The sequence below is a fragment of the Lontra canadensis genome, unplaced genomic scaffold (genome assembly GCF_010015895.1).
Source record: "Lontra canadensis isolate GAN:19392208 unplaced genomic scaffold, GSC_riverotter_1.0 scaffold74, whole genome shotgun sequence".
In the NCBI taxonomy this organism is placed as follows: Eukaryota; Metazoa; Chordata; class Mammalia; order Carnivora; family Mustelidae; genus Lontra; species Lontra canadensis.
This window is the reverse complement of record NW_022631068.1, coordinates 10,195,348-10,483,705: the sequence shown is the minus strand read 5'-3', so window position 1 is coordinate 10,483,705 and position 288,358 is coordinate 10,195,348. Positions and strand designations below refer to the sequence as shown.

Genomic DNA, 288,358 nt, shown 5'->3' with positions numbered 1-288,358 from the left:
TATCTCTTCATTAGAGCAGATGCAAAGACCCTATGCCTAAAAATGTATTAATGATTAAATGGTACCCTCAAAAGAGGGGACAGAATCTGTAGCAGGAGTGTGGAATTGAGACAGTCTCAGGCTGTGGTGTGGAAGGTGGAGCTAAATATGTAGTTGGATCACAATTAGTATTTTCACAAGAGGATGTCATAAGACATTTAAAGATAACATTCTGGAAAGGCAAATTGGAGTCTGTTGAGGAAGGGATTGGAAGAGTTTGTTTGGGAATCAGACAGAACTTGCTAAAATGCTAAGAGAAAAGCAGGAGCAAGGACCAAGGTCTCAGGGAGGAAACCTGATCATGAAGCGTAAGGGGACGAGGGAGTCCCAGAAAGGGAGGGTTGGGTATAAGACAATTTTGCCAAGGACCTTCCTACTGTTTCCTCTAGCTTTATTGACCTAGTCTTACCACCACAGCATCTTAAAGCACTAAGTTTTTTGGCACTCAAATGAAGGTAAAATTCATACCAAAAAAAAAGTAAAATAACGTCTATTCTTGCAAAGATTTTCTTAATTCAGATCTTTAATTCAAACTGTTAAGTTGGCTTAAAAATATTTTTTCAAATCAGGATTTCTGGCTTTGAAAGAAAACTAATTGAGTGCTTTGATAAGATAATTATCCTGAACTAGTGTTAACTTGATCTTTTAAGAGGTTCATGCTTTATATAGAAAATTAGAGTCTGCAGAAAACATGAAGATTAAGTGTCAGATCAGTCAAATCAATCCTGTCAGTCTGTGGAGTGACAAAAGTCACTGTCATATCTTCTTCCAAAAAGGAACAGGTGACAGCACCCTAAAAGTGAAGTACATTTATTCATTCAACAAACATGTATTCAGATCTGCTATGTAGGTGATACTATGCCTACCTAGAAAATTATGGGGGTTTGTGAAGACATGTGAAAAATTAACTATAACAACAATAAATGTTTGAACCCATAAAGGCACAGAGCAATGAGCAAGCTGTTCAAAAATACTCAGTTTTACTTCTTATCTTAGAGTTTAATGAGCCATCCCTGTTTTTTTTCTAATAAATTCCCCTTTTTGCTTAAGCTAATTGAAGCTGATTTCTATTGGTTGCAAATAAAGAATATTGACTAAAATGGATAACAATGGCAAATCTGATATTTTAATATAAGAAAGTAAGTATAATTCATAGGCTTTCCTGACATTTGGTAGAATTCATATCAAGAATATAGCAACCAAAGGAAATGTCTTCCCGGAAAGACATGGATCAACTATAAAAGGAAGGAAAGGGTCCCAGGGATAAATAAGAATAAGATTAAGATTAGTGGGAGTCCTCAATCTTGACACTGGAAGCATAGTGAAGGCAATTTCAGTGAGGAGAAAATGAGAATGAAACAGAACTAACAGTTACGGAAGCATGCTACTGCTTATTTAATCGATAGAAGTTATAGACAGTGCCTTTTTTTTTGGATTTTATTTTATTTATCTGCCAGATTGAGAGAGAGAGAGAGAGAGCACAAGCAGGGGGAGCAGCAGGCAGAGGGAGAAGCAATCCTCCCGATGAGCAGGGAGACCAGCATAGGACTTGATCCCAGGACCCTGAGATCATGACCTGAGCCAAAAGCAGATGCCCAACTGACTGAGCCACCCAGACATCCCTGGACAGTGCCTTCCTAAAACATACCAGCAGCCCTGAGTTTTTGTAATTACAAATGGGAACTCTTAAACTTCCTTTTATGTGTTGAGTTTGGATATTTATCCATGAACTTTCGAATAAACACTTCCAGCTCTCACTGAATGGCATCGTCTGTTGGTTGACCAAGACAACTTAGTTTCAGCAATGTAGCCATCTTTGCCCTTACTACAGTGTTTGCACAATTATTGGAGTATTCTTTTATAAAAGTCTGTGACTATTTTCTGAAATGTGAGTGGGAAATAGAAAGATTAGTAGTAATGCTTCCACTAAGTAATACATTTCTCATTAGTTTATTACAATTAAAACCAAGATTGAAGGCATTAGATTTATCAAAAATAGTGGATTCTTTGCCATCAGTTGAGTTCACTGGAATTAAGCTGTCAGTTGATACTTAGGTTAAAAGAAAATAATAATATTAAGGAAAATGTATTAAAAAACAGAACTAGCATCATTGTTTTTTTTTTTCCTCCAATTTGTGGTATAATTAAGGATCTTGCTTTATTATTCTGGAAACAGAGTCCTCCATTATAATACCCAGTCTAGGGGCGCCTGGGTGGCTCAGTGGGTTAAAGCCTCTGCCTTCAGCTCAGGTCATGATCCCAGGGTCCTGGGATCGAGCCCCGCATTGGGCTCTCTGCTCAGTGGGGAGCCTGCTTCTTCCTCTCTCTCTGCCTGCTTTTCTGCCTACTTGTGATCTCAGTCTGTCAAATAAATAAATAAAATCTTTAAAAAAATAATAATACCCAGTTTACCATTTAATACCTATATATCTGATTTCTGTACAGGCTTAGGGAACAATCATATACTAAAATAAGGGGTGTGACAAAATTGGCACACAAAGACGAACTATATGTTGATAGGAAATTGCAACTCTCTTGACATCTACTGGAAGTCTTTTATAGCTCAAAGTAAAGTGGTTAAAATTGTTTTACTTACCTTACTGAATATCATCTCTGAAATAATAGAAGCTGCAGCAAAAAGACTGCTATTTTGGACCAACTTTTCTCTGACAAGGAAGAACTGAGTGGTTACCATGTCATCTTGGAATTTATAATAAGGAGAGGAAATATACAGCAGAGGCTGATATGTGCTGAAGGTTTTAAGAAAGCAGATGTCAAAAGCTTCAAAGGAGAGGAAGGAGTTATAGCACGGGGTTTGGAGGGAGAAAGGAGTGGTAAGAGCTCAGACTACAGACTCAATAAAAATGTAGGTTTGAATCCTAGGTGTGCCACTTATGAGTCATTTGACCTTAAGCAAGATATTCAACCTTTCTAAATCTCAGTTCTCCTCGCAGAGTAAGGATAGTAAGGTGGAGTTACAAACTGCCTGGGAAAATTACTTAACCTCTTTAACCTTGTTAAACACACACACACACACACACACACATGCAAGGATAGTAATTATATATGACACATAGGTTTGTGGGAAGAGGACACTATGAAAAGTCATATAAAATACCTAGCACTGTGTTTGGTAAATAGTAAGCATTTTTTAAAAATGCATGCACATATATATTTGATGGTCTCTAAAATTCTGAGAGAGAAGTAAGCAATGGATTCATGAAAAGAACTATTCTAGCTAGATCAGATCTAAAATGAATAGAAGATGGAGTAAATAAAGATCCAGCTAAGAATTAACACCAAAGGCAATCACAGGCCTCTAGAAATGAGTTTTAACGGGATAATGCTGAAAAAGAAATGAAGTTGTATTTCTAAAGACAAGGCTTCTTCAGCCACATTTTGTGGGAAAATGAGGAACAGAATACCTGTACTCTTTGGGGACTATTATACAAAGTTACTAAGTGAAAAAGAGAAGTGGGAGGGCTACATCATTTCTATTTGAGGTCTACGTTTCCCAGCAAGAAGAATGGTCCTCTGCTGGGAAGGAAAAAAAAAAAAAAAAAGAGGAAGCCAGGCAAAGAGAGTGTGTACTAAAAGATGGGTTAGAAGATAGAAAGGGAAGACAGAGTCACATGGAATCGACTTTGCAGATCCACGGACTAGGTGGTGTCTCAGATTTTTTCAGGATCGTAAATGCAATTGCTTGACATAAAAGAATTTTTTATAGCAATGAAGATCTGAAATTATTCTGACAAAGAAACATTGATATGGAGATAGAGATACATTCATTAAAATAAATTGGCCATCCAAATCTTTATAGATTTTATTGGGACTTATAAATCATATACAGTTTTTACTATGATGCATTCTTGTATAGAATATTTAATTATTTAGACCAAATAAGATGCTGTTGAAGCCAGTCAACCATTAGTAGACATTATCCATTACAAAAATCTGCTTCATCTTTCTAAAGCCTGACAAATGGCTCAATGAAACCAATTCTCTCTCTCTCTCTTTTTTTTTTAAGAGAGAAAGAGCACATGAGCAAGTGGGGAGGGGCAAAGGGAGAAGGAGAGAGAGAGAATCCTAAGCATGATCTATCGTCAACACAGAGCTTGACTTGAGACTTGATCTTAGGACCCTGAGATCATGACCTAAACCAATATTAAGAGTCAGAGGCTTAACTGACTGAGCCACCAAGTCACCTCTCAAGGACACTGATTCTTAATCATCCAACAAAGTTTGAAGCATTTATTATGTGGGAGGGAACTAAATATATTCTCTTTTTCTATGTAGTAAGGAAGATAATCATGTGAACAGGTTGAAGTTCAAAACATAGTTTGACATATAAAACATAGGTACAAGCAAATTCTTATAGGAACACCCAGAAAAAATAATAATTCTGAGTGGAGAGATCAAAGAAAGGAAAGATTGTAAGCAAGATTGCTACTAAAAAGACACAACTTATATAAGATCACCAATCAGAATGGACCTCTGACATATCAGAACAGGCTCTAAGTATCCAGTATCATGATACTAGAAAAGTAGCTGTGGTTAGAGGGGAGGTTTCATAAAGGCTAATCCTCAAAAGATATGTGAAATTTTGATAGGTTTAGAATGGCAAAAACAAAAACAAAAAACAAAACAAAACAAAAAACACCCTTCTAATCTAAAGGAGGAAAGCAAACAATGGACAAAAACAGGGATTGTATAATATATAACTAAGAACTTCAAATTCATTGGTATACTGGTATGGCAGATGAGTATGATTTGAGGAAAGAAATAGAAGGAGATGTCACTGCAAATGTTTTTTGAGGCTCATCTATAGCTTAAATACCAGAATAAGTGGTTTGAATTTAATTCTACAATTAGCTCCAAATAGCTACAATTTATGGAGCATACACTATTAACAAAAACTTTATATGCATTATTTCATTTAACTTTTACAATAACCTCATGAGAAACATCCAGTTATGACTTGGATTTTACTAAGCCTTAAGATGTTTATTGACATGCCCAAGTTCACACAGCTAGTTAAAGGTTAGAATTTAGATCCAAATCCATAGCCACAAAATGACTAAGCTGTACATCTTTGATTGTGGAAAAAATGGGAATGATGAACATTTTTTGAGAGGGGAGACATAATTAAAACTGAGTTTCTGGAAGATAAAATATGCTGGCAATGGATTCCAAGAGAAGTGAGAAACTGAAGGTGGGAAGTTTAGTTAAAAAGTTATTAGTTCAGATGAGAAACATGAGAGGCCTGAATCAGACATGAGAGCAATAAAGAGAAAAGGATAAATACAAACATTGAAGGGAAGAATGAAGAGAACTCAATGTATTAGTTTTCTATGCTACATAAGAAATTAACACAAACTTAATCACTTAAAACAACATGCATTTATTATCTCACAATAAACTTATGTTTATTATCTCCAGAGTATAGACACAGCTTAGTTAAGTCTCTGCTCAAGGCTGCTGTCAAAGTATTGATTGGGCTATGATCTTATCTGAAGGCTTGACTAGGGGAGAATCTACTTCCGAGCCCATGTTGGCAGAATTTATTTCTTTGTGGTTATACGACTCAATTCCCCCATTTTCTTGGTAGCTATCATTGGGGAATACCTCTCAGTTACTAGAGGTCACTCTGTGATTCTCGCCCCAGGTTTCCTCCTATCAAACATTGCAGGGTACTAATTCAAGGCCAGCAAGGGAATCTCTGCTGCTTCAAGTCTCTGGGCTCAAGGAAGGCTAAATTCCTTTTTTTAAAGGACTCATCTGGGGCTGCCTGGGTGGCTCAGTGGGTTAAGCCTCTGCCTTCAGCTCAGGTCATGATCTCAGGGTCCTAGATCGAGTCCCACATCGGCCTCTCTGCTAGGCAGGGAGCCTACTTCCTCCTCTCTCTCTCTCTACTTGTGATCTCTCTCTCTGTCAAATAAATAAAATCTTTAAAAATAAATAAATAAATAAAGGACTCATCTGATTAGGTCAGGCACACCCAAGTAATCCCCTTTTGATTAACTCAAAATGAGCTGAATAGGAAATGTTAATCACATCTGCAAAATGCTTTATCTTTGCAATATAATGTAATCTAATTACTGGAGTAATTAGATATCAGGTTCTAGGGCCATGGCTGGCTCAGTGGGTGGAAGCCTCTGCCTTTGCCTCAGGTCATGATTCCAGGGTCCTGAGATCAAGTCCCGCATCAGGCTCTCTGCTCAGTGGGGAGCCTTCTTCCTCCTCTCTCTGCCTGCCAATCTGCCTCCTTGTGATCTCTGTCTATCAAATAAATAAATAAAATTTTTAAAAAAAAGAAATTAGGTTCTATACACACTCAAGGGGAAGAGATTATACATGACCTATTATATCAGGGATGAAGAGTCTGGTGCCTGTCTTGGAGTTCTGCCTAACACACTTAACAGTTGCTTTGATACAAGGAGACAAAGATTACTCAGAGTTTTTAGCCTGAGTATTTAAGATGATATCGGTTAATTGAGATATGACATTGGAAGAAGAAAAGAAGCTTAATGAGAAAGATCAAAAATTTTGCTTGAGATTGCTCATCTGTAGGTATGAGTGGTAGTTACATCCACTTCGTTCAAACAAATTGCATCAGTTAATTTCAATGGTACTTAATGTATTATTAAATGACGTGGAGAAGAGGGGCTTCTTACATCTGGAAGTGATTCCATCATAAAGTACACAATTTTCTAAAATGTTACAAATAACCATATACTTGAGAAACATTTAGCAAGTTGATTATGTTTTAGATTCACGTCTTCCTTTTATCCCAGCAACCAGTCACAGTGATTTTTTTTTTTAAATTGGGTTGTTTTGATAAATGTTCCTTTCAGGCTCTGTTTTTCCTGAGAAATAGCCAAACATCTTTTTTCCTCCATGAATGTTTATCTTAAAGTATATCAAATGATAGCTGAATGAGTTGTTAAACAAGTAGATAAATGAAATACCCAAAATAACAAAGAGAATATCAGGGTTTTAGTGCTAGTATAAATTAGAACAAATAATCTAAACTCTCATTTTAAACTATCTGAATTATCCCATGGCTTTGGGGTTAACACCAATTACATGTTCCCTGGCACACAGTGAAACGGGATATTACTTATTGGCACATTGGAGAAAAGTAATAGTTCCTGGGTGTCTTCCTAATGCCAAGCCCTATAATAGAACTTTTACATATGCTATCTCATCTTATTCTAACAACTCCAAAATAGGCATACATTAATCTTATTTCTTTAATAGATAAGGCAGCTGGGGATGAGAAGTTAAATGTTGCTCCCAAGCTAGGAGGTGGGAATAGTCTGATTTCAGACCCAAATTTATCTTATTCTTCAAGAATACTTACTCACTCTTCCCACTATTAACCTTTATTCAGTTCTTAGATTAGCTGTACCTTCCTCTAAGAAGTCTTCCCTGACCACTCTGAGATCTCCCAAGACCGCATTGGTTGCACAATCCCACCACAATGTTGTTCCATACAACCAAGTAGGATCAAAGTGCTTGATTTGAATGACTGCCTAGATAGGATTCAAATGTCACCTTCACATTTGCTAAGTGCTTAAATTTGCAAAATTGCCTAAGCTTCAGGCTTTTCACCTGTAAAATAGGAAAAATATATGGTACCTGGCTCAAGGGATAGTGAACATAAATCCCTATCATCAACAGCATCATCAGCATCAGCATCATATGCTATTCCACTTGTTACACTATTATTTCACTGATTACACTGGGTTGCAATAGCCTCTTTACTTTTCTGTACTCTAGACTAGATTGTGAAATCATCCCTGGGACAGTAGCTACATCTTATTAGTATGATTTTCCCAGAGCCTAGCACAGTGCCTATGTGGCACACGGCTGGCACTCAAAAAGTTCTGCTGTGGGAGAGAGGGAGGGAACAATGGGGGGAAAGAAAGAAAGGAGGGAGGGATGGAGGGAGGAAGAGAGGAGGAAAGGGGAGGAAGAAAAATAAGAGACTGTCCATTACATGGATGTTCTTGCTTTTCATTGGCACAGCCTTAATAAAGGTAAGAACTCCCATGTTTCTTGTGGTATTATTCACAACAGTCAAGATATGTAATCAACCTAAGCATCCATCAAACAATGAATAGACAATGGAGATGTAATTTATATCTATATCCATCTGTATCTATATATCTATATCCATATCTCACTCAGCCGTGCGAAAGAAGGAAATAATCCTGCCAGTTGTGACAACATGGGTGAAACTTGAGGGCATTATGCTAAGTGAAAGAAGTCTGACAGAGAAAGACAAGGAACTACTGAATACTACATGATATCACTTATATGTGGAATCTAAAAAACCTGAAATCATAGAAACAGAGTAGAGTAGTGGTTTACCAGGGCGGGAGGGCGAGGAATGGAGACTATTGGTCAAAAAAGCGCAAACTTGCCATTGTAAGATAAAGAAGTTCTGGGGATCTGATGTACAGCATGATGGTTATAGTTAACGATACTGTATTATATACTCGAAAGTTGCTAAGAGAGATCTTAAATGTTCTCACCACAAAGAAGAAATTGTAATTTTGTGACAAGATGGAAGTGGTAAAAAAGCTGCAGTGGTAATTATTTGCCAATGCAAGCATATCAAATGGGCAGGTTTTACACCTTAAACTTATACAAATGTTCTATGTCAACTATGTCTAAATAAAATTGAAAAAAAATTAAACATGAGAAGTATGCTGATGAAAATAAGCCACTACTTCCCTCGAATTATAATAGACAGTAAAGTTTGTTATGACATCATTAATGCCGAGTATGATCTAAAAACCTTAATCGCTAAATTGTTCCTGGGAGAGGTCAGAGCCCAGGCAGTCTCTTAACAAGTGAGCATTCTTCCTCCTCAGGAGAAGAGATAGCCACCCTTACCCTTCAAGACTGAGAGTCCCGTGCTAAATGTGAAGGGCCTCCCTGAAGTTTCAAAGCCACCCAAAGGACAGTAGCCCATTCCCAGCTGCCACCAACTCCCAACACCACTCTGAAAGATGCCCCTGGCTCCTACTATCTCTTTAATGTGAAATAACCTAATTTTTGTATTTCAGTAGAATCGACATAAAAACATCGTGTAAGTTTAAAGAGTACCACGTGCTGATTTGGTATCTTTATATATTTCAGTAAGATCACCGCCTCAGCCTTAGGTAACACTCCTGTCACATAAGATAATTATCACTTGTGTTTTGCCGTGACAACACTGAAGGTCTAGTTTTCCAGCGACTTTGAAGTATATAACACAGTATTGCTGACTATAATCACTATGCTGTCCATCAGATCTCTAGAACTTATTCATCTTCTAACTACAGTTGTGTACACTTTCATCAACATCTACCCAAGTCCCCCACTGCCCAGCCCCTGGTGACCAGCTTTCTACTCCGTTTCTATGTGTTTGGCTTCCCACTTTTTATTTGATCTATCTCAGCCATATACAGTTGCATTTTATTGCTTTTGGATCCTAGCAGGCCAGTGCCTGTTTTTATTCTCCTGATGGAAAGAGCATGTTTGGATTTGTATATGTGTATGCATATGGGTATACGTATGGGTGTATGTGTATATGTATATGACTTGTACCTACTTGAAGTCCCGCATGCAAGTGAGGACAAAATTTTGAAGCAAGCATATTTAACTAATACAGGGTCAACCAGTTCGGGCTCTTGTGGGCCATGGTAATAAGAGAGGATTCTTCATATTTTTCATATATTTCTTATAATAAAGTCAAAGTCACAGGTAGAAATGCAAATCAGGCAAAAGTAACCCCAGGAAAGAGAGATGAATACAAAGATGAACAGCCCTATTCATTCGTGATGCAAAAATCCATTATTAGGAGCAAATCTCTCTGGACAGCCTTGTGTGCATAATTCACCGAGCCCAACCATACTTAGGAAGTGATGGTTAAATATTGAAACTCTGATTGGAAGACAGCAGTGGCTTCCTGCTCTTTCCTGTAATTGCCTTGTCTGATTTTTCTCATGAACAATGTATCACCGGAATTTTTGACTATGATAGAGAGCACCCTCCTGAGAGTTCTGCCCTGAAGGCTAGGGCTCCAGCTTCTCAGGAGTTCTCTGATGGAGGACTTCAGACACGTCCTCTGCACCTGTCATCCCCCATCCCTCGTCCAGCCCCAGGGTGGTGTGTGGAACTTAGGATCCTCCGCAGAGACTGCCCCCCTCCACCCTACTGCCTCTTGCACATTACAGCAGCCTAATGAGTTGAAGAGACAGAGCCAGCCCAGGCTTCCCATTACAATCACATTCCATTTTCTTCAAATAAACCCAACTCAGAACAAAAGCAGGGCCTTCTGGACACAGCCTTTGTTGTAGATGTTTAATCATAACATTTTGGTGGGACTCTGAATATTATGATGATTGCTTTCAAGCAATTTGGGATATCCATGCTTGGCTGATGATGTCACTGCACACTGCTGCTGTGCTTTCTGCTCCGTGGCCTCACACGGCATAGTTTACTGTGACTGTGACAGCATACTCTACAAATGCAAACAGATGTGTTTCCCATGACCTTAACCCTGACAAGGAAAGAGTTGTTTCATGTATTTCCCAGTTAACGTTTTTGAGAGCTTCAAAATGTTGCCTCCTAAGGTCTCTCCATACTTGAGCATTTTATACTTTCGACTATTTTAGGTATTTTAGGAATGTGATAATACTAATGAGACATTAGGGCAAGAAAAATAATAAAAAGCCTACAGGCTCCAACTTTTAAAAAGTTTATTTTAAACTTGTTGGTTTCCCTTATGCTTCGCTCCCCATTAACTGATTAAAGTGATAATAAAGAACTTTGGGGGACATTAAATTTTAACACAAAAATATTCAGGGGAAAAACATCTACATGTCGGAATATAGATTGAAAATCTAGCAAGAGGAATTCATAGTATGTTATATTACAAGCAAGTGGGGTTTGTCCTAAGAGAGTTGATTGATAAAATCAACTAAAACCATCCTGCCTCAAATGCCATAATCATCTCAAGGAACCATTTCCTCTTTTGTGTTTTGTTCTCCTAGGGTCTAAGGAAACAAAAAGAATTTTAGTAGCTGGGAGTGCCCCTTATTTGTGCCTGCTTATTAATGTCTACAGCTGTTTTTCCAACGTTTCCTTCCTAGTATTGGATAGAACGTAACGTCACGGGCTTTGAAGTCAGATAGATTTGAAATTAGAACATTTCCAAAATGTTGTTACAACTGATCTTTTAAAATTATAGTTTCTTATTTTGAAATGGTTTTTGGCTCACCAAAGATTTTTAGAAATAATACAGAGAAGTGTCATGTATCTCACCCAGTTTCCCCTAAGGATAATATCTTCCATAATCATAATGCATTGTCAAAACCAAGAAATGGACCTGGGTACAATACAATTCTACTATTCTCAAGTACTGACCTTATTTAGATTTCACAAGTTCTGCCATGGACTCTTTTTGGGGTATGTGTGTGTGTGTGTATGTGTGTGTGTGTGTGTAGTTCTGTAACTGGTGTAACCATCACCGGAGCCAGTATACAGAACTGTCCTATCACTACAAAGAAATGCTTTGGGTTACACCTTAACATTATATCCTAGCCCCAAACCTAACTCCTGGCCACCACTGATCTATTTGCCCTTAGGATTTTGTCTCCTCAAGAATATTATAGGGGTGCCTGGGTGGCTCAACTGGTTAAGCGGCTATGTTCATCTTAGGTCGTGATGTTGGGGTTCTGGGATGGGGCCACATCAGACTGCCTGCTCAGCAGGAAGTCTGTTTCTCGCTCTCCTCCACCCCTCCACCCAACTCATGCTCTCTCTCTCTCATTTCAGTAAATAAAGAAAATCTTTTTTAAAAAAGAATATTATATAAATGGAAACAGACCATAGATAACCCTTTGAGATTGGCTTCTTTCACTCAGCATAATTCTTTGAAATGCATCTAAATTGTGAATATGTGTCAATAGTTAATTTTATTGCTGAGTAGTTACTCCACGGTGTAGATTAACGGGTTTGCTTATCCATTCACCTGTTATAGGACATCTGGGTTGCTTCCAGTTTTTGACTGTTACAAAGAAAGCCACAATGAACATTTACATACTGTTTTTTGTATGAAGTAACTTTTCACTTCTCTGAAATACATACCCATGACAGAGATTGCTGGGTCATATGATATGTGTACATTTACCTTATAAGAAACTGATAAACCATTTTCTAAAGTGGCTAAACTATTTTACATTCCTCATCAGCACTTAGCACTATTGATATTTTTAATGTTTGTTATTTTATATGTGTGTAATATGTAACACATGCAGCTTTAATTTGCATTTCCCTAGAGACTTGTGTTTATGATAATCAGTTGTCCTCTTTAGACTAGTGTCTATGCAAGTGTCTTACCCATACTCTAATTGGATTATTTGTTTTCTTACTATTGAGGTTAGTGAGTTCTTTATTATTCTAAGTACAAGTTCATTATGAGATAGTAATCTGAAAATATTTTCACCTAATCTGTGACCTTTTTTTTCATCCTTTTAGCAGGTATTTTACACAAAGCAAAAGATTTTCATTTTGATGAAGTCTGATTTACCTATTTTTTTTTTCACATTAATGCAGGGCAGGGATGGAGATCAGGGTTCCTCGCACAGGCTCTGCCAGAGAGAGAGGTACACTTCCTCATTACTACAGGACAGTATTTGTTATGAAATGAATTGTGCCCCACCCCCCATCACAAAAAAATTCATGTGTTGTTGCCCTAACCCACCAGTGTGATTATGTCTAAAGATAGGGCCTAGAAAGAGGTAATTAAGGGTAAATGGGGTCTTAAAAGTAGGACCCTAAACTGATAGGACTAGTGTCGGTATAGGCAAAGGAAGAGACATCTTTGTCTCCAGGATGCACATGGAGGAAGGGTCACGTGAGGACACAGTGAAAAAGCAGCCATCTGCAAGCCAGGAATCCAGATCTCATCAGAAACCAATCCAAAGGCACCCTGAACTCAGACTTTAGCCTCCAGAACCGTGAGAAAATAATTTTCTGTTTGTTTAAGCCACCCAGTCTGTGGTCTCCTGCTATGGCAGCCCGAGCTGACTAAGAGAGGGCTGGAAGTCAGAATGCTACCCACAGTTCTGCAGGGGAAGGTTCTCCCACCTCCTTACTGCAGAGAGTCTGGGCAACAGGGTTCTGCCCCATGGAGTCTACCCTGCATCTATTAGGATGAAGGAGGGACATGACTTGCCCATGGAATGAGCCCTGTAAGAAAGTACATATGGATAAAGGTTTCTGATAAAGGATACTCTTCACAAAGAACTTCTCACATTCTTTTTCTAGAGAGCCCAGGCTCCTCTTGTGGCTATTTTTTGGTCTTCACGGGTTTCCAGGAGTAGGCTTCTGTAGTGCTAAGACCAAGACAAATAGTAAGCAAGAAAAAAAAAGAAAGAAAGAAAAAAAAAAAAAGAAAGAAAAGAAAAGAAAAAATGGGGAATTTACTTCTAAGTAATTACTCAAGTCCTGAGGTTTCTAGCCAGTCCAACTTCTCTATTTTTCAGACTTATGTATTTTGTCCAGGGGGGTTTGTTGTGATTAGTGGGAGGAGCAAAATGGAATTTTTCCTTCATCCTGCCCAGAACTAGAGACTACAACTGTTTTTTTGTTTTGCTTTTAAGAAAATGAACTTAAAAATAAGATTTCAGGAGAGTAATAGCAGCATTCTCAGGGGTTAGAAGTTTTTTTGTTTGGGAGACATATTCAGGATCCGACTCAGTCCAATACAGAAAACATGTGCTTGGAGGGCTCAGTTCTTGTCTCAGTTTCTGTGTAACCTTGGGCAAATTGCCTCACCTGTCCATGTCTCAAGCTCTTCACCTCTCAGAGACACACTTGGACTTGATCTGGATTAGTAAATAGGTTTCCTCTCTTGAGCCAATCAAATAAAATAGGAAAGCTTTTTGAGATGTACTTTAAGAACATGATTAGGCTTAGTGAGAAGGAACACTGTATTTTATTAAGAATTTCTGCCTTATACACAAGATAAGATAATAGTAGCTTACCTTCTGTGTTTTTTTATTCTTTGGACTAGAAGATCTCTCAGAACATTTCTAGTTCTAAAATTCTGTAATTCTAATACAAAAAGGAAATTAACTTTAATATATGAAGTTAAATGAAGGTAAAAGAGGTAAAATTATCTTATGAGATAGGAAAGATAAAACATATTAGGAACATAGGATGAAATAATTGAAGGAAAAAATTTGTCTCAGGTTCCTGACAGCCACAGCAAAAAGGGAAAGTCATTGAAAGTCATTGCTTTTTTTTAGCCTCCTTTCCTACCTTCAGATGAACTTATAAATTTTTTATATTCTCTTTTCTCTCTACAAATTTGGATGCTATAGAGAGTATTTCTATCCTTTTAATTGCTATGCTTAGATTCAAAAAATACATTCTTTATAAGTGTTTCAAGAAGAGTGTAATGTTATTCAGCATTAATATCTCTATCTTCCTCACAAACAAAACAGAGGTACCAACCTACTAAGTACCCAGGGAGGACTCCCCCCATTTTCTATTATCCTTATTCAGAGATTTAGTTTCTTGTTTTGAATACTTTGCCACTTACTTTTTTCAGTTTCTCTGCTTAATTTTGTATCTTGTATTACAGTCTTCCTCTGAGTTAAAATATCTTCTTGCTAACATATATCCTTTAGAATTCTTTTAAAGATGGTTTGTGAGTAAAAAATTCTCTTGTTCTTACATGTGGGAAAATGTTTTTATTTCCGTGCAATAAGAATATAACACCACTAGCAGTGATCACAAGTTAGGATTGGCAACCAAACTCACATAACACAATATGGTTGAATCTATCATTATATTTATTTAGATTTATAGAAGGATAGAAGTCAGGAAAAACAGTATTTTTCCAATTGGGAAGCCCTAAATTTATGTATGTACACAGTTTCTTGTTTCTCCCCTTATCTACCCAGGATGTGTGCAACAGATAGGGATGACTTCAATATGTATGTGTGGGTTTTTTTTTTTTTAAGATTTTATTTATTTGAGATAGAGAGTGTGTGTGGGAGAGAGAGAGAAAGAGAGAGAGAACACGAGCAGGGGGATGGGGTAGAGGGAAAAGAAGACTGCCTGCTGAGCAGGGAGCCCAATGCAGGACTCATCCCAGGACCCTGGGATCATGACCTGAGCTGAAGGCAAACACTTAACCAACTGAGCCACCCAGGCACCCTGGGATGAATTCAATATGTATGTGGTTTAACTCAGTACAGAGAAGGAACAGCTTTAACCCATCAGTCTTTTATATTGTTCCTGTCCAAGGTTTATACTCCTAGCTATAGCAATCCCAGTCCAGGAGTACTCCTGCCAAACAGAAATTTCACAGTAAATAAGACAAATTGTTGTTTTTACATGTAACAGTCCACATTTGTCTTATCTCAATATGTGTCCAAAGAAATGATACTGTGAGAAGGAAGAGCAGAGATTTTCTTCCTAAGAAAGTCTTTTTATGTTTAGGTTCTAGGCCTAATCCCACAGGTGGTTTAGCCAGGCATAGAATTCTAGATTGAGACTGATTGAGAGTGAAGGTATTGCTCCATTGTTGATTAGTATCTATAGTTGTTGATGTGAAGTCCACTGTCTGCCTGATGGTTTCTCTCTTTCTTTCTTCTTCTTCTTCTTCTTCTTTTTTTTTTTTTTTTTGTTAAGTAGGCTCCATGCCTAGCGTGGAGCCCAACATAGGACTTGAACTCACAACTCTGAGATCAAGACCTGAGCTGAGATCAAGAGTCAGACTGAGCCACCCAGGTGCCCCAAGAATCAATTTCTCTAATAGATTTTATATTTTCTCCTTATTTTTAATTTCATAACAATGTTTCTAAATATTCATTTATTTTTATTTAACCTTCTTAGAATGTAGACTACATTTTTAATCTGAGGATTTATGTCTTCAGCACTTAAGCCAATGTCTCTTCAACTGTTGGATCTCTACTCTTTCCTCTATTCTAATTTTTTGAAACTTCTATTGAGTTAAATTTTACCAGTTTATCCTTCAATTCTCCAAACCACTCTTTCATGAGTTCTTCAGTTCTACTTTATGATTTACTAATTCTGTCGTTGATCTTGTCTTTTATAAAGTTTATATAATCTTATTATCTAGAAACTCTAATAGCTCATTTCTAGATCTGCCTGTTATTGTTTTGTTTCTGCATATTTTTCTTATTCTTTATTATGAATTGTTTCCTTATTTTATCTTGTTGGTGAAAGTCTAAATATCTTACCATAAAGCCTTTTGCAGATTATTCAGTTATTTTCATTTCATCTGAAAAAGTGTTTATTTTTGTTGCTCTCTTTTCTTAGGATGTTTTTCTTTGTAAATTATGTAAATTAAATTAGAATTTCAGGTTTTCTTGAGTAAGAGGAACTTTTGTCCACTATTAGGGGTTTCTTCCTCCATCTATCGTCTCTCCTTCCTTTCCTTACTGGTTGTTTTTCAGTTGCCTCCACCCAATCCAGCTAGCCTCCCAAGCTAAGATGAAATCTTACACTGATAATCAGGTATCCTGCCCCATAAGAGTAGGCCAATGTGGCAAGTATCATGACATTAGAGCTCTAGTTGCTGGTTAACATCCTGGCTTCAAGGTTGTGTCTAGATCTTCCCTTCTTAGATATTCAGGTAGTAGTAGACAGAAGTTTGTTTGTTTGTCTTAAGCTTTCTTTCATGGCATTGTACCCCATCTCATGCCTTAATTTCAAACAACTATCCCAGGTCTGATCCCCACTTACATGGCACCTTTAGACCCTGTCACCCCATGGGAACTGAACTCTAGTTGTCTCTGCCTCCTTACAGTGCCAGAGCCTAGCAGACCCTCAGCTACTGCCCCATTTATTGCTTTGTATTTCCGTTCACTTTCTGGTCCAAAGAAACATTTATTTTGTTCTTTAGAGTATTGTTATCCTTTAAATGTTTCTCTTTTATTGTTTTTTCTATAATAACTGTTACCCAAAGATGGGGTAGTTCAAATGTTGAAACTTTGTTTTGAGGAGAATTATAATAGATTTCATTACCCAATATAAAAAGTATTTCACTTCTTTAGAAACATTCTTTTGAAGATACATTTAGTAAGATAATGGAAAAATACTTTAGAGGTGGTTCTTCTGAAGTAGACATTTCTTTACCATTCCTGCATAAAACCAGATAGCATGTTACTTAAATGGTATTCAATGATGACATTTCTAATGGAATTAGAGCTGTAGTCTAAATAAGTTTTTAAACTTGGTTTAAGGTTAAAATGTAGAGACTGAATGGTTAGCTTCAAATATCTCTCAAATATCACTCTTCTCAGCTAAGCTTTTTGACAGGGCTGAATTTCAGTCAGTCCAAGATTGAGCTCTTTAGAGGAAGTGAAGACATTGTGTTGATTGAAAAGAGATCCATATGCTTTAGGCATATGTTTTAGACTGTCAGGTGGCAAGGCTGACATTCTGTTATAAAAATTCAGGAGCCTGACTTGTATTCTCACCCCAGCAGAAGGCCTTCTCACCCCCCAAAGTGAGCCATAGCAATGCCTGTGAAAAAGCTAAACTTTTTATTTAAAAAGAGCTTCAAATCCTCTCAAAGTCTTGGTTGAAACCTGACTTGAGGTTTTCCATAGCACAGGAGGAATTTTCTAGGACCCAGAAGGAAAATATTGATAAAAGAAGACCTTAGTTCAGAGGGACTTTTAAAAAGAAGGAACACACATGTCCTTTTTATTCAAAGTTGAATTCAGCAAGGAACCTTCATGTGCCCATCTCATACTCAGTTCTGAGGATCAGAGCAATGATGGTCAGTCGGTTCCTATCTTTGAAGGATTAGGTCATAACAAGATTAGAGACAGAGAGAGGAACCAGAAAATGACTAGCCATTATGAGGCATGAAAAGACCAAACTCAGGCAATAAGAATGTAGAAGAGATAAGGAAGGTTTAAAATGTATTTAGGAAACAGAATTCTGATCTATTATAGAATAAGTATACAAGAAGATTTTATAATTCCAGAATGGTTCTTACATCTTTAGCTTATTTGACAGAGGTGATTGATAGGGCCATTAATCAGCACAAATAATATGTGAAGAAGAGAAGGAAAAGGAGCATTACAGCAAAGAGTTTAGCTGTTAGCTTGGACTTTAAGTGTTTGGGAGACCTCCAGATGGAAGAATCTATTAAGCAGAGTATATACAGTAGGTTTCAGGACAGAAACTATAAATTTGGGAGTCATAAACATATAGGAATACAGAATGAACAGAGAAAAAACTCCTGGGAAAGTAGGAGAAAGTTATCACTTTTCAATCCATGAAAAATTTCTCAATCAGTTGAGATTAATGAATAAAAAATCACAAATTTGACATTTTTTTAATATCATGAATATTAATGAAACCACTTCTTTCCCTCCCATCCAAGTACTAACCAGGCCTGACCCTGCTTAGCTTCCGAGATCAGACAAGATCGGGCGCGTTCAGGGTGTTATGGCCATAGACAAACCACTTCTTTCCCTTTGTTGTATCTTGAAGGGGGGCTCAGCATGTCTCAACTGCTGACAGGTAACCTGAAAAGTTGGACTTGGAACTAGATTCATTCTCTGAAATACATAAAGTGCTAGCAAAAAACTCAGTCTGAGAGAGAGAGAGAGATGACAGATTCCCATAGAGGTTCCAGTCCATGATATCAAAGGAGAATGCAAATCTAAGTAAGCAGTAGCTCTCATATGTGGACCAAAAAAAAAAAAAAGAGAGAGAGAGAGACATGGAGTGCAAGAGGTTCTCCATCTGCTTCACAGAGGGCCAACAGGAGGTAGATGGGCCCCAGGGATCAAGCAAAAGGAGAGTAGGTTAGGAGAAGACTCAGACAGTTAGGAGCCCCAGCAATGGAGAGATTCCAGAAACAAGGCAGATGATGTATCATCAGAACTGTAGTACTTAGAGCTTGAGGGCTAGATCTCAGAGAAGAGGTATTAAAACGCCTAATGGGGCACCTGTGACTCAGTTAAACAACTGCCTTTGGCTCATGTCATGATCCCAGGGTCCTGGGATGGAGTCCTATGTCAGGTTCCCTGCTGGGAAGGGAGTCTGTTTCTCCTCCCTCTGCCCCTCCCCCAGATTTGTGTATGCTCTCTCTCGATCTCTCTCTTTCAAATAAAGAAATAAAATCTTAAAAAAAAAAACCTGATAAACTACTTCTTAAATAGGATTCAATTCTATGATCTCTTTCCATTTTTACTCCTGCTTTGGTTCAGACCACCATCATCCCTTGCTTAAATTATTGAAATAGCCTTTTACTGGATTATTCTGTCTCCAGTTTTGCTCTCTCCTCCTGAGTCCACTCTTATCACTGCAACTAGAGTGACCCTTTAAAACTATAAATCTGATCATATCACACCCACCTTCCATTTTAAAACCTTCCCCTGTAACCTTCTTTCTCAAAAGATAAAATCTGAATCCTTCATGTAACTTTAAGTTTTCTTATGAACTGCTCCCCACTCACTTCTATAATTCTGTTTCTCATCACATGCTGTCTGGTATTTCATGGTCCAGGCATACTAAATTATGAGCAGTTCTCTAAACTTTCTCTTTTCCAGGTCTTTGCAAACTGGTGTTTTCCCTGCCTAGAATACTTTTCAATTTCCTTGTTTGGGGATGCATGTTCTCCTTGCATCTCAGCCAAGATATCACTTCCATATAAACCAGAGTGAGTTGAGTATGCAACAGGCTCCCAGAGCATCACACATATTCTGTCATACATTGTCCTGCCATGTTGTAATTCTCTCTGTATAGCTCCTCCTCTACAACTTCCAGGACAGTAAGGACTGTTCTAGTTACCATTTCATCCTCAGCACTCACCCTGGTTTCTTGAAAATGGTCAATAGCTATTTGTTGACTGAATACTTCATTTTCCCACTGAACTACAAAATCATAGGCTGTGGATGGGAAGGTATCTTTTCCATTATAGCCGATTTAGTACAGTGACTGAGGTGGACCTAGGAGGGTAACCGTTAGAAACCCCAGTTTAAGAGAAAGGAGGACTTCCAAAACCCTGATATCTTTGTATCCCATTCTTTACTGTTTAAGCATCAGAAAAAATAAGTTTGTGTCTGCTTGGAGTGGACTTATATAATTGTGAATGTGGGACCTCTCTTTTCTAGCTTGTATTGTGTGAGAATGGCACTATATTCAAACTCTAAGTTTGGCTCTTGACCTCCAACATGGTCAATTAGAATATGCTATTCTTGATGCTCCATTAATGTTCACATGACTTTAAATGGGCCATTGGGAATCTTTCACAGGACTTTTGCTGGAGCAAAAATGAAGTCTTCCTGGAGATAGTTTAAATTAGCACAAAGAAGGCTACAATTGTGATCTACCTAAAATCTCGAGTAATAGAAGACTTGTGAAATTAAAAAAAAGAAAGAAAGAAAAGAAACCATTTAAAGTAATGATATCTCTGATTGATTGTTCAGTGAATAAAGTTACATATTTTGATGCACAAAACTGTAGTACATAAATGTATATGTGTATTTATAATTCAAATTATGTTTAGGTAGATAGAGTTAGGTAATAGAGAAACTATTAACAGGATTATATTTATACTATTTCTGACTTATACAGAGAGTACATATAACAAAGTTACCAGAGATAAGACTGAATAGCACAGTTTTTAGAAAAATTATCCCTGTATTTTTAGGGCACGATGGTTAGATGGGAGTTCATAAGCAAGACCATTACTTAGCAGTGAGCAATATCATTTCTCCCTGAGGGGCATGATGTTTTCACTAGGCAGAAGTTCATCTCTAGGCAGGAAATATGGCAGGTCTATGAACTGGATAAAGGGTGGACAAACTTTTTCTGTAAAAATCCTGATAGTAAATATTTTTGGCTCTGCAGGACATACTCCCTCTGTCACAGCCTCTCAGTTCTGCCACTGTAGTGCGAAAGCAGTCACAGACAATATGTAAATAAGTGAGTGTGGCTGTGATCCAGCAAAATTTTATTTACAAAAACAGACGGACAATGGATTTGGCCCCTGAGTCATGGTTTGCTGACGCCTGGACTATGGGATAAAAGCCTTTCTCTCTGTGAGACCAGTTGGACGGGAATCCTATGTGTGGAGACACTCGGAGGAGTTCCACTGCTGAGAGTAAGCTGTCCTTGTACAGGAAGAAGGCCAGATTCTGTGGCTACACAAGTGCAGAATATGCTGGCTAGAGGGAAAGTCAAGCTTAGGGAGGTGATAGGGCCACTCTCCAGCTGTAGGAGGTTATGCTAGTCTTCTACAACAAGAAAAAAGCGAACTATTTGTGTCCAACCGTAGCAGTGCTGATGACCAGTGGGAGACATGAGTGGTGAGAAGGCATAAAGATAGTGGTGGGGTCACAGAAGGTGGTAATGAACAAAGATGGGCTCAGAAGAGCAGGAAACCATGAGAGAAGCAGGGCAGGAGCAACAGTACAATGATTAAGATGAAAAGCTCAAGTAGGAAGAACCCCAGAGACCTGTCCTGTGCCCATGGAAACGGTCAGAAATAGCTGGATGACACTTTGAGTCAGCCAGCTTTCAAGCCGTAACAATTTGTAGAGCAAAAGGATTTGCAATTGTATTTGTTATCACTAGCTAATGAGGCCAGAGACATAGGGGTTATTTACATAATAGCCAAAAGCTTCTAGGAATTCAGGAGAACTTGGAATTGAATTTGAGTTTTAGTCATCACAACAACATCTATATTCATTTGGAAAATAGTAGTATATGAAAAGGCAAAACGTGTTTTTTATTCAGACTGAGATTGGCATGCAAACAGATTTACGTATTTGCAATAATGCCATCTCCCCCCTCGGCTCCCTACCCCACCACCAGGGGTCCAAAGGTTGGTGCCTTTGGGTGTAACAAAAACCCAAAGAAGAGAGTGTGCTAATGCTGTTTAGAAAGGAACCTGCTGATCCAGCTGAAGAAGCAGAAAACAAGCCCTCAGTGCCCTTCGTGGTCTGTTCCTGCTACACATCTCGCCTCATCCGATAGCAATACCCAGGTAGCTTTCCTTGGTCTGGCCTTATTGGCCTGATTTTGGGTCTCAGGAAGCACCTTTTCCTCTCCTTCCTCAGGGCCTTCCTTCTGTTTGGAACACTCCACCTTACCCCACTTTCCCCTTTGCTTCATATCTTCCTATACATCCTCCAGACCAGGAAATGTCATGTTCTGTTCCAGTGGCATTATGGTGTAAGGAGACAGCCCTGTCTGTAGGTTGGGGGAACTGTTTCTAGTCCTCGATCAGCTTCTATCTAGCTGTGTATTTTGGGTTACTTCTATTCTCCCTGAAAGCTAATTTACTTGTTAGGAAAACGGCTAAAAATGTCACCTGTACCTAGCCCAAAGAGCAGCCAGAGAATTCTAGGAGAAACAGTGAAGAGCTCTTTGAAGAGCAGAAAGCACTATATTTGGAAACCTCCACAAGGACCTTTCTAGCGCTTGGCCCAAAGCTCCCTCTCAGACTGCTCCTCACGTGCTCTTTTCCTCTCTACAGTAGGTGTCAGAGATTTCAGCTTGCTTTCCTCTCCATGATAACTGGCACTGATGAGGTATAGAAACAGAAAAACGTTCAGATTTAACCTGAAAGGCTAACCTAAAGCTTGCATACTTCTGATAAGGACCAAATACGGGGCCGGTTGCTTCATTTTTTTTTTTTTTAAGATTTTATTTATTTATTTGACAGACAGAGATCACAAGTAGGCAGAGAGGCAGGCAGAGAGAGAGGGGAAAGCAGGCTTCCTGCTGAGCAGAGAGCCCGATGCGGGGCTCAATCCCAGGACCCTGGGATCATGACCTGAGCCAAAGGAAGAGCCTTTAACCCACTGAGCCACCCAGGCGCCCCGGTTGCTTCATTTTTAAAGGGTCTCATGACTGCTTGTATATCTCACTGATAGTTAATATCAAACTGAATGATAAGCACCAGAGAAATGCTATGAAAATTGGCTTTGCCAGTAGAAATTCAAAGAAGACATTTATGATCTAATACTCCCTGTACATCCTCTGCTTCTTGAGCACTAAGCATGTATACAGCCAAAGTGAGGCTTTTTCTGCCCATGGGTCCTGTTCCCAGGCTATCTGAATACACTTACTCGGTTTCAACATACAATGTCTCAACCATTCTTTCTTGACCGCTGTGCTCGACAACCCCACAACCCCACAACCCCACCACTCACGTTATCCCAAGGCTGATGGCTCTCCCTACCCAAGATCATATTTAATGACCCAAAACACACAAGTTGTTTGACTACTAATTACATCCAGGAAGCAGAAAGAGCAAACTTGGTGTTGTTAGTCACAGAGCTGTGGATTTTTTAAAGGTTTTTTTTGTTTGTTTGTTTTTTTAATTGACAGAGATCACAAGTAGGCAGAGAGGCAGGCAGAGAGAGAGAGAGAGAGAGAGGAGGAAGCAGGCTCCCTGCCGAGCAGAGAGCCCGATGTGGGACTCGATCCCAGGACCCTGGAATCATGACCCGAGCCGAAGGCAGAGGCTTCAACCCACTGAGCCACCCAGGCGTCCCCAGAGCTGTGGATTTTTATACTTTACCTATCTGCATTTCATTTCAGAGTGACTGAAACATCCTTGTACCTCTGTCTTCTAGCTTTCTTCTCAAAGATGAAGCTCACAAAAACCTCCTTCTTTTTTTTTTTTTTAAGATTTTATTTTTAACTAATCTCTACACCCAACATGGGACTTGAACTTACAACCTTGAGATCCAGAGTCACGTGCTCCACCAACTGCGTCAAACTTCCTTCCTCTTTTGACTCTGATATTAGCAAAATCCCTGAGAACTCTTCCTTGAGGGTGCTCTTCCTCAGTTGAGAATGTCATCCAAGAAGAGAGGTTATCCCCTTGTCTTAGGTATCATTTGCCCCCTGGACACCTCTAGCCTGGGTGATTCCATGGAGCCTTGAGCCACGTGGGAATGACAGGAAAGAAGAGAAAAAATACATTGCTCACGTGCTGGCAGTCCCTGGGCCAATAACCACATGCATGTTGCTAAACGAACACCGTGCTCTTTCCAGCTGATCCCAGCCAGAACTCAGAGTTCTACTCAGGCCAATGCTCTAGACAGCCTTCATCAATCAAGAGCAGGCAAGTGAGATAAAGCCAATTAGTTGTAAATACCACTAAGGCAGAACCTTTCTCCCAAAGTTCGGTCTTAAAGTACGCGAGCAACCTTTTCTATAAAGCCTTCTGTTGTTCCAGAATTGGAAAGTGGGCTTTGCTCTGTAATTTATATGTACTCTGGCTCCCCGTGATGGTGTTCAGTTCAGATTAGTAGACTGCTCTAAGAAAACATTATTAAATGGAGCAATTCTGCTTTGGGTAAAAAGTTTTAGGCTGAAATTGTCCTTTTGAGATGATTTGGTTCTTTCTCTAAAACAGTTCTGTATTTTATTTTCTATGTTTGCTCTTTAGGCACTAAGAACCAAGGTTTTTGCAGCCACCGTTGGGGTCCACACAAATCCTTTCCCATCTTCTTCCTTGCTGGCAGAATCAGATTTTACTTGGTATTCCTGGGGCTTTACTCGCCCCTTTGGGCAGTGTGTCCATTCTGACTGCTTGGTGCCATGCTTTATCTGATGTTGAATATTTTGAATATCACACTCTAGTTTTCTGCCCTCTGTGTGGTCCTGTGCTCAAGGAAAGGGCTCCTTCTCACTGCCAGGACTGAACTGCTGTTTTTCTAAACCAAAGTGACCTCATCCCCTTGCCAGTGATTGGTTAAAGCGTTCGCATGTAGCCCCATGTAGTATGTCTAGTGGGAAATTCTGGGAAAATGTCTTTAGTATTAGAAAGAGAAGTCCAAAGGGCTTCACAATAAAGTTGACAGATTAAATATGTGTATTCCCTGCTGGTCCTTTCCAAAGCCCCACTAAAAAGATAGTAAACAAAAATTCCTCCAAGGCATAGATCTGTAAGAACAAAGAAACTAAGAGAGGAAAGAAGACCAAAATTTTTAAATCTAAAATGTTTAAATGTAGAAACTGATTTAGCAGACCCAAAGAAGCTGAATCCTAAGCCATTAGTGCAGAAGGCTGAGAAAAAAATCTAATTTCACAAGACTGCCCCAAAGTATCAGAAATTCTGGGGACAGGAGTAAAAACCAGGCTGAAAGCAAAAGGATTTTTAAAAATTCTGTTTAAAAAAAAAAAAAAAGAGACATCTGCAAATCCCCTCTGCGCATCTGGTAATTTCTCGCCCCACCCCCACAGAGAGGTGACAATGCAAAAGGGAAGAGAAAATCTCTTTCTTAAGGATCACCAAGCAAGGGGTGCCTGGGTGGCTCAGTGGGTTAAAGCCTCTGCCTTTGGCTCAGGTCATGATCTCAGGGTCCTCTGCTCAGTAGGGATCCTGCTTCCCCCCTCTCTCTCTGCCTGCCTCTCTACCTACTCATGATCTCTGTCTGTCAAATAAATAAATAAAATCTTAAAAAAAAAAAAAAAGGATCACCAAGCAAAGCTGAAGACAGGGTGGCTGGATTGAAAACAAGGAGACTGAGTAAAATGTCACACACTCACACCTGTTCCATAAGTTGGGTCCCCAAAATGCTGACACTCAAGATTATACATTTTCAGACAGGAGACTGGAGGATTCTTTTTTGGATAATCTGTCCACCTGAGGGGAAAAAAAACGATAATCATGTTATCAAGGATTCCTTCAGGCAGTCTACCCCGTCTGAACATACAGCGGGGCAGCTCACAGTTGACAAGGCCCAAGCATGTACAAAGTGTTTGCAGTTAGCTTTTTAGTGGTCCACTCTCCAGTAAGATTAGACTGCAAAGGATCTTCAGGCATTTGAGAAAGGCTCTGACAGGAAGGGCAGAGTCCAGGCAAATACAGAAAAACAATTTGGAAGATACAGCTATATATAACACAGGGAGAAAAAAATCATTGATGTCTTCAGAGAGAGAAGAGTAAATCTTGCATCTATAAAACAAGAACAAGATGGGGTTTGGGGTTTTGTTTTTTTGTTTGTTTGTTTGTTTTTCATTTTTACCAAAGAGGTTAAGGGAGAGAATCAAAGAACAGGAAAGATCTATTGAAAATTAAAAATAAGAGAAGTGAGAAATTTCACTAAAAGGGTTAGATGGTAAAGCTAAGGAAATCCTCCTAAAAATAGAGCAAGAAGTAAAAAAAAAGAAAAGAAAAAATATGGAGGAGAAGCAGCAATTAGAGCAAAAATTCTGGAAAACAAAAAGAAAACCTAGGGTGTAGATATAATGAATGATTTTTTTTTTTAAACCCATACTTAACGTGGTAAGTTTCCAGGCTGAAGGGTTTTACTGAGTGCCAAACAATCAAAAAAAAAAAAAAAAAAGGTTCACACTAACACACCAAGGCACACCATTATGAAATTTTAAAACACCGGGGACAAAGGAAGTCTATTTATAGAGGTGAGGAAAAAAATCAATTACATACTCAGGATCAAGAATCAGAATGACATTGGACTTCTCTACAGTAACATATTGTAGAGCAATGCCTTCTATCCTGTGAGTGAAAATTACTTCCAAACCATAGTCTACACTCGGCCAAACTATCAATCAACTATTAGGATAAAATTAAGATGCTTCAACTCTTCGATGTCTCAAAAAATTAATTTCCCATGCACCCCTTCTCAGAAACCTGCTGGAGAATGTATTCCACCAAAAGAAGGGAATAAACCAGGAAAAGCGAAGATAAGAAATCTGGGAAGAAGGGATTCCACACAACAAATAGACCCAGAAAACTCTGGAAGATGGAGAGAGACCTCAGGGTGCCCACTGTGTTGACACTGGCACAGGTTAGGAGGTTGCAGGAGATACATCTCTGAGAAAATAAGGTTGATAAATGGAGCTCCTAAAGGTGTCTGGCATCCCTGAGGGAGTTGCCTTGGTCAAAAGTCAAAGCATTGAGTATAGACCACCCTGGTCTCCAGACTTTGCGTTATGTGAGATAATAAATGCCCTCCAGTTTAAATTGCTTTCACTTGAGTTTTCTGTTCCTTGTGGGAAAAAATCATCCAATTGATACAGAGAGAGGAAAGGGTAGGGTGCTTGACACCAGTCTGGAAAGCCATCACCAATTTAGGCAGCTCCCTCATTAGGTCACATGAACATTCGACTAGCTTTCTCTCTTTTGTTATCTATCCAACCTTCTCTCTTCAGCCACTGTTTCCTCTACTTACTCATTCATCCACTTCATTACTTTTGAAGCTAATGGCCAGTCACAACCCTGCTCTATGCCGGGGCTGCTTTTCATCTTCCGCTCCCATTGTTAAAATACATATTCTCTAGTGATATCTTGAGAAAGTAAATAGGATAGGTCCAGCTCATATTTTAATGTCAGGCCACATGGTGTCTCTGATGTTTCTTATTGATTTCCTGTGGTTACAATTCCCATTCCTGGTCCCCCCAGGAAGGTGGTGGGGAGAAGCAAAGAGGCACTGGGGTCATGATGGTATAAGCCCAGCGCCTTCTGGTGAAATCCACCGACCACCTCATCAGAAGATTCCTGAGAGTAGGAAGGGGATATGTCTTAGAACGGGCTATGGAATAGACTGACTTAACCAGTTTCGAATAACCGGTTGCCTTTTTGAAACATCAAAAAAAAAAAAAAAAAAAAGGAGAGAGAGAGAATACATAAACTCCTTTAATGGCTCATTCCTTCTATACTACCTCACGAGAAAGGCATTTTAAAGCCTAAACCACAGCTTCCTGCTACAATCATTTTCTCTTGTGGCCTCATTGGAAATGAGATACAGCAGCTTCTCACCACTGCTATAGAATCCATTCTGGAAATATTATACCCCTGGGGTAGTTTCATCTCTAGGGAAAAGAGATCCCATTTCTTTACATTGCCATTTTAAGGACTACAGAAAAAAAATCTCTCATTCATCACATTTATAAAAGTTATCTTCACAAAATGAATGTGTTGATCAGTTTTTGCTCAACAGTAATGAAGATATTATGCAAATACCAAAGGCAATATTTTAAGTTATGGTGTTTTTATTCATAGACCATGTACCGAATACAATTTAAATATGCAAATCTTTTGTCCTCCATTGATCACAAACTACACAGTCATTTTCTGTACAGAGCCAGAAATTCATGATGAGTGAAAGAATAATATGTAGGTATGCATATAGACTCATAGTCCAATATGGAGATATATATGTAGACAAAACTAATATGCCTTTAAGTTCATATAAACTTTGTGATAGCTTGATGCATGTATATCTATATATAGATACATATATATACATATATATAGATATATATATCTATATATAGATACATATATATACATATATATAGATATATATATCTATATATATCTATATACACAAAATATAGATATCTATATCTAGATATATCTATATCTATATATTGATATATATCTATATCCACAAAATGTTATTCTACCTTATGTAGGGAATACATAGGGAAGCTTGTGTATATATGTGTAAATAAATATGTTGAGAGAGGGAGAGAAAGCAAGTGATATCTTTAAAAACAGGTATCAATCTATTCTAAAGGAACATTAACATAATAATGTATCTTTAGTGTATATGTGAATAAACCTTCAATGCTAACCCTGTGGCAGCCCAGCAAAAATATAATATTGGCCTGGCAGTGGGGTCATGGCAGATTCATCAAGGCTTATTCCAATGTAAGGCCTTCTCTTTAGTAGCCTATGTATGTCCAATCATGATCAGTAAAAGCTCTGTTTACTGAGTACTTACCAAATGCAAGAAATAGTGCTAAGGGTTTTTACTCTCATCTAATTGAAGGAAGAATAGAGGAAGCCGGTCTACATTAAATTTATCAAATCTTTATCAAAACTTCCTTTGTGTTCTTCTCATATTTGGCCCTTCCTCCCCATCTGAGCTGTTATCACCCTAGGCAGACCCAGTCATCCCATTCCTGAGGTTGGCAATTGCTTTGTTTGTCAGTTGGCTCCCCTCTAGACCTTTCCCCTGCCACTTCCTCCTTTCCTACAGTGAAAATTTCATGGGATCTTCTTCCATTAGCCTGTGAGTGTTTAGGAGCAGACATTGTCTTCCTCCCATACTTCTCCCCAGTTCTGTCATAAGAAATAGCATCCTATGTGAGGGCCAGAGAGAAAATGGTGAGAGATCATGGCCTTAGCAAAGTTCAAATCCACCTTTCCCACTTCGGGTATTTTTGGATAAACTAGTGTGTACCTTTATTGTCTGGGAAATTACCCAAGTAAGTAGATGATCTCCAGGAATTATCTGCAGCAGTCATATTCTGCACACTCCAAAGCTCAACCAGTTTCTGCTCACAGGAATGACAGTGGCTCTACAGAGGTTAGACTCTGGAAGTTATCAGTGACTCCTCAAGGTAACACAACTGTCTCACTCCTTTTGAATGCACCTTTCCTTCAGAGACAGGAGCCCTGGGAACTTTCTGGTTTCATTGGTTGGGAACAACTTACACAAAACAACTAAGAAACATATACAAGAAAGTGAGAATATTTTCTTTTTTCTTTCTGCTTAGCCCACAGAGTGACTAAGATCAGCCACACTCATGTCCTCCTCTCACACAGGACAATGATATATCCTCTAACAGAAGTCTTGAATTCATCCTTAGATTCTAAGCTGATCTGAAATCCAGTTTGGGAGAAGGAAATATGCTCACATTTATGATTGTTTACATGGATTGTCTAATCAACTAAGATTATTGTGTTCTCCCAATCTAATGTTGAAAGACATTTTATAGGGAAGCGTTCATACTATACCACCATTATCAGAAAAGTCCGGTTCTTCCACAAGACACATAGATTACATGTTTTAAAGCTGATGAAATTTACAAATTTGTCAGTCCACCACCTTGTCTAGTCCACCACCCCCCTAACTACAGAGATGGATTTAACTTCCAGGGGGTGGAGGATTGAGAGGAAGAAGAAACCTCATGCAAAGCTCAGAACAGCTGTTCCTAATTAGAAAACACTGAGGAAGAAAACAACCTATTAGTTCAGTACAACTGCAAAAAACAGTCATAGATCCTACAACCCCATCTTCCTCTGTCTTTGCCAAATGAAGCCAGTTGTTCTGGACTTTTCTTCCTAAGTCATAGTCATACATTGTATAAGGACTTGACCATTGTTATTTTTACAGAAAAGTCAAAGGTGTTCCTGTAAGGCTCTTTAACCTGTTTACACAGGTAGTTTACGTAAAATTATGGTCGTAATTACTTTTTTTTTTTTTTTGGTGGCCATTACTTTAAATATATCAAATCAGCAGCTCTACAAAGTAATGTTTCAGATGTTTAGATTTCTATAGCTGCTTTTAATCTAATAACATTTTTTCCCATTATAAAAATAATTCATGCAAAAAAAATTCATGCATAGTATTAAAAATCCAGAAAATAGTATTAGATATTATTTGATATCATATTTATGATATTTAAATATCAAAATCATAAAATATTTACTGTTTTGGAATACATTCCTCTAGTCTTTTTTCTATTTATATAGTTGTTGTATTTTTTTAACAAAGGAGTATATCTCAAAATTATTATATAACATCCTTCTGTCTCTTAATTAATTGCATGCATGGTATATGTATTAGGTAATTCTCTCACAACATTATTTTTAATGGCTACAAAATAGTCCATTAAATGGTTGTACCTCAATTCTTTTATCTTAATTATACTTCAATTAAAAAATCCTGTTATCATGCATTTAGATTATTTTTCATTTTTACTATTAAAAAATTGTTGCAATGCATCATGGTTGATATACTTGGGGGTGCATCTATGACCATTTCCTCTTGCTATCTTCCTCAGGATAGATGTGCAGGGTCAGAGTTAGCAAAATGTTAATACTCTAAAAGTTACTCATGGAAGGTTCATTAAGCCAAGAATTTCATTATAAGAGAAAGAAATGTTGTGCCAACTCTATTTTTTTAAATCTTAGATTCTTTTAGAGTAAATGAAAGGAAATTACTTCTAGAGAGTCTAATTTAAATGCTCTGGAGTGGAGCCCAGGCCAGTCACATACTTTTTTTTTTTTTTTTTTTTAAGTTCTGTAGCTGATTACAGTCCAGCTAGGGTTAGGGACCACTGGGACTCGTTAGTGAGCTTCCTGGTCTACCCAGGAATTTTACTTCCAGGGAAGAAGTAACTGAATTACAATCCCATAAACAAATTAAAAAAAATAATAATAATGACTGGAACAGAAACTTTTTTGAGAGATGCAACTGTGAGTCCTCACAAATGAATTTTATAGAGTATCTTCTGTTGGTGTGCATCTGTAAAGTGCATACAGACTAAATATCTAAGTTAAAGCAATGACTGATGAAAGAAATTAACTTGTACTCCCTGCCCCATTGCATCCTTACTCTAGAGTCCACAAGTAAATCTGCCAACAAACAAATGAAGCAGGCATTTTTCACCTCTGTTTTGTCATCTTTATTTAATCATTTTTTAGAAAGGAATGGATGAATAAAAAGCACTGGAAACATGGTCTCCAACATTCTAAATTCTCAGGGGCAGGAAGATGAGAGTTCCTACTACTTCCTCTTTCTAAACTTAAGTAATCTCTCAGAACATTATAATCCCCTCATCATCCTAGAGAAATTCAATCAGCAGCTTACTCATGCTGCTCTCTGTTTCTAGGACCCTTTTGTTTCAATAACTGCCTTCCTCTGTCCTTCCTGCCTCCCAGCACCCCCACCCCCGCCACACTGGCCCAGTCTGCTGTGGACACTGATGCCACTTGACAATTATGCCTCTCCTCCTCTCCCCAACTTCCTAGTATAATGTGCCTTTCCTTTATATCTTTAGTGTTGTCTCATCAGGTGTCCCAGTTGAGCTCAGTCCTCTGCATTCAACTGAAAATATCTCTACAGTTCCCATGGAAGGACCGGGTCATACCAACTTAAACCACGTAAAGATCAACTTACAAAAGACAGTAACTATTTGTGTCCAAAAATGTTGGCTTGTATTGTCTTTGGCTATTTCCTACAGAATGGAGCTACACACCTAATTAATAAAAGTAACGCCTAGCATTTATGAAACATTTCATTTACTAAGTCTGGCACTATAGGAAGTACGTTGTATGTATTCACTTCAGCACTAACACTAACCTGTTTTTCAGAGGAGGAAATTGAGACTTACAGGGGTCAAGGCACCAGTTATACCACTGGTAGGTAACCAAATGAATTCAAGCAGAGATCACCATCTAACTTCAATACTCATATGCTTGTTTATTATGTTCCTAAACTTAGTCTCTGATTGAAGACCATCCATTCTCCCCTCTAATTTATCTTCTAGCCAAACTTCAGCCAAATTGTCCTACTCCCTGTTCCCCACAAACATCATCTGGAATTATGGCAACGGAAAAATCTCTTTCACTAAACTACAGAAACTTTCAGTTTTACTAGAGAATTCTAGAAGGATAGTGTCCAATATCTGTTCATATCTATCTACCCACCCCAGTATTTTTATGCCAGAGGTCTTGCTTTGTTTTCAAAATGCAGTCCGTTTACTTGTACCTCTTCTTTCTGTTTATACCAAGTGGACACATTTCTCAATACCACACGCATGCCATCACAATTGATTTGTAGCCCATTTACCACCGGGGAAGGAAACTCCCTTTTTCCCATAATTTCTGGTTCACCCAACGACACAAACGCAGTTAGAAAAGGACCAAACGTGAGAGTATGTGTATTGCTGTATGTGAGCAATACTTGTGGTTGAGAGTAGCTTTGTGTTAACAGGAGAATTGGGGAACTAGCAAAATGTGGCCATGTCAAAGAGGGGGAGCAGATTAAGCATAATCTTGGCCAAGTGGCTTCATTTCTGAGCCCTCAGTTTCATCATCTTTCAAAAGAAGAGGTTAGGTTAAATAAACTCAGTTCTTATTCCTTGCAGTTTTTATATCTTCCATTGTCTGCAACACTGTAGGGGCTCAACTGGCAAGGCTGAACTGACTTACTCACTTTGAGTCTTGCAATGAAAAGATGTGTCTAAACCCTAAACACACATAACTACTAACTGGTTTCAAGTTTTGCATTTCTGGCAGAATGGAAAATTTTAATTTTGAAATTCTGATTTACCTTGACTTGGTGATTGGATGTGAGAGTAATCTTTACACCAAAACCTTTTTCAAGATTCAAAGCCAGAGAAGCCAAAGGTTTATGAAGGCACGTCTTTACCTCTCATTTACACCTACAGCTATGTGCCTCTGGCTCTTGCCCCAGCCTCAACCCTAAAAGTGCTTTTGCAAAATCACCAATGACCTAGTTGGCAAACACAACTCACCTTCTACTTGCCATGCCATCAGAGCTGTCTGACTCCTCTTCTTACTGAACTCTCTTGTTCTGCATAAACCCCTTCTCTCCTCTGCTGCCTTATTTTTCCTCCTAATCTCCTTCATGAATTCTTCCTCTTCTTTCCCCTCCAGTATTAGTGTCCCTGGGTTTCATCCTCAGTCCTTGTCTGGATGTCTGCATTCTCCTTGAGTCATTTCATCTAAACCCCAAATTTCCTAAACAGAATTTCTCACCTCAGCTCTCACCTGCATTTCAGTTGTGTATATAACAGACATCGACACCAGAAACATCCCAGAAATACCTTAAGGCCAACATATACAGAGCTCAGTCATTAGATTTCATCCAAAAGATATATTCCAACTTCATTAATATGGACATGTATGTAAACTAATCATCTCCCCCATCACCACGCTCACTCTTTCTCCTTTTCTCTGTAGGTGAGAGATGAACATAGGTTACCTAGGAAATAAGTGCATCCAAATTTGGAAAATCTTATTTCAAGTTCCAACTCCTTTAGTCCTTCAGCAACAAAAAATCCTCCAGTTACTATTTTATTTTATTTTTATTTATGTTTTATTTTTTAAAAGATTTATTTATTTTAGAGAGAGTGCATACACAAGTGGGGAGAGGGAGAGAGGGACAGAGAGAATCTCAAGCAGACTCCCCGCTGAGTGCAGAGCCTGATGTAGGGTTCAAGCTCATGACCATGAGATCATGACCTGAGCCGAAATCAAGAATTAGTTGCTTAGCTGGCTGAGCCACCCAGGCGCCCCACTTTATTTTTAAATTAACATGTAATCTAATTGCTCTTTGTATACAGTTCTATGAATTTTAACACATGTATGGTGTTTAAATAAAATATTGTGTTAAACTATGGACATGTATGTAAACTAATCATCTACCCCATCACCACACTCACTTTTTCTCCTTTTCTCTGTAGGTGATAGATGAATATAGGTTACCTAGGAAATAATATTTTATTTTACCACAATAAAAGTACGGAACAGTTCCATATTTTGCTCCAAAAAATTTCCCTCGTGTTGTCCCTTGGTAGCAAGACCCTCTCCTTACTCCGTGGCCCTGGAAATAGCTAATCTTTTCCTTGTCACTACAGTTCTGTCTTGTAGAGAATGGCATATGATTAGAATTATACAGAATATAAACTCTTTAAAAAGCAGCTTCTTTAAATAGGCATAACGTCTTTTAGATCAATCTGAATTGTTTTGTATACAAGTAATTTGTTCCTATTATTGCTGAATAGTGTTTCTGTTGTACAGATGCAGCACGGTTTGTTAATACATTCATCCATTGAAGGACATTTGGGTGTTTCCAATTCTTGGTGATTATGAATAGAATTTCTATAAATATTCATGGGCAGATTTTTATGTGAACATAAGTTTTCATTTTTGTAGGGCAAATACCTAGGAACGGGATTACTGGGTCCTATGGTAAATATATGCTTAATTTAATTTAATTTAATTTTTTCAAAGATTTATTTATTTATTTGAGTGAGAGAGAGAAAGAGTGTGAAGAGAGAGGGGCAGAGAGAGAGGGAGAATCCTCAGCAGACTGCCTGCTGAGTGCAGAGCCATTCAATCCCAGGACACTGAGATCATGACCTGAGCTGAAATCAAGAGTCAGACACCTAACCAACTGAGCTACTCAGGTGCCCCTATATGCTTAATTTTATAAGAAACTGCCAAACTGCTATCCAAAGTGGTTATCTCATTTTGCTACCAACAATTAATTGGATTTCAGTTGCTCTACATTCTCAGCAGCCCTCATAATTTTTTTTTTACTATTTTAGCTATTCTAATAGATGTGCAGGACCATCTCGTTGTGGCTTTAATCCACATTTCCCAAGTGTCTAATGAACATTTTTATATGTTTATTTGCCATCCTTTTGCTGAAATCCAAAGTTATTTGGGATATTTTAGTACCTTTGTGTTCTCATATAAATTTTGGAATGAACTTTTATATACTTTCAAAAAGTCTGTTGGAATCTTTGTATGAATTGAGTTAAATTTATAGACAAATTTAAGAATTAAACTTTTGCGGGGCGCCTGGGTGGCTCAGTGGGTTGGGCCGCTGCCTTCGGCTCGGGTCGTGATCTCAGGGTCCTGGGATCGAGTCCCGCATCGGGCTCTCTGCTCGGCGGGGAGCCTGCTTCTCTCTCTCTCTCTCTCTGCCTGCCTCTCTGTCTACTTGTGATCTCTCTCTCTGTCAAATAAATAAATAAATAATCTTTAAAAAAAAAAAAAAAAAGAATTAAACTTTTGCTATGTTGAGTCTCCCAATTCAGGAACACACTGTTTTTTAAAAACTGGGTAGTTTTCTTCCAGTTGAGTTATGAGAGTTCTTTTTATATTCTAGATACAAGCCCTTTGTTGGATATGTGATTTGCAAATATTTTTTCTCAGTCTGTAGCTTGTCTTTTCTTTCTCAAAATAGTGCCTTAAATAGAGCAAAAGTTTTTCATTTTGCTCAAATAGAATTCACCATTGTTTTATAGATTATGCTTTTGGTATCACATCTAAGAACTCTTTATCTAACTCCAAGTCACAAAGATTTTTTCTGCCTATTTTTTTCTCTAAAATGTCATAATTCCATGTTTTACATGTAGATTTATGACCTATTTTGAGTTCATTTTCATCTAAAGTTTGAGGTTAAGATCAAGGTTTTTTGTTTGTTTGTCTGCGTATGGTTATCCCGTTGTTTCAACATCATTTATTGAAAGCCTTCCTCTATTGAATCTCTTCTAAAACTTTGCAAAAACCACTTCGACATATTTGTGTGGGTTATGTCTGGGTTCTCTATTCTGCTCCATTGATCTGTGTCTATCATTTTGCTAATATCACACTGAATTGATTGCTGTAGCTTAGTAACAAATCTTAAAATCTGATAGCACGATTTCTCCAACATTACTATTGCCTTCCAAAATTGTTTTGGTTACTGTAGTTCCTTTGCTTTCCGTATACATTTTAAAATCAGCTTATGTGTGTCTATAAAAATAATGCCAAGATTTGATCCACCAATTTGGGGAGAGTTACATCTTTGCTATGCTGATTCTTTCAAAGCATAAAATAAGTAATCTTTCCATTTATTTAGATCTTTTTAAATTTATTTTGTCATTTATTTATCACATATTTTTGTAGTTTTAAGCATACATACTCTTTTCATGGTTTTTGGATTTGTATCTAAGTATTTAATTCTTTGGAGCTAGTGTAATTTTAAAAATTTTATCATTGCTAGTATAAAGAAATACATTTGGTTCTTGTATGTTGACCTTGTATCTTTCAACCTTATTAAACTCTCTAGTTTAAAAATTCTGTCACGGATTCCTTGAGATTTTTTTGCATGGACAGTCATGTCATCTGAAAATATGCTTTCCTTTTATTTCTTTTTCTTACCTTATTATATAGGCTAGAACATCCAATACAATGTTGAGTGGTGAGAGTGAATATCCTTGCCTTGTTCCCAAATTTAAAGAAAAAGCATTCTGTCTTCCACCATTAAATATGTTAGTTATGTATTTTATAGATTCCCTTATTGGTTAAAAATTTTTTCTTCTACTCCTAGCTTGTTGAGAGTCTTTCTCATTAATTGATATTACGTTTTGTCAAATCCTTTTCCTGCATTGATTGATATGATCATGTAATTTCCTTTTCTTTCTATAGATTGTTAATATGGTGGATTATATTTACTGATTTTCCAACATTGCGCCAGTCTCCCATTCCCACTAGAATCTCCACTTGGTCATGATGTTTTATTGTTTTTATATATTGAAATATTTAATTCCTTAATATTTTATTGAGTTTCATTATATTTATGGTAATGAGGCATATTTGGCTTGTAGTGGTTTTTTGTTTTGATTTTTTCTAGTGCTATCTTTGTCTAGGTTTGGTGTTTGGGTGATGATGGCCTCATAAATTGGGAATGTCCTTTCTTCTTATTTCTGGAAGAAATGGTATAGAATAGGTGATAATTCTTCTTTAGATATTTGGTAGAATTTGTCAGGACAACCATCTGTACTTAGAGATTGCTTTTATAGAAACTTTTAACTGCAAATTCAATTTCTTTGTTACTGAATTAATTATCTGTTAACATCTTGGGCAAGTTCTGAGAGTGTGTTGTTTTCAAGGAATTATTCAATTTCATCTGTTTTCACATTTGTGTCAATAAAGTTGTTCTTGGTATTCCCTTAATATCTTTTTAACATCTTTGGGATTTGTAGTAATAACCCCTCTTTCATTCCTGATGTTGGTAATTTATGGCTTATCTTTTTTCTTTGTTAGTCTTTCTAAAGGCTTATCAATATTGTTAACCTCAAAGATTCAGCTTTTGTTTTTATTTTCTCCATCATTTTCTCTTTTTAATCTCATTGATCTCTACGTCATCTTTATTATTTTCTTCTTTTTGCTTGCTTTGGGTTTGTTTTACTCCTATTTTTCCAGTTTTTCTTTTCTTTTTTTTTTAAGATTTTATTTATTTATTTGACAGACAGAGATCACAAGTAGGCAGAGAGGCAGGCAGAGAGAGAGGTTGGGGGAAAGCAGGCTCCCTGCTGAGCAGAGAGCCCAATGTGGGGCTCAATCCCAAGACCCTGAGATCATGACCTGAGCTGAAGGCAGAGGCTTTAACCCACTGAGGCACCCAGGCACCCCCTCCAGTTTTTCTTTTTTTAATGGAAGTCTAGGTTATTGATTTGAGAACTTCCTTTTTTTCTTAGACAAGCATTTAAACATTTTTAAAATTTGTATGGAAAATTCTGTATGGTAGAAAAATACTCAGACCTAGAATTAGGAGCATTAGGGCACATCAGATTTAATTTGAATGCAAGGCAAGAATTATGAATCCATCACCCCATTTGAGAGAGGTGAACAAATGATTCCAATATAAACTCTCTACATAGTCCAGTGCATAATTAATCACAGAGTAATAATAGGCAAGAGCTGTCAGGGAGCAAAGACTGCACAAGGCATTCTCTGCAGTAGTATAGGAACCTCCCCTGCAAGGTTCTTGTTTTTTTCTACTAAAAAGCACTCTGATAGCTTTATGTATTTTTTTTTTCAGTCACCCATGCTCCTACCTTTATGCCTCTTCTGCTTGGAAACGCCAGTCTGCACTGTGGATGTGTCCATGGAATGTTGTTTATAATATACTCAATTGCACCCTATGTGATTCACTCAATAAATATTAATAAACATTTCTGGTGTGTCTGAGGTTACAAAAGAATTACTTTAAGCCCTATACTTTAATGAACTTAGGAGAGAACACAGTATACACAAATGAGACCTACATCAATCAGTAACAGCTATTATTTATTTAAAACATACTGTGGGCCAAACATTGAGCATGCTGTATACTTTACGTGCACTTAATCTCTATCACCATCCGATGGTTTCATGGGAAGAATATCGGTTTGGAAAACTGAAACCAAGTTTGAATCTCGCTCTCTCTCTTAACATAGCTTAAGTCAGTTATTTAAACTCCTGAAGTTCAGGGTTTGGGTCGTTGTTTTTTTGTTTTGTTTTGTTTTTAATTAAGAAATGGGGATAAAGATGTTGTGAGGATTGAATATGATAATATATGAAAAGGGCTTATTTGAGTAGGGAAAATAAGGGTTTTGAAGTCTAAAACTTTGGCTTCAAACCCACGATCAGCATGTAATAGCTATAAGAAGTTCAGCAAATTACTTACCCTGAGTTTTGACCTCATATATAAAGTAGGGCATGGGTAGATGATAGATAAAGACAAACAGGTCTTCTTCCCCTTCACCACCACAAAACCTCTCCTGTAGGTATCCCCTTCTCAATACCAACCATCTTCTCCATTGCTCAGCACAAACAACTCAGGATGATTTTTGACTCTCCCTCTAACTCCCAATCATTCCAAAAGCAAATCCTGTTAGTTCTACCTTCAAATCTATTTAAATTCTTCCACCTCTCCTATCTCCTCCTCCATTGTCATGGTCTGAGCCACTGGCCCTACTGTCATAATTTCCTAACTGATTTTCTCTCTTCCTCCCTTACCCACCACTATTCACATCACAGTAACCAAAATGGCCCTTTTAAACACAAGTCAGATCAAGTTCTCTAACAGCTTCCCATCAAGACTGAAAGTCAGTCTTGAAAATGCCTTAAACGATCCCTGAGCCATCCCTACAATCTCTTCTCCTATGTGCTTTCTGCACCAGCTCCACTCCAGGTCTACCAGCCTCCATGCCATTTTGGGGAGTCTTTAGGGGTTTTTTTCCACCTGAGTGTCCTTATACTTTCCATTACTTCCACCTGGAATGTTCTTCAGCCAAATAGCCTCAAGACTTCCTACTTCATCTCTTTTAAGTCCTTACCCAAATTTCATCTTCTTAGTAAAGTTTTGGCTATCCATTCCATTTAAAATTCCAAAAGTCCCCAAGGGGTGGCTGAGTGGCTCAGTCACTTAAGCATCTGATTTTTTATTTCGGCTCAGGTCACGATGAGAGGATAGTTAGATCGAGTTCTGCATTTGGCTCCACACTGGGAGTGGAACCTGCTTGGGATTCTCTCTCTCCTTCTGCCTCTCCCCTGCTCACTCTTTCTCTCTCTCTCAAAAAAAAAAAAATAAATAAATAAAATACAACAACCCTCCAACTCTCCATGCAGTATTCTATCCTCTTACCCTACTTACTTTTCCTTATAACATTTATCTCCATCTAGCAAGCTATATTGTGCTTACTTACTTTTTGGTGGTGTTGTCTGTTCCTCCAACACACACACACATAGGAATTCCATGAGAGCAGGTATTTTGGGCTTTTTTGTTCATTGTTGTATCCCCAATTTTAGAGTGGTATCTAGCACGTGGTATTGTCTCTCACCTTCTCTCTTGCTCTTCTACCCTACCTTCTTCCCTCCCCTTCCTTCTCCGCTCTTCTCTCCCCTCTTTCTCCTTTTCCCTTCTCCTCCCTTTCCCCCTCCTCTCTAAAATATGTATGTACTATTACATATCATGATAGAATTTCTGGATTCATGGAATGCTAGAACACAGTGTAAAGCCAGTCTTAGTTTCCTTAACTTGTTAGAAACAGCTCCCCTTCCTTAGGAAAGAATGGAGGATTAATGGTTTATGGATATGTGTGTACCAGCTCCTATTACGTATCAGGTACTACTTTAAGATAAATAAGAAATAATCTGAGTCCTCAACTCACTAACTGTCTAGTTTGAAAAACAATCAAGTAAGCATGTAAGAAATAAGAGAAAGGTGCTTGCAAAAAAAAAAAAAGTATTTTACTTGGTGAGGGGGGATTTGTGAGAGATTTAAAAATAGGTCTGATGCGGTCAAGACAAACCAGCAATAACAATCAATTAGAAGAGTAATGGCACAGTGTGTTTGTTGCAGAAGTTTTGATCAATATAGGGGGTTGATCAAGATGATTCAAGTGTTCCTTTGACAATGAGTCATCCATAATCTCATGACTGCTGTTGCCTGTGCTCGTGGTTATGAAATGATCCTCACACTACAATTCCTAATATTAGAAGATTCCCTTCCAACTGGTACAAATTGTTAGGCCAGGGAGTGGGTGTTTAGAGTATGGCTTGTTTGTTCTCCAGTGGGCTGGGGTTACAGTGCAATCAGCATTTACTGAATAAGAAACACATACTAGAACCTTCCCTGATATGCTGAATGGGAATAAACAAGAGGTGCTTGGGGGCACATTCAGGGGAACTCAAAGAGCTAGACGAAAGAATGGGGTAGGTGAGTAGGAATAGCTGAAGTATTCCTGTAGTATTAAAACAAAATTGTCCTTCTGAGTAAACATTTAGCAAACTGGCAGATTCATAACTCCAGCAAGCACAGGGCCGAACACACCTGTAACAACAGTGAAAAGAAGCCTTGAGAACATACCTCCAACGTCCAAGCTTTATTTCATTAGTGGAAACTTCTGGAGTGCTGCGTCAGGCACTAGAAGTCTAACTCCACGCATAGTTGAGGATGGAAACTTAGACACAAAGAAACATCTGGAGGAGAACCGCACGTTCTTTAAAGGTGCTCTTTGGGAATTTGGTGATAAAGGTACAGTATTGGGTGGTCTCATTAGATCTCATCTAATCCTCACAACTTCTCTGAGAGGTTAAGAACCATCATTCTTTACTTCATACAATAGAAAACTGAGATGCAGAGAGATGAAGTGACTTTCCCAAGAGGCAGAGTCAGGACTTGAATTTTGGTCTTTTCACTCCCAATCCTATACTCATATTCCTCTACTTGCCATGATGAAGTTCTGGAAAACTGTTTTGAACATTCTGGAACATACCAGAGTTGAGTGTTTCTCAACTCTGGTAGCATACCAAAAGCACCTGGGCATATCTACAAACGCTGACGTCTGGTTGCCAACACTGGAGATTCTGACTTAATCTGGGTAATGGGGTTTTTGTTTATTTATTGTTTGTTTTTTTAAAGCATCTTTACAACTCGCAACCCCGAGATCAAGAGTCATGTGCTCTACTGACTGAGCCAGACAGGTGCCCCTGGACAATGGATTTTTCTGTTTGTTTGCTTGTTTTCTTTTTTAAGGCCCTTGGCGTTTCTAAAGTTTATTCCGAGTTGAGAACAACTATGGGGAAATTATTTTAAATTACAGATTCCTTGAGCTCCAACCTAGGCTTATTGAATTAGAATCCACAGATGAGTTGGGGTAATTGTGTGATTTTACAATTTTCCCAGATTGTTCTAGTAAGTAGCCAGATCTGGAGACTCGTGGGATGAATAATACTTGAAGATCCAAGTGCTAGTCCTACCTCTGTCCTTGTTCGTGTTCTTATAGGGAACTGATTTATCTTCACAGTATATTTGTTGTTTCTTCATCCGAAAATGAGGATGTTGCTATTTATTCCATTAGTCTCTTTGGAATGTTCAAAGGAAAAGTGATGGATGTTTTAAAAATTTTATAATGTCCTACACTTGCAAAGTACTGTTTTTATTACTACCCCCCCTCCACGGGTGTACCTGGCTTTTGTCTCTAGAACTGACTGCCTTCTAAACAGGCCATTTCCATAGGAGAAGGACTCTGGTCTTCCCTTCCTACTCTCTCTTTCACCCTTTTTATTACTTGCAAGGAGGCAGCAAAGGGCTGAGAAAAAGGGTCACTGCTGATTCTCTTTCCCATCAGAGGAAATAATGCAGGGAGGAAGGTGACCCAGAGAGGGGAAATGAAAAGAGAAGGGATTGTGTAGCCCCAACTGCAGGCACTTGTCAAAGATACAAATGTAATGAAAAGACTGAAACATTAGCCCAGCACTTCAATTTCAGAATGAAATTTTCTGCTTTCCCAGCACTTCAATTCAGAAATGAGACTGCCTGTTACCAATAACATCTCATCCAGTCCGGAGTGTACAGCTTCTCCATCTGGGCTATCCAGAGCTTTCTGCGTCTAGCTCTACAAGGGACACATTAGAAATGACAGGGAGGGGGAGGAGATACATAAAGAGAACACATTATACAGATGCTTTCTCACTTCAGAACCAACAGCTCACTACTCCACAAATTTTCAGGAGGATGACATAAGGGGACGGACAACTTTCCTAGAGGTTTTAACCCTTCCAACCCTAGGGAAAACTCTGTAAATTACTAATGCCTGGGGTCCACACCCGCTCAACTTAAAACTTAAATGTTTTCAGGTGGCATTATGTAGTAATCTCTAGGGAGATTTTAATAGGCAGTCAGGGTTGAGACTCCATGGAGAAAGGGATGACAGGATAAGAGGGGCCTGTCCATATCTGCTGGCATTACTCTCCCCTAGGAATTCTGTAGTTTTACTGCCAACCCACTGCCATCATGACCTGAAAGGACTATCCATCCTCAATTAAAGCTTTGAGTCAAGTGTCTCAAGTTATGGAGTGATTGGGTCAGGATTCTTAAAAGAAATTTTATTCAAATTCAATTTAGTTATCATATCCTGTATTATTAGTTTCAGGGGTAGAAGTTAGTGATTTATCAGTTGCATATAACCCCAGTGCTCATTATATCAAGTGCCCTTCTTAATGCCCATCACCCAGTTACCCCATCCCCCCACCCACCTCCCCTCCATTAACCCTGTTTGTTCCCTACAGTTAAGAGTCTTATGGTTTGTCTCCCTCTTTGTTGTTATCTTATTTTATTTTTCCTTTCTTTCCCCGAGGTTCATCTGTTTTGTTTCTTAAATTCTACATATGAGTGAAAGCATATGGTATTTGTCTTTCTCTCATGGACTTATTTTGCTTAGCATAATACTCTCTAGTTCCATCCACACCATTGTAAATGGCAAGATTTCATTTCTTTTGATGGCTGCATAGTATTCCATTGTATATATATACCACATCTTCTCTATCTATTCATCTGTTGATGGGCATCTGCACTCTTTTCATAGTTGGGCTATTGTGGACTTTGCTGCTATAAACACTGTGAGGCATGTGCTCCTTCGGATCACTATGTTTGTATCCTCTGGATAAATATCTAGTAGTGCAGGGGTGTCTAGGTGACTCAGTTGGTTTACCACCTACCTTTGGTTCAGGTCATGATCCCGGGGTCCTGGGATTGAGCCCCATGTTGGCAGGGAGCCTGCTTCTCCATCTCCCCCCAACCCCAGTTGTGCTTTCTCTCCCTATCTGTCTCTCAGATATATAAATCAATTTTTAAAAAACAATACCTAATAGTGCAATTGCTGGGTTATAGGGTAGATTTATTTTTTAACTTTTTGAGGAATCTCCACACTGTCTTCCAGAGTATCTATACCAGTTCGCATTCTCACGAACAGTGTAAGAGGGTTCTCCTTTCTCCTCATCCTCTCCAACATGTGTTTTTTTTTTTTCCTGAGTTGTTAATTTTAGCCATTCTGAACAGTGTGAGGTAGTATTTCTTTATAGTTTGGATTTCTATTTCTCTGATGTCAAATGATGTTGGGCATTTTTTCATGTGTTTGTCATTGGCCATGATTTTTTAAAAGACTTGACTAAATTTTGAGGGAGAACCAAAATAAAATGACCAAGAAACATAAGAGATAAATAAGGTTATAAGTAAAAATTTTTCGGCCATAGTTTCTATGAACTATAGCACTTACTAGCACCTGATCCCACCAAAAATCTTCATGACAACATTTACCCACTAGTCCTTCATTGCCAAGAGGGTGTTTCCCAGAATGTTAATAGGTATTTCTGCCATGTGCGTGGATACACACACACACACGGACAGAGTGATAGGTTAGACAAATATATATATATGAGACCACTTTTTTTGAAGTTATCCTCAGAAAAGAAAGAATTATTATATATTCCAGTTCTTACACAATCTTTTATATTATTGGACTTTCTTATAATTATTTTATTTTTAACAACAATGTGCTACTTAGGATAGACCCATTAAATGAATCAATACTAATCTGAAGTGTCTAATTTGTAGAGGTTACCTGACAAAATCTTCAAATGGTAAATTCAACAAAAATTAGTAAGTACTCCTGGTCTTATAACATTAGAATTTTAATTTGTTGTAAGAAAACATTTTCTAAAGATACTGTAACATAACAGGGGCGCCTGGGTGGCTCAGTGGGTTAAGCCTCTGCCTTCAACTCGGGTCGTGATCCCAGGGTCCTAGGATCGAGACCCTCATCAGGCTCTCTGCTCCGCGGAGAGCCTGCTTCCTCCTCTCTCTCTGCCTGCCTACTTGTGATCTCTGTCTGTCAAATAAATAAATAAAATATTTTTTAAAAAAAGATACTGTAACATAACAATCACAAATATATACCTGCAGGGTGAATATTTTTAAAAAGCAACATCCTGGTGTTATACAAATGGGTACTGGAAACTGGGAATAAATTTTACTGGGGCAGATGATACACATTTAAAAGGTGCTGTGCCTCAAACTAGTGAGAAGATAAATGCTTTAGAAAACTGTTAGATGACCATAAAGCAATCCCAGTAATGGCAAAAACATTGATGCTTTTCTCATCAAGTGTGAATGGGGAAAAAAAAACTTATGCAATTTGAGTTCAAGAAACCAGTACTTCTCAATATATATTTTTCTACAATAATGACATTATGAGTAGCTATATTCATCAAATTCTATTGAATATTATAAGTAATATTATAAGTAAGCATTTTACTATTGCACTCATTTTCAAAGTTGACATATGTATGCACCCCAAAAGCCTTAAAAAAACTTTTTTTTCCCCATGGGGAAAATTAAGGAAGCACCCATGATTAAGCAGGAATAGGAAAAAGGTCGGTTCTCACAGTATTTTTAGAGCCTTAAATATCTCATAGCCATTGTGACTTCCTAAAGTGGGAAACAAATATAACATGGTGAACTTCCCATTCTTATTTGACCCTGGAGACTTTATCCACATGAGACAAGAATTCTACAGAATCCATTTCAGGAAACACTGCTCTTGTCCAAAAGGATCCAACCCACCTCAAAACGCTTTTAACAGCTTCCTTTCCTTTGATCTTCAAGCAGAATGCCTCCATGTGTGGGTGCCATCTTACCACCCACCACACTGAAGCTATCTCCTGGTAAGTTAGTACATTTAGTCTAAGAGAAAGTTTTCACTTTGTTCTTCTCTGGGTCCTGCCACTCACTGGGGTTCCAACTTTGCTGAATGATTGACATGACAAATGAGTTCACGGTTCACGTGTGATCCTAATCCCTATAACAAGAATACTCTGGTCATTTTCAAATTCGACAGTATGATATACCTTACCATGCAATATTCAAACCATCAACTCCAAATCATACAGCAAGTAATGGGAAGTCAAGTAGCACTTTCCATTTGCTAGGTGATGTGTGAATATACAATAATAGGTAATAACATAAATTGTAACTACAATGAAGTAAGCATATCTTGACCTGTGATTCTGATGACAAAATGAATATAATGATTGTTGGTGATATTAATGACCATATGTGGAGTATATATTATGTGGTAAGCTCTATACTCTACTCTGAACATTTAATTTTCACCAAAATAATGGCCACAAGATTGGTACCGTTATCTCCATTTTACAACTAACAAAACTAGGGGCAAAGTGAAAATAACTTGCCCCATATCACATAACTAATAAGTGACCCAGTCCAATTACCTAGCCCTCTATGATACTAAATTTCCCAATGTTTAATTCTTCAGTTTATCTTAAGCTGTTTGAGGTGAAAGACTCCATATTCCAGAGTTACACTTTAAACTGTAAGTGAAGGCTTGAATCCAGCAACTCCCAAAGGAAATCAAATGGATTTGTAAAAGGACTACCTAATATGAATCCCGAACTTCAAAAAGTCCAACAACTGACTAGAAATGGTTTCTAAAAGCATTTTTTAATCTTTATATCCCTTTTAAAACTAATTGTTCTATTATATTTGATAACTTTTCTATGAAGAAAATTCTGGGAATTGTTTCCCCAAAGAGGAGCTATTGATATAGTAGGAAAAAAGTAAGCTGACCTATGTTTGAATCTCAGCCTCCCCATGATTTTGGGTCAGGTACTTAAGCACTTTTTGTCTAAAAAAATGTAGATAAGCATATCTTCCTTTTAGAGCTATTACGAGATATAAATTAGATAATGTCATTTGTAAGGACAGGCACATAGTATTTGTCCAGTAAATACAAAAACAACAATTAAAAAGGGTCCATCTGTTCTTCTATCCCTTAGCTTTTTGGTGTGGGTACCATTGGCAAGTTTCCAGTAAGGGGTGTTTACACAGTGATCAAAGTGGTATTTTATTTTCAAGTGGCTCAGTTTTGGCTGAAAAGGTAACACTAACTAGATGGGAGTTCTAAAACCTGTCTAGGCCTTACCTTGGGCAACAATGATACAACTTCCCCACCTGTGAAAAGGCAGATACAGGCACTGATGCAGCTTCAGTGATGAACGCTGTAGAACATGGGAGAGTCTGTATTACTCAGCGCCCCTTGGTCACTATGCAAGCTTATGGCTCCCTAGCCCCCAGGAAATCTTTCTACCCAGAGAACCCTTGAATTCAAAGAACAATTATGGGTACTATTTGCATACTCTATTAAAAACCGTATAATGGGGGCACCTGGGTGGCTCAGTGGGTTAAAGCCTCTGCCTTCCGCTCAGGTCATGATCCCAGGGTCCTGGGATCGAGCCCCACATCGGGCTCTCTGCTCAGCAGGGAACCTGTTTCCTCCTCTCTCTCTGCCTGCCTCTCTGCCTACTTGTGATCTCTGTCTGTCAAATAAATAAATAAATAAAATCTTAAAAAAAAAAAAAAAGGAAAAATAAAAAACCATATAATGCGGTTTGGGGTATTTGATTTAAGTCATAATGAAAGCTGTTAAATCTTCATACAATGACATACGTAGGAACAGTTATATTGCATTTTTCTTTGTATTTTGATTACAAATTATTAATAAAGTATTTGTAGTAGAAGTTTTTAAGATTCATGTTTTAAATATAACTAAATCTGGGCACCTGGGTGGCTCAGTGGGTTAAAGCCTCTGCCTTCGTCTTGGGTAATGATCCCAGGGTCCTGGCATCGGGCTTTCTGCTCAGCGGGGAGCCTGCTTCCTCCTCTCTCTCTGCCTGCCTCTCTGCCTACTTGTGATTTCTATCTGTCAAATAAATAAATAAAATCTTTTAAAAAAAGATTTATAAAAATAAATAAATAAATAAATATAACTAAATCTTTCCTACTTTGCAGATGGAAGGGATCCTTTAAAAAAAAAAAATCAAATACAATGGAGTCTGTCCATGTGGGAGACAGGACTATAATTTTTGAAAGATTAAATGTTTCAAAATGTAAATGCCATAAACTGGAGCCGATAGCACAGGTGTGTTTACATCCTGACAGTGCAACTCACTAGCTTCAATGACCTCTCAGTAAAATGAGGATAATTTTATATAATTTGCAGAGTTGACACAAAAATTAAAATGACCTGTGTAAAGAGCCTACCATGAGACCCAGCATGGCACAGATACTCAATAAATAATAGTTCTTTTTGCTTTTTCCTGCTTGAAGATGGGCTTCAATAGCAGATTCTGATTCCACAGAAGTGGTTTACATATTCTGTGGGGACAGAGAAAGCAGCTTTTAGCAGGCAGCTTTAAACCCTCACAAACCTCGAGTGAACACTAACCAAAAATAAAATAAATTAAAAGTCAGTGTGAAAATTATAAACATAGACATATTCAGTTATTTTTTGTAAAGCTTGTAGAAAACATTTAAAATATGTAAATGAAAAAGAAGGAGGTGAGGAACTGTCACAACTCAGACAACAATTCTGTGGCTTTGGGGAGTTTATGCTCATCTTTATGCCTCGGTTTATCCACCTTCCTCACAGAGATAAAACAGAGAAAGCAAAGAATATACTAAAAGGCTTAAAGCTCTTCCCCTCAAAACTCATTTTTATCACATAAAAGCAGCTATTTGGAAGATAATGCCTAGAATACCTATTGCTACATCATTAGGATGAATTACACCCTCTTGTCCTCCATTTGTTGAAAAGCAGGAGAAGTCAAATTTTGCATGGTAGCCATTTGGATGGAAATGCCTGATCACCAAAAGACTTAGAATGTTGCCTTTTATTTCAGCCAAATCCAACCCACATCCCAACGAAAAGAATATAAATAACATACATAATCATTGAATGAACTACCCAAAAGAAATTTTCCTTATATTGATTTATTTCCTGTCATTTTCTTGGGGCTTGGAACTGGATTTTCAACTCAACTGGGACCAACAGTCTTCCTACATTTGAAATACAAAGCAGGCTATACCACGTAGCTAGCTAACAAAAAACAATAAGGAAATGATAATAACTGTAGCCTACATTTGTAGAAATAAAGCACTTTCATGGCCATGATCTCATTTGATCATCAGTATTTCTGTGGCATGTGGCAAGCTAGGTCTTTCTTACTATCCCCATTTTACTTACAAGGAAAGGACATCAGCTCTCTATGGGGATGGGGCAGTATACAAGAAATGGTGGCACGTAGCTAATATATGACAGCAATGACACCCACCTGCATTCCACGTTCCATAGGTTCCTGGGCTCAACCCTGGGGTGTTTTGCAATTAGTTACTAGAATGCAAGTGATGTGATCCATTTTGGCACCACTGAAACTTTAAGTTCAACTCCAATGCAAGGACAAAGGAGAATGTGCCACCAACTTGGTTTATTTGAGTAAATATAGAAGCAGATTACCCAAAGCTTTAAAAAACAAAACAAAAACAAACAAACAAACAAACAAACAAAACCCTAAACTAAAACCAAACAAACAAAAAACCTAAAATAGGCTCTCTTCCTTACCCCACCCTTAGGGAGTATTGGCTAGAAGAAATTACCTATTGTGTTAGGTAACATGAAAGGGGAAAAATAGAGGAGGGCAAACCAAAGTCAAAATCAACAACCTTTGTGAATTTGAGCCATGGACTCTGCCTGAAGGGATGAGAGAGGAACCAAGTTTCCATCCTCTTAATGCAGAAATAACAACAATTGTTGATAGAAAAAGGAAAATCTTTTCCTTTCTCCCTCCCCAGGAAAAGCATCCCTAAATAACAACACAACAGTGCCACTCTAAAACTCCATGTCCTAATTTGAAAGCAAAAATGACATGCTTTAAAAAAAAATTATACATTTCAGATCAAAAATAACAATAAAGTAGAGTGTTTCCAGCCTTGGATGTAATGTGATTACACATGGTAATTAACAACAAATTTGTAACCAGCCCTGTTGGCTCTGTTCAGATGCCAAGAATGGGAGTCCAGTGGATTGTCAGTTATGGGTGTATATCACTAATCCAAAGGCACTAAAACTTCTGGGTGATGAGTGATGGATTTCAAATGGTTGTAGTGACTTGAAGGAAAAGAACAAGGCTTTTCAGACTGAAAACCAGCCAGACACCTGGGTTGCTTTCTTGGTGCCAAATGTAATCCCTCTGGTCCACAGACCTCTTTGGGACAGAATCAAACTCAAGCCCAGCATATGCAGCACAGCCAAGACCCAGCCCAGCACTTAACTCTCTGCCAGCCTGAGATGAGCCCTGAGGACATCTGTCCCAGCCAGGAAAGGAGGAGCGCCAGAAAGTCTGAATTCAGCCTGCCATCCTTGTGTTTGCTGGGACTTGCAGCATCAGTATCGACAGAGAGCATTTTGATGCTGGATGACAAATTCCTGTAGACTTGGCTTTGTACAAGGCCAAACAGAAAGATCTCCTTAATAAAGGATTTGGATGATGGATTATGGTCCCATGGTGATCAAACCATTTCAGCCATTCCCACACAGAGGAATCACATCACCATCAGTGGAAGCAGGCCAGCCCTAGGCCAAATTAAATAGTAGGACAAACCTGTCCTTGGTGTGCTCAAAGCTGGGTGTCCCTACCCGCCTCCCTTCTTTCAACATGCTCTACCTTCTCTGCCTTCTCCCTACTTTCCACCGTAGTAAGGAACCCTCCTTACTGCCTCTGGCTATACAAGGATCCCTCTCAGTAAACCAGTTGTCTGAAGCAAGGCCTTACTCCACCCCCAGCACACATTGTTTGAGTCTTAATTATGGGACAGACAAAATACAATGTATAAGAAAGACAAATATATAAAAAACGCTCCTGAGCCTTGATGTGAAGAGCCTTATAAGTCACTCAACATGTACTGTGTCTCCTCCTGAGAGCAGGGCGTAGTGGCGCATAGCTGGGCCTGTGGGAGGATATGGAGATGAGGAAGATGAATTTTCCTCCTCCAGAAATCCCTTGAACTCAAGAAAAGACTTAAGAAGACAGAGTGGGTAGAGCCATGTAATGGAAAGGACCTGAATGTCTTGCCCAGTCACTGTAAAAGCTTCTAAGTGCTCTCCCTGCTTCTGCTTCTGTCCCCTGGAATTATAAAAACAAGAACAATAATAATGATATACTATACTATAGTATAATATAATATAATATAATAATGTAAATCTATTCACCACTCAGGAGACAGAGTTTTCTGTATAAAACATATAAATCAGATCATGCCACTTCTATCTTGAAACTGCCCAGACATTTCCCCATGTGCATAAAGTAGAATCCAAACTCCTTCCCCATAACTGGCAAAGCACTACCTAGCTGGTCCTTGCCCACCTTTCCCTCTTACACATGCAGACACTTTCGGCATTTCTTGGTTCTGCAGACATTCCTGCTTCAGTGCTTTTTGTACCCTCTGACTGAAATGTTCTAGATTTTGCATGGCTGGCGTCATTTCATCATTCAGGTCTTAGTTAAATGCCCGTTTTCAGACATGCTTTTACTGACAAGTCCGTCTCAGGAGCACTTCCCCAGTCCCTTCACATCTTTTTTCTTTTTGCCATGACACACGTCACTAGCTGAAACTGCCTTTCTTTTCTTTCCCTTTCTCTTTCTCTCTCTCTCTCTCTCTTTCTTTCTTTCTTCCATCTAACAGAAAACTCAAACTAAAGAAATCTCAAATTGATCTACTCAAAATAAACAAATAAATAAGTAAATAGAATCTTTATTATCTAAATAAACAAATTAAAATCTAATAAAATCCTTAAAAAAATAAAGAAGACAAAAAGTGTCTACTGAGTTCAGAGAAGACTTGAGAGTTGATACACCAGAAGCCAAATGCAGGTGTTTCAATGAGAAAATAGTCAATTGTTTCAAGTGAGATCAAGACTGAGAACTGACAATTAGCTTTGACAAAAGGGAAATAATTGGAGACATTGACAAGGGCTGTTTTGGTAGAACAGTGTAGATAAAAGTCTAATTATAGTGGCTCATGGGAGAGCATGGGAAGAAGACATGGAGACTACAAATATGAACAAGTCGTTAAGGGAGTTTTATTATAGAGACGATAAAAATGGAAAGGTAGTTGGAAGGAAGCTTGATATCAAGGGGAATATTTTACTATGAGAAATATAGCATTATTTATATGCTCATGGAAATAAACTGATAGTGAAGAATAGAGCCTCTCTAAAACTGTTTGAGTAAAACTGCTTGAGTAATTTCGTTGAGCAGGTGTGAGGTCTTGGGACCTAGTACACAAGAACAGCTGTGCCTTAGATAGGAACGTGAACAGTTGCAAGATGGGACATGGTTATAGATACCAGTAGGTTGGTGGAAGTGATGGGAGCAATATGTGGAAGGTCTCCCCTGGTTGCTTCCATTTTCTTCATGAAAAGGAATTAAGATCATCAGCTCAGAATGATGAAGGAAGAAAAGGGCTGAAAGTTGGAGGAGACATAAGATATTTATGAGAGTTACTAGATTAGGGAAAGAGTTAGAATTGCTGGGTCCAATCAAGTTTAGTGGTTCATGAGTTTCAAGTAAGGCCATACAGTAAAGTTGGGTATTTTCCTTCAGCCATATTCAGCAATCAGAAAACAGGCACAGAGGAGGAAGAGAGTTGCCAATTACCAGGACTGGAGTTTTGCCAGAGAAAAACACAGAAGTGAGAGAAGCTCCAGGGAGTTAAGGGTATGTAAAGTGAGTGACTATTAGGATAGACTATAAAATATAGGAAGGATAAAGAGTAAGTAAGGACATGTGGGGTATGAGAGACAGTGAAAAGATAAGACAAACGCATTGTCTGGTCAAAGAATCTTCAAGTCAGAGCACCAGAGATTTGCACTGAAAAGATATGAGATGTGGTCCTAGAATGGAATGCTTAAGATTATGGAAGTGTAGGAGCACCTGGGTGGCTCAGTCATTAAGCGTCTGCCTTTGGCTCAGGTCATGATCCCAGGGTCCTGGGTTTGAGCCCTGCATCGGGCTCCCTGCTTGGCCAGAAGCCTGCTTCTTCCTCTCCCACTTCCCCTGCTTGTGTTCCCTCTCTCACTGCCTCTTTCACTCTCTCAAATAAATAAGTAAAATCTTAAAAAAAAAAAAAAAAGATTATGGAAGGGTAGCTGTTACTGCTGTTACTGACAAGGACAAGGTCTAGAGTAAGGAGTGAGTGACCCATTTGTGGGAATGAGTAGCTGAGGTTGAGAAAGAAGGAGATCATTAGAAAGAAGTCAAGGCAGTCAGAGACCAGAATATTGAAATGATCATCAATATGGAAATTGAAATCACCAAGATTATGACAGACACATTGTTGGAAAGAGTGAGGCTGAGCTCAGAGCTTAAAGTTTCAAGAAGTGTGGAGTGACCCAATGTCAGCAGATGACTGCAATAATAAAGGGTTGCTGATAATCTTCACACCAAAGTGCTTTACGAGAGAAGAGAATTTGATCTTGTAGGTGCAATGGAAATCAAAGGGACATCCCCATCCTCCCAGGTCCAGAATTCCATTCCAAATTCACATCCCAAATACAGGGTTTTGATGTGATGTGCAAAAGTTATACTCTGTCCCCAAAGAAGCTGGTATGACTAGAGGCTTCATGCTTTAGCTCAAAGGAAATACTTACTAATTGCTGAGACCAGAGGCATTGCATACCACTAGTGTGGGAAAGATGTTTTGGAAAAGGGTCTTTAAACCATCCCTGGGCATTGTCCCATATATGCAGCTGTTCCTGTATAGAACCTTCTTCACATCAATAGCAATAATAAAAACATTAAAAAATCAGATAAATGCTTACTAATGATTAAAAACATAAAATTTTACCTGATACTCTGAATGAGGGATGTTCAGGTCAAGCTAATTGAGAACTAGCAGGATGAGTCAGTGGCTAAAATCTGTAGAAGTGCTCTTAATGATTTTTACAATTGTTTCCTTAATAATGGAATCTTAATAAGCAGGTCGATGTTAAATTAATAACATGCAGGCATTCTAAAAAGCGTATTGAAACATGATTCTAGGCCATTCACTCAAGGCTTAAAGCCATACTCTGGTTTTTTTTATTCCTGGTAGAATATCATCTATCGGAAAGAATTATTTAAGCTAGAAAATGAAGTTTAAAGCATAATATGGATAAGAAGGAAAAGTGTAATTTTTACATACCCATGCAAAGGCATTGTAGGCCCAGAGCTACAACATTTCTGCTGCTCCTGGACTTTGCTCCACTTCATTCATTGAATGAGCACCGAGCATAGGAAACATACCAGATACTTTGTTACCTGCTGGAGAGTCAGAGGAGAATACTATACCATTCTCATCCTTCCAGTGAACCCAAGGGTAAGAAGGTTCACCTAAGGGTTCACTATCTGATTGGCAAAAATAACCACTTTCGTAGTAAACACAAAACGATGTTGATATTTGTGTGAAGTGCAGCACAGATAATGGAACATTCAAAGTGCATTTGGAGAGGAAGCAGAAATGTGCTCAACAGAGAAGAAAAGCACGCCAAGCAGAAAAAAGAGCAGGGAAGCATGGGGTATTTGGGAGCAGGAGCTGCTTTATGGGGCAGCTCTAGGAACATGGAAGGATGGAGTGAGAGGTGAAATGACATATTACAGAAACAACCAAATTCTTCGCCCCAATTCTAGTCGGCACTGCCCCTTTCTTATCACCCTTCTCCCCTAACATCCAGTCAATCCAAATATAGTCCTCTTCCACGAGAAATCCAAATACGAGTATGTTGTGGTGTTTGAAAACATTACTAGAGATTTAGAGGACACAAGGAAGGACTTCATAGTATAAAATTCAGTGATGCCCCCCCCACCCCCTGTTCTCATTCCCTTGCACCACCTCATCTCCTCAATACCCACCCCACACCAGTCCACAACATCACCAACACCTAGTCCAATTTTGTACAATTTCTCCTTTCTTCTCTGATGTAACTGGTGCTTTCCAATCAGAGCTTAACAACAGACAACACCCAAACAAAGATGACTCTTCCTTCGAAGCAATTTTCTTAGTATCTGCTATAATGATCAAAGCTGCTAGGGTGCCCGGGTGGCTCAGTGAGTTAAAGCCTCTGCCTTTGGCTCAGGTCATGATCCCAGGGTCCTGGGATTGAGCCCCGCATTGGGCTCTCTGCTCAGTGGGGAGCCTGCTTCCTCCTCTCTCTCTCTCTCTCTCTGCCTTCTCTCTGCCTACTTGTGATCTCTGTCAAATAAATAAAAAATAAAAAAAAAATCAAAGCTGCTTCTTCAGATTATATTTCTCTTTTTTTTTTTCAAGATTTATTTATTTGAGATAGAGAGACAGAGAGCAGGGGTGAGAGGGTAGGGGCAGAAGGAGAGGGAGAGAGAAGTTTAAGCAGACACTCATGCTGACCTGGATCCCACAACCCTACGATCACACCTGAACTGAAACCAAGAGTTGGATGCTTAACCAACTGAGCCACACAAATGGCCTGTCTCTCAGATTATATGTCTAAATTATAGTTCTAATTCTAGCTCTTCAATTTTTAAAATCCTTCAGTGGCTCACTGTAGCCCAAAGAATAAATCCAAGCATCCGGGAGCCTCCACAATCTGCCTCAACTTAAATGTTAAACTTCCTTTTCTTCCATACTTTCCCCATCCCCAGGTATACACCATATACTCCACTGAAGCCTTCCTTGCTTCCTAAACAGGGCATTCATTTTCTTCCTGCATGGCTTTGCTCACATAGCCCTCTGTCTGGCATTCCCATTTCCCACTTACCCACTTGTTAAAATTCTAATGATCCTTGTAAAACTGTTTCCTGTCTAAAGCATCAGAAATAAAACATTTCTAAAGCAATATTAACCTTGGCACTCTTGGCATTTTGTGCTGGATACTTCTTTGTGGGAGGGGGTGGGGAGTTGTCCTGGGCAAGGTGAGATGTTTAGCAGCATCACTAGCTTTTGTGCTCTAGATGCCGGTAGCAGCCCTCACCCCCCAAACCACCATCTGACAATTAAAAATGCTTCCAGACATTGCCAAATGTTCTCTGGCCTTCAAAATCACCCCTGGTTGAGAACCACTGCTCTTTAAAGCTTTCTCTGGTCACTACCAATGAGAAATCATTTCACTCCACTCTACTGCACAATGCTTTGCCCTCTATTAAAACCCTTGCAACTGAAGCAACAGGAGCAGCAACAATAACAACAATTAGCCCCATCTCTGTTTTGTGTCTGTGATGGCTCATATGTCTGTTCCCTTCTGTGGGTCTGTGAGTCCTTTGAGAGCAGAGTATCTTTCCGGTATCTCTAGGACCCAGTGCAGTGCCTTACTACAGTGGGTAATCAGGACAAATTTGCTGAGTCAGTGGTAAGACTACTGTCAATGTCTGTCTTCTGACTAGCCATTTGATGACCACATCACCTGCAAGACTGAGAAGTTAACAATCCTAATGTTGTTTTGCAAGGTTCTGTCCATACCTGGCAAGTTATAAGATGTGTTAAGATCAATGGATCCTGGAAAGTTTTTGTTGTTGTTGTTGTTGTTTTAAAAAATATTTAGATTTTGGAATGGTTTATAGTTGAGTAAATACTAATTTTCAGATTCAGTTTAGGTTAATAAAGTAATGTGGTTCATGTCAATAAATATTTTGGTTTGAGTCAGTTTGAGCACAACATGATTTTCTTTTTTGAGTTTAAAATGTAAATATAAAGTGGTGGTCCAAACCATAAAACATAGAACTTTAATAGATGTTGGTAGATTGATTAATTTATATAGGTTTCATTCACCCAAATCACTTGAGAGTTCCTTGAGGGTAGGAACACACCTGGCATTTCTCCTCTCTCCATAGCACTTGCTGGTAAATACTTCTGAGTTAACTGGCTGAAACTTTTCAATGGGGGAAAATAAATTTATTGACCTAGAATGCTCTAAGAACTAAGTTTTCAAATAGGTTTTAGAAGCTGAGGTAAAGTATAGCAAAGACTCCTAGAGTATTATCTCCACATTTATTTCCCTCTTCCTCCCCAGGGACAGGGTAGAAATTTGCATAGCTGGGCCCTTTGGCAACCAAAATAAAAGACTTAATTCCCCATTTCCATCACAGCAAGCTGGAACCATCTGAGTCAAATATTATGTGAGACTTCTCAGAAAGCTGCTTAAAAGATGCTAACTTGGGGTACCTGGGTAGCTCAGTTGGTTAAGCGTCCAACTTTGACTTGGCTCATGATCTCAGGGTTTTGGGATTGAGCCCCATTCAGGCTCTCTGTTCAGTGGGAATCTGCTTGTCCCCCTGCCCCTCCCCTCAACTCATGCTTTCTCTCTCAAAAAAAAAAAAAAAAAAAAAAAAAACAAAAAAAAAAAAAAAAAAAAAAAAAAAAAGAGGCTGACTTGAATAGGAAGGGTGATTGCTACATTTATGCAAAAACATACCCTTTTCTCCTGGCCTGAAACTCGCATGTAATAACTGGAACTCCTGCAACCATCTTAAATCATGAGTAAACTTAATGATCAAAGCCATGTCCTAGAATGCTGGTACAAAATGACAGAAGCCAGGATCCCTAATGAAAATGAGGAGCTATCATACTTGCCCCAAATTACCTATCTCTGGATTTCCTTTGCTTACTTTAAATGCACTATTACTTTGGACTTCCAAGTTTTTATGAAGCCATACCTAATATTAACTGATACATAAATATTTTATTGAAATTCAACACTATTTCTGAATGACTAATATATGCTAGGTCAGTAGTTCCCAACAAAGAAAGCGCATCACAAAAACCTTCATAATTTTCAGAAAATGAAAATGTTCATTTCATACTCAAGGCTTTCTGAATTAAAATTTACATGGTGGGTCTCTGGTATGAAGAAAAATATACATACACACACAATATACATCAACAAATCATATAAATTAGATGTATGATTATATATAGTCATATATAATATATACATAGTTACATATAGTATGCATAGTTACACTTAATATATATTATATTTAATACATATGTAACATATTTTTTATTTCTGTAAGGTTGGTAGTAATTCCAATTTTAATAATTTGAATTTTCGTTATTTCCTGGTTAGTTTAGCTAAAGGTTTGTCAACTTCGTTGATCTTTTCAAGAAACCCAGTTTTTGTTTCACAGATTTTCTTACTTGTTTTTATTTCTATTCTATACTGGTTTTTGTTATTTCATTTCTTGCTCTAAACTTTATTTTTTCCATCTTTCTACTTGTTCTGGGTTTAGTTCATTCTTCCTTTTGAGTGTCTTAGAGTTTAGGTTATTGATTTGTGGTCTTTCTCCTCCTTTAATATAGGCGTTTTAGCTATAAATTTCCCTCTAAACACTGCTTTAGCTGCATCATGAATGTATTTTTAAAGCCCTGTAGGGTAGAGAATTCTGGTTTATAGTTGGTGAGAATTGCTGTACTTCTTTGCCATTATAAGATTTTGGGGTTTTATTTGTGTGTGTGTATATTTTTCCATTTTCCATTGTGGTTGCTAAACTGTTGAGTAGACAAAGCTTTTCCTATAAAGCAAAATGCCTTGGCTTGGGTTTGGTTGGATTTGCAGAATGACTCTTGCTTATAGCTCAAAGATTTCTTTCACAGCCTAATGTAAAAAGCAAGGGCATGTTTGTTTTACTTGATTTTTCTCTGTAAAGTGAGGATTTCCTCGGCTATATGGGCCCTCTTTAAAGGGCCCTTTCAGTTGGAAGTTTCCTTCTCTGCCTGCTTATTTCTACTAAGCATATTTTTGGCAGCCCTGACACAATGTTTATGTCCTGTAAGTAGAGGTCAGCTAGTAGTGAAAACTTCCTGTGCTACCATAAGTCCTTTTCCTTGGCCTGGGTACTTTGTTATTTGCCATGCTTTGTCCACAATTTGGCAGCACCACTACCCACTCTACGTGACAAATGACATCATTGCTATAATGAGAATTCCAAGCAGCACCACTGGATCAAAGCCCATCTGTGTGCCTGCTCCCACACTTGACAAAACAAATTCCAAATTCATTCAGCATGCCGGTGCCATTTAGTCACTGTGACATATCCCAAATTTTGGACTCTGTGCAAAAACCAATCTGTGCCCACAAAATTAATCATGGAACACATTTTATGACGTTTGACAACAACTTAAAAGGTTCTCATCTCTGGCAGGTGGCTCTGCCAATCTGCAAGTATGTGCATGACAAATTCTGAACAATATATTATGTGGCTGAAAATATATCATGCAGGATGCACACGCTGGAGAGAACCAGAATGAGTCCAAACAATCCTGAGGTCTGTCTCAGGGATACATAAGCCAGACTGCTGTCTTGTGAAGGAAGGATGATGGCCCCAGGTACACACAGAAAGCCAAAGAAAAGGCAACAGCTCGTGTGCCAGTAAATGCTGAGAACATTGGCACAATTGCCTGTGTTGGCAGGACCAAGAGTTTGAAATGGCTAATTTAAGCGACAAGATCCTGGCAAACAGATTTATTTAGGGCAAGGGTGCGTCAGAAAGATGCCAGAAAAATACATCAATCTGTGCCTTTACATGTACTGTAGAGTGATGATGAGACAGTTGACATTAAAAAAGTAAACCCTTACACTTTAATATAATCTGCAGCTCATCCTAACAATAAGTAGGGTTTTACTTTCGATCTCTGGTACTCCATGATGAGGTTTTATGTTTTCACCTGAGATCTTCAATCAAGAAAATATTTCTTCAACAGGTGTTCTTGAAGAGATTTCCCCATATGGTTGTGCTGAATTGATGAGACTAGTGTTTTTATATATTGTTTCGTTTATTTAAACATGTAGGCTATTTCACATTTGACAATATCTTTCACTTCAAATAAAGGAAGTCACTGATCTGAAATTTTACTTTACTGAGGAGCATATTACAGGGACTCTATTAGAAAAAAAAAGACAATGGGGATTTTAGTAGTACTGGTAGAACTCTTCATTTAAGAGCAATATTTTACTCTGTACTAAGACATAACTGTTTTTACATATCTATTCTGTACAGTAGTGCTTATTTGTGTATAGTTCAACTGGCAATAAAACAATAAAATGTGAAAAAAAATAGTAAGACTTTCCGTTTGGTGTGTCTGGCTTCCTCATGTTACTTTCCATGTTCCATTTTCCCTCTCTAGACAGCATCCTACCCCCAATTTTCCCCACCTACTCCCTTCTTCTCTGACTTGATGTTGTCTTAGTGCATTGTATTTGCAATGTCTTGGGTTAGGAATGCTTTCATAACCTGGCAGCCTACTTAGGACTTTAATTCCTCATATGAAGAAAAATTTGCATAATTTAGCTTTCACTGGGATTTGTCTCCACTCAGAGTTCCTATTCTGAGTCTTCTTTTCCACCTCTGAGGCAGAAAATAATATGAGGAAGCAGCAGGTAAAGAGTTCTTCCACAGGAAGAGCAACTTCTTGATTAGGAAGTGAGTCTTAATAACCTGATGAGTCAATAACCTGATAGAGGCATAAAACTCAAAACAGTTCTGTGCTGTTTTGTGCTCACAATTGCCTCCTTTGGGACACAGGGCAGCAATCAGTCCTCTTCTGGAAAGTGAAGGAGCTGGAGACTCTAGTCTCTCAACTCCAGTAGTCAGGAAATTGTGAATTACAGAGTGGGATTTTAGTGGATCTCCCCTTACACAAATACTGATTCTTTTATTTTGTGCATTGAGTACAAATGGATTGTTAATTGATTCATATTTTCCCTGCTCAGGAGCGACTAAAACCTTTTTCTTTCTTTCCTATGCTTAAAGAATTAGTGATCTATAACTGGTCTGATTCCTAATTCTTGGAATATGACTTTTCAATCTTTTTATTTTCTCTGAAAACTTATAGGATTTTCTACTTATCCCTGGAATTCTGGAATTTTATGATGATTACGTATGTTAAGAAATTACCAAGGATGGGGTGCCTGGGTGGGTCAGTCGGTTGAGCATCTAAATCTTGGTTTCAGCTCAGGTCATGATCTCAGGGTCCTGAGATTGAGACCTGCATCATCAGTCATCGGGCTCCCCACTCAGCAAGGAGTTGCTTCCCCCCCCTGCCCCTCCCCTACTCTCTCTCTCTCTCAAATAAATAAATTTACCCCTACTCTCTCTCTCTCTCTCTCAAATAAATAATATTTTTTAAAAAAAAAAGGAAGAAGAAATTACCAAGGACAAGGAAAGAATCACCCAAAAAGAGCAAACAATACCCGGTCCCAGCTACTGAGAATTGTTCCTGGTCCTGCCAATCAAAACAGAATCACATAATTCATGGGGCATGGGGTAAAGAACTTAGAATGGTATTGACTCAACAGTGGGACATAATTAGCTCTATACTAAAGGCTGTGCTGGTTCCACTTAACAAAGCTTAAAATCAAGCCTCAAAGGACAAAATTGTTTTCAAGTATCCTATCTGCATTTCAAAACAAATCTCAAAAATATTCATAAGGATACAAAAATATCCAGCACCCACAATGCCTGGCATTATAGATAGATATAGATAATCTATCTCTCTCTATATATATATATATCTCACTGGTCATGAAAGAAACAGGAAATCATGAGTCATAATGAAGAGAAAAATCAGTCTATAGAAACAGTGCCAGAAATAGCACAGATGACAGAATTAAAATAGAAACATTAAAATTTTCATTGTAATTGCATTCTATATGTTCAAAAAGCTTTGGGAAAGATTGGGCATGGTAAGAATGGACATGGGAAATGTAGAAAAACACTCACACCCTTAAATCTTAACTGCTACAGATAAAAACTATCACCTCTGAAGTGAAAAATGAACCACTGGTACTAAGAGAATGTTAGATGTCAAAAAAAGGAAACAGAAATTTTTGAGAAAACAAAATGAATAGAGCATTAGTGAGCTGTAAGACAGTGTCATACAATGGAATGTACATGAATGTAGGCTCCCCAAAGGAGAGGAGCTGGAGGATGGGGGAAAAGAAAATATTTGAAGAAATAAGGGCAATGTCTGCATTTGTCTTGTTCCATGAGGCATTCTCAGTGCCTAGCAAGACACCTGGTAGACACTAGACATTTAGCAAACATTTCTTGAAAATATTTGTGGCATAACAATGAGTAAAAGATAATCACATGAGTGCTACTGCAGGATATAAGGACTATCAGGGACCAAGGAAGAACACTTTGAAGAGAGGGAAGCTTAGTAAGAAGTGGAAATTCTTCAGCAGACCAGGAGGATGGGTTCAGTTTGAAGGTGTATAACATGGTTTGGAGAATTAGAGGAGATGAGCAAGGCCCTTCTCTATAAGAACAACGTAAGTGAAGACTTGGAAGCAAGAATAAACATGGTTTTGAATATATCACCCTGACTGGAGGGGTGGTTACATTCGAGGGATAATGAGAAATGAGATTAGATGGATAACTTTTAAGTGTCAGAGTATGCAAGTCTTTGGAAATGGGAAATGGGGGTTAAGGGAGGAACCATTGAAAGTTTCTGAAGAGAAACCTTTAATGAAGAAATCAGGGTTCAAGGGGAAAAGAGCCTAATGATGACATTCATGATGGATTAGAAGAAAACATTATACTTGAATGGAACGAGTGGGCAGGACATAACCAGGAAGTTGTTAAAACAATCCTATCATGAAGTGTTGAAAACTTGTATATGAAAGCACCTAACACAGTAACAGCAGAGCCTATGGCTTAAATGAATGTCAGTGTGATCTAAATATTGAGCAAATTAATATTCCATTTAAATTAAGTACTAGGTTTTTTTTTCTTGGTTCATTAATTTTCAGAAGCGGTCCTAAGAATCTGCAATGCATTAAGAAAATTTGCTTCATATTTCATTTACGTAAGACTTTGGATCAGCTTTTTTAAATTGTTCTTTTGTGGTGCACCAAAGTGCCTTGTTCTCTTGCTCGCCAGGTGTTTCGTGCTTTTTTGTACTTTCCATCCTTACTCTCAAACAGATTTGCAGGGAAGACTCATGCCTTGATTTTTAAAAATTAAAGGGATGCTGCCACAAAAAGAGAATTTATCCCGCTACACACGTTGTCACCGAATCCCAAAGTTTAAGAGTGGAAAAGAGCTTCGAGATAGGCTCTGTCGTCGCACAGACAGGGAAACTGAGGCCAAAAGAGATTAAGTAAGCAGTCCAGACTCATACAGCTATTTCTGGTCAAACCAGGACAAGAAGCCAGACTTCACTTGGAGCCAAAAGTTTCAAGCGAGTGGGACAAGGCTTGAGTCCGAGGCAGGCAGCAAGAGTCAGGAAAGGTGCTTCTTCACCTTCGGAGACTGGGGAATCAGCTAGCCTCGGGACCGCTTAATATCCTGCGCAAGACCATCGCCAAGATCCCTGCTCCTATATCTCCCCCATTACCCTCAGAGCCTCCACTCCTAGTCTCGCGATACTGTCAATCCGTCGCCTTCCAGCTCCCGCTAAGCCCCGCCTCTCCACCGCACCCTATGTCGTCATTTCCTGTGGGTCTGCAGGCAAAGGGAGAAGATGGCGGCGTTGGGGGAACCTGTGCGGCTGGAGAGGGGTGAGTACGGCCGAGGCCGAGACCAGGTGGGCGGCGGGAGTGAAAGAGTGCCGTATTGCCGGAGGGGAGGAGGGGCGACCCAGGTTTCGAGATCTGGATCCAGGCTGCCCCTGTCGCCGAAGTCGCTGCGCCTGGCCCCTGGGAGGGCGCTTGTGGTCCCTTGACTGATGCTCAGACCCCTGCTCTGTTCACATGGACTATGCCGGGGCACTGTACAGTTAACCACCACCTGTCCGCGTTCGCATACACATGCCCCACACGCGCTCCTTGGGTGCGCACAGTAGACGGGGCGCCCAGTAGCAAACATCACAAGCCCATCTGGGACCAGCTGCACTCACTGGCTTTATTTATGCACGCACAAGTCTGGTGTCCCCGCCTTCACTCATACATCGCAGACATCCCGGACACACAGCGCATTTACCACAGAATCCATATTTACGCACGAACTCCGACTTTATTTTTACCACGGCCTCACTTGTGTTTGTTTTGGGCGACTTCCTGGCTTTGGTGCCCCTCCCAAGTACGGAAAAGGTGCTTTAAAAACCATCCTGCTGATTTGGTCTTGGGAAGAAGGTTACATAACTAGTTGGAATAGTGGTAGGTTGTAAAATGCCGAACGTATAGTCTTAATCCCTCTTTACAGATCTTAAAACTGGTAACTGGCTGGTTGCTTGCTTTTTAGAGCAGACTGTCAAAGAGAGTAAAATCTGTTCTGCTGAGTAATTAGATACGGAAGAGCTAGTGACAATATATGGCTATGCTCCTTTCAGGCTCCTGTTCCATATTTTCAGCATTCCACTCTTTCCTTCCCCAGACCTTTATTTCAAGCATGTCTTTGACACACCAGTATTAGAAGTTATTGGTAAGCGAAAAACAAACATTTTGAGTACTAGTAGTAAACAAAATAAAGGGTGGCGATTCTAAATATCTTTGAAATATTAACATTTGCAGTTACAGCCTGAATATTAAGTAACTTCTACCCCAAGAAGAAATATATTTTTGGAATTACTGTATTTAGAGAAACCTCTTTCCTCATACCTTCACACAGATGCTCACTTAACATTATTTATTTAAGTCTCTTTATAAATGATACTGTTTCCCTCCTGCCCACCAGACCATTAAAGAATCATTTTTGACAGAGGAGTAGCTACTCTGGGAAGACTTACTAAGTTAGGCCTAAGACTGTGACATCGTCCTCTTGAGCACAATGGCACTGTGCTTTGAAGGTGGGAACAACTCTGTTCCTTGTGAACAGAGGAGTAGGTGTTTTTCTTTGAAAGCCAGTTGCAGGATTCTAACATGTTGGCTGTCTTTTGTATTTTTAAGTGCAGCACAAAGTGTGAAACTTCACCTCTGGCATTTAGTTTTGGTAGTCATGCCTTTTTTTTTTTTTTTCTTCCCTTTTTTTCCTTTTTTTTTCATTTTTTTCCTTTTTCAGAGTTCTTTTCAGTCCTATAATAGAATGCTCAGCAGCTTAGTAGGATGAATTGCTAGTGGTTGCCATTTAGCAGGATAAGAAAGATTACATCACCTGTTTTCTAATTAGAACTCGGTTTAACAAACTATTAACAAACACTCCCAACAGTCCTACAGTTTAAAATTAATGCATATGATCAAGATCTGAGTGTCTTCTAAATAATCAAAACATGATTCAGTGGAATACATTTAAGTATGTATTGGGTACAGTGTAGGCTCAGTAAAGATTTTTTTGTTAATTCAAAATATTTATGTAGCTTACATATCATAACTTTGTAAATTAAAAGAATCCATTAACCAACAATCCCTATTCACCAGTCATCCTAGGGGTGGGTTATCAGAATGGGGAAAGTCTGATTCCATTGCATTTGATTGACATCATTTTAAGCTTTTATTACCTGAAATTGAAAATCTACTTCTTTTTTCACTACATTTATTCCTAGTTTTGCATTTGCATACACAAAGAAGGCCATATTCTATAAGGAAAAAGTTTCAGATTTGTGGTATAATACAAAGTTTAGAGCTTTTTCCTTTCAGAAGGAGGCAAAGAATTATAAAGTAATATGTATTCTAGCCCCCTGGGGTACAAAAACAGTTAATAAAAAAAAATAGAGTCAGTTACTAATAGTGTTTTAAACATGACTCTGAGTCTTTTTATAAAATATTTTATTTATTTGAGAGAGGGGGGAAGCACAGGACGGGGGCAAGTGTTGAGGGGGGTGAGACAAAGAGAAAGGGAGAGGCAGACTCACTGCTGAGTACGGCACCTGACCCAAGGCTCATCCCAAGACCCAGAGATCATGACCTGAGCCTAAGGCAGATGCTCAACCGACTGAGCCACCCAGGCGCCCCAATATAACTGAATCTTGTAACATTTCTTAATTTTCATAAAATACTCTCACACTTCCCATTGAGAATTTCCTAACATGCTTAATATATTTGTGTAAATGTGTACAACCCCTTAATATTTCTTATGATTAATTGACATCCAGGTAACTTAACATTTATGCTTGCTACATGTCAGACATGTATTTTTTTGGTTTTGTCAAGTAAGTCGTTTTTTGTTTTTTTTTGGTCAGGTAAGTCTTATAGGGAAGTACTGTTCCTTCCATTTTACAGCAGAAACACTGAGGCACAGACATTAAGTAACTTGCCCAAGATCACACAGCTAATATTGAGACCAGATTGACAACACTTTTTATTTTTCTATTTTGTAAACATATGTATTTGATTGAGCCTATCTTAATTAAAATACTGTGTTAATGATTATAAGCTGAAAGCAGACCACAGTTAATTTGTTCCTTTATACCATTGTTTTAACTGTGTCCCTGCCACTAACTGCATCTGTTACTGAATGACTCATATCCACTTATAAATTATAGTTTTCTTTAGGAAGTGAACAGGAATTTCACTAGCACACAGTCCTTGCACTCCTCTGTGCTTTGATTACTAATAATGATAGATAAATTTTTATTGACTAACTAGTTCCAGAAAGAACTGTCAGCATTTTGAAGCAATACAGTTCATGTATCTGTCACATTTGAACACCTGTCCTTTCCTGTGACATTTAGTATTTTATATTCAGTTTTCCTCCATCTTTCAAAGATACTGTTTTTCAGATCTTGTGTGTGCAACATTAGGTTCATAATTACATAAAAGCATTCTCAGATTTTTCATTCCCTCCCTCTTAATGTGTGTTCACAACCCTCCTTCCCCCCCACCAAAACACAAACTTATGCTCTTATGTTTTGTTTTTTCTCCATATTCTGCATTTTTCTGGTTAATCCTTGGGGACTGAATCTTGTTACAAGGCATTTAAAGAATCTTCAGAGAAAATCATCTATCAGTGTTTGTTTGTTTAACTCTAGATATTTGTAGAGCAATTGAGTTACTAGAAAAACTGCAAAGGAGTGGAGAGGTACCACCACAGAAACTTCAGGCTTTACAAAGAGTCCTTCAAAGTGAATTCTGCAATGCTGTAAGAGAGGTAAGTAAATGGTATTAAATTTACCAAAAGCTTGAGTTAATTAGATATAAGATAATACTGTGAAATATGGGTTCAGAAGTTCTGAAGAAAACAAACTTTAGAAAAATATTAGTATCTATCCCTCTTCATTTTTTGAAAAAAAATTTTTGTTGAAGTATGGCTAACATATAATGTTACATGAATTTCAGGTGTACAACATGTTGATTCAACAATTCTGTTTATTATTCAGTGTTCACCACAATAAGTGTAGTCATCATCTGTCACCAGACATGTTACTGTAATACTAAGATTATATTCCCTATGCTATACTTTTCATGTCCATATTTGTTTTATAACTGGAATTTTGTACCTTTTCATTTTTCGGAATTTTTAATAGAAAAACATTTTACCAAAATGGCATAACTTTGCCTAAAACTTGAACATGCTTAATAAATTAACTTAGAACTCAAATGTGGTATATTCTGAGATTTTAAATCATGATGATGTTGGGTTTTACAGGTATATGAACATGTCTATGAGACTGTGGACATCAGTAGCAGTCCTGAAGTGAGAGCTAACGCAACTGCAAAGGTAGTTTTTGTTTTTGTTTTTTGTTATTTAGTAAAAGTGAGAGAATTCATCAAAAATGAAAGTTTTAAAATATGTAATTATTAGATACTTGAAGGCTTGTTTTGAAAACTAACATAGAGTATCTTTCAAACCACACTAAATTTGTCTCACATACAAAGATAAGACATTTTTTATTGGCTTTGCAAGGAATACTTTATCATACAGTTTAGATAATGCATTAAAAATACACTTGCACAAAAATGATAATGCACATGTAATACACAGTTATATATAATATACATATCATGTAAATTTTCATCAAACACTGAGGTATATATTATTCTGATTTTATCGGTGAGGAAACATTAGATTAGATTATTTTTCTCAGACCACACAAACAAGCGTCTTCCCTGGTGGTCTAGTGGTTAGGATTCGGCGCTCTCAGACTACACAAACAGCAAAGGGTAGAACTGGGTACTCCTTCAGGTTGCTCTTTGCTTTTCACCTTTACCTTAACTCTGCAAATACGGGGTAATGTTGTTAGTAGGTTACCTCCTCAGAGCTGCATATGGCAGGTTTTATGTGCTTTTCTGTCCCAGTGGTTTCCTCCAGTATTTCTAGCACTGACCTCAATGTCTATCATGTTTTGTTAAAATAAATATCAGCATTAGATGACTTAGATTAGATTTACTCATTAGCAAGTACTTTTGCCTTGTTAGTTACTGGTCCATAAAAGGAAATATTGGATTCTCTGTTGAATATAAACACTTAAACATGTGGATATAGTTGGGAAGAGTGTAAAAAAATGTCTTGTCTCTGTATTTGAGACTTTTTGGTGCGACTTGAAAGATACTCTGTTAGTTTTCAAAATAAGCCTATCAGATATCTACCATTTGCTATAAAAGTATAGAAACTTGGCTTGAAATTCCTTAGTTTTATGACCTTCCTGGCTTACTGAATTTCTGGGCCTTAGTTCTGTTATCTAAAACAGATTCTTTCAGACTTGGAACCTAGTGATATTCAATAGATCTTGATTTCCTCCTTCTTCTCCTTCCCATTTTTGCTCATGTACCCTGATCTGTCATGAAAAATGGTACCAGATTACTTCATTACCTTTAAAAGCAGAACGAAGCAAATCTCAACTTTGTGTTAGAATTAATGTGGATTAGTCTAAATTTGAAAGTTTTAAAGAAGATGTGACTTTGTTTCATCTTCTGTGGGATTTTAGTAGTAACTGGGTAGTTAACTAAAGCAACAAAAAATTTCACGGTTATATGTACCCATCTTTTTCTCAGCAGTGAATTATTTAATTTGTCATTTATTATATATTACAGCAGCCCAAATGACTGTGAAAGAACACTTATCTCCTTACAGGTTATTATGTATGTAGGTTGTTGCTTGTACAAAAACTCCTGAAGGAGCCAGGCTCTTGAGCCCAAAGTTCAGGGCTGCTGGCATGCTGGGGGAGGAGTTTTCTGTTAAAGTGCTCCAGTGTTCATCTGCCAGGCAAGCCTGCTTGCCTGTTGCTGCTCAAAAGTTCTGGACACTGGGTGGCTAAGTGACCTAACCAATCTTAATACCTCCTACATAGACCCAGGGTGTCTTTCTAGTCATCATCTCTAAAACCCCATGCACTCAGTTTTATCTTCTCCCAACTCCCAGTGAATTTGTGAGCATGCGGACATCAAAAGTAAATAAAAAAGAGACAAAAAGGGGCATCTGGGTGGCTCAGTCGGTTGAGCATCTGTCTTTGGCTCAGGTCATGCTCCCAGGGTCCTGGGATCAAGTCCCAAATCAGGCTCCCTGTCGGCAGGGAGCTTCTCCCTCTGCCATTCCCCCTCTTTGTGCTCATGCTCTACCTTCCTGTCAAATAAATAAATATAATCTTTAAAAAATTTTAAAAAATTAAAAAGAGACAAAAGAACTGAAACAAATAAAGTTCACATTTTTAAATATGTAAAATTTTCTTTGAGGCTACTGTGGCTGCATTTGCTGCCAGCGAAGGACATTCTCATCCTCGAGTTGTTGAGCTACCAAAAACAGAAGAAGGCCTTGGATTCAATATTATGGGAGGCAAAGAACAAAACTCTCCAATCTATATATCTCGAATAATTCCAGGTGGAATTGCTGATAGACATGGGGGCCTCAAGCGAGGAGATCAACTCCTTTCTGTTAATGGAGTGGTATGGATGAATTTTATTTCTATTTGTAGTAATGTATTGTAACCACTTGGGGGTATATTTGAGTTAGAGAAACAAGATGGTGGGGGTGGGGGAGAACCAAAGAAGCTTTGTAGTTCAGAAATCCCTTAGGAGAATCCTGGGCAGTACTCTTTAGGACACAGATACTTTTTAAGGCATTTTAAGTGTGTTTTGCTGCTTTTCCAATGTAAATTCGCAATGCTTAGTGTGATTTTTATGAAGTAATTAAGCTCTCTAGTAGTTAAGGAAGTACATTAAATTAATAAAAGTCTGCCCTTGTTTTAGTCTTATAGTAGAGCTTTGCTTAATTTACTTCTGACTTAGTGAAATAATAGGGCAAATAAATTGGTATTCGGAGTAATTATTTGGAACTTAAAAACCAGTTCCTGGACTACAAACAATATGATTTTAGCAGAAGATTTCACATGGATTAAAATGATAAAGCCAGATTATCTCATAGGTTTGTAGTGTTGAGATGATACATTAAAACTTTTTTACTTATATGTATTGTAAACATTTTGTGTTTTGAGTTACCTAACAAAACCTGAATATTAATTGTATGTGTGTTCATGTCTGTTTTTTTCCTAGAGCGTTGAAGGAGAACATCATGAAAAAGCTGTAGAACTGCTGAAAGCAGCTCAGGGAAAGGTTAAATTAGTAGTACGATATACACCCAAGGTCCTAGAAGAAATGGAGTCACGCTTTGAAAAAATGAGATCAGCGAAACGCAGGCAACAGACCTAATGCAATTCAAAACTTTATATTCCATTTTGCTTTTAGCTAGAAAAGTTTTGCTTGTGACCTACTGATGGCCGCAATGCCCATGATTGTAAAAAAGAAACAGAAACTTCCTGCGAAATCCTCCTTGCCATTTTATAAACACCTATTTTAACGTTGTTTGTGGTTCCAGAGATGCATACACTTTTTTCTGACAAGAAAAAGTGAAAGGTGATGAGGGCAATTCTGTCCCGCTGTTTTTACAGGCCTTTTTCAAATGCAGATTTTGTCATAAAGTTGTTATAGATTTTTAAAAATGCTTTTTTAATATTAAAATGTACTTTTACATTCTTAATCTTTTTTTAGGAAAAAAAAAGTTTTCTTCATTTGGCTGCTTATTTAAAAATAACTGTTCTCCAATTCTTTTTTTGCTTACTCTATTTTTTTTAACCTGTAAAATTTCTTTACGGTTTTCCAAGAAATTAAACGTTAACAGTCTCAGCTACAGCAGTTCATTACACTCTCAGTGTTAACACCACTGCTGCATTTTGTACTTTGAACACACGCATAATATATATAATCAGTGGTAAATCATAACGCAGCAGAGTAGAAGTTTTTTACTTTTATTTAAACATAACATATAATGAATATTCATTTATACTGATTTATAAAAGTTTTTAAACACTGAAACAATCATTGCTAAAATATATATTTCATAATATTTGAGCAGTGAGGCAAGAGGATATAATTTGGTTGTTGGCATTACTGATTATATCTATTTATGTGCAACAACATATCTTAAATTACAAATGCAAAAACAGGTTCAGGTTTCATCTTTTGCAAATTTTTTTAATGCTGTTCATTTTTATTTAAATATATTTCTTACATTTTGGTTTTTCCATTCCTAGAGATGAGCCAATTAGTTCGTTCTGGTAAATAGCAGAAGCAAAATAAAAAAGGAATACTCTTAACCTCACTAGCCTCAAGAGTTACACACTCTTAACTAGCTCAACATAAGAATTGGTTTTAAGTAGGAAGAAGATAGAAGGATATACTTAAGATACATAGAAATTATGAAGTGATATATTCATAAGAATCTGCAGACTCTTAAGTCAAAATGAGTAGGAACTCATTCATACTGAGATGGTTGAATTCAGAGATGTGAGCTTTGATTCAAATGATGGGAATTCTGAGAGATACTTTCATTTGTCCACTGGATGTCACTCTTTAACTGAAAGGCAGCTACTAGTGTAGGAACTATGACTGAGGTCTTTTTCAAGGTGGAAATTAAGAGTTGAAGTTCATTTTCAGTCACTACTTATAGGAATGTTTGTATGGTTTTTAAGAATTTAAAGTGACAGATGCTAAAAAGATAATGGGTTGAAATGTATAAGGAACTTAACCTAATTACTGACCCTGTGTAAAAAGGGGGCATTTTGTAACATTCCTTCAGGAAGAATAGAAGTGTATACCTTTTTCTGCATGTTTGTGAGCACTGTGAGTCTTAAAAGATTATTCCAGTTTTCAGTGATTTTCAGAATAAAAGTCAATCAGCATTGTTATTTATCATTTAGGTATTGAACACTGGATTGCATGGTTGAATGTGTCTTTAGTCCACTACAACACGTGCTTGTATTGATAGGATCATGTTGTTAAATTGTGTATTTTCAAAATTAATTGATGTTTTTAAAATGTTGAGACCAAAGTAGTGTAGAATTATGGACTTATTTTAATTTAATTGTAAAATTATTAGAGGTATTTGTTGTAGAGCTTTACATATTAAAGAGAGATATTGGTGCATATAAAATAGTAATATTATTATGCTCGTATTCTTGCATTACAGGGTAAGTAAATCCTGAAAAATCTTATTTTAGTGTAGCTACAGCTGTAGTAGCTTTTAAGGGTGTGTCAACATTTCATTATAAATTATAGCTTCCTGGTTCAGTATCTCAGCTGTTTCAGAACTTTCAGCCAAGTTCAATCTTTTTTGGTATTGAAACTTAGTAAGTTGAGTAAGCTATTTTTTTTCCTTCTACAGTAATCCACAATCTGTTCGTTGTGTGGGTTGGCACTTATTTATAATTCTTAAAATAAAGATAGCTTAAAGGAGCCAAATACAGTAGTTTTGCTTGCTCCTGTTGAGCATGAGTAGCAGTAGTTTGTTTTTGTTAATGCAGTTTTCACAGTGTATCCCAGAATTTTAAATCTTGACCATAGAAAAATACAGTCATTCAGTGGCAAAGATGTACAGTAGTGGTCTAGTATATAGTGAGGGAATGAAGGGAGTTGTCATCTTATAAATAAATGTATGATTCATGAACGTAACTAGGCACATTATAAGTATATAATAAGTTTTCTTATTTGTAAATTATGAACTACCCAATTTCCATCTATTTTCTTGGTATTTCAAAAGGGGTGGATTCAGTGGTTCTCAACCTTCGCTGCGCATTAGAACACCCTGCAGAGCTTTTAAGAAGTAGCACTACAGGAGTCCCATTCCATACCAAGTAAGTTCAGAATCTTCGAGGGTGCAGCCAGATACTGAATTTTTTAAGCTTCCCGGGTAGTTCTAAAGGACATCTAGGGTAGAGAACTACTTGTTTTCCCCTTTATAAAATGCTCTAATTACACTGGATTCTGTTTGGAAGTATCAGAGTAGAATAACTCAAATTATGGCTACCTTTAAGTAGCTGCAAATGTAGTAATTGAGTATCTTCCTTGGTAATTTCTTTAAGAATAAAAGATACTTGGCATTCCTTATTTGGGAAGTAATTACAGTTTATCTTTTATCTTTTTTTTAAATCTGCCAGTAGTTTAAAATTTTAATGTCTGTCATCTTTCTGCCCCTGTTGCCTTTAAACCTTAACAAAAATAAATGTTTATTAGTTGAGAAAGCATGTTTAAAAACTGCAGGTGAGAAATACTGTCATTGATAATTATGTGCTGTCTTCATGTGGCCACTTTTATCTGTTAGTATACTAGATTATAATGGCCTGGTTCTTTGGGGTTTGGTAATTCAGATGTGTTTTTAAAAAATCGTTGTCTTCCTCTACTAAATTTTTTAGTTATTTTTCTCAAGTACTTAAGTAGTTTGGCTCAAGTACTTTGTTTACAATTTAAATGAATATTATAGCATTTAATAGAAGAAATGGCTATGGCTTCTCTGAAAAGAATGTCAGCATGACTTGGTGTAGACTTAAAAGAATACATGTTATGAATATTTTATAATGTGGAATGATCACTGAAATATCCAGGACTCTGGTAATTGTATTTCCTGAATAAATGTATGTTTATGAATTTTCTAACTTAAATTTTGTTGTCTCTCCTAACAGTCTGGTGTTTTATATGTTCTATTGTCCAGAATTCCACTAATAGAGTTTCTTCAGTGGTTGTTGTAGTTCTGTAATGGTTAAATAGCGGAGAAAACCAATTTGCCTGCTCATTAATTTTCAAGAACTTCCAAACTAATTTGTACCTGGACTTAGTTTCTAAAAATATCAGCAGATAGTTTGCTTCTACTTTAATTCTTTGGTTTGAGGCAAGGAAATAAGCCCCAAATGGATTTAACACTTTTTCAATAGATAACTTCATTTACCAAGTTAATCCTGATTCTAAGGTTTATTTAAAATAGATTTGTATTATGTTCCTATTATTTGGATTTGAAAAAAAAATTGGTATAACTTATACAATAAATGTGTTTCTGAAAGCTCTGTATAAAATAACTTTTACATAAGGTAAAAAGCATAATGTACGGTAGTTACTATTGAGTGAACCTTTGAATTCCTATATTTTGTTTTGTCTTTCATAAAATATAACTACAGAAAAAATTCTCTTGTGTTATTTTGAGAGAGGCAGTATGGCATGTGATTGACGGCACAGTGTGTACAGGCTCACTACCCTGGTGTGAATCCCAGACTCGCCATTACAATGTAATCTTAACAGAAGTTACTTCTCTGGGCCTTACTTCCCTCACCTGTCATGTGTAATAAGAATGCCTGTAACTGGTCATTATCTGTCAAGCCCTGAAAAAGGTGCCTGGCGAAGTGAGTGCTATTTGTGTCTGCTATTATTTGCATATAAAAGCTTAAGGGAACTTAGTAGTTGAAGGAAGACATGTGACCACATAATTAAAATTAGCAAGTTCTTACTTTTTTGATGATGAGGAAACAGCCTTTAAATTATGCTTGAAGGATACCTGGGTGGTTCAGTCAGTTGGGCGTCTTGCCTTCCACTCAGGTCATGATCCCGGCATCCTGGGATCCAGTCCCACATCAGGCTCCTTGCTCAGGGGAGCCTCCTGCTTCCTTTGACTCTCCCCCCTCGTGCTTTCTCTCTCTCTCTCTCAAATAAATAAAATCTTTAAAGATAAATAAGTAAAAATTATGTTTGAAAACTTCATAAGGAATAAGATTCATAAGGAATTTTCAGATTTCTGTCCACTTGGATCAAAGAGCTAATGAAATTCTAAAATTAGTGGGGTTTTGGGGGTGGAGGATTAAGGCCACATTCAAAATGAAAATCACACTTAGTTCAAGTAAGGGATTTGTTTAATCAAAAAAGCAGTTTGTAGGAAGGATGTAACCTAGCTCTAGAAACCATGGATGGCTGGAATGGGTGTCAGACATATAAAAAGCATAATTCAGCATTGTGTATTTTTAAAATGCATGAAGATGTGTCAAGCCACAAGGGATTCAACAAAAAGCACTTATTGTTAGCATTCAGTTTCTTCAAAATACTAGTAAGCTAGAATACTGATTCTCTAAATCTTTCAGTTCTGGTTTTAAAATATTCACTATTGTTAATTACTCTCATTTTAATTAATGAAGTGGTGGCCCATTTTTTTGTTCACTTATTTATTTGGTGGTGGATAACCTCCACCTAATGGAATTTTTAAGATTTACTTCATATGGTAAGCAAATGGTAAATTCATACAGAACCCATTTGTAAATTTTATTATATCAATTTAATTTTTTTTAAAAGGACAATGTGCTTTATATCAACAAGATATGTGTGAGAGCTCTCCTAATACTCATCAACTGCAGAGGTATATTTTGGACTGTCCAGATTTGGTCCTATAAAAAGGTTTTCTTTTTTCTTTTTTTTTATGTTTTCTTTAGGGGAGGAAGTGTGGAAGAAATCTTAATTTGTTACAATCTCCAGAATTGTAACCAAGGGGATAAAAAGAAAATTTAGCCATTGGTTGCTGATAAGTTCCCCTTATTTTGCTCTTATTTGGCAGTTCTGGAAAGTAATTCTAATCAGTTTCAAAAACTCAAACCTTTAATTTTGTCTTTTATTTGGCAAAAAGTGCAATCGACATGAAATAGGGGGAAATTTGTGTTTCTGGTATCTCTTACTTGACGTAGGTTTGTGCCCAGAGTTTAAATGCTATCTGACTTTGATTTTGCATCTTAAGGTGTTACAGATTGAATTGTGTGCCTCCCAAAAAAGACACCTTGGAGTCCTAACCCCCAGTACCTCAGAATGTGGCCTAATTTGAAGATGGAGTCTTTTCAGCGGTCATCCAGTTAAAGCGAGGGGGGAACCTAATCCAACATGGCCTGTATTTTCATTAAAAAAGGGAAATTTGCCCCTGGGGATAAAAATACATTATATGTTTATAAAAAAATTTTTTAAATTTAAAAAAGGGGAAATTTGAATACAACACGGGGAACACCATGGGAGGATGAATGGGGTGATGCTTCTATAGGCCAAAGAACACCAAAAATTGCTGGCAAACCTTACAGGAGCCAGCAGAAAGGTATGACCAGATTCTCTTTCACAGTCCTTTCACAGATTCTCTTTCACAGGAGACAAACCTGCAGACACACCTGGATCTTGGACTTTAGTCTCCAGAGCCATGAGAATAAATTTCTCTTACTTAAGCCACCCAGTCCAGTTTGTGGTACTTTGTTTCAGCAACCCGAGAAAACTCATGTGTAAGAGAATCCATGTTTTGATGGCATTAATTACCCAAAATAGGTACAGAAGCAAAGTTGAATATGACTTTTCCCATGTGTGATGAAAAGGTGTCGGTAGAAGTGGTTTTGACCAGGGGAAGAAGATTTCTCACCTCTGGAGTGGGGGAATGCCGGGTTCTTTGTTTTCTGTTTGACGCTTCCTCAGACTCCCATGCAGCGCTGTTGAGCTTGTGCCTCCAAAGGGCCATCTGAAGCCCGTCAGAACTTTGTTTTTCCTTCCTTTAGGGCTGCCAGTTGTTGCCTGGCTGCGTCTTTCTCAATTCAAGGACTTATGTAGGACTTGGCAGAGGTAGAAGATCTAGCACTGAGAAGAAACTTTGTATAGCAGCGCTTGCCCCAGGTGGAACATGATGAGCGTTTTCCCTTGGCCAGGGGGATTTCACCCTATAAAGGTTTGTACTGGCTCCTCAGCATCCACATGCCTGACTGAAAAGCATGGATGCAGCCAGAACCAGTTGTGTTGCTCCATCCTGAAAACTCTTCATTGTACTTAGGATAGAATCTAAACACCTTGCTGTGATCGGTAAGTTTCTGCCCACTTCATTCCCCACGTCCTCTCAAGCCTCATCTCCTCCCCCTGCTCCGCTTGCTTGACCCCACACAAAAGGCCTGTTGCCAGAAGGTTCTCCCTCTGGTTTTCCCACTGGCTGCTGCTCCCCATTCAGGTATAAACTGAAGTCCCCACCTCTGTTAAGGCTTCTGTTCACTCCACTCAAAGATACGTTCCTCATCCTCTGTTAATGTGGCAACGCCTTATTTATATTATGTGTTTTCCCCATTAGAATTTTAGTTGATGACAGCAAGAAGGACCGCCACTCTCATTTACCTAGCATGGGGCCTGAAGCAGTATTGTTCTACCTTGTTGAATTGGTTTACTTTCCATGATTCCCAGCTAGATCAAGAATTTACCTTGGGACCATATAAAAACAACAATTTGTCAGCTGATCTTGATGTTAAAATAAATAGTCCAGAAAGGACCGTGATACTGTAGGGATAGTATCTTCATCAATCCTTTATTACCTCACTCCATTACTGTGCCAGGTCCTGTTCATGGAAGACAGCAAAGAAAGTTAGGTTAGCTCCCTCTACTTGCCACCCTTCTTGTGTCTCCAAACACGACAAGCCTTTACACTTGCTGTTCCCTAGGCCTGGAATCTCCTTCACCCTCCGCTGATCTGCATTTGTCTATCTTGTCAGCCCACTCCCTCCCCAAGATCATAAATGTGGAGGGCAGGCACGATTCCGTTTTGTTCACTGCCCTATATCCGGAGCTGGGAACGGTACCTGGCACATAGCAGACAATGTTTGTTGAGAGAATAATATGGAAGAATGCTCTTTTAGCAAGTGAGGAAAGGTCTCTCTGAGGACATGGGCATTTGAAGAGAACTGCAGAAGCTACCCATGTGACTATCTGGGGACTTGAGTTTTCAACAGGGCCCAATGAACAGGGTTGCTTTTTCCCCCGCTGTGGCTCTGAATATGGCAGGAAGTAAGACAAACGAGTTGGCAGATGGGTACCAAAATGTCCTCTTCATTTTTTACTCATATGACAAATATTTGTTGAATGTCTACCATGTGACAATTACGGCCTAGGGGATACGGATACAATGGAGAACAAAATGAAGCCCTTGCCTCATAGCGCTTACTTTCTATTAAAGACCGGGCAAGTGCATATACCTTAGGCTTTAGAAGTAAATATGCTTCTTCAAATTAGCCAGATGCATCTACCTAGTCTGGACCATGGCTCAGCTCTCATCTTTCCATCCTGCAAGGGCACAGCTCGCTCACTCCCTAGATGGATATGGGCAGAGCCAAGACAAAAATGCCTCTTTCTTTTTCCCGGATTACAGCTTGGATCGTCATGCCATCTCCCATAGAAGAATGCTTCCATGCATATAAGCAGAAGTAGACGCTGAGACTTTAAACCCAGAAGGTGTGATGTCCCCACAGCAAGGTAAATCGTGAACATATAAATAATTGTAGGAGAAGAATGGTTGGAAACAAAACAAAATTTTAAACCATAATCTAAACCATTTTTAAAATTTGCAAATATTGGAAATGTTGGAATTTTTATAAATATTTTCATTTTAAATCTTATTAAGGAGGGAAGGAGGCAATAGCATACACACACACACACACACACACTCACACACACCCCTTACTCACCACCTTTCTGTAAATGGGGAGAACCTCACAGACTAATTATACTCTTACGTGGATAGTCGGTTTCCTCCTGCCTTTTCATATTTCGCCACAAGATGGCACCAAAGTGCTACTGTTTCTATTTCAGAAATTTCTAATCGTTCTTCCTGACTAAAGATCAGGCCAAAAATTTAAAAATCTATTGATTTGACTCTCGGGTTGGTGAACAGGTGGAGCAGTATGAGGAGAGCGGCACCCCTGGAGAGGGAAGACACAGAAGCTCCACGTCCCCCAACGGTGCCCTCCGTGTGTCTTCTGTCTGGCTGTTCCTGAGTTCTATAATCTAGCTGTGGCCCAAACACTCTGCTTGCTGAGGTCTTCTGTCTCTGGACCACCCTGCCGGTTTTTCCCTGTGACACTGTGTGACATGCAACATCTTCCTCTCTGGAGCCTAACTACTGCCGCAGCCATGGAATTGCTGGAGTTTGCAGCCAATACTAAAGAGAGAACAAAGAAGAAGTAGAACCTCAGGTTCTTGATGACATCACTGAGTGGCCACATCAACCTGCCCCGAGGCCTGACCTCTCTGCAGACTTTCTGCAGCGAGATAATAACCTCTCCTCTTGTTTGGGGGGAAAAATGTACCCAATCTTTTCTTTCATATGCAAAATTAATGTTTAAATGTATTTTATAAAAGTCAAAACACGTAAATGAGTAAACTCAAATATACTTTGAAAGAAAACAGAACAAATCTGTACAAATCACCAACTTATGTGACTATCTACCTACCATTCGGTCTATGGGCTGTCAGGGATTGTGTGGAGGGGGGATTCCTGTAGTATTATTGTAGGGCTTCTAAGTAGGAACAACTCGAGTTGACTGGAAATTGTCTTTGGCTTTGAGCCTCTTCCTTATCTTCACCCGAGCCCCAACAGGATGTTTGATCAAGAGAAAAGTCCTTTCAGAGAGGACATGGCACGTTCCTTAAATAAACCAAAGACCATCTGAGGCCTTGAGATTAACTTGCTTTGCATGACACTACATTTGTGAAAAATTTTTCTCTTCCCTCTAAATTAAAAACACAAACCAATTATAGAGTACTCACATACCCATTTATAGCATCTATCTTTTTTTCTTTTTTTTAAGATTTTACTTATTTATTTATTTGTCCGAGAGAGAGAGAGAGAGAGCAGGCACTCCAGATTAGCTCCAAATCTGCCATTCACCAGGTATGTTGCCGGGGGTAATTTAGCTACCCTCTGTGGGTCCGATTTCGCACTGTTGAACGAGGGGATTTTACATATGATCTCCACATTTCTTTGTATTTCTGAGTATTTTAACATACCAAGGAGAAAGAGTTTGGCACCACAGAGGATGGAACTTCTAAACAGCCCATCTGCTCAAAGATGGACGCTACAAATGGGCATGTGAGTACACTGACGCTTGATGTATCCAAGAGTGACAGAGACACTTGAACATTCTTCAGCCTCAGACAGGAGACTCAACAAGCCTTAAGGTCTTTTCTAAATTCCCTAAATTACGTTGGACTGGAAGCTGCATGAAGGGAGGGACTCCTTACCGAACCTTCTTTGGTGAGGCTGCCATGGAAATGCCCTTCTGGCTATGGGGAGGCTAACTGACTCTCAGTCCTGCTGGGAAATCCTTCACCACATCTTCGCTGAGCTAGACTCAGGGACTGAGCACAGCTAAAGCAGGCTTGCTCAGGACACAAAGGGACTCTTCTGATGGTGATTTTCTCTCCGGATCTCCCCACTGATCTTGCCAAACCTTGTCAGAACTGCACTTTTTTCTTCCCTTACAAAAAGCATTTATTTATTTTTTATTATGTTCAATTAGCCACCATATAGTAGTACATCATTAGTTTTGATGTAGTGTTCAATGATTCATTAGTTACGTATAACACCCAGTGCTCATCACTACACATGCCCTCCTTAATACCCATCACCCCCTCCCTCCCTCCCTTCTGAGACCCTCCGTTCACTTCCTGGGGTCCACAATCTCTCGTGGCTCATCTCTCTCTCTGATTTCTCCCCCTCCAGATTTCCCTCCCTTCCCTTGTAGTCCTCTGTGCTATTGCTTATGTCCCACAAAAGAGTGAAACCATATGAAAATTGTCTTCTCTGCTTGACTTACTTCACTTAGCATAATCCCCTCCAGTTCAATCCATGTCAACTACACTTCAAAGATCACCCAACTTCTTGTCCTTCCTTCTCTCCTGTCCTGGAGTCAAACCTGTGTCTCAGTCTAATGGCTCTAAAAGGTCTCCCTCTGTGCATCCTCTCCCCATTTTCCCTCAGAAATATTTCCCCTAATAAATTTCTGGCATGAGCTATCCAGTTATCCGTGTTTGCTTCTCAAAGGACCCAAGCTTGCACAATCTTCTATCAGAGAGTCATAAATTTGGGTGGGAGACTACATTAAAATAAAGAAATTTTAAATACTGAGAATCCAGAGCCCCATGTCAGGCTTATGACATCAGAATCAATGGAAGGGGAGTTTTTAAACATCTTCCCAGGTGATTTACATGTAGACTGGCCTACTTTAATCTAAACTCTTTATTCCTTAGCAGAGTAGGTTCCAAGGAGTAGATACTTGCTAAAAATTCCTTGGGGAAAAAAAAATCCAGAGAATGTTGGAAATCTTTACAGTTTGTGTTATTCTGAAATAAAAGGAGCAAACTGGCCAAGTTACTATATGTTTCTTTCATCTCAGGGCGTCTGACTGGCTCAGTAGGTAGAACATGTGACTCTTGATCCCCAGGTCATGAGTTCATGGGGCTCGAAAAGATATATATATATATATATTTCTCTATCCCCTCAAGTTCCTTTTTTTTTTTTAAGATTTTATTTATTTATTTGACAGCGAGAGAGGGAACACGAGCAGGCAGGGGGAGTGGGAGAGGGAGAAGCAGGCTTCCTGCTGAGCAGAGAGCCCAGTGTGGGGCTTCATCACAGGACCCTGGGATCATGACCTGAGTCAAAGGCAGACGCCTAACAACTGAACCACCCAGGCGCCCCACCTCAAGGTCTTTTATTCACGTTCATATTGAAAAATTTTTTTTAACTTTCCTTACTCCGTTCTATGAACAGAGTTCATATATTTTAACAGTAACATGACGCAAAAAGTTTAATAAATAGTACTAAGAGTTTGCTGACCAGACTCCAAGAATAGCATTTTGGGCATCATCCTAAAGTCTAAGACCATTAACCTGGTCTCCATAGTTGTCTTTGCTCATTTCTCAAATGAAAATTACAGACAGTTGGTAGTTTGCCTGTGTTATTTAAAAGCATTGTTTCTGATTTTATTTTAAAAAAGGTTTTAAAAGCATTTTCAAAAGTCCTAGGGTGATTAAAAGTTTTCATTGTGATTGACACTCCTTATTTTGAAGAGAGTCATGGTAACTGTCACTAGACAAAAAGAAAGCTTTTGAAATTACCCGTGAGGTGTTCAGTAGTGTCCTTCTTGACACAACATTAGGCGTCCAAGTCAGGAATAGAAAGAATCTACAGAATGGGATGTTTTCTCTCCCCATCTTCCCACAGCTTCTCTTTGAGTTTAAATTCTTTTTTTTTTTTTTTAAGATTTTATTTATTTATTGGTCAGAGAGAGAGAGGGAGAGTGAGCGAGCATAGGCAGAGTGGCAGGCAGAGGCAGAGGGAGAAGCAGGCTCCCTGCCGAGCAAGGAGCCCAATGTGGGACTCGATCCCAGGACGCTGGGATCATGACCTGAGCCGAAGGCAGCCGCTTAACCAACTGAGCCACCCAGGCGTCCCTGAGTTTAAATTCTCTTACTGCTTCTTTCCTAGATTCCTTTCCAAATATGTTCATGCAGACGAAGAAGAGCTTTCTGGGATATTTTAGTTGCCAGGTAAAAACTACTCTCAAGCACTGGTCTTCTGCCTGCACTTGGTTTGTGGGATGCCAGCATTTTGCATGTGGTTCTTTGAAATCTTGTCTCATGCTATGGTCTTCCTAAAATGTTCAAGCTCTTATCTGGAATTCTGAAAGAATAAAAAGGAACCCAATTCTGTGACTGAACTTTGTGTTAGTACTTTGCTCCTAACAATTTCTCAGAGTGGCCAGGTGATAATCTTTCTAGAGTTCTATTTTTCTGATTTTTTTTTTTTAACTTTTGCTGTTCTATCTGTTACAATGCCTGGCTTCTGTAATGCTTATTTACCTCTGCTTAGTTCTGAGCCTCTCCAGTAGTTTATGCAATCGGGCCTTGGGATCTACATGTGGTTCTGTCATTCGGAAATTGTTTCCTTTGAATGTCATTCACCTCTTGGGTTTGATTTGAAAGGGAAAGATCAGGATAAGAAAATCGGGTTTAGAAAGATTGGGCATGAATAGTAAAATATTTTTGATATTTATCTAAATGTTTTGAAATTTGGGGTCAATATGGGTCTTCAGAAGTACTGAAAAGGGTCTCTGACCCCAGGATGTCCAACCAGGTCAGGAAACTGAGACTTCTTTGGTGATGTCTTGAAAAGAGCTGATTTCAAAAATGGATTTCAGTCAGTCACACCAGAAGTTGCCAGTCCTCACATCCCAAGATCTGTCAGATCTGCGCATATGGCAGTAGAGGAAAATGGACCCAGAAGCCCAAATCTGGCCGTAGTGCAACTTTTAATAGATCAGCAATTTTCCATTGTTATTTTGTGTGCTTCAGAGTGATTGTTGTTATTTTAAATTATCCCTAAATAGTAGGTCCTGTGCATAACGGGATCACTCTAGGGACACTGAGACACAGAATAAAAGAACGACTAGGTGAAAACCCCTGTTTAAGACCAGGATAGCATGAGTTTGGCAAGCCTCTAAACCAGTGTGGGGGCTCTGCTTGCCCCAAATGCAAATGTGGAGGACTCAGAGCTTAGAAACAATAGCATTTCTCTTGAGACGTCAACTGTTAGATACATACCAGATATCTGATGGGTGAGATGTTCTTTCTTTATTCCTTGACTCTCTCATGTTTTGAAATGTTTATGTATGTGTATGTACATATAGATACCCATGTACATGTATGTGTTTGCATGTGTAAATATGAATATAATAATATAAATATAAACATTTTTAAAAAGATTTTATTTATTTATTTGAAAGAAAGAATGAGTAAGAGAGAGCATGAGAGGGTAGCAGAGGGAGAAGCAGACTCCCTCTGGAGCTGGGAGTCCGATGTGGGACTCGATCCTGGGACTCCAGGATCATGACTTGAGCTGAAGGCAGTTGCTTAACTGACTGAGCCACCCAGGTGCCCAACATATGTATTTTTAATGTATTTTTTTTTAAGATTTTATTTATTTATTTGACAGAGAGAGAGAGAGAGATCGCAAGTAGGCAGAGAGGCAGGCAGAGAGGGGTGGGGGTCGGGGAAGCAGGCTCCCTGTTGAGCAGAGAGCCCGATGTGGGGCTTGATCCCAGGACCCTGAGACCTGAGCCGAAGGCAGAGGCTTAACCCACTGAGCCACTCAGGTGCCCCTTTTAATGTTTTTTTTTTTTTTAATGTATTTTTAATATACATATTCAAGCTTCTACCTTTGGGTGGCCGGTTTGGCACCCATGCTTTTATAAAGCCAGTACCTCCTTTTCATAGGTCATGTGATTGCCTCAGGTCAAAAATCTTTGGAGTACCTTTTGGATGGAAAAGAAGGTAAACCTTGAGTGCACGGGACTCTTTCTGGACCATTCATTCCAGAAAGAGGGGCTTTTTTTTTTTTTTTTTTTCTTTTTGGCTTGCAATTGGCTCTTCTTAGCTCATTCCAAAATATAATCTTTAGCATGAGCTCACCACAGGACCAGAAATTTGAAAGTTTTTCTTGATCTCAACTTGTAAGAAAAGATGATCACCTTTGAGGTATGTCCTTTTGAATTTCACATAATCTTGCAAGTGGTTTCAAAAATAATCAGATTTCAAAAAGGGATTTGCACCTGTAAAACAGCGCTGGGAAACTATGGCCCAGGGGCCAGAACTAGCCCAATATCTATTTTTGCCCAAAAAGTTTTATTGGAACACAGCCTCATCTATTTGTTTATGTGTTATTTATGGTTGCTTTGATGCTACAATGACAGAGTTGAATAGTTGTGACAGAGACCATATGGCTGACAAAGTCCAGAGTATTAACTATTGGCCCTAAACAATAAAAACAAATATGAACAACCCAATAGGAAATGAACAGGCAAAGGAAATGAGTAGGCAATGCAAATGCACGCAAGAGCACCCTGAAATGTCCAGTAAATAGAGAAAAGATGCAGCTGTAATCAGGGAAATTCAAATTTAAACTACATTGAGATTGCATTTCATATGCATTGGATTTATAAATATTTAAGTCTTGCAATATCGGGTGCTGGTAGAATATAGAGAAATGGGAATTTTTATTCTCTGCTGCGAGAAGCACAAGTAAGTGCAATCACTTTTTTTTAAGGTTTTATTTATTTATATGACAGAGAAAGGCACAGCGAGAGAGGGAACACAAGCAGGGGGAGTGGGAGGAGAGAAGCAGGCTTTCCACTGAGCAGGGAACCTGATGTGGGGCTTGATCCCAGGGCCCTGGGATCATGACCTGAGCCGAAGGCAGACGCTTAATGACTGAGCCAGCCAGGCACCCCAATTCAATCACTACTGAAAGGAATTTTACAACATTCAGTAATGGTGAGTGCACGTAATCCACTCCTAGACACACACACACACACATACACATACATAATAAATATATATAAAAAAGACACATGTTAGAGAAACTTTTGAGTGCACAAAAAAGGGGACTTGTACAAAAATAATCACGGTACCATTGTTAGAAAAAATAGAAATAAGTTTAATATTAACAATAAAATGGATAAACACTGGGTACATTCTTTAAATAGAATACTATTTAATAATAAAGATGAATTTAAAAGGACCACATATTTCATGAACACATATTTCATAAAGCTCACAGTTGAGTGAAAAAAGCAAGATGCACAGGAATGCAGAATTATATTATTTATATTTGCAACACAAGACTGTATATTACTCAGGGATACACACATATAAAAAGCATGAAAATAGGGGCGCCTGGGTGGCTCAGTGGGTTAAGCCTCTGCCTTTGGCTCAGGTCATGATCCCAGGGTGCTGGGATCGAGCCCCGAATGGGACTCTCTGCTCAGCAGGGAGCCTGCTTCCTCCTCTCTCTCTGCCTTCCTCTCTGACTACTTGTGATCTCTGTCTGTCAAATAAATAAATAAAATCTTTAAAAAAAATGAAACATGAAAATATGCGTGGAAATTAATTACAAAATTTAGGAAAAGGCTGACTTCCCAAGTCGAAAAGACTGGAGAGAGGTACAAAGGGTGCTTCAATTACAACTGTAACATTGTTTTTTTCTTTCCTTTTTTTTAAAGACAGACGGAAAGAGAGAGAGCACAGGCGGGGGGAGCAGCAGGCAGAGGGACAGGGAGAAGCAGACTCTCCACTGAGCAGGGAACCCTATGTTGGGCTGGATCCCAGGACCCTGAGATCATGACCTGAGCCAAAGGCAGATACTTAACTGACAGCCACCCAGGCGTCCCAACATTTTGTTTCTTAAGCTGATTGCTGTGATCTCAGATTTTTGTTCTTTCTGTAAGTCGGAAGTAATTCATAACAAGTGAAATTCTGTATGTTCGATGACTTTCAGTCATTATAGCACTATGGGAGAGGCCCCAGGACCTCCCAGTTTTTATTTCCCTGATGGAGCACCTTGGCCCAGCAGGCGGAGCCTCTGCATACACTTAACGCAGTCTCTATATTTACAAGAGCGCCGGGGTGAAGAGGTGAATGGGACCAAAGTCTAGCTTGTCCACTAGTCGATAAGCCTTGTTGTGCCCTTTGCCCAAAAGCCCCAAGGTGAGCATCACCCAAAAAGGGTGCCTTCTCCATTGCGCAAAAGTGCCCTGTAGAGTGGGCAGAAGCCTTGCAGCCGGGGGCCATTTCCTCTTCTTTAGCCTGTAGATGCTGCACACTCACTCATCCACAGCTACGAAAAATGAGAAAGACGAGCCGGTCTGGAAACAGTCTCTGTTGAGTTTTAGCTTGCCAGCACATTTTGGTTCATCCTGATATCTTTCTAGGTCCTTATGGTTTATTTAACAACCGATCATTTTTCTCTAGTTATCTGGGATAGAATCTAAAAAATTGTTTTGCTGTCTTAGGACATCTTACCCAAGAAGTGAAGACTAACTGGCCAATTTATCTTTAATGTAAAGCACAAATGCTATAGGAACTACAAGAGATATTAACACTTTTATAGATATTACATCTTTTCTTCCTTACTCAAATTCATTGCTCTTGAAATTTTGTCTTCTTGGACAAACTGCAAATTTGAAATCTCTTTTCTCACCTTCTTTACCTGATAGACAATAGGAATTTATTCTTCAATAAAATCTACATCTCTCCTTTCTCCAAAATCTGAATCTCCCCTTTCCCTGAAGTTGCCAGCCCTAATATCTTAGTCCTTGGAAGCAAAGGGAAAATGTGGTTTATGGACTCCCTATAACACTTTCATGTGATGGGCATCAAAACCCTGATTCCTGGGCTCCATACCAGTCTATTAAATCACTTTGCATTTTTAATCAAGCTTTGCATGCAATTCTTATGCTTCTTGAAGTTTAAAACCCACTACCTTAGAAGAAAGGAAATGAGTTATTTGAGTAAAAAAAAAAAAAATCAGTCAGTATAATCTATAATTCTTGTTTTAAAACAGCATAAGAAAGTGGTATCTTGGCAGGAGAAATTCTGCAATCTTTCGTATTGTTATAAAAAGAGTGGTCTTAAGAGAACCAATTAAAGAAACCCAATTTACAATTTTTCCTCACTTCACTTTCTCATGAGAGTTGCTAGAAAATAATCGAAATGATTTAGACAGTGGGCACCAATTTAGGGATGGCTCCAAGGGCATGAGACAAGGAGCCAGGAGACCAGGAGTTGCTCTGTGATGATCTTGGGCAGCACACAATACCGGAGGGTTTTGAATTTCTCATCTATAAAACCAGACGGTTGTCCATATAGCTCTGAGTTCTCTTTCAGACCCACAACTAGAGGAAATATGTCATTCTTAAAAACTGGAAGTCAAGGCATGTTTGTATATATTGACTCTCTCAAGACTCTACTTTCAGGGATCATTTGTGTAATGTGTATTTATTGACTCTTTAGCATATAAATCAGTTTATAGTATATTAGTCATATGCCCAGCTAGCATTATTTTTAAAGATAAATTCTCAAATGCAAAGATGATGGCAATGTTTCATTTTAAACTTCTTAGGTCTGTATCAATTTATTTCCATTTTCCTTAATTTTACTTAGGTGACATGAGTGGTAAACTTTATGATAGTGACATTTTTAACCCCACCTGCCTTAAAGTATTCATGAAAACTGTCCCTAATATAGATGGTAAGACAACCAAAGGCATAGTGGAAAGTAAGAAAAGAGGTGCCCATAAAGCAGTATTTGTTAAAAATAATGATTCTGTGGGGTCTATTAAGCCCCAGAAGTCCACAACAGGAAGGAATGCTGATAAATTACCTGACACCAAAGTCGCTGGATGACTTTTCAGTGGTAGTTACCTAGCACTCAAATGTTCTCTTGTCTGGAGAAATTTTCCAGTGTTCAGAAACATCACCTCTTTTGCCCCTTACAAGATTCCTGTGTTTTAGGATTTTAAAGAACGTGAGAAAGCCGTCTGAACTGAGATCCCCAAAACTTGGTATCATCAGTGGTTCATTGCTAAGACTTATTAGCTAACCAGTGCCTATCAAAATAGGTGTAAAGATCTCAGGTGAAGTGAGAGGGTTGTGAGAGTACGCGGCTTTAATTCCGTATATAGCTAAAACCTAAAAATTTATGTCAGGAGAAGGGAGACTTCCTCTTTCTCCTCAAAAATCTTTTTTCCATTTGCACAGCTCCCAAAGACCTCACCCTTTGGAAGAGCAGAGAGTCATTTGAAACTTAACTGAAGGCTGGAGGCAAGTTCTACTTTTCAGGTCATCCAATTTAGGAGATCCAGTTTCTGCGGAGGGAAGAAGACGGGTGGGGGAGGGGAAAAAAACAGACTCTACTTCTTCATATCCTTCCACCTTCCATCCACAGTCTGCCACGCAAATCGAGCCAAGTCGGGGATTTTGCCTTGAACCACCACCAGCACCCGCACCAGCACTACCTTGTCACTCACGCCCGATAAACACGCCCCTCTGGTCCTACTCTTGGCCAGTGGCGGCTCCCCTCCTTGCATAGTAATGAGCTCGAGACCTCTGCGGGCCAATGGCGCTCCGGGAGAAGGGTTAGTTTTGCATGTACCTAAGTGATTTGCATAACCCAGCGGCTGGGGGCTTGGGAACCCGAGCGTGCAACCCTAGAAGGGAAAAGGACGGGAGGAGATCGAGCCGCGGCTGCGAGAGAGCGAGCAGGAGCCTGGGTGTTTGTACGAGAGCCGGGCGGGGGTTGGGGCGAGGGGCCGGCATGGCTGAAGGCTGCGCTCCGCAACCTTGAAGAGCGGCTGCGGCGCGAGGACGGGGACGGGGAAGCGGGTGCGATGGCAGAGCGCGGCCCGGGCAGCTGCGCACTGCCGGGCCGGCTGGCCTGAGCCGCCGGAGGAGCGGGGCTGCCTCTGCGCTTCCATGGAGCAGCGGGAAGGGCGAAACTCCGGAGCGCCGCGTCCCTGCACTGCCGCCGCGGACTGTTGAAGGGGCCGAGCCCGCGCGACCGCCGAGAGAGGAGAGCCCCCGCCCCAGTCCGCAGGCCGGCCGCCCCGGGGCGGCGGGGGGCGTCGGAGGGCGTCGGAGGGCAGCGGAGGCGCGCTGTGAGCGGCGCCTCGGGAGAGGCCGGCGCGGGAGGCGGCCGCAGCAATGCCGGGCCCGCTGGGGCTACTCTGCTTCCTCGCTCTGGGGCTGCGCAGCTCGACCGAGCCCAGCGGCGCGGCGCCGCCTCTCTGCGCGGCGCCCTGCAGCTGCGACGGCGACCGTCGGGTGGACTGCTCCGGGAAGGGGCTGACGGCCGTGCCCGAGGGGCTCAGCGCCTTCACCCAAGCGCTGTGAGTGCCGGGGTGAGGGCACCGGGGGCGGGGCTGGGGGGGGGACAAGGGGTTGCCGGGGGGCAGAGTCGGTGGTCCGTCCCATCCCACCCACCCGTGTTCCGAGGAGCGGGGCGCGGGTCACCTGTGTGTGGAGGTGCTCAGCACCCACTACCGCGCGGCGGGCTTTCCAGACTTCGCCAGTCCGGGTCCGAACCGCTAGCAGCTTTTTAACCCCAGACTTTTGGGGCACAGTCACCCCCCAGCCCCACCCCCGGAAAGTGTATCTGGGGCCAAGCAGGAGGAAGGAATCTGGAAACGCCTGCCCCTGGCAGCCTTTTCAGGAGACCTTCCCTTCTCACGCGGGCCCCCGCTCAGCTGGCAAGAGCTTCGTAGTCGGTAGGCTGAAGGCGCCTAGAACTTGGCCTGGGTCTGCAGAACTAGGCACGTTTCGTGGGGAACACCTGGAGCTTTCTGGGTTCCAGCATGTGGGGAGAAGAAACACCTGTGCCTCAGGGTGAATCCCCTTCCAGTTCGGCCTCATCCAGGTAGAGCGACCTGGCACCTCGGTCCAGTTCCACCGTGGACTGCCCGACAAAAGCCCAGGGTTCTGGAGCGCGCGGGGTGGGGGTGGGGGGAGCCGGGCAAAAATAAGACGGAAGGAGGGGGGAAATTGCAGGTTTCTTTTGGTGAAAATACTCTTCTTCCCCAAGTAGGCCTTTTAAAGAAAGAATGCTGACCTGAGGTACAGGATGTTGGAAGAAAATCAAAGCTCCAGAGCATATTCTCTGCCCAACCTTCTAGAATGGAAGGCAGCAGCTTTCTGCTGTACATTCATCTCCAGAACTTTTGAGCTGCCTGGGGCTGGGAAAGTCACTCAGAACGTTCTGACTTCTTAAAATCTCGCTCCTCAAAGGGAGACCTGAGGCTTTAGACATTCCCTTCAGAAAAGAAGAGCAAACTGAAATAGGTGTTGTCCGTGGTATTGGCAAATACGACCAATAAAAAAATAGGGTAACTGAACGCAGGGCTTGGTGTATGCGCTTGTGTGTTGTGAGGCCTGCGGAGTGATAAAGTCAAGAGCTCCGAAGAACTGTTTGAGGAAGGGATTCTGAGAGGTCTGTGGTGAAGGGAATTTCCTTTTGCCTTATAACCAAGGAAGGAGACCTCTTAGAAATAAATAATTTTAAAGGAGTAATTGGCCCCGTGAAGAAATCCTTTCCGTGCAGGCCAGAGCTTTGCCGTGTTTCCAGGTGGGTGGTGGGAGGCGTTCGGCTTGCTCTCTGCCAATGGGGGTTTTACTGAGTATTGCAGCCTGTTGACTTGGAATCTGCTTCATTCTGTGGCCTCCAGCTCCCCCCCCCCTTATTTCTCACGTGTTAGTTACATATTTGAAGTCATTTTCCTCCAGTATGGTGAAATTTAACTTTCTTACCGAAAGTTAAGTGAAGAGCAGTTTGCAAAAAGTTACATCAAGTGGGCAGGTTCGAGTGGAAGCGAGGGGAAGAAGACTGTGTAAAGGAGATGGGGCTCTTTTTTTCCTTGTTCTCTTGACACTTAGGGAATTCATGCAGGAGAGGTGCCTTTATCTGACCTCTCAAGCCTCTCTAATCATAGAAAAGCATCTTTTTGCTGTTTTGACCAGTAGTAAAGACCTTGTTTAGTAGATTCTACCAGTTTTGATGAGCAGTCTTGCCCTGAAAGGGGCTGTTTTGCATTAGTACCTAAAACCACAAAGAAATAGCACAATTTTATGTGAGCACATTCCTGTCTGCAGATCATCTTCCTTTAGAACTCACTGGAGGTAGTCAAATGCCATATTCTCAACTTGGAGCCCTATAGAACTCCCTGTTTGAGGCTTGGGAACCAAAAGTCATTGGCAACTGTCCAGATTAAGTTGCCTAAGCTAGCACCATCCTGGCACTTTCTGAGCTGCTGTGGTGAGCAAATGTGCTACATTTTCCTCTTCCACTTGTGACCTATAGCTAGAGTGATTGGACCTCCTGACAACTAACTCCTTATTTCACCCCTGTCTCTTCATTTCATCCTCAAAAGTATATGTGACTGCCCCACTTAGAGGGCATTTCAAGGGCAGTGTGTTTGCATTTTGAGAGACCAGCTGGTTCAGTGAATCTCAAAAGCCATATTAAGGATGGGCAGGTGCCGTGGGTTTGCACAGTCCCATTGATCATCTGGGAACTCTTTCCAGGTACTTCTGATCTGCTGTCCCATTATAGCTTTAGTGAGCCACGGTTACATAGCAAGGGATTAGATCCATGGTCCCAAACTTTTGCTCACCATTTCCTAATTTCTGGAGCATTGCACAGAAAATTACAAACATAGATGCAAGTTAAAAAGAAGAGGCCAATCAATCAAAGTTATTTTATTTTCTTCTCATGGCTCAGTGGTATATATGGTATCTTCACCTCCACCAGGGGTGTGTGCACTCCACTTTGGAGACCCTGGGACTCACAAAGAACAGAGATTGTATTTTACTCAGCTTGGAGTACACAGAGCCTGGTACACAGGAGGCACTTAAAAATGTTGCAGTGAAGAGAGAATAACTTAAGGCCAACACTGAAGGCAGACTTGGGGCTTGGAATTCAGACATCATTCCCACACAGGATTGCCAAATTCAGCATTCTCAGCATTTAGTCTTTTGTCCAGATTTGAGAAAGCCCCAGAGAGAGGATACTGCTGCTTCTCCGTTAGGCTCGTTTAAACTTGTTCCATCCAACAGTGTCTATTTCCTGCTGAAAGCTGCTTTATCCGAGTCTGGGGGCAGAGTCAGATGTAATCCTCAGTATTGTTGATGGGATTCCTGTGTTCGCACTGTTTGCTGCACCTGTACTGGTGATTTATATTTTGCAAGAGCTGTTCTCAGTCTTGTGTCACACAATACACTGGCTTGTCACAATTTACCCTGAGGTGTTTTAAAGGAAGTCATCTTACTGGTATTAAAATTCAAAGTTTATTTTATCAAAGAGATTCAAGGTTATTCCTATAGTAATGGTAACAGGTCACTCTTAATCACCTATACTCCCAGAGGCTTGAGAGAAAGAGATGAAGTCCCAGTGGTGTTGGGGAGAAGTTTGTGCACATGTGTCTCCTGTGTTACTGCCTCAACATCTGGGTGCCGTGGACTCAGAGCACAGATCTCCACATCCTAGATTATGTCTGGTCACCAGTGTTAAGATGACACAGGCCGTTTTTGTGGTTTCATGGAGACACTGGTGGGTCTGAGCCCTTGATTGTAGTCCTTACCTTGCCACTAAGTAATTTTGTGGCCTCGGGCAAATCGTTCTTTTTCTGAGGTGTGTGTGGGGGTAACAGTTTTCTCATCTGAAAAATGAAGTAATTGGATTCACTAGATTATTTCTAAGGCCGCCTGCAGCTTCCAGAAGTTATATGATTTTATAATTCTTACATAATCTTAGGATGGCAAGGTGACGATAATGTTATGATCGTCTCGTAAAAGATCCCAGGAGCTGCAGGATTTCGTTTTGGGTGAAGTTGCACAAGCCTCTTCATTACCACTCACTTGGAGGAGGAGTTCTTTGTGTTTAGAAGTGTGTGTTAGGAAATTTGCCATGGAGACTTGTTGCAGAATGCATGACTAGCTAAGGCGCTTTGCTGGGGTAGAATAGCCCTGCTTGTTTCCTGTGGGTATGGCTTAACACTCGGAAAATAAAATCATTCTGTTTCAGTAATTTGGATACTGTACAAAAAGTTACTCAATGTCCTCACTTCCATATAATTAGTCATAATCTCACCAGCCTTCACGGTGTGTGTATCCTGTACATCGGGCAGGTTATCGAGCTTTCTATATAGAATTGATGGTTACTTGAGAGGCTTTGAAGTGTTTTTAAAATAATGTTATTTTTTTCTTCATTTGGAAGCCTGATCTTAGATTCTTCCTTAAGATGTGTTATTTCACTACACCAAACAGCTTTCTTATTTTAATAATATCATCTAAAAATATTTTCTTCTGCTTTCTCTGATGTTTCCTATATTCTCTGGTGGGTAGTCATCGTATACCTTTGTTGATGGTAGAGTTTGGTATCTTTTGATTTCTGCATTAGGATCTGTAAGTTTCAATGTTTAGTTTGTGTAGTGTGCCTTCCTAGAAATGCATTAATATCACATACAAGTGAACTTTGTGTTAAACAAAGCCAATATGTGAATATCTTTAAGTTTAGATTCTTAAATCTTAAACCCAGCTGAATTGCTGGGTTTTCTTTAAATACAAGAGAAGGAAGAGGATTCTGCTGGGAATATGGAGAGCTGGTTTCCAGACCTGTCAATAAATTGCACAAGTGACCTTGAGTGGGTGACATGCTTAACCCCTCAGGGCCTTGGTTTCGCCACCTGTAAAACAAGGAAATAACCCTTATTGTCAAGAGTTTTCTTTCTCTTGAATTTGATTTTTTTTTTTTTTAAATACATTTCTTGCATCCTCTCTCTTGGATAAGGGAAGTATAGTTGTCTGAATCATGGAATCTCTCGCCCACCCAGGAAACCTCTTCAGTTGTCCAGCTCTGCTGGAATGTTCCCATTGAATGGGGAGCTCACTCCCTCACAAGGCAACAATGTGCTGGTTTGAACAATACCCAGGACTTGAACCCATAATTCTCTTATCCAAGGCTCCTTAAGGTTTTGCAGTTACCACTAATGTTTTATGATTTCTGTTGAACTGAATACTTGTGACAGTTATGGTATCACAAGCATTTAATGTCCAGGCACTTGGCTCTTAACATTAGAATCGTAAGGTAACATTTGACAACTTAATCTCTTAGGGAAGATCAAAGTTTTTTACTGGTAGGTGGATCCAGGCAAGTTTAGGCATTTTCTTGGCCTCTTTCAGTCTCTCTCTCAAATTCTTATTTTAGTATAATAGTGAAAGTACTGAGAGCCTGCACGTTTGGATTTTGGTTTCTGGTCTCCCTGTTTGTGCCTATCCCTTCATTCCCACTTTTTCTTACCAATAAGTGATGGATATTGGACTAGATGATGGCAAATGTCTCTCACTGCTTTGAATTTCTCTGAACCTGTGTTAACTGTTAAGCAAGTAAAGTTCTCAGAATCCTTTAGTGATTTATTGAAATTTTTCTTAAGACTATCACTGTTTCTCTATAAAAAAGATAAATTTCCATAAAAGTACAGTATTTGTTGGTACACTTGGGTTAAAAGTTAAACCCTGCCAGATGTGCCTTTCACTCTGAAAAATAGAACTAATGTAACTCACAGTGTTCTTGATAAGACAGCTTTGCTCTTAATTTTTTAAGCTAGATCTCAAGGATTTGGCTTTAGAAGGGTGTTAGCCAGCTTGCCTTTAACTGTCTCAGGCAGCCTTCGAGTTTTTGGCAATGCCAACAGCTTTTCTTATATATAAAAGAATACGGATAATTTTTTCCTTTTTCCCCCAACTTTGTTAAGTGAACTATAGCTTCTTTTGCAGAGCTTCATTAGGATGATAAAATGCTCTATTTTTAAGTTCTGCCAGGGAAGAAAAAAATGCTAGGACTAAAGTTTAGCAAATCAGTACTCTTACACAAATGGCTAATTTGTCTGCCTTTCTAGGCATTTCTTTTGTATTTAAGTACTTGGTGGTCCAGCTGTAGGCCAGGTAGCACCTCTATGGTCTGAAATTGGGTGAGTTCCAAACTGAGTTTAGAAATCAGCGTTAGCAAAAGACAGATCATGACTTTATAGTTCATATACATTTAATAACCTCAATTTCTAAAGACTTTAGCAAGTTTGTACTCAAGTACCTCTTTTAAATGGCAAGATGTAATTATGTAGTAATCTACTCTGAATTCACCCCCCCCAACAGACAAGTATTCTTTCTTTTTTTTTTTTTTTTTTTTTTAAGATTTATTTATTCATTTGAGAGAGAGAGCACACAGAGGGAGAGACTGAGGGAGAAGCCAACTTCCTACTGAGCAGAGAGCCTGATGTGGGGCTTGATCCCAGGACCCTGAGATCATGACCTGAGCCGAAGGCAGAGGCTTAACCCACTGAGCCACCCAGATGCCCCTAAGTATTTGTTCTTAAACAAATATATGGTGTATATTTGTATATGGCTGGCACTGTTTTTAAGCAAGGTTCTTAAAGTGTAGTGAAGTATGTTGTGTCATGTACAAGCAGTTAAAACTCTGTATGTTTGGGTGGTTATTTTTAATCTCAAGCATGTTTGGTACCATTACATATTTTAATTGTCATAGTAGCCAGGTTCTCCCCCTCTGCACTAAGTTGACAACAAAATTTGGCATTGGGCATCTCTTTTTTTTGATGCAAGTGATTGAGAACAGGAATGCCCTTCTAAACAGTTCAGGTCCAAGAAGTGAACATCTTTAAGAAATATATTTTTCTGGTTTTCCTAGTTTTTCTGTTCTGAAAGGCCTTATGGGGAAGGCATTGATTTGCCCCTCCTGTAGCAACATGTGGGCCCATAAGAATGTAAGAATAGCCTTGTAAGGAAATGTAAACCATAGATATTTTGGGAGGCAGCTGGGCCATTTAGATCCCAGGCTGGTCTGATGTCTGTACTAGTGAGAAACTTGTGGAAGAAGCATATCTAATATATTTCAAGTTACTTAATGATACTTTATCCTTCAAAATTAATTTGTATTTAAGTATTAAAAATCAAAAGAAGTCAAAGGTTATGTAAGTCCCTTTAGCTAGTTTTTTCTTTTCCTCTATTTTTACAATAGAATGTAGCCTTTTATTTTTTTAAACAAAGTTTTAAATATAAAATTGAACATTGAAGGAATGAAAATCTTAGTGCGTCCTGACAACAAAATATTTTTGATTCTTTAATCAGATTTCAGAACCTCATTCAGAAAAGTCATGAGGTTAAGTCTCCCAGTCCTGTACATTTTTAAGGTTTTATATGGGGAAGTTGTCCCTCCTAAGAAGAGTGACATAAATCTGACTGAGACATGGTACCTTTACCTTTGTGCCAGATTAGGGCAGGGCCAAGGAATGAGCCTAGATTGCTTCCGGTCTCACTTCTCCATTCTCCCTCAGGCTGTGAAGTTCTCACGTGCAGCTGCTAGTACAAACTGCAGACAGTGACTTAGTATAAGTGGGTGACATCAAAACCTCCGTGAAGAACTTGATTAGAACTCTTCTCCTAGGAAGATAGGTAGATTTCCCAATTCTCACACTTGTCATAGTTCTTGTTATTTTTAAAGACTTCTTGTTTATTGGAGAGAGAGAGAGAGGTAGAGAATGCTAGCAAGCATGGGGAGGGGGGAGGGCAGAGAGAGAGGGAGAGAGAATCTCAAGCAGACACAGAGCCTGATGGGGGGCTTGATCTCATAACCCTTCGATCATGACCTGAGCCAAAATCAAGAGTCTGTTGCTTAACGAACTGAGCCACTCAGGTGTCCATGGTTCTTGTTTTAAAGGTGCAGGACAGGGGGTGTACTTCCAAATTGGCAGGGTTTTCTCTGAAACTCTAGGGGTTAAGTTGTGTTGTTAACTTCTGGGTTCTCCCCATTTTCCCAAGAGAAAATACTAAGAGACCCTTGGAGAAACCATATGGATCACAGGAGAAGGGGTTGGCAGACAAGATTTTCCTGAGAGAGAGACCACCAGCTGTCACGACTCTGTTCTAGATTGTCACCTTTCTTGTGTGGAAACCATCTCAGAGGGCTGCTTTCCCATGGGAGAAATCTCCAGAGAAGATCACGAGCTCTTGAATGATTTAAACCTTAGTAACTCTGTTTTAAAGTCTACCAATTCTTGGGGTGCCTGTCTGGCCCAGCTGGTAGAGCATGTGGACTTTGATCTCAGTGTTGTGAGTTCAAGCCCCATGTTTGGCATAGAGTTTGCTTTAAAAAAAAAATGAAGTCTACGGACTCTTTTTCAAGTTGAAGGGAGAGAAAATAATGTCAACCAACTTTTAGGTTTCTTAATGTTCTTGAAGACTGTTCATATGCTCTTATGTTTTAGGCACTCACTTCATCCAGTCTTTGCATTTTCCAAAGTGATAATTGCCCTTTGGTCCTCTTCAAACTCTCCTTATCTGAGATAAATTGAAACATAGAATTCTTATATAATATGATCAGAATTAAGGGAATATTAAGTGAACTTAATACACTTCAAATATTTTAGAATCATATTGTAAAAATTACACATGGATTTACTAATATTTAGAAGTTTCTTATAATTTCACTTTTCATCTTTTCTGTGCTACTTCTGCTAGTTCATCTAATTTGATTAGTTTTTATAATATTAATATTTTCCTTTCTTTGTAACAAAGAAAAATTTTCTTGTTGGCCTTCTGCTCTTTTCAAGGTCATTTTGAGTCCGTGGTCACGTAATCCAGCTTTTTATGTCATTCTTCTTCTTCTTCTTCTTCTTCTTTTAAAGACTTTATTTATTTATTTGAGAGAGAGAGCATGAGAGGAGAGAGGTCAGTGGGAGACTCACACTCCCTGCTGAGCAGGGAGCTGGATGTGGGACTTGATCCCAGGACTCCAGGATCACAACCTGAGCCAAAGGCAGTCACTTAACCAACTGAGCCACCCAGGTGCCTTATGTCATTATTCTTGCATCTTCTTTTTATAGGCCTATCTTTATGAGCAGGCCTTCAAAACGGTTTTGTTTTTGAGAGTATGGCACAAAGAATCAAGACCCCTGAGTTCCCAAATCAGCATGGGCAAGTCACGTAACTGCTTTGAACATTGACTCTTCTGTCTGCAAAAAGAGGTAACTTCATTTTGTCTTCAAGGATCACACCTGGGAAACTTCAGCATGACCTGTCTGAGTGACGGCCAGGATCCGATTTGTTGTCATTTCTTCTGGAAGTGACTAAGCAGTTGCTTGTGTGTATGTGGACCCTTTTTCTCTGGTTCTTTGAATGTATACCAGGTCCAAAGCCTGTGTAGACTTCGCAGGTGAGCCATTGTGCTAATGGGGAAACGTCCACTTACCTGGCAGATTTTTTTCGTTCAGAAAACCATGAAGATCTAGGTGGAGAAAGAGACTTTTATCAAGATATCTTCTCATAGGTGGTACTACTCCCCTTTTAACAGGAAACCCTGATTTGGCGGGGGGTGGGGGGGGTGGCAGTTAGTTACAGTTTCCCTGAAGGAGAGAGCTCAGGGGATATCACATTTGCTCCCCTGGGTCTCTGTGATTGGCACAGCTTTCCTGAGATGGCTGTGGAAAGGTGCTATCCTTACAGGGGACACAGTGTATCTCCCCATGGCGAAAAGACATGTGATCTTAGGCAGTGTCAGTGTGGTCTTTAAAAATGTTTTATTTTATTTTATTTGGCGGGGGGGGGGGGGGGGGCAGAGGAAGAAGGAGAGAGAATCCCAAGTAGACTCTGAGCTGAGCCCAACAAGGGGCTTGATCTCACGACTCAGAGATCACCACCTGAGCCAAACTCAAGAGTCTGATGCTCAACTGTCAGAGCCACCCAGGCACCCCATCAGTGTGATCTTTAGATATGAATTTTCCACTTCCAGACTTTGGAACAGTGGGGATTTTCATTAAGCTGTGCTTAACTCTTAGGGAAGCCTCATGCCGATGACTGCCTACTGCAGTTTCTCAGATCATTTTCCATTTTGGGGATGGATAAGATTTACTCAAGATTGACAGTTTAGCTGCATTCTTGTTTCTTCCCATCACTTGGTTTCTAAGAAACATTCGGATTATGAGAGAACTTTTTCTTTTAATTGCTTTAAAAGTGATATTTTATTGGATATTTGGATATCTGTTTTCTTTTTTAACATTTGAGATTAATGCTCAAGTTTTGTGGATAAAGCCATTTTAGAACTAAAATCCACTCTTTAAGATCTTCTGTATTTCTAGAAAGTGACATGGCGATCTTGTTAAGCACAATTAAATCATTCTCAGAAACTTTAAAAACTTCTGGGTTTTGATTCAGACCTGATTTGAAAATGAATGGTAAGTAAGGCCAGAATAGCAGCTAGCATATGCAGCAGGGCTCACAGCCGATTTAGATTGGCTGAGTGTTTCAACTACAGTTGTGCATTTCCTACCCTGGGTCTCTTTCTTTAAAAAAAAATGGTTGAGATGTTTTTCCCATTACCATCTTGACATCTGCCTGGTTACACATGAATAGCTTGACCCAGTCCCTCAGCAGGGAGACTACCGTGGCCTTGCTTTCAATAGCCGTGTCACTGACAAAGAAAACATATGGAATATTTCATTCCTGTCCTTTGCAAACAGTCTGGGGCTGTGAGGGCATGCAGGAGAAAGCTTCATACTTCATGGTAGGTTGGCAAGTCTGTGTGCTAACCACAGGCTCTGCTGCTTGCAATCAAACTGTGTTTTCCAAAGCCCCATCATGTTCTTGAAAATGGAATGTTGTATTTTGGAGAAATCAATTTCTAATACTAGCTTGAAGTAACTTTGTATGACCTGCTTCCATGGTGGGTTTCTGACTTAATCATATATTTCACCATTGGGAACTTGTGTGTGTGCGTGTGTGCGCGCACGTGTGTGTTTGTGTGTATGTGTGCAGGACATTTGGATGCTGCTCCTCCAGGTTTGATATGTGGTGTGTGTTTAATAGATACACAAGTTGGGAATGAGGTTGCTTGATTCCCAAGAGAGCATGCCTCGAGGACTGTCTGCCTCCATGTTTATCTTCTTGTCAGTTCAAGGCTAATTGATCATTCTCTACTAGCCAAGTACTGCTGCATTGACCTTTAAAGGTTTCTGTTGCATAGGACCAGTCTTCTACTTAGGGACTCTGTTTCAGTTCAGCGAGCGTTAACGGCGTAATCCACGGTGTGGAGGCTTGTCAGCAGGTGTGGCAGGAGAGGCCAAGAACGTGAAAAAGAGGGGTAAATCAATTGTTGTCTTTTTCAGGTCTTCTGTGTTAAAAGAATTTGCCCTTGGCACAACCCTGGCTGAGGTGGCATTCCAGAAGGAGAAAAAAACAAAAAACAAAACCTATGACATCCCTAAATGAGAAGATTCATGACTTTGGTAAAGGAGATGACATATATTTCATCAGGGTCTTTTCCACCCAAGTTACCCCAGCCTGAAATTCTAGTTTCATTGTTTCCTAGACATGTGGGCTGTTTCTGACAGGAGTGGATTTACTGAAAAGGAAATGAACTCCTATGTTATCCCCAAAAGAGCCAAACATTTGAATGTATATGTACATCTTATCTAGAAGGTATTTCTGATGGTTCTTGGTATCATTACTGTACATTAGCTGTAAAAACAATGTGCTGAGAGAAATTACTGCCTTTCACATTTTCTTCTAATTCCTTTTCAAAATTCTTATCATAGATTTCCTTTAAATTTTTTTCTCTCGGGAGGTTACATTTTCAAAAGCTTAGGTTTTAATGAGTCTATTTGAGGTCTTCCCCATTCTTTTGGTGTCTTCATATTTTTATCCTAAAATAACTATTTTAATCTTGGGTGTTCCATCTTCCTACTTTGACTACTTAACTAACTTTCATTAATTTGAATTCATATCATAGGAAAACTCTCTCGAATCTCTCAGTTCTAAAATATACCCTTTTTTTTTAGTGTACAGTTCTGCCAGCATTGACATGCCACAATTTATTTGTCCATTCCCCGGTTGAGAAACACTTGTCTTGTTTCCAGTTTTTGGCAAGTATAAATAAAGCCGATATAAATATTCACGTAGAGGTTTTGTGTGAACGTAGGTTTTTATTTCACCTTTGTAAATATGTAGGAGTGAGATCCTAGGTCCAGTGGTAAGTGTATGTTAATAAAACGTTGGTCTAGGTTTAGATGTTTTAAAGCTGTAGTAAGGTTTGATATTACCAATTACTTAGAGCCTCCGTATATTCTTAGCATGGTATGTATGTAGTAACAGCAAACGCTGTTAAAAACTGATTTTGTTTCAGTGCGTGTACTTTTTAAAGGAGTAGAATTACTATTTTTTAATTAAGTTCTACATTCAACGTGGGGCTTAAACTCAGAACTCTGAGATCAAGTGTGGCATGTTCTATTGACTTAGCCAGCCAGCCCAGCACCCCAAAAGAGAATATTTAGCTCCCTCTATGGCATCTGACCGTTATTATGATACCCCTTGAGGAGGACTTGTGGAGTAATGCTCCCAGTGTGGAACATTTTGCTTATAGTGACAAACGTTTGAATTTTTAGCATGTCCCTGTTTGGAAAGTCTGATTCAAAAAATGGAAATTTGGTGAGAATTGCTGGACCTCCTGGTGTATCATTTGTGTTTCGTGTGTTAACTGTAATTTCCACAGTAATCATTCTGGGTCCCTGGCATGGTTCCCATTTTATAGCTGCATATATGGAGATTCGAAAGGGTTCAGTAACTCGCTCATACGTCCCACAGGTAGTGGGTGGTACTTTGCGAAGCTCAGGTGCTTGCTCTTTGTTTGTACCTCCTGTAGATAGCTTGAATTGTTGACAGTTTTTTACAAGAGGGGAAAGTAAAATGAGAAATGAAATGGTGAGAAGCTACAGGTTTTTACAGGGGGAAAAAGATCAGAACGGAACATAAAGCATCCTGCAAACGCATACAGACCTGTACATATAGTTGGAGACTGACTGGATTTAGGAGTAACTTACATGAAAAAAATGTACTTACTATGTAAAATTAAGGGATCTTTTATTCACAGCAGATTTTTTTTTTGGAAAGTATGTCTGAGTGGCTTTGCTTTTTGTACTTCTTTGTTTGAAACTTTTGCATTTTTTATATTAATAGTGTTTTTCTATGTCCGCAAAGTAAGTATCAGTTGTGTGCATTTTGGCTTGCTTTTTCTTTTTCTTTGTGGAATTCGCTGAGATGGTATATGAGGATCCATTAGCATACTCGCTTTTCTGCTTCTGAAAGCGCACATTTCTGAATGTGCTCCTTTGAACCAAAACCCTGAAGTAAATGAACAAGCGAAGTGTGCACTGTGATGGTTTCCATATAGCCGCTCCCTTTCACTCACTGGAATTTCCTGCCTCTCCTGTTGAAGGTGTTTTTATAGGGAAGTCAGCATAAAAGTGAATCACCCATGAGCCTTTTTCCCCCCAAGGCATTTCATTTAGTCAACTTGGTACTAATTTAGTTGGTACTCTTTCGTGGACTTGAGCATTGTGTTTGTTGATTGAGTGAGCTGATGTTTATTAAGCTGTTAATATTTTACGGACTGGATGGGCTCTTGTTTGGATCTGGGTGCTCTTTTTCTTTAGCAGCAGGGCTGTTCATGATTCAATCTGTGGTTGAATTTGTTCTGACTTTGAAAGGGGTGACAGCCAGCCCCATGCCTGACCGTTATTTGGTGACTCTAAAGGTTTCCTCCTGGAAGCATTCTCCTTTTTCATTTAATTCACTTTGCAGTCTTGGTCTTCTTTATGGTCTGTCTTCCCATTCAGATAAACCATCATCGTCATCTTGTTATTAACTTAGATGCTAATAATAATACATGTTATTGAGTACCAGGCATGATATGGGAAGTGCTTTGTGTGTTATCGATTTAACACTCTTTTAAATTTTATTTTTAGTATTTATTATTCTTAATAGCCCTCTGAAACACACGCTTTTGTTTGCTCTTTAAGAGATGAAGAAACCACAGGGGAGAGAGCACACAAGTCATGAACAAGGTTTTGTAGCTGGGGATCGGATCTCGGTTTTTCAGACCAGGGTCGTTTGGTTGAGTGGGTGGTATGCCAGTGTCCTGTGGTGTCCCTTCTAGATGTAGGCATCCATCTATCTTGGTGTTGAGGATATCATGAACTGCTCATTTTATAGATAAGGAGTTAGTTCCAGAGAGGTTAACTCTATTTTGTTCTCTGCTTGAAGAGGTCTCAGTCCCTTGGAATATAGACTTGGACCCTTCTAAATCTTAAAGGCCATCTAGTACAGTGGTGCTAACCCTCTTCTAGGTCTTTCTATTTGGGAAACAAAAAGTCCTTTCTCCCCCACCTCCGACCCCCAGACATACATTTATATGTTTATAGGCCTGATATCTATTATTTGCTAAACCTTTCAGTTACATAAATTTTAACACCAAATTTTTGCTAATGTTTTTCAGACCATCCCTCCCTCTTCAGTACAGTTCTTTTAAGACTAGTTGAGAACAGGGCCCCTGGGTGGCTCAGTAGGTTAAGCATCTGCCTTCAGCTCAGGTCATGATCTCAGGGTCCTGAGATCAAACCCCACATCAGGCTCCCTCCTCAGCAGGGAATCTGCTTACCCTTCTTCCTCTGCTCCTCCCCGTGCTTGTGCTGTCTCTCTCTCAAATAAATAAAATCTTTAAAGAGAAAAAAAAAAAAAAAACCCTAGTCAAAAAACAGTTGATCTGGTTGAAATTCACCATTTAACAGGGCAGAAGTCCACTTACATTTAGTTGTATGACTTGTCCAGAACCATTGGTCACTCTCCAGAGTATGTTAAAAACAAAACAAGCACATTATCAGAAAAGATGGTCTTTTCCTTGATTATATAAACCTTTAACATTTAAAAAGAGTTTTGGCTTGAGTTGCTTGTCAGATGGTAAAATCTGCTGTGCTTTTCCTTTGCATTTTGTATAGTCTTTCATGGGCCCAGTACTCTGTTGAAATTATAGGACATAGTTGTTTTATGCAGGTGAAAAGGTTTCCCATGAATAATTTTATCAGTTCAAAACTATTTTTTGAGAGCCCCTAATATTTGTATAATGGCTGATGGAATCAATGGTCTTTCAATTTCAAAATAATAATTATTGAGATCAGAGGCGCCTGCGTGGCTCAGTCGTTAAGCGTCTGCCTTTGGCTCAGGTCATGATCCCAGGGTCTTGGAATCGAGCCCTGAATCAGGCTCTCTGCTCAACGGGGAGCCTGCTTCTCCCTCTCCCATTCCCCCTGCTTGTGTTCCCTCTCTCGCTGTCTCTCTCTGTCAAATAAATGAATAACATCTTAAAAAAAAATATTGAGATCATAAGTCAATACTCAAAAAATTAACTCATTTAATATTTAGTGAGTACTTTGTGTGTTAGGAACTGTTCTTGGTGCTGGAGACAGAATTATCAGACAGCATCCCTGCCTTCATGTAATTTACCTGGCATGGGATGGTATAGTGGTGGTGGTAGGCAGTTGAAAAATAAATACAATGAATATATGAGGTCAGGTAACATTAAGGACTGTGAAAAAAAATAAAGCAGGGTAAAGGGGGCTCACTAAATAGGGGCAGTCAGAGAAGACTTGGATGGGGTTGTTAAGATAATTACTGATGAAGATAGCATCTACTGGAATATGAACCATCTTAAGCAATGGCAGAGGAGGACTTAAAGTTCTTCCTTACCCCATAGTGATAATTAAAACATGAAAAGAATAAAATCAATGTGCCATCATAAACTGGTACGTCAATGCCGTGGAATAGTACACAGCAATAAAAGATCAAATTATTAATACATGCAACAACATGGATGCATCTGCAAGGGTATTATGCTGAGTGAAAAAGCCAGTCTCCGTAGGTTATATAAGCTGTATCATTCCATTTAAAACACTGTAGAATGACAAAATTACAGAAATGGAGAACAGGTCAGCGGGCTAGGGTTAGAGGTGGGAGGATGGCAGGGTGACTTTAAAGGGGTGCCAGGAGAGAGTGATGGAGTAGTGATGGCAAAGGGGTCTTTGTCATTTTTCTTTGTTCATAGTAGACATGTAGTGGGTCTGGAGCCTGAAGCGAGGAGTGGAGACGAAAACAAAATTTTCCTTGAGAGGTTTTGTTTTTTTTTTTTTCCACGGCAACACATTATGCGAAGTTCTTTTTCTTCTTCCAAGTGGAAATTTGTAGAATTGAAAATGCCGCTTTTTTTTTTTGAGGAATTGAAAATAGTCTGCCAGGAGGAATTAAATGCATTAATTCCACCCAGGGCTTCATTTCAGGTAGAGTAATATGCCTATGTTTCCCTTCTGCTATCAGAGCAATTCCTTATGATTGTAGTGGGTGACTGCATGAATCCGTACATGTAATTAAAAAATGAATGCACATAAAAAGTAGTGAAATCTGAGTAGGGTCTTTTGTTCATAATGCACCGAAATGAATTTCCTGGTTCAGCTAATGTATTATGCTTATGTAAGATGCTGCCATTTGGAAAAGCTGAGTGAAGGATGCACAGGAACTCTGTACTATTTTTGCAAATTTTGATGAGTCTGAAGTTATTTAAAAACAGCAACAGCAACAGCCTGGGTGGCTCAGTGGGTTAAGCCTCTGCCTTCAGCTCAGGTCATGATCTCAGGGTCCTGGGATCCAGCCCCGCATCCACATCGGGCTCTCTGCTCAGCAGGGAGCCTGCTTCCTCCTTCTCTCTCTGCCTACTTGTGATCTCTGTCTGTCAAATAAATAAATAAAATCTTTAAACAACAACAACAACAACAAAAACAACAACAACAGATATACCGAATCAATTTAGGGTCTTGAGAAATCTTTATTTTGGCTTCCCTCCTTAAATAAGATGGGGAAATTGAGTCTCTGAGGTGAGATTATAAACTGAGATTGCAGTGCCTAAATCTGAATCTAAACTTTCTTATTTCATTTACATATTTTTTAATTTAAATTTTGTTAGTGAACATACAGTACAATATTGGTTTCTGCAGTAGAATTCAGTGATTCATCCCTTAGGTACAACACCCAGTGCTAATCCCAGCAAGTGCCCTTCTTAATAAGCATCCACCATCTCGCCCATCCCCCACCCCCCACCCACCTTCCTCTACCAGCCCTCAGTTTGTTCTCTGTCATGAAGAGTCTCTTATGGCTTGTTTCCCTCTCTCGTTTTTTTCCTTTTCCCCCGTCCCGTATGTTCATGTTTTCTTTCTTAAATTCCACATATGAGCGAGATCATACGGTGTTTGTCTTTCTCTGACTGACTTACTTCATTCAGCACAATACAGTCTAGCTCCATCCATATCGTTGCTGATGGTAAGTGAATCTAGACTTTTTAACTTTCAGGTTAACATTATTTTGCTCCCTTAGAACATAACCAATTTTAATTGGTATTGAGCAGTTGTTGGGAAATGAGGCACGTGTCCTCCGTCTTTCTCCCCAGCTTCCTTCCTTAAAAGTCCCATCCGTGTGTGTGTGTGTGTGTGTGTGTGTGTGTGTGTGAATTCTCTTCTATGACCACAGCGTAGAAAAGTGTAAGATACAAAGTATGCATTGGGTTTATCATTAGAAGGTTTTAGCGGTATATTTGAGTAAAACCCCTATGCCCTTCTATTATGGAGGGATTTTGTTTCTAAGCCCTTGGTACAGTCTAAGTAGCATGGGGATGGTGTTGGATCTCTGCCTGTGAATTAGTAGCTGAGTGGTGTTTTACTTCTGATGATTCAGTATATTTGCCTTAATTGCTGGATTAACCAATTTCTTGCCTCCCACAAAAAGCACACACATTTGTGTAAAGAGAGGGTAAATGAATGAAGTTTTAGGGACTAATTTTTGTGGTATTTAAGCAACAATAGTCTAGATTACCCACAACCTTAATTTCCTTTCATGAGTCCTATAGATGGGCTTTGTCACCATTTACACTTGATTACTTCATTGTTAACCCCACTGATGTGATTTAGCGTGCAAAGACTTAATTATTCCTTTCTGGCCTAGTGAGAAATTTCCTTCCAATAATTGCCTCCACTGTCCTTTAGCCTCTTAAGCATTTAGTTTGTTTGGAACAACATGGTTGCTCAGAAAGCATTTCCATGCCCAGCCGTGCCTCGAGCTGTCTATGGGCCCATAATTTATACCTTTGACATAATGACTTAGGCCTCAGTTCTTGAGCAGTGTGCCTGGTGGATGCTCCTCGTTAGACCAGTGGGGTGATATGTGTGTCTGAAGTTGCAGGAAGAAAAGCTCATGACCGAACAGTACTGAAGAGTGCCCACGTTGTCTCTCAGTCTCAGTTTAACATTTCCTTATTTTAGCCAGACACTTAGGCCAACTTTGGAAATAACATTATATTCTTAAAAAAACAAAACAAAACAAAAAAACTTTGGTGTATGAAAGAAGTGTTTTTCTGAGGCAGCCCCATACAGTCCTAGTGTAGAAGAGATCACTGCAGAAGGTGTCACTGTCAACAGGGGATCTGACTTGCTGGAAGAAAGGGATAGATTTAAGCAGCATTGCCAAAAAGATGTCTTTATTTTAGCTTGGTTAGTTTGTAATATAGGTATCGTTGCATCTAGAACCCTAAAGCAAGGAATAGAGATGAGAGAAAAATTTTCCGCTAGAGTATTTTTTTATTTCACGGCAACAACATTACGGGAAGTTCTGTTTCATTTTCCAAGTGGAGGTTTGTGGAATTGAAAGTGTCTATTTTATGCAAGGAATTGAAAATATTCTGCCGGGAGGAGTTGAAAGTATTAATTCAGCCCAGGGCTTTGTTTCAGGGAGAGTAAAATTCCCATGTCTCTATAGGCAGTTTTTAAGGTTTAAAATCATTGTGGGCTGGGGGTGGCGATGGGAAACGGGAAAGCATGGTTTTAGCGCCTTACTCCTGAGGCCTCTGTCACCCAGCTTCAACATCCTATCCCTTTCCATTCTTTAAACAATATTAACCGCTCCATTTCTCTCAGAGAAGGTCTAGAATAACAATGGCATCATAGGGTAATTGGATATTCTACAATAAAAACACTTACATGCCATTGTGTTGTTGGAGGTACAGCTAATTCATTAGAAAGTAAAATATCACATTCATCCCACTAATTAAAAATGTTTTTACAGGAGGTGTCTTATATAGACAGGTTCTACTTTTCAATTTCCATGCTTTATAAGACATTGTTTTGCCTTAAATGATCAGTTTTTAGGAGAACAGCTAATTTTGTTAACCTAAGAAATAAATCGAAGGAATACTTACTGAAGAGCTATAGGTAATGTAACACTTGTAATTGCTGAAAAATTGGGAAGCCCAGCAGAAACAATTGAAACCTTTCTGTAATACATTTCCTAGAGTATTTTTAGCGTTTAAAATACTCAGCATAATCCAGACATTTGCCATTTGATTTCTGTGAAGTACTATCTCAAGTAACAGAATTGGGCTCATAAATGATACTTTCAAAATTCCACACAGTGATTGAAATAGAGTTCTGTTCAACTTCATTCTGATGTAATGATAAATTCAACATTATCCTCTTAAACTCCCAGAGATGGTTTAAAGATTCAGTGTATTTAGGTAGGCATTGATTATTTTATTGCTAGTAAGTATCTGGCCAGTGTTAAGAGGATGGATACCACTCTCTTGGATGGAGATAATCAGACTCTTCACATAGATTGATTTGTTGTTACAGCTTAGTTAGCTTATGATCATTAGATATTAACACCTAGGTGAGATATCCCCCCTCTGTTTGTATATTTCCATGGAAAAATAAGAAAAGCAATCAAAGTGTATCATGGTGGGTTTTCTTGGTTTTATTTGAATTTGAAATATCCATGGGAGTGTGAGAAAAGATGTTTCTTGGTGATCTAGTCTGGTGAGAGGAGGTAAGAGGCGGCGCCCTGCTTGCCTTCAGGGGGCTTGTCCCAGCTGTTGGCTTGAAGAGCCCATTTGTGTTGGTCTGTGGCTCCTCCCTAAAGAGAGGGGGATGTGGTCAATCTGCCTTGATGTTGTCAAATGCAAATATGTATAGATAGCTTTAATGCGGTATTCAGATTCTCATGAAATTAGTGTCTTATGATAGAAGGATTTGGGTCAAGAACAAATGTCCAGCAAAATCATTTTGGTTCCATAACAGTCTTTTCAACTAAAGTACAGCTAAAACTCTGCATAATTTATTTTAATTCAGTAAGGGTTTTAAATTAGTCATGATTTCATTGAAGTAGGTCTTACTAAAATTGCAGCGTTTAAACAAATGATTCTGTACTTAATGATAAAGTCTTTGAAAAGAGCATAACGGAAACAATGATTTTGCTACACATTTGTGCATGACCCAGATTTTTAAAATCTCATGCCTGAGTAGTTTTAACTCTTACAGTCCTCCAGACAGTAATAACTCTTCTCATAGAACCAGAGAGCATGGACTTGGAACCAATGCATGCACTATATTAACATGGAGCATTAGTAAGAATTACAGGATTCATTGAAGTATGTAAAATAAAACATCCTTAAACTCTTACTTCCCTTAGCTAAATGAGACACATTGGTTGTACATAGTCTTTTAAATATTTGATGGTTTAATACACTTGAGAAAATGCACATTAGTCAAATGTATTGTGAAACACAATCAGCCATGAATGTAATAGGCATATATTTCTAGATGCCTCATGCTCAGAAATCCTTGTAAGCTCTTGGAGGGCAGGAAACAGATCTCACTTAATATGTTTTTAGCTATTCCCTTGCCTATATTTGTTCTTTGCATGAAACATACTCTTATCTATTTATTTGAGAGGAAGAAGGGGGTATGGGAAGGAGCTGACGGAGAGGGAATCTTCTTCTTCTTTTTTTTTTTAAGATTTTAATGTATTTATTAGAGAGGGAGAGAACATAAGCAGGGGGGAGGGGCAGAGGGTGAGGGAGGAGCAGACTCCCCACTGATCAGGGAGCCCATTGTGGGGCTCTATCACAGGACCTTGAGATCATGACCTGGGCAGATGCTTAAGGAACTGAGCTACCCGGGTGCCCCAGACAAAAAAACTTAAGCAGACTCCACACTGCCATCACGGAGACCTTAATGGGACTTGATCTCACCACCCTGAGATCATGACCTGACCCAAAATGAGGAGTCAGATGCTTAACTGACTGAGCCACCCAGTTGCCCCTCGCATGAAATATATTCTTAAGTGTTGAATAAATTGAAGGATGTGGAAAGATTACCTTTGGGAGTTGTATTTTACTTGTGACTTTTTATTAATAAATAAATTTGCTTAGCAAAAGTTGTTTCCATGAACATGGAATGCATGCCTATTATCCTTCCAACTGTGTTACTGTATTTGCTGGGGGAGAAAAGATATGGACTCTGCTTCCTTTTAAACATTGGTCGTACTCTTTTTTTATTTTTTCTTAAAGATTTATTTACTTATTTGAGAGAGAGAGCAAGCACTCACTTGAGTATGTGTGTGTTCACTCACTTGAGGGAGGGGGAGGGGCAGAGGGCGAGAAACTCAAGTGGACTTTTTGCTGAGTGCGGAGCGAGAGGTCTGGCTTGATATCATGACTCTGTGATCATGACCTGAGTGAAATCAAAAGCCAGATTGCTCAACTGACTGAGCCACCCAGGCCCCAACATTGTTCATACTCTTGATGTATACCAGGCATTGGGCAAAGAGCTTTACATTCTGTAGGAGAAGTGTTCTCTTTATTCTCATTTTAAGCTGACAACACAGAGGCACAAAATGTAATTAGCAGGTCCAAGGTCATGTGTTTTATAATCTCTAAACAGGATTGGACCCTTGATTGTCTTACTCCAGAGCCTGGGTTATCCTGCACTCCACCACACTGGCTCACAAGCTCACAAACTTCCATGGGTGATCTGCTTTGGTGGAGAAGACAGACATAAACACAAAATACGGTGTGGGAGTGCCATAAGGAAGGATGAACAAAGGCTGTGGGAGCAAAGAGGAAAGGAACTTACTTTGCTTTGGGGAGCTGGAAGGCTTCGCAGCAGAGGTGACATTTGAGCTGGGTCATTCAGTCTTCTGTGGGGCAGCTGCCCGAGTTCTGCCTTGTTTGAAATAAGCACATTTACAAGAGAATAGTGGAGCACATTCCACTTGATGGATTGGATTGACAGTTTGGAAGTAACTCCCCAGAATGATGGCTTTGTTAGGTATTTATTCTCCAAGAACCCTACCTGCCACTCCCCTTTGGTGAATTGTGGCAAGAAAGCTGTCACATTAAGCTGTCACTCAGGATATTTGTGAGAGGGGGAGGGAAGAACAAATTATGGGCAGAACTGGATATTTTTCAGAACAGTCTAAAACCCGGAAAGATTGTATTTCAGAGCATTTGAACATGAACACAACAGCCTTTTTTAAGTCGTGCAAAAAGAAAATTGAATAATGAAAACTTAATTAGGCTATGGATATTTTTAAAGCTAGACATTCTGATTCTTATCCACTATAATTATGTGAAGCTTTGTGAAGGCCAGGATTGGCGGCAGTGGGGGGAGACTTAGAGGCAGAAATCAATTATAGAATTGTACAAAGGTCTTCTAGAGATTGTTTAATTGTAAAAATACTTGATCTTTTTCTATGCGATTTTTAAGGAATGTGTAAGAAGCAGAGTCCGTCATGACTGGCATTACCTTTTATCTCTGTGCTCCTCTCATGCGTTTTGCTGTGTCTTTCAATGTGTGTATGTTAATCTATTGAAAGGTTTGAGAGCACAGTCTAGATCTTTCTAAATTATGTCTGCTAACAGTTTTATTTCTGGGGAAATGGTTTTGCGAGGCTTCTTTGAGTTGGCATTCTCCTCTCCTCCCCCAGCTCTGGCTTTCCCCACCTCCCTTCTGAACCACCCCTTATTCACTGTCCACTCCCCAAGCCTGAAATGGAAAGAACTTGCTTTGTTACTGATGATAATATTTAAGCTCCAAAATTTTAACAGTATTTCAGTTGCAAATAAATGGAAATTGTGTATTCTGTTTAATGTGTTTCAGAAAATCCCTCCTATTTTTTTTCTTTAAATACAAGAAAACAGGCGTGTAATGCCTCATTGAAAAAAGCCTGTAGGGGTGCTTTGTGCTGGTCTTAATTAAGGGCTTTGAAAGACCAAACAAAAGGAAAAAGGAAAATGCTACAGGGTTATTGTTATTCCACCCCATTGGCTCAGCTAGCTGACCATCCATTGGAGCATTTTGTCCATTCTGAAACTGAATGACACTTTTGTTCGTGATTAACAGAGGTGAAAGAAGCCAATTATTGGGCCGTCTTTTTCCATAGAGCAGCTGCTGTTGGATTTAACTGCGGGCAAATATGGCCTTTTACTACCACAAGGATGTTGTGATGACAGTTTATTTTTATAGAACTCTGTGGTGGAAAACAAAATCTGTCTGACTCCTGTTATGAATATGCGCTGGAATTTATCACGAAAGGGCGATTTTAATGTTCTAGCTGTACCGCAGTTCTCTTTTTATTAATAACATCTCTGTGTGTGTGTGTATGTGTGTACGGATAATATATATATGTACACATTTTAAACAGCTTTTTACGTGTGGGATTCCAGCACTAAAGTTAGATGTTTGTTAACACGTACATTTGTAAGCCGCTTCAACTTTTCCCCAATCTCAAGCACACCTCACCCCCATTACTTGTTAAAGTTGCAGAGTAATTAGTGGAAGACATCAGTGTTGCCTGAGTCGCTAGCTGTTTTGATATATAGACTATTTAGGTGGGACAAATGGGTCTCAGAGACCACCTACCCATTAGTGCAGACTTCTGGCCTCTCCAGCATTCGGTGGTAGGAATGTAACTTGAGAGGACTCTCCCATGTGCCTTGATATTAAATGAACGTGTAATAATGGGGTATAGCTGAGGGAGGGGCACGGGGTCAGCTCTCAGATCCACCCTACTCTGATATCCTCTTAGATAGCGGGGCAGGAGGGGGGTGTCTTGGAGTCCCAGGGGTCAGCCATGATTTCCCTGGGTGAGACTCTATATTTTCCTTTTTATCTTTTGTAGCATGCTGGTGCAGTGGACAGAGCACCCTGTCCAGTCCCCTTGGGCAAGTTTTTTCATCTTTCTCAGCTTATTCCCTTAGTTGGAGTTTAAAATACTTGCCTTTCAGAGTGGCTGTGAGGATTAAATGATTGAGAGTGTGTCTAGCACAGTGCCTGGCACACAGGAAATGTTTGATCTGCATGAATTCCTTTTTTTTTTGGCTAGGTGGCTACTAATACTGAAATCTGAAGCCAAAAGGCAAAAATCTAGCAACTTGGCTTCTTATCCAATTCAGTTTTCTTCTCACCAGATTTTCAAGTAGCAGAGGGCTGAGTTTCTGGGTATAATTTAATGAGAATAAATGGCTTCCCTCTGCAGCTTTCTCTTCTTCATTGGCCTAGGACAGAACCATCATGACCCCTCCTTGCACTGTAGAGCATCTGCCAACAGCCTGGAATGTTGACTTGGTCTTTGAGAGCCATTATCACAATTCATTTAAGAGTCTTCTCAGGCCTGGCTAGGTCTTGCTTCGCAATCGTGGGAAAGCTCAACTTCTGTGTTTATTGGCAACATGGGAATAATAACGCTTAACTCATGATCTCCTCTCAGGTATGTTCTGGAGATGATTACATCATTGACAGTTCTAAAGACCTTCATAGAAGCCACTACATTAAAATGGAAAGATGAGGTCCCCAAAATTATAAAAACAGAATAAATTTTTGTGACAAGCAAGGTATCTTAGTTGGGTAGCTGCATGGGATTCAGCTTCAGTTGAACACGCTGTTCAGTTCATTAGCTCCTGGAGTCTTTGGAAGCATTTTCATCCCAATGGGAAAGTGAGTAATTTTGCTGTGATTGTAGACTTCCCAGAAGACATGGTGTTAAAGCTGGGGTTTGTGCCTCAGAGGCCCCCATGTGATTTCCCATTCCTCCTCTCTATCCCACATCTTTGCTGCATGTTCTCTGACACTCTCCCCAGGTTAATAGTCTTTCCTACCCCGGCAGGCTCTACACTGGTTCTTCCTGCAAACTTCCGGTTGTGTTGCTCATCTTTCCACACTGTTAAGATCTTAGTGTTGAAGTTCTTGCCACTGCTCACTGCTGCCCATAGGTCACTAAGCTTCCCTCTTCACTTATAACCTCTGTTCCTCCTGTGGTGCATGACCTTCGGTTCTGACACCTCACTGTACTGTCTTCGACTGGCTTCTTTGTTGGTCCCCGTTAGGCAAGTCTTAGGGGGTGCCTGGGTGGTTTAGTCGGTTGAGTGTCTGACGGTTGGTTGAGTGTCTGACTCTTGTTTTTGGCTGAGGTCGTGATCTCAGGGTCCTAGGATTGAGCCCCATGTCAGGCTCCTCACTCCACAGGGAGTCTTCTTGTCTGCTTGGGGATTCCCTCTCCCTCTGTCCTTCCCTGCTGCTCACACACACTCTCTCTCACTCTCTAAAAAAAAAAAAAAAAAGAAAGAAAAAAATATACATGATAATAATAAATCTTTAAAAGGAAAAAGAAAAGAATTAGGGGCTGAGCACATGGTCCTCTCATTCCGGCCTCCCTGCGGGGGAGCCCTGGTGCACGGCCACTTCAACCATTCCTCATGGCCATATTGTGGGCCTTGCTAGCCTCCCAAACTGCGAAGTGTCTGTTATTGTTGTTGTTAGCTCAGTTTCTCCATGCCTGTCATTAGGCGAAGTCTTCCACCTGACTGTGTCCACAGGTCCCGTGATCCTTTTACTACTGTCTCTCCATGTACTCATTTCTTTCTCTGGCCAGATGAAGGTCTGCTGTCTGTTCCTTCAGTTGCTCTCCAGAGTCCTTAGCCTTCTCATTCTCTTGTCTTCTCAGAGTTTTCTTTTTGTTCACCGGTGACAGCTACCTAGTCACCTTTGCTGCATCTTTGGTGAAATACCTAGTACGTCCCAAACCGAGTATCTGACCACCTACGCCTCAGGGACGTAAAAAGCGACTCATTGTTTAAGAAGGTGTAGTTACTATTAGAGAAGTGGTTTATTAGAGAATGAGCTTTCCCTTATGATACCATGTGGTCTTATTCAGATCATGTAGCCTTCTGGGCCTCTGGCTGCCTCATCTCTGTAATGAGACTGCTTGGCTATGTGATACCCAGTTTTTTTCTAGCCCTACACGTTACATAATACTAAAACTAATTTGTTCTAATTCTCCATTTCCTTAGCTGTGTTACTTTAGACAAGTCAGGTGACCTGGGCCTCAGTTTCCTCATTTTTAAAAAGGGACACTACCTAACTCTGCCTGCTTCACAAGGTCATTAGATAGCAGGAGGATAAAAGTGCTTTCTAAGGTCTGTGGGCAGTTGTATCCCTGTAATGTGTATTTGAATCAACACGAGGAGGGCTAAGTAAAACTCAGATAGCCGCCCCCTCCTCAAGTTTTTGATTCAGTAGACCTGGGGTAGGCCCCGATAATTGGCACTTCTAGTAAATTCCTAGTTGATAACTGATCCTGCTCATCCTGAGAACACACTTTGAGAACCACTGTTTTCAGAAGTCCTAGGTCTGTGAGAGATTACCTCAGTACACTTTGACACAGTTTTATGTAGCTGTGTTAACCATACTTTTTAGTTAAAAACCAGGACAAAGTTACACATAGTTGGAATTCATACTCTTTCTGAACATCTTGGACCTACTGCCCCATAGGTAAGTATGTCAAGCTGCATTTCTCCCAAGAGTTAACTCCTGGAAATGACTGAATTTGGACTGCACACTTAATCGTAGTACTGTGTGCTCCATAAAACCAGAATCTTTTCAATAAATACAAGATAACAAAAATCCCAAGACCTTTTCTTGAAAAAGGTACCACATGGAAAACTCAAAGTTTTATGGGTATTATCTGTATCCAATTTCATAGACCGGAGTCACAAATGGATTTGGAGTGGCGTTCCTGGCTGGCTCAGGCAGTAGGGCATGTGAGTCTTGGTCTTGAGGTTATAAATTCAAGCCCAATGTTGGGTGTAGAAATTACTTAAAATCTTTTTTTTTTTTCAAAGATTTTATTTATTTATTTGAGAGAGCATAAGACGAGGAGGCAGAGGGAGAAGCAAACTCCCCACTGAGCAGGGAGCCTGATGTGGGGTTCAATCTTAGGACCTTGGGCTCATGACCTGAACCGAAGGCAGACACACACTTAACTGCTGGAGCCAACCAGGCTCCCTGAGATTACTTGAAGTCTTAAAATAATGGATTTGGGGAAGGGTCCTCTGCTGGACATGCGGGTGTTTTTCTTTGTATGTTTTCCATACTCTTCATAGCCCTTCACCCTGGTTAAGAAGCATTATAGAAATTGTACCTCAAGGAAATAGAGGGTGACTGTTCATATTTAAAAATCATTCCCTAGGGTTTCTTTAAGGGTACTCCAATTTTAAAAGTATTGGTTCACTACCTGCTTCATAAAAGGGGTCGGATTTAGGAAGGAAGTAGAGCAGAGAGATGTAGACAGAAGAAAACTTCAGAAATGGGTGGTCTTGCCAATTCAGAATGTACTTGAAGGAATGTAAAATGATGTAGCTACTAAGGAAAACAGTATGGAAGTTTCTCAAAAATTTAAAAATGAACCATATGATCCAACAGTTCTCCTGAATATATACCCCAAAGATTTGAAGGGAGTCTTGAAGACATACTTGGACACGTTTTCATAACAGCCTTATTCCCAAAGTCAAAAGCAGAAGCCACCAAAGTGTCCATCGATATGGATGGATAAACAAAATGTGGTACATACACACAGTGGAATAGCAGTCAGCCTTAAAAAGGAAAGAAATCCTGACACATCCTATAGCATGGATGAACTTTGAAGACATTATGTTAAATGAAATATTATTGAAATATTGAAATATTGCCAGTCACAAAAGGACAAATATTGTATGATTCCATCCTTATGAGGCACCTAGAATAATCAGATTCACAGAGACAGAGTTCTCCAGAGAAACAGAACCCAGTAGGATATGATAAAGAGATTGACTCTTACAGAGCCTGGGAAGTCCCAAGAGATGCAGTTGGCAGGCTAGAGAGCCAGGAGAGCTGATAATATACTTCCAGTTTGAGTCTGGATTCCAAGGCAAGAGAAGACTGATGTCCCAGTCTGAAGATGGGCAGAAGGAGCAGTTTCCCCTTATTCTACACTTTTGTTCTAGCCAGGCCTTCAACAGATAAGGTGAGGCCCACCCACATTGGGAAGAGCAATCCACTTCATCCCGTCGCAGACTCAAGTGTTAATCTCATCCAGAAGCATCCTCACAGACACATTCAAAATGTTTAACTATCTGGGTACCCTGGAGCCCAGTCACACTGACACACACAATTTATCATCACAGGGTCTGTCTGTGCATTGTTGGAGGTTTAGCACAATCCCCTACCTCTGTGCACTGAATACCAGCAACAGCCCCCACCTCTCCAGTTGTGACAACTAAAAATATCTCCAGACATTGCTGAATGTCTCCCAGGGGGCAAAATTACCCAACCAAAATTAATGGTTGAGAACCATTGCTATACATTCTTCAGTTCTTAGGTAAGGAAACATCGATATTCTTGGTAGATTTGCATTTGTTTTGCTATCTTTCTTGAATTTTTTAGATTTAGATTTTGTATGTAATACACATCAATTACCAGTTTGTATTGGGAGGAATGCAGGAAATGCTGAGACCTAGATTTTGGTTTTCATTCTGGTGATGTGGCTTTAAAAAAGCAATTGTCCCATTTTGGGCCTTAGATTTACTCATCAGTACAAGCTTTGGGAGCAGGGGTGGGGTTGGATGAATTAGATCATCTCTGTGGCTTCATTTAGCATTGACACACACAAACATCTGACTCAGGTGAGATTCAGGTAAAAATCCATAGACTTTAGAAGTAGAAACATCTTTTTTCCATGCTTAGCATGACAAGGGTTAGAAGGACAGACCTAATTCCTTTTCTTTGCAGGAAAATACCTGACCATGTGGCATTCAGTAAAAACAGACACTCTTTCTCAGTTTTAACTCACTGTTTATTAGTAAAGCACTTGTAGAAAGTACATTTTATGGAGATACATTGTTTGTAGTGATTGTTCCTAGGTATCATTTTGAAATTTTTTCAATGCTAGAAAATGGCATGTCATTGGTCTGTCCACCATGCATGGATAATTATGATTTCTTTTCAAAACAGCAATTTATAAAAAAAAAATTCACCAAAACAGTAGGGTTCCATGGCTATTTTTAAGGAAGAAATTGCTAAGATGCAAAATAAGGTTTAAAATAAAAACGAGTGTGTGTATATTTGGACTAACTTACATGTTTACATTGGTTGTCCTGGCTCAGCCACATAAGTGGCAGTTTGCACTCTGGGCCAAACATTTTAGCCTTGCCATCCCCCAAATTTTAGATCCATTCCAACTTTTATGGCTCATGTTGCTGCCTAAATATTGGGTGGAAACAACAGAAGAACTGAAATAAAATGGGGAGGGGGGTTGGTATTTGAAATTAAAACTAGTTAGTAACCCAACAGGCAGATGTGTGCCAGATTTTCTGGTGTCACCCTCTCAACCCCCCTTCAGTGCCCCTCCCCACCCCCCCCCCACCCCCCACCCTCCACCCCTGTTAGACCTACTCCTGGTTATAGTGCAGAGACGGGCTGGCTAAGGTACAACCAAGCAAGAGGCCTGTCATACAGATACAGGTTTGCAAGCACATGATATTTAGGCCTGGATGTTTATGATACTTACTTGCAAGTGTGTGATAGTTGCAAGAAAACATTGGGAACAAATGATATTATGTTAATACCTGTGACAAGGGTAAGTGGCCTAGTAGTGATTTTCACTACCCTGTAGTAAACTATAATTAGAAAAATTGTAGGGCTGTAAGGAAACATCTTTACTGCTGTCAGACATTTTCCTGAGATTTTCTTTACTTTTTTTTTCTCCCACATACATGATGAAAAATTATGGAGGAAAAAACTATGCAATACGTGTTTTAGTTATATAAATGTCTTCGCTTTCCACCAAACTAAATGAAACTCCCATTCTTTTTTTAAACTTTTTTATTACCATTTTTTTTAAGATTTTATTTATTTATTTGACAGAGAGACAGATCACAAGTATGCAAAGAGGCAGGCAGAGAGAGAGGGGGAAGCAGGCTCCCTGCTGTGCAGAGAGCCCGATATGGGACTTGATCCCAGGACTCTAGGATCATGACCTGAGCCGAAGCAGAGGCTTTAACCCACTGAGCCACCCAGGTACCCCTATTACCATTTTTAATTTAAATCCAACTAATTAATATATAATACATTAATGTTTCAGAGATAGAAGTGAGTGATTTCATCAGTTGTATATAATACCCAGTGCTCATTACATCATATGTCCTTGTTAATGCCCATCACCCAGTTACCCTATTCCCCTACCCCTCTCCCCTCCAGCAACTGTCAGCTTGTTTTCTATGATTAAGAGTCTCTTATGGTGAAACTCCCATTCTTATAGGATAAATTTCCTGGATACATAGATGGTTTTAGAACATTTCTTAAAATAATTTATTAGTGCTTGACAGTTATTTGTTTTCATTTTTTAAAGCATTATGATATAGTGACTATGGAGACAGGGTTTGGAGACAGGCTGCCTGGGGGTTTGAATTCTGGCTTGCCTCCTCTGCTGGGTCATTTTGAAGCAGTTCCATTTCCAGTTCTGTAAAATGAGAATAGCAATGGTATCTTCTGGTTGTTGAGAGGATAAAGTATGTGAACCATTTGCTACAGTGCCTGGCACTAAGTGCCACCTCTTTTTGTTATTGAAAGTAGTATTGTTCAGCAGAAGTGGCACGTGGTCAAATAAATGTTATCTAGAAAGGATAATGCTGTTACAGAATTTGATCGTTTATGAGAAACTAAAAGAGTTTGTATCCAGTTGGAACACCACGATCTCTGAGTTAAAATTTTTGGTCAGAAGAGCCATCTGATGTAAGGGTGTTGGTTCCCACCTGCCTGTGTGATGGAATGCATGGTGAAATATGAAAAGCAGAGGTAATGTCATGTTTTTTTTTTTTAATAATTTATTTTCATTTTTTTTTTATAAACATAGAATGTATTATTAGCCCCAGGGGTACAGGTCTGTGAATCGCCAGGTTTACACACTTCACAGCACTCACCATAGCACATACCCTCCCCAACCCAACCACCCTCTCCCTACCCTCGTCCCCCTGGCAACCCTCAGTTTGTTTTGTGAGATTAAGAGTCTCTTATGGTTTGTCTCCCTCCCAATCACATCTTGTTTCATTTATTCTTTTCCTACCCCCCAAACCCCCCCATTGCATCTCCACTTCCTCATATCAGAGAGATCATATGATAGTTGTCTTTCTCCGATTGACTTATTTCGCTAAGCATAATACCCTCTAGTTCCATCCACGTCATTGCAAATGGCAGGATTTCATTTTTTTGATGGCTGCATAGTATTCCATTGTGTATATATACAACATCTTCTTTATCCATTCATCTGTTGATGGACATCTAGGTTCTTCCCATGGTTTGGCTATTGTGGAATGTCATGGTTTTTCAATAAGTCTACTTTTAGTCACCTGAACGGCCATCTTTTATTCTAAGACTATGCCCTTTTGGCTTATTTTGGTATTAAATCCCTCTTGCCCCTTTAAAAATAACCTGATGGATATATTGTAAATGTTCTCACATGTCAAAGAATTGTCAGTCCTGCATTGGTTTCCCCAGTTGTGTGGGATTTGGGGCTGGGGACTCAGTGCTCTATTGATGTGTGGTTCCAGTATTCTAAAAGTCCCGTCCATTATAGGAATCTTGTCTCTTGTCCTTGTCGGAGGCCTTCTAGCCATTGCCTGAGTATTTCTGGTGATGACGAGGTAGTGGCTTCTTCTACTGAACAGCTCTAAGGCATTCACAGTCTTCTTTCCTGTTTCATTTTGTGGTATATTCTGCCTGCTCTTTCAGTACAGTGAAAAGGCTAGGCTTCTACTGCAAATATTATTGTTCTTTGGCTATGGGGGCCAGAGTTCTAACTATCAAAAGGGACACAGATGTAAACACTGAGCCTGTATTAGACTCTTGGGAACTGCTCATTTCCTTCCATCTTTCTTTCCCATCTATAGCATCTGTTCATTCATCGTGCCTAGTTTTCTCACCGGCAGGGACGGAGACACATCTTCTCTGATCCACAGGAGAGCTTTGCCTCCTTCCTTCCCGCTCATCTTCTCCAGACCAGATCGCCAGTATTTTTAGTGGCTCCCCTAGTTAGCATTTTGAGGTCCCTCTGCTTCCCAGCCTTCAGTTTTTGAGGTAGACTATGCAGATTCTCTGTGTGCCAAGCCTTTTGCATGGGCACCTAGTATGTGCACAGTAGTAGTTCACAGAGGGCTCTGTAGATTGAAAAACACCGTCCTATCTCCCCAGCCCTGTGGCAGAGCAGATGTTCTCCCATCTGCCCATGAGGAGCTTGAGAGCCTTTCTAAGAACAGACAAACATCATTTAATTTTAGAATTGGGAGGACTTTGCATACCACGCCAGCCGCGTGTCCCAGAAGAGAAACCGGAAGCTCAGAAGAGTCAAGGGACTTGTCTCAGGCCCCATGGCCAGAGTTTGGCCAGACCCCTAGGGAATTCGACTTCATTTTGAAGTCTGGTTTTAGCCCAGAAGTTGCACCACTATACTGTGCTGTCTCTGTGTTGTGCAGGAGGTGAAGAGAAGCATTAAGCAAATAAAACAGGGGTTTTTAGCATAAGGAATTTGCACAGGAATAGGGCAAATAATCTGTTTAGTTCCTTAAAAAAAAAAAAAAAGAAAAGAAAAATCTCAGCAGCCAAAGTGATGATGGCTACACGTTTTGGGAAGAAAGTCCACATTGAGTGTGATTCCTCAGGAAGGATATTTTGAAAAGACATTGAAGAAAATTAGATTCGGTTCTGGGGGGAAACAGTAGAGGGGTGTCCTTTGTGAGGGGTCTAGGTCTAGGGGTCTACGGCATTGTTCCTTAAAATATCTGTGGTGATGAACCAATTTTGTTTAATTTCAGATATAGTGTGGTTTGATACTTTTGTAAAAACATCACAAAGGTGAACTTTTTAGAAAAATAAAATGGAAAAAAGAAAAAAAATACAATGGAAAAATACCAACCCAAAGTTTTTATTATTCGATTTTTAGTATTAAATGATTTTTATCTATTTGCTAAGATGTGAACTTTGAGTATCTCTGCTGGCTTCATGGTGGCATTTTAACAATTTATGGAGTGGCTCCGTGTTTTGAGTAGCAATTGTCTAGTGTGAACAAAAGTGGGAAAAAGTGGGCTGTGGTGGCAGGGAGGGATGGGCGCACAGGAGGTCTGAGGGAAGCAGACCTCGCCAGAGCAGGAGAGTGTAGGAGAAGCCAGGTGTATCTCGACTTGTTGAGATCTCAAGTTAAGCGAGTATCTCAACTTCCAATGGGGATGGGGAGCTTAAATTTGGCACCATGAGCAATAGGGAGCCCCTGTGGGCTCTTGAGCAAGGGAATGGACGTGTCAGTGCCATGCTGTAGGATACTCTTGGATATTTGAGATCCTTGCTGCTGTGAGTAAGCTCTGTGTATATTTAAAATTCCTTTGTTTCATGTCAGCTACTCTTCCATGATTTCTATTTTTCTTCATTTTCCTCTGTTTATATCATTCAAGTAGCAGAAATAGGTGTCTTGTATTTGCCTTTGGGCCTCGTCTGGGATGGATACTTCTGCCGAGAGCAGGTTAGCCATTTCCCCATACTCCCTCTCCTGTTGCTTTCCCACCTTCTGTGCAGTTGCATTCAATTGCAGGTGTCTTCCAGAGAACTCCTAACTTTTTAAGCAAATACAGTTGACCCTTGAACAACACTGGTTATATTTTCATGAAAATGTGTTTTCTCTTCCTTATGATTTTCTTAATAATGTTTTCTTTCCAGGGTGTCTGTGTGGCTCGGGTAGTTAATTGTCTGACTCTATTTCAGCTCAGGTCATGATCTCAGGGTTGTGAGATTGAGCCCTGAGTTGGGCTCCGTGCTTAAGGTTTTCTCTCTCCCTCTGTCCCTCACTTACTACCCCCCCCACCCCACCAATAACATTTTCTTTTCTCTAGCTTACTTTCTTGTAAGAATACAGTGTATAATACATATAACATACAAACTGTGTGTTACTTGACTGTTTATGTTATTGGTAAAGCTTCTGGTCAGCAATAAACTGTTAGCCATTAAGTAGGGAGTCAAAAGTTGTACTTGGAGTTTTGATTGTTTGGGGAGTAGGTGGGGAGGTCAGTGCCCCTAACCCCTGTGTTGGTTAAGGGTCCATTGTACTTGTTTTAATTCAGAGTATTTGGAAAGCAAGGTCAAAGATGGGGACTGGGGAGAGAGAGGTTGTTTAGTTGGAAAGGGCTCTGGGGAAAGGGTATTGAGGGGACTGTAAAGATAGCTCATCTGAAGTGGGATCAGTGCTCCTGATACATGGAATACCTTTTTGTTTGTCCATGAGAAAGTGACAGTGCTTTGCTATACAGAACAGTATTTTGGTCCTGAACTCCCATGACTAAGAATTTGCCCAAGACTGGGGCTAACAAGCAATAGGCCATGGACATGATATTTAACAGCCCACATGTATGGAGCAAATGGAATCCTAAGGAGAGGATTCTTATTTTGAAAAGAATTGCTTTGGGCGCCTGGGTGGCTCAGCAGGTTAAGCCTTCAGCTCAAGTCATGATCAGGGTCCTGGGATCGAGCCCTGCATTGGGCTCTCAGCTCAGCGGGGTGCCTGCTTCCCCCCTCTCTTTCTGCCTATTTGTGATCTCTCTTTCTCTGTCAAATAAATAAATAAAGTCTTTAAAAAAAGACAAGAAAAAAGAAAAGAACTGCTTTGAAAAGATTGCTTCGGGTGTTAGTGCAGGTTGAATTGCAGAGGGATAAGCATGAAAGCGAGGAGACCAGCTTGGAGGCTGCTACAGTGGTCCATCCATGGAGAGAGAGGGTGGGGAAAGAGGATGGAGTTGTTGTCCTGTTGTTCTGGTGTTTATCACAACATTGGAAGCTCCTCGTGGGGGCCCAGGAAACAGCTAAATTATATATTATACATGCTGTTTTAGAAAGCAGAGAAGTACAAAGAGCATTTTAGAAAAATAGCTGTTACCTAGAGTTATTGGAATGCCTGCGCCTCCGTTCTCCTGGGGGTGAACCCTCAGCTATCTGGAAAACTCGGCTACCCGGGACAACTCATTCTCTGAGAGGTCTGGCTTAGCTATATTAATGTGGAGTGTAATCTGTGTGTGTGTCATTGCTTAATTGTTGGCATGTAGTGACTCAACTGGTAATTTAAATTAATAGAGTGTGCGTATACGCACACTATTGTTCTTCTTAGATCTCGATGGAGCTTTGATTGGCACTTAAGTGATGGTGTATTTGAATTAATTACCATAGCTGAGCAAGAGCTGGGAAAACACATTAGGAACAAAGTAGAGAGTTGTGATGTAGGGGTGGAAGGAGTACATTCAAAGTGAGAGTGAGCCGAGAGTACGTGCCCCTGGATGCGGAGAATGGAGTTGATGCCTGGGACTCACAGACACAGACATCTGGGGGTCTGTGGACACCAAGGCTGCCTCAGGAGGTATGCTCCGCTGGTAGCCTCAGCTGCTGACTGGAGGTGGATCCCACTCTCCTGCCCCTGACCATTCTGGCCCCTGCAGGAGGAAGAGGCACCGTGGAGGTCCCCCTCTCCCTGTCTGTCAGGATCCGAGCCCAGGCAGTTCCACCTCAGGCGGGCTCTTCCTCACATGTTTACACACATCCTCCTTAAACCTTGTGTTACTTTTCCTTTTCTCTTTTAAATCTTGCCCAGTTACCTCAGGAAATTCTCTCCCTTTCTTTGTTCTCTTCCCAGAGCCAAAATAAACGGGGAAAAAAAAATTCTAGTTATGGTTAATATTCATGAGATTCATGCTGTGATAAACCTATTGACAAATGATCTAATTACCAAATCCCGTGGCTAATAGAGTTCCTGATTACTTGGTAGCATCTGACAGGGTAGTACTTCATCTTCTTGAAGCTTTTTCTTGAGATTCTTCCCTCACCTTCCTGGTCATTCCCTTCCTCTTTGTCTCTCAAATTGAGTTTGCTTCTAAAAAATTTTTTCTCAGGCACTTTCTTTCTTGCTGGGCACCTCCTCTCTGGGCGATGCCATTTGCTGCAGCAGTTTTAATTCTCCTTGTTGCCATCTCCTACATCTTTACCTCCTCCTTGTCGTGTCCTCAGTTCTGGGCTTGAACTTACAGCCATCTGCTGATAACACCACACGACCAAACAGACCCAGTGCATGTTTCCCTCCTGTTACGTCCCCAGCTCATGACGGCATCACTGTCCCTTCTCTGTGGACAAACCACTACGGTGTCATCTCCAAGGTTCACCCTTCGTTCTCAGCTTCTAATCATGAAGCTCTGCAGGTTCTGCCTGGAAGAGGGCCCTACACTTTCTTTTCCTCTCTGTCCCTTGTGCTGCTGTTTTGGTTCTAGATCTCCTTATCCTTCACAGTTGCTCTCTACCCCACCCTTCTTGCCTCTGCAGTCGCCCTTGCAGACCACCACCAGATGTGTTTGTACATTTGTTGGCTTATGCCGGGCCCCAGGGAATGCTCACAAAAGCTAGCGTAATCCACCTTATTCCAAAAAGAATTTAAGATAGCTTACAAAAATGTGTAACATAAAATACAGAATAAGTGAATGAGAAGCTGAAGACCATCCCAGACTTGAATTAGAATAAGAAAGGATCACTTGCAGACAGGAATTGCTGAAGCTATGCACCTAAGGTGTACATTTGTGAAAGGGGGTGGGATACAGTTTAAGCTTGGAGAATCTTAGTACCCTATAGAAGGGGGAGAGATCCCACGTTGTCCATAGGATAAAAAGGACACGTTGTGCAGGAGAAACATAGCTGTTCTTGGAACTGAGGTCAGAGAGACCTTTCCCCCAAGGGCTCTGGTAAAGGGAATACTGTGCAGCTTCACAAATCATCACCTCACCGCATTCTTACAGTATCCGCGGTGATCAGTTTCATGGGGCTGCTGTTTCCACCATCAGAGTAGCAGGCCAGTAGCAGAGTGCCCATATGGAATTTCAGTAAAGGTAGTTGTAAAGCTATGTAGAATGTAAACATGGTGCCCATCCAACCAGAATTTCTCTGCAAATCAGCCTTCTTCATGGTCCTTTAAAAAATCTTCCAGAGCCTCTTGTTTCTGTGCTCACACTTTTTGTTACATGGACAGTCCCTGTCCTCAGTAATTTGGGCCCCTGCCGTCATTCTAGCTTTGCCCCTCACCTGAACTCCGTGTCCCAGTCAGGTCGGTCTGCTTGCAGGTTCCTGACTGGTTCCGTCCTCTAGAATCCACCTGCATGCAGACAGTTCCTGTAGCTTTGGAGACCCTTCTCTTTCTCTACCTTTTTCTTTTTTTTTAAGATCAGAGGGAGCAGTTTACTCATTGTACCAATAAAGGTTTGTTGAACAACAACAGCAAAAGGTATAAGTTCTTTAAACAACTAACATATTACTGTCAGTGCATCACAGCTTATAAAGGTAAACAGAATTCCACTTCAGCAATTTTGCCTCATTTTAAACTTAAAGGACCAGTATTTTTAGTAAGTAAGAGACTTTTCATCCATTTACTTGGTTGAGTACGGGTAGTATTAGTTTATCTATTTCCATCTTTCGGTTGTAACATTTGTTCATTAGTTGAACTATAGTGAGGGGCTCTGCCAATGGCTTACTCATTAACCTCAGAATCTAAGCACCATTTAACACATGGCTCCTGGGGAAGTTGTTTTCCTGAGGTCCAAAGCATATCACTAAAAACATCACTGCCACATGTTCCCTTTGAGGGTAGTAGAAAGATCCCTGGACTTGGATTTATTTCTATTTAGTTAGTTAGTTAGTTAGTTAGTTATTTCAGAGAGAGAAAACATGAGTTATTAATGGGGTGACGGGCAGAGGGGGAAGGAAAAGAGAGAATCCCAGTCAGACTCCCTACCCCCCTGCTGAGTGTGGAGCCCAAAATGGGCTGGATCCCAGGATCCTGAGATCATGACCTGAGCCAAATCAAGAGCCCGACACTCAACTGACTGAGCCGTCCAGGTGCCCTTGGGATTTATCTTTTTGATTCTGACCTTGGTTCTTTAATTAATTAATTATTTAACCTCCCTGGGCCCCAGTTACCTCATTATTAAAATGAAATGGTGAGATTAGATGGTGATCAGGTGATGATAACATTAAAATAATAATTGCAGAGTTTGATTGAGTTTTGACTGTGGGCTAGGTGCTGGGCTGTGCACAAGTTGGAATTCACATCATCTAACCCTCACAATGATGTTCTGAAGCCAGAAGTCTTATCCCCATTTTGACTGAGGAAACCGAGGCACAAAGAGATTAAGGGACGTGCCCAGGGTTATATAGCTGGTAAGTGAGCAGAGCTGTATGCAAACCCAAGGCATTTGGTTTGGCTTCTGGGGGAAGCATTTAACCACTATGCTTTCTAGTTCAGTGGTTCTGTAAGATACTATTTTTAGGAGAAAGCCTGTATTTTAAAATTTTGAGGAAGAAAAATTAGTTTTACTGAAATCCAAATTTACATCATTCCTCCCAAGCTATTTTTAAATCCAGGAACTTGTATTTAAATGAACACTTTGCTCTCTTTCTTGCTTTTTACCAAACATGTTTGCATATAGGATTACTATTTGATTATAGCAATTAGACTTTGGGAGGAAATCTGTCATTAACACTCTTTTCTGTCCATAAGAAATATTGTGTTCCTTACTGTCTATTCCACAATCAGGTCAATCACAAAAATTTGTAAAAAGAGGATAGTTTATATGCCCTTTTTTTCTTTCCTCCCACAACTAGGCCATTGACTTCCTTTAGATGACTGAAAAATTAAACCTTTTTTAAAAATTTATTTTTTTGGAAATGCTAAGTATGTATTTGCTACCATGACCGTTAAAGTGTTTAACAGTGTCTGGCATGCCATTCACTCAACTGTGGCCACACAGTATGCCACAGGCTTGGGACACAGTAAGAAGCAAAACAAACACCCTGCCCTAATGGAGTATATGGCCCAGCTGGAGGAGCAGGAAATTGATCAAAGTGATATTTACAAACTCTACAGATGTTTAATAAGTTGTGTGTTTTCATATCATAATTATCCATATAGTATTATACCAATGAGGAATTAGCCTTTTATTCAGATCTTCCCCAAGGCAATCCAAACCAAGATTTCCACTTCTTCCCATCACAACTCATTCAACATCATTCAGTCAAACCTACTGCTGTTAGTGGGATGATCATTTAATTTATCATTCCAATAACTGTACCTCTGAGAGGGAAAAGGAGCACCATTAATAATTATGCCAAACAATAGATGTAAGCTGCGGTGATCTCAGGCAGACTGGGGTTTATTGGTATCCTGCTTATTGGTATCTGAATTGACCTTCCAATCTTACAATTTTTAATTATAGGTTAAGCTCTTTTTGGAGTGTGTATGTATGTGTATGTGAGTGTGAGTGTGAGTCAGAAGTACGTGTCTGGTTTCACTGGTGGTTACAATATTAAGTATTCACTTTTTTTTTAGGAATTTCGTTTCTTTTCTTTCTCTCTTTCTTTACTTCTCTCTCTCTCTCTCTTTCTTTCTTGCAAGATTTTATTTATTTGATAGAGAGCGAGCAAGTGCAAGAGGGTACAAGCAGAGGAAGCAGCAGAGAGAGAGAGAAGCAGAATCCCCGCTGAGCAGGGAGCCCAATGTGAGTCTCGATCCCAGGACCCTGGGATCATGACCTGAGCCAAAGACAGACATTTAAAGACTGAGCCACCCAGATGCCCCAGGAGTTTATTTTCTAAGATATTATTTCTTCTCTTCTTACCAATTAGTAACAAAACTTCTCCAACAAACATTGTCAACTCCAGAAATGAGAGATTTTCTTAGATAAACAACATAAACCAATAATTCTGAACATATTTTGGAGTTCCTAGAGTGTATCTGTGTCTTTCTTTTTTTAATAACCAAATTTCAAGGGGCATCTGGGTGGCTCAGTGGGTTAAGCCTCTGCCTTTGGCTTAGGTCATGATCTCAGGGTCCTGGGATTGAGCCCGGCATTGGGCTCTCTGCTCAGCAGGGAGCCTGCTTCCCCCTTTCTCTCTGCCTGCCTCTCTGCCTACTTGTGATCTCTCTCTCTCTCTCTGTGTCAAATAAATAAATAAAATCTTAAAAAACAAACAAATTTCAAGGTAGCCCATTGTTTTCTGTCCAAGGTAAGAAATAAAGGATCATATGATCCATGTTGATTGAATTAAAAGGAATTAGTTTTGTGTTTGGGACTTGTTAGAACTTAAAAACTTGCTACAAGTGGAGATGTTCAGGAGTATTACAAAACCAAATTTGAGAATCTTTCCTCAAAGATTTAAGACTATCTCAGATCTGATTGCATAGCTTCTTCTATGGTGAATAAATTATTAGTGACTTTAATGAGTTGTTAAGTCATTCCCAAGGGAATATCTTTTTATAAACCATCATTATCAATGTCTGTTGTCTTGTAGTCAACAGAAATGATTGAGTCATCTTAGTTACAATTTTGAGTCATTCCTTTAAGGATAGAATACGTTTTATAAGCCTTTTTAAAAACGGCCATCAGAGGGGAGAAGGGAGAGTGTGTTGTATGTGTGTTTGGGAGGGGTACCACATGCCTCATAACATGAAGGGAAACAGTTGCTCCACAAAGCCTGCATTAATAGGTTGGTGAAATCTCAGCTTGTCTCTGAGTTTAGGCCTAGACCTTATCATTTAGAATTTTATTCTTTTCTCCCCATAATGAAGTCAGTGCCTTAGTGTCTTAGAAATTGGAGCTTTTCTTGTCTAGGATGATTATTGGATGTACAAGCAGTGATTTATCATGTACTCCTAGGAACCCGCACAGAGAGAAGAATAGATGAACACAGAACTTCAAGAAAGAGCTAGACAATGTAAGAAAGTGACAGTGAGAGATGAAGAAGACAATAACAATAATATTTCCCTAGAGGGAATAAACAGCTAGTTAGACGGTACAGGAGCTGGGATTAATGATCCAGACGACAGGGTAGTGGAAATCACCCAAACTGTACTTCAAAAAGAAAAAAGAATTTTTAAAAAATGAAGCTAGTTTCAGAGACTTCTGGGACAACATGAAGCAGACTAACTTTCATATCATAGGGGTCCAGAAGGAGGAGAGAGAGAGAGAGAAAGGGGCAGAAAACTTATTTGGAGAAGGGGTACCTCTGAAAACTTCCTTAACTGGGGGAAGGAAACAGACATTTGGGTCCCAGAAGTAGAGAGTTCCAAACAAGATGAATCCAATGAGGTATACACCAAAATATATTATAATTGAAATGTAAAAAAAGCTAAAGAGTCTTAAAAGCATCAAGAGAAAGCAGTTCTGTATAAGGGAACCCCATAGACTATCAGGCAGTTTTTCAGCAGAAACTGCAGGCCAGAAGGGAGTGGCATGATATATTCAAGTGGCTGAAAAGAAAAAAACCTTAACAGTCAAGAATACTCTACCCAGCAACATTGTCATTCAGAATAGAAGGGAAAATAAAAAGTTTCCCAGACAAGCGAAAGCTAAAGGAGTTCATTTCTACTAACACAGCTTTCTAAGAAGTAACAAAAGAGATTTGTTTTAGTGGAAAAAAGGCCATACATAGAAATAAGAAAATAAATGAAAGAAAATAATCTCATTGGTAAAGCAAATGGACAGCAAAGTTGGCGGATCAGCCACTAATAAAGCTCATATGAAGTTTGAATGACAAAAGTAGTAAAATCAGCTATAATCACAGTAAGTTGTTAAGGGATACACAAAATAAAAAGTTGTAAAATATGCTGTCAAAAACAGGAGTGTATACACATCCCTATCAGTAATTACTTTAAATGTAACTGGACTAGGGGCACCTGAGTGGCTTAGTCAGTTGATACCCAACTCTTGATTTTGGCCAAGGTCATGAACTCAGGGTTGTGAGATCAAGCTGTGCAGTGGGCTCCATGCTGGGTGTGGAACCTGTCTAAGATTCTCTCTCTGCTCTTTCCTTGTTTATGTGTATGCTCTCTCTCTCTCTCTCTCTCTGTGTCTCTCTCTCTCAAAAAAAAAAAGTGGACAAAATGCCTTTAAAAAAAGTTCATTTATTTTTCAAAAGATTTTATTTATTTGACAGGGAGAGAGAAAGGGAACACAAGTAGGGGGAGTGGGAGAGGAAGAAGCAGACTTCCCACTGAACAGAGAGCTTGATGCAGGGCTCGATCCCAGGACCCTGGGATCATGACCCAAGCCGAAGGCAGACGCTTAACAACTGAGCCTCCCAGGCATTCCTATTTATTTTTAAAGTAATCTCTATACCCTGTGTGGGACTCAAACTCATGACTGAGATTAAGATCTCATACTCTTCCAACTGAGCCAGCCAGAAGCCCTTTATTTTATTTTATTTTATTTTATTATTTATTACAATGGACTAAATGCTTTAATCAAAATACATAAGATAGCTAAATGGAAAAAAAAACAAGACCCATCTATATGTTGCCTACCAGAGACTCACCTAAGATCTATAGATCTGCCCAGACTGAAAGTGAAAGGATGGAAAAAGATATTTCATGTAATTGAAAATAAAAAATAAAGCTGGGATAGTAATACTTGAATCAGACAAAATAGACTTTAAAAAAGCAGCTGTAGCAAGAGACAAAGAAGGGCATTACCTAATGAGAAAAGGATTAATCCAATAAGAATATGTAGCGCTTGTTAATCTGGACCCCACATATATATATAAAGCAATGTTAATAGACACCAAGGGAGAAGCTGACAGTAGTACACTAACAGTAGGGGACCTTAGCACCCCACTTACATCAATGGATAGATCATCCAGGCAAAATTAATAAGGAAACATTGGCCTTAACGCAGATGGACTTAATAGATACAGACAGAACTTTCCATTCAAAAACAAAACACACATTCTTCTTAAGTGCACATGAAACGTTTTCCAGGCTAGATCCCATTTTAGGCCACACGACAAGTCTCAATAAATTTAAGAAGGTTGAGTGATTTCAAACATCTTTTCCTACCACCACAGAATGAAACTAGAAATCAATTACAAGAAGAAAAATGGAAACGACGCCAACAGGTAGAGGCAGACAACATGCTGCTAAACAACCCATGGGTCAATGAAGGGCTCAGAGAAGAATTAAAAAAACCCAAAACACCTTGATACCCATGAAAATGAAAACACAATGGTCCAAAATCTATGGCATGCAGCAGTGCAATTCCAAGAGGAAACTTTAAAAAAATTTTTTTAAAGGTTTTATTTATATATTGGCAGAGATCACAAGTAGGTGGAGGGAGAGAGGAAGGGAAGCAGGCTCCCTGCTGAGCAGAGAACCCGATGCCATGCGGGGCTCGAGCCCAGGACCTTGGGATCATGACCTGAGTCGAAGGCAGAGACTTTAACCCACTGAGCCACCCAGGCTCCCCCAAGAGAGAACTTTATAGATAAAGGAAGACTTTCAAGATTACTAAATACATTGAGCCAATCCTGTGCTGGGAAAGCAGCTGCAGTTGTGATTCCATCGGGGTGTGTGTGGGGGAAGCTGTTGGGGAAGAATAAGAAATATTTGGCTTTAATAGCCAAACCCTTGAATTCATGGTTCTGACTATATTTCACAGACAAGTGTATACAAACTTGAGACTTTGTAGTCAGTAAGACAGAAACACACATACACTGGACCAAAATTCCCTGAACCAATACTTTCTGTTACTACATTTAATATACTCTGATTTTTTTCTAATTTATTCTATTCTTTCCTATTTAAATTAAAAAAAATTGGCTATGACCCATCAAAATGATTTCATAAGCCATTAATTGGTTGTGAGTTGAAGTTTAAAAAAAAAATGCGCGTCTAAACAGAAGTTTTCGTGGGTGTGCGTGTTTGAAGGCAGGACCATGAAGTAATGTTTTTCCTATCAGTGGTGTTAATAAGTGTAGCCATAATAAAACATAAACCGTTTAGTTAATTAGAATATTTACCATAATAAATGCTGTTGGGTTGATTTCTTTATGAATAGTGCATTTTGTTGGCTGGGATGAAGTAATTGAGTGTTTCCAATGTGCCCAGCTGACAATACTTACAATACTTCTTGTTGATGTTAAATGGACTATTGAAATACCATTCTGTCTGTGTGTCTTGGCTGGTAATGAGCACTGTTTTGTCATCGTTAGGGTTACCAGAACAGCTGTTGACACCTAAAGAATGCCTGGGAACACCCGTTAAGTAGCAAGAAAACAAAGAATATTAGAGTTTAACCCTTGTCTGTTCCATGTGATGCCAGATGCTAGGGTCCTTGATCGAACTATAGAAAGAAAAGTAATGTTCTTTCTCTCTTTGGCATTCATTTCTTCTTTGCCATTTAGTAAACATTACTCCAAGTTTCGAGCATTTTATAATTTTGTCGTTAGTGCACATCCCACACTTGACAACTAGACTCTGTTTAAAAAGACAAAAACAAAAATCTCCAGAAATAAGTGGAACTTGTTTCAATATTAAAAAATATTGAATTAGCCTGACCACTTTTATTTTTTAACGGTACCCCTTTAAGGATGTATAATTTCAACCACACCTGCCTTTCGTTGTGGTGTGGTATCTTCACACCAGTGTTTTGTTCTCCCTCTTTACTAACTTGTTGGGTTAGCATCTCCTTGAAGAACACACCCTTCAACGTCTCCTAGGCTGTATTGCTTCATTGAGAGCATAAACAATTACAGCATAAAATATTACCTTTGGAAATGAAGTCATGCGTCTTTCTTAATTGCTGAACCCTTGTAATTCTAAAGGGGGTATGTTTTAAAAGTCTGTGCTTCACACACTTGCTAACACAAGCAAATGTGCCTGTGCATATAGGAAAAACATGAATCTAAGAGTTGCTTATTTTCTACTAATTATGCATGGAATGTGCAGAATCAGGAATGCCAAAGTAGGAGTCATAATGATAGATTTGGAAAGGACCTGAGAAGTAGCAAGTACACAATATTTTACAGTCAGGGAACTGCGTTTCAGAAGGGCTGAATTTCATCTTGCCCTCCTTTCCTCCCGTTGTAATAGATGGCTGCCAGAATTATCTTTCTGCTGCAAACTTGATATCCTTAAAAGTTCCTCCGGCAGCTCTGATTTGTTTTTAATTTTTTTTTCTTTTTAAAAATTTTTGAAAGATTTTATTTACTTATTTGTCAGGGAAAGAGCAAGTGAGCATGAGCTGGGGGAGCGGCAGGCAGAGGGAGAAGCAGGCTCCCTGCTGGGCAAAGAGCTGGATGCGGGATTCGTTGCCAGGACCCTGGGCTCATGATGTGAGCCAAAGGCTGACGCTTAACTGACTGAGCCACCCAGGAGTCCCTGACAGCTCCGATTTCTAGAGGTCACATCAGCAAGGCTTTTGGGGATGTACGTTCTGCTAATCTTGGTAGCTTCTCTTGCCACCTGTAGTCCTACTAGTTTGTAATGTTCAAGTTCCTGGATAGTTTTCTCTTTTTAAACGCTCTGGTTCTATCTCATTCAGTGTGCTTTCACACATGATTGTCCCTGTGCCTGGAAGGCACCCCTACCCAAACAAATAAGTTATCTCATTCAGAGTCTTTCAAATTTATTTCCCCATGAATCCAATGACGACTACATTTTTCATCATGAACCAGTATATATGGAAAAATCTAAACGATTGTCGTGAAACAATCCTGGTTCTCTTTCTTTCTTTCTTTTTAAGATTGTATTTATTTATTTATATATCAGAGAGAGAGAATACAAGCAGGGAGAGCGGCAGGCAGAGGTAGAAGCAGGCTCCCCACTGAGCAAGAAGCCCAACGTAGGATTCATTCCCAGGACCCTAGGATCATGACCTGAGCCGAAGGCAGACATTTAACTGACTGAGCCACTCAGGTGCCCTGCTGGTTCTTTTTTTATGTGATGTACTTTGATATTAGCTCTTCATTATATATATATATATTTTTTTTTAAATATTATATATTATATATACATATTATGCATATGTATATATATTATATATATATATTTTTTTTGAACACCATGCTATTGCTAAATAGATTTCACCTTCCTCTCTGTGCTACCAACTTGCTTTGGGAAGGTTGGAAGTGTTTGGGAAGTGTTTTTAGTTGCACTAATTAGTGTGCTGGTGGGAACAGGGATGCCAGGTGCCCTACAGTGAGCAAGGTTGTCTTGAATAATGAGGAATTATCCTACTCAACATGCCAATTGCGTCCTGCTGAGAAACGTTGCCAACCTAATGAGTGAGTGCACAGATTGAAATACCAGCGCTCTACAAAGTAACACCTTCCCTTCACACCTTGGCACAACAACCTTGCCTTTAGAAGTCTTTGCCCTGTTCCAGGTTTGTTTGATTATCTTTCCTTGCTGTGCCACACATATCACAGTGTTTACTTGTCATTTTTTATTGCCTTGCTGCTGTCTCGGAATGCTCTTTGGGTAAACTCTGTCTTACTTGCCTTTATGTACCCAGTGCCCAGCACACAGGCACAAACCCAGCAGGTGCTTAGTAAAGAGGGAATGAAGAGGCTTGGGCTGATGTCCTGCTGTAAGTGGGTAGCTGTGTGTAATATCATTTGGAGTTGGGTCAGCCTGGGAAAGAGAACTTCTAGCCATAGGATTAATTCTTTTTCCTGTGGAAGAAATGTGAGGAGGGTAATATATATGTTCTTATTTATAAAAGGCTGGTGTTGAGGTTTAATTTACATACAGTAAAACTGTCACTTTTTAGTATACAGTTCTAAGAGTTTGGATACCTGTAATCATATAACCATCATCAAAATCAAGATGTAGAACATTTCCATCACACCAAAAAGTTCTTCTGTTCCCCTGTGTAGCCATTTTTCTCCCACTCCATTCCCCCCAGCTGTTGGCCACCACCGATCAGTTTTCTGTCTTTCAAAGTTTGCCATTTCTAGTATGCCATATGAGTGGAACACAGTGGATAGCCTTTTGAGTCGGGCTTTGACATAGCATAAAGTATTTGAGATTCATCTGTGCTCCTGCTCCTCTGTATCAGTAGTCTCCTTTTTGTTGTTGGATGTTATTAACATTGTATAGATACACCAGAGTTTCTTTATCCCTTTACCAGTTGGAGGGTGTTTGGGTTCTTTCCATTTTTTGGCAGTTACTTATACGTTGCGCTGCTGAGTCATATGGTCATAAGCGCATGTTCAATTTTATAAGAAACTGCCGAACCGCTTTCCAAAGTGGTGGTACCATGTTGCATTCCCACCAGCAGTGTATGAGGGTTCCTGCTGTTCCATATCCTCATCAGGACTTGGCATGTTCAGCGTTCTTTTTTTTGTGGGGGGGGTGTCACATTTTAGCCATTCTGATAGTTGTGTGGTATGGTATCTTGTGATTTATTTTGCATTTCCCCACTGGCTACTATTGAACATCTTTTTTAGGTGCTTTCTGCCATTTGTATAATCTTCTCTGGTGAAGTGTCTGTTCAAATCTTTTTGCCCACTTAAAAATCAGGTTTATTTTCTTACTGAGTTTAGAGAGTTTTTTCTACATGGAGATACTATTCCTTTATCTTACATGTTTTGCAAATGTTTTCATTTTTCATTTTCATTACATGTTTTCCAGTCTGTTTCATGTCTTTTCATTTTCTTAGCAATAGCAATATAGTCATTAATAGAAAAATTATAAAAGGGCCTGAAGGGGAGGTTTTAATCCACTAGAGTAATGATCGTAAAATGAATTAAACATTGTTCTCTATATCTCCTATAGCAAAAAAGTTTTCATTTTTTAAGATCTGAAGTTGGCATTTTCTCTAGACTTTCTGTATTGTTAAGAAGATTATATATAAGGATATTCAAGTACTTTAAATAGATCATGGCATTACAAGGTGATAACTTTTCTCTGCAGTAGTTAAAATTTATTTTTAAGTATCATTATGTTGGGTTGTAGCAGATACCTCCTTAAGGGCTGCAGGCCTGCAGGGAAGCAAGTTTTGGATTCTTTCCCTGGAAATCACTGCATTTTTGTGTTTGAAACACCAGCCAGTGGTCCAGATAGCATGAAGCCAATTCCTCTTGCTGACTAAAACTGCAGTAGAAATGTTGCCCATGGCATTAGAGGTCGGGCTGTTGTGACATCTAGCTGGACTCCGGTAGTGCTAAACCATGTAAGGTCAGGAAGATACCTCGGGAACAACATCTGAGTGAAATGGCGTATGAACTGTTTTGGCCTAATTTCTGTAGTATAAAGAGCAGCGTCTTCACATAGACATAGCTGCTCTGGTTGCTTTCAGAATGCAATGATGCATATTTTAAAAGTTGAACTTAATTGGATGTTGCAACAATATATAGTGATAGTAAATGGTAGAGGAGACTGGAGTGACGGATTTTAATTAAAAAAGAAAATAACTGGGAGCACAACTTCTGATACAAGGAGCCCCACATACTAGCATGCTGCCTGGCACATATGTGGCTAATGTTAAATGGGTGACACGTTATCTCCTTTTATAGGCAAGTCCTTAATTCACCTCTTTTGCCTCTGGCATGGTGGCTTTCACTAACAAGGACTTTCTCATCTCATGCTGTATGTCCTGCCAAAAAGAGCATTAGGGTCTATTAGATGGTAATATTTGTACTTTTAGTCAAATGTATTTTCAGGGAAGTTTTTTATTTCCTCTTGAAGACTTTTAGGTGCCAATGGATAAACATGTTCAGAACTATAGGATTTCGCATTTGTAAATCGTACGCTCTACATAGGAAAAAAATCTGTCATGACACCCATGAAATAGGACAGTGGTTATTTCTGTGAATTGATATTGTGGATGGTTTTCTCTGTATTTTGGGGTTTTTTAAAATCATTTTTTGAAAGATTTTACTCATTTATTTGAGAGAGAAAGAAGAGCACAAGCAGGGGGAGAGGCAGGCAAAGGGAAAAAACATAGGGCTGGATCCCTGGACCCTGGGATCATGACCTGTGCCGAAGGCAGACACTTAACTGGCTGAGCCACCCAGGCACCCCTGTATTTCAGTTTAAAAACAAAAAACAATACACATAGATCACTTGTTCTAAAAAGAAAGAAATAGGGAGAAAAAGAGATTGCTTGCCTGGAGATATAGAATTGTGTCAGAAAAGAAATGAACTCTTCATGGGCTTTGACTAGAACTCTGGTGTTCTGTGTGTGTCAGCACTGCTGGTGGACAAGAGAGACCTTCCCTTCAAATTAGTTCCCCCAGAAGCATTTTTCAAATGTAGTTTTCATTTTCTTTTTTGTTCAGACTGTAGACATCTATGAATGGGAGACTGACCTGAAATTTTTGGCTAATTACAAAAGACTCTAGAAAAGTCATTGGGATAGTAGTACTCACTATCAACATATGTTTGTTGAGTTTAAAGACACAACCATTTCCTAGAGAACACATTACAGAACCCTGTGTTCTCCAGCACCTGCATGTCGTTTAGGGACTTGAAACTGCTGGATAGTGTTTGAGATATAATCAACAGTGTGGTAGTAGCAGTACAGTTTTATCTAGTACAAATAGGAGGGCTTATTCAAATTTAGATAACATTGGGTCAGTCACAGTATATTGAAAATTAAATAATTCCGTGGCAGGAGGCCCAGACCCAGCGAGCATGCAGTGGCGGAGTCTACGGTGGTACACACTTGGCCATCAGCAAACAGGTTAGGCTTGCTTCTGGAGCATTTTATGGGGATTTTAAAAAGGTACCTTGTTGAAACATGATGTTGCTCTTGACTCTGTAGATACATTAGAGGTAGTGAATTTTATGAGAGAAAAAAGATGAGAGTTTAACCACTGGGGAGATTTAGCAGTTTCAATTAAACAATTGTACACTTTAAATTTTAATTTTGAAACCAGTGACTGCTGGTGTTCGAGCATTCAGCTTTATTTTTCTAGTGAGGTAATGCACCTTTTGTATTTCTGATCTCTGTGGTAAAAAATTGGGAGTTGGGTTGGTATAATATGCAGACATTTGTTCTGCTTTGGTTGGTGTACTTTGAGAGAACTAAGTATGAAGAAGTCTGTTATGGAACAAATATGTATGGAAAAGATATAGTCAAGCACCCCATTAAAAGTTCTGGATTCTGTTCTCTGCTTATAACTGTGTGAAGCCCTCCTAATCCTTAGAAAACGGATTGTCCTTCTAAAAGTTTCCTGTAAGAGTATAATTTCCTTCCTTCCTCTCTGCCCATTCCTCTTCCCTCCCCTGTCTTTCAAGTGTTTGACTCTGTCAACACCTGGGCCTCAACTTTTTTCTTTTAAAGTGAAGTATGTGACTTCAAAGGGCTCTTCTACCTTAAAAATTTTGACTCTTGGAGTTCTGGAGTTTAGAATCTAGTTTCGTAGCTGGAATGACTCCTGGTTTTAGGTCTTCTGCACCATTGAGTGTTTCTCATGTGTAAAACTGGTTTCTTTCTGGGAAGGAAGACCACCAAAGGTGGTTTGATGCTCGGCTTGCTAGCTTTCACTGCACTGGACTCAGACCGCTAGCTTCCAGGAGCAGCACAAATATGGATGATAGTAAGCTAATACCTTATTACTTGCTTAGCTTCTCGTGTGTAACTTGACATTTTCTGATCTTCAGGAGTCTACAAGATTTAGTTATTCCTGACTCTTTCTTTTCCAAATGAAGAAGCTAGGGCTCAGAAAAGATGAACGGCTTGCCCAAGATCACACAGCTAGTAAATTCATAGGTAGATCTTGGTCTTTGTGATACCAAGCCTGTGTACCTCCAACTATACCAGGCTGAACCCAAGGAAGGCCATCACCTCTCTTGAAATTGCCCTCGGAGGCATTTGTGAGTTGGTGATGTTCTGACCTTGTATGATTCATTCATTCATTTTCTTTCTTTCCTTCTTTCTTTCTTTCTTTCTTTTATTTATTTATTTGGCAGTGAGAGAGAGAAAGAGCATAAGCAGAAGGGGTGGCAGGCAGTGGCTCAGAGAGGCTGAGCAGGAAGCCAGATGGGGGACTCTATCCCAGGACCCCGAGCCGAGGGCAGATGCTTAACTGGCTGAGCCACCCAGGCACCCAATTTTTTGGTTTTCTGTTATATTTATTTCCTTCATAGGGACCCAGGATGGCAAATCAGTGGGTTTGATATCAGAGGTTGCTTCTAAGATTGTGTTGCTATATGAATGTCAAACCACTGATCTCAAGGTTTACCTTTTATCTGAACATTTTCTATATAATTTTTTTAAACTTATGTGTTTTAATGATTCATATGGCCTGTGAGCCTGAGATGTTTGTAATTATGGCATAGGGCTTCCATTTGTAAATTGTTACAGTTAACTTATCATCCCCAGCATCCTTTCCAACCATAAACTCTGTTGTCAGTGTTGGTGATGTCAGGTCTGGAATCCTCTCTAAGGCTTGTCTGTAGGTTGTTTATCACCATTAGCCCTCATTATTTTAAATGAGTACCCACCCACCTTATAATCTGTAACCACATGTTTCCAGAGCTTCTCTGGAGATAACATCTTGTAGGCTCCCCCACCTTCTTTTTTTTTTTTTTCCTTCCTATTCTCAAATGTTTTGTTTAAACCCAGAAAAGATGAGGGGAAATAGCTATAAAGGTAGAACCTCTCTAGTTCTGTGAAATTCAGAACATTTTGGAAACAAGTGTTGCTCCTGAATCTGAAACTTTGAAATAAAACCTCACCACATGTTTAAAACATATTAGTTTGTAAATATGGAGTCCTACTAATTGCATTTATGGCTCACAGCAGAACTACCTGTCATGTCTTGTTACTCTTAGGGGGGGAAAAATGAGAGAATTATATAGGTGTATGTGTTTTAAAAAATTGGAATGCAGAGAATAGTGTGTAATTTCTAAGTACGTGTCTTTTTTATGGTGAGGCAAGTAATCAGTTTTCTGTTACTGTGATATTCGCATGAATTCAGAGAAAACTGTATGGAGTGCCTCCTTCTGTAAAATAATAAACTGTGGTTGTCCTTCTTTCTCCATTTATTGGAATGGCTAAAGAGCATCAATGCTGTGTGATATTTTACAGAATCATTGCTCACTCAGATTATTATTTTGCCTTTCAGTGTGACTAAACGTTTTGTTGTATTCTTAAGAATGATTTTATTGGTTAAGGGCAAATGGGTTTCCAGCGGGAATGACTCAGTGGTTTTATAATGGCAAACTAAGTAGTCTTTAAATTTTGTGTTATGGTAAATGTTTCAGAAGCATGCCTTTTCCACAAAACGAACCTCATATATTTTCATTTGGGAGGAGGGGCCCCTCCATGAAAACTGCAGGAAAAGGTGAATCATAGACGTATACAATTTCAGGCTGGGAAGACCCTCAACCAATCAGTTCAGTGCTCTCATTTTACAGATGAGAAAACTGAGGCCCAGGATTACACAGTGGCTACTTGGCGGTAGTAGGAGTTGAGCCTGCTTCTTCAGATCCCGATTTTGCTGCTGTTTCTCCAGTATCTTGCTTGAGTGTTTATGAAAAACAAAGGATTTCCCTTCCCTGCCCAAGGATATTGTTCACTGACTAAAGAAAGTACCATTAGGGCCTGTGTTTAAAAATAATTCCTTGAAAAAAAAAATTCCTTCAAATATATATTAATTTTATTTTTCTTATAAATTATCTTTAATAGATTTTGAGTTACTTTCAATGATAAAATTTTGGAATGCACGGGAATCTCTATGGACATAGGATTCATCTCTAGAACAATTTCGTGCTCAAATTTATATGAACTTTGATTCCTCAAATTCTAAAGCTATTTATAGTTCTTTTTTTAAATTGTCAAGCAAGAGCTCTCCTAAGATTCAATGATGATTGTATCAAAATCTTGCGGGCAGTATCCCTCTCACTTTTACCCTTGGTAGGACCGTGGGTTTGCTTTCTATCTTGACAATTAATGGAGAGAAGTAACAGGATTTGCACAATACCTTGGGAAGACTCAGTGTGCAGTTAAAATCATGGACTCTGGAGTTCACATTTCCTGTGAACATTGGGGAAGTTCTATACCTCAGGAAGCCCCAGTTTTCTCATTTGTGGGGGAAGATCTTTCGTGCGGTCTTAACCACGGTTTCAATATTCTCTACACATCAGCTGCCACTGCTTTTGCTGGTTTTGTGCCTGCTGTTACTGTTAATTCCCGAGCCAGGAAGATTTCCAGACTTGCCTTGGGAAGGGCTTGTAAAGAGGGGTGCAAATTCCATTTCCAAATTTTAGTGAGTAGCAAAGATAGGGAGAAGGGACTCACGTACCTTGGTACTGAAGGTGTCGACTCCTTTGAAAGAAGATTTCACCTGACCAAATTAATAAAAACCATTGTGTTTTTATTGTTAGCTGATTTTGGTGTTTTATTGTTCGCTGATTTCTCTTCTACCTTCGTATGTGTTGAGGTGGTCACAGTTGTGAATTTTCTTGGTGATTTTTAGAAAGGAGAGACCTGAGGGCACAGCCACAGACAAGAGGCAGAGGAACCTGAGTGAGGTAATGGCCCAGTGCATGCTGGGACTTTCCCTCTGAGGCTGCCTTAACCTGCCTTTCACCGTGTCCATGTTACACAGAGTATGGAAAGAGAAAACCAGTTGAGAAGGCAGTTGCCAGGGAAGAAGAAAATGGTTAATAAAGTATTTCTTTTAACTGTTTGAACTAGTTAATTGTCAAGGTATATCAGCAAGTAAGTTCTCTCCTTCCTGCTGCTTCTGGAAGGAAAAACTGGAAATGGACAGCATACCTGTCATGTATCCACATGTCTCTGGGCTGCATCTGTTCCTAGGCTAAAAATGAAATCCCCTCACAGCTATTACCTGGAGGACTTACAGGTTTTGCAGAAAATATGACTGGAATACAGCTACAACCTGTTTTATTGTCCCTGACAGTGACTTAAGAAGGGACCCGTGCCTGCAAATCTTTTATCATGCCCCAGGGTATTCATTTGTTTATTTTTTATCAGGTACAGCACTTTGAATACCAGAGCCCTGGGCAATCAAACTGGCCTACTCATTGTAGGTAGTTTGAGGCCTCTTTCTTCCTTTCCCTTTCCATGTCCTTTCCTTTCCTTGAATACTTAAAAAGTGGGAAAGGAAAACCCAGGATCCGGGTATATTTCTATGTTTATTTCTAAATTATGGAACATAATTTATCGTAAAAGATTTAACTTTGCATTTGGAAGCCAGATTGTGGCTATGCCTATGTCTGACTTGTGTGTTCATTTTCCTTACTTCTTTATAGAATGCCAGCACTTAATTATTTTTCTGTTGAATTAAGTTCTTTAAGTCTAATATCACTTAGTCAAAAATCTTAACTTTATGTTTTCCAGGGATATCAGTATGAACAACATTACTCAGTTACCAGAAGATGCATTTAAGAACTTTCCTTTTCTGGAAGAGCTGTAAGTAATATTTTATGAAATGTGTTTTATTTGTGTGTTTGTTTCCATGTTCCCTTTGAAGCTCTTACAAAAAGTCTAATGTTTCTTAGGGGGCATTCAGATAGCTTAGTTTCAGTGAGCTTTGTGCAGAGGATATAACGTGGTTTCTTTTTTTCTTTTCTTTAAAATATTTTCTTTATTTATTTGACAGAGAAAGATCACAAGTAGGCAAAGAGGCAGGCGGGGGTTGGGGGGAGCGGGCAGGCTCCCCGTTGAGCAGAGAGCTGGATGTGGGGCTCTGTCACAGGACCCTGAGATCAAGACCTGAGCTGAAGGCAGAGGCTTAACCCACTGAGCCACCCAGGCGCCCTTCTTTTTTTTTTTTTTAAGATTTTATTTATTTGAGAGAGAGAGTGAGCAGTGGGGAGGGGCAAAGGGAGAGGGAGAAGCAGACTCCCTGCTGAGCAGCGAGCCAAAGGCATGTGGGGGCTTGATCCTAGGACCCTGGATCCTGATCTGAGCCAAAGGGAGATGCTTAACTGACTGAGCCAACCAGGCGCTCCGGAAATCATGTTTTTTTTTCGGGGAAACTTGATTTTTTTAAGCAGTGTAATTGCTGAAGTTATTTTTGAATGCCCAAACTAAAAATGTTACTTTCATTGGAATTTTTTGCTACAATTATTATAACCATGAATGCTACAGTGACACAAGTTAATTACAGTGTTATCCTGAGATAATAAGGCTAGGGTAATTACCATTGTTGCCAGAGGAGTTGCTGTGTGGGTAACACAACTATAAAAAATAATACAAGGAATTTTAGGGTCATGATGCAGGAGACAGTATTGTTGCAAGTGAGCAGAAAATTGAGTGTAGGTCCCCTGGGACATTTGCACAAGAATTTTGGAGATTGGGAGAAGGCATGGAACATAATCCCAGTCTCTTCAAACACCTTTAAGAGTGTTATTGGACTTGTCAATTGTAGCTCACACTTCCAATTTAACAGTTTACTTTGTGGTGAAGTTCTTTCCATCCGTTTTCTTTTGTTTTTTAAGATTTTATTTATTTATTTGACAGGGAGAGAGGCAGCAAGGGAGGGAACACAAGCAGGGGGAGTGTGAGAGGGAGAAGCAGGCTTCCCACCGAGCAGGGACCCAATGCAGGGTCTTGATCCCAGGACCCTGGGATCATGACCTGAGCCAAAGGCAGATGCTTAATGACTGAGCCACCCAGGCGTCCCTTTCCATCTGTTTTAACCTCCATTTCATTTTGCTTTCCATACTTTTTTGAAGTTCGTGATCAAAACAGGCACAATTACATTTTAAAGTAATTGGAAACTATACATTACATTGAGAATCCAGGTGAAAAAATAAAATAAAATCAGACTGTAGGTAAGAAGACTACAGTTTGATACCAAGAACATCAAAGAGATACAGCCCTGAAGGAATCTAAATTCACGTTACAGATTATATCCTACAGCCCAGCTATTGAGTATTAGATCCAAGTCAACAAATGTCTCCTGTCTTAGTTTAGCCTCTCCCCCAGCATGGGTTAAGGAGTCAAATATAAGCCCTGCAGGTTGTATGTTCTCTCTTGCTTCTGACAAGAGCGCTGAAAGAGCAGTTAAGTATTTAATAAAGTTTAGGCAAAATTTTTCTTCCCACACTACTTAGCTGAACATAATGTTCCCACAGCAAAAATTGAACAGAGATTATTTGCCACTTCTAAGCTTGTGAACTGGGTCAAGTTACTTAACCTCCCTGTGCTCAGTTTCTTTGTCTATACGGTACAGATAGCAACAGTCTCCCTCACAGTTTTTTGGTGAAGACAGAATGAATTAATAGATGTTAAATGCTTAGGACAGTGCATGAAACAGAGTAAGTGTTATGTAAATTTTAGGTAGTATTTTAAAATACTAAGTGTTATCTTTGGGTTAAAAAAGTTAAATGTATATTTTATTTTTGCCTCTCTTGTTTCCTATAGTGAACATTAATTATTTTGTAGTAAATGGTTATTCATTCTTTTGTTGAGATACGATTGACTAATAACATACTAGCTTTATGGTGTTCAATATAATGATTCAATATTTGTATATATTATGCAGTGATCACCACAGTAAGTCTAGTTAACGTCCATCCCCATGAGTCATCACATTTTTTTTTTTGTTTTGAGGACTTTTAAGATTTACTCTCTTAACAACTTTAAAATAAGCAATACAGTATTATTAACTCTAGTCAATGTGTGCTATACCTTACATACTCATGCTTACTTATTTTATAACTGAAAGTTGGTTCCTTTTGACCCTCTTGACTCTTTTTGCCCACCCCACTCCCTAATTGGTCATTTTTAAATTAAAATTTAAATTAAAAAAGAGTGAACTATGTGTTTGAAGCCCCCGCCTCCTGACTCCCACCAGTCAAGCTTTTAAGATGATTTACCTATTTATTCTTGTTTCTTATTTATATGTTTATAAATATATGTTATACAAATTTATTTATTTATTTTTAAAGTTTTAGACTTTAGGATTAGTCTCCCTTTACGGAAGTAATGATGCAATGAAAGGGCATTTACAAGTGGTTGTTCACCCATTGTATAGCTGCTGTGTGATGCACCAGATAGGAGAGAAGCTCTGCTTGCTCTGGGTGGGGTGACTGGGTGCAGACCACCTTCCATGTTGCCTTAGACTGCCAACTCCACTCTGAGGGGTTGTGTGGTGAGGGCCTGGCTATGGAGTCAAACATGCTTAGTCCCTGCTTTGTGAAGTTCGCATCTTGGGTGTCTTAAAATTGCCAATGTCAAGCTCGTGAATTCTGTCAGTTGAGACTTTTCATTGGCACCAAATTATCCTTGACTGTTAGTGCTTTGTGGGTAGGCCACATTGTCTTCATATTCTGCTTTGGCAATGATGGAGCCCATCAAATCAAGCCAGCACATCTTCTCCAAATATTGGATGGGATTTAAAAATGAATTCAGGGGCGCCTGGGTGGCTCAGTGGGTTAAGCCGCTGCCTTCGGCTCAGGTCATGATCTCAGGGTCCTGGGATCGAGCCCCGCATCGGGCTCTCTGCTCAGCAGGGAGCCTGCTTCCTCCTCCTCTCTGCCTGCCTCTCTGCCTGCTTGTGATCTCTCTCTGTCAAATAAATAAATAAAATCTTAAAAAAAAAATAAAAATGAATTCAGTTAGGAGAGCTGATGGGTATTTTTAAAGAATACTTTAGAATAGTCTTTAATACTTTGGGAATACTTCAGGCATTTAAAGGAATTTTTTTCCATGTTAATAAAAGCATGGTAAAAAGCCCCCCCCTCCTTTTTTAATAGAACATTGTAGTTGATTTTGACATTCCAAAATGATGCTGCCATGACTATTGTAATAGTTCATAAACCTTGTAACCATTTATCCAGAACTCATCTGGAAGTCATTTAAGAGTGATTGTGAAATTGAGGTGCCCTGAGTCGAAATGAATGATTTGCTGAGGTTTTGTTTTTTTTTTTTTTTTTTCCATTATAGTTAATGAGGTGCACTTTATAAGATGTGACCGGGTTGGCCAAATTTTATATGATGATCCAGAGTGCTTGGAGTATTGGGTAGAATCACTTCCCAGCAATACATAAGAAGTATTTATAGATACTTAAACATTTACTTATTTTTTCAACAAACACTGGATCCTGCTCTGTACCAGGTTCTGTAGTAGGTTCCAGGGGTACAGAGACAGGTAAGTATGGTCTTCGTCCTTGGAGGTGACAGTCTGTCTGTAGCGGTGCTAATACCAAAGTTTTACATTTAAAATAATGAAAATTAAATAGAAATTCCAGTTCCTTAGCAAAACTAGCCATCTTTCAAGTACTTGGTAGCCACCTGTGGCTAGGGGCTATTGTATTTGACAGCACAGATAATAGAACATTCCTAACACTGCAGAAAGCTCAGTTTTACAACATGGATCTAGAGGAAGGTATGGAACTATTTCTTGGTACAGCGTGATGAAGACTGTGAGAGACATGTCTGTAAGGTCAATGAGAGCCTAAAGTAATATATTACTTGAGATTCTAGGATTTGGGAGAGGCTTCCTAGAATAGCTTCAACAGGGATGCCTGGGTGGCTCAGTAGGTTGGGCCTCTGCCTTCGGCTCAGGTTATGATCTTGGGGTCCTGGAATCGGACCCCACATCGGACTCTCTGCTCGGGTGGGGAGTCTGTTTCCCTCCTCTCTCTGCCTGCCTCTCTGCCTGCTTGTGATCTCTTTCTGTCAAATAAATAAATAAAATCTTTAAAAAAAAATAACTTCAACAGAGTCTTGAAGGACTTCTGGGAATTACCAGATGCATATAAGGTTGGGTGCTCCAGAAAAAACCTTTTAACATGTGCAAAGACCGAGAGGTAGACATTTCAGAAATGTTAAAACACACTTAGTAACAGGTATTCCTAATGAAATATAGAGAAATTTGAAATATTGAAAGATGGAGAAGTATTAGAATATGAGGCCAGATAGATCATAAAGGGACTTTTTAAGCTAAATAGTTTAGACTTAATCCTGAAGGAGCTGAATTGGATATGAGGGTGAGCAGTAGGGAGTTGACTAGATGTTTGCCCTGAACGACTGGATGCTCTTCACTGATTTCTCCCCTACATCTCTCTTACAAAAACGTTCATTCAATGCATACGGCATCTGAAATTTTGGGACATTGTCTTGATTTTTGCACCTTGGGTTCCTACTCTTTAACATGTAACTCCTCACAGTGGTATTGTGAAGGGAAAATGGAAAAACTTATGTCAAAGTGCTTTGTGGCCAAAGTGCTATGTCCACAAGAGTGAGGTAAATTTCACCAATCCTCATAAACATTGCAGTGTTTCTTTTTCTTGAAGTATTTCAGAGAGAGGTTCTTTTGTTTGCGATGGAAGCTGGAATGGGTCAATATAGGTTTCTGTTAGCAATGTCAAAGGAAAGCCAGGATTCTTAGAAAATATTAACTTGTTATCCATGGAATCTAGTCTGATGTGATGCTGGTACAACCATTTTTGGATTTCCTTGAGACCTACAGGGCATTGATAGGCATTTAGGGAATGGCTGAAATGTGGAGTTGTGAAAATGATTTAATTGGAAACGATATAGGGAGTATTCAATTGCTTTTCCATAATTGCCACCAAAAAAAGTCCATGGATGTTACTTCGAGTTTAAATGTTGCAATAGCAGGTAGAAACCATTGCCAGCTTTGGCACTTGTACAGTTTATTGTTTAATACGTTCTAGCAGATGAGGATAATTCCATTTGTTTCAAAATGTACTTTGACTTTGGAAGACTCATAATGCTCAAGTAAAATTTAGATCTCTGAGTACTATTCAAGCTTACTCATCTTTTTTCCTCATCTGTAGGACAATTAATTCTAAATTAAGGCATTACAGTGCAAAAGAGGACTAGTAAAAATTTGAACAGGGAGGTTTCAAATCAGATACAAACTGTGGATCAAAACCAAATAGTTTAATTTGGCCAATACTTAAGTATAGGACAGGTATTCACACATACACACACACACGCACACATGTACATAACATTTCAGACTTACGAAATGTAAGCATAAAGAATTTTCACACATACCATTTAGTCAGATTCCCCAAATGTTAATATTCTCTTTCCACATGCATACACACAATAGGAGATCTAAAATATATGTACATTTTCCCCCTGAATCATTTGAGAGTGAGTTGCAGTCATAATTTCCCTTTACCACTAAATATTGCAGCTATTCTAAATACAAAGATATTCATTTGAATAATTACAGTACAGTTGCCAAACTCAAAAAAAATAGTGTTGATGTATATTGTCATCTGATCTATAATTCTCATTCAAATTTGACAACTGTTCCATGGGTAATTCTCTATAGCAAAAGAAAAAAAAAATTCTGGTCCAGCATACCGTCTAGAGCCACAAGTTGTATGTGGTTGCTGTGTCTTGATAATTTAAGTTTCAAAAACTGTTTTTTCCAGAATGTAAAAGAGTTTCTCAGTTGCTCTGGTGATGTTTGAAAGTTAAAAATACTCTGTTCTGGGGTGCCTGGGTGGCTCAGTGGATTAAGCCTCTGCCTTCAGCTCAGGTCATGATCTCAGGGTCCTGGGATCGAGCCCCGCATCAGGCTCTCTGCTCAGCAGGGAGCCTGCTTCCCCCGCTCTCTCTCTGCCTGCCTCTCTGCCTACTTGTGCTCTCTATCTTTCTGTCAAATAAATAAATAAAATCTTTACAAAAATAAAAATAAAAGCAAAAATAACTCTGTTCTTAGGTGCCTTCTCTTGGTCCACTTTCTAGTGCTCTGTTGGGATGATTTGGTAATAAAGATCACTCCCTTTACTGTTGGAAAATATACAGTGAGCTCACTGAGGGACATGGTTTGTTCATGTTAATTCCTGTGTGTCATTTGGAAAGCTGTCAGATCAAGGTGTAAAGGCGGAAAAAGAGAAATGGGAAGACAGCTTGTACTAATTGAACCTGCTATGTATTGGGTAGCTGCCCACCCTCCAAATAGACATTGTTTTGTTTTAATTAATAAAATGTTGAACTACATATTCAGTCCCATTTTCCTGGTGAGGAAGCTGAGGTTTTCCTCAGAGAGGTTAAGTAACTTGCCTGAGGTTACATAGCATGTCATTAATGGACCTGGATTTCATCCCCGGGTATGCCCCTGTAGATGTGGAGAGGATGGGGAAAGACTTGTAAAACAATTTGTTAACTCAACAGACTTTTGTTAGGTAGAGCACTGTGTTCAGTGTTGAATTAAATGAGATCCTTGCCTTCAAGACAAATGGGTGGTATATTAGAGTTTGGAGAGTTCAAAGGAGAAAGAAAGTTCTACTTATTAAGAAATATTAGGGAAGACCTCATCCAAGAGTTAATATTTCTGGAGAGTCTTGAGGGATGGTAGGAGTTAATTCATAAGGAGATGGGGAAGAAGGAGTGTGAGAAAAGATATAAAAACTGGTACAGGTGTTCAGAATGATGTGGCATTTGGTTTGGTTCTAGTGCTGATTTACTGAAAGGAAGTTATGGGAAAGAAACCTAGAAAGGAGTTTAGGGCCAGACTGAAGCCCCAGTCTTGTGCTTGTTTCCTGGCAGATGAATGAGGAGTTTTAGCCTTTGAGTGACTATTGAAGTGTTTTGAGCTAAGAAATGACTTGACCAGATATGACCTTCAGTAAAGATAATCTCATAGTAGACAGTAGGATGTTTGTGATTGAGACAGTGCAGGGAGACAAATGAAGATGCCGATGGCAATAGCCCAGGTGAGAATTATGAGAATCTGAACTAGGGCAGTTGAGAGGCAATAAGAGAGAGCCCAGACCCTCTGCAAAAGGTACATGGAAGTAGAATCAAGAGGATGTCTCAGGGGCTCCTGGGTGGCTCAGTTCTTAAACATCTGCCCCAGAGTCCTGGGATTGAGCCCCGCATCGGGCTTCCTGCTCAACATGAGGCCTACTCCTCCCTCTCCCCCACCCCTGCTTGCGTTCCCTCTCTCTCTCTGTCTCTCTCTGTCAAGTGAATGAACAAAATCTTAAAAATAAATAAATAAGAAAGAAAGAAAGAACGAACGAACATCTCAGCTAGGGTGATGGGGATGACATCTGTAACACTTTCCTTTAGGATTATCAGGAGTCTGGTGTGCTTTGATAAAGATGCAGACATACAGACAATACAGAAAGAGAAATTGTTTGGAAGAGAAGCTATTAGTTTTGAATAAACATATAGAATTTAGATGAGATATGAATGGGGTCCTTGGAAGTATAGGCATGGAGCCCAGAAGTATAGATTATAGAATTAGAGTACTATGGGTATATATTTGGGAGTCTTTTATTTTAAGGTGATTACTGGAAACATGAGATGGAAAGAGCTTGCCAAGAGAGAGAGGGCAAAAGAAAAGGGAAGGAAGCCAAAGACAACTCCTTGGGAAACACTTGAATCCGGGTGTGGGAAGAAAACCAAGTGCCAGAGAAGCAGGAGAACTAGGGCAAAACTGTGCCCCAGGAGCTGTGGGAGGAGAGATTTTTCACAAGAAACGAAGGACCAACATTGACAGGCTAGAGAAAGGTGCCCGTGTCCAGATACTGAGAAAAAGCCTTGAATTTAAGTTTTTTAAAGAATCATTTCAGTGAGGTTGTGAGATTGACTTTGGGGTCAAGAAGTGCATCAAGGGGCTGGCATTTGGGGGCTGCTATAGGTGGTTTCTGGTTTGGGGAGAGTAGCTAAAGCTTGGAATATGTACTGTATTTGACAGGAGTCTCCAAGGGTTAAGAGACAAAAACCCAGCTGAGGCATAATAGAGGATTTATTGTTTCATGTAGAACTAGAAAGTCCAGAGGAGGAGTAGGCTTCAGATGATACTCAATCTCAAGTTTTAAAAGTTACGAGAGTTTTCTCATGCTCTTCATTTCTTAACTTTGATTATCTCTAATTTTGTGTTTTGGCTTCATTCTTTCCTGTTGCAAATAGCCTGTCTCCATATGGTAGAAAAGCAAACCTTTGGTAGCCCCAAGCACATCTTTGTATCTTGAGATCCAATGAGTATCTAAAGTCTTCCTCGCTGTTTTCAGCAGAAAACTCCTAGGAGGACTTAAGTTAGCCTGACTTACTTCATGTGCTTGTTCTTGAACTAGTTACTTTGTTTGGGATGGCATGGTCCAGTCTGGCTTATGAATTCATCCCCACCCACTGGGACTACTTGAGGTAGACAGTCCCCCTGAAAGGAAGCAGAAGGGGGAAGGAAGACTGGCAGAAAGAAACCACAGTTGTTTCAGCCCATTAGAGTCTAGTAACTACACATATTGTAGGAAATGTTTGTTTGATTGGGCCAATCAGAAATGAACAAAGGACCAATGAAGAATATAGAAGGGTCTCAGTTAAAGCCTAAGTATTATTAATTTATAGTAAAAGCAACAGGTTCTGTAACTTTGTCTTGTAGTGCTTTGCAGTTTTTACAGCTTAGAAGTAGAGGTGATGAAACATGGGGTGCACTCAAATCTTGGGTTTGATAAGTCAGGACTTCATAGGGGACTAGGGGAAATCAAGCAGGCGAATCAAGCAGTTCATTGTTAAAAGGTTTGTGGGATTCAGAAAGTGTAGAGAAGCAACTGAAACCACAGTTTGCTGGTCTATTTATGTATTTTAATCAAAGCTAATTATTTGTCATTTGACTAAAAATAGTAGTGATTTCAAGTAAGTGAACATGTATTTGACTTTCTACTAACATAATTTAATTTTCACTATCTCTTAGTTAGGACTTATGTATCAAAGAAGATAATGTTGGAGGTGCTAAAAAGTCTGTATCACAGACACAATTTATTAAGAAAATGATAAAATTAATGGATACTTGATTTTTAAAATCTGGAGGCCTAGAAAGATAAGGTCGAAATATAAGAAGAAAAAGTAAGCACCCATCATCTCAAACAACAATGGTTTAAACATGTAAGGTGCATGTGCACACACACACACACACATATAAACACATATCTAGGGAACTACTGTGGTATGTCACAAAGTCAGCAGGGCTGTAGGATCTGATACTCTGCACTTCTCATACTATAGCTACCATGTCAAGACCATAAAATAACTGTCTACATAAGCTGTAGCCATCATGACCTAGATCTTAACAATAGGAAAGATGAAGGCGGAAAGAAAGAGGGGGGTATTTCCCAGTGGTCAGCTTCCAGAAACCATCTTAAGCCTCCCATATAATGTTTCTGCTCACACATCTCATTGGCTAGAACTTGGTCACATGGGTACACTTAACAGTGGGATGCTGAGAAGTATGGCTTTTGAACTGAGCTTATTGTTGTCTAGACCAAAATCATAGTTTTATTAACAGATAAGAAGGGAAGAAAGGTTATTGATTGGGCAATTAATTAAAGTACTTTTGGCTGTAAGAAACAAATTCAATTCAAAGTAGCTTCAACGATAAGGGAATGTATTATCTTGCCTGATGTGAAGACCTACATATGGTAGAACTCTTCTAGGGTTAGTTAATGGAGTTAGGTCACATCTTCAAGAATCCACGTTCTCTCTGTCTTCCTACTCTGCTCCTCCAGTAAGGGTATCACCGTGGTTTCAGTCACTTCACATAGTATATTTAGACAAGCTAGCACCCAGAAAGAGAAGAGTGTTATCCCTTCTATTGAATCCCCATTTAGGAAGAAAGCTACCTTTCCGAGAAACCCCCGCAGACTTCCTGTAACCAGAGCTGGGCTCACAGGTCCAGCCCTAAACCAAGTCACCAGAATGGGGTCAGTAGGATTGGTTAAAACCAATCGTGATTTACTCATGGAGCTGTGTCATATGAAGGAAGTGCTACTTGAACAACCCAGGGCTCTACCAGGAAGGCATGAATCAATATTTGATATGCGTGGTTCCTCTGTCTTCTCTTCACATCTTACCCTTCTCATACAGGTCCATTTTGAGCCCTTTCTGCCAACAGAAGCCTTCCCTGGTCTTTCTTTTCCAAGTTCCTCTTGCACTTTCTGTCTGTGCTCCTCTCCACGAAGTGCTGGCTTGAGTGCCCTGTTATTTTGTGGTCAAGGTATGTCAGTGTGCACTTGTCTCTCCAGCTCCTCTGACTTTTCCCTAAGGCTGGATCCTGTTGTCATACCCTTCCATATGATCTGGTGAAGGTAACCACATTTTTGAGCTTGAAATTGAGGGAGGAATGTTAAGATAAAGGATTTCTTCTTATTTTGAATTTATTGCAGTCAGAAACTTTATCAGACTACATTAAAACTAAATTCCATTAAAGTTTTATGTTTAATGAATTATCCTTATTTAAAAGAAATGAAATGAGAAGTGTCTTGGGAAAACTCAGTACTTACCTTGCCAAACCTATGGTGCTTGGCCTGTAGTCGAAAGTCAATATTTGCTGGTAGATGTGAGTTGTAAAACTTTTTAAAAGCTATAACATAGTTCCTCATATGAGTGGATATTGCGTGTGTTTATTGCCAGAGGTTGTCAAGATAATTCTGCTCAGGAAATGTAACCATTGCCAGGGTTTTATTGCTTTACCTATGATATATGTAGGTATATTCAAGTAGATATATGAAATAATTTTCCTCTTCTCTGAGGGAAATCTACTTTTAAAACCTTGGGAATTTCTCTAATAAGGGTTCTTAATACATGCATGTTCTTTAAACATTCCATTTTTACGTGCACTTCCATAAAAGTTATATGAAGATATAAAACTTCCTGGTATGTGAAGAAATAGGGTGAGTAAAACACTGTCAGATGAAGTTTATTTAACCTTGATAGGAAGAATGTCCAAGGGAGGCTACTTAGTTGTTAGCCCTTGTATTTACTAAGAGAATAACTACATCCTTTGTTTCTCTTAAAGCCATTCATAGAAAATACACAAAGCAACATTGCTTTGTTTCTGCAGTTTACATTATTTTACTTATTTACCTTGATTTATTTCTAGGATTTACATTATTTAGCTGTGGTATAGGACCTTGGACAAGGCACCAAGGAAATATAGGCACTTTGTTCTATTTAAAAAAACAACAGGAAGATGGTGATAACGAGGACCAGTAGAGTAGGATAATAAAAATGAAGAGGTGCTACAGTAATGTTACTTTTTGTCAATATATGTACATATATTTCTAAAGATGTTTGTTTTATTTTAGAGAGAGAGCGAGAGAGAGAGAGAGCGCACGCACATAGGAAGGGCAGAGGGGAAGGGAAAGGGAGAGACTCCCAAACAGAGTCCCTACTGAGCACAGAGTCCAACACGGGCACAAGGTCATGACCCTGAGATCATGACCTGAGCCCAGACCAAGAGTTGGACACTCAACAAACTGAGCCACCCAGGCGTCCCAACTTTTTGTCAATATATATTGATCCTAAATCTCCATCAATAGAAACCAGTGCACCTCTTGAGGTCTTTATTTTTCACAGGAGGCAGCAGAGTTCCAACCACACAGTAGGGCCTTAATATGTAAATAAATACATGCTTGGGGACTTTTATTAGAGGCATGTGTTGCAGTGTTTTTTGCTTTTACTTTAAAATGGTTGCCAACATTTTAGAACCTGTGGATTTCAAATTACATTTTTTAAGAGGAGGCCACTCACACCTCCCGTTAGACACTTTCCTGCGGCCATTCTTGCTCGGTTCAGTCTTGAACGAGAAATGCCTTCTCTGGAGGCGGTGTCCTGGGCCCGTGCTTGTGTCTGTTGTACTTTGCAGGCAGCATGACACTGTGCTGACCCACCCGCTGGAGAGAATTTAGTGGCATTGCAGGAGAGGCACCCTAGACGCACTTGGGGGTAGTCTGGCAGTTCCTATGTGCAGCTTCATCTGTGGGGCGGAGAAACATAGGTATAGAAGGAAGTGGTGAGGGAGGAGAGGAGACCCTGGGGAAGGGGTAGATGAATATAGCTCAGAAGGGAAGGGGGGTGCACCAAGTACTTTTCTGTCAGAACTTGACAATAGCGTAGTGCTAGCCCAGCTGGTAACCCCTTCTGAAAAGGGAAGATAGGCGTACAAATGGGTGGGGGCCTTTGTCCTCTACTCCCCGACCTCTCCATAGTGTGGTAGAGAAATGGCCCTGAGCACAGCTCTCTATTGTTCGTGTGCACGCGTGCTTCTGGCCTGGGCCCGACTGCGGCAGTTGCTTCAGCTCCCGCTTTCTCCACGCCAGGCTCCTCACGACAGCTGCTGCAAGCTACTGAGGCCTCGTCTGCCCTCCTCCCGGCTTGGTGCCTATGTCTAGTCAGTGTGTAGATTGTTGTCCTTAGTCCATTGGTTCTTGGCCGGAATTCTAGCCAAATGGCTACAGTGAAATTTCTGTAATAGGCCAGAAGAAACCTAAATCCAGGCCTTTCTTAGAGAAATAACACCAACTGTTTTATTATCTGTTCCACACTTGCCTCTCTCCTTTCTTTAAATTGCTTCCCAAGTGAGGAAATCCCAGTCTAATTCAGCACATTTCATGAAAGCATGAAGCCTCTGGTGCAGATTACACACTGAAATGTGGCCTGCTTGTTCATACCCACCACTGGCCAGTGCCCATTTAACCAGCACTGTTTCTGCTTCCCCCTTCTGGGACGGACAGCAGATTGAAAATATCATGTAGCATATGCATTAAGAAGAGAGGATATAATTGAAAACTCTAGCTTCCCCTGGAAAGAGCTGCTAATGTGAATCCATGGACCTTATGAATAATAAATGTGCACAAAACAGATTCATAAAGACATTACACACTGAGCCACTTGTATCCTGTTTCCTGGAAGGGTTCCAGATCCAGTGGGAGAGCGGAAGTCTAATGGCTTGCTCTTTCCCTCTCCTCCACCCTCTGTCTGTCTCTCCCCTCCCAGACTTTCTCTGCTTCTGAGACTGTTGTAACAAGCAGAATAAATAGGAGTTGCCTTGAGGTAGACTGTGTCCCCATTTGAAGTCCTGCTAGACTTGTTTTAATTTTGTGTGATCATGTGCACAACTCAGAGTGTGTTGAGATAATGCTGTTGACCAGTGGATTGGCGTTCCCGTGTTTAAGGTCCACCCCCCACCCTTCCCTAAGAAAGCGTATTCCCAGCAGATGTTAAGAAAGAAAATTGTTGCCATAGCACTTTAAGAGCTAGCCAAGTAGTTCTTTCTTGTCAGGAGAGTGAAGGGCAGTAGGGGAACAGAAATGAAACAAGAGCAGAAAACATGCAGAAGAGAGAGGATAAACAGTAAGCTTTCCCCACTCTTTAAGAAGCAGTGAAATCCAGACTCCTACTGGGGCTTAGCGGAGGCATTACAGCAAATACCGAGTGTCTGCTACACATAAGGTCCCATGTAAGAGAATACAAAATGAGTATGATTAGGTCCCTGCCCATAAGGGACATATAATACAACTTAAGGAGGTGTGACAAGTTTCTAGTAATGAGAAGCAAAAGAAGAGGTGCCTGGTGAGAGCTTTGTCTAAGTGCCAGTGGAATCAAAGGAAGCTGATACCATGATGGTTTCATATTCGTAGTAGTATCCAACTTGGACAGTAATGATGAGTAATGTTTCACTTGGCAGAGACTGGAGTCAGGGTATTTCAGGCAAAGGAAGTGTCAGGAGCAAAGAGTCAGAGGTGGAAAAGCCTGGTGTGCTAAATGGTAGGACACAGGCAACTTTGCAGAATCAGGTAAGAAAGGAAGGGAGGATCCATAATGAAGTTCCAGCTAAGTCAGCAGGGGAAAAAAAAGCCTTTGGGAAAATTCTCAGAGTTGTGCTTTTTGAAGATTTAGCTCTCACAGTATTATAATTAAGTGGTTGAGGCAGGAGTCTTGGGCAGGTTCATGGCAGTAAGCCAGTGGATGGTGGAGGGGAATTGAGGGCTTAGACTCAGGTGACAGCAGGAAGAGTAAAAGAGTGAATGGGTTGAGACTGAACAAGGAGGCTCTTGGTCTTTAGAGACAGGAGCTACAGGGACAGAGGGAAAAGAAGTGATGCCTGAGACCTGTACCCCTAGCACGCAGAAAATCGTACGTGGTCACTTTTCTGTTCTTACACTAATGATTATTTCCTCCTTAGGTCTTCACAGCCATTGGAAGAGTAGTAATAGTAGATATGTGTATATCCTCATTTAGCAAATTCAAAAGGTTTTCTGGGGCCAGCCAGTATGTCCTCATGAAGTGAGACATTGAGAAAACTGTTGGGTCAGGCACAGACTAACCCGGGTATGGAGTGGGAAGTGGCTGGTCTTTGCTAGTAGAAGGAGACTGTGGACTCTTCCTCAGGACCAGCCACCTCTTTTTCCATGAGAGGTGCATTAAAAGCAGCACAACCAAGAATACTCTATGTCCTAAATAAAGTCCTGGTGAATTTAGGGCCTGCCCTCTCACCCTGGGTGCACTCAGGGATCTCGTGCTTACCCCCTTTCCCACTGGTTGTCTTTGGTTATGGGAAGGATGGCACTATTGGTCTGTTGGAATTTCCTCCATAGTTGCAGTTCTGAGCTCCTAATGCTGAAGTCCCTGGTTGGGAGCTGCAGTGCACTGGTAGAGAGCTGTTGATACTCAGAGCGAGGCTCTAGCCCAAGTCCACTCTGTTCCAACTCTCTGGGAATTATTTCCCAACCTCTTGGTGACACAGTGGAGCCACTGACGTGAATAAGCACTGAAGCTAGCCAGGCAAGAACTGGAATGCTGGCTACCCCACTTCCCATCAACGTGACTTATGCCGTGGCGCCCAGCCCCTCAGGAGCTCAGAGAAGTGGGGCCGTAGCAATGAGATGATTAAGACGGAAGAATGTCTATAAACCATGTATCTCGGTGCCTGCTACTATTGTGGGCTTGTTACATAGGTTTCTTTTCTTTCCGAGTTTTTGGGACTTTGTCCCTAACCCTCTTCCTTATTCACTTTGCTGTCTTCCGGATCTGAGGTTTTGGATGTGAAGCATCCCCAGCATCTCCTATAAGAGATACTGGCTCATGAAAGCTGCAAAATGGGATGAGACTTTGGGGCATGTGATTGCTGGATCTGTAGAGCCTTTTCTAAGCTGTTGTGTTTGTTATTCATGAACACAGCAGCATGGCGAGCCTGGGTTGATACATTCCTAAAGGCTCCACAGGGTATGGTATTCCAGTGAGCAACAAAATAATCACAGCAGTGCACGGTAGTGTGCCCTCTTGCTCTCCATCATTGCCATGTGCTGCATCCCCAAGTGTTTGTTTCTCCAGATAGTGGGCTTGTAATTTCAGGAGAAGCCACATGCAGAGAGCTCAGTTGGTCATTTCTATTAATGATAAGAGGATACTTTCTTGAAGTTAGGTTGCTTTAGTTTTCCCTTGGCTTCAAAAGGGGGCAGAGATTTGGAAAAAGGAAACCAGTATCCTGGGTAATGTGGTTCAACACTCTTCTGTTGACAAGTACAGGTAATCAGGTGCTCTGCATTCTGCCACTTCCTTTGTTATTTTGTAAAACATTCTTTCATGATCCCTAGTATAATAGATTGAACTCCTCAAGGAAAACCCATAGATATGGGGACATTAAAAACTAATAGTAGAGGCAAAAAATTAAGAATCCTATGACAAGGGATGCCTGGGTGGCTCAGTTGGTCTAAATGTGTACCTTCAGCTTAGGTCAGTGCTACATTGGGCTTCTTGCTTCTCCTTCTGCCTGCCGCTCCCTCCTGCTTGTGTTCTCTCTCTCTCTGACAAATAAATAAATTAAAAAAAAGAAAGAAAGAAAGAAAGAAAGAAAGAAAGAAAGAAAGACTCCTACAACAACTTCACTCTGTTATAGTTTTGTCTTTTAGTAGACCTGAGCTTTTTTTTTTTTAATCCTTCTTTTTTTTTTTAAAAGATTTTATTTTTAAGTAATCTCTACATCCAATGTGGGGTTCAAACTTACAACCTTGAGATCAAGAGTTGCTTGCCCTTCCAACTGAGCCAGCCAGGTACCCCCCTCTCCCCTTTTAAAAAGATTTTATTTTTGAGTAATCTCTACACCCATCATGGGCCTTGAACTTATAACCCCGAGATGGAGAATCACATGCTGTACTGACTGAACCAGCCAGGCACCCTAGACTTTGAGGCACATCTTTCAGATAACTTGGACAGTCATCTCATTACTTGTAGCCCTGGGAGGGAAGAAGGCTATTGCCCCTTATGGTACAATTTGACTTTTTTTTTTTTTTAAACAATTTGCTTTTTAAAAATGTGATCTTTTAAACATTCTGTTTCAGCCTTCAGCATTATCAATGGAATCTTAATTACTGGATCTGAGACATAGAAAGTCCCCTGACAGAGCTCCCACTGAGCCTGCTCTAAAGTAGACTCTGGGATGCTATGGCATCGGAATGGCGAGCATTTTCGAGGGGGACATTCTGAGAAAACAGTTCCTGACTAATGAGTTGGCATGTTGGTGGGTAGTAACAGAAGTCTGAGATGCACGCCCTGTTCTAGACACTCTGTACTTGACCTACAAGACTAATGTGCCAGAAACAACCTATAGAATATAGCCTGTGTTTAATTACGAGTTCTCGGAATTTACATGATATGTGTTCATGAGAACTGAAGGCTTCATGGGAAGTAAAGCTGGGATTGGGTTTTCAAGGAGTAAAGGTGAGGTTGTGAGGTGAAGCATTTAAAGACAAGCGGTGATGCGGACTATTCTAGAACCTAGAGGATTGCTAGGAGAAATAGGAGGTATTAGAACTGTCTTTTCCAATCCCTCATTTTACATCAGGTGCGCCCTAGGAGGTAAAAGGCCAAGAGACTGGTGGTACAAAGTAAGCTATTTTGAGGCTGGATTTTGGGAAGTCTTAAAAGGTGCTAGGTGCCTTATGAGATCAAAGCGTGTGGCGAGAAGGCTTTTTAGGAGGCATTTCATTGAGGGGCATGAACCCTGTGTTACACCTGTGGTGTTGCCTGAGAAAACAGCATTATGATCCTTGCAATGGAAGAAATAATTTTATGTACTCACTCTTGGTTTCTGAGTCCTCTGATTTTCCACCTGCAACCCATCACCCCTGCCCAATACACACCTTCAGGGCACATTTCTATGTTAATGCTAGGCGAGGATCAAACTTTGTCCTTTCCAGGGCTATTTGCATTTTAACTGGGACAACGAGTTCCAGAGAAAATAATGCATCTAAAAGGTAGAGTTTGAGACCTCAGTGACTTCAAATGAAGGAGCTTTCTTTATGTTCCTAAAATCAGGATATATAAGAGGAGCATATTAGAAAGTAGGGGCACCAGAGGCGGGGTGCCTGGATGGCTCAGTTTGTTAAGAAAGTGGGGGTGGGGCGGAGGTCTGAGAAGAGGACATCCTAGGCCTGGCACTTAGTAGACACTCATATTTGTTAATGAATGAAACTCTTTAGTGAATGAGTGAATTGATGAATGTAGCTCAAGGGTGTAGGGTGCTTGCAGAGAGAAGAGAAATGGATGAAAATAGAACCTTTAAAGGGGGAATTAATATGACTTGATGACTATGTGATCCTAAGAAACAAGGAGGGAGAGAGCATTAAAAAAATTACAGATACACAATCTTGTTTGAGAGAGTACCCCTGGTGAAACCAGGAAACCGGGACAGTCCTGTGTTTAACATATGGGCACACAGCTCTCATTTCTAAGTCAATGCTTGGAAACCTTCCTTCAGTTCACCTGTTTGTAAGTTACTTACATGAGTTGCTGCCTTACTCCCTGCTTCTTCTCCCTAAAGTCCTCTGTTTAACTTTTTCTCCCATTTCTGTGTGCCTGGGAAAACGGGAAGGAAAGTGGGGCTCAGTAGAAATTGTGGGCTCAGATATCTTCTTACAAAGGACCCAAAGAGTTCTTATCCTTTCCTCACTCTTACTCCCAGTTAAATGTGTCACTTTAAAATTTCTTAAGGAAAACATGTCTTTAAAAAAAAACAACACCAAAACCATATGCCTGTGTGTGTGTGTGTGTGTGTATATACATATATATGTGTGTGTATATGCACATACATGCCTTTGCTTGGAAATTTATGATTACAGTGACTTTCACTTTTTGCTTCCCTTTTGCACAGAAAATGCCGCCCTTGGTAATGGAGAGATAACAGGCTGACTTGCCTCCAGAAGGCATTCCTCCTAAACAGACTGGTTTGCTCTGATCTGTATAAACACTCCTGCCTGCTGACCAGTGGTCTGTATTTATGAAGCACTTGGAAAACACGGCAAGCTGCAGAGAGTGACCATGAATAGCAAACTTAATTTGGTTTAATGTGTTTTGGCTTGCTTGACCTCACCAGAATAAAAATGTGCCTGTTTGAATTATTGTATTGGGAGTTTAAAAAAAAAATCTAGAGACATTTATCTCATTGGAAGAACCTTGGGATCGCTTTAGCAAAGGTTTAAGTCCATGTTTAATGTCAGAGAGACTTGAGAAATGTTTAACATAGAGCTTTAATCACAGATTAGTTTATTGTGAGTTCTGAATTTTTAAGAGCCTGAATTACTATTTTTTTTTTCTTGCTACTTTTTTCCCTAGACGATTGGCTGGCAACGACCTTTCTTTTATCCACCCAAAGGCCTTGTCTGGGTTGAAAGAACTCAAAGTTCTGTAAGTAATGCAATTTTAGAGTTCCGCAGCTGGCTGTGTATTTTCTTTTTGCATAGTCAACATGCTTGGAGCTAGGGTAAGCACAGTTTCTTTTAGTTCAGGATTAAAAGATTTAAGGAGTGGCCAATGGGTAGTGTGGGAGGTGAGGGTTGATTTAGGCAACCTTGGGTCTAGATAACAAAAGTTAAAACTCTAAATAATAGGTGTTCTGACCTTCACTGCATTACAGTTGAATGTATTAGGCTTTTTTGTGGGGCTAATGGATTGAATCAAAATCATATTTAAACTTTACTAGTAGAGTTTTGTTTCTACTTATTGTATAGCTGTAAGAACTTTGAATTAGCTGACCCTAAAGGGGAAAAAAAGGCTTACAAAAACTCAAAATGCTAAAAATCGTTTTAAAGCTAAAAGGAATTAAGATGCCTATCATTTACAGAGTCTGTGAGGGACCAAGAAATAAATTCCTGGCAGTGGTTAGGGGTTTAGACTATGGCAAGCTGGGGAACAGGTGAACTCACTACCAGCCCCACTTCTGCCACTAGCTTGCTGGGTAACCCTCTGCAAGTCACCCCTGGTTCGGGGAATTATATGTGGCTTTTACCATTCCATTCTGTGGTTATGACTCATGTCAAGTAGTCATTTTATTAATATGATTAGAAATGGCTTTAGGCAAAAATAATAAATATTTCATTTTTGGTACTGATCTATGCCTCTCTGCTCTAACTGTTAGACCCTTTAAAGCTCTTTTTCTGCTCTGGCCCACCATTCACTGAGGACATGTCTGCTGCTCCCTAAGAGCTCAGGATCGCTGTCTTCTTGGAAAAATTGGCTTGACCCAAGGTCCATATTTCTGGGCTCTGCTTTGTTACAATTTGAAAAAGCACTAGGGATTCCAATAGGTTTGCTTGTTATATCTCTCAGTTAACTTGTTATGCTTCCTAATTAATATTAACAGTCCCTATGGTGACAAACATTAATTAGGGTGCTTTAATTCCTAAGAGTGAAGCACCCCTGGAAATGTGTATTACCAGTAGGTCTGTGTTAAGAGATGGCTTAGGGATAGCAGCTCAGGTTTCATTTCTGGATTCATAGCAAATGCTTCTTGCTTTTTTGCAGTTTTCTTTCCTTGGGTTCTCTCCACCTTGATCTCTCCCCCTTTCCTGCCATTGGAAATATTTTTTGGATAAAAACGCTCTGAATTCTTCTAGGAAAAAATAGTGACAATTGCCTGTTATTCACTAACCAAAAATTTCCTTCCAGAACCCTGCAAAACAATCAGTTGAAAACAGTTCCCAGTGAAGCCATTCGAGGACTGAGTGCTTTGCAGTCTTTGTAAGTAGCTTTTTGGTTTTCTGTATCCTAAATCACGAGTAGACCACTCTGGCTGCTAAATGTGTAAAGAACTGGAATCCCAGGAAAAGGGAAGATTTATTCTCTCACCTGGGATAAAATTGGAGATGGGTAGGAGCTATTACCAAAACGCCCTTTGGTGAGAGAGAATGAGGTGGTTCAGTTTACTCCCTCTCTTATCTCAGACGCTGGGAGAAAAGTTATAAGCAAACATGGCTAGGTATGATTCCAGAAGCTTCTATGGCAGGTGATCTTCCCCTCTTTAGAACCAGAGTTATGTGTACAGAAGTTCTAGAGTCTTACGCCATGATGGTCACAGTTACAGAGAGGCTTCTGTTTTAGGTGGTAATGATAATCAGACCAAACTGATTATAATTCCTCATCTGTGGACCTTGAAGTCACATTGGGGGTGGTAACTTGGTCTCTTGTATTACCTTCTTCCCAAGTGTTTCTTTTTGAGGAGAGTTTGGTTTTATGTGGAGCGTTCAAGTTTTCATTTCTGGGTTTTTACCATGCTCAAAAGCTTGGTTTTTATTAATTTCAAAAGTTTTTTGTTTTTTTTTTTAAAGATTTATTTATTTTAGGAAGAGAGAGGGAGAGGGCGAGTGAGAGTGAGCAGGGGGAGGGGCAGTGACAGAAGGAGAGGGAGAGAAAGAAGCCCAAGCAGACTCTCCACTGAGACTAGAGCCCTACACGGCGCTGAGTCTCAGGACCTGAGCTGAAGCCAAGAGTCACTCAACCGACTGAGCCACCCAAGTGCTCCAAAAGCTTTTTCATATAGCACTTCACTTTGTTCTTTTCTTTTTTAATTTAATTTAATTTTTTATAAACATATAATACATTTTTATCCCCAGGGGTACAGGTCTGTGAATCGCCAGATTTACAGACTTCACAGCACTCACCACTTTGTTCTTTTTTACATTCTTTCCTGTGTGTGTGTGTGTGTGTGTGTGTGTGTGTGTGAGTGTGTATGCATGTATGTATATGAACCTGGAGGACAGTGGTCACTGCTTCCACTGTTTTTTTTTTTAAGTTTTATTTATTTATTTGACAGAGAGAGATCACAAGTAGGCAGAAAGGCAGGCAGAGAGAGAGAGAGAGGGAAGCAGGCTCCGCTCTGAGCAGAGAGCCCAATGGGGGCCTCGATCCCAGGATCCTGAGATCATGACCAGAGCCAAAGGCAGAGGCTTAACCCACTGAGCCACCCAGGTGCCCCATGCTTCCACTGTTTTGATGCACAAACCCATATACCTCCCTTCCTGCTCCGGCGGTGGATCAGGTAAGCAGCAGTGGTATCACCAGAACCATGAAAAATCCATGGAAGATTTTGAAGAAACAATGAATTTTTATATTAAATAAACATATTTGTTAATGACTAGAATGAATGTTATAAACTGGTGGTGTAAGGGCTACAACTTTAGTATTTCTCATCTTTGGGACTGGAAGATCCAGTGAGAAGCACTGAACTGATGCATGTGGTTATTACAATTTGCTTTTTGGCCAGATTAAGAAAAGCCGTTAGCTTATTTATCCAGCTTGTCTGGTTTGGGATCCCCGCTTTGCCACTTAAACTAGCTGTGTGAGGTAGTGCAAGTTATTTAAAATTCTCCATACAGCAGCATGCTCATTATTTGCCGTGTGTGAAGATGTGTGAATATGTGAAAAGCACTTGTAACAATATCTGACATGTCGTAGGTGTTCAAGAAACATTTGTGGAATCTACTAATAGTAATAATGATATATTTTATCAGTGCTTTCTTTTGATTCTTAGTTTACCCAGTTTACATAACCAGGTGATGGGAATGTCTGATAGTAATGGAAAAATATTCTTTATTTTATTTTACCTTTTTTTAAAAAAAGTATTCTTTGAAACAAGGAACTTGGTTAGTTTGTCATTCTCCTAGAATAACAAATACCAATGCACACTGTTTGGCATACAGTGGGGGAAGGTGTGGTTTGTCAAAGTGTGGCCCTTTGACCACCTGCAGTGCAGACCCCTAAACCATATCTTCGAAGTGTTGGTATTTTCTCTTTAAAGGTAAGATCTAGCAAGCTATATTTTTAAAAAAACTTCCCCAGGAAATTCTCATGTGTATGGAAGTTTTGAGAATCACTCTGAATAAAAAATTGTAATAGATTGCACATGTATATGTTCTGGGTTACAAAATTAGGTTTTAACCATATCATGTAGTTGAGTAATCTAGTAATCTGTCCCATACGTTTTTCTTTTTATTGCCTTTTGAAATAACTTTATTTTTATTTATTTTTTTAAAAGATTTTATCCATTTATTTGACAGAGAGAGACACAGCAAGAGAGGGAACACAGGCAGAGGGAGTGGGAGAGAGAGAAGCAGGCTTCCAGTCGAGCAGGGAGCCCGATGGAGGGCTCCATCCCAGGACCTTGGGATCCTGACCTGAGCCTAAGGAAGACGCTTAACGACTGGGCCACCCAGGTGCCCCTGAGATAACTTTAAATATATGCTTTTGTAGGAAACACCTATAGCAGAAGACTTGATTGAAAATGATTGAGCTGCTTGTCTCTGCTTACTGATAAAAAACCATTTTTTAACTGCATCCAAAACACATCTCTGGAAATTAGATTAGCTTTTCATTTAGATTAGATAATCTCCTAGTTAATGTGAAAATAAATATGTACCAAGAAAGGGGTACCTGGATGGCTCAGTTGATTGGGCATCTGACTCTTTATTTTGGCTCAGGTCATGAGATCGAGCCCCAGGCTCTGTGCTCAGCATGGAGTCTGCTGGAGGTTCTCTCTCCCCTTTTCCCTCTGCCCCACTTGTGTGCGCTCTCATTCTCTCAAATAAATAAGTAAATCTTTAAAAAATACGTACTATAAAGCATATTATACACTGTAAAGGTTAAACTTTAGAAATGTATCTAATGTCATAAAGAGTATCTGAGGCATTAATTTAATTTCTAGTTTTTTTTTTAATTTTTATTTTTTAAAAAATTATTTATTTGAGAGAGAGAGAGAGAGAGAGCAATGAGCAAGGTCAGGGGCAGAGGGAAAAGCAGGCTGTCTGCTGAGTGGGGAGCCAGACACAGGGCTCTCTATCCTGAGACTCTGGGATCATGACCTGAGCCAAAGGCAGCTGTTTGACTGATCCACTCAGAAGTTCTAGTTTAAAAAGAAGTTTAATTTAAGGTGAGAAATACATTAAATAGCTAATTTTGCCACAATGCCAAGTTGTGGAACATAGGATTTGTTATTTGCCGTAACTATTTGAGTAGACTCTGAGTAGACTCCCTCAGTGAATCAACTGGAATGAGTTCCTTCCCAGATATGTGACTGTGTCACCCCTACACACTTTCTGACCTTGGACAGGATGTACAGGAGGGAGCCATCTTACCTCCCTCAGAGCCAGATTCATTAAACATTTTAAATAGTCATTTTCTTGTGTTACTTAAGGAACTTCATATGGCGTTGTTCTTGTTTCCCAAACTAAATGATCAAAATAGTCCTTTTGTTTAGTTAGAAGGCTGAAAAAGACAAAGCTAAAATCTTTGAGCTTTAGAACGGAAAAACCATGACGAAAACATACAAATAGATTGTGGTCAATAAGCACATTAAAGTCCACATGACATTTACTGGTAATTTAGATGATTTAAGGTTTTTTCACAGTAGGTTTCTCCCTCTGAAATAATATTTTTAAAAAAGCATGTTGTGCTCATCACTCATTGAGTGAATTGCATAGTTTAAATTATCTCCAAAATTGGGATGGGTGTGGGGTAGAGAGGAGTCAAAGCCAACTATTTTTTTTTTAATAATTTTTAAGATTTTTATTTATTTATTTGACAGAGATCACAGGTAGGCAGAGAGGCAGAGAGGCAGGGAGAGAGAGAGAGGAAGGGAAGCAGGCTCCCTGCTGAGCAGAGAGCCCGATGCGGGGCTCGATTCCAGGACCCTGGGATCATGACCTGAGCTGAAGGCAGAGGCTTTAACCCACTGAGCCACTCAGGCGCCCCCAACTATTTTTTTTTTAAGGCATTGGGATGTTTTTATCTGCATCAGAAACACAAGGAGCTAAGTGTTGGCCTGTTTTACTTAGAAGGAAATGTACATGGGTTTGTTTGCATAGTGGGTGTAGCAGTCAAGTTAGATACAATTGAAATTCTGTCATGGTGTAAAACAGTCTTATCGCCACTTGAGTTCAGTTTGCAAATCTGATCTTCAGACCTGAATTACATGAAAGATTTCCTTGTGGTTCTGAAGTAGCTCTCAGAAGGAGCAAAGTTCCTTTGGGGGAGTTGAAATTGACCAGAAATAGTTTGATGCAAGAGTATGAGGATAATTATAAAATCTGAAAGTGAATTGTCAGAGTGAGTTCAAAGGTAGCGTGATAGCCTTTCACAAAGCCATGGAAATGGCTAAGGCGTTATCTGAACAGGCTATCAAAATGACATGTCAGAATTTGCTCCAGTGGATTCTTTTCCCCTTAAATTAGATCACACTTCTATTGAATGGTAAAGGAGGATTTCAAAGACTCAATTTCCTAGGTTTTCCATAATAACGTATTATTGTAATAATTTATACTTGAAACTGGTAACAAAATGTAACACTGTAATATATACATTAGTAAGTTAGAAGTAGAGAGAAAAGGGGAAAGCTTTTGATTACACCAAGTAGATGTTGGTAACAGACATTCCTCAGTAAAATCTGCGTGTGGAATTATTTGTTATTGTAATTTCATTTAAGGCAAGAAAAAAAAGTATGTGAGTTTCAGTAAGATATAAAACAGGCTTTTGAGAATAGGGAATAGAAGCACATTTTAAAGACAAAAATAGTAAGGGAATTCAGTTAATACGATGTTAACCCTTTAACAACAAAAGTACACTTAAAATAGTAGTTCTGTCTTGCCAGATGGAGTTTCAAGGGTAGAATATGTTACACAAGCCCTCGTTATTTCCCCACATTCTATTCATGCATCTACTGAATCAATGATAGTATTTTCTTGGTCTCTTAGTTAGGATAATATTAAGTATTTGGGTCATTGGTACAAAGCCATAATTCTAAGACTGTTTCTCTGTGAAACATTCATCTTGGTGTAAGGCAAACTCTACATTTATGAGTGTGCCGTCCAATATCTGCATGTGAACTGAGGTGTAAGGATTAACCACTGAGTCACCACAAATGCTTTGCCTCATTTAGCTTCTTATTTAAGTGTCTCATTTTTTCCAGAGTTCTTCCTTTTGATCTCTTATGTGTGACTTTACAATTTGGGGAAATTTTTAGCACAGAGGAAATTGCGTCTGTGTGTTTACTGTTGTATTACTATTTTGCATAATAGATAGTTTAATTACCGGCTTAACTCAAAACTTGCCTGAATATCTTGCCCTAAGCTAAGGCCATCTCTTTTCTACGATGGTACATGGTACAGAATTCTGCAGGAGCATAAATGGTGTATGTAATACTGAAATTATGCTAAAAAGGTACGGATAGCTTTCCTTATAGTATTTTACCACATCTTAATGAAACACTTTTATAGAGGGGTTAATTTCGGTAGAGTGTTGTGTGCGTATGTAGGCAAGCCTCGCTCATTATTTTTGGTGAATATCAATGCACATCATCATCAATATGATCAAATAAGCAGTTTACACTTTTGAAGTGCTCTAATGCTGAGAAACTGGAAAGGGATTTCAATTTGTACAATTAAGATACGACCCAAAACCCTTGCCTGGCCTACGGGGTCTATATAACTTGGTCCCGGTTTGCATCCCCAGCTATGGCTCCCCAGACCCTCCACACCTCCCTCCTGTGTTCTGATCACTCTGATCTTCTGGGAGTTGCTTGGACCATTTCTGCTGAGTCTCAGCCCTCTGGATTTCAGTTTGAATAGCACCTTCTTAGAAATGGTTTTCCTGACCAATGCATTTTAAGTAGCTACCCTTCTCCCTTAGTCCCTATTAGTCTTTACCTCAGGACCCTGTTTATTTATTTCATAGCACTTAAGCACTCCATAATCACTTTTGAAGTGTATTATATTGGGGGTCATTCTCCATTAGAATGTCAGTCTCATGAGGACAGGCCTCCTCATGTAGGTGTTTACCATTTTTATCTTTTGTGCCTAACAAGATACTCAGTTTAGATGTGTTGAATAAATTGCAGATAATTAAATCAACTGCAAGTAGAATTTAATTGCATTAACCATTTTTTTAAACTTTTTAAAAATATTTTATTTATTTATTTGACAGAGATCACAAGTAGGCAGAAAGGCAGGCAGAGAGAGGAGGAAGCAGGCTCCCTGCTGAGCAGAGAGCCTGATGGTGGGGCTCGATCCCAGGACCCTGAGATCACGTCTTAAGGCAGAAACTTTAACCCGCTGAGCCACCCAGGTGCCCCTGCATTAACCATTTAGTTACATTATATGGTTGATTATAGGTCCAGTGTCTCTCTTTCCCTAAGTGGTAGTTCCTCAAGGTTGTGAAGCGTGTGTGTGTGTGTGTGTGTGTGTGTGTGTGTGAGAGAGAGAGAGAGAGACGGAGACAGAGAGAGAGAGACAGAGAGAGAGACAGAGAGAGAGAGAATACTCCACACATTAAAGCAAATCTCCTAAGCAGCTCCATACCCAGGACTTTGCCAGTCTTTATATGAAGGATGCCTGTCTCTTCTCAGGGGTCAGAGCAAAAGAATCTAAGGAATAAAGAGCCTAAAAATGTCGTTTCCCAAATGGATTCTTAAGTTAGCTGCTCAGTTCCCTGTGCTGTCCTCTTTAGTGCTTATCTCGACTTTATCAGAAAGAAGCTACTATTAGACCCTCACCTGGACCAAGGGTCTTTAACCCCTGCTAATCTGAGGCTGGAGCAGGTGGTTGGGCACAGGGCTCAGCATTTGCCTGGAGGGGAAAGGGGCAATGATGGCAGGCCTGAAGCCAGAGCCCCATAAGGCAACAGGAGGCATACGCACCCTTCTAAAAATCAGAAATTCCTAAACTCGACAGCTGCCAAAATCCATGTCTTTAAAAATATGCCGTCATTTTGACTTTTCTTTTTTTGTGTGTTCCCTGATTTTCACCAAAGAGGTTCATGCCTGGAAGGTATGAATTTAAGTAGTGAAGATACAGCATCAAGGGATTCATGCAAACAGTTGTGATTTGCCTGGTGCATACTGTCCTTCATTTTCTTAATATCAGGGTGCCTCTGTGTCAAAAAGCGATTGTTCCCTTAATTATGCCTGATTGTGCCGACAGTAACACTTAGGACATAATTTTCCAGGTTTTTAGATGGGGACTTAAATTTTAAGTTTGAATAATCCTATTAGCAAGATGTCTTCGACTCCAGAATTTGGGGAAAAATTAAAAGAAGTCCTAAGGCCACAATAACATTGATCAGAGTGGCTGTTTAATTTTTCTTGTGGATAGTTTGTCCTTTTCTTAGTAACTGTTAATTTTGAACTTAGTGAAGAAGAGAAGGTTATTTGATCAGTACATGACACCTATAGTTCTAACATGCCTGGTGGTAATAAGGATTGTTAATAATTTCTTGCTGTGAATATTTTTGGGGGGTAAATATTTCCTTATTTTTTCCCTTTTGGTTCCCAGTCAAAATAGCAGTTAAATTTAATATCAGATATTAGTTGTGATGTAAAATTTTAAGGACAGTAGCTTATTTACTCAGCTTAGTTTCTTCTCTTTTTTTTGTACTTTTGATTTATATAGATTCTGAAATATAAAATTCTAGCTTTAACTTTCTGAGAGTTTTCTTTAAAAAAAAAACAGACATTATTTTGCTATAAAGTTATTCTTAGCCAAAGATTCTGGAGAGATTGAGATTTGCATTCATTCCTTTGTTATGTGGGAAGGGAAAGAAGGGACTTCCATCCTATGGTCTTAGAAAAGTTGTTAGAGTTTATGAGACTTTCTAGAGAAATTGAAGAAATAAGGAATGCCATGACTCTGGTCATTTTTGTAACTCCTTTCTGTTTTGAAAACTGAGAGTTGTCTGTGACTTGGCTCATTCTGCCAGAATTCGTTCTTGAACATGGTTGTTTCTGTTTCTGTCAGGCGTTTAGATGCTAACCATATTACCTCAGTCCCTGAGGACAGTTTTGAGGGGCTCGCTCAGTTACGACATCTGTGGCTGGATGACAACAGTTTGACGGAAGTGCCCGTGCATCCCCTCAGCAATCTGCCCACTCTGCAGGCACTGACCTTGGCTCTCAACAAAATCTCAAGCATCCCTGACTATGCATTTTCCAATCTTTCAAGCCTGGTAGTTCTGTAAGTAACTGTCCCCTTAAATACCATGTATTTGTGTGAACTTGGGGGCAAAAGCAGATTTCTTGTGACAAATTATTATGAAAGTACATCACTTTTGATTATACTTCTGAAGAGATATTTGGGGGAGTTGCCTATTTTTTTTTTTTGACAAAATTAAGTGTGCTGATTTTTTAAAATACAAGGTCGGATAATTAAAAAATTAACATCTGATAACTGTTGAGTCTTTCTAAACTATGTAGCCGTTTGTAATCATAAGAAGAAATTGGGACATTCAGCAAAAACTTAGTACCAGCAATGTATTCAGTGTTAAAAGAAGTGGCATTGTTTTCAGGCACAGAAAAAAAGTTTCAGTGATACTTCATGTTTTGACCAACTTGTCTGTTCAAAGCATGTATGATTCTCTGTGTTTTTAATCTTTGAAAACTTGGACATAAAAAAATGGCATTTCTTTTCAAAGCTGTTACTCTCAGTGGTGTAAGGTGATATACTCCCCTCCATGCTGGTTCCCCCATCTCCAAAAGGGGAGCTCACCAAAATTTCACTTCATATAATGAAAGGCTCATCAGAGCTTTTCTTCTGATATGGGTAAACATTAAAGAATCTTCAGTGTCTATACCATTTTTCCATGAGAGATCCTTTCTGTGTTCAGTGAATCCGAGTAGTACAGCATATATCAAGAGATGTGCAATTTGTTGTCCATTAGTCAAGGGTTGAAATGTTTAGCTATATGGTTGATTTAAAAGCCAATTTAGATGCATAAAACATTATAATAGTTGCTATTGGGTGATGTAAATGTCATTTCAATGTTTTTTTTTTTTCCATAGACATCTTCATAACAATAAAATTAAAAATTTGGATCAGCACTGTTTTGATGGACTAGATAACCTGGAGACCTTGTAAGTTGATTCATATTTCAGACGGTTACGTTGTGATATTAATGGTGCAGTTTTGTATTTCCTTGTAGAAAAGGAAAAAAATAACGGTCTTGAGTTCAGCTCACTATTGTTTTTAAAGATTTATTTATTTGACAGAGAGACAGCACAAGTAGGCAAAGAAGAAAGGGGAAGCAGGCTCCCTGCTGAGCAGAGACCCCCCCATGTGGGGCTCAATCCCAGAACCCTGAGACCATGACCTGAGCCTCACCCACTGAGCCACCCAGGTGCCCCGAGTTTAGCACACTATTAACTGGCTTTAATACATGACTAAATTCTTGCCATCAAATAACACAGTTAGGAATACTAATCTCAGTTTATGGTTAAAAATGGTGCACAAGTTTGGACTGATATTTCTTTCAAAAGTACATGTAAAAAGCAGTTTGATCTGCCAGGCTGTCTGTCTACTTTCTCAAAAATTTTGATTTTGTTAAAATGTAAAATGTTCCAGTTTTGGAACATTGAGCCTTATAAAATTAATTCTGGAAAAAAAATCTTCTTTTGTTTTGTTTTTTCCATGATTTCAATTGCCTTACCTAATTATTAACCCTGGGGTTTGAATATTTTCTCTGCTTTCTTATACACTAAATGAAATAAACTTCTCCGTTTTGCTTAGGATACTTTCATTGTTATTCTTACTAGTTAAAGTATTTGGGAATTCTGGCTGTTTCAACTGCACACTGCACCACTGTTTGAGCAAAAGACATCGTGCAGCTATGTATAATTAAAAGTAGGATCTCTATCCTTTTGTTTTAGTTAATTTTAGTCATCTTTATGAGAACATTTATAGCATTTGCTATTGTGGCATAGTAAATGATTCAGAAAATGTCCCAATTAGTAACATTTAGTTCGTAACATTTGATTGGAATGCTCAGGATTTGTAATATTTTGTTGAATTGAATATTCTGGTTGGCTGTCAGTTAATGAGAAGACCTAAAACCTTTTAGTTCTTTATTAATCCACTTTCCTGTCTAAATAACCAAAGGATAGTGAACATCAATGGATATCTGAAGGTTGAAGCTCTTGAAGAAGATAGTTCCAAGCTCAGTTCTCCTTTACTGTGTAAATACCAGTGAACCAGAACACCGGATGGATCTTCTGATACTAGACCATGTATACTCTTCCAGTTATATGAAGAGGAAACCTCTTCCTTCCAGCTAAATTTTTATTTGCCGCTTTTCTTTCTATGTAGAAGAAAAAAACAAAACAGGTCCCTGAAGAGCTGGGCCTTTGATTTTAACTTACTCTCATTCTGAAATCAACCATGATAATCATATGCCAACATGCTCTTTAGGTTATAAAAGAAGTTAAAACTTAAACACTCAGAATTAAGACTTTTTAGCACAGATCACTGTGGCTTTTCTCTCTCCTAATTAATGTAACATTTTCAACAAATTATAACCTGCTTCAAGACAATAATTGTGGGAGGCCATCCTGGTCCTTCCCCTTGTTCATACTTATCTCCGGTCCTCCACCTGATAGTAGGGCTGAGGTCAGCTGCCCACATGCCAGAATTTCAGGAAGTCACTCCCAACCCCAAATGGAAACCTTGGTTTCAGGCTATTGTCATTTAGAAATGGATATTCCATAAATTCCATTTTATGGTGAATTTCCCGAGAAATGTCATTCGGATGATTTGTTTATTTAATGTACCAATAAAATGTGATTGAGAATTCCTTGACCTTGTAAAATGAACTTAAAACCAACATAGATGAATTACGATTCTTTTTTTTTTTTTTTTTTTCTGTTCAGTATTCTAAGAAAAGGTGTAAGAAACTACAGGATTTTAAATGGCACTATGGTTGGTGAACAGAGATCACCATCCAGAGGATGTGATTTTTAAGGAATGCATTTGTACCAAAATGCCTTATAAATTGTACTACTCTTCAGTGTCCTTACATGCTTCTCCTATTTTTTTTGTAGGGACTTGAATTACAATAATTTGGGGGAATTTCCTCAGGCTATTAAAGCCCTTCCTAGCCTAAAAGAGCTGTGAGTATTGTTTTGCTCTCTCTACACCTTAGTATCCTTCAAACTCACCACTTAATGTTCCAACAGTGAAATTTGAAAACCTCTTTGCTCCATTACATATATCACAGTACACAGACACACATATGATAACACAGACTGGATTACGTTAGTTAGTACAGACAGTTTTGAGCCTGGATTTCTGTGCTGGCCTCCATACTGCTGAAACAAGAGCCATAATATATGGTACTTGCCAGTTGGAAGCTTGGAGTCTTAGTGGCACTGGGGAGGCTAACCATATAATAAAGAGAGCAGTTGCTATGTAGAAATAAGTGCTAAATGAAGAGGGTAAATGAACCATCCCAGAAAAAAGGCCTCATTGAGAATTGGGGTCATTGGAAAAGGTAGCACTGAAGAGAAAGAATTTGACTGGAGTTAAAAGGGTAGGGGTGTGTGTGTGTATTTATTTATAGTAAAGATCTGTTTATTTGAAAGAGAGAGTGAGCGCACAAATTGGGGGAGGGGCAGAGGGAGAGAGAATCTCAAGCAGACCCCACGCCCAGCACAGAGACTGATGTGGGCCTCACTCTCACAACCCTGAGATCATGACCTGAGCCACCCAGGCTCACAACCCTGAGATTATTTAACCACCTGAGCCACCCAGGAACCCCAAAGGGTTAAGGGGGCATTTTAGATGTTGGCTTTGTCAAGGGCAGAGATAGGAATGTACATGGCATCGCGGGGCTTGTGTATGGTCATCCGTTGACAGCAAATACTCTGACACATGTTGCTTAAGGACTAAATGTAAGGTGACAGAGGAATATGGATGTTAAAACACCTTATGATTCTCACTCATGGTCTACAGTTCTTTGTTGAGAAAGCAACAACTCAGCGTGTATGAGAGATGGGTTTAAGAGGAATTAGGAAATGGTCCTGGAAAGGATGAGATGGAATTGAAACTTCAGTTTCCTCACACTTTTGGAATTTACATATAGTTGTTATCAGTTGTGTTTCACATAATACTGAACGGGGCCAGATATTCACGTTTTAACTTATTTCACAAGGGGACACATGTTTCAAAATATTTTTCTCCTCCTTCTTTAGGTTATTTCATAGTAATTCTATTTCTGTTATCCCTGATGGAGCATTTGATGGCAATCCACTCTTAAGAACTATGTAAGTAGTTTTGAAGGTTTGTTTTAATATAGAATCATGTAAAGCATGTCTGTATGATGCCAGGCATCTCAATGAAGAATGAAAATTCAGGCTTTTAGCTGTATGGACTTTGTGAAAATAGATGCAGTGTTGGATGGCTTGTGAACATAGGAAAACATTACTTTTTTTTGGGTATTTTTACAGACATTTGTATGATAATCCTCTGTCTTTTGTGGGGAACTCAGCATTTCACAATTTATCTGATCTGCATTCCTTGTAAGTATCATGCCAATTTTATTTTTAAATTTTTATTCTTTTTTTTTTTTTTTTTTAAATAATACAAATTGTAAGACAACCTGAATATCTATGCAGTTGATTTACTGGAAAACTAGAATGTATTATTGTAGCTCCAGAAGACAAAAATCTTTCTTTTTTTTCTTTTTTTTTTTTTTTCTGTTGGGTGAAAGTCCAAAGGACAATTCTGAAGATTTATGATGGTTCTTATTTATGTGAACACTTGACCTAATTATCACAGTTTCAGGTGCATTCAAGAATTGAAACTGATTTTATGTTTAGGTATAGTAGTTCTATAATTATAATTAATTAATTAATTTTTAAAGATTTTGTTTATTTATTTGACAGAGAAAGACACATTGAGAGAGGGAACACAAGCAGGGGGAGTGGGAGAGGGAGAAGCAGGCTTTCTGCTGAGCAGGGAGCCCAATGCGGGGCTCAATCCTGAGCTGAAGGCAGATGCTTAATGACTGAGCCTCCCAGGCACCCTATAATTTTAAACTGTTCAAAAAAACCCAAAAACATTATCTATGAAAACTTTTTATTTTAAATTATGTTTTCTCTCCCAATTTCTTGAAGAGTCATTCGAGGTGCAAGCATGGTGCAGCAGTTCCCCAATCTGACAGGAACCATCCATCTGGAAAGTCTGTGAGTGTGGCTGTTTTTGAACAGGGGTAGTATAAATATAACATGTGGGCCGGCTTAGCAGGGTGCTGGTGCTTTTTGGCAATGGTGCTGGGTTTGTGTTGGTTCCTGTATCTCTCTTTGTGAATAGCGTTCATGGAGATGTGTATATATTGGGTTTGGGCTCAGTCAGCTCAGGTAGCAGATAGCCTGGTACATGGATATTAGATCTGAAAAGTTCACTGAAAATATAAGCAGTAAGTAAATGCCAAATTTGAAGCAGTGCTTTAGGAACTGAGAAGTGGAGCAATTGATGTAGAGTATCAGAGAAAGCTTTAGGGAGGAGGTGTAATGTTTTCAAAACTGAATACTGTCAGGTTTCCCAGAGCCGGGGCTTTTATTTAGAAAGGCAGGATTTAGTAAAATGGGGAATATTGAAAATTTCCTCAGGGGTGGCATGCAGATGATCCTGTATAGCTAGAATTGCATGTGTTTAATGGAATGTGGTGTGATATGGAGAAATTTGGAAAATCATTTGGGTTACGGTTTTAAAATGGCAGCCATCGACAATGGAACAATTGGTTATGGCAATTCTTCCCAGTGGATGGTCTGTGAATGGGATACATATGGATCTGAGCTTTTGCTGACCTGAGCCCTCCAGAAAGCCAGAAAGAACCTGAGCTGGCTAAGGGTCTCCAGCCACAGGGAACCTTACCAGAGTAGGTCACATAAATGTTATGATTTTCACATGTGCCAAGATGTAAGGAAAAAGTGGTCTGGAAGCACTGGGCTCAGAAGTTTAAACTTGACTATTAAGGTGGTTTGGATGTGTCGAGTACATGGCAGCAGGTGGTGTTAGGGCAAGAGAGACTAGAGATGGGAAGAACCACAAGGAGGTCCTAGGAATAATCTGCTTGCTAAATGGATACCTTTAACACCACTGGTATTCCTCCGAGTGGCCTGAGGCTCTCTGCCTCATTCCATGTGTGATCTGCATAATAGCAGTAAAAATGAAGAGAGAATCAGATGCTGGATACACCACAAAGGAAGAAAGCACAGGAATTGGTATTGACTACAGATGGGAACATGGAGAGGGAGGGAGGAAGAGAACATTTCAGAATGGTGAGTGAGGTTGGCTGGGTTTTGAATGCAGGATGCTGAGTTGGCTTCCCACGTTTTGGGTATAAGGTGGTGTTACACGTGATTGTAGTCAGGCTGTGGCTGTGGATTAGTATTTTTCTGTTGGTCCACATGAGAAATCAGCCTCATTGTCTGGACAGTATTAACAATATTAACATAGTAAAGCTTTTCTGCCTTACTATGAAAATGAAATCCCTAATGGAGGCTTAATCCATTTCCCCACATACCTGACTTTAGGGAATAAGTAGGCAGCGGAATACACAGGCTTTAGTTCATAGGCAAATATCTGTTTCTTTTTCTATGTGAGAATAGCATTTTATTTACCCTCTCAACTTGAAACATTTCTTAGATGAATAATGTTTTTCCACAGGACCTTGACAGGCACAAAGATAAGCAGCATATCCAGTAACTTGTGCCAAGAACAAAAGATGCTTCGGACTTTGTAAGTTGGGTCCCTCTTCCCTTCTCATACTTTTTCTTTTATGTGCTTCATATATATTGTTTTATTTTTGATAAGCTATTTACATTAGCTGATTTTAGGGTAGAATTGTGTCTTATTTGTTCCCTTTATGGAAATGAGCAGGTCTTTTCTTGACCCCAGGGTAGGTAACATTTATTTCAATTTGGCTTTAGAGTGATATATATGTCACACATCTTGGGACTTTTGCTTTGAAAAAAGTAAAACCAGACTAGGCTCTTCCTTGGTATTTTTCCTGACTGGACTCCCTCGTCCTTATCCTAGAAGCCCCAGGAGTGTCAGCTTTCCATGTCTTTCTCTTTCATCCATAACCTAAGCAGAGCCTAAATCTTTCTTGGGTCAGGAACCAGCTAAGCACTGAGCTTTCCAAAAACTTTAAACTATCTGGAAATTAAAAGTAAATAAAGGGTGTAAAAATGTCACAAGAACAAACAATTAAGTTTCTAAGCTGTTAATAAGTATTCAGTGGAGAGAGATAGTAACAAAATAAGTGACTGATTGATGAAGCAAGCCATTAAATGTTGTGGAGTATCAAGCACAGTCATCACTACTGAGGAAACACTGCGGTGGAATTAACTGAGAGTTATTGAGTCCCTGTACATGATTTAATACAATTTTTTTGAAAATGTGAGCATACCATCCCTCACAGCTGTATAATTAAATAACAGAGAAATTGTTTATATTATAAAAGTATTTTGAAAAATCTACCACTTACGCATAATTTTATATATTTTCCATATTTTTGTATATTTTTATATGCTTCATGTTTTTAATAATTTTACTTAAAAATTGAAAAAAAATAAATGTTTTTAATATATTTTATATTGCCTGTACTCCATATTATGTACTTGAAATTTACAAATCATAAGCCTGCTATATCATTGAGGTACTCTAGAAGCTTACAAATCGTAGGAAAAAACATAGTTATTTTCTTCAGCTCTCTATTATAGATCTTGGAGCTGCTTTCAATACTTCTGAGTGTAGCTCCTTTTAACTTAGTGTTCTGATAACATAGAAATTAATTTGTTAATTTTTGTTGCTTTTTAAGGGACTTGTCTTACAACAATATAAAAGACCTTCCAAGCTTTAATGGTTGCCATGCTCTGGAAGAAATGTAAGTTGGTCTTTGACTTACTCTTTTTGCTGTGGTTTATTGTTGATTCACTAAACATGTCCTATTTTAAATAATGGCTTTAATGTTTAAAAATTTAGAAATATTAGAGAAATAGATGTGTATAATCAGGTGTTCCTGTGAATGAATGTCAAATTGTACTAGCTATGGTCATGCAACCAGCATTTCTTAGGTATTTATCAGGCATTCTGGGAGATGTTATAGGGGGAAGCCTGTGTACACAAAAAGCAAACAAACAAAACTGTTCCTGGATATTGAGGGAAATCAAACGTGGATATCTACTGTGTATCTATAAGCTCTGGTGGCAGTTGGTTGGGAGAAGGGAGAGGAAGGCATTAATTCTCCCGTTTCTGATCCCTTTCTTCCTCTAGCTTTCTTCCTGCAGTACTTGGTATGGTTATGTTGTCCTGGATCCTTTTTTACCATGTTGTCTTCTTGCTCTCCTAAGTGGGGCTGTTAAGGAATTTAGATAGTATACATTAATTCCCAGTATAATTTGGGAGGGGAATACCAATTAATCTAACTCTGTGATATTACAGAGGAGGAAATGGCAGTTCTTTTTACTTTCAGCAAGGTCAATCATTGTTACTTATGAATGAGTATTTAAACTTAGAAAAAGTTGAAGAAATGTTAGCTTTCAAAATCGAAAATAATTTTTTTTTCTTTTTTCTTTCATCACCCTTCCTCTTCCTCCTTTTCCTCCTCCTCCTTCTTCTTCTCTTTTTTTAGTTCTTTGCAACGTAATCAGATCCACCAAATAAAAGAAGGTACTTTTCAAGGCCTGATATCTCTGAGGATTCTGTAAGTTTCTCTCTGATTATTAGAAACAAATACAGTTTTTGTCCAGTTCCAAATTAATATATCATTACAATTCCCATGATAGATATGTTTAAAGATACAATTTATTAGGTGTAAATACTGTTCCGATTTTACCACATGGTACTTTATCAATACTCCACTCTCAGTATGTTTTTTTAACCTTTAGCTTTTTAGTTAGTATTTTTTACCTTTTACCTTAGCTGATTTATGATATCGTATGTTAGTAAGTGAAAAAGCCTAACACATATAACCTGTGAGACAGAGCTTGCTTGTTTTCTTGTCATGCTAATGAGGTTTGCCGCTCCATTAGGGCAGGGTTAGGCTAGGCAAACTATAGCCTATGGGCCAGGTCCAACCTGCCTCCCAATTTTTGTAAATTAGGTTTTACTAGAACACAACCATGCCCTTTTGAGTAAGTGTTGTCTAAAGCTGCTTTCGCCATATTATGGCAGAGTTGAGTAGTGGGGAGTAGAGACCATATGACCTATAGGTGAGAATATTTACTATCTGGCCCTCTACAGAAAAAATGTGCTGACCCTCATGCTGTGGTATGTATTGTCACAAATATAGCTAATATCCAGTAGAAGCACTCATTAGAAAAAATGTATTTGCATTTGAGTATGTATTTGTGCCAAATATTCACTTAAGCACTTGGGGATAGAGAGGTGGCTAAGACAGGCCTTGTCCCCACCTTCACAGAACTTTAGTGCAGAAAACACAATATGCTAAAATAGTGACCACTTTTAAAATACACAGCAAATTTAAAAAATTGAAGGTGAAGTGAAATTACATGTATTGAATCCTGTCTTCCAGTAGATCCCCAGTAAGACACTGAAAATGTTTTATACTGGAAAATATTTTATTGGAGGTTGGGATCTTTCCCTGTGCCTGACAGACTTACTGTGCATGGGTCTGGGCAGTAGCGAGGAAGGGGACTGGCTCCTAGCTGCCATCACTTCTTAGAGCACTGATAAGCTACAACAATGAAAAGCTGGCCTTTTCATGATTTGGAACCAAGTTTGTCCAGTTGTCCTGTGATCCAGGAGATGGGTAATGGAATGAATTTATCCACCCTTTAAATTTCCATTAATGCTCCGTTTAAGGGTGGTTGTAGATTATTTCTTCGTTTTTATTAAATCTGCAAGATCAGAATTTCTCAGGGTGTGTTTCTGAATATAGTACAGCTTTGGTGTTGATAGGATTTTTATTTCCTGCTGGGGAAAGAATGATATCTGAAGCCTTCTGGAATGCTCTTGTTTACATATTGATTATTTGTCTTCCCTCAGGGCCTTATCACTGACCTTTGAGAAAGCAAATACTATGAAACCTGTTTTTATTTTCAGCTTTGTCAGGAGCTGAGTTTTTCCTCACCTACTTAATAGTACCAAAGGTTATATCATATCACTTATATTTTTGAACTGGTACCAGATAAGGTGGAGAAAATTCACAACTGTTTTGAAACAGATGCCAACTAGAATTACTGCTCCATGGAACCCATTCCAAGAAATAGATTTTTGTGAAGGGGAGGGATTCAACATAAACATGAAGTTGTTGGTCAAGATTAATAAGATTTGTTATCTTATCAGGGATACTGTGACTACCTCAGATTCCATAGTGTGGTCTAAGTAACTGCAATATGAATTTATTTGAAAAGATTAACAATGCTACTCTTGTAATTGCAGAGATCTGAGTAGAAACCTGATCCATGAAATTCACAACAGAGCTTTTGCCAAGCTTGGGTCAATAACTAACCTGTAAGTTGATGATTTTATGCAGTAATATCTTGAAAGAAATGAACCATCTACAGAAACTTGTGATTTAGCATTGTCCTATGGAAATATTTTTCTGTTCAGTTGTTCCCTTGTGTAAATGCTAAGCTGCATTCGTATTGAAATGGTTTCTTAGATGGCAAGAAGCATGCCAGATCTATTGTTTTACTACACCTTAACTTCCTTGTACAACTTTAATATTTGTGATGTTTACACATGTATGGATGTTTTTGTGTAACTTGTATCCTAGGAGTTAATCCGAGTCTCATTCATATTTCAGAGATATAAGTTTCAATGAATTAACTTCATTTCCTACGGAAGGCCTGAATGGGCTAAATCAACTGAAACTTGCTGGCAACTTCAAGCTGAAAGAAGCGTTAGCAGCAAAGGATTTTGTTAATCTCAGGTGTGCTTTTACTTATTTTTCTTTTTTGTTGAAGTTGTAGTGGCCCTCTAAATTATAGAGTATGCTAGTTTTTTTGCTGTGGTTCCCAGATTCTCTGGGAGGTTATAATTTAAGAGTATTTTCTACCTCAGTCCTCACAAATTTGGTAAAAAATAGAACATGAGCATTATTCTGTAGTTTTTGAGAACATGAATTAGAGTCCTGGAGACTGCCAGAGAGAGAACATAGCTGTTCATCAGACTGGTTTTTCATATAGCAGATTTGTCATTAACAATGTTGCAGGAGCCCTGTAAGTGTGAACCTACAGAAAACTGGCACAGTGCTCTAATATGTTTATATTTGATAAAGACATTTGATACCATAGAGATAGGGTTGGGGATAGTACCATGGGAGAAGAGAATAAATATGTTTACTACAGTTATGGGAACAAAGGACATTCATTTAGTGGTAGAAAGTCACAAAGGATCTGGGACATTGATTTTTAAATCAAACTGCCAGTATCATATGATAAATTAGGCATGGTTAATTCATGTATAAAAGGGGTCTGATTAGACTTCACTTTAAATTGCAGCATTACTGCTAAATTTTAAATATGGTTTGTTTTAAATTGAGTTTTTAAAAGCATATCTTATATGAAAAGAGAAAGTCATGGTGACATCTGATAGGAGAGTTCCTTTCACCAATGAGGAAACGGAGGCCCAGAGAGGCTAATGACCAGCTTTTAAAGCATGTGACAGTCAGATCTTTCTGACTCTGGGGCTCTTAAAGATTGAAGTACTTTTTACAAAACAAAAGCATGTCTGTGAAGTTATTATTCAATGTAGATTTTACCATTTTTTCCAGGTCTTTATCAGTACCATATGCTTATCAGTGCTGTGCATTTTGGGGTTGTGATTCGTATGCACATTCAAACACGGAAGATACCAGCCTCCAAGACCACAGTGTGGCAAAGGATAAAGGCAAGTGCATATACTTCTAAAAATAGAACTTTCTTTATGGCATTAATTCAAGTCTCTGTTCTTGTAATCATTTGTGAAGGATAAATATGAAATACGTGAGAAAATGGCATCTTCTGTGTTACTGGCATCTCTGTTACGAAGCCTCATGCCAGCTGAATTTACATCATGTATGACAGAAAAGATTGCAGAAGAGTTTGGCTCTTTTCAACTGCACAAAGCTTGAATTAAACACAGTTTATGTTATATATTCAGGTCCCACTGATGTAGCAGGTGTCACGAGCAGTGTGGAGAATGAAGAACATAGTCAAATAATTATCCACTGCACACCCTCCACAGGTATGCCCAACACATTTTGCTACAGTTTCTTGCTTTAAATGAACATTAGGCAAATATATCTGAAATGTGTGGGGAAATGTGTGATTTTTTTTTTTATAACAGGAGTGGGACTAGATGATGGCATAAGGCTTTATGCTTCAAAGTGTGGTCTGTGTACCAGAAGCTTAGGCATCTCTTAAGAATCTCAGTCCCAGACTCATTGACTCAGGATCAGTGTTAACAAGATCCCCAGACAGTTATGTGCATTCAAAATTGAGAGGCAAAATTGAGGGCTTCATTAACTCTAGGACTAGTTCTAGAAGTTACTGATCTGCAAGGATTTTTAGTGTTATTCCCCCCCTTTTTAAATTCAACCTTCCTTTTCCTTTTCATTCTACTTTATTTCATTGAACTTTAGTAGACTTGGGAAAGTTACTAAAATGAGACCATATATTTAGTTCTGACATAATGTTGGATTAGACTTCATCTATGAGGGAAGATAGATTTGGAATTTTACTGTAAAAGAAAAAATTGGCTAACTTCTGTGCTATGAAGTAGATTTTTTTAAAAGATTTTATTTATTAGAGAATGAGTGAGAAAGCACAAATGGGGAGCAGCAGAGGCAGAGGGAGAAGCCAACTCCTCACTGTGGAGGGAGCCTGATGTGGGGCTCAGTACCAGGACTCTGAGATCATGACCTGAGCCAAAAGGCAGCTGCTTAACTGCCTGAGCCACCCAGGTGCCCCTCCCCTTGTTTTTTTTTAAGATTTGTTTATTTATTCAATTGAGAGAGAGAGCACAAGCAGTAGAGATGCGGGCTGAGCCAGAGGGAGAAGGAGAAAGCAGACTCCCTACTAAGCAGGGAGCCCATCATGCGGCTCAATCCCAGGACCCTGGAATCATGACCTGAGCTGAAGGCAGACGCTTAACAGACTGAGCCATCCATGTGCCCCAATCATGAGCTTTTTAAGGGGCTGTGTTTATATTCTTTTACTACTTAGTACAGTGCCTATGTAGAGAATGAGCTGAACGTGACCAGATGAGTGAATGGAATTGGCAAAGAATCATTTCACCTTAAACAATGTATGTTGTCTAGTTTCCAAATAAATCACTGGAAGGTAAGGGGGTCCAGCTTGCTCACTGTCCTTCCTGGGGTCCTTGTGCTGGAGGATGTACCTAAGGAACTGACAACCCAATGAGAAGGGAACATCTTTATTAAAGGGGAGACTAGACCGGAACCAGCAGGGATTCTATGTCCTCCACACTGAATTTAAACCTTAGTCAGCCAGGGGGAACGTTAGTCTAGTCGTTGGTCTGAGCTCCTCTCCCCAGGCTGCAGGAGAGATACACTGTACAACTGACTCCCCACTCAGTTGTAGTAACACACAGACACCCAGGTGTTCACTCAGAAGTAGGAAGTAGTGGAGAGTGGAGTCCTTGTGTTAAACTGGAGGAGGCTGGGTGGAGCCTCTTTCCCAGGATTTTGAGGGAAAGTACCTCCACCTACCAAACACTTCCCAAAGGGTGAACTGTTGTCTCAGGTCAGATGAGCTACTACTCCCTCTTCCTTGAAAGGAGGATGAATTCAGATACAGAGATAAACGTGAAAGCTTTCTCTTAACACTCCCTGAGGGGGGGGAAGGGGATGAAAATAGTTAATTACTTAATTAAAAACAATTTTTAAACTTCTTGTGATATTTGGGATATTATAAGACAAATGTTGCAGAGATGGCTTGTTAGGTCTATGAATGTCTCAGTGATTTAAAGTGCTTTATGGGATGTATCAAACTTCATGACAGTTCAGAAGGATAAATCAGAACGTGTGTTTTAGGCAACTGTAATAACATAGTTTTCTTGTGCTCTATAAACAGCATTTCATTTTTCTTTACTAATTTTAAAATAAAATAGTTGTCATTTGTGACATAACTAGCCTGTCAAAGCCCCTTACTAGAACATACAATTTAGTTACTAAATTAGTTGTTGCAATCCTAGTGTAAGTTTCACAGGGTTTTATTGGATATGGCTTTGTATGTATTTAACATCCATGTGGTTTTGCTCTCCCTTCACTATCTTATTGAATAACCTTTGTCAGGTCAATCGAACAGTTTGACATCTCAATTTCTCTAGATGAAAAGTGGGTATAATTATACCTATCTTAACCTTCTTCATCAGGTTGCCCTTGAAAGCCATAATGTGGGAAAAAATAGATGTATACATGCATACATGTACATGTATAATTTTCAAAAGCTGTATTAGGACTAGGAAAGAGGAAGAAAAGGACCTCTTATTTATTGAAGGACAGGCCAACTATGTACCTAGTAACCTGCTTAGGTACTTCATGTATATAATTTTACTTAAGCTACACCATGCTATGAAATAGGCATTAATATCCACAGGCAAGAAAATGAAATTTATATGGGTTTAAGCTGCTTTCTCAAAAAAGAATGGCAAGTCATGAACCCTAAATTAAAACCATAGTTTATCTCATTCCAAGCCTTCAGTATATCAGGTACTCTTCATGTATGAGACACTGTTATATATATATATATATATACACACACACACACACACACACACACACACACACACATACCCATATCTATATATGTATCTATATCTATCTGTCTATCTATCTATCTATCTATATATCACTGTTTGGGTTTACCAGATATTTAATAAAAGAAATTGAAGTGTGTTGTTTTTAAAATAGCCTAGTCCAATGTCTAAAATAGCTAAGAAATAGAAATCTTTTCAATTTGTTTCAATTCAGTTTTGGTACCAGATTTAATTATTCTAGATTAACCTTCTTTAGCTTTTCTCTAAATCCATAGCATATGAGAATAGGATGTTTTCTAAATTGTCTTTTATTTCTCTCTCTTGTTTTAGGTGCTTTTAAGCCCTGCGAATATTTACTGGGAAGTTGGATGATCCGTCTTACTGTGTGGTTCATTTTCTTGGTTGCGTTGTTTTTCAACCTGCTTGTCATTTTAACAACATTTGCATCTTGTTCACCGCTGCCTTCCTCCAAATTGTTCATAGGCCTGATTTCTGTATCCAACTTATTCATGGGAGCTTATACCGGCATCTTAACTTTTCTGGATGCTGTGTCCTGGGGCAGATTTGCTGAATTTGGCATTTGGTGGGAGATTGGCAGTGGGTGCAGAATAGCTGGGTTTCTTGCTATTTTCTCCTCAGAAAGTGCCATATTTTTATTAATGTTGGCAGCTGTCGAAAGAAGCTTATCTGCAAAAGATATAATGAAAAATGGGAAAAGCAATCATCTCAAACAGTTCCGGATTGCTGCCCTTTTTGCTTTTCTGGGAGCAGCAGTGGCAGGCTGTTTTCCGCTTTTCCATAGAGGGGAATATTCTGCATCACCCCTTTGTTTGCCATTCCCCACAGGAGAAACGCCATCGTTAGGATTTACTGTAACCTTAGTGCTATTAAACTCATTAGCGTTCTTATTAATGGCAATTATCTACACCAAACTTTACTGCAACTTGGAAAAAGAGGACCTTTCAGAGAACTCACATTCTAGCATGATAAAGCATGTCGCGTGGCTCATCTTCACCAACTGCATCTTTTTCTGCCCTGTTGCGTTTTTCTCATTTGCGCCACTGATCACTGCAATCTCCATCAGCCCTGAAATAATGAAGTCTGTTACTCTGATATTTTTCCCATTGCCTGCATGCCTGAATCCGGTCCTATATGTTTTCTTCAACCCAAAGTTTAAAGAAGACTGGAAATTACTGAAGCGACACATTACCAAGAAAAGCGGATCGGTTTCAGTGTCCATCAGTAGCCAAGCCGGCTGTGTAGAACAGGATTTCTTCTATGACTGTGGCATGTACTCACATTTGCAGGGTAACCTGACTGTGTGTGACTGCTGTGAATCCTTTCTTTTGACAAAGCCAGTGTCATGCAAACACTTAATAAAATCACACAGCTGTCCTGCATTGGCAGTGGGTTCTTGCCAAAGACCAGACAGCTATTGGTCTGACTGTGGCACACAATCGGCCCACTCTGATTATGCAGATGAAGAAGATTCCTTTGTCTCCGACAGCTCTGACCAGGTGCAGGCCTGTGGACGAGCCTGCTTCTATCAGAGTCGAGGATTCCCTTTGGTGCGCTATGCTTACAATCTACCAAGAGTTAAAGACTGAATTGACATGTTTGTAACTTTCCCCCATCAACCAAAATCACAGCATTTATAGACTGAACCCTAGTCTGCTCTTTCATCTGGGAAGCACTTCTGTGATCACTGCCTGGTGTGTCACTTAGAAGGAGGAGAAGGTGGCAGTTTATTTCTTAAACCAGACATTTTCAGAGAACAAGTGCCTAAACTGTCAATCGATGAAAAATGCAATGTCCAAGCAATGTGTGGTCTATTTGGAACAAACTTATAACTTGAAAAAGATTTTATGTATATCATAGCAATATAACGTTAGGCTTTCCTGATCCGTAAGAAGCAAATTTAAACCTGTTTCAGAATTAAGCACAAGAAGAAGAACAGCTGTTAATATTTTTTTAAGAATATTTGAAAATGTGATTTTATGTAACTACGAAAAAGTCTTGCTAATTTTACCTAACGTTGCATCATTAATCTCAGGACAACTTACTGCAGGGCCAAAAAAGGGATTGTCTCCCAGGTAGAACTGTGAGAGTAGAAGACTAGGCATTATCACCCAATTGCATTTTCGGGTCCCATCTTTGACATAATAGCATCATAAATTTTGTTTAAGTGACTTATAAATCTAAAACCTGAAGATGTTTTTAAAACAATATTAACAACTGTTAGATTTTAAAAGAATAGCTGAACATTTTGTTTTCAGACATTACGCATCTCTTTGGTACAATCACAGTGATTTTTTTCCTCAATGTCTTGTGACCACACTAGAAAGAAGTAAAGGACTAATTGTTGTGTGGGTTTGGTAGATGTGGATAAACTACTAACTAATATGGGGTTTGAATAGCATCTGAGGGATTTGATGGCTCCATGGAATGTTCTCATTCATAAACGTTCTTTAATAACATTGGCTGTACCAACATTATCCAATTTTGTTGGTATGTTATCTACAGATAGTTTGAATTATACAGAAGATAAACTGGTAAATTATTGTGTCAAGGTAGAAGAAATTGGGAGTAATTATTGACACAAAGCACTTATCATGGTTTCTTAGTAAGCCGGATTCTCCTAAACCTGTGCTGTTATCTGGTAGCTTCCATACATTTCCCCCTTACTGTGATTTAAACACAAAAGAGCCTATGCAACAGTTCAGAAATTGTGTTCTTGTGAGACAAAACAAATGTGTTGTCAAAGAAAAAGAAAAAGGAATAAAGCTTAGGCCTATGTCTCTAACAATTTAAAAATTTTACTTGATTCTTATCTATGGACTTTTGACATGTCACTGTGTGGAGTCTTAAAGTTATAAATGTTCAGTGTGTTTTTTGAACAATATGCTAAATCAATAGCAAACCCACTGCCATATTAGTTCTTCAGGATATACTAAAAAACATTAAGCTAGATTGCAGTTTAATAATTAAACTGTATATACTGTGCATATAATGAATTTTTATCTTATGTAAATTATTTTTAGAACACAAGTTGGGAAATGTGGCTTCTGTTCATTTTGTTTAATTAAAGCTACCTCCTAAACAATAGTGGCTGCCAGTAGCAGAATGTTAAATTGTGGTTTATATACTTTTTTGCATTGTAAATAGTCTTGGTTGTACATTGTCAGTGTAATAAAAACAGAATCTTTGTATATCAAAATCATGTAGTTTGTATAAAATGCAGGAGGGATTTATTTACAGTGTGTTGTAATTTTGTAGGGCCAACTATTCACAAGTTTTTAAAGTTGCTATCATGTTTGTATATTTACACATCTGATAAATATTAAATCATAACTTGGTAAAAATATGTAGCTAAAAGTTTTTTTTCTCCAAAATTCAAGTCACTGAAAACTTTGCATTCATTTAAAATATAGAAGAGCAGGTATCTAAAATGTGTGGTAAATCATGCATTTACCACATTTATTTCTAGTGGGAGATACACTATTGTAAGCTGTGTTTTGAATTATTAAAGTTCTAGAAATCTAGCAATCTATTTTGCCTTTATTTGTAACTAGGTATGTTAATGAATTTGCTTAATGTTAAAGTAGGCAAATTAAGCTATTTTTTAAACATAGAATGTATTATTTGTTTCAGGGGTACGGGTCTGTGATTCATCAGTCTTAACAATTCACAGCACTCACCATAGCACATACCCACTCCAATGTCCATCACCCAGCCACCCCATCGCTTCCACCCCCTCCCCTCTAGCAATCCTCAATTTGTTTCCTGAGATTAAGAGTCTCTTATGGTTTGTCTCCCTCTCTGGTCTCATCCCGTTTAAGTGAAGAGTATTAGAAGAAATGTTCGAAGAACATTGCTGATATATACAAGTAAGATTTTATTCTATCTTAAGTCTGAACCATACTCATGGAAAAAAAAAATTGTGAAATTTAAGAGAATACCATGAATTAGATCTTTATTTAAAAGCAAATGATTGGTGGTGGGGGGGGGGTTGCCTGATTGGCTCAGTAGCTGGTGCATGTGACTCGATCTCAGGGTCATGAGTTTGAGCCCTACATTGGATGAGGAGATTACTTAGAAATAAGATCCTTATGGTGAGTGCTGAGTGCTGTGAAGTTTGTAAACGTGGAGATTCACAGACCTGTACCCCTGGGGGAAAAATATATATATATATATATGTTTATAAAAAATAAAATTATAAAAAAAAAAAAAAAAAAAAAAAAATCTTAAAAAAACAGCAACAACAACAACAAATGATTGGGGTGCCTGGCTGGCTTAGTTGATGGAACATGAAACTCTTGATCTCAGGGTTATAAAGTTCTAGCCCTGTGTTTAATATAGAGATTGCTTAAATAAATAAAAGCAAATGATTTAAAATCCTGCATGATACCAAATGTAGTCAGTTGCCGAAATGTTTAGATATAAATATTCACAATCATGAAGCCCTCATTTTATAAATGAGAAAATAGAAGCCTTGATGAAATTAAAGTGAATACCTAACAAATTAGAAACCAAACCAGCACCCAGTTCCTTTTGAGACCTAGTTGTTTGGTTTTGTTCATTTGTTTTAAACTTAAGTATATGTCTAAAATTCCCATAACAAAAAGTGGAATAGTGTAATTATTCCTCCCATCCCTTCAGCCTTTAGCCCAGGTACCCATCACCCAAATGTGGCAATTATCAACAGCACATGGTAAATCTTGTTTCATCTCCACCCCATTCACCTATTTACTAACTCCCTCTAATCCATCTGCCCTTTGGATTAGTATTATATATTTAAGATTTATTTATCTTAGAATTTTAAGCAGTCTCTATGCTGAGCGTGAAGCCCAATGCCAAGTCCAAAATCCCACGACTTTGACACAATGGCCTGAGCCAAAACCAAGAGTTGAAGCCAAATCAATTGTGCCATCCAGGGATACCTGCCCCTTGGATTATTTTGAAGTGAATCTTAGACACTTCATCTGTAAATATTTCAATATGTCCAGGGATAAATTTTTAAAAGTTGCCCAATATATTGCTACAAGGCTAAGTGGTAATGGTGTTACTTTTTTAACAAAGACAGGGATTTTTAAGCAAAAGTTACTCTTATAACAAGGTTACAAAGCCAGGAAAAAAAAAAAGTTATCTAGAATATATACCATGAAAGTGAAAATAAATGAGTAGTAAGAAGTTACTAAGTTAACACCCAAAAACTCAAGGGGAGGGGTCTTCTTTTGAGCTTATTTATACATTTATGTATAATTCTACCAAACTTGAGGGGTGCCTGGGTGGCTCTGTTGGTTAAGTGTCTGCCCTCGGCTCAGGTCACCATCTCAGGGTCCTGGGATGGAGTCCCACTGTCTGGTTCCCTGTTCAGTGGGGAGTCTGCTTCTTCCCTCACTCTCTTCCCCACCCCTGCTTTCTCTCTCTCTCTCTCAAAAAAAAAAAAATAAATAAATAAATAAATAAATAAAAATGTCTACCAAACTTGATTATGGCTTCTCACTCTCAGCAATGACAAGACACTAAAGAGACCACATGATTCAATTATGTTCACGTAGCAGCACGCATACCATGCATCTCTTTGCTTCATTATTTCCAGTGTTGCTATGGCATAATGCAGTAGTTGGTCATTATTTCAGGATTCTGAGGCATCAAGGAAAAGACATAATTTGTTTCATAAAACACTTTGAGGAGGCAGAGAAGTCTATGACATTTTAGCTTCCGATACCAAGAGGCTAAAGTGGAAAAGTTTGGGAGTTTAAATGACACAATTTATCATTTACCGTTTTCTCTGTCAGGTTAATGAGATAATATGACTGGGAGGTAGGTTATTTCCCTACGTTACAAAGGAGTAAGTTAGGACTTACAAAAGCCAAACAGCTTGTTTAAGGAAACCAAGTAAGAAAAAAAAATCATGGATTCAAATCCAGGTTACTTTTTTTTTTTTTTTTTTACTAAGACTTGTGCTTTTTCCTATTTTGCTTCAGGTATGTCAGATTATGTCTTTTGGGAATAGCTTTAATTTACCTCCTATGAAGCCCTGAAATGGCCCTAGGCCTTTTGATGCTGTTACTGATTCAAAAGGAGGTTCTCATAAATGGTTTTAACCAGATATGCTAAAATTGAATAACTGGGGTAGAGAATGTAAACTAAGCCACTTTTATTTTTTGATTAATTTTATTACTCAGTTAAATGCAATTTCTTCCATTTCCATTTTCATTTTGTTCTTACTGAAAACTAACAAAATTAACAAAAGTTAGCATTGCATTAAAACAGTTTTAACCACTTGATATTTTATTAACTATAGCTACTGCCTTCTGAATTGCCCTTGGTTACTATTATTTCTACCATATCTAATTCTCCTATGTCAACTTTTGCAGATCTAAATTTCATCACGGACTTTCTATCACTCTGGTCAATAACAAAATTTGTGTGCTATTTTGGCCTCTGTCAGTTTTCACTCTGATATTTCTACTAGCAATATGCATTATGACATAAATAGAACAAAAAGCCCTATTTATTTACAACTGTACAGAGTTTTGTCAGCAGGAGTAAAGCATCCAGCTTTATTGTCTATCACCTCTTTCTTGCTACCTTCATCCCTATTCCCAATCCCTGAGAGGACAAGGCTCCTTCCGAGGCCCCACAAAACATTTTTGTTATGAATAAAATGTGTTACCACAGAATATTTTAATGGTATGATGCTACACCACAAAATAACGAACGTGTGACGGACGGTAGGGTTTTTTTCTCCTCTATCTCTCGTGCTTAGCAGAAGCCCTAGTAAACTAGAGGCTCAAAAGACCTCAAAATGGACACGCACAGACAAACTAGTTACCTGAAGTTTCCAGGCAAACAAGGTGCTACCGAACAACTGAAGGTGGTCCCCGAAGTGCATTCTTGAATACACTCGGAAACTTGCACAAAGTTCGCTCTCCCCTCCTCATAAAACATGGCTGCGTGCTGAAAGAAATCACGACTGAGCCTTATAACCCTGACCTCGAAAGGATACGGGGTTAGTTTTGGCTTCCGCCTCTTGCTCTGCGTTGCTCAGTGACCGCACAGTTCTGGCACAAGAACTGCTGCGCCACAGCAGACAAGGGACGCGCGCCCTCGGAGCTGTCAGCCGGGAGCGGGAGCTCGCGGGGGAGCGGAGATGCGGAGTTAAGCTCTCTGGCAGCAGCGGCCCGAGAGGTTGGGAGGAGAGAGGGCCGGCCGAGAGAGGCCTGCGCGAGGCAAGCCGCGGCAGGCCGGGACAAAGCCCTCGCGGCCTCCACGCGTCGCCATGGCAGCGCGGGGTCTGTGCCCGACCGGATAGGCCCGCCCGGATAGGCCCGCCGGGCGCGCGCGGGGCCTTCTGGGAGCGCACGTCGCCGCCGCCTCTCCGCCGGTTTGAACTTGGCGGGCCCGATGTGGGCCGCCGGGCGGTGGGGGGCCGATTCGCCACCTTCCGACGCGCGGTCCTCAGCAGACTGCGGGTCCAGGTCTCGGCCCTCCTCCGGTTCCGTCTCCGTCCTCATGGCTGGCGCCCGGAGGCAGGGACTGGAGCCGGCGACTGTGTGCTCGCCGTCGCCCCCGCTGAGCTGCAGCAATTCCACCATGTCGCTGTTGTCTCCCCTCGGCCATAAGAGCTTCCCGTTCGACTACGACGATGGCGACGGGGAGGATGAGGAAGACGTGGACGAAGGCGCTCATGATTCACAGGCTAAGGTGGCGAGCCTGAGAGGAGTGGAGTTACAGGGGTACGTCAGGTAAACTCGAGGCCGCCGGCCGGTACAGCCCCTTTCAAGATTCCTTAGACCCTTCTAAGCACCTTCTTAGGCCCAGCCCCCTCCCAGCCTCTCCTCAGAGGCTCTGCAGGCACTTTCTCGGGAGGTGCTGCTCCTTTTTGCTTATCAAGAGTTGTGGGCCCATGAGCACGCATGCCTACAGATTTTCTATGATTCTTAATCTTTTTTTTTTTTTTCCTGAGAATATGATTTCTACAGTCTCACTCCCCAGAAAAACGTACCTACTGTCAAAAACAAAATTTTGCCACCATTTCGGGAATTTTGCGAGTATTCAAAAGTCAGATTGTGGACACCAGAACTCCTGTTCAAACCCTGAATACCAAAATTGATTACTGCGCCTTGGTAGTACCTGTAGTTGTTTTGGAAAAACCTGCTTGCCCGTGAAGTAGGTTGTAGTAAGCGGTAGGTATACATTTTGGGTCATAAATGAGGAGCTGCAGCCCAGCTTAGCAATGTCAACCTCAGCATCCACAGATAAGGTTGGATCTGGTCTAGTGCACTCAAAATTAACAGTAGAATAGAAATCATTGAATCAGAGAATGTTAGAACCAAATATATTATTAAAATCACCCCCATTTTTTTATTTCTACAATGACTCAGCAAACATCTAGTCTGTGCCATATACTAGTCTAGATACTGGGGACCATAAGCAAGATAGACGTGGCCTCTACTCATGAAATTAAAACCTAAATTAAGCTACTCATTTTACATATAACAAAACTGGCTCAGGATGCAGATAAAAAGTCTGATTTGAAGGCATATACCTAGTTATTAGCAGAGCTGGGTTTAGTACTGACGTAAATAGATCATGTTCTCTCTTCCCTAGGCTACATGGCTATTACTGGATATATAGAAATAAGAACAAAGGGCTTATCCCTGCAGGAATAACTTTCTGAGACAGGCTAAGTAATGTAGGACCCTTCTGGAATACACTCATACGTCACCTTCAGAAAACGTTTACAAGTTTCTGATTGTCAAGCTGTGTAAGGTACCATACAGGAGATCTCAGAAACAGACCAGAGAAACTATGCTTTAGGTGTAAGCAGCAACATAGCCCCCTTTAGTGTAAAGCATTCATACCCAGAGTGAATGAATGGAATATGGAACCATATGACATGACTCACACAGTTACAGCAATGAGTCTCTTAAGAATGAAAAGTAAAAGTAAGTACGTTGATGGGATTGGAGATCAGTAAGAGTAACCAAGCAAGCCACTTGTCCAGACTGGTCATAGCAACAACAGGCCTCTGATCAACCTGATAGTAGAACTTGATGATAGAGTTTCAGGAGTCCATTTTCATGTGGGTCTTTGTAGGCATTCTTCAGGATTGAGTTGGTCTCAATGATTTTTAAAATAATTTTAAGGCTTTGGAAAATATCTTTTGAGTCTAATCAACAGGACTGAGCAATGTAGGTACAGTTTAGCAACCTACGGAATGATGGCTATCAAAACCACAGCTCAGCTGCTGAGACCTTGCATTAGCTTCCAGGAGTCAAACCCCTAACCAAACAGCACTCAGGAGAAGAGCCAGACATATTTTTTTGTCTCACTTTAGCCAAAGCCCAAATGAGCTGGTAGCATCCCAGGCTTAAGGCTGCCTTCCTTATTGCAACCTTATCATAGGTCATTCCCTGTGAGTCTAAGGGATAGGATATGGCCTGGAAGGAATGCAGGAGTTGATAGGCCTTGTGTATGGCAAGTGTCCGATGCATTTTAGGTGTTCAATAAATATGTGCTGAATGAATGTCTGGTTCCCACTCCTAGAGAACAGATAGATGCAGTGGTTGTCTTCAAATGCTCCAGAGAACATAGCATTTCCTTTCAGGAAGATAAATGTTTACAAAATTTCATCAGTCATCCTCCCTACCTCTAACCTTTAGTGGGCACCCTTGGCAGTTTGGGGATGATGCCCACGGCCTCGTCCCTAGTTCCAGGCCATGGGTATTCTCTCCATGGAGCAGGGAGTAAACCCATAGCTGTTTGGGATTTTATGCCTTTTGTCCATTGTTCATCAGCCACAGAGATAGACTCAGGTATCAAGTGTGCATGGTGATATGAGCTCCAGGTAGTTTATGTGTACCTAGAGCCATGCTTAGGGGATGCATGGACCTTCAAGTGTGTTGGACAGGACTGAGATGAAACTCACAGCTGACCTCAGATGATGACAAGTATTTTCTTGGAGTCTTTTATAATAAAGCCTTGGGCCTTCTGTTCATTCAGTTCTATCCTGGTTTTAATATGACTATCCATTAAGAAAACCATGCCTTAATAAATATTTTAGTCATAAAAAGCTGCTTACTGAGCATCTCTTGATTATGGGTAAATCTATAGTGTATATGCTATCATTTTTCTAGTGTATACGCTATCATTTGTTAAAAATATTAAGGTAAGGAATTTAAGATTTAAAATGTCATTTTTAGAAGATTTTATTTATTCATTAGAGCATGAGCAGGGGGTGGGGTAGAGAGGTAGAAACAGACTCCCCGCCAAGTGGGGAGCCTGATACGTGGCTTAATCCCAGTACCCCAAGAGAATGACCTGAGCCCAAGGCAGACACTTAACTGACTGAACCACCCAGGTGCCTCTAAAATGTCATTTAAGAAAAACAAACAAACCTCTAATTGTGCTCTTTCAACAAACATTTTTTAGGGAGTTACTATATTCTAGGCCCTAAGCTAGACTCTTGAAATAAAAAAAATGAGTTAAAACATGCTTTCTGTTTGTAAGGAATTCATAGCCTATGGCAGAGATGGACAAGTGACAGAAAGCCCAAGGTACTCAGTCCAGATTTTTTGCAGAGTTTTACTATGAGGCAATAAAGATTAATGCCTGAGTTGAATCTTAAAGGAAGAGTAGGAATTAGCCATATTCCTCCTTCTCCTACTGAATGACATGTAGCAAATACTTACTGAGTGCCCAGAATCTGTCTGCATGCTTTAACATAGACTGTCTCGTTCAGTAGTCCACGTGAGGTAGCTTCTGCTGCTATTTCCATTTTATAGATGAGAATGGAGGCTTAAATAAGTTAAGAAATGTACTTAGCCAGGAAGAAGCAGGTAGAGATTCACCCAAAATGTTTTATTCCCAAATCTAAGCTCTTGCATGGCTACATGTGGAGATGGAAGCATTTCGGTTTTTAGACAAAGCTACAGAGCACAAGGGTGTGGCACATTCATCAGTCTGCTTAAGTTCAACAAAACCAAAATAGTCCAGGTCAGCCACTGACATAAGAAGAGGCTGGGAAGATAGACAGCAGGTAATTCATGGGTGTCAGACTGTGGAGTTTGGATTTCATCTTGTGCGCAAAGGAGCCGCAGAAGAACTTTGAGGTAGGGAATGATGGAAGGATGCATTTGAAGAATGAATGTGACAACAGTTGTGGAAAATGGTTTGAAATGGGGAAAAAGGTCAGTTATGTCCAGACAGTGGTTGTAAGGTTGGAGAAGAGGAGAATGGCTTGAGAAAATGGAAAGAAGTAGAATAGACATGACTAGGTAATCATGTGGGTGTGGGTGGTCGAGGGACTAAATCCGGACAGGGCACAGGAGGAGTTGCAGGTCTGGGTTGCTGACAGAGCTAGCTGGGTAGGTATTGGTACTCTTCACTGATGTAAGATTATAAGATGAGGAGTAAAATTTTTCTTGGTGGAAAGGGTAGTGGATAGAGGGTAAGAGATGATTAGATTTGGTTGTCGCTGATTTATAGTTAAGTGGGGCAGTCTGTTGGATGGTTGGAAAGAAGTCTGGAGCTCAGGAGAAAGATCTAGCCTGGAATGACAGATCATCAGTACCTAGTGATAGTTGAGACTGTGGAAGCAGATAAAGTCTGGAGAAGGAAAGATGTGTATGAGAAATAAACAATACATTAGCAGTGTCTTTTTCCTACTAGAATAGCGACTGCAGGAGGGCATGGGTGAATGAAGAAAGCTGCAGAAGAAAATGAGTAAACTGAAGCTATGAGGTCAAAAAAGTTGTGCAGGGTGGAGGGAGAGGCAGTTGGTGGCCTGAAGCGGGAATGTTAAAGAGGAAGAGGAGCTGAGTCTATAAACACCTGGGCCCTAAACAACCTTTCTTTCCTTGGGTCCTAATGGTCCACTTTTGCTCAGTTTTATGAGGCTTGTGTATCTGGCTGAGGCCCAGTATTTCCCCACCCCCTTCTCTTGAGCTTGTGTGAGTAGTTACTTTTCCGTGTACCTGGAAGAGACGGACTAACAGAGGTGCACACGGGAGATGCACTAACCAAAATGGAGAGTTGTAGACACCCTGTTTGAAGAATGGGCAAAAAGGAGTCAACTAAAACGTTAAGGAATACTAGAGCCATATTTTTTTGGTAACTTTATTTTAAGAGAATTTCAAACTTAGAAAAAAGTTGAGAGTTTCTGGGGCACCTGGCTGACTCAGTTGATAGAGCATGGAATTCTTAATCTCAGGGTTGTAAATTCAAGTCCCATATTGGATGTAGAGATTATTTAAAAATAAAATCTTAAAAGAGGCGCCTGGGTGGCTCAGTCGTTAAGTGTCTGCCTTTGGCTCAGGGCATGGTCCCAGGGTCCTGGGATCGAGCCCTGCATTGCCCTTCCTACTTGGCAGAAAGCCTGCTTCTCCCTCTCCCATTCCCCCTGCTTGTGTTCCCCCTCTTGCTGTGTCTTTCTCTGTCAAATAAATAAATAAAATTTTAAATAAAATTTTTTCTTAATCAAATCTTAAAAAAAAAAAAAGAATTTCTGTTCATCTTTCGCCCAGAATCCTTAATTATTAACACATAACACATTTTCTCTCTATATATACAAATATTCTTTTTTTCCTCTGAACTATTTAAGGGAGGAAAGGGAAAAGTCTGCTTCAGGATATGATTAGGGTCATGTGTTATAATTAGTTGTCCAGATAAGATATTTTTAAGAATAAAAAATTCTTGTCATTGAGGCAAATGGACTGGGTCTGAGTTTTCCCAGTGGGTTTTTAAATAGTGTGATTTTAGATGATGAAGGAATTCCAAGGCAGTTTGATAGATAAACTAATTCAAATATTAGACTTCTTGTTCATGATTTTTTAAGTGTATGTTTATAGATAATTCATATATGTGCATTTATAAAAATCACAATATTGTAAATATATTATTAAATTCTGCTTTCACTGTATGGTTAAGTGAATGTATAGCCAAAGAGTTTTGAGTGCAAATGCTATGTGTTCTGTCTTTTGGAATAGTGTGGTTGAGTCAGAAGATCGCCAAGAAGAACAGAAACAGGAGCGCCTACCAGAAAGCAGCCTGACGCCATGGGAAGTGTGGTTTGTTGGCAAAGAAAGAGAAGAACGTGACCGTCTGCAGCAGAAAGCTCTGGAGGTAAAACTAGACAGTATCCTCTTTGCTTAATCTATGAGTTCACAAATTAGAGCTGCTATCAAAATTAAAATGTTAGTGTTAAATGGCTACCAGACACATGGAAAAATGTTTGTCATCATTGGCCATCAGGGAAATTCAAATCAAAGCCACATTGAGATACCACCTACACCAGTTAAAATGGTCAAGATTAACAAGGCAGGAAACAACAAATGTTGGAGAGGATGTGGAGAAAGGGGAAACCTCTTACATTGTTGGTAATAGTGCAACTTGGAAGACAGTGTGGAGATTCCTCAAAAATTTAAAAATAGAGCTACGCTATGACCCAGCAATTGCACTACTGGATATTTACCCCAAAGATACAGATGTAGTGAAAAGAAGGGCCATATGTATCCCGGTGTTCATAGCAGCAATGTCCACAATAGCCAAACTGTAGAAAGAGCCGAGATGCCCTTCAACAGACAAATGGATAAAGAAGATGTGGTTCATATATACAATGGAATATTACTCAGCGATGAGAAAGGATGAATATCCAACTTTTGAATCAACATGGACAGGCCTGGAGGAGATTATGCTGAGTGAAATAAGTCGATCAGAGAAAGTCAATTATCATAGAGTTTCACTTACTTGTGGAACATAAGGAATAACATGGAAGGCATTAGGAGAACGAAAGGGAAAGTGAATTGGGGCAAATCAGAGGGAAAGATGAACCATGAGAAACTGTGGACTCTGAGAAACAAACTGAGGGTTATAGAGGGGAGGGGGGTGGATGGATGGGCAAGCCTGGTGGTGGGTATTAAGGAGGGCACATATTGCATGGAGCACTGGGTATTGTACATAAACAATGAATCTTGGAACACTGCATCAAAAACTAATGATGTATTTTATGGTGACTAACATAACACAATAAAAAAAAAATACCCTAAAAAATGTTAATGTTATTATCCCTCAAAAACAAAATTTTTTTCATTTATTTGTGTCAGTTTGCTATGTCCATTTTAATAACTCTTATTGTAAAAATAATACATGTTCACTGTAAGAACATTTGGAAAATATAGCTAAGCATAATTAAGAAATTAAAATCTCTAATTTCATCACCTAAAGGTAACCATGGTTAATATTATTGCATATAGCTTTCCAGATTTTCTTCTGTGTATATTTAAAAAAAAAAATCTGGGGCACTTAGTTGGCTCAGTGGTTAAGCGTCTGCCTTTGGCTCAGGTCATGATCCCAGGGTCCTGGGATTGAGCCCTGCATCAAGCTCCCTGCTCTGCTTCTCCCTCTCCCACTCCCCTGTTTATGTTCCCTCTCTCACTGTGTCTCTCTCTGTCAAATAAAAAAGTAAATATTTTTTAAAAAATCTACAAATGTGTAAATGAAGACACATACAATAGAGCTTTACTATATACACATTTAACTAAAGTAAATGCAACTGCATTTATTTGGTAAATTTTTTTTTAAAGATTTTACTTATTTGACAGAGAGACACAGCAAGAGAGGCAACACAAGCAGGGGGAGTGGGAGAGGGAGAGCAGGGAGCCCTATGTGGAGCTCCATCCCAGGGCTCTGGGATCATGACCTGAGCTGAAGACAGACGCTTAACCGCTAAGCCACTCAGGTGCCCCTACTTGGTAAAAATTTTTTAAAAAAGATGCCAAAATGAAATAGAGACCGGAATCAAGCCCTGTATTACTCAGAGCATGTGCCCTAGAGTGAGTGAGGGTGGGGAGATGGGAATCTGGTGGGCTTTCAGGGTTTTTCAGTTCTCTGTGCCAACCTGCCTTGCTTATTGGACATCTCTGTGTTTGTGATTGTCTCTGAACTCTCACTCTTCAAATTCAAAAAAGTAGTGTGATAAACATTTTCACATGAATCCTTCATTTTTTAACTCTTACTATTTGCTGTTGAGAAACTAGCAACGAAAGAGATTTGGATGATTTGGCATCCCGTAGTATCCAGACTCACTATCTGAATTCTTCCTATCTGACCACAGAACCCAAGTAGATTTGAATGGTGAGGGGTATATTTTGTTTCTAGGGAAACAGGATCAAACTTCTTTGTAAACTTTTTTCTGCCTGTTACACTGTTAATATATTTCTATATCATTAAATATTTTTGCAACATCATTTCTAAATGGCTGGCTAAGATTATTAAAATATATTTTAAATGTATTAGCTATAGAGTGCCTGGGTGGCTTGGTCAGTTAAAAGTCCTACTCTTGATTTCAGCTTAGGTCATAATCTCAGGGTTGTGAGATCAAGTCCCTTATTGCACTGTGCACGAGGAGTGGAGTCGGCTTGAGACTCTCCCTTTCTGTCTGCTCCTCCCCTCATGTGCACCTGTGCATGTGTGCTCTCTCTCTCTATCTGTCTCAATAAATAAATAAAATCTTTAAAAAATATAGATATAATATTTAATTGGTTAATTGGTTCACTATTATCATATATTTAAGTTTAATCTATTAGTAACTATGTTGCCATAAATATCCTTGGATCTGAAGCATTGCCCTCCATGATCTTCCTTGGAATAGGTTTTTCATACAGTTTTGAAACTCATTATTTCTGTGATGCATTTTGAACTAGATAGGCAGTCACATATTCAGGAGGCTTGGCATGATTCAAATGACTGTAGAAACCAGTGCATTCTGTTATTTCCCTATTGCATGATGTTTGTATTCTAAGAAATAAATTTATTCCTGGAAAAGTACACAGTAGTACTTGTTTCCTCTTAGAAGGGCAGAGTGCTTGAGAAAGACCTTAAGATTTGATGCCAGGCAGGCATGTTTAAACTTTTTTGCTTCAATTACCTGTCCATACAATAAGAATAAAAGTAATACCTATGTCACATGACTTTTGTGCGGTTTAAATGAGACAAAATATTGTGACTGATATGTTTTATTAGTGTTGTTACTGATATCATTGCAATCATAGCCTTCTTAAAGGTTTTTCATTTATTTTCAGGATTAGTGTGTATTATTGAGACCCCATACTCTTATCTCAGCCTCAAATTTTAATGTTACTAATTTCCACTATTTAGTGCAGTAGCTTTCAAAATATTTTGTTCATGGTGAGAAGTTTGTTCATGGTGAGAAGTCTACTTTGCTTGTCACATATAAATCTATACATTTATGTATATTTACACGTACATATATTTGTGCAAAACCGGGTATGCTGTTCTTTCTTTCCTTTTTTTTTTTTTTAAAGATTTTATTTATTTGTCAGAGAGAGGGAGAGAGGGTGAGCACAGACAGACAGAATGGCAGGCAGAGGCAGAGGGAGAAGCAGGCTCCCTGCTGAGCAAGGAGCCCGATGTGGGACTCGATCCCAGGACACTGGGATCATGACCTGAGCCGAAGGCAGCTGCTTAACCAACTGAGCCACCCAGGCGTCCCCTTTCTTTCCTTTCTTGTGTTTTGTTTTGTTTTTAAAGGGCAGTCATAACCCACTGAATTGGTTTTGGACTCACAGTTTGGAAAACACTGATCTAGTGAGCCGTTGGTAAAGTGGGGTTCGGTTTATAGTATTTAGCTTTATCTCTGACCTCGCTAGAATTCACTTGTTACATTAAGGAAAGGAAAACCACTAAAAGTCATTTTTAGAGTTAGCATACAATAAAAGAAGCTAATTAAATTACAAGAAATTCATAAGGGAGCCTGGGCTTTGGAGTCACACAGAACAAGGCCGAAATTTTAGCTGTGTGACCTTGGGAAAGTTATCCACATCTCTGAGCCCCCAGTCTCTTTATAAACCAGATTTTAGAGAGGTAGTCCTAGAGTGGCTAAAAGCAGAAATTCTTGCGGTGTATTTCCTGGATTCAAAACATGGATCTTGGTCATATCCTTAAACTTGCTGTGCCTCAATTTCTTAATCAACAAAAGGGGAAGAATAATATTTACCTCATAGTGTTGTTAATGAGGGCTAAGTCAGCATAAGGATACAGCTTAGTATATAGGACATTCAATGAAAACTCTTTGTTGTTACATGTTAAAGCAGATGGTAATAATAACTACTGAAGATAAGTTTTTGAGAACAGATTGAAATAATGAATTTGAAGTCCCTGCCGCGATCATTAAGCATGTAACAGAGTGTAATTAGTTGAAAGATTAAAATTTCTTCATGTATTTAGTAGTTTGAAATTTCTTATGGCTACATCATTACTTAACTTTAAAGCAATTAAATATTTTAGCATAAATCTTAGCCTATCAATCATGCCAGAGATCTCATAACTTATAGGCCAACTACTCACTTTATAAGTTTATCTTGTGACTTTATGGTATTCACATTTTTTCATGCCTTTTCCTTGTTTTAGTTTCTAAGTGATGCTTTTCTTATTCTTCTGTCCTAATTTCCTGCATTTCTAATTTGTTTATAAATCATATCATTAAAAGCATAGATTATTAACCATAAAGAACAGTTCATCTTAGATTCCTACTGAGGGCCAGAAAGTAGCTGCCAACATTTCATTTCCTGGCAAAGCTGGGACGGGTCCTGCTTCCTTCAGTTTTCAAGTAATAATGTTTTTTTTCCATAATATCAAGGTATATTATAGAAATAAATGGGTCAGACTTAGTATTTAATTTTGAACTTACCCCGGTTTTCTTATTTTCTTCCTTGAAAACTTAAAGGAAAATTCAAAGGATAATTGGGTCATTAAAAAGATCATCTCTTCTCATAAACTGTATTTCAGCAACAGACATTTAGACAGACATTTGTTTCAGACATCTCTAAGATTGAGTTAAAAATTATTTTTAAAATATTTTTAAATTTTTTAAAAATTATTTTAATCCATCAAAATTACCTGCTTACAAAATTTTTTACATTTGTGACTAATGTTGAATGACAAATATAGTAAATGTTGAACATTAGTATTATAAAAACTAGCATATTGGTTTTGTAGATCATATATGTTTTTATATTTAAATTTCTTTTTTTTTTTTTAAAGATTTTATTTATTTGACAGAGAGAGAGATCACAAGTAGGCAGAGAGGCAGGCAGAGGGAGAGGAGGAAGCAGGCTCCCTGCCGAGCAGAGAGCCCGATGCGGAACTCGATCCCAGGACCCTGAGATCATGACCTGAGCTGAAGGCAGAGGCCCAACCCACTGAGCCACCCAGGCACCCTTTATATTTAAATTTCTATTATTTAAAAAAATTCTCTAGCAGACTGCCATAAATTCTCTATAATCTTTGGTTAATTCTAATTTTTAACATTTGCTTTAACATTTTAATACAATCTGTTCTAAATTATAAAAAAATGATTTAGTTTGTGAATAATCCAGGTGCTTTTTTCTTTTTTTTTCCTAATCCTGCACAGGACCATTTCATTCATCAGCCCTTAGCAAAGAAGTAGGGCAGGGTTTAAAGCTGGTGAAACTCAAAACTGTCTCTTTTCCTGATTGTTACCTTCAGTGATAAAAAGTTCTTTGAAAGTCAGCAAAAGCTATTGAAATAAAAATATATGGTTAGGATCCTCTTTGGATTTTGGTTTTCCATAATCAAGTGTTCACTGTGTGTGAAAATAGCTATAATCCTATTGAAACTCCAGTGGTCTCCCAGAAGACATACTAGGGGCCTTGTGGGAGAGGGTGCTGGCTGTGTCTGGAAGAGGCGTATCCTGGTGGTAAACAGGTGGAGGCATTCAGGCTGGGAATTCTGAGAGGTGATGCCTTGTGTATTGGGGGGCAGGGGTTGTGTCTCAGAAAGGGATGTATATTCTGTGACAGCAAATTACTTGACCAGACTTCCTGAGAGCAGAGCACAATTTGGGTCAGTTTTGCATTTTCTAGGTGCTTTTGACCTTTCATCTTTAATTCTTATGTCAGCTAAAATTTTTGAACACAAAGTATCCTTTTTTCCCCCTGATTTTTGAATTTAATTATGTGAAGAATCTTAAAAGGGTATATAAATATAATCAATCATATTATTAGTTGTATGTTTTTTTTTGTTTTTTTTTTTTTAAAGATTTTATTTATTTATTTGATAGATCACAAGCAGGCAGAGAGGCAGGCAGAGAGAGAGGAGGAAGCAGGCTCCCTGCTGAGCAGAGAGCCCGATGCGGGGCTCGATCCCAGGACTCCGAGATCATGACCTGAGCCGAAGGCAGCGGCTTAACCCACTGAGCCACCCAGGCGCCCTATTAGTTGTATGTTTAAATAATCACTTTCCTTCATAATAAGTCTGTTTTGGAAAATTTTGGATATCTGATTGTCAGAACTGTATCTTGCCTTTCATACACACATAATTCTTCTCAGACCTTCCCCTCACAATTCCTACACCATGGCAATCTCCTACTAGTCGGCTCCCTCAGAGATGTTTTACTCCTTTCAAGTGCAGTCTGCAGCTTTAAGGGTTCAGAATCATTGCCTTTGTCATGTATTCCTGCTTCATAGTGTTCAATTCACTCTGCCTGTCTCAAAAAGATTTTTTTCCCATCTAGTTAGTACTACATTCTGATTTTCTAGTTGTCCACCCCCCACCCCCAGCCTACTCAAGCCATCTCCTTACTATCTATTTCTGACTGCCCTGGTCCGCACTATTTCTCATGTCATCTTCCCTTCCCTTCCCTTCCTTTCCCTTTTCTGAAATGTTATACACAGCTCCTCACAATGTAGCGCTTTAATTCTTTTATGTATGTAGAATCGCATTAGATTGGAGACGTTTGGAATTTCATCTGTATCTAGTTTTTGCTATCTTTATAGTAGACACTGCATCCAAAAAGCATTAAGTGAATAATCAAGGCATAGTCTCTGCAGAGGTCATGAAAAAAATCCCTTTAAAAACCAGATGGATATTTTACTTTGTGAGGGGTAGAGGGGTGTATAGTGTTTAAAAGTTGGAAGACTTTCTGAATGAGTCAGGGCAGCTATTATCTGTGCAGCAGAATTTTAGAATGAGAGGTCATGGAAGATAGGTATCCTGTGACCAGTTCTAAAGTCCAAAAGATTTGTTCTTGGTGTCAAGTTTTATCTTCATTTCATTGAACACACTGGAATTATCTGAGAGTTGAAAAATTGGCTTTCCCACTAGCACCCTCAGGTGCTAGGTAGTAAGTCTTTGGGAAAGGGAGGGATGGGGAGGAGGAGTGAGGTCCAATGAAAGATATATAAAAGTATCTGATTATTAGTATCTAAGGAGAGAGAAGAAAAATAACCAGTAATTATGGCAGTAGAGTCCTAGGAGTCTAGTTTGAACAGCATTCTCAACTAATGCAGTAATTTAACTGATGAGTGACAGAGTGGTGGCATTCAGCTCGAAGTTTTATTTGGCCATACCTTCTACATTCTTTCTCCTGAGGAAATGCCCAAACGTGTAGATTCGAGTGACAGCAAGGCAGTTAAATAATCTGGGATATGAATGTGGTTTTGTTTTACACTCCAGAAGCTATAAAATCAGTGAAGAAAAATCTGGATTCTTTTTTTTTTTTTTCTTTAAGAAAATTGAATAGTTTCTTTACATTTCCTCTTTGATTAACCTTGAATCAAAATTTTAATTTAGGGATTATTTAACTCCAATCCTTTATCTGCATTACGAATCTAGAAACTTTCTATAACTTAAAAAAGTTGCAATTCTCTTGAGCTTCTGCCAATAGCGTACAGTGATGCCAAAATTTATGTGTGGGAAAGTTGTTTTCAATGAGAGTTATTTAGCTGAAATTTAGTCTAAGAAACTAGTGTTTTGCTGCCAAGTAATTATTTGCATTTTAAAAAAATGACTTACAGTTTTTACCAATGGTTTCTTTTCATCATAGACTGGTTACTTATGTAAGTTATTGTCACTAACAGTGTATTTTCTATAAAGGAAATTATATTCTTGTTTAATTTGGTTAATATCAGCCTTGTTTTTAATAGGTGATTTGAGTACTTCTATTAAATGCTACCTTTGTTTGAATAAAAACCTGTAGGAATTAAATCAACAGCTAGAAAAAAGAAAAGAAATGGAAGAACGTGAAAAAAGAAAGGTAATTGCTGAAGAAAAGCACAAGGAATGGGTTCAGAAAAAGAATGAACAGGTAAGGAGGAAAAAAATTTGCACCCACATATTGACAGCTCTTTTTCAAAGTTTTTCTTTTCATTCCTCCTCATAACCAAGTTTTTTGTTATTTTCTCTCAGATTCATTCTTCCACTTGATTTTTTTCCCCTACATTCATGGACATTTATGAAGTCTCTGTCTTCTACCCTTTGTTCTCTTCTTCTCTTCTTTTTCGCTCATGTGGCTTCCTTGTTTCTTGCTGTAAGTAGTCACAGATTCTGTATCTTGGCCGGACTTCCTGGGGTCTTGGACTTCTATCTCTTAGGTTGACAGGTACTTCTGAGGCTGCAGATCTATAACAATCCATTTTTTGCCCATTTTCCTTTGATTGCTATTACGAGTACTACTGTCATCTCAGTCACCTAGGCATTATCAGAGTTATTCTGTTGTTTGTGCCTTCCCCTCATGCCACCTTTCCTTTATTGTCAGCACTCTCCTGTTTATGATCTCTTCCTGTCTGGTCTCATTATATCTTTCAACTTATTTACTGCTTATTTCCCCTACTCGATGTAAGCTGTATAAGACCAGAGACTTTTGTCTTTTTTATTCAGTTCTCCAGCAGCTAGATCAGTGCCTGACACATAGTAGATACCCCCAAATATTTGTTGAGTGAATGAATCCATTCTCTGTGGCTTTGCCAGGCCGATTTTGCTGAAAAAATCAAATGTCATTCCCCAGTTCAAGATATATTTTTTATGATTCCCTACAGTCCTCCAAATAATGTTTTAACAATTCTGGCCTGGCTGGTTAAAGATCTTCTAGTCTGCTCTCTGAGCCATGTCTTCTTCCACCTGTGGTTCTCTTCATCTTATGCTTCTTACTGGCTTTCTTTTGGGAGCACACATAGGATAATCATGAGCCATTTCTTTGAGTATTGGTTTTACTGGAATTTTGGGGGAGGAAAAATGTTATTTTCATGTTAAAGCAAGATAGATATTTAATGGGAACAGAATAAAAATTTTATGTTATTTTTAATATACACAGGAGATTTCAGAGAAATCCCAAGCAATAGACTGTGCTCCCCACTCTCCAGGGATATGTATTCATGAGAAATTTTGAAAACATTTCCATTCTGTTTCTCACTTCCTTATTTTTTTATATTATACTTCATCAGCATGGAATTTCATCATATCCTCCACCCTACCTTTCCTTTTATTATCCAACTCAAAGTATTTCCTACATGAATCATTCACTGATCACATGCTAGAAATAGAAACTCTTTCCTTCTCTGAATCCTGGTTCAGTTTATATCACTTTGTATTTTGTATCTATTTTGTTGCTATTTTGGATTTTGTATACACAAAATCTTTAACAACTTTGTAATTTTAAGAATTTTTAAGGGTAGGAATTATTTTTTATATTACTTTCTATGTAAGATCTAGCATCATGCTTTATAATGCAGTAAACATTTGTTATTGGAATGAGTAAATAAATCTATTATCTTTCAGTTTTAATACATTCTTTTATTGGATCACAAATTAGAAATTTTGAGAATACCTCTCTTTTTATCTGTTTGTTTTGTAATTTTCACATATTTAGAATGGTATTGATTTTATTATTTGATTCAATTTTATGAGTTTAGTTAGATGTTTAGAGCATAAGACAGAATCTTAAATTTTAATTCTAATTGTCCTTAACATTATTGAATCTAATGCTCAGTGGCATTAGTAAGAGTACCTGGTCAATAATTTCGGTAAGTTGAAAATGACATAGCTTCCATCATCCAGGTATTGTAAGAAGGAAATTGGCTGGAAGTGTGTGTGTTATAACTGTAAATGTATTTGTTCTTTATTTCAGAAGTAAATCATTATTATTTATTAGTTTGCTTCATTCCATAATACTGTAAGAAAGTTCTTTGTGAATCAGTGCCCAAATCAGAATAAGTCTGTGTGACTATTTGCAAGGTCTATGTGATATTTTGTACAGTTTATAGCCATAAAACCAGTTTTACATGTATAGAATAGTATGATCTCTCCTCTAAAAGCTTCTCTTATCTTTTAACTCCATTAAGCTCATTTTACCATGCCAGTCAAACATAGTTGTTATTTGTCTAAGAATGTAAGATATTGCGAAGAGATGATATAGTCTCTATTTTAATTAGTGTCAGTAGATCTAATCCAGGTACTTGAGAAAAAAGTTTTGTTTTTTTTTCTTTTGGTCGGAAATGGTTTGTCCTGACACAAATCACCAATTATTGAAAGCAAGATTCCATAAGTATGAGTGAGAATGGTTCAAAAATAAGCTCTGAGAATTTAAATTTATTTATTTTGCAGACCTCTTGTGCAAGTTAAGGAATAATTGATTACTCTATTTTTTTTTTTTTTTCCTTTCAGACCTATCAGATTTCCTCTTTCAGTCTCAGTTAGATTTACCTCTCTTTGTAAAGACTGCTTTCCTGGTTCTTCTCTTCCCGTCTGGCATCTTTGTTTACATTTCATGGTGTGTGGTCCCTGCTGCCTCTAGCTTCATTCACATTTTAGGTATATCTGTGGCATAATTTTCTCTGCCTTCTAGCAAAAACAATCAGACAAAAAGAATTTGTATATCCATTAGCAAAGTCGGTTTCTCTAATGTGACACTAAATTGTTAAATCATTTTCAAATAAATGGCTTATCTTATCTGGTACTCTTACATTTGTGTGGCCATACTAATTCATTTTTCTAGATTTTTTTTTTTTTTACAGTGTGTTATCACATATGTTATGAAAGGGCCTTCTTTACCTTCACTGTTTTCAGAAATATCTAAAAATAAAATTACTTTTAGTTCTCAAAACATGGAACTGATTTTTCGATGTAAAAAGTTCAGGTTGACAAAACGTATGATAACACTTATCCAATGCATCATTCATACATTCAACACTTTTACTCTGTTCCAGATACTACTGAAGGAACCAAAATAGAGGTTTTGACACTTTAGGTACCCAGTTATTTTGTTAGTTTCCTTTAGTTACAAGAAACAAAGGTTCTCTCAGGGCCGTGTCTTAAAAAAGGGAAGATTTATTGTGCTCTGTGTGGTATAGAACTGGAGTGCCAGAAAATCTGAAGCCACTTAGTAGCTGGCTGCTCTGTCTTGGTGCATCCCTCTGAGTGCCTGCTCTCCTCTCCTTGTGCTAACGAAAAACATTCTGTTCTCTCTTCTCCAGCTTAAATTCTACAGAAAGTCTTTTTGATGTTTTAAAAGAAACTTCATTGAGCTATAATTTACATACAGTAAAATAACCCTATCTTAATTTGGATGAGGTTTGACGAACTTATATGCCTGTGGAATAAACATCACTACAGTAAGATAGAGAATATTTCTGTGACTCCAAAAAGATCCCCCTGCCCCTTGGCATTCAAGCCCTGTTGCCACCCGCAACTAGTCCCAGCTCCAAGAAAACCATTAGTCTACTTTCTTTCCCTGTGGATTAGATTTACCTTTTCTCGAATTTCATTTAAATGGAATCGTAGAATATATATTTTTTGCATTGGGCCTCTTTTGTTTTTAAAATTTGCTCTATTAAGATTGTACCTTTTTATTGTTGAGTAGCAGTAACCATTCTGTGGAGTATTCTGTGCAGTAACCATAAATTGTATATCCATTTACCAGTTGGTGGAAAAATGTGCTGTTTTCAGTTTTGGGATATTACAAATAAAATTTTATGACCACTTATGTACAAGTTGTGCTGTGGACATTAGTTTTCATTTCTTGGTTAAATGCTTAAGAACTGAATTGCCAGGTTGTATGTTAAGTATGTGTTTAAAAGAAACTGCCAAACTGTTTTTTAATATGCTTGTATCATTTTATATTTTCACCACTATTATATGAAAGTTCCCGTTGCACCACATCCTTTCCAAACTTGATATTGTCTTTTTCAGTTAAGTGACTATGTGGTGGTATGTTATTGCTGTTTTAATTTTCATTTCCCTGAGATCTAATGATATTTAGCATCTTTTCATAAGCTTGTTGTATTAACCTGCTAGGGCTGCCATTAAAAAATTCCACAGACTGGGTGGCTTAAACAATGGAAATTTATTTTCTTACAGTTCTGGAGGCTGGAAGTCTAAAATGCAGGTTATCAGTGAAGGTTTCTCCTGAGGCCTCTTTACTTGGCTTGCAAGATGGATGCCTTCTCTCTCTACCTTCACAAGCCCTTCTCTCTGCATGAATATCCCTGATGTCTCTTCTTCTTATAAGGACACCAGCCCTATGGAATTTGAACCCTACCCTTAGGACTTTAATCACCTTCATTACCTCTCTAAAAGTCCTGTCTCCAAATATAGTCGCTTTGAAGGTTAAGGCTTCAACATAAGAATTTTGAGGCAATTCAGTATGTAATGCTATCAACCATTTCTACATCTCATTTCCCGTTTTTGTTTTGTGCTTAATTTTTTTGTGGAAGAATTGTATGTCTTATTTACAAGTTGCATGTTTTCTTTTATATTCCTTTAAGTCCTGTCACATGTATGTATTGCAAGTATTTCTTCCCATTTAATTTCCTTATAGAAATTCCTATTTCTTGACCCTTTTCTCTCCCTTTGATCTAGTCCTGTGCCAGTACCACACTACTCTGTTACTGTAGTTTTATAATTATTGAATTTATAATTCTTCTAATCAGATCGTGTAAATCTTCCATCTTTCTTCTTCTGTTTCAGAATTGTTTTTAGTTATTCTGTGTCTTTCCATATATAATTTAGAATCAGCTTATGAATTTCTCTGATCATGTTTGCTTTAATAATACCTGACACTATTGTGATTTCATTAAATATATAGGTCATTTTGGAGAAAATTGCCATCTTAGTAATATCAAATTTTAAATCTATAAACATGATTTTTCTTTCTATTTATTTAGGTCATCTTTAGTTTCTCTCAGTAGTGTTTTTTAGTTTTCAAGGTATAGTATTATATATCTTTCATTAAATGTATCTCTAAAAATTTCAAGTTTTTGATAATGAGAATAGTTATCTTATCTCATCCCTATTAGTATATTTGACTTCCATGCCTTGTTTTGATATCAGAACAATACTGGATTCTTAAAATGAGTTTGGATGTATTCCTTTTTTCCTCTATTTTCTGAAATACTTTGTGTAGTAATTGGTATTATTTCTTCCTTAAACGTGTGATGAAATCTGGCAGTGAAGCTATTAGAGCCTGGGGTTTTCTTTGTGGGAAGGTTTTAAATTCTGAATTATTTTTACAAGTAGAACGTTATTCAGATACTCTATTTTCTTTTTGAATCAGTTTTGGAAAATTATATATTTTAAGGAACTTTGGCATTTCATTTAAATTGTATTAATTGACACAAAATTATTCTTAACATTCATTTTGGTGTCTGTATGATCTGTGATCTGCCATTTACCACCTGTGTGAATTTAGGCAAATGACTTACCTTCTTTGTGCCTCATTTCCATATTTGTAAGTTGAGATTATAATAGTGCCTACCTCATATTGTGGTTATAAGAATTGATATAGTACATATGTATAAGGTATATACAAAAGGAATAAAAGGAGTCAGCACTCAATAAATGTTAGCTGTTATAATGGAAGACAACATAGGGACTGGATGACTCCTTGTTGTTGAGGTTGTGGAGGAGTCTCATGAGTCAGACAGTGAGTGAAATATACTACAAGATTGTTTTTAATCTTGTAGCTTTTCTGACAGTATGAAGTAAAGTCCACTATTGTTTTAATGGAAATTGTGTTCTCAGCAAGAAAGGATTCCTTGTTGCAGCTGTTGGTTGACCAGCAAGACAGAAGTACACATAGCATCTTGGGCTTTAATTTTTTTTTTTTTTTTTTAAGACTTATTTATTTGTTTGAGAGAGAGAGAAAGCAGTGGGGAGGGGCAGAGGGAAAAGGAGAGAAGCAGTGGAGCTCTACATGGGGCTCGATCTCACGACCCTGAGATCATGACCTGAGCTGAAACTAAGAGTTGGTCACTCAACTGACTGAGCCACCCAAGTGCACTGGGCTTTGATTTTTAAAACCAGTCTTTCCTGTATGGCATCTGATGTATATTCTATGGAACTGGTGTTTGTTACTTGGGTGTTAATTGAATTACTTACATTAACATAGTCTACAAGATGCTTTCAAGGGAAGAATTTTTTTCTTCAATCATATTTCTTCTGCTCCATGAAGGTAATGCATCTGGCATTTGTACTGCATACACTTAGGCCTTGAAAATTATTTTCTAAACCTTTAATAAGGAGAGTAAGCTATGTTATTGGTTTATTTAGAATATAGGTGGGTTGGTAAATTATATTCTGAATGAAAAGGAGACAAACATTGGTTACAGTCAGATTTTTTCTTTAAAGGGCCAGATAAATAGTTTGGGCTTTGTAGCCCATACAGTCTCTCTTGTAGCTCTTCAACTTGCTGTTGTGGTGCAAAAGCAGCCACGGACAATAAATGTATGAATAAATGGGTTTGGCCATGTTTCAGTAAAACTTTATTTACAAATACAGGACCATATTTGGTCTGGGGACCATAGTTTGCTACCTCTGGTCTGTGTAGAACTTATAAGAATTATGTAGCTAGAGATTTGTCTGTATGTGCCCTTATAACAGTATTTAATGTTATTTTTTTTGTGCTGTGTACCTCACATATGACAAAGATTTTATCTAAGTATTTGTATTGACAAACTGTCAGGAAATGTACATATATGGCTTCTACTTTAGAGTGAAGGTAAACATCTACTATAAAATACAAGATTTAGAACAGTCTAATGGGTTGTAATTTCTGTTCATTAAGCAACAAATCTTTATTAGCACCTACTGTTTACCTAGTACTGTCACAACCTCTGAGTATACTTCGGTGGGCAAGGTCTTTGTTACTGTCCTCATGAAATTTATAGCAAAGCTGGTAGACTACAATTGACCAGGCGATTGCAGGTATGTTACATATTTTCAAAAGCTACATTGTATCAACCACTATGTTACCATCTCTTTTAAGAAATAACTGAAGTTTAGAAAATTACTGCATATAACACTCCTTGCTTATATGGGCATAATTACAGATAATGCAATTGAAATTCTTTCATTTTTATTTAAGAAAAGAAAAGAAAGGGAACAAAAAATTAATAAGGAAATGGAGGAAAAAGCAGCAAAGGAATTGGAGAAAGAACATTTGAAAGAAAAGGCAAAAGAAAAATACCAAGAATGGTTAAAGAAGAAAAATGCTGAAGAATGTGAAAAGAAGAAGAAAGAAAAGGTATTTATATTAAAGTAACCAGTTGGAATATATGGCTTTAGTGTTCATATGTGCTAACTATATTGTATAAAAAGTTTCTAATAGAAAATAGGCACCACTTTACCATAAAACAAAGACATGAAACTATCCCTACTTCTTTATACTATGTGGAAGTTTCAGAAATGAATATGCACTTATGGCTTTTTCAGGTTGAAAAATATTTATAAGCTTGTTGATACATTTGCAGTCAGGTTCAAACTTTTTTTCATGGTTTATGCTTTTAAATATTTTTTATGCACTTTTATGAAAGTCTTATTACATTGTAAGTTACTGTTCCATTTTAAAACTGCAAATTGCATTTTTCCTTCTTGGGTTTGATGTCTTGTGTAGAAGCAGCCACCTTTAGATTACATCCCTGATCATGTTTAATTTTCTTTATCAATTTATAGAAATATGATTTAGTATTTATGATCAGTAAGCCATTGGGGTAGGAAGCTATTGGGGAAGAAGAGTCAAGGGAATTTGAATAGAATTTTTAGTTACAGAACATCACTAGAGATTCTTTGCTCTTGTCATCTTAAGGAAAAAGAAAAACAACGGCAAGCTGAATTACAGGAAAAAAAGGAAATAGCAGAGAAAAGGTTTAAGGAATGGTTGGAACATGCAAAAAATAAACCTCGTCCAGCTGCAAAGAGCTATGGTTATGCCAATGGAAAACTTACAGGTTGGTTTTTATGTTATGTGGCTTAGATAAATATGGTTTACAGCAGCAAATATTATACATTATGTTTCCTTTTGACATAAATAGATATGTGTAAAATTCATTTTTCTTTCAAATTACTATTTTTTGGAAGATTATAACACACTATGTTCCTATAGAGATACTACAAATCTTTTGTCATTCTCTTATAAATTAGATATATTGTAAAGGCAGTAGTTGCAAAACTGCAAAGTAATGATTTCTGCCAGTAAGAAACATGTAGAACTTTCTTATGTTTTTGGTTTTTGAAGCCTTCATGAGGATATATTTAAGAGATCATTTTTCCTCCCGTTCTTCTAACCATCTCTGAGGCTGAGCTTCCAATGTCTTTGGTACATTCCTTTTGCAGGGTGGAATACTAGGCAGCACATGAACCCGACACAAAACCGGTTGGCCTTTAGGCTTGCTCTGATTATAAATGGCAGTGCATGTTTTTCTTTGTACTTCATGTTGGAAGCTCATACCTTGCTGACAGCTGCCTTCACTTGTTTAAGTGATTTATTATTAAAAATACCCCATTCTGTTCTGTTCACACAATAGAACATATTCCAGACTTTGTTTTGACCATCTTGGTGAAGTGTGTGTTGACATATCTATGCAGTCAAAGTGGGTTGCCAGTGTCTGAACAACACATTCCTGCTGTCAGGGTTTAGGCCTCTCCTACGTGTCACAAAAGTCATCCATTACAGCTATTAGGCACTAGGCATGGTCTGCTCCTTGCTTTCTCTTTTTCTGTTTGAAAAAAAGGAATAAGCAGTGGTTTTAACCCAACAATTGATTAGTACAGTTAAAACTTCAGGTGGGAATATATGTATTGACTAGAAGTTGTTTGCTACAATAACGGGTTATTTTATCAAATTTGGCATTTTTAATGAGTTGTTCTAATAAACATTTGTCTGCAAATGCTCTACTACTTTTAATAATCAAAATTACAGGGATAGTATGTAATCAGATTAATTTGATTGATAATAATTTAGAATTTCAGTGATTCTGAACAAGAGTTTTGATTCACTTTAGCTATAATGCAATATACCTTTCTTTTCTCTAAAATTCAGTGTCTGACTAGGGAAAACTAGTACACAAACAATGGTTTCCTAGACTGAGTTAAGAAAATGAAGATTTTGATCAGTTTAAGCGTTCTAAAAGTGATTTCTTAATAAAATTTTTATATGAGTTTTTATTTATGTAGATTTTGACAACACTCTTTGGACTTAGAATTATCACTTATATTTTAATTTTTACTGCAGTACTTACTGTATTTGAAAAATGTTACTTGTTTGAAAATATATTAGAGCTCAAATTTTAAAAGGATTAAATTGGCTTGTCAGCGATATTTTTGCCCTTTTGATACTGTAACATTTTTCTAGGAATTTAAAAATAAGTAGTTTCTTTGATCTCAAGAAGTTTTTTCTTGTTTTGTTTTGTTCTGACTTTTTTAATAATTTTAGATTTTTACAGTGGAAATTCTTATCCAGAGCCAGCCTTTTATAATCCAATTCCATGGAAACCCATTCATATGCCTCCTTCCAAAGAAGCTAAGGACCTATCAGGAAAGAAGACTAAAAGGCCTGTGATAAGTCAGCCACACAGGTCATCATCCTCTCTGGTGGTTCAGAAAGCCAGAAGCAATCTTTGCCTTGGAACTCTGTGCAGAATACAAAGATAGTGGATGTGGGAAATTGCATGCTTTTTCCTGAAGCTATTTAATTTTAAAAAGTAGAATCGTTTTTATTCCTCAGTCAACAGCTCAGCATTTGATTTGATTATTGGCACTTTCCCATTTTTGCATTTGTATATGTTGTCCTTAGAGCTAATTGAAGATCTTTTATACATTTTCATTTTTATAAGTGCTTCAAGGTTGATCTTGGCATTTTGTTTCCCAGGATAAGTGACTGAATATCTAACAATTGTGTTTATATTTAGCTTGTATTAAAACTACATTGTAATGCCAATAAAACCAACATTTTGTGTTGTGTTCTTTCATACTCTGTGTTTGTGTTTATGAACATAGTAAGATTAAGCTTAAATTGTTCAGACAAGCATTTCTAAACTGCATGCTCAGGATAACTCTTAAAAGAATTTAAATGGGTTAGACTCCTACAGTAATCAAAAACAGTCTTTGTTGATAACTTTTGGTGTATTTTCCTTTGTAAATATTTTAAAATGTTTTTAAATAACCAACTAGAGGCATGTTTTGTAACAAAGAAATGAGGGTTGAGTTTTGAAACGTAAATTTTTAAACGTTACTATATGCTCTGGATCTTAGATGGTATGAAACACTAATGATATTTTGCTAAACTTTATACAAATACTTATACATTAAGTATAATTAGGTGGTTAATTTTGAAATTAAGATTATCAGTACATTATTTTTTAATGTTAAAGTTTAAGTGGCATTTTATTAAAGCTGAGATCATATTAGTAAATACATATTAAGTAAGGAAGGTTCAAAGGATTACAAAAATAGCACTCAGCACTTTTATTAAATTTTAAAACTTTGTATCTTTTTTTAGGAACCATCAAGAAATGAAGATTTGTTGTGACAATATAAAGTTCAGTAAGTTCATTTAAAAGTGATACCTATTTAGAACATACTCCATGTTTCTGCTAGTTTAGTCATCTGTCACATTTCCGGTGATGAATGTACAGTGGTGCTGACCAACACAAAGAAGCAGGAGTAAGATCTTGGAAGGGTGTTCACGCCATCAGAGATCTGGGAAAATTCACTTCCAAGCAGAGAACAGTTTGAGAGGAGTCAGTAGGTGTCTGAGTCAGTAGGTCAGAATATTGGTGAGATTTAGAGGCTTGATGATCCTTTTGAGAACCTCTTAGACACAGTGATATTTCCAGGTGGTGATTCTTTAACAAATTCACCTGTGTCGGGAGAATGTACAATTAGTCAGAGTAGCAATAAACTTTTTATGTGTTAAAAACAAAGCACATAGAGGCCTGAATTCTTGGGGGTTTAATATATGTTTGTATTTAAGAAACCTTCAATTTCACACATAGATTAAGTCATTTAGGCAACTTTTAACTATAACCCTAATTCTAATCAGACTTTTTTTTGTTCAATCATCGATTCATTAGTTTGACCAAATTACAATAGTCCCCCCTTATCTGTGGTTTTGATTTCTGTGGTTTTAGTTACCTGTGGTCAACTGCAGTCCCAAAGAAGGGTAAGTACAGTACAATAAGTATTTTGAGAGAGAGACCACATTCATACAACTTATTACAATATATTATTATAATTGTTCTATATTGTTAATCTCTTACTGTGCTTAATTTATAAATTAAACTTCATCATAGGTGTGTATTTATAGGGGAAAACAGTATATAAATAGGGTTTGGTACTCTCTGTGGTTCAGGTGTCTACCAGAGAGAGGTATTGGAATGTATCCCCACAGATAACGGGGGGGAACTACTAGAATCGAACATTTACTCTGTGACAGGTGTTTTGCATATTGATTTAGGAATTTAAACAGCATATTTCTTTAATTCAGTCAACATTTACAGCCTAGTCAGGAAAACCTGTAACAGACTAAGTACTATAATATGCTGCTTAAAATCAAGTTCAAAGATCATCTGGGAACATAGAGGAGAGATAGTTCAGCTTGTGAAGGGATTAAGAAAGTCTACAAGGAGGAGGTGACATTTGAGCTGATAAAAGATAGGCAGAGATTTTTCCAAATGGTCATGAGGCTGACCATACTCATGGACATGCTGTGAAAAGTAGCTAGGAGAGAAGCAGGGGTCAGAGTAAAAAGGCTCTCTCTATGCTGCAGAATTTGGACTTGATCTTATGGATGTGTGAGGTCCTGTTTTACTACTACAATGATCCATTATAGAAAGATTTTGACTGCCAAACTCATTTATTATTAAAATCCCATTTTATTAATCAAAAACTTGAATCAGCATACCTGATCACCAGGATGTTAGTGTTTTAAATGTGCAGCATACCTGATCACCAGGATGTTAGTGTTTTAAATGTGAATCCATTTTTTTTTGATGTCAGGGTACTTGATATTTTAGGTATTACAAACTATAACTTTTGAGGTTTTGAAAATATCTCTGACTTCTACTACCACTGATTGGAAGTGCTCTGAAATATCTAGATAGCCTATAATGTCAAAATCATGATCTGATAGAAAGAACACAGGTATTGTAGACCTGAGTCTGAGTCCTGGCTATATGTCTACATATCTGGAAGATGCCTCTTTTTTTCAGTGTTCAATACCTTGTCTAATTTAGAAACTTATCGTAGGGTTACAAAATAATAAGTGGAAGTACCTAAAAATGCAAGTAAGTTTCTTTTTTATATGCTATTTCTGATAAGATGTACCAATATTCTTTTTCTTTAGTGATAATCGATTTGTATAATAACTGACTTCGGTTAACATACTGGTCTTGACTGAGGATATACTAATAGTAAGTTAACTTGTCAGTGCTTCTCAATGCTCATTTACCCCTATGCTAAAAGTAAAAAGTGAATCCTGTTTTTGTTTTCTTCAGATTGATTGAATTAAAACATATTGAATACCTACTATGGGCTAATTAGTATTCTAGATGCTGGAGGTTCATTTGTGAATAAGAGGGGCCCCCTTCACCCTCATGAGATCTTATATGGCAAAGATAGGAAACATATTAAACATGTAAACAAGCAGCTTTTTTTTTTTTTTAATTTATTTGACAGATAGAGATCACAGGTAGGCAGAGAGGCAGGCAGAGAGAGAGAGAGGAGGAAGCAGGCTCTCCGCCGAGCAGAGAGCCCGATGCGGGGCTCGATCCCAGGACCCTGAGATCATGACCTGAGCTGAAGGCAGAGGCTTTAACCCACTGAGCCACCCAGGCGCCCCGACAAACAGCATTTTATTTGACTTTGGATGCTATAAAGAAAATAAGACAGAATATTGGGATAAATAGTAACTGGGTGGAGGAGGACGTTCACTACTTTAGATGGATGGGCTTCTCTGGGATGGTAACATGCAGCTAAGTTAGCCTTGCTAAAATCTGGGGAAAGAGATTCCTTGTCAGAGTCAACAGCCTGTACAGAGGCCCTAGAGCAGAAATGAGTTTGCGGGGTGCCTAGGTGGCTCAGTCAGTTGGGCATCTACCTTCAGCTCAGGTTGTGATCTCAGGGTCCTGGAATTGGGCCCTATACAGGCTCTCTGCTCAGTGAGGAGTGTGCTTCTTCCTCTGCCCACCCCTCATACCACTCCCCACCTGCTTGTGTTCTCTCTCTCTCTCTCAAATAAATCTATTTTTAAAAAAAATGAGTTTCTTATGTTTGAAAAAAGGCCAGCGTGTCTGGAGTGGAGAGAGTGATGGGGAAGATAGTAGGAGTTAAGTTTGGAGAGTCAGATCACATATAATCCTGAGTTCACCAGTTCGATTATTCTAATTGTGTTGAGAAGCTTCTGGAAGATTTTAAGGAGGGAATTGATGAGTTTGGATATATACTTAGAGATTACTCTGGCTGCTGTGGGGAAACTGGCTTGTTGGGGACAAAAAGTCAAGGCAGGGAAACTCGTGGGGAGGATTTTGCTGTATCCAGGAAAAATATCACAGTAGTTTGGAGTGAAGTGACATTGGCAGCATGGTAGGAAGTAGAGATGGATTTGGGATATATTTTGGTGGTGAGACAAGCAGGACTTCTAACATTTGGACGTCAGGCTGAGGGAAGGAGGAAACATCAGATATGACTTCGTGTTTTTAGGCCTGATCAGCTGGGTGAATGATGATAACTAATGTAAAAATCAGAAGATGTGGTAGGAGTAGATGCATGGCTGAGATGGGGAGAGAGGAGTCCTTAAGTATTCTGATCTAGATCTCTGGTTTATAGTACTAACTTAGTAATCTGGTGGAGATGGCAGTTAGATATTTGTGTCTGATGCTTGGGGACAGCCAGGATTGAAGATATAAATTTCAGCAACGTCAGTATATAGGTGGTATTTAAAAGCATAGAACTGGATCAGGTTATCTAGGGAGGGTTTGGATAGTAAAAAGAGAGGGCTCAATATCCCAATATTTAGAAATCGAACAGCCAGCAAGTATCCTGCAAAGAAGCATTCATTGAAGTTGAAGGAAACCCAGTGGAGTATGATGTCCCAGAAGCCATGGGAAGTGTTTGAAGCAAGGAGTTATGAAGTCTGTTCAGTGCTGCCTGAGAGATAAGGAAGAGCTGAAAAGAGCTTTCATAATTGGCCATGGTAAGATGAAGGAAGGCCATTACTGACCTCAATATTGGATACTTTATGTATGCTAACAGCGTTCTGTGTGCTTTTATGTGCGCTTTTTTAGTCCTCACCACAACCCTATGAGACAGTTGCTTTTATTATCCCCATTTTATAGCTAAGGAAATTGAGACATAGACAAGTTAATGCTACTTTTTTACCTAGTGAGTCACAGAACAGGGATTGGAACTCAAGAGGTCAAAGTCCAACAACCACATGTTGTTTCCTATATAATATTTTTAATAAGAAAAACTAGTATGAAACCACATCAAAATAAGTTGAAGAGAGAATGGCAAGTGAGAATGTGGAGATTATACATCAAGACAACTCTTGAGAGAAGTTTTGTGGAGAGGGGATAAATGGGATGGGAGCTGGCAGAAAACATAGGTCAAGGACATTGTTTTGCTTAAGATGGGTGATATTAAACATGTTTCTCTGATGATGTTGATGATCCAGGTAAAAGAGGGGGCTTGAAGAGAGGAGAGATCAAGGATGGTTTTAGGAATGTAGTTCTTAAATGGCTCATGTGGAAGCAGGGAATCTTCCTCCCTGTTGACAGGAGAAAACACAGTATATTGGTTCATATGTAGCTGGATTAACAACATTGATGGTAGGAGGATGAGAGAGGTAGTTCTTGTCTCATAGTTTCTGGATTCTCAATGCAGTATGAAAGGGAGGCAAGTAGAGGGATATAAGAAGTTATCGCAAGCAGGAGAGATAAAGGTAGAGGTAATAGGGAATGAGCATCTTGCCGAGGGGAAAACAAATGTACTAGAGAAACTAATGGGACTTAATGATGGGTAGTGTTTGTGATTTGATATTTTTGGTTCAAAATTGGACCAATTAACTCTGTCATGTTTTATTCCTTTTCTGGGGAGAGGTTTAGCTACTTGGGATTAGGAGCAGAGTAAGGCTTTATTAGGGTTGCACAAAATAAGGCAAGCAGAATGGATGGAGAAAGAACAAATCATTTGAAGATTTTTTTCCAGGTACCTCATTAGTGCAGTAGGTAGCATGGCAGTCTCATAAAGAGTGTTTTCCAGGGAGTGATTATAGCACCAAAACATGGTATTTAACCATGGATGGTGGATGGTGAGGAAGAGGTTTTCAGTTGAGTGTTTCTAGTGCTCTTGCAGAATGTTGGGCTGGAGGTTCTTGAGGGAAGCTGGAGAGGTAGGAGCTTGCAGTCAGTTGATGGTGATGACAAGATCCTGACCATGACCATGGCGGTAGGTGGCCTACATGACGTATATTGATGGAACTGAGAAAATTAAGAAAACAACAGGCCGGGATTTTGGGAGACTTTTTTTATATGGATGTTCAAATTGCCAGGAATTATGACAGTAGTGGTAGAGAGAAGATGGTGAGCTCAGTGCTAGGATTTCAGTAACTGGTTTAACTTAACCATATGACAGTCAAAAAGAGCAGTATTGGCTATTGTGGTCAGATGACATATTCAGAAGGGCTGTGAGTTTCGAAGGGTTGAGATGTAAAGTGGTTTGCAAGTGGCAGTGGGGATCTGGGTAGGTAGGGAAAACACATACCCACTGACTCCAAGCCTTGAGGTGTATCCTGAAAGAGGGGGACTATCAAGAGAGAACATTGTCAGTCCACTGCAGGCATGCAAAGCTTTTGAAAGTATAACAGCAGGATGGCTTGGGCAGGGTGGGTAGGGAGTACCGACCAAAGACAGTAATGATACTGTGGAACCAGTCCCCAGAGAGGTGACAGAATCAGATGAGAACAGTAGGTATAGAGAGGAGGCATGTCTGAAAAATCTTTCCAGAGTAGAAGTGGAAAGGGTTGTTGATGTTGATGTTGATATTATTAATGGAGAAAGGGAATATAGAAAAGTAGGATAGATGTAGGGGTAAGAAATAGAGGACTTTTTCCTCCTACTAACTTGATAATGAAGATAATATATACACATGGTTTAAAAATTAAATAGTGCTGGGGCACCTGGGTGGCTCAGTGGGTTATGTGTCTGACTCTTGATTTCAATTCAGGTCATGATCTCAGGGTTGAGGGATCGAGCCCTGTGTCAGGCACAGCACTTAGTAGGGAGTCTGCTTGAAGATTCTCTCCCTCTGCCCTTCCAACCCTTCTCAAAAAAAAAAAAAAATCTAATAGTACTAAAAGTTTTTTGATGGAAAACGATTTGCCTCACTTCTCATTACCTTCATGGTCCTGCTCTCTGGGGGGTTATTTACGTGAATTTTTCCTTTGATGATTTCCTCCCCACAACATTCTCTGTCCCTTTTTTCTTCAATTTGTTTAGGCAGTTAGCATTTCTGAATCAATTCTCTAATCTTTTTTTAAGTCCCCTCCTCCCCCCCTTAAATCTCTGTCCCACCGCCATACCCTGCCCCCACCAGGAGAGGGACCAAAATTTCTTTGATGTTATCTTCTGATTCTTGGGCAAGTTTTGTATGGCTACCTCATTTTAAATTCCAAGCACGCTCTCTCTCTCCTGTTTATTCCTTTTTCATAGCATCCTATACTTATTTTATGGATATAGTATCTTTTCACATATCTAAGGACATTAATTGCATTTTTCCCCTTCTTAATTGGCTGTGTTTCCTCCAGGTGCCCATTTTCCTTCATTTTCTGTTTTTCGGTCCTCAAATGTTTGTTAATCCCTGTCTGACATTTATGTTCATACTATGAATCCCGTCTGTTCTGACTTAAGAATAGAGCATTAAAAAGGCTTCATGGAAGCTGTGTGGGCATGGGCAGGGCTTACTGAAGGTGGATTTTATTTGTTGTTGAGGAAACCTCCAAATGCTTGGAAGTCGTCTCCTTGGGCTATTTAGTTTCTAAGAGAAGAATCTGCTGATGTTCCTGGGGGATATAAGCCTGCTTCCAGTGTTCGTGAATAGAGTTTGGGAAGGCAGCTCTATGTATCCCTGTTCATTATGTGAACTATCACTTCAGGATGTTTCAGCCCATCTAGGGTATGAGCTCTCCTTGGTACCTGGGGTCTCCATGTGTAATTTCTGTAGGCTGAGTCAGTTCTCTGTGTATCTATTTCGGTTTTTAGAAACCTTTAAACAGTAAAAGAGAAAAGGGAAAAAGGTACCTGTAGGAAACAGAGCCAATTAAAAAAAAAAAAAGAAAAGAAAAGAAATGCAACTATCATTAGTATTCTTAGAGATGATTTTAAAAAATGCCATATCCACACTGTCCTAACTTGGTTATTTCGCCTTCATCCAGTGCCTTCTAACAATGTACTGAAATCTTCAGTTAGCTCTTGTATTCTCTTCTGTTCTCCTTCCCCTTGTGGATTTGTACTTTTTTCTTTTTTTTAAAGAAATTCCTTTGCCATCATTTTAGCAGAGGTTGGAGAGGGAACGGAGATAATTGCATTTGATTAATCTGCTGTTTAATTAGAAATCCTAAGTTTAGTGGTGAGTATATTGACATAAGGGTTCTTATGGAGACACAGGTTTGTTGCCCAGGTGAGAAATTTAGTTTAGGCTTAGATATTTAGACCTCCTCCATTTAACATAATTATTGAAGCCATGGAGATGGATAACCTTTCCCCAGGAGAGTTTGAAGCATGGCATTCATTCATTCAACACATACTTACGAAGTGCCTATCATGTGCTGGCAGGGAGAAGATGGGTTAGGCTGGGGTGTAGGGAACTGACATAAAGATAAGGCAATGGGGAAGAAGCCAATGGAAGAGCAATGGGAAAGGTTGAGAGGGCATGAGAGGAGAGTGCGCCCACCTGAGAGGCAATTTTAGAGAAGGGAGTACAGACATTTTCCATAATATAAAGTGCTACATGAGGGTTCAGATGGAATGAGGGAAGTCTTCTATTTGATTATTCCATTCATATTTATTGAATTTCTAGCACAGTGCTGGATTTTGGGGATAGAGTGGTCAACAAGATTGACGTGGTCTTAGATCTGTTAGAGCTTACATTCTGGTGGAGGTGGAGTTAAACCAGGATCAACCTTAAAGCATGAGCCATGGGAGCACATTGGGAGGAAGCTAACTTTGTCAGGAAACACTTCCAAGTGGAAGTTATTGAGCTGGGACCCAGTTTTGAGGCCCTGAATAAACAAAACTTAGCATTTAATCATTTTGGAGCCTGGAGAGGAAGGAATGGACCTAGAACAGGGATGATTCCACATGTAACTTACATACCTACCTACTTACCTACCTACCCCTCCTTTCCTCCCTCCCCTTCCTTCCTTTCGATTTTATTTATTTACTTGTCAGAGAGAGAGAAAGCGTACAAGCAGAGGGAGAGGGAGAGACAGACTGCCTGCTGAGCAGGAAGCCTGATGAGATGCGGGACTTGATCCCAGGACCCCAGGGATCATGACCTGAGCCAAAGGTGGACACTTAACTGACTGAGCCACCCAGGCGCCCCTCACAGGTAACTTTTCTTTCAAAGACCCAAGGCTAGGTTATATGACAGCTTTTGAATATCAAAGGGCCTTTCAGATGGATTGTATACATTGACACCTTCTATAACGTTAAAAGGGAAATTTCTAGAATCTTAGTCATTTCTACAGAAAAATCTTAAATATTCCATGTGAGAGCAAACCTTGAAGTTTGATGATTAAAAATGGACCACCTGTGGCTTCAGGGTCTGAAGTATTACAGATGGACTATTTATTTAAAAAACAAATTGCTAGTGATCTAATTAGCAGTTCAAAGGTTAGACTTTCAAAGACTTGCTTAGTGTGATACCCAGGGCCCAGATGAAGAACAAAATATAAATTAGTTTACATTACACTAACAAATTGCACTTTATGACTTAAACTAAAAAGTAATTTTTCTTTATTCAAAAAAGGAAACATAGCAAATAATATTCAAGTGTTTACCATGCTCATTAGTATTCTAAATTAAATTCGTATGTGGGCTGGCAAAAAAACCACCCTAAGTTCCTTTGCAGTGAATATTTACCTACTGTTGATAATGGCAGTCTGCCTGAGAGAAAATTTTTCAGAAAGGAGAGTGGGTCTTGAATTTCCTCTTAAAATTGGAAGGGGTAAGAAGAACACTTGAGAAGGGAAAATACTCAATTATCTGTCAGTAGGGAGAAAGTTGTACCTTATGTGCGGGAGAAAAAAGTTGGCAAGGAACAACTGCACTTTTCTTTCCCAGAAACCACAGCACCTCCTCCTTTCCCTTTCTCATTCACCTGCTCTAAGCTGATGGAACTAGCACGTGAACTTGGAAAAAAAAGGAAGAGCCTCTCCCTTCCCACCAGCTTCATGGTCCTGGGAACCACCTGAGGGCCAGAGGGAGATGGAAGCAATCTTTGTTTCTCTTTGGTGGCGTGGGAGTGGAATGTTTTCAACTTTAGTTTGAATAAATTTACCAAAACAACCATACAGCGCCTACCTGTCTATGACTCCCACTCCCTCAGCCCAGGGCTTTCCTCTGTTGGTGTGGGCTGAGATGCAAAGTGCCCACATTGGTAAATCTAAAAGGCAAATCTTAAAAGGTGTATGTTAAAATAGAGGAAATTCTTACCAATTTATTTAGCTGTCAAGATTGCATTTTTTTTTTTTTAAAGTAGGCGCCATGCCCATTGTGAAGCCCAGTATGGGGCTTGAACTCATGATCCCAAGATCAAGACCTGATCAAGAATCAGACGCCTAACTGACTGAGCCACCCAGGCACCCCATTATTTAGCTGTCCAATGAAGACATGAGACAAGGCAATTGTGAAAGTCCCTTTCTGCACTGTTTCTGTTTTCTGTGTTGTTCATTTTTGCAATTGCAGAATGAGGACTTGGTCACTGCTTATCCCTAGTAAGGATGGTGAGAGCAATATCATCTCCTCTTAGATAGTGACAAACACAACTTACTTGAGGATGCCTTCCTCTGGTCCATGTGCAGGTTCTGCCAGGAAGCAGCCTGGCTCAGGGGAGCATAAACTTCTTGAGTTTGAATATGTGCTTTTCTCCCTAAGCTGTAGGAATTAGACAAGTCTCTACCTCTCTAAGCCTCAGTTTATTCTTCTAAAAAATGGACTTAATGATACTTTCTCCAGAAGATGGTTGCAAAGATTAACATACCATGTGAAGTAATCAGCACAATGTGTGACACATAGAAGATGCTTTATATATCATTTTGAGTATTTTTTGATAATGGAAGTAACATTTTACTTCCTGACAGTAAATTAAATAAGGGTACACATTTTCAAAATGTTGCACAGTTAAGGAGAATTATTCATGCTACTATCATGTTTTTGATGCCAATTTGTAATTTTTTCATAAAACATTTGGCCTTCAAAAGTCACAGTAGTGTTTTTAGATAGGTGTATGCTTTATGGGAGCTTTTAATGTAAAGGGTTTCTTTGTTAAGACTGTGCAGAAATCTTCCATATGAATTTGATGAGGGAAATTCAGGCATATTTTGACTTTCAATCTGAAGCTTTGCTCATGTGCTTCTTGGAAGCTCATTTAAGTTATCTTTGGCTGAAATTTTGGAGAGTTGTTTCCCATATTTCATAAGAATCAAATAGGAAAATTAATTTAAAAAAAAAAGGTTAAAACCTTGTATGTTAGTTTGGATCCTCTGAGAAACAGACACCAGGATAGGATTAGTCACGCAAGAGATTGTGAGTACTAGCCTGTAAGAGAAATAGCGAAGGAGTCCAAGGAGCCAGGAAAGCTATCAGACCATGATTAGGTCTGACCTACATGTGGAGGACAGAAGGAAAGAAGATAGGTTGGTAGAAAGAGGGTTAGGTTTCAGTGAAGTTCTAAGAAAAGTTCAACAGAGCTGATGAGGCCCCCAACGCATGTTACCCATCAGAGAGTCCACATCTTGTAGTTATGGATCTGGTTTAGAGTCTCCGCTACTCAGTCATTGGCTGGGAGCAGCCTGTGGGAAGACTGACCTTGGTTAGAACTCTGTGATAGATTCAGAGCACCGCATCTGGGGCCCTTGGTCCATTATGCTTCTGACAGTAAATCTGATGGACCCATTTCCATGGCCTCCATACTTCCATGTACCTCCATAGCCCATGTTACAAAGCTTTATGACCTACCTAGTTAATGTTTTCCTCAAGCATTAGTGTCACTAAATGATTACACAAAATGTAATGCTTCATCGAGATACACCTGACAGATTTGTCCAGTGCTAGAAACATGGGCTTCATCCATCCTCAACATTCCTTTTCCATATTTTCAACTGCAGCCAGTCAGCAACTGAGTTCTGCTGATTTCACTCCCTAAACCAGTGATTCCTTCCATGTGTCTGCACTTTAGAATCATCTAGGGATCTTTTTAAAATTCCGAAGACCAGGCCACATCCAGATTAATTAAATCACAAGCTTTTTTTTTTTTTTTTTCTTTTTTTAAAAAACTTCCAAATGATTCCAGACAAGTTTGGAAACCAAAGTCTTAAATATTTCCAACTTAAATATTTCCAAATCTGACTTCTCTCCATCCCAACTACCATGGCCCTAGTCGTTCCTCACTTGGATGATTGACCAGCCTCTGTGCTTCTAATCTTGTCCCCCTCATATTTATCCTGTTCACAGAAACCTATTGACCTCCCAGAAGTGTACTTCTACTATGTCACTATTCTGTTTCCAGCTCTCCCAGGGCCCCTCACATCTAAAGCATTGCTACTCAACCCTTTCTTCCCCCTGCTTCCACAGCGTCCACCAGCATAACATACATCCTCAGTGAGTATCATACATGGTGATTTTCAACATATTTGGACATGTTATGTTCCCCCTAGGGAAGGATTCATAGTCTGGGCAACTTGAAAAACACTTTCTCCACCACCCCTTTTTCTCACTATCCTCTTCCCCGATTCCTGTTATGTGCTCTCTTGCTAAGGGCATTAAACCTTAATATGGAATACAAGACCACTTTTTGATCTTGTTCTATCTCTTTGATCTCATCTTTCACCTTGTTACTTAGTACTTATGTTCCAAACTTCTGAAAGGTGCTGGTATAAAATATGTTATTCCCATCTTTTATGCCTTTGATTATTTCTGTCCCCTCTTTCTGGATTGCCTTGCCTTTTACCTTCTCTAGCAGTGCTTTCCCTTTTGAACTAATTTGAAGTTTTAAAAACAACCATTAAGTCTCAACTCTGTGGTTACCTCTGTAAAGCCTTCTCTGACTCACTACTCCAGTCAGGTTGGGACCCTTCTTCATTATCAAGGACCCTGTGTACTTGTTTTATTAATTTTGCAATGTTGCACTGGCATTAGCTGTTTTAAAGGATCTAGACTCATTGTTCTCTTTTTCTAGAATTATAATTTTTATAATTCTTCGATTTCATTTACTCTGAGAATTTGAACAAATGTAATTTGGAGCAGGGCATTATGATTAACAGAAGCTAGAATCATAAAATATCAATATTGAAAGGGACTTTTAAAGGTAATTTTGTTCAATCACAAAAGTTTTTTGTATTTTATATTTAATAAATTGAAGGAGAGTGCTATTTATCTAAATGGAAATATTGCCACATATTTTGGGAGTACAAAATTATAGTACATGCTGGAGAAATCAGCAGAAAAGGATGGATGGAGCCTCCAAGGGAAAGGGTATAGACAGAAAACAAAGGACAGATGAACTGTTATTGGACAGCACTTGCCTTTAGGAAACATGAAGCCATTAAGAGATGCCAGTTCAGGAGACGGATTTGTAGAAGGAGAACCGGTGTGGTGGTATGAAAACCAGAGAAATGAGTATTTTAAGAAGCAGGGAGTGACTGTGGGGCCAGTACTCTGAGAGGCTCAGATAGCGGGGGTCCTATAAAGTTTCCTTTGGATATAATGCCTGCTCCTAGGAAGCAATATCTACTGAGGAAGAATATGAACCTTCAAGAAATCAGACAGGACAAATTTACCTCTCCAGCCAGAATCTAAACCTAAGTAGTTCTTGCCCTTTTTTCTGGGATTCATAGACTTTTGACAATTGGATAAAATCTACTGACTCTGTCCTTGGAAAAATGCATAAAAATGCACATACACATACAATTTTATGTACAGTTTCTCATAGTTCATTCTATTACCTACCCCAAACTATCCCTACTCAAGCTTCTCCATGGACCCCCACGTTAACACACATTGTTCTGCTGTCAGGTACCAAAGCTTGGGTGAAGAGGACAGGTGATATACTTGAGGATTAAGAACTATTTCCCCCTGCTTAAATCTTAGGTGAACTAAACCTATAGAGGCCTTGGAAATTCTGTTTTGCTTTGTCCTTCTAAGGAGCACTAGACCAAGTAGAGGTATTCCTAGATGCTTCCATGACAGCCCACTCTGCAGATTGTCCATTCTCCTGGATTCCTGTCTGTTGACTAATCGTGTCACTCACTTAGGCTTGGTAGCCACTGTGCCTTGGCTTTTGAAAAGGCCTCCTTCTGAATTTTAACCAGCAACCATGACTTACCTCATTTCTACCTGTCTGAGGAACTTCTTTTAAATAACTTGCCCTCAATTATTCCCTTTTCAAATTAAAGAATTTAGAGAGGCAGTGAAAACATTCTGGCTTGCAGAAATAGAAAAATTGTCATTTAAATTTTTATGAGAAAGAGCATAGTTACAGTCAACCTTTACCAATCTCAGCCCAATAGGATTGCAGTGACATGGAAAATTCAAAGCGTTTGTCAATTTAAAAATACTAAATTTGTGATTTATGTTATGGAAGTTATTTTTGTACTTGCTTTTTCTGCTTTTCTTAGAATTATTTTCACAATAACTAGGGATGCCTGGGTGGCTCAGTCGGTTAAGTGTCAGACTTCAGCTCAGGTCATGATCTTAGAGTCCTGGGATTGGGCCCTGCATTGGGCTTCTTGCTCAGTGAAGAGTCTGCTTCTCCCTTTCCTTCTGCCGCTCTGCCTGCTTGTGTTCTCACTCTCTCAAATAAATAAACAAAATATTAAAAAAAAGAGAGAGAAATGTTTTTACAATAACTAGATGAGAATGAAGTGGACATGTTGGAAAATTGCCCTGGGATACCACATGAACTTTGTTTGATCTATACTTGTTAGTAATGGAAACTGGATATCTTTTCAAGAGAGAATTTTAGAGTTTGATAAATAATAGCAATTTCTTAAAGTGGAACATGAACTTTGGATAAAAAAATGTAAATGGTGTGAAAAAATATTAGTCTAGAAGTGATTATTTTAGTCAATTTTATATTGGATGTTTAAAGGGCCACGAGTTTGGACAAGTAATTAAAAATGCTGCCCCCTGCACAATGAGATTTTTAGGGTGATGGGCCTGGTCTGTATGGTCCTGTGGTGTTGAATTACATATTTATACATTTTTCAAAATTCACAGAATTGTATACCATAAGAATAGCTTTTACTGCCTGCAAAAAACCGAAACACCCAGGATGTCAGGGGAATTCAGGATGGAATGCAGACTGTGACAAATGAACCTAACTGTGTTACAAATATAGGGCATAGTCTCCCTAAAGGGATGGGAAAGAAAAGAGTTGACCCAAAGAACTTGGGAAAACAGTGTTTTGCCTAGTTTCTGTAAGGATAAAGGTCAAAACCACTGGCAAATTTGTTTCTCTCAGAGGTACAGTTTAGCAATTCTGATACCATTTTACATATTTGCTAGGGTTGAACAAATATGTAAATATATTATAGATGATAAAAATCAGGTGCCAGTTTCTTTATTAACAGACAAAAAAAATAACAAATACATGGGATGGGGTGGGGAGTAGGGTTTCCTTTATGAATAGGTCAGTACAGATATAAGTATCGATATGTGTGTTTGCAGTGGCTACTATAATGTACATATTTCCCAGCTCTTTTCCTTGGAAGGACTGAGAAGCAATGACACCTAGTAGTGACAAGCACACCCAAGATCTTGTTTTCTTAATGCTAGTCTTCAATAAAAAGATCCAGGATTCCTTGGAGAAATGGCTGATTGATTTTAAGACTGGAATAGGAAAAAGACAAATAAGCCTGGAGTGTCTTATAGTATCAGAAAGTAAAGAGGAAGGGAAGAAGGGGATGAAGATATGTCAGAAGGACACAGGGGCCAACCAAAAGAAGCTGCTAATGGCCAAAGCTAGACCAATTTGAGTACTAAAGTGAAAGCCATTGGGCTATAATGTAAAAACTAAAATAAATATCCCTAAATTTATATCCATACTAGATTGAATAAATAAGTAAATAAATAAATGTACAGGGTGAGGGACAAATCTTATCTTCAAGGAATGAGGGAAATAGAAATCAGTAGAAATCACCATTAGAATACCATGGTAGTAACTGCTACAGGCAAGATCCCTTGATGAATGCCATAGTTAGCCAATGAAGCTTTAACAAAAAACAGAGTATTTGCATAGTTTTAAACTATCTCCCCTCCAAATATCATTTACTGCTGTAGTGGTTTTCACGTAGTTATAAATGTTTTGATATTCTCCCATCAAGGAGGTGGAAATTAATTCCTCTCCCATTAACTGTGGGCTGTACTTAGTGTCTCACTTCTAGGGAAGCGGATATAGAGAAATTTGGCAGACAGGCGCCTGAACCAAGTGATCAAGGTTAATATTACAGGGTGATATATAGACTTCCTGATACGATGCAACTGGAACTGCAACTTCATCTCTATGGATTCTTCCCTCAAACCCATAGCTTAGTCTAATCATGAGAAAACATCAGACAAAACAGAATGGAGAGACATGGCACAAAAAACCCTGACCACTTCCCTCCCAAAACAAGTCAAAGTTAAAAAAGACAAAGAAAGGCTGAGAAGCCATCACAGATTGAACCTACAGAAAAAACTAAACACAACAAAGTACCCTGGATTGGTTCCTGGAACAGAAACCTGAAAAACATTTACAGTGTAGTTAATAGTATTGTACCAATGTTAATTTCTTTTTTTTTTTTTTAAGATTTTATTTATGTATTTGACAGAGATCACAAGTAGGCAGAGAGGCAGGCAGAGAGGGAGAGAGGAGGAAGCAGGCTCGCCACCGAGCAGAGAGCCCGATGCGGGGCTCGATCCCAGGACCCTGAGATCATGACATGAGCTGAAGGCAGAGGCTTTAACCCACTGAGCCACCCAGGCGCCCCCCAATGTTAATTTCTAAGTTTTGATATATGTACCATGGTTGTACAAATGTTAATAATACACCATGGTTATAGCTAAGGGAGAGATGGGTGAAAGGTATATGGAAAGTCTTAATACTGTGTTTTTCAATTTTTTTTGTAAATCTGAAGTTACTTTAGTATAAAAAGTTAAAAAAATATGCTGCTCCTGAAGTTCACACTTAAAAATTCAGAACTTTGGGGTTTTTTGTTTATTTTTATAAATACTGTGTATTTTGCCATTTTTCTCTTTTAACATGTTAACTTGTCATTTGGTAGAAGAGCATTTAAACATAGTTATTAATACCTGGAATTTATTTAAAGTAAGGGCTTTGGTCTACTCTATTATAGGTCTTAAAAACAGAATAAAGTCAAAGTGAATAATGGTCAAGACTAAAGCAAGTCAGGTTATGAATGTGCACGGACAGCTACACTGTATTCAATATAAGTCTTTTGCTGATGAGAGAAGAACTTATGTTTGGAATGTTTCCAACAGAATATCATCCACAGAGAAAAATGCGTAATTTTGAATTAAATACATGAAAGAAAACTAATTTCATGGTGTCATTGGGGGAGGCAAACAGCCTTTTTCTTGTCATAGCAACTATTATATATATATACATATATATATATATATATGCACTTGGGCAAACAAAATTGTTCTTTTGATTAATCTATCTCTAACAGCTCTAATAATTTGAAATCATGAAACAATATAATGAGCATATGGACTATTAAAAATAGTCTGATTTAAATTGGAATGGGCTATCCCAGAATTTGCAAATTCTGTGGGCTGTAGGCTGCATTTAGCTGTGCATTTATTTTCATTGGCTGCCACAGTTTAAATTTTTTGAATTAGTTGTCAGTATGTTTGTATTTATTTTTTAAGATTTATTTACTTTGGAGAATAGAGAGAGTGTGTGCGAGCATGAGCAGGAGGGGCAGAGGGAGAGGGAGAGACTATCTCAGGCACACTCCCTCCTGAGATTGACCTGGGACTCAATGTCATGACCCTGAGATCACGACCTGAGCAGAAACCAAGAGTCAGATGCTTAACAGACTATGCCACTCAGGTGTCCCTTGGCAGTATTTTAGAATAGTGAGTTTTTACATAAAAACTTGAGTTTTCATTCTCTCTCAGAGTAAGATCCGACAACACCGTGTGTCCATTCTGCTATGGTGGCCTCTGCCAAGGACTGGCTGATGGATGCCTGTAATAAGATGTGTCCTTTCTAGTTTGCCACATTTCCTTTGTTGTTATTATATATAGATTTTTAAAATTGAAGTGAAATTCCCATAATATAAAATTAACTATTTCAAAGTGAACAATTCAGTGGTATTTAGTACCTTCACAATGTTGTGCAACCATTGCCTCTAGCTGCAAAACTTTTCATCATCCCAAAATAAACTCCATTCTAATTAAGCAGTCACTCCCCATTCCCCTGCTCCCAGAAGCCCCAGCACCCACCTGTCTGCTCTCTGTCTCTTTGGATTTACCTGTCCTGGATATTTCACATAAATGGAATCATATAATATGTGACCTTTATGTGTCTGGCTTCTTTCACTTAGCATAATGTTTTCAAGGTTCATCAGTGTTAGCGAGGACTTACTAGTACTTTTTTCCTTGTATGGCCAAATAATAATGATGTTATGGATACATACTGCCTTTTATTTATCCATTCATAGGTTGTGGACAGTTGGTTGTTTCTCACTTTTGAAACTTACGCATAGTGCTGCCATCAACATCTGTGTACAGGGTTTTGTTTGAATAAATACCATATTTTTAACATTTTCTATGGATATTAATGTTGTTTCAGTCACACTTCTTGACACTGCCTATTGCCTCCCACCCTGGTCTGCTTTATTTACTTCTTTTCTCATCCTGTTTCCATTGGCTTTTGTATTTATGCTTTCTGGTATGTAATGGGGGCAGGCATATGCATTTCCTCCATTTCTGTACCTTCTTCCAGCACAGAACTTGAACTAATTAATGAAAACCTTTCTTTGTTGTTTTTTTTTTTTAATGTACCTCTATACTAGATTTCTTTATCTTTTCTTCTTCAACTTTGAACATTGATAAATATTGATTGTGGGTAGGGATGGTTCTATTTTCCTCTATTTTTCACATTAAAAATTGGACAGTTTTAGAAGATCTAAAATTGGGGATAGAGCTTTGCCCCTTTTGTAGTAAGCAGTGCCTTTATATATGCATCTGGGTTTAATTATAGTTGGCATCTCTGAACTCTGAGGGAAATTATGCATTGCTGAGATGTCATGTATTTCTGGCAGTCTAAGAGTATAATCACTCAAATGTAAAGTCACTCCTCTGGCTTTCTTTAACTTGGCCTCAAGGTCTGTCTTACCTCCCTCTCCTTGCTGCTGAACTCCTGGGAGGGCCTCTTTTTCACTTCAATCCCTATCTGCTCCTCCTCTGATTTGCCCTTATTTGCCATTTAATCATTCACTCTAAGTAATATGACTTAACTTCTTTATGGTTGTATCAAGCCTCCCTAACTAGATTATAAAGCTCTGCTGAACAGACTTTAGTTTTGTTTATTCTTTATATGCTTCAGTGCAGAGCATGTATAACAGGCGTGCAATAAATACTTACATTAGTGACTCACCAAACCAAAAAAAAAGAAAAACAATGCTCTTTTAAATATACCTAACTACTCAGTATTATGAAGCTGAGCAAGTTTAAAAGTGTTCAAATTCATTTTTGTATGTCTTTTTATTAAATTGAAATATAATTAACATAGTGTTATATGGATTTCAGATGTACAACACATCAATTCGACAGTTCTGTGTACTACTCAGTGCTCATTATGACAAGCATAGCTACCTGGAGTAAATGCCCAGAAGTTCATTTGCTGAGTTGTATGGTAGTCATGTCAGGTTTTTTTTTTTTAATTTAATTTAATTTATTTATTTGATAGAGATCACAAGTAGGCAAAGAGGCAGGTAGAGAGAGAGGAGGAAGCAGGCTCCCTGCTGAGCAGAGAGCCTGATGCAGGGCTTGATCCCAGGACCCTGGGATCATGACCTGAGCTGAAGGCAGAGGTCACTGAGCCCAGGCGCCCCAGTTTTTTTTTTTTTTTTTTTTAAAGAAACTGCCGAACTCTTTTTTCTAAAGTGACCATACAACCATACAAGCTTATTACAGTGTTATTTCAAACTCATTTTTTTAGTATAATACTTGTCATTAAGATTAATAGCCAGTTGGAAAGAAAAGTTTTGTGTGATAGCTATGGTAACTAAATTCCTTCTCAAATCTAATTAATATACTAGTATAAGTTGGTGATTCTAAAAATGTGTGTTGCACACTGCCTGCATCAGAATTCCTATTGTGTTGGTTGAAAATGAAGATGCTTGAACCCACCCATGCATTTATACGCTAATACATTCTGATGGTTGAGCCTAGGAATCTGCAATTAAAAGGGGAAAAAAAAGCTCTCCTGTAGTCTTATGTACTCTTAAATTTTAAGAACCATTGGGATTCTTTGAGAAGATGCTAATACCTTCACTTGGGATATTTCAAGTAGATTGAAGTTCAACTTAGGTTGAAAATCGAGACAATAAACAAATTATATATTTAATAAATTATAATTTTTTTTTTTTAGTTTTTAAGAAACTATTTTGAAACAATTATGTGTTCATAGGAAAAATAGTGCTGAGAGGTCCTGTGTGCCCCTCACCCAGTTTCTTTTAATGGTCCCATCCTAGATATCCTGCAGTATAATACCAAAAGCAGGGAATTGACATTGCTGTGATATGTGTGTATGGTTTCGTGCCATTTTGTCATATGTATAGATTCACAAAGCCACTCCCACCCCACTGCATCAAGATGCAGAACTGCTCCATCACCACAAGGATCTCTGTCATGCTACTCCCTTGTGATCATTCCCACCCCCTTTCAAATACATTGCAACGATGAATCTTTTCTCCATTGCTATAATTTGTCATTTTGAGAATGTTTTATAAATGGAATCATGCAGTATGTGACTTTTTGAGACTGGCTTTTCTTATTCAGCATAATGCCTTTGAGATCCATCCAGGACATTGCTTTTATCAATAGTTTTTCCTTGTATTGCTGAGTTGTATTCCATGGTGCAGATGCATTGTATTTTGTCTAACCTTTCACCCATAGAAGGACATTTGGGTTGTTTCTAGTTTGGGGATATTACAAGTAAATCTGCTATGAATAACTGTGTTTTTGTGTGGACATAAGTTTTCATTTCTCTGGAGTACATGCCCAGGAGTACATTTGCTGAGTTGTACAGTAGTTTCTTGTTGATTTTTTTTAAAGAAACTGCCAAACTCTTTACCAAAGTGACCATACATTTTACATTTGCACCAGCAGTGTAGGAGAGATCCAGTTTCCACACATCTTTGCCAGCACTTGGTGTTGTCATTATTATTTAATTTTAGTTTTCAAGTAGATATATAATAATATTTCAGCATGGTTTTAATTTGCATCTCCCTGATGTCTAATGATGTCAAACATCCTTTTGTGTGCTTATGTGCCATGTATATGTGCTCTTTATTGAAATGTCTGTTCATATAGTGTGCTTTTTTTCTAATTGGAATTTTTACTATTGTTTTGGGAGTTCTTTATATATATGAGATATAGGTTTGTTGGGCATGTTGTTTGCAAATATTTTCCCTGTTCGTAGCTTATTTTTTCTTCATCTTAACAGGGTCTTTCACAGAAAAAAAAGATTTGGGTTCTGATGAAGTCTCATTTATCAATTTTTAATTTTCTGTATCCTGCTTTTGGTATATATCTGAGAACTGGTATATTGGTATATATCTGAGAACTCTTCACCAAACTTAGCTCCTGAAATCTTCTATGTCTTCTTTCAAAAGTTTCATAGTCTTGCATTTATATCTGTGATCCATTTTGAGTTGATTTTGGTATAGATGTGAGGTTTAGGTCAGGGTTCATTTTTTTGGTTTTTGTTTTGTTTTGCTTATGGTTATTCCTGCACCATTTGTGGAGAAGCCGATCCTTTATCTATTGAATTGCATTTGCTCCTTTGTCAAAACAAGTTGGCCATGCTTGTGTGAGTCTGTTTGGGTTTTCTTTTCTTTTTTTTTTTTTTTTTAAAGATTTTATTTATTTAACAGACAGAGATCACAAGTAGGCAGAGAGGCAGGCAGAGAAGGGGGGAGGAGCAGGCTCTCCGCTGAGCAGAGAGCCCGACGCGGGGCTTGATCCCAGGACCCAGGGATCATGACCTGAGCCAAAGGCAGAGGCCTTAACCCACTGAGCCACCCAGGCGCCCCTGGGTTTTCTGTTCTGTTTGATTGATGTATGTGTCTGTCTGCCAATACCACACTTTTTTTTTTAACATACAGTGTTTTATTAGTTCCAAGTGTACAATATATAGTGATTGAACAATTCTATATGTTACTCAGTGCTCAACACAGTAAGTGTACTCTTAATTCTTATCACCTATTTAATGAATTATAACTTTAATTCAATATTTGGGAAGCTAATTTTCTTGATGTGAGTTTACAAATGAATGTTATTGATGTTGCATAGTTTTAATGGTATGGAATTAAAATCCTAGAAATTTAACAAATCCCAACTAACCTGAGAATTGCTGAGGTGAAACAGAATGAAATCACTTAAAAACACAACTGTGTGTGATTCACACTTAAGTTACTTGTAGGACATAATTATATAACAAAATGCCACTCTCTCATCCAAAAGCTGCAAATGCAGTTGAAAAATAATTACTGCATGACACCCTCCAAATTATAGTTACTGTTTACTGATATTTTTAAAATCCTGCATCATTTATTGCTATTATGAACAAGTTCTGGAATGTGTCGAGCAGAGGCTTTTCAAGGTATTGCATTCAGATAATACAGACTTTTGTGTCCTAGGAGTTAAATAAACACAGCCTTAATAAGTAATCCAGCAGTATAATGAAACAATCACCAAGCAAAAGTGACACAGTACATTGCTTGCTGGTAGCAAGTAATTGAAATGAAACAGGTTTGTTATATTTTAGGTAATATAAAGGAATAATAGTGAGCAATTGAGTGAACACTTTTTGTTAGAAAAATCAGGAGCTTTGGGGCTGTGTTTTTCATCAACATTATAATGCTTTTCTTCCTCTTGACCTTTTGACGTTTTGCACTTCTTAAATTTATCACTTTTTGTAGGCCCTGATTGGTTGGCAGGGCAATGGTATTTTTCATTTATTCTGCAAAGATGTCGACAGTATATTTTCCTTGTGGGGTTATATTTAAATCTATAGATTGATAATTCACTGTGTGACTTGGCAGAAGCAGAGCTTTTTTCAACCTCAAGCTAATAAAATAGAGCTGTCAATTATACAGAACTAAATACCAAGGACGAGACTGATGCTCTGTCACACATCACATTTAACCTTACTGGAATCAGCTTGGGTAGAAAGGAAAATGAAAGGACAGAGTACAAGTAACCTATTTAAGATATCCAATTATCTGTTTGTTTTTTCTCATTTCATACATTGTGTGGTCCTGTTGGCACTGGAAAGGAACAATTTCTTCCTAACTTAATGGGAGGTATAAGTCACAAACACAGCTGACTGAAAAAGGGAAAGGTCTACTTAGGTTGGTAGTCTGGCAAAGGAAGTCTTAACTCCTGGTAAAACTGAAGGCAGAAAGAGCTGGGGACAAGTTCCAGATAAGAATCTGGACACTTTTACCTAGTTCTTTAAGTCAAACAGTGTGATCTCTTTATGTTGTTTCCATTTCCAATCCCAAGAACTCCAGATATACCCAGGACCAAATACAAATGCCAAAATACATTTATTTCAAAATCATGTAAATGATTTTTGGGTTATCTAGGTCATTGGTCCCCCTCCACTAATGTGTATAATCAAGAGCTGATGATGCCACACATGATAAGCAATCCTTTAATGGAAGATTTGGTGTATAATTCCTTGTAGGAGTTCAGTTTTCTTTTTCCAAATTTTAGTTTTGACACACCTATTTTTGAAGAGTGCCCTGTTCAGTTGTCTGAATTTTAGAATATCATTTGAAATACTTAGCTATTTATGAAAAGGAGGAGGGATGTCCAGTTGGGAGTGAGAACATAAGCCAGATTGGATGACATAAAATATTAATTATGGCTTTCGATGTAACAAATTTGTAATCATGAACTAGACTCCCATCACAATGGAGAGTCACTCTTTCCCTGGCCACTACTTTACTCTTTTCTCTTACATACAACTTTTATTATGCACTTGTCAGGCTAGTTGTTGCATTCACATTTGTATGCTGACCAAGAGGACTGTTTTGGCTTCCAAGTTGGTCAAGTTGAACTGCTTTGAAGCTAGTAATCTGCTGAATTAGCAGACTTCTTTTATGGTATTCCAGAACAAACAGATCCCCTTTTAAAAAAAATCCCCACTTTTGTTATTTCAGGTGGTTTGGGTCTGTTATTTTTACATAAAGATGTTAAGGTTCCTCCAAGAGAGGTTCAAAGAGAAATTCAGGAATAAAATGTTAAGCAGATTAAAAGGACCGTTAGTATAATAATCATGTCACTGGGTGAAAGATGAGGTTAAAATTAGTCATCACTTTACTGTATAGCCAGTCATTTTTTTTTTTTCTTATCTTGCATAGGAGGTTTTAAGGTAGCCCTAAGTTTTAGAAAGCAATGTCATTGCTAGGACAAACATCAGAATAATATTTATTTGAGTGCTTACTCTAAGTAGCACTATTATTATTTCCATTTTACAAATGAAGAAACTGAGGCACAAAGGGGTTAAGAAAACATGCCAAAGGTAGGAGTGAAAGACTGGCATGTTGAGGAGGCAGCGTAGGATAATGTAGAGCATGGCCTTCAAAGACACGCAGAAATGGGTTCAAATTCCAGCTGTGATGCTTAGTAGCTGGGTAACTTTGAGCATTTTCTTAGCCTCTGAGCCTCAATGTTCTCATCTGTAGAATAGGATCATAATATCTTTTTCAAAAGGTGGTTCTGAGAATTAATTTAAATAATAGCAAATAATAGTAATACAAAACATTTACCTAGTGTTTATGGTGTATTACAAGGATTAACTTAGATAATAGTAAATAATAATACTGAACATTTACTGAGTGCTTATTATGTACCAGGCTTATTATTCTAAGTAATTTATATTAATTTTTAAAACTCCATTGTGTATGTACTTTTATTATATAGATTCTTATGCTCAAGGAAATACTAGCATATGTCAAAATAGTATGGTACTGTCACAAAAAATAGATCAGTGGAACAGAATAGATAGTTTGGAAACAAACCCATGCTTTTATGGTCAGTTAATCTATGACAAAGGAGGAAGAATAGGCAATGAGAGAAAGACAGCATCTTCAACGAATGGTGCTGGGAAAACTGGACAGCTACTTCCAAAAGAATGAAACTGGACGACTTTGTTACACCATTAAAAAAAAAAAGTCAACTAGATTAAAAACCTAAATGAGAGACCTGAAATCATAAAATTCTTAGAAGAAAACATAGCAATTTCTTTGACATTGGCCATAGAAACATTTTTCTGGATGTTTCCTCTGGCAAGGGAGATAAGCAAAATTAATCTACTTGGACTTCACCAAAATAAAAAGCTTCTGCATAGCAAAGGAAACCATCAACAAAAAAGCAACCTACTGAAAGGGAGATGATATTTGCAAATAATGTATCCAATAAGGGGTTAATATTCAAAACATATAAAGAACTTATACAACTCAACACCAAAAATAACAAATAATCCAATTAAAAATTGGCAGAGGACCTGAATAGACATTTTCCCAAAGAAGACATACAGATAGCCAAGAGAAAAGTGAAAAAATGCTCAACAATACTAATTATCAGGGAAATGCAAATTAAAACCATAATGAGATATCACTTTACACCTGTCAGAATGGTTAAAATAAAGAAGACAAGAAATAACAAGTGTTGGCAAGGATGCAGAGGGAAAAGGAACCCTTGTGCTCTGTTGGTGGGAATACAATTGGTGCAGCCACTGTGAAGATGGTATGGAGGTTTCTCAAAACCTTAAAAGTGGAATTACCATATGGTCCAGTAATTCCACTACTGGGTATTGGAAGAAAACTAAACACTAATTCGAAAAATATAAGCACCTATGTGTTTATTGTAGCAGTTTATTGTAAATTTGCAACAATAGCAGTTAACTTATAAAAATAATTTGCAAAAAATTACATTTGTTGTAAATTGTTTACTTACAATAGCCAAAATATGGAAGCAACCCAAGTATCCATCCACAGTTGGATGAATAAAGATATGTGTGTGTGTGTGTGTGTGTAATGAAATATCACTCAACCATAAAAAGAATGAAATCACGCCATTTAGAACAACATGGATGGACCTAGAGGTATAATGCTAAGTGAAATAAGTAAGAGAAAGATATCAAATGATTTCACCCATATGTAGAATTTAAGAAACAAATGAACAAAAAAGGAAAAAAAGAGACAAATGAAAAACCAGACTTTTAAAGTCAGAGAACAAACTGTTGGTTTCCAGTGGGGAGGTGGGTATAGGATGGGTAAAACAGATGAAGGGAGTATACTTATCTTGATGACCATTGAGAAAGGTATAGACTTGTACTCCTGAAACTAGTATGGCATCATATGTTAATTATAGTTGACTAAAAAATAAAGAAAAAGGAAATATTAGTGTGGAGAAGATAATTTGCTAGTTAGTGATAGAACTGTGTTTGAAAATACCTAGCATAACACCTGACATATAATAGGTGTTGATAAGAGTAGCTATGTTATTATTACCTAAAGGAAGTGGTGGGGGGTGGGGATACCTGGGTGGCTCAGTTGGTGAAGTGTGGGACTCTTGATTTCAATTCAGCTTATGATCTCAGGGTCATGAGATTGGGCTCCACATTGGGCTCTGCACTGGGCTCCATGCTACCTGTAGAGCCTGCTTAAGATTTTCTCTCTACCAGGATACCTGGGTGGCTCACTTGTAAAATGTCTGCCTTTGGCTAAGGTCGTGATCCCAGGATCTGAGATTGGGCCCCACGTCGGGCTCCCTGCTCAGTGGGGAGTCTGCTTCTCTCTCTCCCTTTGCCTCTCCCCACAACTGTGCTCTTTCTCCATGGCTCTGCTCTCTGTCTCTCTCCAGTTAAAAAAACAAAACAAAAAAAAAAAAACTTAAAAAAAAATGTCTTTCTCTCCCTCTCCCTCTATCCTTTCCTTTCCTCTCTCTCTAAAAGAAAAATAAAATTAAAGATTAAAAAAGGAAAATATATCAGAATAACAGTAATTCATTCCTTTTTTTCATGATACCTTTACTAATAAATATTGGAAAAGGACAAAAGTAGAAAAGATACCAGATTCATTTAGAGTGTTCTAAACCTATATATCAGAATGAAATAAAAAAGGATAAACTAATTTTTAGCAAATTCAATGTAAACTCTGTTGTGTGGGATACATTAAAACAAAGCTGCTACTTTTTCATCATTGGGGCCAGTCAAGTGGATGTTCTTAGGCAAATCAGGAAGAACAGTAGATAATTATAGCTAGATATATACCCCATGCATGTGTGTAATGAGGTTTTGTTGTCACATAAATGAATTTCATCAGTAAGAATTCTAAACTTATGTTTTGGGACTGTTTTTCTTTTGACATTTTGTTGTCTCTTTTTTGACTGTGAATGGTTGCCATGTGAGTTACTTTTAAAACATAGTCCTCCAAACCCCATTTTCTCTTTTCTTCCCCTATATCCCAGCCCTATCCATGGCCCCAGCACACATACACACACACACACACACACACACACACACACACACACGCCAGATTTATACAAAGTATAGCTTTTAAAACACTATCATTAAGCATAAAAAGACCAAAGAATGTTTGTAACTGGTATGCTGGAGCCAAAAAGATTTCTCACATTCTAAAAAGGAATCTTTGGCGTTAATGGAGAAACCAGAACCAATTGTAAAGCATAATTACTGCACAAACATGCAGTATGTGTGAAGCTACGATCATTCCTTTAATCTCTCATACCAGAGAAAACCTAGACAATGTGTCCGTTGTTTCAATTCCCACGCACACTCCTCCCAGATTCTTCTAAAACGTTGCTTTGTTTATACATTTATATAAAATGCAAGCAAATACCCAAGCTCAACTTCTTGGAAATCTGGTTTGAGTTCTTGAAGGAGAGTCAGAGTTTTGGCTCTTCATGCAGGTTAAAAAGAACTCAGTCATTAAGCGTCTGCCTTCAGCTCAGAGCATGATTCCAGGGTCCTGGGATCGAGTCCCGCATGGGGTTCCTGCTTGGCGGAAAGCCTGCTTCTCCCTCTCTCACTCTCCCTACTTGTGTTCCCTCTCACTGTGTCTCTCTCTGTCAAATAAATAAAATCTTAAAAAAAAAAAAAGGTGGGTCATACAGCTGCTTTATGGCTCTAATTTCAGTGATGAAATGGGCTCATGCAAGTAAGTGGCCATCTTCCAATCTCAAGCAATAACTACCACTTCAGGAAGCTGTGTACTGAATTCATTTTTAGGAAGGAAAACCCTTCTTTTTTTTTACTTTTGTGAAACTAATTTCCCAGCAGAATCTTTAAAAGTGTTTAGATATCTTTCTGCCACACGATTTCTATAACAACATCCATAACTTTTTTGGGGGTGCTCTGTGACACAATTACACATTAATAATAATCACAATTGAAGTATGTTCAAGCACCTTACTAACTAAGCCTTTTATGAGAACAGGCTTGCAGAATTTGTTCAATACTACCACTGGGTGGATATCACTATTATATTCCTTTTTCTGCTGACTTTTGGTCTATATCAAATTTATCAAAACTCTATTACCTGACTCTTTAGTTTTTAGAGAAAACACTCTTTCTTGAAAATCATTATGATTGTTATGCTTCACTTATTAATTTCTGCATAATCTTCATAAAACATAATTTTATTTATTCAGTACACAGTTTTACACATATGTAATTAGCTAGGAATTTCACTGCACTATTTGCTGGGCATGCAGAGATCAGTGGGGTATTTCCCCTTCTCAGAACTCATTGTGTAGGAGGGAAGGCAAAAATATAAACAAAAATTATTACATAATAAATTCAGTGGTGTAAATATGTACACGATATAGAGATGAAGAGTGAAAGAAATGTTGAAGAGAGATGAGGTGCATCAAAGAAGACTAGCTTAATGAGCTGATATGTGAACAGGAAGTTAAAGGACAAAAAGGTGAACAAAAGGAGAAAGACATCCTGTGGAAAACAGGCAATATGTGCAAAGGCATAGAAGCATGAAACCACTTTGTTTAATAAATAAAAACCCATCATATAATATATGTTATTGGCAATAAGGTTTGAAATGGAAGAGAAGGAAAAGAAGGCAGATATCTGATAGGCAAGGGCCAAGGAAGCAATACTAAGGATTTTAGATTTTATTCCATAGGTTATGGGTGTGTATAGGTTTTAAATGGTTGAAAGACAAGGTAGGTTTATGTTTTAGAAAACCTGCTTCAGGGGCACCTGGGTGTCTCAGTCGGTTAAACATCTGCCTTCCACTCAGGTCATGATCCTGGGGTCCTGGGTTAGAGCCCCATGTCAGGTTCCCTGGAGGGAGCCTGCTTCTCCCTCTGCCCCTCTCCCCTGACTTGTGCTTTCTCTCAAATAAATGAATAAAATATATTTTAAAAAAAGAAAAGAAAGAAAGAAAACCTGCTTCAGTGGTCACTGTGTTAGTCTAAGCAAAAAACATTGAGATCTTGAAGTAAACTCGGGTAGCATGAAATGAGAGGGAAGGGAAGATTTGAGAGATATTTAGGGGTCAAAGTCAGCAGGATTTATTTAATGAGGGAGGCAAGGAAGAAAAAGAATCTTCTGACTAAGTTTGAGAGTTGGCAGATGTGTTACTTCAGCCTTGACTTGCTGTTTATAACCCTCCCCTATCCTCCAGAATAACAGAGGCTTAAACATAGAAGTTCACTTTTCTCCCATAAAAGAAGTCCAGAGGTAGATGGTTTAGGCTGATATGGCTCCCTGGGGTCAGTAGAGAGCCATGCTCCTATATTTCTGCTTTATCATCTTACTACATAGCCTCCAGTTTCAAAGTCTTGTTCAAGATGGATGCTGGATCTACAGTTATCATGTCCATGTTGCAGGACAGAAGATGCAAGAAAGAGAGAAGCACCTCTGAGAAGGGCCCTTCCCAGACGAATCAGCTTCCTTTAAGTAGTCTTCCTGAAAACCCCATATAACATCTCTACATTGTTGGCCATAAGGTAGTCATGTTTAAATGCTTCCTATTTAAATGCTAGGAAGTCTGGGGTATAGGTCATTCTGGGCAGCATTGTGCCAATGCAGGTAAGATTTTTACTAAGGAGGGAGAAAGAGAGGATGGATGGTTCCAGTTTTGGCAGCTGATAGTACGTGGTTATGACACGTGGTGAAAGATAATGCCACAAAGAGAAAATCAGGGGAAGATCTCTCCAAGTAGTAAACTAGAGCAATTGAAGGACTCATCTGGCTTGTTTCCCATCACTTGGAGATACTCTTTTTAGAGCATTGAGAAGAAATGAACAAATGAAGAGAATCCAGTGAGAAGAAATTGGAGGTGGAAGTAGAATTAGAAAGAATGATGTGAAAGAAGCCAAAAAGAAAAGAGTGATCAAAATGCCAGATAGTACAGATTATTTAAGTAAGATAGAATAAGAAGGGTCCATTGGATTTGGAGAAAGAAGTCATCGTTGGCTTTCTAAAAACCAGTTTTATTGGAGACCTAGTAGAAGATACAGACTATAATAGGTTAGAGCATGAATTAAAGATTAAAAAACAGAGACAGCTGTAGACAGCACCTTTTTAAAAACTTGGCAGATGTGAAAGAAGGCTGTAGCTAAGAGAAGATCCGTAATCAAGTGAGTATGTAATGGCAATAGCTACTGAATGTGTTATTGGCTGCTGAGAGGGAGTTAGTAGAAAAGAAGAGGTACAAATGAAGTCCTGATTCTGTCAGCGCATCAGAATAGTGTGTCTGAATTCTGGAGATGGTGAACTTTTCTTTTGCTGGTTCCGTGGAGTGAGGGAGACAAGACCTAACATGTAGGTCCTGCCCATGTAGTATTTTGAATAGAGGAAACATGCACAAAGTTGGGACTCCCAACGCTCTGTATAAAGGTGAATAAGAAATGAACTTTGCCATGCAGAAGGAGGTAGTAAGAAAGTTTTTCTGTCTCAACAATGGTGTTGAGTGGAGGCAGGGAATAGTATTGCTTGAGAATTTCTTGTTTGCACAACTCAAGTGAAGAATTTAATTTTAAAGTGGTCCTTAACTGATAGAGTTTTCAACTCACTGACAAAAGCAAATATAAATCCTTTCTCAAGGAAATAAACTCTAGATCAAGTTTCAGAGAATTACTCCAAAGTCCTAGGGAAAATTTGCAGCTCACAGTTAAAAGTCACAAAATACACCAGAGACTTCCAGACTTTTGCTTCCATTCAAGAGGGAATGGAGTGACAGGGACCAGATATATCCTCTCACCAGGAATAACTTTAAAAAAATGGGAAAAAAATACATGAAACAACAATTTTTCAGATTTTGGAGATCAGGTAATGAAGGACAGTGATCTCCGAGTGATAGGAAGCAAGCCAGATGAGCCCTACAATTGCGCTAATTCACTGCCTGGAGAGGCTTTTCCGCTCATGTGCAGGGGTAGAACCCAAGCCTGAATTACAGAGTTGGAGCTGGAAATCTGGGGAAGCAAATGTGACAGACATTGCAGGGAAGCATACCAGAGAGGGCAGAACTGAACAGAAAGAGGACTTTGGAGATCTGCAGAGTCCCCTCAAGTTTTCAGCTAAGTACTGATCTGTGCATGGATTGCAGGTAGAGTTTCAGGTAGAGGGAACTACCTGAGGCTGGGGGGGAAAAAAAGCACCCAAAAGGATTGCAGGATACAATTCACAAGGCCCATATAGTGATGGTTCCTGCTTCCACCAACCAGAGTCCAAAATCTCACTATCATTAATCCATTCAGTGGAGTACTCAGAAGAACTTTGCCTCAGTAGCGGGACAAAATTAGTCTGAGAATAAATGCTTCCATTTTCCCACATAGCAAGCCTTAACAGCAAGACCAACAGAATCAAATAGTTTCCAAATAACTTAGCTGTACTGTATTAGAAGACTCAAGGATATTTAATAGCCAAAACCTGGAAACAACTTCATGTCCATCATTGTATGATAAATAGCTGTATTACACAATAAGAATACTACTCAGCAATTTGAACAAATAATATGCTGTAGACACACAATATGGATGGACCTCAATGTAATTTTATACTTAGCAAAAGGAGCTAGACTAAAAAGAATATATACCATATAACTTCATTTATGTAAATTTCTAGAAAATGCAAGCTAATCTATACTGACAAAAAGTGGTGGTTGCTTGAGGATGGGGTTTTAGGATTGGCAAGGAAGTTCTTTCAGGAGGATTCACAAAAAGGAGAAAATTTGGGGGAGGTGATAATGCATATGTCCATTATTTTGAATGTGGTGATGTTTCACAGTTGTATACATATGTCAAAATTTATCAGATTATATATCTTAAATATGTACAGTTTATTGAATCTCAACTACACTTCAATAGTGTCTTAAAATTTAAAAAAGACACAAGGAAAGTTCAAAATTAGCCCAGAAACTTATGAAGACCAAGGTGGGGAGGGGCTTGCCTTACCAAGATCTAGGACTACTTATAAAGCTATAATGACTCAGACATTGTATTGATCCAGAGGTAGACAAATGGATCCATGGATCAGAATAGAGGGCATAGAAACAAACCAAACAATGCATGCAAGCTTGATTCATGATGAAGTCATTGCAGTTCACTGAAGAAAAGATCAACCATATAATAAATGGTGCTGGCAAGATCCATGTAGATTAAAAAAAAATAATATCCCTACCTTGTACCATACATAAAAATCAATTTTTGGTGGATGAAAGAATTAACTGTGAAAGGATAAGCATAGAGCTTTTAGAAGACTATGTAGTTTAATACAACCTTCTGATACAGAAGGAGTTTTTAAAACATTAAAGAACAAACAAAATGCAAATCACAGGGGAAAAGACTGATAAATTCAACTATATTACACATAACTGCAGTTCATTAAAAACCATATTGAACAAAGTCAAAGGACAAGCCACGAAGTGGGTCATAATATTTATAATTCATTTCCAAAAAGGATCAGCACCTCAAAAATTTTAAAGGACTTCTATGAATATATAAGATGTAGATATCCTAATAGAAAAATGGCCAAAATATATAAACAGGTATTTCAGGGAGGAGGAAACAAAAATGGTCCATAAACAGGAAAATACGCTCTTATTAGTAACTATGGAAATGCAACTACAATGTGCTACCATGTAATATCAACAAATGAGAAAATTTTTTTAAAGTTTATTTGAGAAACAAACTGAGGGTTTTGTGGGGGTTGGGGCTTGGATGAGCCTGGTGGTTGGGTATTAAGGAGGCACATATTGCATGGAGCACTGGGTGTGGTGCATAAACAATGAATTTTGGAACACTAAAAAAAATAATAATAAAGTTCATTTGTCACCAAGTTAGCAAGGCCTTGGAACAATGTAACTTATATGTCCTGATGAAGAGAGTATAAATTGAGAGAGTGCCATGGAACATGGTTTACATTACCTAGGACAGTTAAAACCTGTACATGCTTTGCAACCTAACAGTGTTATTCCTAGGTTTATGTCCTAAAGCCATTTTAATTTTTTTTTTATTACAGTCTGATCACACTGGTGGGTGCATCAGCCTTAAAAACAAAAACAAGAAATGTAGACAAGAATATGATAGAATTAAACAGAACAGAATAGAAATAGAAAATATCAGGATGTATTGAGGATGATAAGGTGGTATATTATTTTGCTAATTTTTTAGATTGCTGTTAGTACGGTTTTGTATTCTGTTAATAATGTTGGATTATGTTGTAAAACATATTTCTTGTTATGAGTTGTGTTAAAAATTTTTTTGAAAGCCATTTCCCTAAAAGAAATCCTTAATATGTACTAGGATACAACTACAAGAATGTCTAAATAATATTGCTTATGATAAAAACAAGCTGAAAATAGCTCAGATATCCAACAGTAATAACATATAAATAAATTGTAGATTAGCCATGTAATAGAATACTATACAGATATAAAAGTGAAGGAATCTTGTGAGTTATCATGAAATGAAATACTCAACAGAAGTGAAAATAAAGGAACTGCCACTATATACACACCAAAAGAGTTAAATCTCAGAAGCATAATACTGAACAAAAGAAATGCCTCACAAAATATAACCAGTATGATTTCATTTACATGAAATTTAAAACTAAACAATACGTTGCTAAAGTCTCCATACATAGGTGTTAAAACTATAACGAAAGTCTAGCGCTTACTCTTGGGTGGGAGGGAGAGACAATGGAGGTGTATACCAAATACCCCCGTTTGAAGGTACTAACAGTGCTCTATTGACCTGGGTGATGGGCACACACGGGCTTGTATTTCTATGATTATTTAACCCAAACAGATGTGCTTATATGTTCTTTTATGCATGGTGAATTTCACAACTTAAAATAATTAAGGTAGAAACAAGCTAAAGAGCGCTTAATTCGTGGAGTAAGATCCATGAGGCAATACATCAGGTTGTCTTCAGAGCACAAGCAAACAGACATTTCTTGAACAGAAAGAAGGGCAACCCCTCTTCTGAGAGCAGCGCAGAAAGCAAAAGGATGAGAACGGTTGCAGGTATGCTTTCAGGTAGAAGTATGGAGTGAGAAGATACAGTGGAAGGCTTGAGGGAATTAAAGTCTGATGGAGTCATTCTAAAAATATCATTAATATTTAATTATTTGTGAACAGTATTGCCTAGTGTAACAATGATGCTCCATATCTGAGTTGTCCAATATGACAGCCATTGCCACATGTGGCAATAACTGAATGTTTGTGATGTGCCTAATATCTTGCCAAACTGAATTTTTCATTTTATTTCACTTCTTTTTTTTTTTTTAATTTCTTTTCAGCGTAACAGAATTCATTGTTTTTGCACCACACCCAGTGCTCCATGCAATACGTGCCCTCCTTAATACCCACCCCCTGGCTCCCCCAACCTCCCACCCCCCGCCCCTTCAAAACCCTCGATTATTTTTCAGAGTCCATAGTCTCTCATGGTTCACCTCCCCTTCCAATTTCCCTCAACTCCCTTCTCCTCTCCATCTCCCTATGTCCTCCATGTTATTTGTTATGCTCCACAAATAAATGAAACCATATGATAATTGATTCTCTCTGCTTGACTTATTTCACTCAGCATAATCTCTTCGAGTCCCATCCATGTTGCTACAAAAGTTGGGTATTCATCCTTTCTGATGGAGGCATAATACTCCATAGTGTATATGGACCACATCTTATCCATTCATCCTTTGAAGGGCATCTTGGTTCTTTCCACAGTTTGGCGACTGTGGCCATTGCTGCTATAAATATTGGGGTACAGATGGCCCTTCTTTTCACTACATCTGTATCTTTGGGATAAATACCCAGTAATGCAATTGCAGGGTCAGAGGGAAGCTCTATTTTTAATTTCTTAAGGAATCTCCACACTGTTTTCCAAAGTGGCTGCACCAACTTGCATTCCCACCAAGAGTGTAAGAGGGTTCCCCTTTCTCCACATCCTCTCCAACACACGTTGTTACCTGTCTTGCTAATTTTGGCCATTCTAACTGGTGTAAGGTGGTATCTCAATGTGGTTTTAATTTGAATCTCCCTGATGGCTAGTGATGATGAACATTTTTTCATGTGTCTGATAGCCATTTGTATATCTTCATTGGAGAAATGTCTCTTCATATCTTCTGCCCATTTTTTGATATGATTATCTGTTTTGTGTGTGTTGAGTTTGAGGAGTTCTTTATAGATCCTGGATATCAACCTTTTGTCTGTACTGCCATTTGCAAATATCTTCTCCCATTCCGTGGGTTGCCTCTTTGTTTTGTTGACTGTTTCCTTTGCTGTGCAGAAGCTGTTGATCTTGATGAAGTCTCAAAAGTTCATTTTCGCTTTTGTTTCCTTTGCCTTTGGAGACATATCTTGAAAGAATTTGCTGTGGCTGATATCGAGGTTATTGCCTATGTTCTCCTCTAGGATTCTGATGGATTCCTGTCTCACATTGAGGTCTTTTATCCATTTCGAGTTTATCTTTGTGTATTTTATTTCACTTCTGTTAACTTCAAATAACCACATGAGACTATTAACTACATGTTGGAGATCTTCATTCTAGCACTTCAGTGAACTGATCTTCCTGAGCTTTAGATAGTATCACTGGGCAAAATGGCCAGAAAGAACTCCCTTTTAGGTAAACAAATAGGTGGAACCTTTTTCTCTCACAAAAGCCCAGACTCAACTTCCAAAGACATCTGGCAAAACCTAGTAATTCTCCTAGAAGAATTGTAGAGTAGGAGTTTAGTGCAACAGGAAGCAAGGGCAGAGAACAGAGAAGTCAAGTGAGTTCCCATTTGGGGACCTGTTGTATATTCACCTGTCCTGCTGAGAGTGAAAATGTAAGTTTGGGTAGAGGCATGGGGAGGGTGAGAGCAAAATGTTAGAAAAGTATTTCACAAAGTGGAGTAGTCACATCACTGAGGATACCTAGAGGCAATTTTCCTGGGAACATAGACAGAGTTGTTCGTAAATTTTGATAGTTATGAATTTATTTTAATGTAAAGGTTTTCTCCATTTATAGTTTTATTGTTGTTTTAATATATATTAGGAAAAAGCAATTAGCACGTCACACCTAATATTTGATGGATATTACTTATAAAGCAAAACACTGTTTTAAAGTTGAGTCAACTCAGAGAAGGGTATTTAGTAAATATTAGCTCAGGTGCTACTTTGGTATAACAAAAATCCCAAAGGTTGTACTCAAACTTTTGACAAACTTTGATTTAAATATAATACCCAACAGGGCAGCTGGGAAAAGTCAATGCTATGCTGAGACTCCACCTGCACATGAAATCACAACTTCGCTGTGACTCAGGCAGTAATTCTTTATTGAGAAGCTCCGTGTTTTCATAGGGATGTTGTCAATAACTGCTGAAAAAATTGGATTTGCGAGAATCAAGGTAAGCAGGATAAACTGGGGTGTGAAACAGTTCCCCCCACCTTTTTTTGGCTTAAAACAACACAAATGTATTATTCTGCAATTCTGGAGATCAGAAGTCCGACATGGCTCTCCTTGGGTTGGGATCAAGATGTTTGCCAGGGTGTCTTCTTTTCTGGGAGCATCAGGGGAAAATCCCTCTACTTGCCTACAGCTTCTAGAGGCTGCCCGCATTTCTTGGCTCATGGCCCCTTCCATCTTCAAAGCCAGCTTCAAAGTCAGCAATGTCAGCTGAGTACTTCCCCTGCCGTCATCTTTCCATTTCTCTCCCACTTCCCTTTCCCTGTAGTCCATTCTTGAGTTGAGCAGCTCCTACCCCGCTTGCTGGCCTTGCTGCATATGCAAGAGGAGGGGACAACAACATATATTTTAAAGAATCTAGCACGGTCATAAAGTTCTGAACTCTGCCTTGGAAAAGGTGAGAGTTGTTAACTACTAGAGCTGAAGACATCTTTGGGGTGACATTTCACCGGTTGAGAAGTGTTGATGAGAAGCTGAGGGAAGTTACACTGTAAAGCTCAGAGGGAGGGAAGGGTGTGATGAGTAGAGGTTGTGTGAGATGATCTAGAAAGATCTTTCTCACTGCTTCCTAATAGCCTTGATGTCTGGGTGGTCCTGTCACTGGAGTGCTGCATTTTACTCAAAGATTAATACATCCCTTTTAAACTGTGCTATCCTTTCTGAGAGGGCTGAGGCAGGAAGTGGTGATCATTGCTTAGGTTTGTTTATAACACAGTGTAGACTGTGGGTGTGGGTCACAGAATAGAGGACAGAACTTTTCATCAGAACATTTGAGGATCTGGAACCTGAGATTGTCTATGTGGAGTGTTTTAGCGCAATGTCTCAGGTAACCAGAGGCCACCAATTAATTAGGGAGGGAAAGGAGCAGTTTCCCAGAGGGGCTCACTCAGAGATGGCCATTCACATAGTCATTTGTCCAATATCTATTGAGTGAGTGTATTATAGTGCTGGTGTCTATGTTGGATGTTGGAAATACAATGATCTAAATAGACATGGTCCCTACCCTTATGGAGCTTATGTGGAAGAGACTTACATGAACTAGCAAACCATCACTGTTGATTTGGGCTTTTCCAAAGTCATTGGAAATGCTAGGATGAAAAGAGCTGAAAATTTAGAGGCAATACTGGCTTTTGTTCCCTGAAAAAAGTCATCTATATATTATGCACTATGTTGCTTCTTTAGATTCTCTACAGAGCCAGCTTAGGAGACTGTGGTATGCTCTTACATTTGAAAAAATGCTTTCAAATTACTACTTTCCTAGAAACATCTCAGTTTGCCACTAATCCCAGGCATGCCTGTGGGAAAGTTAGGATGCCTTGATGGCAATATCCGCAGGCTTTTCCTTAAATGTTAGCAAATATATACTAATTTGTTCAATCCTTGTAAATACTCTGAACAATGGGGTGAAGAGGAAACTGGATAAGCATAGAAAACATCATAATTAAAGGAAAGATTAAAGAACTTCAAAGTTCATGCTTTGAGTTCTTGATATCTCAAGATTATATCCAGTAGATTTCAGTAACTCTTTAACGTGGGGTCCTTGGCAATTTAGAGAGTCAGTAGACACCCTTCAGGGTGATCCATGTATTTCCTGTATACGTATGGGCCACAATTCTCATCAGATTCTCAAAGGGACCTCCTGAAAGTCAAGAATCACTTCTGTAGATCCCTTAAAAAGGCTTCCATGAGTGCTTTCATGAGAATGGTCATGGATGACTTTGCCCAGTGGCCACAGATCACGAGGCAGTGCAGCAGGACATGGGAAGCCCAGCTCCAGCTCCAGCTCCAGCACGCTTGTTACAGCCACGTGACTCTACATGATTTGGCCCATTTGAGCCTCAGTTTCTTGTCCATTAAACGGGAGAAAGGATACTTTTATTTTTTACATTTCTGTGTTGAATGCTCAGACCTACGTGCAAATGCTATAGAAACTTGAGGATACTATCTAAAAACGAGAAGCCTTACAAAGTGTTTACTATCTATACCTGTAGCGGTGGTAAGTTCTTGGTCACTAGAGGGAGCTTTAGGATTCAGGGGAGGGAAAGCCTGGGGCGTCTCTCCTTGAAAGCTTAAGTTCTCTATGACGAATTCTTTTAAAAAAACTTTTGCATTTTATAGCTATCCATTTAGGTTTGTCTTTGTTTTTTCTTTTGTTGTTGTTTGTTTTTTTGTTTTTCAGAGAACGATGTGTAAAAGCAAATATAACCACAGTTCCTTGTGACACAGGTTTTCCCGCCCATTATTCCTTCTGAGTTTCTCCATGGTGGAAAAAAAAAAGGTAGACAACAACTTTCCAGAAGGCTATAGGAAGAAAGCACTTTTCCATCAACAAAGACGATTCATTATAAATTCTATGACACGTGGCAATGGTGGTTTGAGGATATTTGTACCCAGGCAGGATGGGGAAGTCTATTGTCTACCTTTGGCTTAGTGTTAATTTGCATTTCCTGGTGGCACTTTCTGCAGTTCTCCTATTAGAGCTTCCCTATTGGAAAGAGTGTGGCTGTTACACCAGAGAACCCAGAACAGTTTAAAGGAGGAGGTGTCAGAGAGGGAAAGAAGCTAAGCTTGTACATTAGGGACTCAGAATCTCGCTGACTTACAATGTGTTTTAGAGCAATTTTTGTCCCCTTGTAGGACCTCAGTTTCTCTCTCTGCTTCTGACCAATACCACATTCTCTGGAGCCTATGAATATATACCCCATGGTCAGATGGTTTTTCTTCATGAAATAGGGACGTTAGGTGACCAGATTCAGGCCCCACATCAGGCCAGGCACAGTTTCGTAGGAGCACAAAGCTCTTGTATCTATCTGATTTTCAATCCAAATGTATTTGGAGAAGGTGGGGTCTTGATATTTCTCTTCCTTCTTTCCCTCTGGGTTGAATTTCAGTCCTGCAGTAAAACAGAAGACTGCAGAAAATGACCATAATTTTTTTTCATGTGCATTTGCATGTAAACACTTAACTTGTAAAGACTTAATTGTTAATACCTGCTAGCAAAACTGGCCAATGAGACTATCAAGCACAGATGTACCAAATTTTCTTGATTCTAGGATATACCCTCATGAACACTGCCCTCCTCAATTTTACTTTTTAAAAACGGAATCATGTTTGATTTATTTAAAGAACTGTTGACCACCCCTCCTGAAAAGCTATCTTAAATCTAAGTTGTTTCCTGTGATCAGTGGCCTTTTTGAATTGAGGAAGTATTCTAGGAAATACTTTATTTTTGTTTTATACATTTTCCACATCTGGATGCTGAAAAAGTTCCCTCTCCTACTACATCCATGCCTTTTTTGTGGCTACTGGTGTCTCAAAATTTACCCCAGCAGAAAGGTTTTGCCTCCGTGGACAAAGAGGCAGGAGGTTGCAGGTTATAAAGCATGAGGCCCTGCCAGTCTTGTTGACAGTAGCTTATGAGAAACAGCCACCTCTCCAGGTACAGGCACTTGTGGAAGTCTCTCTTCTCCTTTACCCTGACGTCTAATGACTAACCGACGCTCATCAGCTGACTTGGGTCAGAACAAACCAGAGGGTCTGCCAGCCCATTTTAAGCACAGCTGTACTATGTTAGCAGTAGGAAATTTTCTAAAACAATGCAAACACTTGATCAGTAATTTCATTAATGAATACAGTCTGAGTCATTATCTCCATTTTTTGTTTTCCAGAAGCTACTGTTTCTTCTTAAAGCTTTTAGGGGGGGTAGGTAGCAGAATCATTGTTCTCTAGTTTAGCACTTGTCAAATTTTAAGGCACATATGAATAATGGGGGAATCTGTTTAATTTTTTAAGTTTTTGTTTAAATTTTAGTTCACATACAGTGTAATATTGGTTTCCGGAGTAGAATTCAGTGATTCATCACTTACATATAACATCCAGTGCTCATCACAAGTGCCCTCCTTAATACCCATCCCCCATTTGGCCCATCCCCTACGTCCCCTCCAGCAGCCTTCAGTTAGTTCTCTATGGTTAAGAGTCTCTTATGGTTTGCCTTCCTTTCTCTTTTTTTCTGCTTCCCCTAGGTTCATCTATTTTGTTTTTTAAATTCCACATATGAGTGAAATATAGTATTTGTTTTTCTCCAACTGACATATTTTGCTTAGTGTAGTACACTCTAGATCCAGCCATGTTATTGCAAATGACAAGATTTCATTCTTTTTGATGGCTGAGAAATATTCCATTGAATATATATACAAACCACATCTTCCTTATCCATGTTTGGGCTCTTTCCAGAATTGAGCTATTGTTGATAATGCTGCTATAAACATTGAGGTGCATAAGCCCTTTTGAAGATTTTATTTATTTATTTGACAGAGAGAGAGAGTGAGAGAGAGTGCATATGAGCAGGGGCAGAGGGAGAGGGAGAAGCAGGCTTCCCACTGAGCAAGGAGCCCAATGTGAGAGGGAGAAACTCATTCCCTGATGAACAGGGAGCCCAATGTAGGACTCAACCCCAGGACCCTGGGATCATGACCTGAGCTGAAGGCAGCCGCTTAACTGACTGAGCCACCCAGGCATCCAGCATAAGCCCTTTTGAATCAGTATTTTTGTATCCGTTGGATAAATACCTAGTAGTACAATTGCTGGGTGATAGGGTAGTATTTTAAGATTTTTTTTTTTAATTTATTTGACAGATAACAAGCAGGCAGAGAGGCAGGCAGAAAGAGAGAGAGAGGAGGAGGAAGCAGGCTCTCCGCTAAGCACAGAGCCCGATGAAGGGCTCGATTCCAGGACCCTGGGACCACAACCCGAGCTAAAGGCAGAGGCTCAACCCACCGAGTCACCCAGGTACCCTGGTAGGATAGTATTTTAAACTTTTTTGAGGATTTTTAAATTTAATGTATTTTTAACTTTTTGAGGAACCTCTGTACTGTTTTCCAGAGTGGCTGCACCAGTTGGATTCCCACCAATAATGTAAGGGGGTGCCCCTTTCTCCACATCCTTGGGAACATCTGTTGTTTCCTGTGTTCTTAATTTTAGCCATTCTGACAGACGTGAGGTAGTATCTCATCATGGTTTTGATTTGTATTTCCCTGATGATGAGTGATGTTGAGCATCTTTTCACAGGTCTATTGGCCATCTATTTGTCTTCTTTGAAAAAAAATGTCTATTTATGTCTTCTGCCCATTTCTTAACTGGATTATTTGTTTTTGAGTGTTGAGTTTGATAAGCTCTTTAAGATTTTGGATGCTATCCCTTTATCAGAGATGTCTTTTGCAACTAGCCTCTCCCATTCCATAGATTGCCTTTTAATTTTCTTGATTGTTTCCTTTGCTAGGTAGAAGCTTTTCTTTTTTTTTTTTTTTTTAAGATTTATTTATTTATTTTAGAAAGAGAAAGAGTGGGAGGGAAGGGGCAGAGGGAGAGGGAGAGAGAAACTCAAGCATACTCTGTGCTGAGTGTGGAGCCCTACTCAGGGCTCGATCCTGCGACCCTGAGATCATGACCTGAATGGAAACCAAAAGTTGAATGGTCAACTGACTGAACCATCCAGATGCCCCTAAAAGCTTTTTTTTTTTTTTTAAATTTATTTTACCCTAAAACTTTTTATTTTGATGAAGTCCCCAATGGTTCATTTTTGCTCTTGTTTCATGGGGGAATCTTGTTAAAATGAAGATTCTGATTTAGCAAATCTGGGAGTGGGGTGGTAAGAGCTGAGGTACTGCTTTGTTGCAGAGCTCCTACGTGGTAATATTGCTGTTGGTCTTTGGACCACACCGAGTAACAAGGCCCTAGTTAATTTTTATCTCTCTTTCCTGTTTCAAGCTGACTCATGTCAGTAGGATTAAGAATACCTCTAATCTGATCTGCAGGCACTGTCAGAAATGAAAAAAGAGTAAGTAATGATACTAAGCCCATAGGAAATCATGAGGTCATGGATCCTATCTTCTGAATTAACAATTGAGTTTGGTAAGCCATGACTTTGAATTCTAATGTATTGCAGTGCAAAATGTTGAGAAAAGACCTGTATTGTGCACAAATGCAGAGAATAGAATTCAAGCATATCTGCTTTTTCTTATAAGATGGCAAAGCAATTGTTTATTTAAGGTCATTATTAATATTTATTGGCAAGTATCATGTTCTCTACTGCATGTAAGTAGGAATCTGGTGGGGACTACATGAGAACTTGTGTAGCAATTCTTCCGGCTCTGAATCATCTGCATACTTCACCTTTATCTCCACTACCAGGAATCCTGTCTAATTATTGCTTATGCAAAGGGATGAATCTTCCTTGGTATGAAGAAATTTGGGGTGTCTCTTGAATTTTTTCAGGACAGCTATTTTTGTACTCTCTACTGAGTTTTTGGACCTTTAATTTGGTTTATTATGTTGCTTTGGATCTGCTATTATTTCCACAATTTCTGTTTTCTTGGCTAAACTGTCAATTCATTGTAACTGTTGGTCATTTCTTCTATTTTATAGGACTAGAAAATGGAAGTGAATTGTAAACTTGTCAGGTCCAATCTCTTCCTTAATATCTGAATTTCTACAAGCCAGCCTCTGCTTGAAACACATTTAATGATGGGGATTTTAGTATGTTACATTCTATCCTGGAACACCTCTGTTAGGAAGTTTTTCCTAATTTCAGTCAACAGTTGTCTCTCTTTGGCTTTTGCGCACTGGCCTGGTTTTACTCACTGGAAGCAATTCCTTTGTCTTGAATAGAATATGGACATAACACATATTGTTGAATAACTGATTTGTTCATGCCCAGCCCTTGGGGGTTACCAGTACCTTTGGAATCTCCTCGTGCAGCAGGGTAGTCTTCAACGTCTGGCTTGAGGAATAAACCTGGGGTGAGGCTAAGAGTGGCACTGCCAGCCAGAGCGTGAGTCAGGAGAAGGCAGGACAGTCACTGCCCACAAGTCTTATGTTGCTTCATTCCAGGAGCTTGAGATTTCCTGCATTTCTTTCTTATGTTCAACCTGACTTAAGCCTTCGATGAAATTCAGGATAAGAATTTATGATTACTCATGAATTTTCACACAACCACATCATTGGATAGGAATCTTAGAAATGATTCCAATTTCCAAAATATTTATCTTTTTTTTAGTTATCACCTAAAGCAAAATTTAAAACTGGCAAATTTGGACTCCAGTCTTCCTCTCCTATGCTCCTTTCAGGACCATTTTGCCTTTCCTATTTGATGTTCCACAGTTGACCTGATATGTAAGGTTCTCCCTGGGCAGGATCAACCTATGTTTTGGGACCTTCACTACCTCTTCCCTCCCCTTTCTCCTCACCAAAACCTACCTCTCCAGTGTGTGATTCTCTCAGCAGCTGGTTTTATCCAATATGACCTTGTCTCTTAATGTGTTTTGGTCCCTTAACAATTCTTGGTAATGTGTAAGAAAACTCTTGTTTATTTTCCAGTCTCAGCACAAAAATTCCTTAATTCAATCAAACACATGTCTTCCAATGGCCCCTAGGTGGTAGTTTTTTAGTGGGGAGGGATAGACTTCATGATAAGATCACAGATGAGAAATTGTTTTGGCTCCCTTAGTAGAATATCTTGCTTTCTCAGAAATAGCCGTAAGGTGCCTTGGTTACCCAACTCCCATTAGAACATGCTATGCTTCTTGTGCCAGAGTTGCTGAAACTGTTCCTCTCCTGAACAATACAAAACACACACACGTACACACATATACTCAGGAGCACAATTCTTTTTAATTGGCACTAGATAGGATATATTAGTATCCCTCCCTCCATGAGAAATGGGGGGCCCCTTAGTACAACTGTGTATCATTTATCTCCTCATTGTATGGTACTAGTTCTGTTCTCCATAAACAGTACTAACAATAGGTCTTACTGCTTGGGGTTATTGATTACAGCTACTTTCTTTGTTCCAGGTAGTGTGACTAGGGCTTAACAGGTTTCTCATTTATTGTTCATAAAACCCTGTAGTGTAGAAATAAGAAGGGATTCATAACTACAGATTGTAATAAAGATAAACAAGAAGATAGCATTATGCTAATAGATTTAAAAAGACAGAAATGATCAATGTCCTAGAAAAATGTGACTTATGAAAACTATCCCAAGAAGATATAGAAATAGGAGTAAAGTCTTTATCATTAAAGAAATGGAATCACTTGTTAATAGTTTACCCCTTGGTCCTTCCATAGGACCAGATTGGCTAAACTAAACATGTTTAGTTTGGCTAAACATTCAAGGAACAGATAAACATATGCTAATGCCAATTTTATCAAAGAGCAGAAAATAGGGAATATTTTCCAACTGATACAAGGAGACCATAAGAAGGAAAGATTATGAACTGGCCACATTTATAAATATATGTGTATAAATAAGCAAAATACTATATGCTCAACATCCCTAATCACCCAGGGAAATGCAAATCAAAACCACAATGAGATACCACCTCACACCTGTCAGAATGGCTACAATTAAAAAGACAAGCAACAACAAATGTTGGTGAGGATGTGGAGACAAAGGAATTCTCATGCACTGTTGGTGGAAATGGAAACTGATACAGCCACTGTGGAAAATAGTATGGAGGTTCTTCAAAAAATTAAAATAGAATTACCATGTGATTCAGTAATTCTGGCCCTGAGTATTTACCCAAAGAAAACAAAAACATGAATTCAAAAAGATCAAAAAGATACATGCACTCCTATGTTTATTGCAGCATTATTTACAATTGCCAAGATACGGAAGCAACCTGTGTCCATAGATAAATGGATAAAGAAGGTTGAGATATATATATATATATATATATATATATATATATATATATATTATATGCTTAATTAATGAAGGGTGTCTACTAAAAACCCAAGTAAATATTTTAAAGGAGGAATTGTTAAAATATTTTTCAGAAATAAGACAAAGACTCCTTTTGTCAATGGCGGGGGGTGAGGAGAAAGGCTATAGAATTAGAGAAACGGTACCATCTTCATTGAGGTGTTGACTCAGTATCAAGCAGATATCAATTCTCCCAAGTTAACTTAGAAATTGCAACAAAAATCTCAGTAGAGTTTTTCCTAGAACTTAATCAGGTAATTGTAATCTTGATATGAAAGGGCAGAGGTCACTATCAAAAAGAGGAAATGCCCTTCAACAGTTGAATGGATAAAGAAGATGTGGCACATATATACAATGGCATATATTCAGCCATCAGAAACGATGAATACCCACCATTTGCATCGATGTGGATGGAACTGGAGGAGATTATGCTAAGTGAAGTAAGTCAAGCAGAGAGACGTCATATGGTTTCACTCTACATAGAACATAAGCAATAGCACGGAGGACCATAGGGGAAGAAAGGTAAATCTGAAGGGGGAGAAATCAGAGAGGGAGATGGACCATGAGACACTGTAGACCCCAGGAAACAATCTGAGGGTTTCAGAAGGGAAGGGAGTGGGGGGAGTGGGTAATAGGGTGATGGGTATTGGTTTATGGCACATGCTGTGATGAGCACTGGGTGTTATATGTAACTAATGAATCATTGAACACTACATCAAAAACTAATGTACTATACAGTGGCTAATTGAACATAATAAAAAAATAAATTTAAAAAGAGAGACAAGATGGTGGGGAGGGGTGTTGGAATTATTCTACCAGATATAAACTTATTGTAAAACTATATGTAATTAACGTTGTGTGGTGTTGTGGCAGGAATAGACAACAGAGCCCATAGCCCAACTCACAAAGATATGTAAAGTCAGTATATGAGGAATGTGACATTGTCAGTGTGGAAAAGATGGTAGTATTGGGGATAAGTGATACTAAAAAGACTGGTTTTCTTTTGGAAAAAATATATATTCTGTTCTTACCTCATGTTTTAATCCAAAATAAATTCCAGATAAATTATAAATTCAAATATCAAAACTGAATAGTTAAACCTTGTAAAAGAAAATACAGGAAAGGGGCGCCTGGGAGGCACAGTGGGTTAAAGCCTCTACCTTCAGTTCAGGTCATGATCCCAGGGTCCTAGGATGGAGCCCTGCATCAGGCTCTCTGCTCAGCAGGGAGCCTGCTTCCTCCTCTCTCTCTGCCTGCTTCTCTGCCTACTTGTGATCTCTATCAAATAAATAAATAAAATCTTAAAAAAAAAAGAAAAGAAAATACAGGAGAAATATTTCTATGATTGGGGAATTTTTTTCTGTTCTTAATGTTTTGATTTTTTGATTTCTAAACAAGAGAAAGGACAGATGAAAAGATTTATAAATGTGATCCATTAAAATAAAAATAAAGCTTCAGGACACAAGAGCAATCACTGTTTGTGAGGATTAAATCTATTAATACATGAAAAGCAGGTTAAGATTTTTACTGTGTGCCTGAACATACAGAAGTACTACAAAGTATTTGCTATTATTACTTCTTTTATACAGTATATTCCCCCACACTAATTGCAATAAAGCTAGTCTTACCGTGTATTTTTTCTCTTCAAGACACACATCTTCTAGATAGGCAGCAAATAATGTAACTAAAGGAAAATAATATTATCTGAAAAGCAGTATGAAAATAAGTGTTTTACTCTTAGACAGACTTGGCTATTATTTTAATACCGGAATATTTTCCATGGGAACCAATCTTCATTTGCATGAACTCTGTAGCTTGTGGTCTTTTCTTGGTAATACTAACATAGAGCAGATTCTTCCTGGTGACTTGTTTTGTGTGCCCAAGAATGTAGTTACTGGCATCTCGTAGGAATGTAACTGCTGGCAGCACACACCCCAGCGGGTCTGAGACTGCCCACTGCTGGGAACCAAACTGGTTAGTGTGGAAACCAGCAGGCTTCTCTGAATTCACTTTTGACCTGGGTCATTTTACTTTAAATTTTTTTTTCTTTAAGATTTATTTATTTATTTGAGAGAGAGAGAGAGAGTGTGTGTAGTGGGAGGGGCAGAGGGAGATGGAGAGAGAATCCCAAGGAGACTCAGTGCTGGGTGCAGAGCTGGATGTAGGGCTTGATCTCATGACCTTGAGATCATGACCTGAGCCAAAATCAAGAGTCAGATTCTCAACCGACTGTACCACCCAGGCACCCCCCATTTTTCTTTTCCATCTAGGTCCTTCCACATTTATCTTTTGCAGCCTGCTAAAATAAACAAGTGAACTTGCATTTCTACTTCTATGTTAGACTGCACCCAAATATTGGTATAACCAAAAGATAAACACTTGTAGAAATTCTGGAGATCTTACATATTCATCATTGACAGATAGAAATCAGAAGATTCTGAGCTTAGGGAAAGTAAAGTGTGGCCTTTAAAAAAAAGTCATTCCTCAAAATATTATTTCTGGCCCCTTAGCTGAGCCCCTAACAATTTCCAAAGGCCATCTCTTTAAAAACCAAGCTCTTCTGCATTACAAATAAAGTATTACCATGCACCCCTTCAGCAGCAGGGAACCATAGCACAGTTCAGAAGGTCAGATGTGACCACAGTATCTCTTGTTATTTCAGAGCTCACATGTGTTTGCCTTGGCGCCATTTCCCTGGCATTTGGTTTCCGTTATTTTTCCACGGACTTGGCTTGCAGGAATCAAAGAAGCATATTTTTAAGAATAAGCGAAGTTCATAAAGATGAAGTATTCTGAAAGGGTGGTGGCTGGACACAGTGGGTGGGAATGCGTGCCTCCCAGCTTACCTTCGGTAGCATGGCCCTGACCCTGCATATGGTGTATGTGAGTAATGGGGAAGGCAGAGGGCTGTCCCACTCAGCAAGGCTGACCAGTGCCTCCCTCTCTCTCCCCAGCCAGAGACCAGCTAAGTTCAGCCATCCTGGTTCAGGCTGTCTACTGAAGCCAAAGCTAAGCACTCAGGAGAGTGAAGGGCCTCCCTAGATGAAGTGGTTTCCATTTCAGCCTCGGTGACAGCTGATTGTTGTCAATGGTAAAGTACTATCACTGGCCCTTTGCTGTGACTTGTTTTGGTTTCTGCTTGGAGCTCTCTGCAGAATGTGTCTGGGAAATAGGCATTCACTCTGTACAAAGCACAATAAAGATCACTACTGTGTGGTTGCACTGATGGCAGAGACCTCAGGGTCAGATTTTATCAGTCAGTAGGTGCAGGTAGAAGAGATACGAGACTGGGGTTGGAAGGGATGGAGTGTCGTGCAGTAGTTCCCAAGCTTGTCTGCACATTGGGATCACCTTAGGAGTTTCAAAAATTACCAGCAACTTGTGTTGCACCTCAGGGGGCTGTGCTTTCATTTGTCTGCAGAGTCACCTGGACATTAGAAATTTTAAAATGTCCCCAGGTGAATGGGGAACCACTGATTTGATGGTGAAGAGCCCAGACTTTGAAGGTGCATAACTTATTTGAGTCCCAACTCCAACATTTAGTAGCTGTGTGACTGACCAAGCCATGAAAGCTTTCTGAGGCTCAGCTTTCTCATCTCTTTTCCTTTCTGTGGTTGTGATGGAGATTTAGTATAAACATGCTATGTTTTTAATACAAAAAATATTGGCTCAATAGAGATCCAGCTAGCAGTACAAGCTCCACCATTTCCTAGCTGTATACTAGAGGGGTGGTGTGGGAGAGCTACTAGTATGGGTTTTGGACTCATCCTGGTCTGGGTTTGAATCCTAGCTCCACTGCTTGTCCTTGGGTAAGCATATTTACTTCCAGGGCTTCATTCCCCTTGTTGTTAAAATAGAGGTCTTCTCTTACCTTATAGGATTGATATGAGAATTAAATGACATGATACACTTCTCATTTAGGTTAAATAGTATGAGGTTACCTTCTTTGTGTACGCTAAACATAGTAGAATATCAGCAATTTCACGTGTTTAATCTACTATTAAGTCTTCAAAGATCTCAGTAGTAGTAACTATTATTATTATTACCAATAATCAGTATGACCTTAAGGAAATTACTTTACTTCAGAAGGGCTCAGTTTCCCCATCTGTAAAATGGACACATTAAGATTTTGCCTTTTTCGCAGTATCTGTTAAAAGGTTTAAATGGGAGGGTGTTTGTGAAATCACTTTGAAGATTATAAAACATTGAGAAAATCATGCTAACTTACGAAATGTTCTTGGAAACTGGATATCTCATGTACATAAGGGTAAATATTCTGGGAAATTCAGAGGGGTGTGTCTATACAGTATGAAACTTGGTAAGGGAATTGAGTCACATAGAGAAGCTGTTGGTCTTTGGGATTCAGACAGGAAATCATTTCTTAAGCCTACTCTAAGTTCAGCACCATTCTGGCATCCAGGAGAACAAAGCAGAGCAGCTCGTGGCTCCTGCCAGGGGCAGAACTGCATTATGATTGAGGAGATGTATTGGGCTATCTGTGTAGGAATAACTAACACTTAGGTAATGCCTACCACATGCCAGACTGCTAACATTCTCTGCATGAGTTATGTCATCTCATCCTCTGTGAGGATTCCAGTTTTTCACTGGTGAGAAAAGAGGGGCACAGAGAGATTAAATAATATGTCTAAGTCACATGGGCACAGGCATAATAATGAAAGACAAGAAATGAGGATAGTGAAAAATACTTTTGTCAATAAATAAAGTCAAAATCATCACAAATTGAAACAAATAAATCTACAGCTCTTTTGTGTTCTTCTGTCCTTCACTGTTAATGTAGACTTCTAAACCAGAGCATAAACATTCTTCATAGGAAATGTCTCCTGGCTTAGACTGAGGACTGATGAACCATAGGTTTTGGTTCTTGACCTCATTTTCATCCCTGACACTTTGGGTGGCCTTGGGTGGGAAAATAACTTCCCATGTCTATAGTTTCTCCACCTCTAATATGGGTCTAATAATGCCTCCCTTTAAAGCAGTTCATGGAGGCTAATTATCATAAAGTCATTTTTCGGTGTGTGCTTCTGATCTACACTGGAAACCCAAAGGGCCACCCAGACTTCAGCCCTGTGGTAAAATCTTGGCTTCTCTTGGACAGAGACAAGAGTATTGCTTCTTGGTGGGCTTCCAAACTGTCTTGCTATCTGCTCTTTGCACAGGGCAGTCCTGGATCTCTTTTTTCACATGCAGCATTATGTGAAGTAGGTTACCATAAATACCCTGTGGTCAAGGAGTAAGTGATACCACTTATTATAATGTTACTTGGGAAATATTTTCAACTAATAGGGATCATTAAGGCAGTGATTATGTCACCTGATACGCTCATGGTCCAGTGGGGAGAATACTGTTCAACATAGGAAAAACTTACATAGGATTGACTTTCAGTGGAGAGACAGTGGTTCCTGTAGATTGTAGGGCCTCCTTCTCCATGTGTGGTCCACAGTCTAGTAGCATACATGTCACCTGGGAGCTTGTCAGAAATGCAGAATCTCAAGCCCTATGCCAACACTAACTGAATCAGATTCTGCATTCGAACACCATCCACATGTGGGTGGAAGGCCTGCGAAAGCATGAGAAGCACCACCTGCTTGGACCAGTAGCAGTGATGACACAGTGTGTGGTGGATCTGGGAATCCAGCTGAGGTTTGAGATGCCACTGCTCACGTTCTATCTTTTCTGCTGCTCTGTGTCCTCTCAGGTCATGCAAGTAGGGTTTGGTTTATTGCTGAAATGCACTCTCACCTTCTAGTGAGAATTCTGACCATGGCTCCTACAGTGGGGTATGTACTCCTCAATTAAGAAAATGTCTTGGTAAAAGCAGCTTTTTATTTGCTGCCTTTAGTTTTTAAAAATCTCAAGATATTTCCTTACCTCAAAAAACAAAAAGTGAGAGAGAGGTGGGAGGGAAGGAGGGTAGGAGGTTAATAGTACAGGAAGGAAAAGAAAGAGAGATAAAAGAAGAGAAAGAAGAGGGTGCTGGGGTAGCTCAGTTGGTTAAGCGACTGCCTTTGGCTCAGGTCATGATCCTGGACTCCTGGGATCGAATCCTGCGTCGGGCTCCCTGCTTGGCAGGGAGTCTGCTTCTCCCTCTGACCCTCCCCCTTCTCACCTTCTCTCTCTCTCTCTCTCTGTCACACACACACTATCTCTCTCTCTCAAATAAATAAAATCTTAAAAAAAAAAGGAGAAAGGAGAGAAGAAACAAGCATTTAAAGAAACCAAATGTTTAATAGTACACATATACATCCTAGTTGTGGGGTATTTTGCATTTTTTTTGTTAATCTTCAAGGGTAGATGTTTTATGTTTTATTTCAAAAATTTTAAATGGAAATCTTTTTCTAGTAATTGAATAATATCAGTGAAAGTGTATGCCAAAACAATTTATTCCTTTTATTTCTTCCCATTGAGTTTGTTTATTATGTATGTTAGTCACCATGCAGTACATCATTAGTTTTTGATGCAGTGTTCCACAATTCATTGTTTTCATATAACACCCAGTGCTCCATGCAGTACTTGCCCCCTTAATACCTATCACTGAGCTAAACCATCCCCCCTCTGAAACCCTCAGTTTGTTTCCTGTAGTCCATATAGTCTCTCATGGTTCATCTCCTCCTCCAATTTCCCCCCTTTCATTTTTCCCTTCCTTCTCCTAATGTCCTTCATGCTCCACATATAAGAGAAACCATAAGCTTTACACCTTAAAGAACTGGACAAAGAACAACAAATAAAGCCTAAGCCAAGCAGAAGAGAAATAATTAAGATGAGAGGAGAGATCAATGAATTAGAAACCGAAATACAGTAGAGCAGATCAACAAAACTAGAAGCTATTTCTTTGAAAGAATTAATAAGACCGACAAGCTACTGGCCAGGCTTATCCAAAAGAAAAGAGAAAGAACCCAAATTAATAAAGTTACGAATGAAAGGGAAGAGATCACAACTAACACCAAGGAAATAGAAATAATTATTAGAAATTATTATCAATAACTATACACCAATAAATTAAGCATCCTGGGGAAATGGATGCCTTCCTGGAAATCTGTAAACTACCAAGACTGAAACAGGAAGAAACTGACAATCTCAATAGACCAATAACCAGTAATGAAAGTGAAAGAGTGATCAAAAACCTCCCACAAAACAAGAGTCCAGGTCCTGATGGATTCCCGGGAGAATTCTACCAAACATTCAAAGAAGAAATAATACCTATTTTCCTGAAGCTGTTTCAAAAAAATAGAAACAGAAGGAAAACTTCCAAACTCATTCTATATGAGGCCAGCATTACCTTGGTCCCCAAACCAGGCAGACACCTCATCAAAAAGGAGAATTATAGACCAATATTTAGACCAGCTCTTTTGTGCTCTTCTATCCTTCACTTTTAATGTAGACTTCCAAATCAGAGCATAAACATTCTTCATAGAAAATGTCTTCTGGGGGTGCCTGGGTGGCTCAATGGGTTAAAGCCTCTGCCTTCAGCTCAGGTCATGATCCCAGGGTCCTGGGATCGAGCCCCACATCGGGCTCTCGGTTCTGCAGGGAGCCTGCTTCCTCCTCTCTCTCTCTCTCTCTGCCTGCCTCTCTGCCTACTTGTGATCTCTGTCTGTCAAATAAATAAATAAAATCTTAAAAAAAAAAAAAAAAGAAAATGCCTCCTGGCTTAGACTGAGGGCTGATGAACCCTCAGGTTTTGGTTCTTGACCTCATTTTCATCCCTGACACTTTGGGTGGCCTTGGATTGGAAAATAACTTCCCATGTCTATAGTTTCTCCACCTCTAATATGGGTCTAATAATGCCTCCCTTAAATCATGTCATGGAGGCTAATTATCATAAAGCCATCCATAAAATGATGCCAAAATTCTCAATAAGATCCTAGCTAAGAGGATCCAACAGTACATTAAAAGGATTATCTATCATGACCAGGTGGGATTTACTCCTGGGATATAAGGGTGGTTCAACACTCACAAATCAATCAGTCTGATAGAACACATTAATAGGAGAAGAGGTAAGAGCCATATGACCCTCTCAATTGATGCAGAAAAAGCATTTGACAAAATACAGTATCCTTTCCTGATTAAAACTATTCAGAGTGTAAGGATAGAGGGAACATTCCTCAATTTCATGAAAACCATCTATGAAAAACCCACAGCAAATGTCATTCTTAATGGGGAAAAGCTGAGAGCCTTTCCCTTCAGATCAGGAACACGACAAGGATGCCCACTCTCACCACTCTTGTTCAACATAGTACTAGAAGTCCTAGCAACAGCAATCAGACAACAAAAAGAAATAAAAGGTATTAAAATTAGCAAAAAAGAAGTCAAACTCTCTTTCTTCATAGATGACATGATACTTTATGTGGAAAACACAAAAGACCACCCTAAAAGTACTATGACTGAACTTACTTATTTTTATAGACTATTAAGGTAAGCAAGCCATGATGAAGTACCCCAAAATCTTCCTGTCATTCTGAGTTGGTTTTGATTGTTAGTCTCATGAAGCAGCACATAGCTGTTACATTTATTCCTTTTAAAGATAACTTGCACTATAGCCAGAACAATCTTTGAAAAATGCAAGTTTGAACTCTTGATAAATTATTTTTTCTAGGCATCAGTGACTATTATCATGAAAAGACAAACAACCAGGTATTATATCCCTCCTAATGGAACTGTCACCTGGGAAAAACTCTTGCTAAAAATATAGAAGATGAATTTCATCAAGATTCAGTACCTAATTACCAATGTACAGGTAATGTAGAAATCACTTAACTGTCAACTGGGCCTTTTTGGAATGTGTGTTCTTGGGTCAGTCTGTCTTGGAATCCAGCTGCCATGCATGTAATGAGAAGCTCAAATCACATGGAGAAGCTACATGTATTCACTTTGGTTGACAGCTCCAGCTGTGCTCCCAGCTGATGGTTGTCATCAGCTGTCAGCATGCAAATGGGCCATCTTGGACATCCAGCTAACACATGATTACAACTGCATGAAAGATCCCAAATAAGAACAACCCACCTGATCCCAGTCAACTCATACAACCAAGAGAGTTAATAAGAAGTATTTTGAGGCACTAAGTTTTGGATGATTTTTTAAATAGTGTTATGGACTGCCTATTGTCCACTCCCCATTCATTATGTTGAAGCCCTAATCCCCATATGATGGCATTAGGAATGGGGTCCTTGGATAGTAATTAGGTTTAGATGAAGTAATGAAGACAAACCCCCATGATGAGTTTAGTGTCCTTAGAAGAAGGCGAGAGACCAGAGCTCATTCTGTCTCCCTGTCTATTGAAGACAAAGTGAGAAGGTTACCTCCTCCAAGTCAGGAAATGGTTCTCACCAGGAACTGAATCTGCCTGCTCAGTGTGTGTGTGTATTTTCAGGTGAGCTATGATAAGAAGTTTGAAAGTCACTGGATTGGACTAAGAGACTCTGTTATGGGTCTGTGAGTAATTGACCAACAGTTGTGAAAATAAAGGAATTAGGGACATTATTGCAGTGGATCACTTTGGAATGGAAACAACCTTCTGGTGCTACAGGCAGTGGGGCTGGAGCTGCTTCTTCCCACTTATGCCAAAGAAAGCAATTGAACCCATACTTATTTTCTTCTTCTCTAGCCCCCACTTAACTTAATGCATTTTTATTCTTCCCTTCTTATCTCTCTCCTCTTTTCTTTTTCCTCTTCCCTTTTCCCCTTCTTTCTTTCCCCTTCCACTTTCCTCTCAGTCTGTCCCCTTATATTTTCTCCTCTATTCCCACCTTTTTCTACTTTTCCTTACACCATGTGCTTTTTGGGGTACATATTTAATTGGGAAGCTTTCCTTCATGTCAGCATTAAAAATAGCTAAGATATCATTAAGCTTTTAAAATACATGCTATAAGCTTTTTGTACTCAAAATATGGCCCATTGGCCAGCAGCCTCAGCGTCACTTGGGAGCTTTTTAGACTGTAGACTCTCAGGCCCTGTGCCAGACTTACTACATTTTAACAAGACCCTACCTTCAAGTATGAGAAGCACTGCTATTGCATTCATCATCTTAAAACAACCCTTTGAAAATCTGTCATCAACATGGTCATGGAAGGTGCTCCTCTCCTTGGAAAATAGATGGGGTTAGAGGTGCGGCAGGTGTATAAATGTGAGGGCTTGGATGCCTGGAATGGGAGGTGGTGGCTTTCCCCTGGACTCTGGACATAACATGTTTAGTCATAGAGGCAAATGTCTGGCCGTCCTGATAAATATCAGGTCTTTTCTTGTTTGTCAAGGAATGCTGGGTGATGTGGTTTGTGGTTTCAGGACCTGTTGTATGTTGTTAGAGACCAGCTGGAGGACATGTTGGTTGGTTTCAGCTGGCTCAGAAAGTGACGTCATTCAACTTGTTTTCTTTGGGAAAAATGGAGTGAGTTGGAGGTCATCCACAGAGAATGCATCTGTTATAAGAAGGATGGCAAGTTCTGGATTTTCTGGGACAATCCCAAGTTAATACCTGCTTCCCAGAAAAATTGATAGTATCTACTTTCACTAAATTGATAGTATCTACTTTTACTTACCCCAGGGGGGAGCAGACCTTTCTTAAGGACTGGTTAAAAATGAATCTAACAAGCTGGAGAGATAAACACCTTAGATTCTATTTGTTGCCAAGGCACAAGGCTAGGAAAAAAATTTCCTCTCAGTCAATGGCCCGGACACTAGATATTGGAAGGCATTTTTGTCACCTGGAATGTTTTGAGCAATTCCCAGATTGGTGCTCATTCCAAGATTATCCTTTGTCAGCTTGGTCTAAACTTTGACTTGTCCAGTCATGGTTGTCTTTCTTATTATACTGCCTCAACCTGGGTCCAGATCATTTGTTTTTTACTTCCTTGACCTTCTCTTGCCACCCACAACACAATGAACAGTGCATTTCTGTGAATCTTAGGTGACTTCTTTGGCCTTAATGTCTCCTGACTCATACTTAGGATAGAGGAGATTGTGTTCCAAATGGTTGAAATTCCTTGCACTCTGGATTGGAAATAGAAGGCTAATGTATTAGTGGTAGCAAGGAGGAAAAACGTTTTTATACCAATTTATTTCATTGAAATTCTGAAACTAAAACTAGATTTGACACCAGATGGTTAAGAGTGGGAAGATGGAGAGCTATCAAGACATAAGCTTTCTAGAACTCCCCAACATATTAATTCTCAATTATTCCCAATGAATTTCAAGGGCCATAAAGTAGGTCACATAAAGCAGATCCAAATCTCTAGGCTCTGTAACTCTTCTTTGCTCTTGGCTCCATATTTAAGGTGGGGCTCAGAAAATGCTTTTTCTCCTCCTGTTCCATCCAGAAGCTACTAGGCAAACATTCTGGTGGTGCTAATGGAATTTCAGAGCTGAGTTTTGTTTGTCAGTCCTGGGGTAGGACCTAGCAGATCTAGAGTGAAGGAGCATAAACAGGTGGGCTCTGAGGGGTGTCCACACTTGGCTGGAATGTATTGTGATGCTGTCTTGGGGAACTGGTATTTGTTTTTCCAGTCGTGCTTAGTCCTGGGAGGTGTTAGATTTCTTTAAAGCCTTCATGACTCATGACCCTAGGAGAGCTCATTTTCCACTCTCTACCTCCTCAAACCTATTTGCCTTGCTCTTCAAAATGAACGTAGCAAAATCTCTTAGAGTGGTCACTTATTGGAAGGATAACTTGGGGAAAGCACTTTGTAAGCTCAAAAGCACCACACAGTTTGGAGGAGGGATTGTCATTCTGAGGGATTTGTGGAGGTTGATTTTCTACATATTGAAAATGAAAAAACAGGGCTTATCTTTCAAAAAGATCCCATTGGATGCTTTTTTCGTTCTTCCACATTTGCTACCAAAATGTTTGCAATTACCTTCTGAGCCAGTTTTGGAGACACTTTAGAGATTTGGTCTCTGTCAAGTTTCACTTCATTTTTGACCTTATCACCCCCATTTGACTTGGTCTCCAGGCTCGTTCATCAGACTTGATACAAAATGCCAGTTGGCTTTTCTAACAATCAGAACTTCCCTCTGAAGGTTGTAGTTTTGCCATTATTGAAGAGATCCACTAGAACATACTGAGACTTTTCAGGCAAGTTCCAAAGAGGAGTTTTAGAAATTCACTGAATTATTGCTATGTCTTTGGGATAACGGTCTAGCTTGTAAGAAGTGACTAGTATGGAAGGCAATACTTACTTGGAATATACACACACAGAGCAATAAATCTGTACTAAAGATCTCAAGTCATTTCTTAACATTTTCCTAGTTTATTAATACACTGTTTTTTTAATTTGTTGTTTTTGTTTATTGGTTTTGGCGAGAGTAGTCAGTAAAGAATCAGGAGTTTGTTTGCTAACTCATTTGTTAATAAATAAATCCATCCATTCATTCAGTTAAAATCTGGTTGGCATTTGACTTTCAATGGTAAAGAAGACATGGTCACTACCCTGACTCAAATGGGAGATAGTTGATCATTAATCAAAGAAGCACCCAAATAAATGTAAACAAAATGAAACCTAATGTGATAGGTGCTAAGGAGGAGAGGAACATCTATGGAGCTCGGAGAGAGGTTGAAGGACAACTCTCCGCTAAAGAAAGGTCTGGAGTGGGAATAAAATTCATCTGGCAGAGGGGAGGGAAGTGCAGGAGTTTTCCAGCCAGCAGGGCAGCTTATGTACACCTCCACAGCAGGAGAGACGCGGGAGGGCTGGAGGAACAGAAAGAAGTCCAGTGTGGCTGTGTCTCAGTGCATGGCAAGAAATGAGGATGAAAAGAGCATATGGGACCTTGTAGGTAGGGGGGAACACAGGATTTATTTTCCAAATGGAAGCACTGGTGAGAGTAAAATGAGGGGTTTTTGATAATTACCACAAGTCCTAAGTCCCAACTATCCTGGGCAAAGCAGGACATATGCTCCCCTTACTTCAAGACCATGCTAGGGATTTTGGTCTTCTTCCTAAAAGCAATGCTAAGCAGCCTTTTAAGGTTGGGATGAAATGAGGACATGATCAGATTGGCATTTCGAAAAGACCTTTCTAGGTACACTGTACAGACAGGAATGGCAGTCATTCCCTTAAATGCCAAGAGTCCTGGTTTGATTTGGATAAATCATCTTTATGCTCCAACCTCCTTTCTCTGCTCCCATCCTAGTGCTCAGCCCACATCTGTGTAGCAGCTGCAGAACTGGGATTCCAGAGGCTCTGGCTAATTTGTAGAATTATGAGGACGGTGCCTGGCAAGGGAGTGTTCCCATTAGTGCTGCTCATGTTCACATTGTAAGCTTGATGCCTTCCACATGCTCATGTTTTATTCTGATCCTCCTAGGGCCAGGCCAGTAATTAACTCTTTGGAGGAATTGCACCCAACCTAGGGTCTTTCATTGCTAAAATTTTCGTAAAAACAGGGCCTGGGCATGAAGATCAATAGGAAGAATGTCTTGAGTCCACAAAGTGCTTTGTTCACATGACAGTCTCTCTTCTAGAATCTGTCTCTTGAAGAGTTGTAGAGTTGGAAGGGGGGTTACGAGATTAGAATCCCTTCTATGGCCGATTGAAGAGTGGTCCTTCCAGCAATGAAGTCTTCCAGGGACCTTGTGCACACTTCCTCCTAGGATGCTGTCCTGGCTTTGCTCACTTCTCTCCATCTGCATTTCCACCACAATGGGCTGAGCCCACATCTTCTCTCCCCCAGACCACTGCAGTATTCTCCTAATGGGCCTGCTGCTTCTAGTTCAGCCTCTCTCTAACCCATGCTCCACACTGCCATCAGAGTGCTCTTCTAATAGCAAAATTCAGTCAAGGCAGTCCCTGTTTAAAGCTCTCCAGCGACTTCTCATTGCCTTTTGCTTAAAATCTACTCATCTTACAATGCCCACAAAGCCTGTTGGTTGCCTATTTCTCAAATGGTTCTCACTTACCATCTCCCTCCTTACACACTAGGCTCCAGCACCATTTGCCTTCTTTTGTTTTTTTTCAAACACACACACTGTTTTGCCCCAGAGCAGTTGCCTGGAACACTCTTTCCATTACTGTTTATGTAACTGGCTCCTGCTCATGCTTTAGTCTCCGTTCAAGTGTCAAGTACATAGAAAGGTTTTTCTTGGCCATCTGTTTACAGTGCATCCCTCTTACTAATCTTTATCTCAGGCCCTTTAATTGTTTATAACACAGAGTTTGTAAAATTTTTTTTTAGCTTATTTGATTGTTTTGTTTTGTTTCATCTTCCCTCTTTGGCGTCCTTAGGGCCACCCTGAGGTGGGGATCATGCTCACCTCCTTCACCACCATATCCTTAGTGCCTAGCAAGACACTCGCACCTAGTAGGTGTGCTCAATAAATATTTATGGAGGGGCGCCTGGGTGGCTCAGTGGGTTAAGCCTCTGCCTTTGGCTCAGGTCATGATCTCAGGGTCCTGGGATCTAACCCTGCATTGGGCTCCCTGATCACTAGGGAGTCTCCTTCTCTGTCTGCCTCTACTCCTCCCCCTGACTCATGTTTTCTCACTCTCAAATAAATAAATAAAAGATTAAAAAATAAATATTTATGGAAAGAATTAACAAATGACAGTGGATTATTTTTGTTTGACAGATTTGTTTTTATTTAACCATTCTATGTGTTGTGAGGTAATTTTTAAAATTTGGGCCTTAGAGTCCTGGTTATGATAGTTTTATGATAGTTCTATTTGAAATTCCCTTTCCATAATAAAGACCCTCAGCCCCCAGTCTGGCCCCAGATATTTCATACCATGATCTTGTTTATTCTAAAGCTTCTTTTCTCTAGTAGAAACACTCTTATTCATTTTAACTCTCACTCTGTGAAATGCTGTCCTGTTTGATTCATCCTATTATTCTTTCACCCTATCATATTTTTTTTTTTTGGATTCAGAATTGGGTCATCTACCATAGTTGTTATGCCTCCATCTCATGGGCCACTTACACATTTGATAAATATGCTAGCTACGTCCTTTTCCAACTCACAAGCAAGTATGTTGATTGTCCCTAGAGAGGGTCCTTTCTTTAGGCACTGATAACTTAATGAGCCCATGGAAAAAATTAGAGACCCTTGTATTAAATAGAAAGTAAAGAGCTGAATGCTTCAACCAAGAAACACATTTTTCTGTAGCTGTCTAAATGATGTTCCAACTGGATGTGTTGCTGCCTTCTTATACTCAACCTATTTGAAAGATTTGTAAATTATGATATATGATAGTTGGCCACTTACATGGTGGTTTTGAAGACTATGAGAAACATAAGATAATGATTCAGCTGTGTGATATACAGCAAATGGAAAAAGTACAATGCAAAGTTATATTATGAGCAAATTTTCTTCTCTTTCGAAATATGTGGTTTTACATTTATAATGAAAAACATACATTTATAAAAAGACTTTACTACATTACTGTTCTAAAAATCAGTGCTTTCTATTAAGGAATCTCCTATTCTGACAGAAATAGGGATTAGGAGATGTCCTGTAAGTAACAGAAGGCATACAATCTTTTGGGGATTGGAAGAATCAACCCTTTTCTATCTTAATCACCCAAAGGGCTTAAAAATATGTTTGCATCTCATTTTCTAAGTTTGTGTCTGTCTTTTGAATGGTACTGATAATGTTTTTCTATAAAGTTTATTTTTAGGAAAAATATGAAATAAAGTTTTTTAAAATTCCTCTTTTCGTTTACCTTTCCTTTGTCCTCAGAGGCCATCATAGTGTCCTTATGACAGCCATCTCTTTAAGTTCAAATCCTGTCTTCAGCTCTCCTGACCTACACTGAAGCTTACCTTACATATATTTACTTATATATCCCATCACTATCCTATTATGGTTATATCCTTGACTCCAAAAGTAATATTAATTATTATCCTAATCTATAAAGGTCAGAAAAATATAAAGAAGACCATCACCCACTGCTCAAACACCCAGAGAAAGCCCCTCTATTTAATAAAAAACATATATTAGAAATCCATTTGGTTTATGGAGTTTATGGGTGGTAATACCTTAGTTCCTTCTTCCCCTGTGGTTACTCTTTTTCATTCTAAACTAATTAGTCTTTATATTCCTGAATTTCAAGGAGTGGCTATTAGTGGACATTTTATTTACTGTCATGGAGCTGCCAGAGCATTTTCTTAGCTTTCTTCAAATGAAACCAGCAAGGCAGGCACTTACTCCACCTTCTTGGAAATGCATCCCTTCTCCTCAAGATCCCATGTGGAGAAGATGCAACTTAATACTCTTCCCCTATTTCTTCATTCATTTACTCATCCCAGTCCTCATTTCCCACTCCTAGGCAGCTCTCCAACTCCCAGTGATGTTTATTAGGGACAGGCCACCCAGCTAGTCTCAGTCTTCTCTGATGAATTCCTATTATATTTTATTGTCTCTTCTACTTGCCTTTTTCCAGCCTTGTATTTTTCTTTAGTTTTTCTTATAAAGAAGGCCTGCCTTTCATCCAGACATGACTCCAAGGGCCAGATCTATGTCTTACACAGGAAAATTTCATTTAATCAGAATGCTTGAGTACCTCAGAGCTGGTGTGTTTCACTGTAAATGTATTACTCAAGATTAACCGGAATTCCCCCCCTCAACCCCAGAATACATCTAAAACAACTTCAGTCTTCTTTCATGTTCCATAATAAAGACTAGAGAATATCTGAGATTTTCCAGTACTTTTTGAAGTACATGCAGTTTCAACACTCTGGAAAGGGTTCTTATGGCCAAAATTGAACTCTTGAAGCAAGAATATAGGATTCGGGTGCCTGGGTGGCTCAGTGGGTTAAACCTCTGCCTTTAGCTTAGGTCATGGTCTCAGGGTCCTGGGATCGAGGCCCGCATCGGGCTCTCTGCTCAGCAGGGAGCCTGCTTCCCCCCTCTCTCTCTGCCTGCCTCTCTGCCTACTTGTGATCTCTCTCTCTGTCAAATAAATAAAATCTTAAAAAAAAAAAAGAATATAGGATTCAAGTTTCCATCATTTCTCTCATTCTTTATTCCCAAGACTTGACCTTTGGTCATCAGCCACATCTGAGGTATCTAAGTTGGCAATGAAAGTGATGATGAAAGATGATGGCAGTGAGGCAGAGCATCTCAAAGTCATGGCAGGAGCTCCTCCTGTGATTAGGAGGGATATTAGGACAGCAGCTCTAGATCATGAAGGCCGATGCACTGAGCTTCCAAGGAAGAGAGTAAATCATGTGCAACCTTTCATAACACCCAGTTGATGTGGGGCATTGTAGTGCTGCGTCCCAGAGACTCAATTCTTTTTTTTTTTTTTAAGATTTTATTTATTTATTTGACAGAGATCACAAGTAGGCAGAGAGGCAGGCAGAGAGAGAGGGGAAAGCAGGCTCCCTGCTGAGCAGAGAGCCTGATGCGGGGCTCAATCCCAGGACCCTGGATTATGACCTGAGCCGAGTGCAGAGGTTTAACCCACTGAGCCACCCAGGCACCCCTAGAGAAACAATACTTAAACTAAGGAGAAACTCATCTCACTGAATTTTTTTTTCTCTCCCCCCCCACAACATCTATTCATTCATTCTCTTTTCAACTCCTTTGGGCATATGATTGAGAAGCTATTGTTGAACATGTAATGGGTGAAAATGTAGAATAAAGATTCAGAATCTGGCACAGAGGAAGAATTCAATAAATGTTTGGTGGCTGGATGAATTAGCACACAGATTTGAACCCTACCTTTGCCTCTAATTTCTTGAGTGACCTTGGAAAGCTTCTTGACCTCCCTAAACCAAGTTTTGCCATCTCTAAAATGGGGGTGCTTGTTTATAGAATTGTTGTTTGGATTCAGTGAACTAACGCAAGTAAGAGCATAGTGATTTTTAAAAAGTAAAATAGGAATAGCAGCAGTAATCCCCATAATAATCATTATTGTTGTTTTTAGAATCCAGTGCATAGATTAAGTCTCCTTCTAGTTACATTTTGGTCTATTAAAGTTTTTTTTTTAAGTTTTTTTAAATTTTTTTATCATACTTCTCTATTGTCACAATCTCATTGCTCAGCACATGTCTGAATATATTTCAAGGCCTCACTAAATGTTTGTTGTTGTGCCCTTCCAAAGGCAAAATTAAAATCTATTCCTTTCATTCTTCTAGCCCTTCAGACCATACAGCCTCCCTCATTATTCACTGGATTACTGAATGAATCTGATTAATGGTAGCAAAAATGTTTCATGTATGATGAATACCAGGTAAGTCCTGTCATGCTGAAATTGCCATTATGTCATGGGTGTATTTCTGGGGAGAAAATGTTTTGTGATTTTTAAAAGGTTGATCTGCCCCAGCTAAAAGCAATGACCTCCAGTGGCTTGGTGGGATTTAGGGAACAAGGAAACAGGTTTCTTGAGAGAAGGTGGTAAGTTCTGCAGAAATATTTTAATCTACAAATTCTTGTCTCCATTTTGTACTTCTTTCTCTTACAAAGAGCCATACTTCCTGGAGTTCATACTCTTGTGTAGCCCCTATCCTCCAGATTCTGGGCTTGGCCAAGTGACTTTCTTTGGCCGATGGGATATTAATAAATGTGATGCAAGCAGAGGCTTGATAAACGCTGCCCATGGGAGCATGCCTTCTAGGAATACTTCCTTTTAGAATCTAGGCTCTGTGTTGCAAAGAAGCTCAAGCTAGACCACTGGATGATAAGAGGCCATTTGGAAAGACCCTGAAAGATAAGAGCCAATTTAGACATTCCCATCTCAGCTGAATGCAGCACTGGACTGATCTCTGCAACACTTCAGCCCAGTTAACCCACAGACTTGTGAAAGGTAATAATACATTGTTATTTTAATCTATTAAATTTGGGTGGCTCCTTTATGTAACAATAGATAATGGGTACATAGTCTCTTTCCTCCCTTCCTCCAGGACCCATGGGCAGACCAAATGGAAACATCCCTTGATATATCTTTAAAAAATAAATTGGTGTGTTCACAATGATCAGCCTTTGTATAGCCTGGGAAGAGATTTTTTTTTTAATCCCCTCAGAAGTGTTCATTTTACAAATGCAATACTGAGGCTCAGAAGCATAAGTTACTTGTCTAGGTCTCCTGATTCAGCATCTGATATTCCTTCCGCGAAGAGCCATTGTAATATCTTTAGTTTCAAAGGGAATTTTAAAAAATTTTAATTCCAATGTAGTTAACACACAGTATTATATTAGTTTCAGGTGTACAAGATAGTGAGACCGCAATTCCATACATTAGCTGGCGTTCATCACAAGTGCACTCCTTAATCCCCATTGCCACTTTTTTTTTTTTTTAAGATTTTATTTATTTGTCAGAGAGAGAGGGAGAGAGAGCGAGCACAGGCAGACAGAATGGCAGGCAGAGGCAGAGGGAGAAGCAGGCTCCCTGCAGAGCAAGGAGCCCGATGCGGGACTTGATCCCAGGACGCTGGGATCATGACCTGAGCTGAAGGCAGCTGCTTAACCAACTGAGCCACCCAGGCGTCCCCCCATTGCCAGTTTAACTCATCTCCCCACCTCCCCTCTGATGACTGTCAGTTTTTTCTCTATTCTTCAAAGTCTGTTTCTTGGTGCCCCCCTTTCCTTTGCTCATTTGTTTTGTATCTTAAATTCCACATATGAGTGACATCATATGGTATTTGTCTTTCTCTGACTCCCTTATTTCACTTAACATTATATTCTCTAGCTCCATCTGTGTTGTTGCAAATGGCAAGATTTCATTCTTTTTTATGTCTGAATAATATTCCATTGTATGTGTATACCACATCTTCTTTACCCATTCACCTCGCTCGCTCTCTCTCTTTTTTTTACAGAGAGCATGAACACATGCATGTTCAAGGGGGAAGGGCTGGGGGCAGGGGAAGAGAGAGAATCTTAGGTAGCTTCCACACCCAGTGCAGAGCCTGGCATGGGCTCTATCTCACAACCTGAGATCATGAAATCAAGAGTTGGACACTTAACTGAGTCACCCAAGCACCCCCATCCGTTCATCTCTTGATGAACACTTGGGTTGATTCCATACTTTGGCTATTGTAGATAATGCTGCTGTAGGTATAGGGGTACATGTATCCCTTTAATTAGTCTTTTTGTATTTTGCGGGGTGGATTCCTAGTGGTGTGATTACCAGATTATAGGGTAGTTCTATATTTAATGTTTTGGAATCTCCAGATTTGTTTTGTTTTGTTTTTCAGAGTGTGTACCACTTTGTATTCACACCACTCATGTAAGAGGGTTTGTTTTTCTCCACATCCCACCAACACTTGTTGTTTCTTGTGTTTTGATTTTAGCCATTCTGACAGGTATGAGGTGACATCTCATTGTAATTTTGATTTGCATTTCCCTGATGATGAGTGATATTGAGCATCTTTTCATGTGTCTGTTGGCCACCTGGATGTCTTCTTCAGAGAAATGTCTGTTCATGTCTTCTGCTTAAAGGGAATTTTCAACCAAAATCATGTCATATTTCCAACTTATATATAACACTTTTTATCTATTACACAATAATCTCTGTTGACTAGACATGATTATTTTCTAATTCAAAATGATAATCTACATACCTCATGAGAGTGATGTTGTCCATTGAAATTTGTAGCTAATTTAGCTCAGGGAGTAAAGTGCTGGCAAAAATACAAATGGATATCTTCGGAAGGAATAGAGACATAATTAATACTAATTCTTGCTAACAGTTACATGAGGCCTTTAAGAGTACAGATTATGCCTCACCTAGTTCTGCAGACTTACTCATTCAGCTCTTATCTATTGGGTACTTCCTCTGTGTGCCCTGTGTGAGGTGGATACCAGGATCTATCATGAATGATACAGTATTTGCCCTCAACAGCATTTGACATATAGGTCAAGTGATTTATTCAGGCTCACATCATTAGATAAGTATTAAATCTGGGGCAATTCCTGAGGGCCGGTCACCCTAGTGGCTGCCAGCCAAATGCCAGATTGACTTCTAGAGTTGTCAGCCATGTTTAATTTTAGTAATTATGGTTTTATAGGTAATATTTTCTTTGGGTGCCTGTCTCCTTTTAAGATCATAGTTGTGACTTCTGAGGGCTTCGCCATAAGATTTCCCTTTACGTGTGAAGGAAAGCTTTCTTAAGGATTATATTTAGCTTTTCTGTCTTCATTGGGAACAGGGATAAGATCTGTGCTATAGTATTATAGTTGCATTCCTAAGAAGTCACTTTTTATTAAAAAAATCACTTTAAAAATAATTATTTCAGAAAGCAAATATGGGATTTGGGTCTGGAGCATTCAGACTCACAATAATAGAGTAATTTTGCCTGAAGACATTTCAATAATACTGGTGTTTTTATAGCTTTAAGTCTCTAGTTATAAAGCTAAACATTCCTGGGAAAAATCCAGCCTTGATTACATCTAGCTTTTGATCAAGAGTAATGGCCTTTGTTTTTCAGTCCTCACCAAGACTATCATTGGCACAAGGCTTCTTAGCCATTTTTATCAAATTTTCACCCATTGTTGGATAAACATATCACTCAAACAAAGCAGCTGATAACAAGTTCTTTTTTTCTCTTTGTCTGAGATAATGTTAGTTCTAGCATTACAACCATATGCATAATGAAAATCATGTGTCGCATTATTTATTCAACAAATATTTTTTGATACCTACATGGTGAGGCACTGGGGATGTAGTAGTAAGCAAGAGAGACAAGTCCCTGTTGCCATGGAGTTTGCATTCCAATACCTTCCAATTCCAATTTCCATAAATCAATAAATACACAATATAATATCATGTGGTGTAAGTGGTATGGAGAAAAATAAAACAGAGTGAGAGAGGGACCAGTGGTTGGATCATGGTGAGCCTTGAGAGACATTGAAAGGACTTCAGATTTTATTCTGAGTGTGATGGAAACCATTACAACTTTTTGAGCAGAGGGATGACATGGGATGCTTGATATTTTAGGAGACCTGCTCTGGCTGCTGTAGCACAGACTATTGAAGGTTAAAGGAGATTGTTGGGGAAAATTAGGAGTCTGTCACATGGTCTGGTTTCCTCTATAAATCTGAGTCTGAGGCAAGGGCTTGCATGTTGGTAGTTTGTCTTGGAAAGTGATCCAAGGAACATAAGTGGAAGACTAGGAAGTGTTACATGACAAAGAGGGCAAAATGAATCCAGTTACACAGAAGATGTTGATAAATTCTATGGAAAACTGGATGTATATGTCACCGGGGACCTTTAAAAGGCCAGGGGGGAATATACCTCTGAATTGTTCAGCTCTGACCCCATTGATCCAGGGTTGCCCATTGAAGTGTTAACTCCCCTGCACTACCAGGTTTTTGCATGAGGCAGAATGACTAGTAGCTCCTGCAGTCATCCCAAGCATTCCAAGTGAGTGTTCCCGCAGGAGTGAGAGTTCTGTGGAGTAGCTGAGGCATAATGAAGACAGGTATACTCCAGAGGTACCTGATACAAAAGCTTGTGCAGTAGAGATGATGGGAACTTGGATTTTGGAAGGCAGTAGCAAGGTGGTGACATGTGGACAGATCCATGGATTGTATCCAAATTACTTAGTGAAACTTTGCATCAGAAGAGAAACACCTGTATCTTCGCAGTGAAACAGACTGCTAATCTCACTCCACCTTGTATCCATGACATTATATTTCCACTTCGTAGTCCTACTCTTATTCCCACTCACACAGCTACCCATTTTGTAGGCATCAACATTTACCATATAACACAAAGAAATTGATGAATGAAGATTTAATAGCATGCAAACAATATGTCTTTCACCTTCTATGTCTTCTGTGTTTAACACATTTGATAGATTGTAGAGGCAAACAAAAGTGATGTAATTGGAACAAACTTGAACTTGCTATATGTTTGGACAGAAAAATGCACTTTGCTTTAGACGCATATCTAAAAGGGTAGAAGACTTGGGCAATTTTTAAAAATGTCTATTTAAAGATTGAAAAACAAAAGATTATCCTTCCACTGGTCATGGTTATTTAAGTTTCTTATATCATGCTAACCCAAGGCCAGGAATAAAATGTTCATGGCATGAAACTCAACATTTTGAAAAATAATATGCAATGGAGTGTTTATAAGGAAAAGAAAAACATCTGTAACTTGTTTTGAAAAAAATCTCCTTGAGGATAAAGGTGCCTAGGAGAGTGATTCTGGAGTAGAATAGTGCAAAGAATGTTGCCAAAAGCCATAATGAAAAGGTTGAGTAGAAATCCATTATGGTGTGAGAGGTGGCTGTGTGTTTTCTGGGAAGCATCTCAGGGTGCTCTCACGGAAGCTTTGTCTTCTTTGCCTAGAACTTGGCTCTTTGCATTTTTACCATTCTCTACAGTCACTGTAAGCTTTCTATTTAACCTCATTTGGGCAAGTGACAATACTACTACCTCTGCTACTGCTATTACCATGTGCTGTGTTAGGAGTCCTCTACATATGTATGCAGTGATTAAAAAAACACGTTTTCTTAGTAGGTGATGTAAGAATGTTTTGTGGAGAGAGACATCTTTAGCAGAAAATTTCTTCAACCCACTGAAATGTGGAAGGAAGCCTCTGGGGTTGGGGGTGGTGGTGCCAGGTTTAAAAATAAGGAGAGCTCTTGGTGTTAACACATGGGGATAAAAGGGAGAAGATGGAAGGTCCAAAAACTGCTGTATAGCGAGGAAGAGGGAAGAGTAACCCATGACTAGAACCAGGAGGAGGGACGTTTTCGAGTGAACCATTTGTGCTTTTTATGCTCTGAGTCCTCCACTAACAAATTGTTATTAGAATCATGAGTCATGTTTTCCAGTGAAATGGCTATTTGGCTTCAATGTGGACTTGGAGGTGACACACTCCGGTTTTGCAGGTAGGAAGGAGAAAAGCTAATCACTGGTTTATGCTCAGGAAGCAAGGGAGTGAGTTTAGAATAAGGATTCCAATCCTAGCTCTACCAAGTTTTAGTTTTCTCTCTTTGCCCTTTCTGGTCTGTTCCTAGCTTTATTCTGTACCCTGGGTGGCTGATCCTCTGCGTTCTATGCTACCTGCACTCCCCTGACCTCTGACTTGCATCTGAGTTTGACCAATGGTATGGGAGGCTGGCAGAAAAGTAGAGAGAATGGGAGAGAAGGGGGATCAGGATATCCTTCCCTGCCAGGCTGTGGTTTGGGGGTGATGGGGTTTCACTATTTATCACCATCTCTCCCACATGCACAGCTCTCACCTGGTTTTAGCCACATCAATCTCTTCCCCTGTCCCTTTAGGTCTAGAGGTGATAATGACTTTCTCGTAGGTAGTCCTTGGATCCATCATTATACTAGTTCCCTTAATTCTGCCTTCACCTTTATTAAACATTCTGTTTCCCCTTTGCATACACTTACCTCTCTGATTAATTATTACCATGAGTGACTTTATGCAATTTACTTAACTGTTTTGGGCCTCCATTTTCCTATCTGTAAAATGGGGCTAGTATTGGTATATAGAACATGGAATTGACTGTTGAGGGGTTAAGCAAATTGTTATATATAAAGTACTTTGCATATAATAAGTAATATAGTAATAATAAGTATATTTCTTATTATAGTAATTATAAGAAAGTAAAATTTCTCATTGAATCCTTCAAATAACTCTATAATGTAGGTATTATTTTCCTTACTTTATATAGGGAGAAACTAAGACCTAGAGAAGTTTAGATAATATAGAGTTGGGATTCAAAAATCAAGTCAGATGTAAAGCTGTTTTTCATTTCATTGCACAAAATGAGATTTCCCACTTAGTTAAAGGGGAGAGAATAAATAGTAAAATTAGTGGCTAGCAAAAAGCATGCTGTCATACTCACAGATTTGTTTTTATTTTTATTTTTTCAAAGATTTCATTTATTATTTGACAGAGAGAGACACAGCGAGAGAGGGAACACAAGCAGGAGGAGAGAGAGAGAGAGAAGCAGGCTTCCCGTTGAGCAGGGAGCCCAAAGCGGAGCTTGATCCCAGGACCCTGGGATCGTGACCTGAGCAGAAGGCAGATGCTAATGACTGAGCCACCCAGGCGCCTCTCATAGATTTGTTTTTAAAGAAACCAATCCCCTAGAAGTGACTTTGGACATAAAAAAGAACATTTATCTATGTTATACCAACCATGCCACAAAATATGGCTTTTTTATTTTAATTTTTAAAAAACTTTTATTTTTTGCATCAAACAAGGTTTGTCACTTACATTTTTAGTTTTTTGAGCCAATTGACTTTTCTCCCCCCTATGGCTGCAAGAAACTTTCCCTTTTAGTATCCTTTTGTGTTTTCAAGCCTTGACTCTGCTAAAATAACTATTTTTCATCTTTTTTATTGCC

The 288,358-nt window shown here is 39.0% G+C and overlaps 3 protein-coding genes across 5 annotated transcripts; all 3 read left to right on the top strand.

Moving 5' to 3' along the window:
- The first annotated feature begins 63,495 nt into the window (after positions 1-63,495).
- LIN7C (lin-7 homolog C, crumbs cell polarity complex component) lies at positions 63,496-74,342 on the top strand. Its single transcript, XM_032881244.1, has 5 exons — positions 63,496-63,585; positions 66,930-67,048; positions 67,547-67,618; positions 69,571-69,780; positions 70,387-74,342. Exons 1-5 carry the CDS (start codon positions 63,549-63,551, stop codon positions 70,540-70,542), a joined length of 594 nt encoding a protein of 197 aa, XP_032737135.1. The 5' UTR covers positions 63,496-63,548; the 3' UTR covers positions 70,543-74,342.
- A 14,656-nt stretch (positions 74,343-88,998) lies between these two features.
- On the top strand, positions 88,999-190,149 carry LGR4 (leucine rich repeat containing G protein-coupled receptor 4). Its single transcript, XM_032881243.1, has 18 exons — positions 88,999-89,698; positions 143,587-143,658; positions 162,580-162,651; positions 163,912-163,983; positions 172,023-172,238; positions 173,063-173,134; positions 175,094-175,162; positions 176,243-176,314; positions 176,498-176,569; positions 177,167-177,235; positions 178,722-178,793; positions 179,878-179,943; positions 180,691-180,762; positions 182,463-182,534; positions 182,830-182,955; positions 183,799-183,914; positions 184,167-184,250; positions 187,116-190,149. The coding sequence occupies exons 1-18, from the start codon at positions 89,514-89,516 to the stop codon at positions 188,390-188,392; spliced, it is 2,856 nt and encodes a 951-aa protein (XP_032737134.1). The 5' UTR covers positions 88,999-89,513; the 3' UTR covers positions 188,393-190,149.
- Positions 190,150-194,112: 3,963 nt separating this feature from the next.
- Positions 194,113-217,826, top strand: CCDC34 (coiled-coil domain containing 34). Of its 3 annotated transcripts, none has more exons than XM_032881241.1 (6): positions 194,113-194,530; positions 199,784-199,919; positions 207,814-207,921; positions 214,972-215,130; positions 215,692-215,833; positions 217,318-217,826. In XM_032881241.1, exons 1-6 carry the CDS (start codon positions 194,199-194,201, stop codon positions 217,533-217,535), a joined length of 1,095 nt encoding a protein of 364 aa, XP_032737132.1. In that variant the 5' UTR covers positions 194,113-194,198; the 3' UTR covers positions 217,536-217,826. The 3 variants fall into 3 exon arrangements, with proteins under 3 accessions (XP_032737132.1, XP_032737131.1, XP_032737133.1); XM_032881240.1 differs by having other exon boundaries at positions 194,113-194,539; XM_032881242.1 differs by lacking the exons at positions 214,972-215,130; positions 215,692-215,833; positions 217,318-217,826 and having other exon boundaries at positions 194,113-194,539; positions 207,814-207,996.
- The last annotated feature ends 70,532 nt before the right edge of the window (positions 217,827-288,358 follow it).

Bases quoted from the DNA above. Each gene is read 5' to 3' on its own strand.
- LIN7C (XM_032881244.1), top strand. From the start codon at position 63,549: ATGGCGGCGTTGGGGGAACCTGTGCGGCTGGAGAGGG. The intron at 67,049-67,546 runs GTAAGTAAATGG...TGGGTTTTACAG, and splicing joins TCTGCAATGCTGTAAGAGAG to GTATATGAACATGTCTATGA. The intron at 67,619-69,570 runs GTAGTTTTTGTT...ATTTTCTTTGAG, and splicing joins GAGCTAACGCAACTGCAAAG to GCTACTGTGGCTGCATTTGC.
- CCDC34 (XM_032881240.1), top strand. From the start codon at position 194,199: ATGTGGGCCGCCGGGCGGTGGGGGGCCGATTCGCCACCTTCCGACGCG. The intron at 194,540-199,783 runs GTAAACTCGAGG...CTTTTGGAATAG, and splicing joins GAGTTACAGGGGTACGTCAG to TGTGGTTGAGTCAGAAGATC. The intron at 199,920-207,813 runs GTAAAACTAGAC...AAAAACCTGTAG, and splicing joins TGCAGCAGAAAGCTCTGGAG to GAATTAAATCAACAGCTAGA.
- LGR4 (XM_032881243.1), top strand. From the start codon at position 89,514: ATGCCGGGCCCGCTGGGGCTACTCTGCTTCCTCGCTCTGGGGCTGCGC. The intron at 176,315-176,497 runs GTAAGTAGTTTT...GTATTTTTACAG, and splicing joins AATCCACTCTTAAGAACTAT to ACATTTGTATGATAATCCTC. The intron at 182,535-182,829 runs GTAAGTTGATGA...TTCATATTTCAG, and splicing joins CTTGGGTCAATAACTAACCT to AGATATAAGTTTCAATGAAT.